Source organism: Musa acuminata, chromosome BXJ2-6, assembly GCF_036884655.1.
Source record: "Musa acuminata AAA Group cultivar baxijiao chromosome BXJ2-6, Cavendish_Baxijiao_AAA, whole genome shotgun sequence".
Taxonomy (NCBI): Eukaryota; Viridiplantae; Streptophyta; class Magnoliopsida; order Zingiberales; family Musaceae; genus Musa; species Musa acuminata.
In genome coordinates this window covers 37,979,737-38,261,095 of record NC_088343.1, presented here as the reverse complement: position 1 = coordinate 38,261,095, position 281,359 = coordinate 37,979,737, and the positions used below count along the sequence as shown (strand labels likewise).

Below are 281,359 nucleotides of genomic sequence, written 5' to 3'. Positions count from 1 at the left end.
AACCCAACCAACTCCAGTTTCGACCCAAAATAACTGGTTGATTAGATTAACGATGAGACGGATCACATCAAGGAAATCGTGTCAGGTTATTCGTGTTCAACATATCTTATGTAAAGATGCAACTGTAAGTACAATTTATGGGATGTATGCTATATTTCCTACATTTTATCGAATCAATTTGAATGTCGCCTTGTCGGATCACGTTGTATTAGATCCGAAATTGAGTAATCTTAATCTAACACAAGTTGATGTGGAGTTCAAATTCCGTTGCCATGAAACACGCCAACTCCCCTACGTAGCCAATTGCGTTTAGAGAGAGATAAGGTGGAATCAGGCAGCACGCTTCTTGATGCATGCCACCTTGTCCTACCAGAATCTAAGACTCTATATACAAGTCGGGAATTAGGTAACGAATGAAGCTGAGAGATGAAGCATTATTCTATATCCGACGCACTGAAGCCATCCTCTAGATTTGACAGGGCTAATAATGGGCCGATTGTGAGCAACAAGTATCTGACCACCTGTTTGAGGCCCGTTTGAATTGATCGTAGATAACATTTGGTGTTATCTTCTATTTTGAATATTAAATCAAACTTTTTTTATTAGATATTGTTTTGATTCAGGATTTTTAGTTGAGATTGGAGTTTCTATGGATTCAAAGTATTGAATTTATTTTTCTATTAGTAAAACGATCACTAATATTTTAGAATCAAGAAGAGATGAGATAGAGTCAAAAGAAGATCAGAAATCAGATATCTAAAAGATTGTAAGTTATCATATGAGTTTTTAATTTTAAAATATACTCCTGTATGATTTATTTCTGAGCTTAGATTATAACTAAATCTTTTTTAAAATGTCATATATTAAGTTTAAGTTTGATTCATTATAAGAGTGAAATGGCAGTGACAAGAAAATATCACATATATTCGTTTTAACAAGTGTCAGCTTGTAAGAGGTCGACATCTGGTGCCACCACCACAAGATGGTGCAGTTCGGCGAACAGCTGGATCCTGTGGTGGCTGCTATTTACATGTGCAGTATGCAAAAAAGGCCGAATCTTTTCTGATAACCTATTCGCAAGCTGTCATCGATGCTGTCCTTTTCCTTTGGGGCCCCCACCCACGCGCCCAGCCATTACCAATTTTGTGTTCACCGGACCCCACATCGATCCAAAGTAAGTTAATTCCCCTTGTACGAGAAGATGGTCGACCGTAAGACAATATAATAGAACGCTAATGAAGTAGGTGATACGAGTGATCGATAACAATCTCTAATGCTTGTTAGAGGGTGCTCCATGCTCATTCCAGAGAGAACGCAGAGCGAGATGAACAACATCATGCATCGAAGTGTCTGTCCATAAGAATGGAACGGGACCCCAAACAGTGCTTCCGACACCGCCATGTTCATCCCGCTCAGAACCAGTGTTCTTCCTTTGCTTTTTGCCCTTTCACTTTTTCACGTGTGACGTGGGAAGACATTTAGATGCAGCAAGGTGTACATGTCCCCCCCCCTTTGGTCTCTTGTGCTGCTGCTGCTCCCACACACACACCATTTCTCGTGGCCATCCTTGCAGCCACCTTTCTCACATTTAATCTCTTTTTGTTCGTAAGGCGGAAGAACAAGAAGACTTGGTTCTCTTGATCGATCACTGGGTAGGTTTGTTTCTTCAACTTGTGTATCTAAGCTTCTCCGTGCTACCAGGTTGAACGATACTGGCAATGCTAGTTCATCACACATGCCTCTCTGACCACATATTGTACCGTCAGAATGGTTTACAAGTATAATGTATTCTCCAAATCTTAGAATATCCAGAGGGATGCACTGCCTTTCTCTCTTTTGCAGTTCTGAGTTTTTGTTCTCTCTTTCTGGAATGGTCGTACTGCCAATTATTCCGGGCTACTATAAAACTAGCGGCAATGTGCACACCACAACCACTCTCCCACGACAGCGCAAAACACTGTTAATCCCGAGAACAGCCGTAGATGGCCAACAAGATAGCCCGAAGTTGCCAAGAAACCCACCGTGATGAGTGGGAGAATAGAGCGGAAATGGAAGAAGAAGAAGAAGAAGAAGAATGAAGAAACAGACAGAGATCCAAGGCGTGGTGCATGTGAGAGACGCATTTCTTGGGCAAGAAAAGCACATTTGAGGAGGGCATCATGCAGCAGCAAGGCAAACTGTGCACATGGGAAGGCATGATGCGATTCTACGACTACCACATGCACCTGCGCTCCTCTTCATTTCCACCTCTTGAACAGCTCATCCCCCACTCCAATAACTTACATTTGCGCACTCATTTATCTACTCCCAACATCAACAGAAGAAGAACATCAATGACGGGATTCCTGCGCCTATCAGAACGTGGCATTGTAGATCCAAAGCATTGTAGATACGGAACAAAGACATGATTGTTGGGTGAATTCGGCATCAGATGTTTACGCTGGTTTCGATACAGTTCCCCAGATGGATGCCATCTTTAATCATTGGTTGCAGTTTACCCAACCAACAACTATGGTAAATCACTCTCTTCCCTTTTACTGCCATGTCCAACTAGCTTATGGATCATTCAAGATGCACTCTATCAGACATCTACCAAAAATGAGAAGACGTCGGAACGAACAAATGGTGTTGTACTTTTTCGCTATTTCATCACAATACAATCTCGTTACCGATGAAATTGATGAAGGGTGGAGAGTGAACTCGTCCCATTAGGCATTTGCGTATCATCAAGGATTACTTTTTGTCCGTCACCTTTCTCTCTCGGATCCCAATGAGCTTGTAAACTATCGGACGCCATCACCAAAACTGTAAAGATGTCTATAGGAGGATTTGGTTTCTGACGGCCAAAAGGTACGGTCACATCGGCACGTGGTCGCTGAATGCTGCGACTTCCCTGCAATACCGTTGATCTCTCCAACTCCCCTCCATTTCCGCCTCGCCTCTACTCATCTTTCTGTCTTCCCCTCCCTCTCTCCCTCTCTATCTCTCTCTCTCTCTCTCTCTCTCTATAACAGCTGGTGCTAGCTGTCCTCCTCCTTCTTTCCCTTGTCATGTGACTCTCTCCTCTAAATCCTCTCCTCCTTCCCCCAGCAAAGCTAACTTAACCTGCCACCAACTCCTCCAACTTCGTATCGCAAACTCCAGAGAGAGAGAGAGAGAGAGAGAGAGAGAGAGACTCTAATTGTCTCAAGGATAAGTTCAATCATCAACTAGAAATGCAAGATGCTGTTGTTACATCATGTAGCCAACAACATTGCGTAGCGTTCGTTCTCAGCTCTCTCTGTAACGAGAGAGAGAGAGAGATATAAACACAGGGAGAAGAGAGAAGAGCAATGGCACAGCTACCTCCGAAGATCCCTAGCAACATGTCTCCAAACTGGCCCAACCTTGGCCACCATGCGATCCCTCCATCCTTCCTTCCGATCGCGCCGCCGCTCGCCCCGGGCTCTCAACCCTCCTGGGTCGATGAGTTCCTCGACTTCTCCTCCGCCAAGCGCGGCAACCACCGCCGCTCCGTTAGCGACTCCATCGCCTTCCTCGAGCACCCCCTCGAGGGCGAGGGCTCCGACTTCGACCGCTTCGACGACGACCAGCTCATGTCCATGTTCTCGGACGACGTGCCCCCGTCGTCCCTCTCGGGCGCCGTCCCGGCCTCCTCGTCGTCCACGCCCTCGGACCACAACAGCTTCAACGAGGATAAGCCGGCCGACCAGAAGGCCAAGAACGAGTCGGAGGAGGCGCAGAGCGCGTGCAAGGAGGAGCCGCAGGCGGTGGCTCAGCCGGCCACCGGGACGGAGACAATCGTGGATCCCAAGAGGGTGAAGAGGTAAACATTACGTACACCAACGCATGCAGCTCGTTGTGGCCGTTCCATTTCTGACGCATTGCCGCTGCATTATTTGCATCACATTAGGATCTTAGCGAACCGGCAATCGGCGCAGAGGTCGCGGGTGAGGAAGCTTCAGTACATTTCGGAGCTCGAACGCAGCGTGACGACGTTGCAGGTAACCTTCGTTCTCAGAATCCTCTGTTCAAAACAAGAATGTGACGATGCTGGAGCAATTCTAGGTTTTTCTCTTCTAACCATTTTGTTCGTATACTCGATCCGGCGGTGCCAAAACGAAGACCGAAGTATCGGCATTGTCTCCTCGAGTCGCCTTCCTCGATCACCAGCGATCGCTGCTGACGTTGGGCAATAGCCACCTGAAGCAACGCATTGCGGCATTGGCGCAGGACAAGATATTTAAGGACGGTAAGCTCTTGCTTATTCTTGGACATTAATATGATGAGAATTAAGCCTATTTACGCACAGCTGCTTCTGTGCTTGTTGTTCTACATAGAAGAACATATGGTGATCATTACAATGACGGTGGATCTACCATTCAAATTGTTTATAGCGTAAACTTCAAGATCAGACTGCATACATGTTTCCACTTGGTAATTATATTAAATGTAACCCTAACCCTAGGTGATTATATTAACTGTAACACAAGGAAAGCTACTAAAAAGCCTTAACCATTGTAAAGCTGTTGTTGGTTTGCATTCATAATGTTCTCAAGTGGATGAGGTTTTACGTGATGCTGTAGCACACCAGGAGGCACTAAAGAAGGAGATCGAGAGACTCAGACAAGTCTATCACCAGCAAAACCTAAAGAAAATGGCACCGCCCACATCGGAACCAGCCGTGAGCACAGAAAAAGAGCTGCTTAGCTGATGCAGCGCAGGCCATCATGCATGGCAGCAGGAGAATGCTCGTCCATTCACTGCAGTGATCCTGGTAGTGTTCATCGATTTGGAGCCCCAGAAGAAAAAGCCTCTGTGATTTTGGTGGTTCTGCAGGATCTTTTTCTTTCTTTCTTTTGGTGCATTTCATTCGATTCAAAGAACAAAAACAGGATGAAAGTTAAAACAATGAAAGCCTTTGGATGTTGAAGCTGCAAGCGTGGAGGCCTGTGAAGCATTTGATGTATAATTGAACATTGTTGATAAGCTAATTCCATGTTGTGAATGTATGCTGTTGTTTACGCTTTCGATTGCTGAATCTGCTGATGATATCCAGATAATGAAGTGACAAACCAAGCCAAACAAATAAGTGTATGAACTTTGTTTCTTTCTCTTATTTGTTCACCTCCATCAATAATTATTGATGAAAACTTTGTTGGGCTGCTGCTTGCCTCCATCATCTTCAAAAGCTCATTATTTTTTCCTCTGTAAATTCTGAGAAGGAGAGTAAAACATCATGAGATAGATATATATATATACATCACTAGTTCTATAATCTAGCTATATCAAATATTTATAATCAAGAAAAACATACACAAAGTTGATATTCACAGGTTAAGAAGAACAAAAAAAATTCAAATTTTGTGCACACCAAACGAACCTCCTCCTCATAGGCTTCATGTGGAATGCACTAAGAGATTCCAATCTATCTATCCATGACATGCCCTTTCCATTTGGACTTTGTTATTGCATGGAACTGTGGCCTCACCTTGCTGCATGTGCATTTTGGGGAACAGAACATGGATCTTCTTAGCTGGCTGCACTTGCCAGGGAAGAAGGAAGGATTCCTCTCACCATTAGACACTTCCCATTGTTTTAATGCACGTAATCTGGATGCAGAAAGCAACCCTTCTTTTAGATACAAATGCAGCAAAGTTGGAGGCTTGTTTTACTGAGAAGATGTATAAAGTAAGCACAAGAAAAAAGAGAATTATGACACCTTTTCATTTGTAAGTGGCAAAATCTTCATACCAAAAAATAATAATAATTGAGAGAATCAACACTAAAATAAAGACTCCGAAATAAAAAAAAAATAAATTAAATTTCTTACTGAATAAAAATAAATTATAAGCTCGTCTGAGTTATCATCTATCTTTTCACATATAAAATCAGAAGAATTTTCATGGCTGATACGGGCCGGCCCATTAATAGCCACTGTTATATGAAAATGACAGGCCGGTCCATCAACAGTTCAAACATTATAGTCCGCTACTGCTGATTACAATTCGATTAATGCTGATAGAAAAGGAATCATCTCTAAAATTAATGGAAATGCACTCCTTCCCATAATAATAATAATAATAACATCACCCATTTCCATCGTTATGAGATTGGTGCGGTGAGATAAGATCTGCCGCTCGTGTCTGCGGATTCATATTTATTACTTTCTAATATTTTATTCTTTTGTTAAAATACCAAACCCGTTGACTATTTGAATAACAACGGGTGTGATTCGCTCTAAATTAGTCAAACAAATATTTTGACTTTGTATAAAAATATGTATCTTCAAAGTCTGTGATCTTCGTAACTATTTGATTAAATTTAAGTTTAGCAGCATCTCCGCATCTTTGCACAACCTAAAAATTTGCATATAGGTCATTGTTGCATTCGATCTTACTTATTATTCATTGTAACTCTAATTTATATCAATGCTTATAATACATTAATATGATACAAAAACAATTAGATGTACTAAATTTATGGTTTGCAGTGGCTACTGCAGAGGATATATATATATATATATATATATATTCCAACTTTACAACGTCAAATCTTTTGTTTTGAAACTTTATAAGGATATATAAAACTAATATTAATATTTATTTCCACAGGTGTTTTTCTCTGCGGAGGTGTAAGTGAGATACTTATAGCGATGAGCATTTATTCCCACAAGGAAGTGTATTGCTCTACGGAGGTATCCCCACTGTAGTACAAAGTAGGGTGATCTCTTGCTTCGCCATAACCCACCATCCCAACCTGCTCATCGATGTACTCGTCCAAATACCAATCAACCATGTCACTGCATGGAGCTTCGATGGCCGCCGACTCAGTCGCCGCCCAGAAGCCATGGCTCCCGAGACCTGAGAGAACGTCGTCCAGTCTGCAGTCTTCGAACTCCTCCTGGTGACGGACTGACTCCAGCAGCATGTCCTCACCGCTGCTACCTATTACCGGGCCGGCGGCCGAGATCTCGGCTGCTAACCCGAGCTTATTGTCGTCATCGCCGTCTTCTCCACGTTGCTCATCCAACAGCTCCATGAGAAGGGCGCCATCGAGCTCTGTCAGCACATCCAAGCCCTCATCATCCCACAACTTATCATCGGCAGCTGCTTCCATACTGGCAGAAGGATCACCAAGGATAGATGAGGAAATGATGATGACTCCACGACCAGCCCTCCGGTGCCATATATAATGGTGAGCAGGTAGGGTTTCCAACGCAAGCATCATGGGTAACTTCCCACTGACATGGCTAAAGCGACGTGCACCTAACTCGGTAGCCATCTTCCATGTGGAGAGATGATGGATGAAGAGCCTAATTCATCAACCCGACCGGCTTTTCCAGCACAGCTCAGTATCGAGTGGGTCTGGAAACGCATGTGACAGGGGCGGCAAGCATCACGAGGCACAGGAATAAATTAGCCGGTGGGACACCGCAAATAGACAATGGAATGGAAGGCATGCAGGCAGTGGCACTGGCTTCATAATTATTTGACCGAGTCAAAGATTCAGAAATCATATAAGAAAAACCCAAAGAGCTGTCAAGAGAGTGATGCAAGCTTAGTGAGTGATGTGGGTGATGTTTGATGAATCAGTCGGATTCCTATCACCAAGTAAACAGCGGTGAGTAACACCACCATGGTGATCAAGAGAAACACCGGTTTACATGGGAGCTTTTCCATGGAGTGAGTCAATTTGCTTGAGGTGTGTCTGCACACAGAAGCACGTGATGATGTTGGGAGGGTGGGTAGAAGCTGAGGACGCTTCCCAATGGCATGTCCTTGGCGGCAACGAGGGATCGATGAGACGTGAACCCACCAACCCATTCCTCGCCCATCATGGAGTCTTCATCACAAGCAGCTCAGCTACCTGTCGTACTTGCGGAGTTTTGAGTGGCTGCAGTCGTTTCATCAATGGAGATGTACGAGTCCCACTATAGAGTTGCACTATGTTTCTGTCGCTGTAGACCCGGGCTTGGATCCGCATGGGAAGAACCTTTAATGAGCAATTTCAACTGCAGATCTGGAAGAGAAGTTCCATTTAGCATGAACTACAAGACAAAGTCAGATCATGTCTTCTTCCTGTAAGGAAAACCAATCAGTATTGCCGACAGAGTGGTTGGTTCTTTTAGTAGCTTTCGTCCTATGAAATAGGACCTCACTTTAAGATTGTAGATCCAAATGAGCTGTAGACACAGTTTGAGTAGTAATCTTTGGGAGAGAATCCAACATCTAAAAACCAAGCAGTGTGAGAGGAGCACCAAAGGATAGATAACATGGAATATTTGTATGTCAAAGGACGGAGAATGTTGTCTTCGGAGGCAAAAGAGTAAACTACTGCACTTCAATGTTCTTAATTTGCTTGACCGGTCCTTTTCGCTCAATATTTGGCATCAATAATTTCTTTAAGTTGTCCTCCTGCTGCGAAAATTTACTTGTAGTTATCATTGAGCAGCTGAAGTGTTTCTTTTCATCAAATAAGATCCACATAATGGTTGATAAAACGTCACACAATTCGAGCCATTATTAGTCATGATGGGTTGGATTCTAATTGTCCATCTCGAGTAGAAAGCAAGGAGTCAACCAAATCCTTTCTTTTGAATTTGTCTATGGCATAGGTTTAGACAGCACCACAGACAAATCGAAGGTCAAGGATCTATAGGGTGGTTGGTACGATTACAAGGATGCATTTGCCGAGTAATGTCAAAGAGAAAACCTCAAAAGAAAGAAAGTGAGATTTCTTCGGATGCATTATTATCCGACACTGAATCTTCTAAATTTATTAGATATCAAAGAGTTTTTTCTCGAGCACATCCTTAGTATAGGTTTACAGGATCGTTTAACGTGGTAGATTAGATTCAAACCACATTAACGTGTTAGATAATCAAAATCTATCTATCTTAACAATTCTATATGTTATTTTGATTAAGGGGAGATATAGTGACGCAGTATATCTGCGGTTGGACAAAGATCATTGCCACTTCAAGCTAGTATGATTCATTATATATATTAGAGACTAAACTATAAGAGCACGAATGAATGGATATGCATGACAAAAGTACATATTCTTATCGAATTGGGTCTATGAAGGTTGTTTGTACCAAATCTTCCGAATTGATCTATAAAGCATAACACCTTGGACAATATTGAGTTACTTCATCAAAAGAAAACATTTTTCTCTCGTCTTTTAATTTATCGTGTTATTTTGTCGAGGAAAATCCTCTATTTTGTTGAGGAAAATTCTTTCTCCTAATCTGTATAAATAGGAGAGAGACATGTTAATGTATTTAAGCTTTTTCACTTCTTCAATAAAACTTCTTAAATATTTTTTTTTAATAATTATTCTTATCTTCTATTATTTTCATCATGGTATCAGAGTAGTGAAAAAAGTGAAGTTTCGCTCTTGCCTTCGGCCAGCGACCAACACCGTTGAGAAAAGCAAAGCTTCGCCCTTGCCTTCGACCAGCGACCAACGCCGCTGTAGCCAAAATTTCTAAGAGGCTCCATGGTCAATCCTCATCTTCCTCACCGCGATCTGTCAACAATCGATGGACTTAAGGAGAACGAAGGACGGACTTAAGGGGAACGAAAGGAACGCCTATGCTCTTACAACAAACAATCTAGCTATGCTTGATTTTTTCTTATGTTTTTTTTATTAATATTTATTTTCTATTATGAGGAGGTCCCTTGATAAAAAGGAATTTTGATGTTTCCAACGTCAAGCCAATAGCATATACCATCTCAATTGTATGTCAGTAGATTCGGTGCTTTCGTTCTGATACCTTCAGAATCTTGCACAGACTTTGTTACGTCAAGGAAAGCTTCTATTCTGGAGTTGAGCAAGCACAATCGAGATAGAATATGAAACGATCGGTGCACATTTCTTGCTTTACGCTTGGTGCTAATTATTGAAGGCACTCGAGTTTATAGCAAACACTTGGTGGGGTGGCAGATTTGACCGGCAAGGTATTTGCTTTTGGTGCACTATTCCATGGTTGCAGAGATGCCCAGAGACACGGATTCCTCCCCAAGGACTCTTCATCCCATGAGGTTGACAGGTTAGATGATATGCCAGGAAAGAATTGGCCATGGAGAAAGTGAGATATTCCTGCAGTTCATATCATCTTTTTTAGCTTATAAATCCGATCCACACCGGACTGAATCGATAGTGTACTCAACACAGTGTTTTACCACTGTGTGCTGATAACTCCATGACAAAGATGTTGATGATAAAAGAATAATAAAGTGAACCACCAATAAGATGCTTACCTGGTTCGATTCTTCCATGTCTTTCGTAAGCCACAGAGGCAGAGAGAATTCTTAGGATGCTTGGGATTGGGCTTTGTTTAGGACCTCCGAAGCCCAAATTAAGAAGTTGGCCTACAGGCCGGGCTCGATTGGGCCTTTTCAGCCTGTAAAAGACGATGCATCACGGCGTTCTAATTGGCAAACAAGACTGTTCCCACTTAATTCGTCATAATTCCATGCATAACGATTTTATTTTATGTTTAAAAATTGTTGGGAAAAACCTGTTAAAGTGAAATAATTTTTTTCCCTCTTTGTGTATCAAAATATGTTCCTTATCAAAATACCAACTTGATATCAAAATGTAAATATCAACCAGCACAGTATAAACAATAGAACAATTAATCAATCACACTAAATCTTTTAACGTGGAAAACCAATATGAGAAAAATCACGGGACCGTAGTCCACCTCAAACTTTCACTATAAATAATAATAATAACAGGTTTACGGTAAATCTTCTTTAGAATAACTAGAGGATCATAATAACATCAAGAACATAGATCTTGGCTCTAGCATATCATCATATAGGATGGATCTCCTCAAAAGAGAATTCTAGGTATCATAAAGTGGGTATATCAGGAAAGTATCTCAAAGAGAGTAAACTATAGATAACACCATTGGGATTGTAGAGTTTGCTGTAAGGATTCTCCATATAAAATTTGGATTAAAATTAACAACGTTTGGCCACCGATCGTCGGTCACAGCACATACAAAAAAAACTTTCCTCTATGGTGTTTTACTCTATCTCACATCTTTCTCTTTTAATTGCTGATTTGAGCTCAATAAGCCTAATTGTCCGACCTAACAAAAATAACATGTAACCTTCGTGTTTTCATTATAAATGTATCCAAAAGAAATACTCAATTCATTCATAATATAATATTTAGGTCCATTAATGTTTCATGATTATCTATTTTATTCCATGCAACAGTAAATTTCGAGCCATGCATGGTTTGATCGGATGAACAACCAATCAGTTTGGTTTAGTCGGGTCGGATCGGGTGACTTATGTCATAAAAGTACTAGGTAGGTAATACACGTGATGGCAACACGTCTTTTCTCGACAAGTTGATTTTGATGGTTAAATCATGCCTCGTAAGCCAACTCTAACCCAACCCGACCCGAGTTAAGATTTCCCAAATATAGGTCCCAGAAATCTAACTCAATCATCGTGTTGTCGTGTCGGGTTTGGCAGCTTTGTGCCGCCCCACTAAAGGCACAACCTAGTGCTCCCAGAGAGAATATAATTGCTAGATTTGACCAGCAAGAACACGTTTACCTAACTTTCATCAGGACACAATCCAGCTTAAATCTAGGCATGGATTGTGTGGTTCGAACGAAATGGTGTGCTAATACCATCCGGGAAAGAGCAGACAAGAAGAGTAGGAGTTGGCGTAGAGAGAAAGGGGACTGGGCAAGAGAATTGTGAACCCGAAGGCCTTGAACCTTCCATCTCTTTCTCTTGTGCCTTGAGATGGGTCTCGAGGGAGACAGCAGCACGATGGGGTGTGAATCCTTCCGAGACTTCTCTATCCTTCGTTGTGGATACCTCCACCTCCCACTTCCCTGCAGCCTTGACAAGACCACACCAGGGCAAACCAAGCATATGAAAGGAATGGAATGTGTGGCTACGAGAGAGAGAGAGAGAGAGAGAGAGAGAGAGAGCGATGGTGGCATCAGAGTAAGATTTATTGAGATAATAAATATTTATATAGATTAAAAGAGAATTTTTTTTAATCATGTGTTCAAATCATGAATATATATCTTGATGATTAATCTTTAAATTATATATTAATTGAGGATTAGAATATTTAATAAATATAAAATTATTATTTTTATATTTGTCTCTATTATGATTTTTTATCATGTCTCTATCAGGATGTCAGTTTTGGACCGATATAGTTGAAATATCTTACGAGCGAGTAACTTTATTTGGGAGTCAATTAGTTGATCAAAAGTATGAATGTGAGAAATATGTAATTAATGTTTGATAACTTAATATCTAACAAAGTGAAAGTCGATGATAATATCTTTCGTTCGAGAGTACGAACATCGAATTAGAAATAGATAGATGACATCTATATTATCATAGTATATTATATGAGTGAATTAGGAGATAATGCCAAGTTCATGTAGCAAAGTGGCGACCCAACCAAGTTCTACAACTATGGTGGTAATGGCTTAGTATTCAGCTTTAATATTGGATATTGTGATTGTATTCTATTTTTTGGAACTCTGACGAAGATAATATAAGCTGATGTAGATATTATATCATCAATGTTGTCTACCAATAAGCAACGACGAAGGCATGAAGATGAAATGATGAGTGTTTACAAAGTTCATGATTGAGAGTCCCTTTAAGACATCATATGATATATTTTAGTGCAGACTAATGCATAGTGGAGGGTCGATGCATAAATTATGATAATTTATTGATTATAAATGAAATGTTTAAACGTATAAAAGATAAGTACTATAAATAAGCAAGTACTTATCTTTATAGTACTTATCGGTGCTATGTGGGATCCTTATTAGAGCTATTATTATATATTTTGAGTAACTTAGTGGTGGAGAGTGGGGTAATAACTTTTTTGATATTATGCATATTTGTCTATGATAATAAGTTTTGAATGTGCTTCTCTTAAAATAGGAAAAGTCCAAAAGATATATGTGTTTCTTCAGCTCCTAGAAAATAATTTAAGGTTCGTAGGTCTTTGATGGAGAATCGATTTACCAATTACTTAAGGAATTGTTTGATCTCTATGAAATTATTACTTGTAATGATAATGTCATTCATATATACCGGTAGATATATAATACATCTCTTTTATTATTGTAGGAATAAAAATGTATCAGTTTTGAGTTACAAAGTCGACTAACATAAAAAAAGAGTCGAGTTCGATATACTAGGCTCTTGTAGCTTGACAAAGTATATAAATAGTTTTTCATAATTTACAAATATGATTTAAATATTAAGAGTGGATGAAGCTAAGAGATTGCTATATAAAGACATCTTTAGTTAAGGTTCCTATAAAAAAGTATTATTAATATCTAGTTGATGTACATGCTAACTTTGATTGATAGCAAAACTCAGAATGAGTTGAATTATTATTGGTTTAAAAATTGGACTAAAGATCTTTGTAAAATCAACACAATTGTTGGTGAAACGCTTTAGCTACTAAACATGTTTTGTATCTGACAATAGATCTATCTAGGTTTCGTTTAATTCGAAAGATCCATTTACACCTGATAATATTTTGTACGAGGTGAGATATTATAAGATTCCATGTAACATTATGGAGAAAAGACATCATATTTCTCACACATGACTTTACATTAGTGTGAAGATATTTGGACTTGGGTGATACTTGTGGGTTCAGTAGGGACAAATGGAAAGCTTACGGTAATGTAGAGATTAAAGATTTGACGTAGTTTGAAGATATCATTTTTAAACCATATTGTCATGTGATGTCTAAGTTTGGTGATGCTATTTAGTCGTGTTAAAGGTATAAAAATTAGTGAAGAATTAGTAATATATACTTAATCAAGCTAACTAGTGACATATACCTAATCAAGTTGATGCATTTTGGTGTCACTTGATCAAGAAAAGGACAAAAATATCATTTATAATATCGAGTGTAATGTTTTATTATGCATTATAGAGTGACTTGGTGGATATGTAGATGAAGAAATTGTAGAAGAGGCGATGTATTGTTGAATTGAAGAAATAAGAGAGTATAAGTCTAGAGAAGAATTATTGGTTGGTATGATGAGAGATACGTTTGAGGGGGGTTTGAGGTGTACTTATATGAACCAAGTGATATATAATTATTATAGTAGCTCGTATTTTGAATGAGCAATATTTTGAAAAGGAAAGATAGACTCAACAAAAATAATATGACATGATACAAATACTATTTGAGTTTAAGGATCATAGTACTGAAAAATATTATGTTCAAGGGATTACTTGATAAAGATGCAAGGCTTGAATCCTAGTGTTAGCTTGTAACAAGCATATGACCATAGCCAAGGATAATATAAATAATCACATACTTTGAGTTTTTGAAAGTTTGAGGTTTTGTAAAATAGTTTTTCAAATGATGACTGATGTTGTAAAATTGGGGTAATCATGCGGTTAATGATGTAGATAGTAGTATAAAAGATTATTTGAGTTTAAGGATCATAGCATTGAAAAACATTGAAAAATATTATGTTCAAGGGAGTACTCGATGAAGATGCAAGGCTTGGATCTTAGTGTTAACTTGTGAGAAGCATATAAGTATAGCCGAGGATAACATAAAATATCAAATACTTTGAGTTTTTGAAGGTTTAAAGTTTATGAAATATTTTTTCAAATGATGACTAGTGTTGTAGGATTAGGGTAAACATATAGTTAATGATTATACTATAGTGTAAAAGACTGCTGACCAAAAGATTAGTGATATGGAGGATTGGTGTAAAAGAGTGAAATCAATTTCAAATATATAATGATACTTTCGTTCGATAGAGCCAACTAGTTGAGGTATGTGCAATAGTGATTTGAGATGTTGTACATCATATGATGAGAGTAGTAAACTATTTTAATTGTATATTAATTTTTTTTATCACCTTTCTAAAACAAGTAAAGACTATAGTGACTTTGGATTTATATTTGAGAGGATAGAACCATGTATATTTAGTTATGATTGATAGGATAGACTAATGTATATTTAGTGAAGTAATCTAAAAAATATAATAAAATCTAAAATTATCAAAGACGTTCCAAAAGAATTTTATGTGATTTGGAGCAAGAATTTTAAGTTATAATTCTATTTGATTTGAAAGTTAAAAGGGAATAATGAGAAATTAGCTATTGTTGAATAAAAGATAATAGATAACCAAAGCGATGATGCTACACATCTATTAGAAAAACAACTAAAACAAGAGTAATTGGTTGAGTGATTTGTGAAGTTGATGGTCACATGTAGATATTATCTTTTTTTTTTTTTTGTCTCGGACTAAGGATACCTCGATGCTCAAATCCTCTACAAGAAAAGAGTCAAGAAAGAACTAAATAGAGGTATTATTTTATTTACAGAATTGAGAGATATAAATAAAATTTTTTTTTATATAAGATGTACAAAAAATATCATCAAGTATAAAAGTATTTGTGTGTGAATTAAGTATCGTGGAACTAGTATGAGTGATAGAGGTTTCATTATAATCACCAATAATGATGTCTACATTGTGTCCATAGTTAGGTGCAGATAGATAAAATCTATAGATCATAAGTGATATGATGGGAAGTGTTGGAAAATCTTGGGGCGACATTACATGCGCAATGGAATAACAGAAAAAAAAAATCCTAGATTTCCACAAAAAAGGTTTCATCATCGTGTGAAGATTAATGCGTAAAAACTCGTGAAACCGAAAACTACACAGATAAGAAACTTTAACGGTGATTCATACATTAGGGGCTATGAAGATGCTCCTCACATCGCTACCCAAATCTCCACACGCCCCAAATAAGGGCTGTTGGCTGAGGAGAAGAAGGGGAGAAGAGAATAAGAGGTGACAACCAAAAATGGGTTTAACTTATGGTCCTTTGGTTCCCTAATATATATAGAGATCCTTTGTCAACTTAACCCTAATGGATCCTGCCATTTTGGGTAATGGATCTACATCCAACTACCAAGCCTCTTAGATTAGTGGATTTATACTAAATAATCTCTCACTGGCTCTTATTGGATCTCATCTATATGATCCAGTAATTCATGGGTTTATTGGATATCCAACAATATAGGGGCTCCAACGGATATCTCATATCCGAACATCTACTTATCGCAGCACCCTACCATATATGTGTGACTCTCTAGGCCCAATATCGAGCTGGCCGTGAGTCATACCTATCAAAACTTTTTTTAACTTAGTGAATTATTATTTTTATAATAATTCACTCGACTCATCGAACAAACGAATTAGGCTACTACGCTGCAGTCCCTAAATAATACAGGGAAATCCAATCCATTAGACCTGTTTGTCCTTAGTTACCATGTACTTATAGTCTCTCATCAATCTAATATCTTAGAGACCGTATATCAGGCATAGTATTGTCAAGCCCGTACGATTTTTACTCGAGTCTCGCTCTAATCAAATTCTCTCGAAAAACGCTTTCTCTCTTAATCCGAATGACCCTAGCTAGGGATTTGCCTAAGCAAGAACATATAAGATATTTCTCTCATTACGCCGAGAATGGATGATCCTCTATCGACACTCAATTGCCCTCGTAAGGTTAGTTGTCACTCCTGATGACCAACTGTGCTAGATTTGAAACTTTCATACCTATAAGTTTGGTATCAAAGAGTGGAGTACTCATACAAGATATCCTTGGTGTCTCAAGTCTAAGGATCATATACATAACTAGGACGACGAAATCACTATCTGACAACGAGGTAGCATCAACTATTAAACATTTCGTAAGCGGATTAATTAGTGAACTCATTCTCCAATGAGCACCTACACTACATCCCTAGTGTCCCCATACGAGCAACGGGACATTGAGTAACCTATGACCGGGATTATTTAGGGTCTATGTTTAAAGACGAATCAGCCTCATTATCGTGATCTCATCACAATCCGATTCTCAATGCATAGATCCATGGATAGCATAATACATGCAACAAACAATATAAAGTGAGAAAAATATCAAATAAATAATAAGAAAAAGAGTATGTATTATGTCACACGTGTCATCATTCACATGATTGGTTTGCATGACACCTATGACTAGTAGAAAGCACCAGAGTTAACCATAGTAGGCTTAGGTCGAGATCGATAAACTTTTATTATATCCGATTTTACCACAAAGCTAACATATGACTTTTTATTAATTGTTGTTGTTAGGATGCCAGAACTATTCATAGTTATAGTGATTATTATTGAAGTTATTTCCTAAGTTATTTGAGTTAAAGAACTATTGATAGTTATACTAATTATTATTGAAGTTATTTCCTAAGTTATTTGAGTTAAAGTTGCCATTCAAGATGCCATTTACTAATTATTATTGTTAGGATGTCAGAACTATTGATAGTTATAGTGATTATTCTTGAAGTTATTTTCCAAGTTATTTGAGTTAAAGTTGCCATTATAATTGGAGAGTTGATAGTGTAACGAAGGATGATGACTTTGTGTGTTACCCATGTGCCTAGGAGACATCTTGCTCAATCAGTTCATGTTGCTTTGATTATTCTTTCTTTAGATTTTAATTGAATTGATGTGTGATAGTTGGTCTTGTCTTTCTCTCTTCTTATTTCAGATATGTTTTATGATAAATTAACTTATCATATAGTTCTTTGAATGACATTGGTGGGTCACGTGCTTAAATTGTTATCACCAATTCTTTATATTCTGAGGCTATTAAGGATATGAACAATGACTTCTTTTAGGGGATGATATATTAAAGTTAAGTCACCTATAATAACTTTTAGATTTTGCATATAATAAGTAACATTATTTTACTCTTATATTATTTTTTTCATAGTAAATAAAAGACTCGAGTACATTATTTTACTCTTATATTATTTTTTTCATAGTAAATAAAAGACTCGAGTACGAGAACGATTGACGAAGGTGGTTTGTGACTTAGACAATGCATATGCTATAGTACTATATGAAGAGATTAGTGATGCTATGAGCCAATAATCAAAGCTTGAATGACTTACAAAATAGATGTAATCATAATTTATGATTAGGATTTATTATTAACATTAGTTCTCATAGCATTTGAATATATTTGGATGAATAATTGAGGGAGCCATCAATGTGGCCCAGTTGATCATATCGGATGAGAAGGTTGGTGAACTGTGTTTGTCATGATGTATAATTATCATCCTTAGATAACTTGAAAGAAAGAAGAGTGGCTGCATTAATGAATCTGAGCCTAGTAGATCGAGAAGAACTATTATTTTTGGATGAAATAATAATTGAAATGTGAGAGGAAGAAGACATATTTGATGATGAGTGATGTCACCTTCTGATAAATTTCAATCAGATTTAGAATGGTTCATATATGATGAATGAGGTGGAATAAATCTAAAGTAGCTTAGATCTAGAAGAGATCAAATAGATCAGATCTGATAAAGTAGTGGTCTTTGTTGTCTATCTTCTAATCTGATCAGATTTTATGAGGTGGAACAGATCTAGATGAGGAGGCACCAGTTGATGTGGAAAGACCAACAACCTAGGCTTCGATAATGTGCAATGAAGAAGGAACCCGTCTACCATTCTCGATTTGAGAGGACGACAATGGGATATGATGTTAACGAGGAAGATCGAAGATGCAATGAAGGAAAATGACGAGGCAGTGGCAAGAAGTCCTATTGTCGTGTGAGATGCAATAATATTCGACATATCTATTATGGAGGAGAGTCATGATGATCAGATCGAGGTCGACCTCTGGTGAGATATTGCTATGATCGCTAAGCAAAACAAAGACCACATAGTAGAACTTGGCATATCCAGCTTATGAGGAAGACCGTCAACGTGTGAAGGAGATCGTCAGGGCAGAACAACGAAGAACAGATATGAGCAGAGACCATCGACGTGAAGAGCAGGTTGTAACCAGCTCCGAGTGCTGGTCGTGGACACTAGCAATGGTCACGGTGGCCAAGAGAAGAATAAGAGAGGGGAGGAAAGGAAGGAAGGCACTCTTAAAGTGAAACAAACAATATGATCGTATACTACTAGGAAACAAAAAATACTTTATGCATTGCAGTTGGGTGTTTCAGTGAGACTTTCTCTGCTAAGTAGTGGATGTTGAAACATCTATACAAATACATGTTTCACGGACCTTCGTTACGATTCTATAAGTAGTGAGACACCTCTGCAACACTTGTTAGCATGCGTTAGCTAGATTTCAACCTTACGTAGTCCCAAAACATCCATCTAAAAAGGTAAAGAGTTAGTCGAAGAGGCAAATGACATACAAAATATTATCGTCTTCCAAATGGTGCAATAATTGATTGCAACAAGAACTTAATTCGGCAGCTGCAGTTTCAAAATGGCAGAAAGTCCCCGGATGTCACAAGCCTAGCCTTGCTACTTACAATCATACAACGGAGAAGGATGACAACGAACAAAAGATGAACTGTCACAACGACAAAGGTGAGTGACGAGGGTGATTTCGCCATGATCACCGGTCGTCTGCCGCCGCACGTTTATCGACAAGAGAAATGTCCTGTTCCTCGATCAAGCGAAACATGCACCCACTATAGATGTGACCTTAAACCTGACGATGTACCGGAGTTAGTGGTATCCCTTCAATTATTGCACGAGTTAACCAAAATAAGGTTTCCCATGGAATGGAAGGTGGATGGGAATAGCTCGGCAAATTATTGTAGATATGGTAGGACCACCTTAAGTCATAGGTCAACTCCCCCTCCTCCTTCCCCCCCAGCTTACTTCCAAAATGACTAGAAGGTGGAAAGAGAACCTCAATTAGATGCACCCTGTTATTTACTTGTGCGACTGCTGGTTGCAGTCCTCTCCCACAGCTAGCAAAGAGAACACAGCTTCTCGGCGCCCGGAGAGTCGAATCTCACTCCTCTGCCTAATCCTTGAAGAAGTGGAGAGTACAGTCTCCATTGGCTCCAGAGAGAGGGAACAGTCACGTTGGACTCTTACAACACGACGGCCGTCCACCATGGACGGGTTCGCTCCATAATGCAGTGGTGAATAGGACTCGTAGCATATGGTTCCAATGTGGCATTTTGACAAGCAGGTGGTACTCTACTTCAACTTGGCAACACGGACCACTTGATGTCCTGGTCGTCGTGGTACGACGACGTCGACGCCATTCTGAACCGAGTCCGGCACGGCAGGAGTCGAGCCGACTCGGAGTTGGGAAATCTTGAAACTTTCCTGGGGCTCAAACAGTAATCTCACCGACACAAGCTAATCTTGAGCCTGAAGATTTTGAGTGGAGGTCAACTATGCAGTCATATCCACAGATTAGACATTGAAAACGATAAAATTCATAGACATGGAGAGCATGGATTAGATATAAAAAGAAGTAGATGAACCAAAACCATCCGTTTTAGGTACGGCAAAGCTTGGACGAGTCCCTTAGGTACCTTTGTTAACATGAACCGATGCTGTAGAAAGATGCATGGCGTAGGAAGCCATCAACCAAAAGGAAGGGGATTTTACGATGCTTCGAGATGATATATATGACTTGTACCTAAAGGGGAACACTGGAACATTGATATGACTTGTATGCACAAAGATGACTTGTCCTCCAGATGCATTCTTTGACCATCACACCTTTCGGGTGTACATGCAACTTGGAACAAGATAAAATCTCTCTCTCATCGTATGGGTGGTACTAAGTTGTGTTTTTTCTGACTACATAGTGCATTTAAAGTTCTTATGGATTGCATGACAAATATCCACTCTACTGTTGTGTTTTTATCAATATTTCACTTTCTGAAAAGAAATCACTTCATTCAATGACTAATCAACAATACATATCTATCATGCTCCAAAAGATCCCTAGGTAAGTTAGTACCAGCAAGCATATGATCGTTCCTCTTACATATCATGTTCCAAAAGATCCTTAGGTCAATCAGACCACTTCCACTTGTTCCAACAAAAATTGCAAGCTTATGAGTGTTCTATCTTAGTTATCACTCACTAGGAAAAGACAAACGATTAAGGATGCAAGAGGATGACAATATGGAACATCTATTTCAGAAAGAAAAAGAGAGGGAATGAATTTTACTGCGAAGCTAAGAGAAGTATTCATACCCGAACATCCACAGGGAAACAAACGGTCCATCTCTGGAGACGGTCATGGCGGTCCCAAAAGTTGCAGCCCAGTCGGATGCCGACGACAATGATCCATGGTAAACCATACTCAGAAATATCATGTGGTAGGCACATGGATACCATTTTCTTCGACATAAATAATCTGTGTGATAGAATCTCCTTCCACAGCAGGAGTTTAAACATGAAGGTGGTTGGCCGTCATCCCAAGCCACAACAGTCTTTGCCATGAGTAGTGTGCTGTTTAGGTGTTGGGTAGTCATCACAATAATTGTTTCCGTGATGTTATTCCTTGCAACAAATCCGGCACTTGTCGCATGCAGGTGTTTGCATCACTTAATACCATAATCTAGTGCGATCAACACTCAATCCTCTTGCGTAGATGACCAAGCTTTCCATGTCATTCATGATCTAGTCCAATCAACAGTCTTCAACAGATGATTTCCTTTATCCAGTTTGGGGGATGGGAAATCCACTAGATCAATCCCACTCATCAAGCTGGTGAGAGGTGACAAAATGTTTGGGTGCTGATTCACTCCACAGAAACATCAGAAATCTTGGAAAGTGATCTATGTCAACTCCCACCTGCCACCATGGGACGAGGGGTAGGCATGATCTCCTTGTGAGCAGCACATGAATGGTTTGCGGTTTGTGAGAGAGCCACGCAGGATGAGGGAGATTGGTTGCTTGAATGATCAACCACTCGATACCAGCATGGTGAACGGTCCTCGCTACAACACCTCTGCAAAGCTAAAATGCTAAAGAGACTGTCAAAGATTGCTGATGAATAGTGTTGTACTCCTGCGAAATATAAAAAGAAAGGACTGTTAGTTGATGGTAGTGATATTCCACTTTAGTTCTTATAAGCATCGCGTAACTGTGATGTTAACAGTAGATGACCTAAACAATGAAACTAATGGTCCAGCATCTCACTGATATGTAAAAGAAAGGAACTCACGAGCTGCAACATTCATTAGAGACAATATTAGATAGCTATGATAAGGATGAACCAGTCCTTTGGGTCGACATAATCATGAAATATCACACCAATATCTGCAGGTGCGGATATAAAAATCCATGTCACAGTACCAAGGAATATCGAGGCATGATATAGTTGCACCTCCAATTTTCCAAGAGGACCACCAAACATCAGGACTCCAGGGGAAAGCCATACTTTGTTGGTCCACCTTGACCGATGTCCTGCCTGCCTTTGCCTATCCACCAAGTTCCAATGCTAAGACAACAACCAAATAATTAATGATGGTGCATCTTTTTCATATAGAATATAAGAACATGCTACGGCACCAAAACGTGGCTGATGAAAGACAACAGAGATTAAGAGAATGTTTCATGATCAATCATCCCCAGCTAATACATTGCACAAGATGAAGCTGACAGTGGATAATGCGGAATAACAGCGGATTACTAGTCACCGACGTAACAACAGCCTTCTTACCTCAGTTGAGATGAGGTAACTGGGGTGCCATGTAGAACTCACAAGCTACACTGTGTCAAATGTCATGGTACATCTCAAAAAGCAACCACAAAGAGCTAAAGGAGAGTCTTGCCACCGTATTCGTCTCACACCAAAAATGAAGGAGAAAACAATAACACCAATCTACAAATCTCGATCAGGTTATGCAGTATCCATTTGAATGATAACAGAAGCACTAATGAAGCAGTGGGCTAATCCTTAGGCCATAGAACCTTTCAATTATGTGGACCAATTCACTTTGAGGGACCATGAGATGGGACATGAGAGGTGAGCTAACCAAAGAATGGAAGATATCCCAAATTATTGTACAGAGCATCGGGGACTCGAGCTATTTAGTGATGGAGGTTAAAAATAAAAGAACCAACCAACCAATATGTGGATCAGGTTCCAGACCTATGGCATTTAAGATGTTCTTTCCCCTAGCTTCTTTGTCCAGTGAGGGGAAGACAGAAGGGAACATAAGCTGTTAATATGGTAAAAGCTCTAAGGTGCCGTATCCTGTGTGCTCAGTCAGTACAGAGAACTCAAATGTCGCATTTGAATGCTGTAAACCCTCGGCTCTTCCTGATAACCATGACAACCTTAGCAACAGACCCTGTGACAAAGAGGTGATGTCCCATTCTTCCTCTGCATCAATCATTGAGTCATGACACCCACCACGAAGTTTGACATCTGAGTTATTCTACATTATGCAGACATTCATCATGGATGGATAGATAGATCTTCACAAAGATCAGACCACATGGTTTTCATTGAGCAACAGTTCATCCAAAAGGGCTGGGATTGAAGTTCTGTGATAACCATCTGCCGACATAGTACATGGCTTCACAAAGTTAAGTGGCACTTGTAACCCTTTTGAGTTGCCACATAATCTGACTTGATCTTCGAATTACTGTTTTATGATACATGAACTGAATTGCTACTTCTCACAATGTCACAAATTCCAAGGCCAACACTAGAAATATAATAGAACTTTGCTAGATTACTGCCATCAGAATGCAATGTCATAGTGCCAAGAAGAACAATATGGTTCAGGGAAAACTTATGAAGCTCACTGTGAAGAGAGAAAATGAAGTTTTTATGTCATGACCATCGATCAGGATTAGACGAATAGCTCTTCTGAGCATCTTGGAACATTCATAGACTAGACATGCATCACCAGATGTGGTGCCATGAACATCTTCTGGCAAGTTTCAGGAAACTCAAAAATGGTGAGTGAGTTACAAGAAAATGAAGTCTTTCTGTTGTGACCATCCATCACGATAAGCTGAATACCTCTACTGAGAGTTGGTGCAATCTAAACTAAACATGCATCATTGTAAAATGTGGTGCCACGTCCATCTTCTGACATGTTTCAGAAACTCTAAAATGATGTAATTCCTCAAAATTAACTCCAAAGCGACTTAACATCACAAGGCCTCAATATGGTATGACGTTTCATGAAGAGTCGCTTCAAATCAACAATTTACATGGACATTCTAAAATTACATCCACCACAAACATGTAAGTAGAGTTTCCACCACCACATAACTTGTATCTTTCACATAAAGCCTCCATCCATTGTTTCAAGAAAATTAATGTTCTGACGTCAATTCAAAACACAATCTGTGGTTTTTCTTGCCCCTAATGATTAAATTCAAGTAAATTCCTGATGCCTTTTCCCTCTCATGACCTTTATCTTTATTCATCCCCTTGCTTTGCATTTACCAACCAGCCCATAATATAGAGGGCAACAGACAGACAGCAAGTTTCACTTTGTTATATATACAACCACTCCCATCACCACTGAAATATCAATCAGACTACAAAAGCATCATAGTGCAGCCATGCTATTCTCTTGCACAAACTACTTTCAGCACTTCTGCAGCGATGGCTTCCAATTGGGAAACGGGGCATACAGTCCACACAGTGATCTTTTGCCATCACTTGGGGCAACAATAAACAATACAATTAAGCTCAGGAAACACATTGTTTCGCCATATGATCCTCGTTACAGGTATACCAACTCAACAGCCTCTTTGTTTCTAACATTTACATTTTGTAGAATCAGGCAGTTTATTTTCTTCCATTTTCACCAATCACTTTCAGATTGTGGGAGATGTTTCTGATACTCCTGGTTCTCTACTCAGCCTGGATCTGCCCATTTGAGTTTGCATTTCTAAGATACCTGCCAAGCACAATCTTTCTTGTGGACAACATAGTCAATAGTTTTTTTGCAATTGACATTGTACTTACCTTCTTTGTTGCTTTCATCGACCACAAATCCTATCTCCTTGTTGATGATCCAAAAAGAATAGCGATCAGGTTAGCATTTTAACTATTACTTGTCTTCTATTTCTTTGAAAGTACTAATATTTACTTCACTATAGTGTCTAAATTCTATGTGAATCATGTATGACGTGAAGCTTAGATGCTGTTTGAGCTTCATACAATCTGACTTCACAGGTACCTGTCCACATGGTTCATGTTTGATGTATGTTCGACATTTCCCTTTCAAACAATCAGCTTCTTCTTCAATAGACATGGTAATAGCCTTGGCTTTAAACTTCTAAGTATGCTTAGGCTGTGGCGGCTGCATCGTGTCAGTTCCCTGTTTGCTAGGTCTGTTTCTCCTCCCATTCTGCAGTATATATATCACCAATAAAAGAACAAATATTATTTTGATAATTTTTCTTTCCTCAGACTTGAGAAGGATATTCGGTTGAATTATTTCTGGACACGGTGCACAAAGCTTTTCTCTGTAAGCTTCTTATTCAGTGTGTTGCCTCAAACAACTCCACAAGTTCTCAGTACAATAACTTTTTGTACTACAGGTGACTCTTTTCACGGTTCACTGTTCTGGATGCTTTAACTATATGATTGCCGATAGATACCCTGACCCAGGAAGAACCTGGATCGGTGCAGTGATACCAAACTTCAGGGAAGATAGCCTGTGGAGCAGATATGTAACATCGATATACTGGTCAATTACAACACTAACAACTACGGGTTATGGTGATTTGCATGCTGAAAACACAAGAGAAATGCTATTTGATATTTTCTACATGTTCTTCAATCTGGGTTTGACAGCTTACCTCATTGGAAATATGACGAACCTTGTTGTCCATGGGACAAGTCGCACAAAAAGCTTTGTATGTCCTATCTCCTCCAAGTTTGTTATAGCTGTCTTATTTTGCGTCAGCTACCCTATACCTGCTTATTTACTAGAATAAGCATAAATATCATAGCATGCATCACCAGTACTTGCAAGATACTGTAAAAAGTCCATAACCCAGAACATAAAGTGTGTCGTTTTTAATCATCTGGTTGCACAAGTCATTCTAGAGAACTAGTCTAATAAAAAAGATTTTCTGTTTCTTAAATCTATTTCATTGATAGGATCAATTGAAATGCATGATCACTTTGGCAAAGGGTTAAGAGAACTATTGAAATAGCTTGAAGAATATATACCAGAACTATTCAACAGAGGATTTGGATTTCATATTCTGTTAGTAAGTGTTCATTATGATCTTCAGAGGGACACCATTCACGCTGCTTCTGAATTTGCATCAAGAAATAAGCTACCAAAACACATAGGGGAACAGATGCTATCTCACATATGCTTAAGATTCAAGACAGAGGAACTCAAACAGCAAGAGACTCTTGATGGTCTCCCAAAGGCCATTCGCTCAAGCATAGCTGAATGTCTATTCTTTCCCATTGTTCGAAGAGTATATCTTTTCCAGGAGGTCTCCTACAATCTCATTTTTCAACTGGTGAGGCTTACAATCCCAAGTGATCAATTACAACCTAGGCAGGTTGAATTTATGCATTGTGCTGATAAGACCATTGTGAAACTAATAGGTGACAGAAATGCAAGCGGAGTATTTTCCACCAAAAGAAGATGTGATACTTCAGAATGAAGCCCCAACAGATCTATATATAGTAGTATCGGGAACAGTGGTTAGTACAATTTCGTCTCTTTTGCATTCTTTGCTTAAGCCTGTCGTGAAGATATTTGAATCAATTCCTCCCATAAATAGGACTAATTTTTGCTTGACATCTTGTCTGTAGGAGATGAGAACACATGTGGATGGGGTTGACAAGGTAAGACTCATAGAACGAGTACCGATAGCACATTAGGATGTCCAATGTTGACAATATCAAGTGTGACCACATACCAATTTCAGGTTCATGAGAGGGTAACTGCAGGGGAAGTATTTGGGGAGATAGGAGTTCTCTGTCACATACCACAGCCATTCACCATAAGAACCATTGAACTTGCACAAATTCTCAGGCTGAGCAGGTCTGTATTTTTCAGCACTATTCGAGAAAGCAAACAGGATGCAACTATTGTCATGAGAAATCTTTTCCAGGTATATTCAAGAATCACCCAGAACAGTTTAACTAAATATAGAACATGATTTAGCATTTTTGGCATTTGTAGGAGTTGATGTTTCTCTATTTTAAATCTTATAGAAGTTAAGGCTACATGCAAGGTTATATCCCGGAGTACAGCAAAATGACCCAGGAGCACTCCTCAAAGAATGGTTTGACATAGGACCAACGAACATGAACGGGAACCATGCTCAAGATGGAGTTAATAATCAAGTTCAGAACCTACATGCACTAGAACAGATGGATGGAGGAAACTTGCTATCTGAGGCAGAAAATAACAAGGATATCAGCATTGTTGATGAACTTCCAATTGGTCAGGCCAATCCAAAAGTAGACCATGCTGATCAACAAACTGGGTTCCCTACATGGGGAGGACACAACAAAACCAACAACATTCCACTCAAACAAGCAGAAGCAGTTGACAAAGCTGATAGTATCAGGTGGAGACAAAAAGACAAACATGAGAAATATGACAATGAGGGTGCATTTGAGCTTTTATCAAGTATTGGACACAGGAAAAGCTTCCTTGGAGAACATGAACTAGAATCTGTTGACATGATAGCATCTGAAAATGGAATTAACTTTAAGAGCCATGGCAGCAGGGAAAGGAATTCCTGGTATCATTATCCAAATATTAATCAAATGTTGATAACTTCTTATTTACAAAGTGGCAGCCATGTTTCAGAGAACAATATCATGAAACTATCTAGCAAAAGAGTGACCATTCAAATGTACTCTCAAAAGGAAAATCCAGCAAGACAGCCAACTGCAAAGATGATAAAATTACCTGGCACAATGGAGGAGCTCCTAAGAATTGGTGGTGAGTATTCTGACCTAATTTTTAACAACAGCAAAAAAAAAAGAAGAAAAATATGCAAGTGCTACTGGACAATTATAGGCTAGTATTAATTTTCTAACTTAAATAATCTATGAAGACAAAGAAGAATAAAAATACGCTTCAAAGTGTAAGTCAGAAATAGTTCATGTGTTACATTTTTCATTGCTGTAATCAGGGTCTTGCAAAAAGTTGCAGGTGAGAAGTTTGTGGGACATCATCCTACAAAAGTGATCAACCAAGAGAAAGCAGAAATTGATGATATTAGTGTAGTTCGTGATGGGGATCATTTATATTTCCTAGAGATTTAGGAGTAATAGCAAGACTGTCAGAAAGGTTATGACCCATTTAAGATTCAACGCAAAGGCATTGTTCCCACACACTTAAAGATGTAAAGTTGAGCAATGTTTATGATAAATGCCAGACTATGTCACAATTTCCAACTAAATTATCTTTGCTTGTAATAACTAAATGAATAGTTGCTATTAGACTATATGATCTATGCATTCTTGAAGATTATTCCTTGTGGGCAACACGATAAACCAATAAAAATCATATGCTAGAACATTTTGTTAAATTAAAAAATAATCCAAATTGGATAAGTTACTTCCAGTCACTTCAGAAAAGAAGACAATTTACTTATAACCCACACATTTAAGAGTGGACATTCCATATAAAGAGCCTAGCACATAGAAAGACTTTATGAAGATTAAAAAAAAAAAATCAAATGACTATGACTTTTGCATGATAGGATGACTGTTGCTCATTATGTCTTATAAGGCTAAATCAGGATACTTCAAACCTTAAACTTACCAGAAAAGAAGTTTGATTACATGAGTACTTCTGTACTGTCAAAAAAATTAACCAGCCTACACATATCAATTGCAAATATATATTTTTCCCATGGGATATATGTCCTTGCTTTTTTATCAGATATTATATTTTTGTTACAACTGCTGTGAATAGAATGCTGTAGTGATTATACATATATCAGGATGCATGCATGCATGCAAATGTTTTCATAAACATATAATATATAGATATAGCTGACTACAAATACAACATAGTTGGCAGACATAGATACAAATGATTGTTTTATGTTAAGTAATAGGACTTATAAGAGATAATTAAGTCTATAAAGTGATCAATATCATTTTGAACATGAGCATGCAGGTAGGTATGATCATTCAGAAGTAGATAAATGTGCATGTAGTCATATACAGGCACAAATTCATTTTATATATTTTCATATACAGATGTACAGTAACTGCAGAGAAGACAATTATATGTGGCTAAGGCAGTCCACCATTACCCATTTTAAAGCAGAATTCTGGGTTTTGACATCACTTGATTGGCAGATATCCTTGTAGATAAAATGCCAAATAGGATGAGGCATTAACATGCTAATTAGAAAATATACTATACCTGAAAATCTTAAGCTATTAGGCTATGTATTAATTCCATATATTCGTCCGCTAATATATGTATATATCAGATTATTATTGTTACGTATCTTCAACATTTTTGTATTGTAATCTAATGTTATTCACTCTAGGAACAAGAATGATGTTCTTGTCATCCCTAGATATTTCCTTGAGATTTTTTACCTAAATGAACCGAAATAATAGCAAAGTATCCTAATAAACTAGGATAATGATAGTAAAACCCTACTAAAGCAGATAATGAAACTGCTTTGTTAAGAATTAGATGTCATCACCGTTTTCTACATGACTTTGTCAAACACTTCTTCTGTCTCAGCGGCCCCCCTTTTCAGTACTCCAGCTTAAATCGACTTGTAGTGTGCACCTACAGATGAATTATGAATATAATTTGCCTGACGCTCAGTTAATTATTTTCTTACTCTTTGATGTTTGTCGTTTTCGCTAAATGATATCTTGAATAAGCAAAGAGACAAAGAAAAATGAAAATCAAGCGTCCAAGACGTGGAGAAACTCCGGATCGATTACAGGAGAAAACGACTCAATGATCAGCTAACAAATTCTCATTTATAGATAGTTGGTAAGAAAAAAGTATTCCAAGCAATTAATATGCATCACATATCTCTTACTCAATTCGAGTTCCTCGACTTACCATTATTTGATTGCCTTTATCCTACAGCAAAATGTTAAGCAATCAAACATGAAACGGAGAAAGCACAACGACGTTTAGTTCACAATAGCCAAACCTAACTCTATATTCCTAGGGTTCAACAAGAACATATCGATGGGTAACGAGAGATGGCAGGTTTCAGAACGACTAACTTGTAGCGATTCAGATTCTTCCCACCAAGATCATCGAGAAGGCGTAACAGCTACAGCGATTCAGCAACAAGAACGAATTATGAGGAGCTAAAGATTTCCCCATCATTCAAGCACGAACACGACGAGGAAGGGGAAGAAAAAGAAAAAGTATTCACCAAGCAGCTTCGAGTCCTGGACGTGTCGCGATCGCCACAGCTTCCGTTTCTTCTTCCGGGAGGGTCGAGGTGGGGCGAACTCGACATGGGCTCGAGGGATCGAGGTGGGCTTGTAGTGGGTGGGCGTTGGGCTTCTTTTATCGTGTGGTCTATTAACAAGTTCGAGTCTTGATGATCTCGTGCAGGGATCTGTGTAATTTCGCCACACCAAGGTTGCACCACCGATGTAATGGCACGACTTGAGTTGGGATCTTCTCGGTAGTATTTGAAGATCATGGTTGAAGGCTATCGAGGTTGGAATTCGAAGCTTCTAATTGAAGGCTCAGTTGTACAGGATCTCACTTGACTTATTCACCTTAATGATGTGATTTTTGGGTGTTTCTCCATGCGGACACCACACTACAGAATGTTGTAATGCTGATATGCGAATACAGGAGCCCAACGCCGGCAACCAATAGGAGGCGATGTCACGAAACTTTTGCTACGTGGGTCCTCCCCACACATGAGAGAAACTGTGTTTCCTGTTTCAGCCTGAGAGGTAATCTCCGCCCACCTAATTTCCGGTCTCATATTTAACTTTGGCCCCCTCCACCTAAAGCTACAACCGTACGTTTCTACAACGGTTCGTTCAGCTGTCATTTGATCCCCCCTCGTTCGACCATTCACGACGCGCCACGCGTGCTAGTTTTAACGGCTACTCCACTCAAAAGAGGGTCCCACTCTCGCGCCGTCGTTCGAAAGTTTTCGCCCCTTCCCCCTTCCCAACGGCTCTGTCTCGTCCTCTCCCATCCTTTCTCTATCTATATATGCCTCCCAAGCTCTCTCACATTCACAACAACCCAAGCGCTCTCTCTCTCTCTCTCTCTCTCTCTGGCACTGGTGTATCAGAGAGAAATGGAAGCATTGATCATGAAGGTACCTCTGCTTCTTCTGCTACTAGTATCGATCGCAGTCGTTCATGCGCAGGAAGCTCCAGCGCCAGCGCCGACCATGGAGAGCGGATCGACCGCGGCGGTACCTGGTCTCTGTGTGCTGGTTCTCACCACCATGGCTTCTCTGCTCGCGGCCTTGACTCGCTGAGGGCCATCCTCTCATGGCTCGTTCCACATGGATTACACCGATTCTGTGTGCCCGTTATGTTCTTGTGCGGCTATACTACTACATGTCTGTTGTGCTGCTTTGTGTAGGAATTATTTGATCCCGTTTCAATTAATATGCTTCAAGTTTGCAAAACTATTTTGTTTCTGAAAAATACAGTGTATGGGTGATGAAAAATCCGAATATGCAGTTAATTGATACTGATAAATTTACATAATTCCAAGTACAAAGTCCTCATGTTGGAGAATGGGCTGATATTGGAAGCCCAATAGGTTACACTGGACTTAGTCCAAGCAACAATTTTAATTTAAAAACGCAATTTAAATAAAAAAATTACTGCTTTCTTTTTATATATATACTATCCATATTGACCACATTTTGCTAATGCGATGTATTTTCTAATATGTCTTGAGGATCAAGACATATTAGAAAATAAGATTCATATCCTTAAAATAAGATTCATTCACATATTGGGTCAAGGATGAATCCTAAAGACACACAAAGACATGTTTTCAGTGTTTCATAAGTAACTATATTTCGTACTTGAGTTCATCTTGTAGGTGAATCTGACTTGATGATAAGTTCCTGTAGCTTCCAAGTGCTGAGTATTGTGAAGCCCAGGATGAGTAGCTCTTCACATCCTACTTATGTTCTTGATAGATGATATTGTCAATGGTCCCTCCATCTCAGGAATGCTGGATTGCACTCCGGTGTCTATCTTCACAGACTCTTCATCCGACCACATGAACTGCATCGGCCAATATTGTTCACCACAAGATCCACATCCTGCACGGTCCCTATCCAAAGGGTTTTACTCTCGCCACTTGGTTCTCCTCATGAATACGTGTGCTGTCTTACCTCTCTTTAGCATCGCCATTTGCAAGTCAACACAGCCACATTTCCTGTGCTTGAGAATGTACAGCTGCACTACAACCTTTACATTATTAGTGATGCGCATTTCCTTTGCTTTACAAAGTACAGCTCACAACAGCCTTTACGTCATTAGTGATTGCAGGCATCTTGCGAAGTAAATTGAAATCTAGTGCGCATTCATCATCTTCATCAAAATGATAGGAGACATAAGTCGATCTATAAACGCTAAATTGATCTACTGGAATAAATTTGGACTTAATGATGCTCCTTATGTTAATAGAATGGTTATTCTATTGTATTGTATTGTGTTATGAAAATTGTCACATCTTCCATATTTACATTAAAAGTCAAACAAATAAATATTATTTCTATTAATATAATATAAATTATAAATATCTATTATTATTATTTATTTATTTATCAAAATACAAGTCAAAAGTAGTTATAGACTTTATTTAGAAATAACTTAAAAAACCCAATTAACTCCATCTAATAATAGAGAAAGGTCTACTCTTCACTAAAATTTAATCAAAAGTAAAACAAATATATCAAATATTCTATTAATGTATGTAAATACATGTTAAAAAGTTAATTATTTTATTAACATCTATCAAATACCAGGATAAACACTCTCCAAATAATAGATAAATATGCTTTATCCTATTGGATGAGTTTGTATTCTCTCAACAATATATGAATACAAATTCATATTGTACTCTCAATAATAAATAGAGTAGTATCCCTTACTTACCAAAGTGGGGATACATTTTTCTAATGAAGGAATCATCTAATTATTATATTTGATAACCCGTTAATTCATAAAGAAAATCACCCTACTTTCTCCCGGTAAAAAAATAAAATCATCTCATAATCATGTCCATATTAAAATAAAAAAATATATTGAAACATCTCAATTTATTTTTTAATATCAGTAATATCAAATAATATCAATTACTCATTTGACTTTAACATCAGTTTAATTGGTCTAATTGAACTCGATTTAATTAGAACGTGATTGAACTAATCTCTAATTCTCATTTATTAGTCTAGACCTAATTAAGATTGATATAATTTAGATTATATTAGGTTTAATTTAGGTTAAATAATCTTGAATAAGTCAAATTGGTTTGGAATAGGATCAATCTAAATTAGTGAGCCCAAATTAAATAAAGTAAGGATAATGAGTTAGACTATATACAACTAGATTAAGTTAGGTCAACCTATATATTGGTCATGTACAGATAACTATGCATGTACTATATTAGGCTAGGTCAGCTTATAACTCTAGTTATGTGCACTATACACTACTTGCCATGTTGGGTTGGATTAAGTTAGCTTACTGGTTGGAGCCTAGGGCGTAGCTTGCTTACTAGGCCTAATATATTATCTCTCGGTCGAAATGGTGCTAATAATGAATCTTTATCAAGGGTGTATCTTTATTCCTCTAAACATGCTATTTTCTTTCAAAATTTAGATTAGTTGTTATTTGAATGTGACATTATCCTTTAGTTATAGGTAAGAAATGACATAGGATGAATATTTGATATATCTCCAAAGTATAGAGATATGAATTATATCATGGATACTAGCTAAAGCCAACAATAATGTCAATCTATATACCACATGTCTAATCTTCTTTAAGATCTCAACCAAATGAACCTAGGGGCTAACTTCCTCCTTTAACCAAACCTCATGATTTCTTTGGTTGATGATACCTTAAAAAAATAATGATCACCAACTTTAAACTTTATTTGATTTGCATAACTTTTTTTGGATAATTTTGGACTGTTAATAATCTCATCTTCATCTATTTGAATTAACTAAGGCTTCAAAGTTTATGTTCTCCCACCTCATCTTAATACATAGGTACCTACACTTTCTCCTATAAATAGCTTGAAATGTAAACATATGTATACTAGAGTTTTAGTTATTATTGTGAGCAAACTTAATTAGGTATAAATGTATATCATAACTTTTACTAAAGCCTAAGGCACGAGCTCTTAACAAGTATTCAAGAATTTATATTACTCTCTTAAATTGACCATAGGATAAAATATTATTTTATAGATTTTTCTAAAAGTTAAAGGTGAACATTTGATCTAGTATTTTCTAAAATAGTATTATCTCTATTAGAGATAATACTAACTGATACCCTATGGTATTGAATAATCTTTTTAATGTATAAATTTGCTAATTTATTCAAGAGATACCTATTGTTAATAGGAAGGAAGTGAATAAATTTAATGAGTTTGTTTATTACTATATAAATTTTATCATATCATTTTATAGTCTTAGGTAGTCCTACCACAAAATCTATAATAATACGTTCCAACTTAAATTGAAATCTTTTGTAATCTTTTCACTAATACTTAATGTTTCGCCTTTGCTTTGCTTGCAAACCAAATATTTAGAGATAAATTTTGTTATGCCTCCACACTACTAGTAGCTTTGATGTAAATCCTAATATATCTTAGTAGTTCTAGGATAGATATTAAATCTTGATTTATAGAGATCCATAAAGATAACTAGTATATTAGTGAGTTTGAAAGGTATTACTAAGAATTTATAATAATCATATCTTATTCTAATAATAGTTTTCTATTTATCTTTTTTTTTCAATTAATGATAAGTAAACCCCAAATTAATCTTCGAATATACCTAAGTATCTTAAAATTGATCAAATAGATTATCTATTGAAGGAAGAAGATATTTATTATTTATTATCACTTGGTTGAGCCGCTTATAATCAATGCATAATCGTATGGATCTATTCTTTATTTTCACAAATAGGATAGATGTACCATAAGATGATATACTGAGTTGAATAAAACCCTTGTATAAAAACTCATAAATATACTTTTTTTACTTTTTCAATTCAATTAGTACCTAAGGAGATTTAAAAATAAATAAAGTACTAGATAGAATATCAATATAAATTTAATCTTCATGTTAAGTGATAATCTAAGTAGATATTCAAGAAAAATATCTAATAAATCTTGTACAATAAGGATATCCTTTAATATTGATTTCTTAGATTCTTATCTAAAAATAAATGTTAAGTATCCTTGACATTCATTCAATAATAGTTGAATAGCACTCAAGACTGAAATAAGATGAATGAGATTTTCGTAAATTCTAGTAGACCGAAAGAGTGGTTAATATAGAAAGTAACAATCTTTTGAAAATAAAAAAATATGCTATTCATTTTATATCTAGTTTCTAAATTTTATTAATAAGAATATTGAAATAATATTAGGACCCAATCAACTTGAAATATTGAATAATTTCTAATTTTTATTAATAAGAAAGAAAATAAAAATATGCTTAAATAAAGGGATTTGATTACAAAAATATTATTAGAAGTGAGAATAGAAGTTTCATTTTAGGTTATGTTGGCCTTTTAATAGCCATATCAAACTACTAAATTGGATCGAAACAAATAGTATTGACCATAAGGGTCTAAATAAATAATATTACTCTCATTTACACCAAATAAACATATGATTGGAAGTTAAAGATTTACTTCTATACCCACATTGGTGCTATGCTAGCATGAAAATATAATTATACATTATTTTTGCGACCAAACCTACTTATTAGAATGAGTTATGTTTGTAAATTAACGAGAACATTGAACTTTAAATAAGGAAGACTCTAACATCTTATTAATCGTACTTTATCCAGAAATGAGGATGATGATAATATCTTATTTTAATCCAAATCGAATGTGGAAGGCGACATGAGCATATTCATAAATGCTTAATTAGTATACTATTACTAATATGTGATTACACATTTGCAATCGGAGATCTCAGCTCTTACATTACTCCTTTTTAACCTATAGCACACTCAATACGTGCACAACACGTGGATAGGATGGGTAACGAGTAATAAGCCGATTGCATTCCTTGGTCAAAGCAATCCCGACCAACTCGGAGCATCTGGTTTTTCCTTATGGGTGTCGCGGAGATTCCCGGTCAAACAAGAAGGAAGACCACCTCTCCTTTTGACCCCAAGCCATTCACGCCGAGCTCGGGATGTTGACTTCTGAGGTCCATGGAAGATCTAAGGACCGCATTAATAAAGGCTCGAGAAGACGAGGAGTGTAAGCAAGGTAGGAATCCCTCCATCCCATTACTACACTCCGTGATCAGTGCAATTCCATGGAGAATGACAGCATAAGGAACTTGCTGTGTGTGCGCGGTTGTTTGCAACGACTACTTATCCCTACGTAAAAGAAGGTCAAACTATGAGTCACTCTGAGAGTCACGGAGGACAGTGACGGGCACTTCATGGCAGAAAGCTGTATTGACTTCGGATGCTTCCAAGGTTGCGGCATTTCTTTGTGCATTGATGGTGTGGACTGTGAATGCAATTAATCTGAATCGATTACGTAACCATAAACAAGAAAACATTCCTTTCTTTACGGATCGGCATCTCTACACACGTGAATATTTGGTGAGTTGACTGCCAGCGGATGACTCCATGTTATCGGATATGCTTTTGACTACCGCACTGCATCTTCGAGAAGAGACATTTGATTCATTCAACACCTAATCTTTCCTACTGCGTTAGCATTTTATTTACTCCTATTCTAAGATGTCGTTACCATAGTTTTCAACATGCCGAATCTTTCTTCACCATCAAACCTTGAATGACTATGGATTTCAGTGTATTTTCGTCTATATTCTAAGTCCACTTGAATCCTTAAAATCATTCAATTTGAATTTATTTATGAGTATACTTAAAATATTAGTCTGATGATATACGAGGATTTGAGAGCGTTGATGGTGCAATAAATGAGACATTTCTTCCAAATATTTTTACTTTTCGTTTCGACCATTCATTTTGGTCAAAATAAAGATTAAGATTAGGATGAGCAATTTTTTAGAATGACTTTGATGCAGTATAATCTACAAGATATAATCCTCTTTTGTCACGGGTATGTATGGTTTGCCTATATAAGGCCTAGGAAACCACTCCTCACTCATGCAAATCCTTCCCCAGCGTTCCAACACAAACACCTTCCTCTGTCCTTACTCTGTTCTTCTACAGCCATGGTGGTCTTAGCCGACGAAGTACTTGATCAGATACCTCTCATTAGGTCTCCGAAACACGGGTCTAACGTCTCCGACATCCCCGTCGTCGACCTATCGATGCCTGGATCCGCGGAAGCTCTCGTCGGGGCCTGCGAAGAGTTGGGTTTCTTTAAGGTCGTCAACCATGGGGTCCCCGTAGAGCTCGCGCAGAGGTTGGAGGCGGAGGCCATCAAGTTCTTCGCCTTGCCTCAGCTGGACAAGGAGAAGTCCGGTCCTCCCAATCCTTTCGGTTATGGGAATAAGACAATTGGTCCTAATGGTGATGTCGGGTGGGTCGAGTACCTCCTCTTTGCCATCACCTCGTCGCCCTTGTCTTATACATCAATGTCCTTCCTCGAGGAACCCTCGGCGTGTTCCTTTCGGTAAGAACAGCAAGAGTAATAAGCACTTTTAAGTTGCCAACCACTGCTTTCTTCTTAGTTTGTTGCTTTGCTTTGTGGACGACGTTGCAGCTCTGCTTTGAAGGAGTACTTACTAGCTATGAGGAAGTTGGCCTCTGACCTGCTAAGGCTGATGGCCGAAGGTCTAAAGATCGAACCAAGAGATGCTTTCAGCAGGTTAGTGATGGGCGAACAGAGTGATGGAATATTTAGGCTGAATCACTACCCAAAATGCCCTATTCTGGAGAAGCTCAACTGCAGCTTGACTGGTTTCGGGGAGCACACAGACCCGCAGATCATCTCCGTCTTAAGATCGAACAGTAGCACCGGCCTGCAGATATCGCTGAAGGATGGGAGCTGGGTCGCAGTCCCACCAGACCAAGAATCCTTCTTCATCAACGTCGGCGACGCTCTCCAGGCAAGAATCTAACCCATCCATCTTATCGATCATTCTATGTTCTTCTTCCCTGTAGCCCTCAGCTATAAGACTGTGTATGTGATGGCTGGTACGCAGGTTCTGACGAATGGGAGGTTCAGGAGCGTGAGGCACAGGGTGTTGGCCAACGGTTTGAAGTCGAGGGTGTCGATGATCTACTTCTTTGGGCCATCTCCCGCAGAGAGGATTGCACCATTGCCACAGCTGATGGGGGAAGGGGAGCAGAGCAAGTACAGGGAGTTCACATGGGGCGAGTACAAGAAGGCTTCCTATAAATCAAGGCTGAGCGACGACAGGCTCGGCCAGTTCGAGAAGTAGGAGGCCATTGATGCTTCGCTGGTGCTGCCGTGCCGTGCCGTGCTAGCTTTCCTGCGCTCAGCTTTTGGGTCGGTCAAAAGGCAGGCGCGGGTACATGGCTTTGCTCTTTTCTCGCCAAATTTAGCAACAAATATGTTCTCCTTGTTTCTTTCTTTTCCTCCTCTTCCTCCCTTCTCCTCCTCCTTAGGAAAAGCCTTTTTCTCATGTACAAATCCAACCCTTTTACTACTAAATCCGCAGAGAGGTCCTTCTCAAACTTAGTGTCCGCATCCTTCTTTTAATAATTCTAACACATTGTATGAGTTACTCTCTCTCTCTCTCTATCTCTCTCTCTCTCTCGATATATATATATATATATATATATATACATCTCTCTGTTTATCAGGCCAGTCAAATTAGTGTCATAAAGGCTGGTTGTCTTGCCGTGAAGCAGCCTATCTAAAGTCGTACAGGAAGAAGGCATGGTTTCTCCTCCGGGGGACGAGTTGCAGCAGCAAGCTGGCTGGGAGCAACTGGCCATGCTTACACCAGACAGATCAATAAATATGGTGGAAGTTAGGGTTCAAAGATGGATAACAAGACATTTATGTGTGTGTCGAAGTTTCGGATCTTCATGAAGAACTTCGATGAGGACCTCCTTTAGACCGTTGGCTACTTCCTCAAGCTGTGGTGGTCTATTTGTTTGTCAATGAAGTCAACACAGTGTAGACCCCTGGCACATGCAAGTACTGATTGAAACCCTCTTAACTTGCCATATTGATGGTTAGGCTGCAAAGCTCCATCCATCCTCTTCCAATACCACCTTGCTTTATGACACTCGAAAGAGTATTGGACTCATGGCGAAGAAGGAAGAAGAAGCTACTGTGCATGCATGACTCTGATCATATTGCGTCGAACATTTGTCTCCACCTGCCATAATCCTGGAGATGATGAAGGTTCTGTGGACAAAATGCACATCCCACGAATGATATGAATAATAACGGACATGACACGGGAAGAAAGAGAGAACTATTATGATGTGATTAGACTTGTAGATTACTTGCAAATGATCTAATAACTTGATCATTATTCGAGCAATATCTTTTTTATAACTAGATGAACATTTCAACCCGTTAGGGTTCGTTCATTTCAATCCACTTGTAGCTTCGAAAACATCATGAAATTCCTCGGAAGAAGATACATAAAAGACCCTAATATTTGATCCAATTGCAGCATGACTGGTCGTCCATCGTTTTCATGGTCGATTATTTTCGATATAATAGTTATACAGCAAGTTGACATTCCAAAACATAATTGAGTTGGGAGATGCAATGATTGCCGAGTGCTTCATCCAATTGGATAAGATCAAAATCATATGGGAAATATATATATAAATGAACTAATTATTTGCTCAGATCTACATGGCAATTTTGTTTTCTTTCTCTCCATGGCCAATTAGTCCTGGCAATTTGCAGACTAGTAGCTATTTCTGCAACAAGAATTACAGTGACTATGGCTTCATTAGTACAATTTGTTACATATATAGTAGTCCAGACTTTGGCAAGGCATCGGTTTATGCAGCACTTGCTTCCACATAATTAACTCAGATGTAAAAGAAGGTATGTGGTAACATGCACGGTTGGAGTTGCATGCAGTGTTCCTCGTATTTTTACCATGAGCATGCACAGGGAGGGACATGGAACCACTACCTAAAACTTCATCACATCTCCTGCATTCTCACTATATAGTGTGGCACGTACCATGGTCTGCATGCGTTGTTGCAGTGTCCGACGTACCACAACTCATGCGTGCAACACGTTGGAACATGGCAAATGGCATGGTGGTGGTTTTCAGGGACGAAAACTTAGTCCCCGTCCCACGCAAGTATATGATAGGGAATAAAGAGACGTGAACGGTGGCTGACTCACTCAGGGATTCAGTTTCACCACAACAGTAATTAGGGCAGAAGAGCTCACGTACCTCCCCTGCCGTGCGGCCCAGCAGCGAGAAAGTGATCTTTCACCCTAGTCAACCACGATTTCGGGAAAGGTCGCATGTCCGACCGTAGGAAGCATACAGACGCCAACCCAAACAAACAAGGAAAGGAACCAACCATCCATCGATATAAATGAGCCATTGAAGGACCACAGATTAAGGTAGGAGCCATCAGTCTCTTGCCATTGATCGTCCAGATATAGTCTCTTGCCATTGATCGTCCAGATATAAAAGCTGACCCTCAAAACCTAAAAGGGGGATGAAAAAAAATTAATACTATTCTCATTCCCACTATTGACTTTACCAACGGAGGGGTCGAGTCAAGAACTCTCTCGATGCTGACCTCTTATGAAAGAACCTCAGTGAAGCCAAGACACACCTTGGTTCAACTCTAGAATCCTGAGGAAGCTCCAACCACCTCGAGCGAACAAGTAGCACCTTAGGATCGTGCTAGTCGATTCGCCCCACCCCATCAATATCTAAGAGTGCTAGGAGGCCTTCTAGGACGAGCTTGCGTCTTTAGGACGAACGAGACTATGCCGACTCTCAAGTCAATAGTATTTAGATTATAATAGTATGAGTGATAGTATGAGTGATTGTACTCCTCAATAAGTCTTTAGACTTTGACACCAAGGATGTTCTGTATAAGTACTCTATTATTTGATATCAAACTTATGAGTTTAGAAATTTTAGATTTAGGATAGCCGGTCATCGGGAGTGACAATCAATCTTACGAGGACTATTGAGTATCGATAAAGGATCATCCACTCTCGGTATCATAAGAGAAATATCTCATGTATTCTTGCTCAGACAAATCCCTAACTATGGTCATTCGGATTGAGAGAGAAAGAGTTCTGCGGAATAATCCAATTAGAGCGAGACTCGAGCAGAAATCATATGAGTTTGATAGTACCATACCCAGTATATGATCTATGGGATATTAGATGGATGAGAGACTATAGGTACATAGTAACTGAGGATAAATATGTCCAAAGAATTGGATTTCCCCTGTATTATTTGGGGGCTGCGGCGTAGTAGCCTAGTACGTTCATTGTCAATGGCTCAAAAGGAGTTCTGATAGGTATGACTGACGGCTAGCTTGATATTAAGTTTAAAGGGTCACACACATATGGTAGGCGTTGCAACGAGTAAAGGTTCGGATATAAGATATCCATCGGAGCCCATGTTTTATTGGATATCTAATAAGCCCATAAATTATTGGATCCTATGGACGAGATACAATAATAGCTAATAAGAGATTATTGGATAGAGATCCACTAATCTAAGAGACTAGGGTAGTTAGATGAAGATCAAATACCCAATAAGATAAGATCCATTAGGGTTAAGTAGACAAGGGACCTCTATAAATAGGAGGGAACCAAAAACTCATAAACCTAGAGATTCTTAGTTACCACATCCTATTCTCCTCTCTCATTCTCCTCCTCAAATAGTAAGTGTGGAGATTTGGATAGTGATTTGAGGAGCATCATCGCAGCCTTGCTATATAGATCACCGTTAGAGAGGAGGGCGCTTAACCTCCTTCATCCTCTCCTACAGATTTGCAGGCATTCAGGGATATAATATCTCCCTACATAAAACACAACTATCTCACATGTGGATTTAGGTTTCATGAGTTTTTGTGCACCAATCTTTGTACAACAATGAACACCTTTTTGAAAAATTTGGAATTTTTATTTTCTATTCTTTCCACTGTGCATATGATGTCACTCCTAGATTTTCTTATAATTTTTATCATTCCGAGATGATAGGTTCTATCTCAAATCACCTTAGTGACTTGATAAATACTAAATACTAATTATAGGTGCCTTACAAACTAATCACGTGAGTTACATACTAAATACTAAATATGATACACTGTATAATATCTTTTGATTATTATTATTAAAATATTATATATATATATATATATATATATATATATATATATATATATAAAATGTGTTATGGTCGGTAGCGAAACACTCGTACTCAAGTGTTCATTGAGAATGTCTGTGATATAGTGCTCTTGCAATATGTTACTCATTTTCTAGTGCCAAAATGATGGAGTGATTATCGATGACTCTTGAGTCAATCCGACTCGATCTTGAGTCATATGTGCACAAGTCTAAAAAGGATTAAGAAAGCGCTTCATGTGTTTGCTAATGGGCTAACCTGTAATAAGACCAATGTAAGTGGGGTGCCCCACTCCGTCTCGACACTTAGGACCAAAGTGAAAAGTAGAGCTATTGGTAACAGTAACTTAGTGAGCCTTTGTAGCAGAAGGGAATATCATATAATATTTTCTTTTAGGTAAATTGTTACCATTGGGTAATCGCTATATCATCCGAGCCCCATCATGTCATCTGAGTTGACAGTGACATAGTGAGCTGCAATTGGGGGTGAGGTCTCCCCTTATCAGTATGAATACGAATATGAATATGAATATGTTAGATTTTCCTATTCTAACTAACGTGAGGAAAGTTATTATTATGTATTATAACCTTGTAATTCTCTTTCGCATTGAGGTGGAAGTGGATGCTACAAACTACATGTAGCATCCACGTTAGTTATTTTTTTATATGGCCAAATTCGATCATTAGTTAGATTGTCAAAATTATTTTGATCTAATTTATTTTTTTATATTATTAAGTATTGTTAATACACAGAGACCATCTATCGGTGAGTCAACCCGGTTGATTTTCTATCAGGAGAGCAAATGTTTTAGATAGGACGAAGAAAGTTGAGAGGCGGTTCGTTAGGAGTGAAGTTTAGTTCGGGAGTTAGGTGATCCCCTCTGTTGAGTAATCTTCTAGCTATGCCTCCGGGCTACGTCGATGACCCTGCATAACAATCCTACGCTAGGAGTGTCCCGGCTCGACTCTCCTGATGCTTTAAGTCAGAAAAATAGAAAAGGAGAAATACAACAATATTAGTAGTGTAATTAAGTAAGTAAAGAGTCTCTTTTGCCTGCTCACCCCAGCTTGGCCAGGGGCATGATTTTTATACCTGAGCATTGGGTGGAGTAGACAGGCCTCCATTGAGACCCCTATTCCCTATATAGCCAAAACATTTAATGCGAGTGGCTTGTCGACATGTACTCCCGGGAGCAAAATTTGAGGACTATTAGCATGACAGCTTCGGTCAGGCTTTCTTGTTTCTTTGGGTTAGGCAAGGCGTGGTCCCCTCATCGTTCGTTTGGAAGAGAAGGTTGATAAAACCGAGCCATGACATCGATCATTAATGCGGAGCCAAGTTTATTTTCTTAGCTGTGAGATCATTGAGGAGCGGGTCCTGTGAGCTCACTTCAGGAAGTCAAGACTGGCGATGTGACCTTCTGTTGGCGTTCATAGGGAGTAGGTGGTTCCAGACTTTCGTTTAGATATTACCTATGTGGCACGGGAAACTGGAGGGTGTCGAGATTTATCCTTATCAAGTATGATAAACTTGAAATATAAAAAAAAAAATTCTTAAAGGGGCATATATCCTGTATCTCGAATATTGCTTCATGCCAAATTTTATGTCAAGAGCATGCCCAAAAAACATGCTGGACGACCAATTTAGCATACGAGCATAAAAAGTCCACAATTGTTTTGTGATTTATGAATGAAAACATATTAAAGTAAACTATTTTCTACACATTTTTCTTTTTTTGTAATTAGCGTATATGTTCTTTAGATATTCTGTTGATGTGGCATGTCTAACAAAGTATTCATCGGACATGTAGTATGTCCAATAAACATTAATTGGATTGCGTGTATGAAATCATGATTAACCCAAAATAATGACCATATGGCTCGTTATGTTAACGGTAGAGAAGCCAAATTAAATAACTTGGCGCCGACAGGTGACAATTATTGGAGACAAAGTAGCTTGTCATGCCGAAGTACCTCCTTTTCATGACGTTTGGTGTTGAGCTTAGAGAGGCTACTGAACCCAAACGCATGTGTCAACCTCGGAATGCAATTGAAAGCTCTTGAGATCATTATGGACGGAAGACACAGCAAGCTCCCCCACGACGCAAACCCTTTTGACTTCTCGAGAACAAAGAGAGCAGGAAGCTTTCTTGTGCAGCCCTCAACCTTCCAAGGGAAGAACCAATGAGCTCAATCCGACACCCATGCTCACGTTTCTGTCTCCGAAAGCGACCGCCACGGCGCAGCAAACTTCCCGAGGGAAGAATGTAATTCGGTGTCACGCCCATGTCGACCGTTCTGCCTGTGATGGCAACAGCCACGGTGCGGCAGGAAACGACGACCGAGACATCACAGACACACACACTGCCATATCTTCTTCGCCAGCTTGCTTCGTGGCTGCGGAGAGTCAAAGACAGCGAAGTCAGTGGGCGCGCGCGAGTTGGGATCGATAGCCGATTGCCATCTGTTCCTCCCAAAACATTTGCAGTTCTTTGAAATCGTACCGAGTGCGAGGACGAGGCTTGTGATTGGAACCCCTCAGGGTTTTGACTGGTCTTGAGGTTTGACTTCGTCGTCGTCGTCCCCATCGTTGTCCCCATCGTTGCTCGGGACTGAATGTTTGACATAAGTATCGCACTCCAAAGGCGGAAAAAGTTTAGATTCTCTGGATTCTTTTCCTTTTTTAGTTTGATTTTCCAAAAAGAATTTTTAGTATAATGAGGCATAGTAGATTGCTTCCAAATCATACATAATAAAAGGCTTAGAATTGATTTCTCGCCAAGAAAAATACATAAGAAAAGAACATTGACCTCATTGTCCGTAGACAGATTAATGCAGGCTGACGGACATGTAGATCGTGACTCGATTGGTGCAATGGAGCTATTAAAGCACCGTGCAATTTTGATATGGTTGGAAATGGATCGTCAGAAGACTCGTCTCTTAACGTTGGAACTTGAGAATCCACAGTTCAATCAGAAATTAAAGATACTCTCTCACTCAGGAAGCACCAAAAACACTTTAATTACCAACAAGTTATAGCTCCCAGGCATCGAACGTGGAAGGAGCATGGAATACTGCAAATATAAACACATGCAAGGCCAACTAAGGTGCGACAAAGTTCAAGAACAGTTCAGCCCATGCTGGCGAAAAGAGTAGACGCTCAAAAGAACCACAGCAGTGATTACAGAGATCAGAATTTTTCATGGGCAATTTTTCAGCAGTGATTACAGAGATCAGGATTTTTCATGGGCAATTTTTCAGTGGGTCAGCTGTTTTCCCAGATCTTGCATCAGACCAAGCTTTGGCTATTGTTCGTTTCATCTCATCATCACCTTCCTCGTACATGTTCTGCAAAGAGACCAAAGTAGCAAAATTAAAATGCAAACCTACACAACTAAACTTGACCAAAGAGGTGAAGGTCGTTAAGAGTGAATGAAGAACTCACCTTCATCAAATCCATGATTCCTGCCATTGGGTCTTTATCTTTGTCCAGGTTCGACTTTAGCTGCAAATCATCAAGTAAATTTAGCCCAGACGAGTTTGTAATAGGTATATCAGAAGGTTTAGAGGCCGGCCTTGAAAATGACTTTTGTTTGACTAGGAAAATATCATTGTTAGGGAACAAAAAAAATTAAAAGGAAAAGAAGATCAGTGCTCGAATTCCTATGTCAAGTCCCAAGGTCACTTTAGAAAGAAAATTCTGATGCTATTAAGATTGCATTGTCAGCAACATCCACACACACAAAAGAAAAGATAATGGTGAGGCGCAGGATTAATGTGAAAAACATAGTAAAATAGCGTTCTGAACAGGAGCTACATGTTTTCTTAGAATTTAACCAGAAATGTTGTCATGAATTTCACTTTCTTTTTTATAAGCATGTGATGTTCCAAGGAGAAAACATAAACAGTTCAATAAGCACAGTAACCAATACAGACCAACACCATAAACTTGTGGAGGTGGCTATGCACCTAAGTGAATTTCCCACACACACCCAAGGGAAAACACAAATTGCCCATATGCAAGCACATAAACCTACATGCATAAAGAAGTCAATCATCTTATTTGTGTGAGTTAGGCACCTAGCTAGATGCTTTATAGAGACCTATGGCACACATATAAAACTGGTTAAACCGAGCAAGGCTGCCATGGAAATATATGTCCTCGAAAACAATCATTCAGTCTGACTGATGCAAGCTGACCTCCTATTTCGTTCATAAATTTTGGTTGCAAAGTGAGAAGACCAACAGTGTAAAAAGAGAAGCGAGAGGAGATCTAATGGCATAATTTTTGCAAACAGGGGTGACTAGTGCAATAGTCAAATCATAGTAATATCACAATTAAGCTCAACAAACATACAAGAAGTGATGGAAAAGGAATTAATCCCCATCAGAACCAACCATATTCCAGAAAATAGGCCATAAATCTTAGATCCAATCAAATTAGGTGCTAGAGCTCCTAAATCTTAAAACAGACTTAAGCAACTCTATATCTGTTCCTAAATCTTAACAACGGACTTAAAAATACATTTTGCTGACTAAAAGAAACATCCACAAAGAGTAATGATTCAACACACCTTGAAAAAGGTTATTACACCGTAAGTTACAAAATAAGAAAATGCATGATGACTATTTCATGCATGCTAGATGACTCATGGCAAATAAATGTAGTAATGCATGTAATGGGAAGTTCAAATAACAATATCTTATAAATGAATGCGTATTTTCCCCAGTAAAATAAAACAAAATGAATTAAGTTTACCATGCGAATATCTAATAAATTATCAGAATTGAGTACCTTGTCTTCCTTAAGGTGCAGGTCTAACCAGTTTCCCTTGGAAGCTTTAACAAGTGTAACTATGACTTTATTGGGCTTGACCACTAGCTTACACTTCTCAGGCAATATCTCCTTGTTCAATTTTGGAATGGCAAATCGATAATTCTTTCCATGGATGTCATGGAATTTGATGTCAACAGACATTGGCTTAAAAACTGTATCCACCTTCTCTTGCTCTGCATCTTCAATAGATATATAAATCTGAAGCAAAAGTATAAATCTTCGCACTTTTAGAGTAGTCAAACAAAGAATTAGACTCGAAAATAGGAATATGAAGTGAAATGAAAGATGGGAAAATAAATCAGTGGTCAATGTAATCCAGTTTGCATGTTAACATGTAGAAAGTTCTGTCGTCAAAATTCGGGACACTAATAACAAGATTAAACAATATAAGGGAAGCATAATGTCCGAGCCTCCTACCAACATGAGGTATGAGGTTTATATAATCATAACCTTACAAGCAGAGAGGTGTTTACACAACACCAATAGCAGCTGCTAGTAAATTAAATAATCCAAAATCATAATAAGAAGAAAAACAAGGTCTCAATGTGTTGACCAAGTCCCTATACCTTTTTTACATTAGCTCTAGAACTCATCAGACCAAACACTGGAGTATACCATCTGCTATTACACAAATAATTATCACCCACAACACATGGAATCAAACAAAAAACTTTTTTTGCAGGAGATATTACAGGCAGTTATTTCCTATGAAAGCTAATTAGCTGTAATCAGTATCACAATAATCTTGACCTTGAAGTTTACAGATGCCAAAAGTTTCCATTAATGCAGGCACAACCATTCAGGTTTACAGTTTCTTTTTCTTTACTTCTTACAACCTTCAACAATCCTTTTGTATTCAAATCTGTACTTGATGTACTAAGAAATCAATCTACATAAGAGGCCGACATCCGACTTGCATGCTAACATGTAGAAAGTTCTGTCACTGAAATTCGGAACACCAATAACAGGATAAAAAAAATAAACGGGAAGCATAATGTCCGAGCCTCCTACCAACATGAGGTATGAGGTTTATACAATCATAACCTTACAAGCAGAGAGGTGTTTCCACAACACCAATAGCAGCAGCTAGTAAATTAAATAATCTAAAATCATAATAAGAAGAAAAACAAGGTCTCAATGTGTTGACCAAGTCCCTATACCTTTTTGACATTAGCTCTAGAACTCATCAGACCAAACACTAAAGTATACCATCTTCTAATACAAAAATAATCATCACCCACAACACATGCAATCAAACAAAAAACGCTTTTGCAGGAGATGTTACAGGCGGTTATTTCTATGAAAGCTAATTAGCTGTTATCTGCATCACAATAATCTTGACCTTGAAGTTTACAGATGTCAAAAGTTTCCATTAATGCAGGTACAACCATTCAGGTTTACAGTTTTTTTTTTTCTTCAATTCTTACAACCTTCAACAATCCTTTTCTATTCAAACCTGTACTGGATGTATTAATAAATCTATCTACATAAGAGGCTGACATCAGGTGCAAACTGCCCTCATGAAAGCTCTCGTAGGGCTGGGGCCTTCACAATTTTAGTTCTGCTACATGGCTTGCCTGAAATTCATGAGGTAAGGATAGGGAATAATGAGAATGCACAATCACATTTTTCATGGTTCATCTTATCAGACTCCTGGACAAAGTTGCTCGTATTTTTAAGCATCCAATGTCAATCATCCTACAAACTTAGATTTTAGAAGAAGAGTTTCATACTTTCATCTTCCTATGTCTGTGATTATGACAGCTCTTTATAACCAATAAATCTTTTATGTCAATTATCAAAGACAATCTAATTTAGGCAACAACAGTGAGCAAGGCCCATGCTAAGCACGTCATGAACCACATGTACTGCATTTTGCATGATGTCATATGCTTTTGAAGTGGATGTCACACCATGTCAGTCGTCCTACCAAGGTAGAAAGCTCTCACATGGACATAGGGTACAGATAATCACCCAGAGTTCATGGTTGAAAATCCATCCAATTTCAATATTACTTCAAACTTTCAACTCACCCCATTCTCCATAATACATCATCTTACGATGGTATGAAATGGATCTATTTGATTCACAATTTCTGAATACACCGAACAAACCATGACAAACATCAAACAGTCTGTAGGGTAATTCGATGAGTAAAAATATCAAATACAATGTACGCATTGTGAATCCTCAATCTACGTGCAGGAAAGCACACGCAAAACAGAAATCAAATTATCAGTGTGATCAGCAATAACAAAATTAAACCAAATTAGAATAATATGTGAGGAAGGAAGAAATAAACCGAATAAAAAAAAAATAAAGGTCGAGTTTGCTGAATTGAAACAACAAAAGACGGACCTACCTTGATTTTATCGTTGTCTTGATCCCAACTAAACGATCCAAGAGTGACATAGCTTCTGTTCACAGCATCAACATTAACGGGTACCTTTTCCGCAGCGACTGCAGCCTGCCGTGCCGCTGCAGTCACAGCAGTCACCCTCGACAACTGCCAACAACCAATCGACCAAGACAACTGAGTCATAGACCTACAGAACCCTATTCGAGTATGCAACATCGGAATGGTGTGCTAAGAAACCACACCAAAAGTGGAATAATCGGAAAGGAACGGACGACGGATGGAACAGGGAAGAGCAAGTGAGGATACCTTGGCGTCCAGGTCACGGATCTCGGAGGAAAGGAGGGATAGGACACGGGGCCTCTTGGCGATGCTCTCGAGGTGCCTCAGCTCATCCAAGTCCAGCCTCAGCTGCTGCTCCTCCGCCATCGCCCTCCGCTTCTCTTTCTTGGACAGCTTCTACTCCGACACGCTTTCGTCACAATCGCTTGCTCGCTTCGGCTTCTCCGCGCAGGTATGCAATCGGAGAATTGGGGGCCGGTGAGATGGTGGGCTAATAACGTGGGCCAGCGAGGACGGCTTCCTCCTAATTTCCAGAGTTTTCGGTCACCAGAAAGGGCGGGAAGATTCTGGAGAAGAGTGGAACCGTATGTACACGTGTGATCGGACCAATCAATCCTGTAGATATTTCTTGTTTCAATAGCAAAATCATATATATATATATATATATATATATATATATATATATATATATGAACCAACACACACACACACACACACACACACACACATATATATATATATATATATATATATATATATATATATATATATATATATATCTGAAACAACACCTTCACAGTATGTTACTAAGCTCAGGAACATTAGCAGCAAGATACAACAGCAGAACCACCAAACCAAAGAAAACAAAACAGGACTCTTAACGGAGCAAATAAGTAACAAGGAGCTCCAGTTATTCCCCCCCGGATACTGGTTCTGCTCACCTCTGCTGCAGTCTCTTCTTCCACAGGTCTCCAAACATCCAAATTCCTGCGGATTTCCTCCTCCCTCCGACCACCCCATCCTCCTCCGATTCGCCTCCCACCAGCGGCAAATCCCATCCGTCAAATCCGCCGTGATGACCGTCCATCGACCGACACCGTTCCGCTACTCTCTTCCCTCCCATCTCCGTGGCAGCTCTGTCTCCAGCAGCCACCAGCGCGGTTGCTGCCTCTGCTGCCTTGCGCCACTGCCCAGTTTGCACCCTTAGCCTCTTCATCTCCACTTCGAGCGTCGCTTTTGCTCCCTCGGCTGCCGCCAATTGCTCGATCAGATGTGCTGCTCTTGCCCTGCTCTCCTTCAGTTCCTCCTCCATTGAGCTTATCTTTGCCTTCAGCTCCTCTTCCTTGGCTCGTGCACCCGCGGCAAGGTTCTCGGCTTCTTCCTCTGCTCTTCTCTTAAAACTCATGTTCTCTTCCAGCAGAAACTCCACTTCCTTCTCTTTCTCCAGTATCATATACTTGAGCTTGACCTCCTCTGGGCTCTCAGGAAGATCTACTAATTCATTTCTCTCCACCACTCCTCCCCCAATGTTGTTATCATCATCCTTCTTCATGATTATCTCCATATTCTGTTCGTCCTTCTCCTTCTCTGCCTCCTCCTCGTGTTTAACCTGACCAAGTGGTTCCATTGGCACTGCTAGTGTGGAAACATCAGAAGCGGTAGAAGAGCTGACATCCTCCACTTCAGACTTGGGAGCTGGTAGTGGCTTAGGCTCTGATGCCGGTTCCGACGCCTGAGGAAGAGGTTTCTGTTTGTCTAATTCAGAGTTCCGGTTCACAGAAAAAACCTGTTTCTTTGCCTTCTCGAGAGCTTGTTCGGCATCAACCTTGGCAACTTCTGCAGAGCCCAACTGGTCTCTGAGCTTCTTGAGCTCTTCCTGAGCTTTGCTCAACTTGGTCTCCAAATCTGCCACCCGGGTGCTTCGCTTCTTCTGCTGGAGAAATTATTGTCAGAAAGAAGAAAATGCCGCAGAATTGGGAGTGACAATTACAGAAGATACCTCATGGAGGGGACTTCGAGGGGACCGTCCATCCTCGAGCTTCGGGCTGCGGTCGACAACCATCCGGTGAAGGCTGTTGGCTTCAGAGATAACACTAGTCTTAAGGTGAAGAGGGGCTCGCGGGGACTGCTGCTGATGCAAATCTGACCCTCTGGTGAAACAAAAGCCCCAAGACATTTGAGGGATCAGTAGTTCAAACCAAAAAAACCTACTGAGACAAAGATTACCTTGACCACGACATCGGTCTGAAGCTCAAAGATGAAAGGACTCCCACTTCTTCCTTTCAACAATGTCGACTCGACTCCCAGCTGCCAAGAACGACAAGATTTGGTTTTGGAGCAACAACAACAAGAATTGGCAAGGTGAGTATTGGTTATGCAATTGCCAAAGAGATTTAGACAGCTTCCGGAGCTGGTGATCATCAGCCATGAAAGCTACCCACCAAAATGACAATGTAGCAGGAACTGTTTGTACTCTGTAATAGATCTAACTTGATCACATCCCATATTCCATTTCTAACTAATGAAATGGGTTGGGAACAACTGAATGGCTTCTCCATTGATCACATATGAGACTGGGAGACAGCTTTGAGCATCTCAAAAGAAGAATGATGAACCATCAACGCATGCCTCGTGGCCTATTGCTTTGGGTCTTCTCAGAGAAGGTTGCCTACTGCAAGAAATTTTTGGAATGACAGGGGAATATGCTCACCCAGATGAGAGAAGATTAATGATGAAGACATTGGAGATGTGAAGGAATAAATGCAAATAAAACTAGACAACTTTATCTACTTCGTCTAGATGCTAGACAAAGTTCTAAAGGTCATCCTTTCTAGGCATCTACGACGGTACTGTGTTCAAAATGCAGAACTGTGTCACTCTTCATCTCAGAAAAATTGAAAAGAAGTTCATATTTTTATGCTGAAATTATAGAAAGACACTACAAAAACATGTTCTATTCAGAGAAAAGATCGATGAAAACAAAGGGAAAAAGAAACCAACAAGTCAACTCACCTATCGAATGAGCTTCTCAGCACTGATTCCTCAAACCCTTGAGCCAGTTCACCTCCTATGATGTTATCTGTCCAGGCTGGGGTTTTGTGGGGGAGAGGAGAGGAGAAGCAAGGCATTAAAAGGAGAGATTCGGAGAGGGAGCAGCAGTGGCAATGAGCTGGGGTTCCCCAAGCAAATGGATCCACTGCTGTGTACTTTCTGGGAACACCGAGCAGCGGACGAGATGAGGACGATCGATGGTCGTGATTGCGGTGAATACCGCCTTCGCTGTTCCACGTCAAACAGCGTAATGGTGGCTCGCGGACTGAGCCGTGCCTTGCGGTCGAGGCTGTCTCAAAAGTGTCCTTGAAGAGAGAGGGAGAGAGAGAGAAAGCGATAGATCTGCAGAGGATCTCCTCGTGCCGCTGTTCCTTCTCCTTTATTGGAAAGTTGGGGAGTCCGACGCTCTCTCTCTCTCACGCGCGCATCGGCTTTTGCAAGGTGAGAGTACGTGTTGACCCAAACCCTCCGGCAATCGTCTCGATTCGGCCAGCCGGCCGGCTCGAGTAGACCGCTCCCTTCCTACGCCCCAACTAAAAGCATGAGAGCAGGGGAGATCTCCGTGACCAATAATAAATCACAGCAGACCGGAAAGGACGTACGTATAAACAGAGTACAAGGGAAGGAAGCATCTTACGTCGAGAAAAGAGGTCTCCAAGAAGCTCTGCTCGCGAGAGGTTGCGCTCTCCTCTCCGTGATAGACATAAGCCTTAATCTGTACTCATTGCTGTGTGATTAGAGAGACTGAGGTGCGACGATTGTGGCTTCCTCTACTTTTCCACTTACTTGCCAAGTATAGATCACCTGCTTAAACGAAGGGAGTCAGTGCTGGCCGGAGGGCCAAATCGAGTAGTGTCCCCACGGGGACTTCCTGTTCATGACGAGGACACTGCACTCCCTCTGCCATGGTTGCAGCTCATCATGCAGCTGGAGACGGTGACCATGGAGGCATGTGCTTGTAGGGCTTCCATTCTCGACTGATATCCAACTAAACCTGTGTTAATTGCGGGCTACTGGACCCATGCCGTGTGAATTCCGTCAAAGGATGTGACGAATAACCCTATGCTCTTCGATCAAACGAGTGAGGATGAACAGTGAAGCATACGAAGCTGGAGGGTTGGATTCCAGGCCACCGCTGCATGTGGTAGCAGCGTACGATGGTCCTTCTCTTTACTCTCGCAACACAGTCGCAGAACTACCCCACCCGACATTAGCAGCAGCTCACCAACTATAATGGTGCGAACCAAAAAAGGGTGGACGATTGAAGCTTGGGAAGATCAACATTTTGTCCTCCTTGGCGTTTGCGTTGACAAAACATCGCATAACTGGCGAGATAACGGCAACACAATACTGACTTAGATCATACATGATAAGACATATTTTGATCCCAGATGAGTCACCACTGATGTCACACGCTACGTCCCAACTAGTGTCAGAATCCGACGTCACACGTTATCAGAACCCCATGACACACGTCAAGTCAAGTTTCGTACCGAGACACTATGGGACACGACTATCCCGAGGGCTCGGGACGATGTCATCTTATGCCGCTCAGGCATCCCCCAAGGCGCTAACTCGTCAGAAAAGCCGTCCGATCCCACAAAGGTCAATGGCCACACCGAACCGAGGCACAACCACTCTTCGCACAATAGTATATAAGCCCCTGGCCGACGCCCGACTAAAGGAGAGGAAAAAACTCGATATAAAAATACTCCACTGACTTGCTCGTCAGAAGGGCCAAAGTTGAAAAACATTCGACGAAGGTCATTTTGCAAGAAGGCGGACACCCTTGATTGGCGAGCGTCTCGACCCAAGAGATACCTTCCATCGCACAAGGGAGAGCAATGAGTCGGCTCGGATCCTGACCAACGTCGACCAACATTTCTTCCCGATGGCCCGGCCACCTCATCATCCTACTCACTCCGCAAGAAGCTCCCGATATCGACCTGCGGACCTAACCATACTAACTCATCAATCACAATACTTTTTTTCACTAACGGAGTCATGGGGTTAACCAGATTGGTTTGGGGATCAGAAGAAGGAGCATCTTCAGAGATTTTCTGATACTTAAAAATAGTTAATGTTCTTGAAATATTTATGAGCAAAAAAAAAAAGTAATGCTTTAAAACATAAAAATAGAAAAGAAAAAAAAATCTGCCATTAAAGATCTTACAAAGTTTTTTAGACAATTTACAAAATAAAATCCCACATATTCATTTTTATCCGAGGATTTCTTTTTATAAATATCAATTATACCATTATAAAATTTGTGAATCGGTTCATGTCAAATTCTTAAATCCCCTCCTCCGTCTCCTTCTCCTTTTCCTCCCGCTCTTTGTCCACCTTCGCCTTCTCCTCCTTCTCTCGTTACACTTCATCACTCACCTCATCTTCATAATTTATATAGAAAAATCTATGTTATACTTGGGATTAAACTGAAATATCAGATTCTAGTATAATTCTAAAAGTTTGAGAAGGTTTAATCGAAGTTGACCATGTTATACTTGAAAATAAATTAAAATACACATTCACATATTATATCCAAAAAATCTAAAATTTAATAATTAATTATCTTAAAATCCTTTAAAAATAGAAAGTATTATTAATGATATTAGCATGATATCCTAGTAAATTAGTGAAAGTTTGAGATAGTTTTATTGAAGTTGACTTTGTTACACTCGAAAATAAATAAAAAATAGACTTGTTTATAGACCCTATAAAAAAATTTAAATTTTAACAATTAATTATCACAATTTTTATTTAAAAAAATATTACTAATGATATTAGAATCATCTTTTAGTAGAAATGTGAAACTTTGAGATGATTTGATCGAAATTGACCTCTTAGAATTATATCCTATTATACGAGTAAAAGTTTGAGATGGTTTAGTTGAAATTGACTAGGGTGTTGAATCTCGGATTTTGATGATGAAATCAATTAATAAGTTTATGAACTAATTAAAATTTAATAAAAGAGACGTAGGATAAACTTCGATTATGGAAAGACATCGATTGAAGCAGGTGAATTAAACATTGGGTCGGAGTGGTTCATGTCAAAGATCGGGCATCAAGCTAGAAGGATCGGTCATTGTGTCAAGATCGAATGTTGCAAAAGGTTAATATGTCGATGGATCAAACAATATACTGAAAGAAAAGACGACAATCAAAAGTTCAAATAAAGTACCATATGAACTAATGATATGTCGGACAACGTAGGCTTCATGATTTGTAGTTGTTATGTCTTGATCGAAGTAGTTTAGAGTTTAATTGAGTTAGTTTTTTTGTGTAACTTTGTCAACTTAATCAGAAGCCATTAGACTTAAATCAAGATTGAATTGGGCATATTGGAAGACCAATTAAAGAACCTGAGATTAGGCTAGGTGGTGGTACTGCTAGTACCTCGAAAAGCTGGGGATTTAAATTTTTGACTCCATTTCTAAAGTTATTTTGGGCCTATAAATATTTTTATCATGCTTGCTTGCAAGAGTATGAAAAACTTATGATTTTAAAGTATTATAAACTCTTAAAAAATATCAAATCTCTTCCTCCTTGATTCTAGAAGTTATTATGCGGTGAGAGGTCTTTTGTAAAAGACGGGTATAAGGGTTCTCTACTAAATTTGTAAAAAGGAGAAAGAGTTTTAACAAGGTTAGTTAATCTTCGTCCATTGAAAGAAAATCAATAGTAAAAGTCGATGGTCTCGAATGAAGAAGAATCTAGAGTGGACGTAGGTCAAAAAGATCGAACTTACTGAGCAATCCTTACTCAGCACTTATTGTTAATCACATTTCCGATACAAGTTACTCGCACTTATTGTTAATTCACCCTCCCACTGCCTTTGCCATCTTAACATAGGGTATGCTCGAAAATAAACTCAAATATACCCATTTATAAACCTAATAAAAAAAATCTAAGTTTCAATAATTAATTATCCTTAAATCTTTTAAAAATAAAAAAATATTACTAATGATGTTAGAATGACATCATAGTAGAGTGATGAACGATTGAGATATTTTGATTTAAATTGACATGTTATACTAAAATTTAAACTAGAATATATAACTCATTTAATTAAGGATTATGCAATCTAAGTGTCTTTCGATTAAATTTATTTAAGACACCTTAAACGTGGATGTTCAATTATAATACTCATTCATTTAAAAAAAAATTGAATGATCTAATATATATATATATATATATATATATATATATATATATATATATATATATATATATATATATATAATTAATTAATTAATTAAAAAATTTTAGAAGTGTTTTTGGAGAACATAAAAGATGAGAAGAGATCTCTTGCCGCATCCTAAATTTTAGAAGTGTTTTTGGAGAACAAAAAAAGGGCTTCATTGCCCAACTACAGTCTTATTACTTTGGATATTAATTATGTCAATGCTCCTGCCTACCAGGATGCCATTAGGATGCGGCAAGAGATTGCAACATGTGACAACATAAATTACAGATAATGACTAGAGAAGTTACATGTTATTGCCATAATAAACCTTTCTGGTTTTTACTGTTAATACAAACATATATATGTATACACATCCTGCAGTATGTCAGCAGTGTTTTTACTGTTAATAGTTAGTAATGGATGAATAACCTCCCTGTGAACATGTTATTACGGCTGTCTGCAATGATTTTTATGCACCGCTAGCATAAACATGCGTCCATTCTTTTGCTGCATTGACCAACATCACAAACGGAATTATGGTGAGAAGCTTGATAGAGACATAACCTTAATTTTGTTATTTGTATTGAGAACAATTAAAAGTACGGGCTTGAATAATTAATTAGTCAAGGCACATAATTTACAACCTGAACATAATTTTACCTGTTTCTAGAGCTTCTGCTTCATTTGCCTTCCAATGCTTAGCAATATTTTCTGAAAGAGGATCATCTGGGTTTGGAGCACTAAGAAGTGCTTGAATACTGAGGAAAAAAGAGTCACGAAAGATTAGATAAACAAAGTTTGAGAATTATTATCGTTTTCCAAGATAAGGAGGGGAAGGATCTTAACACAAGTCTTATCAAGTAGATTTGCAACAACAGTATTTTCAAGTGGAAAAAGGACGGATGTATGTGGTTATCATAGCTTTTTCTTTTAATTTATTCGGAAACAAAAGCCTAGGTTGAAAAGTCGGGAGAAGGTAAAGGAATTAGGACATCCATCGGTTTACAATATTCACTGATGGTTGTTCGATTGCCATCAAGCAAACACAGTAAACCAAAAAGAAGTTCAACAAGGAAAATAAATTCTATCGTATCATGGTATCTGTTATTTGAGAACGATAATATTCTGGTGGCAGCATAGTTATAATGATGAATTAAACAGTCACATCACCTGAGTAGTACTGTTCGAATTTGGAGGGCCGGAGTCCACTTGTCCTTCAGAATGTCAAGGCATATTCTTCCAAGCTGCAAATCAAATCCTTAGAATTGCATTTTCTACAAAAGAAAAAAAAAGATAAAAGAGAATATAGTAGGACTTCTTACCTTGTCAATGTTAGGATGATAAATTTTGGTGAGGAAACGGACCTGTTCCAGATTCGTTAAAGAAAAATGGGCATAGATGATAAAACAAGCATAACAAGATAAACAAAGGCTGCTAAAAGAAAGTAATGCTAGGTAGTAGAATTTCTGTTGTCAAGCCAAGTGACAAGGAGAAATATAGCCCTATATCCAAAGAGGAATAAATTGGAATACAAAACCGAACATATTAAATTGGAATAAACAAGGCTGTCTTGTGTAGTGATGGATGACAGGAATAAAAAGAAAAAACCTAGGTTGCATTAAATTTTAAAAGGCAAGCCGATAAGAAAAAATCTTAAATAATGGCAACAAGTAATTACACACAAACTACCAACTTATTTTTTTCCATTATTTTCCCATATAACAATACAACCTCCACCTACGAAGAAGCAAAACATGACTAATGGTCCTGTACAAGTAAATAGTCATATCCTATTTCTATTTTGATTAAATTTAAATGAACAAGTTCCATAAGTATAATGTGACCAAGGAACAATATCTATAAATATCCACAACAATCACACACAATTGGCAAGATATTAACTTCTGATTATTTTACCTTTGGGGCAATCATTGGATATTCTTCAGGCAAAAATAACTCAAGCTTGAAAACCCCTCCTGATTAAAGGATATAAAAAATAGAATCATGCTTCGAATTAGCATCCAATAGATGATAAAAAATGCTAACAGAAAATTGAAGCTTTTACATATATATCCTTTCGAAGATTGGAAATAACACTTCAACATATATATATATATATACATATATATATATATATATATATATATATATATATATATATATATATATATATATATACATATATATATATATATATATACAAGGTATGTAATACCGTATCGTGCCGGTGTTTCGAGGTTGGCTCGGTACGATACGGTACTATGTACCGAACGGTACACCATGATGTACCGAGCGGTATACTTAATTTTAAATATTTCTTTCTTTTTACTATAGCACTGTAGCACGTTAGCGGTCCTCATACCGGTATATCGTCGGACTGATACGTACCGCCCATATCGGGCGATACCATTCGAAATTACATACCATGTATATATATATATATATTCAAATATCTAAATCCTTCATTTATGTTACTCTAGTTAATATTCAACTTAGGTTTAGCATTACTAATCATGCAAATATCTACATAATATTTTAGTTTCACACAATGGAGGAATGATTCTAATCACATGTCTGAGGAGGAAGCAGCAAAGTAACCGAAAACTAGTTTCGAAGAATCAATAAATTGAAATAAACCTTTTATTACATATAACTCTCAGAGCACAATAATGAACATAGAACTGAGAGAATGAACCTTCTCACTTCCAAGTAAAAGTCTGGTGGAAAGCACACCAATATCTACATTAGTAAACGGAATGATTGCTTAAGCCAGAGTTCAACGTTGTGACAAGGAAAAGAAAGCTGCATCTAGCATTTGCTTGATTCATTGTGAATGTTCTGGTCCTGAAAACTATCGATTATGCAATCAAAGCACCTTTTCTGGATGTTGCACCATATAAAGCAGCATCATTTGCAATATGTATATTTATCAATGTAGCCACAAATAAGCATCAAATAGTTACAACTCATACTCTGCCTCCCGAAGGAACGTTATCTCATAAACAAAAGGTGACGATCACCTCACACTTTCTGAGGAAATCATGTGAAGGATCATCAAACAACGGAATTGATAATACTAAGAGGTAAAAGACCCATGGCAAAGAAATCACCTTCATATGGAGACTGATTTGGCCCGAGGATCTTCACACTGAAGCTGCGCATGTTGTCCTCGGACGGCAATGCACTTATGCCAGGTTCTGTAGCAAATAAAGAGATGAATCAAACCCTATAATTCCAGCGTCGCGATGTTCAAACCCCTAAACATCTAAACAATTAGAAACTGCACGAAACATTCCAAAAAGCAACGAAGAAAGAAGTACCTGGTTCGCTAAGGAGCCGCTGGGTTTCCTGCCAATAGAACCAACAAGCCAAGATGAGTCAAACCACATGATTCCCAAAACAAAGAGATCAAAGCCCTAACAAACGACAAACGATCTTTCCAGATCGGAGAGAAGATGAAGAAAGACGATCGGGAACGCATCGATCGAGGGCTTACCTTGATGATCCGTCCGGGAAGATTTCTGTTCGCCATCGAGACAGCGATATGCCTCGGCTTCAATCGTACTCGCTTGAAGCACTCCTCTCTCGGATCGATGGAGGAAGTGAGGAGGCGAAACGTGACCGAATGCTTGGCTGGGAAAAAGCAACGAGGGAAGGCCGCCGCGGCCTCCTCGCGGCGAAGAGCGGTGGTATTTATAGATCTCTCCCCTTGCGGGTAACTTAATTACTCTATTTTTTGTGGACTATGCAGTTGGTGATCTTTGACGTGATTAATAAATATTTTTGATGGTAGCATCATTATTGTTAGAATGGAAATTGATCCTGTTTTACAATATAGTCTATTTTGGTTAAATACCTTTAAATTAGTTCCTTCTTATTATTTATTTTAGAGGATATTTATGTTAAGTACTATGATAAATTCAAGTCGTTTGATTTGGAATGTGACTTTGATTCAATCGCGATCATTTTATGAGAATATCATAGGTTAATCAAGGGTAAAAACATTGAATCCTCGTATCGAGACGATAAAATTATGTTGGGGCATGTCTAACAAAATCCCCTTAATATTTATGATATGAGTAGGTTTTGAAAGATAAATGTCAAATCTAAAGAGAATTTAACTAAAATCTAAAATAGGGATGGAGTTTGTTTGGTGACAATATACCAAATGGTTTTTATAGTAGGATAGATGATTATGAAAATTTAATGAGGGTATGTGAGAATTTATAGATTTAAGGTATTGACGTGAGTTTATTCTATCATTATTATGTGTCTAATTATGTGTTGAATCCAAACACATCTTAGAGTCATCACGATTATTCTGTTAATACAAGTATCCTCCTTTAATACGATATTAAATTATCAATCATGTATTATTAAGATGTCAATAGTCTGTCATGTATCATTTCCCCTTATCACTTCTCATGCTTTGGCACATGAAGTAGTGGTGGGATACAATGTGATCTTTCGAGATATCAACCCAAGAGAGTTTGCAACTAATGTAATTTTGTTTGGGTTACTTAAGTAGCGATATAAAGTGATTTGATTGAGCTATCGTTAAAGGTAGTATTTTGAATCATTTCGATCGTATTGTTGTCGAATGTAGCACTTTGGATCGTTTCAATTGTGCTATTATCAAATATAACACCTTGGCTCGATTTGATAAAGGAGTCATTGAATGTAGCACTTCATGTTGTTCCGATCATGTTATTATTGAATGTAGCACTTTAAGTCGTTTTCGGTTATATTTTTGCTAAAAGTAGTGCTTCGTATCATTTCAATCATGTTATCGTTAAAGATAATACTTCGGGTCGATTTGGTTGTATTATCATCGAAAGTAGTGCTTTAGGTCGTTTCAATTGTATTGTTGATGAAGATAGCACTTTAGGTCATTTCAATCGTATTATTATCAAAGATAGCACTTTGTGCCATTTTGACTATATTGTTGTCACATATAATGATTTGAATCATTTTAATTATATTATTATCAAAAATAGCACTTTAAGTTATTTTAGTCATGTTATCGTCAAAAATAACATCTCTTAAGGGAGTTGGCTTATTGGGCATGGTCCTCCTACTATGCATGCCTCATGGTCTTTATTGTTTGTAGAGAGCGATTCATGATAATTTTGCTAAGGGGTCTGACCGTCTTATGTGAACTACCTCTGGTGCCTCAACGTTCGATAAACATATCATATGTAAAGTTATACCAAGGGAGGCCTGGCTCATAATATGTCATAACCATGAGTTAGATTTCACGTATGTAACTCAATTGAGGAACTCCATATAGTGATGCATCAGATGATTAGAGATCCAGAATGATTATAACTTCTATGATGAATAATCTTTGATCAATAGGAGGTTATCACCTCCTTAATCGTGATGGATTATTGGATAACCGAAGGGTTTGATAATTGGTAGCCAAAGGGTCACTCGAGCCTATAAATTGGATTCTCCCTTCTCTTTCTCTCCATACTTTTAAGCACATTCAAAGCATTCTTTAGATTTTAGAACTTTCTCAAAAACTGAGGTCTAAGATAGTCTTCTAGCTCAGCTTCTTCCTTCTTCACTTTAAGATCTAACTCAGGTGAGTCATCAATGCCATTACCTCGATATCGATAGAGCAAACTTCTTCCTTTGAAGGGGTCGATGTTGCTATCATAAGATAGGTTGTTCCTCCAAGATCGAATGCCTCTAGTAGTGAGATCCCACAGTCTTTGATAGGATCGTTCAACTTTGACTTGTGCATTCAAGGACTTGGAAGAAATTAGGAACACTTTTTACATTCCAACTAAGTTCAAGCTTATTATTGCTCGATTAGTGATCGACCTACACATCGAATCAACATCTCTACACATAAACTGATGTATTAGAGGATGAGCTCTAATTCCTCCTCCAGTGGCCTTTGTTGGGGAATGTTAAAAGGATTGGTATTTCCTTGACAATGCTCTTGTTGTATTTGTGTTTTAACATTTGCTTCATCAGTTCATTATACTTTTTAAGTCCAAAATGATTGAAAAGTCAAAGTGGTATCGAGCCTCAATAAGGACTTAAAAGAAAAGTTCTTTTATATCATTACAAGAAAAGGTTGACCCCTAAGCTTACCTTGGGCTGCCCAGAAGTTATGTTTGTCAATGCATCCTCCAAAAAGGCACAAGTTCGACAAGGAGCAATTAATTGCTCATGCTCTCTCTAAGTCCACTATGATCCAACAAATAAGCAAGTAGTGACTTGTTGAAGCGGGGCTAAGTCTTGAAGCAGGGGGTTGGTAGTAGGGCTTAGCAGATAAGTGAGCAGTCTGATTCGTTGAAGTAGGACTAAATTTTGAAGTAAGGAGTTGGTGTTCGAGCTTTTCCCCTAGAAGCTTTTGGGATCTGCTATTGATCTAAGTGGATCTGACCCTTGTGCCTTATGTTTTGCAGATATGAACTTTCATGGTAATATGCTTATGATCGTCTCAAAGCATGGGGAAGAAAAAGTGTGTCAACTCCTTCTAATCCGAGAGGAGAGAGGTGAGCGAGCACAAGAGGTTGAGTAAGATTAGTTCTATATTAATGATTTTATCTAAGATCGTTTCCTTTTTATTGATTTTAATATATTAAAAATTTACTATATATAATTTGTAATTGTATATATTTCGAAAATATTTTTGAATTAAACATGGAACATCTGAAAATCAAGAAAAATTAGAAGACAAAAATATATGTTTTATGTGGACCTAATACACTTCATGTACAACCTTACACTAGAAAAGAGGAGTCTCTATTCGGAGCCCCTACTCCAAATGGGTTAAGAATCCATAGCAGAATGAGTGAAGGAGATGACGTCTGTCCTACGCCAACAGCAGCTCATAATTGGTCATACTCTAAACATCTCAACGCGCTTTCCATATCCCTTGTTGTGAAAGCAAGGCAACGGATCCTCCACAACTGCCCTTGCAGTCACATTTTGATCGATAAGAGTAACCGAAAGAAGGGTCAAGAAAACCTCGAGGAATTAGTGCAACTTTCAAGGAAAGGCCACACTAGTACGCATGCCAGAATCCAAAAGAGATGCACAAGCCACAGGATTTTCAATTTCCAAGTTGGGATAAATTTCTCAAATTAAGTTCAATTAAAAGAGAACAGGAACAGGAACCAATAACAGATAATTTAAAAACCAGAACCATTGATACTGAAACGACAAGGACATCATCTGAATAGTCATCCACCAGGTTCCATCTTCTTCACTGCAAAAAAAAATTCCAACATCCGAAAGTTAGATTTCATGTCATGCCATTAATTACGATAATATAAAAACATGTTGCGGAAATTATTTAGTACAATGGTGTCTGGCAGACACCACTGGGTTGTATTTATGGGGAACATGGACCTTAGAATCCACTGCTAGTGGATCCTGTATGATGCCCAATGTCCAAAGTACAAGGATACACTTGGATCCGATTCAAGTTGATCGTTCTTAACATGGACATAGATGACGTCTATTCCATCTCATGCTGAAGGTTCCTGCTTTTGCAACAACTCAAGAGTGAATTGGATCAGTATCTTAATTGAGTTCAAATATATAAACCAACCTCTGCATCTTCAACTGCACCAGGCTTCCCATTACTCTCCTTGATAGCATCATCTGTTGAGAATTGGGGTAAAAACATTATAGAGCATTTTAGACTCAAATGGATGAAACCCATCAAAGATCAAACAAATGCTGATGCAAAACTTGAAATAATCATTTTGGTATTTAATATACAAAAAATTCAAGATCAAAGATGAGCTTTTACTGCAATAATGAAAAGCTTTTACATGAAGATGAAAAAAAGTTGCATCAAGAGTTTAGATTATTTGTGCTGCCTAGGAATGCCTCGTAGACATAACATGCCATGAAACTCATACCAAGAAATCCTGTGTCCAATATAACAAACAATTATTGTGGTTCAGGAGTCAATACGCTTAACGTAAAAGATGTAAAAGGTTTCTTTTCATACCTTTTCTTTAAATTTATACAGGCATAGCATAGATCCTAAAGGAAGAAGCATCATTAAAATGGAAATGCTACGCCTTCGTTATATATGTAGTTCTGGTTGATGATATTACATATTTGCAGTATTTGTTATTCCACCTCCAGAGAACATCAAGCAAATGAACTGATCATCCAAGACCTTGTTATTAACTTACAGGGTAGTGGATAGCATGAAACATCCAGAAAAGGAAGATCAGATCACAGTTACACAGAGAAAGAGCATATCTCATCAAAAGAGGGACAGTTAACATATATTTTCTTAGGAGAAAACATGGGAGAAAAATCCAGCCTTCCCTTATCAGCCACATATTCATTATTTTGAGATGAACAAGAAAGGAAAGCTCTGAAATAGTTAATTCAACTGTAAATTCATTATTTCTTTCTTCTTGATGGTTCATATGAGTTAACCAAGTTGGAGTCTTCTAGAATGTCATAATCATGATAAATTAATTAAAAATCTTGAGTTTGCTGGTCAAATGGCATTAACTATCCTGCTGATTATTTCGTCCTAGTCCTCCCTCCCTCTGATCTGCTTTCCATGGCCTTTGCTCTCTACATGTTGCCCTATGTCATGTTATGACTACAACGACTATGACCCTAAACGATGCAGAAAATCAAATAAAGTATGTTGAGACTTAAAAGGCCCGCTTCCATGAACCATAGATCAACTCCTCTTAAGTAGAATAGAAGGTCCCTTTCATGCATCAGTATATAGTTTGAATAAATCCTTAAAAGAACACACACCAGAAGGCTTGAAAGTTCAATGCAAGCACCGGACATTGTTTTAGAATGTAAATCTCTTAAAAAGAAAGAGTAGGGTCCGAATTTCAAAAGTCAAACAAATAACAACAGTACTCCATATATAATGATTTCCACACCAGAATATAATGATTTGAAACCAATGCTTTTAGAATGATATGTTAATATCATTTGATGCTTAAGGACAGAAATAGAAAGTTATGATGACTTGAACCTATATCAAGTTTTTACATGCCTAGTAGAAATTTTTACCTAGAATGCAAATAGTTGAGCAACTAGCAACAGCCAAACATACCAACATGTTCTTGAGCCACAAAGTTAAGAGATGCTGAATCCAAGAAGCATATTTTGGCCATAAAGGACAAATGCAAAACAGTATACCAATACCTTTTATAGTTTATGTTGAAAGATACGAAAGACATCAAAATAAAACTCTGGAAATAGCGGTGATACTACTAGTCTAGTAAAAATCTATACATATACATGTAGCTTTGCTTCCAAATATGGCACAACAATAATCTAAAGAAAGCTAATCAGGAAAGCATTCTCTCTCAGATATCAGAAAATTTTCCTTTGCATTAGGTTTATTATTACCTCCATCATCTGGGATGTCAGAAGTCCATAGGGTAAGGTTATCCCTCAACAGTTGCATGATCAAAGTACTGTCCTTATATGATTCTTCACTCAGTGTGTCAAGCTCAGAAATAGCTTCATCAAAAGATTGTTTTGCAAGGTGGCAAGCCCTGAGTATAGACAAGTTCTTTAGAAAGGAGGAGAAAATCTCAGAAAATGGACATACATCTGATTCACTGTATAGTAGAATGTATGCCATACCGTTCAGGTGAATTCATGATCTCATAATAAAATACAGAGAAATTCAATGCTAATCCCAATCGAATTGGATGAGTAGGAGGCAGATCAGCCTCAGCTGTACTCGTAGCTGCCTGCAAACACATAGAGCTAATACTTCAGTAAAAAGAAGCAAGCATATTAGAGCAACATCAAATTCACTGGAGATAGCAATGTTAATCCAAGAAGTCCACGAAACATGAAAACATTTTCTCCTGAAAATCAAGAAGCAAAGACTACACATCAAACAAGACTGCAAAAAGCATGATCCGCAAACATCCTAAGTGCAATTCAAGAATCACAAAGCCACTTTATAGATGGGGTGGTCGTATTTACAAATGTACTGTGCAAACTATAACATAAAACAGATAAACCTCCAGCAGCTAAAAATTGCCAATATGAGCTTGAGTCGAAACCAAGTGACTGTTTTAACTACAGATCAATTATCAAATTTGAAGCTCACAAAATTTGCACTGTGCTACTTAGCTACATAAAAGGGACAGGTACCTAGTTCCTACAATTTCTGGTCTGCCTCGGCCAGCTCGCCACAGAAATGAACATGAATTACATTTAAGACTAAGTTGCAAATCCAAAAGCAAAATTGAGCATCTCCAAATGACTTGTATACAACAAAATATGCAAGCTTCAGTTCCTTGAGTACAAGAAATATAAAAAATAGTCATGCGCTTCTGAAAATACATGAAATATTACTGTATCCATCAACTACTGAAAGAGATTATCACCAAGTAATCAGCTACTAATCCCTCGGGTAACATGAAAATCGTCAGACATCAATAGATAACAGGAAGAAGTGATTACAATGAAACCATTGAAACTAGTGGCATTCTGGAACACTCAGTCTCCACAAGAAAACAAAATAAATGTGAACTTTAATGAAAGAAATGGGACAAAAGAATAGGTTCATGATTAAACTAGCGTGGCATTGCTGCTCATGATTAAACTATTTTTTAACAGTAATGCCGATAGCAATCTAACTAGTAAAGAAAGCTTCTATAACTGTAAATACGAACGTACAAGAAAAATTTTCTAGATATCATAAATTATTCCAGTAACATATTCTGCTAAAACATTTTTAAAAAAACAAGTAATAGCAACAAATTTCAATGAAAATAGAGATTTAAACGGCTCTGCAGAAAGCCCATTGAAGGTAAAGCCAAAATACATAAGATTCAAATGTGGGAAAGAGAAGAAACCAGATTTTCAACCTGATAAGCTTTAAGAGAATGCTCTGCAGCTTCTTTTTTCTCATCGCCAAACTTGAACTCAGCCAGGTAACGATAGTAATCGGCCTTCCTGTAATCAAACATAACACACCTTCACACCCCAAAAACAGAAACATCCATGGCACAGCATCAGATGATTTCAGATATGACCCACATCTTGTAGTAGAAGACAGAGGATTCCCCGGCCGATGAAGAGCGGATGAGATGCTCGTCGATCAGGGCAATAATATCGGTGCAGATGTTCGAGAGCTCCGACTCCACCTTCTGGCAGTACTCCTTGATGCTCTTGACATGGTGATCGTTCCCCTTCGCCTCCTCCTTCTGCTCGATCGAAGACAGGATCCTCCACGAAGCCCTCCTAGCGCCGACCACGTTCTTGTAGCCCACCGAGAGCAGGTTCCGCTCCTCCACGGTGAGTTCCACGTCAAGCTTCGCGACCTTCTTCATCGCATCCACCATCTCTGCAGCGAACGACACGGATCGGATCGAGAGGCGGGCGGCAAAAGCCCTGATCTAGGGAAGAGATGGAAACCCTAGGCTTCGAGATCGGAGGGGAAGCAAACACCAACCGTCGTAGCGCTCGGCTTGCTCCGCGAGCTTGGCGACGTACACGAAGTTCTCGCGCTCCTTCTGCGACGCCATTGCCGATCCACTCCGAGCGCGTCGCCTCGATCTCTCCCTCCTGGTTCGGTTTCGAGGAAGAAACAAGAGAATAGTTGGAAGGGATGGTTAAAAAATAGGGAGGGATGGGTACGGTCGTGGAGCTATTTATGGCCATTGGGGATTGACCGTGGGACGGGATTGGAATAGGAAGTGCGCGCGAACGCATAGGCTTCGGATGGGTGGGTGGATGGACGGAGGGAGGGAGGGAGCGTGTAGAACCCACACGGATTCGCTGAATCAAATCCCGTGCTGTCGATACGTCTATATACATTCCTATTCATCTTATTCGATGAGCGAACATGATTACAGATGCGCATCACACAACTGCAAATCGTATGTGTTATAATACTTTTTATGTATTAACTATTTGTCAATGATATTTTCATCAGGCGTGATTCATTTCTTCAACGAACACAGTTTTATTCACTTCGTTAATGTACATAACTAAACAATTAAAACATATTTTATCACATAAATTATCAATTTTCTCCTAATGGCTATTAAATTTCTAAAATTACAAATTAAAAAGGATCGAAGCGGTATTTTCATTGTCATTTGCTTCTTCGATTGACTTGCATGACTCGAAGAAAATGCCGCTTCTTCGACTAACTTGCGCATGCAAAATATAATCGTCCCTACGATACAACCTCACTGAGAAATCCATAAATGGTATCATCCTGACCAAAAGTGCAAATAGAACTGTAAACACTGGAAACATAAACTTTGCCATCATCTTATTGTAGGAGGCTTATTGCTTGCTAATTATGACAAGTATCAAAGCTGAAATTGTTCCTGTCAATTACGCTAATCTTCAAAAGACTGAAGAAAACAGCATGACAAAAATTGATCACATAATATGATTGTTTTCTGCAATTCCTTATTGATATGGTACCCGAATGCATAATTTAACCGGTGTTCTGCAGTCCAGCGGCAATGCCCTTCATGGTCAAAATGAGAGTGTCCTCCAATCCAGGGGCGTACTCGCTGCTCGGATTGAGCTTCACTAGTTCTGCAGCTGGCTTGCTGGATTCCACTATCTCCTTGGAGAGATGAGGTCTGACATTAACATGGTAGGAAGGGTCCCTGATCCTCTTCAAAGTGTAAGCTTGGCAGGCATTCAGAGTTGTAATGTAAGCATCACGCAGGCGTAGTCTCTGCTTCAGATATGGATCCCCTTCTAAGAGATCTTTGTGACCAGCAACCTACAAAAAAAGAACCATTGTTGCCATTTGATAACTGGAACAAGTGCTAAAAAAATTGAGCGAATAACATTTCATGTTTTGGATTTGCACTTTTTGTAGTATTAACCCAAATTGGAGTTACAAAAATTGTCGTGAAGAATCTACCTGAAGAAGAAGATGCTTTGTCTCTTCATAGTTGGCTCTGAGTTGCTCCCCAAATTTCCACAAATCTTGGGAAACCAACAGTTTGTCATATAAAGCAGCTATGCCAGGATCTCCCTTAGCAAAGACCATCTCAACCAGATCAATTGTGACCCTAAAAAAGGGCCACTCATTGTACATCTCTTGAAGAGTATGAAGATTCTTGATATCTTTCTGTATAACATGCTTAAATGCTGCACCAAAACCAAGCCACACTGGTAGGTGAAACCGTGTTTGTGTCCACGCAAAAATCCAGGGAATTGCACGTAATGATTCGATGCCCCCACTGGGCTTTCGTTTTGATGGCCTGCTACCAATGTTCATCCTACCATACTCCAGCTCGGGTGTAGCCTGTAAAACATTACGACATTGCATATATGAATAGGGGAAGGAACTAAAAACAAGATATGTATTTGTGGATGTTTTGCATATATGATTCGATGGATGTTCAATGAGTCAAGATACATGAAAAATGCAAAAGTTATTTGCTCACCAAAATATGTACAGGGATGTTAATCTAAATCTTTTGAACAGCACACAGCTATTTTTTGAATTTCCATAATGTTCATCAAATCTAAGTATGTTATACACCAAAAGAACCGCTTATGATCGTTCGTGTTTGTCGAAGATTTTGATGTTATCATGCTCAGCAGCTTAGTTTTCTCTATGGGGCTCCCATAGCTAAATTTAAATTGATAGATTTCTCATAGTTATCCAAGTATCAAAACCACTAACACAATGGTCACCTTCAATGATGTACAACACATGCTAACAACAGGCTCAATGAACTATTTTAAGGTATGCTATCATTAAAGTGATCGATTACTTACCAGGCGGAAGTATTCGACAAAACGTGGTTCCTGGAAGACAATGGATCGATATTCCTTGGTAGCCACAACAGCCATTTCATCCATCAATGCACGCCATTCTGGCTTTGGGGAAATAGGGGGGTGCATTCCATGTTCAAGAGTAGCAGCTGTGAAACGTTGGAGTGTCCGGAAGCACAAATGCTCTTCGCCAAAAGATTGCTCAATGACTTCTCCTTGAACTGTAACTCGAAGAGATCCATGGATCGTGTCTGGTGGCTGAGATAGTATAGCAAGATGAGTAGGACCACCACCTCTTCCGACAGTTCCCCCTCGCCCATGAAACATCGTCAATTTCACTCCATAATCCTTCGCAACCTTTATGAGCTCCTCTTGAGCTTTATATAACTGCCAAGCTGCAGAAAATCGGCCAGCATCCTTCCCTGAATCCGAATATCCAATCATGACTTCCTGCTTCCCATTAATCCTGTTCCTGTACCATTCTATCGAGAAAAGTCGGGATAAAGCTGCAGGGGCAGCCTCCAGATCTGCAAGTTTTTCAAACAAAGGGACTACTCTCAATGGCTCTTTCACATGGCACTCACGCTGCAACAACTCAACAGCCAAAACATCTGAAGGAGCAGTAGCCATTGATATGATGTAAGCCCCAAAGTTGTCAGAAGGAAGTTCTGCTATGACATGGAAAGTATCCAAAACATCAGCAATTTCATCTGTCTTGGGTAGGTCAGGACCAAACAAAGGGCGTTTTCCATTAAGTTCAGACAACAGCCATTCCTGGCGTTGCTTCTCAGGCCAGTCACGGTAGGATCCAATTCCCAGATGTTTGGTAATAGCATCAACGACATCAGTATGCCTGTCAGATTCTTGCCTAATATCAAGTCTGACAAGCGACAGGCCAAAGGTTGACACTTGGCGCAAAAAGTCAAGAAGGCTTCCATCAGCAATCGGTCTATCACCAGAGTCACAGAGTGATCGGTAGCAGAGTTCAAGAGGCTCCAAAAACTGCAGGAAGACCAATGCAAAATTTAAAACAGAACAGCAAATTGGAAGGAATCAAACACCAAACTGAACACATTGGCAAGTTCTTTGGCTATTAATTTCTCGGTTGTACAAATGTGTGACACAACAGTTCTTCAAAAAGTATGTGATACGAAAGAACACTCATTAAGCATAGCGTAAGTGCAGTAATACATTACTCCTTTCAGCCATTCAGACTATTTGTTATCCACCACGTATGTGGAACACCACCTACCCAGATAGATGCAGCTCTAGATACATTTTGGAAGCTAGAAATACTGGTACAACTCTATTTTAGCTACCATTAAATACAAATACAACATGGTACCTGTTCAATATTCGTGAAAGTTGCTTCTTCAGGGATGTCAGAATATCCATTTGAAAGTAAATGGCGTGAGCGCTCACGTGTGTTGTATAATTTATCTCTCACATCACTGAGAATAACACGATATGGCTCATTTGGAGGTACTTGCTTCCAGAACTCTGTCACAAAAAAAAAGAGTAATGCATACATTAACGTCCATAATGATGTTACATTCATCAAGACACTTGTTCTAATATAGTACATAACAGATAAGATCAATGTACAGAATCAAGGAAAGAAATGTCAATGGACTTTACAACCACTAAGAACAGCAAAGCAATGCAACAGTTTGTCATTTTACCACCAAATGTGCAGCATAATTACACATACTACTACAAACGAAAACCAGCCTTTCAGTAAGATACAATAACAACAGCAGACAATTTGTCTGACGCACAGGCATAGGAGAACAAAGAGAACAAGATCTCTGGCAGATGGCGAAGGAATCCAGGAGAAGTCTTTGGCAGGGAGATCAAGGACACCACACTCGAAACAAAATTCCCAGGCTAAATAGCCTTAAGCAGATACATGAAGTTTAATGCCTTTCAAGTGTTTGAATTGTCCTAACAAAAATGAGAATATCAAGATGCACTGAAGTATACAAACTAAATGTCAAGCAAAATAAGCTAAGAACATGGCTGCAAGGAAATACAAACTATGCTTGTAAAAATCATATGACTAACATAAAACAAAGTGAATATATCTTTCTAGTACCTATATAGTGTTTTGCATCTTTTTTGGAGGAACGGTCTAGTACATCTGCTCGTATCCGGAGTTCAGCATTGCAGCGCCACATAGACAGCTATAAGAAAAATACCAACCAACAATATATGTCATAAATATCTTGCACTCGGAAAAGATCAAAGGAAGTTTCAGATATCCCACAACAAGAAAGTTTTAGTACCTCGAACATCAGATCCTCGATCTGTGAGTAGTACAAGTTTGCAGCCATCATTCTAGCCAACAAACATACATCTCTAGTTACTTCTGGAGTAACTCTAGGATTGCCTATATGCATAAAAAAAAAATTGTAAGGACAACAAATACGTAGCATACAGCATAAATTCATCGATTATTTTCTAGATGTGTGCAAAAAAATATGTTAATTTGACTACTGATTCTGAATTATCTCACACTCAAGAGAAGTATCCCTTTCTCCTGACATAATTATGTACAAAACTTAGTCTTAGACAAGTAATCATAAGCCAAATGTAGGACTCGTCTAGAAATCAGGGAGATGAATCATACCGTCACGATCCCCACCCATCCAAGAAGAAAACTGAATAAGAGGGGCATTATAAGGCACACGTTCATTTATCCCAATGTTCTTCAGTGCTGTATCAACACGACGTAAGAATTTAGGGACACCCTTCCATATAGTTTCATGGAAATAGCTCATCCCAGCCCGCATTTCATCTTGAGGAGTTGGAGGAGTTCTTCGGATTTCATCAGTTCTGAAGGCAGCTTGAATCTACATAAAATATCAAACCAATCAATAAGAAGAAGTGTGAATACATAAGAGGACTTAAAGGGGCTTGATACTAGAATGTAGCTTCAGGCTCAAGGAAAATTTACAAGGATCTACTGATTAAGTGCATGTTAAAAATAATTACCTCTCTCTGAAGCGACTCATCAAGCTCCTGCTTGTCGTCAGGAGTAATATCTTTGGCATACAACTGAGTCAAACAATTCCTTATCCTGAACCAAACATCCAGCACATGTAAGAAACCAGGTATCGTATGTTTAGAATATGCTGACTCCTTATCATACAACTTCCCTTCATTGGTACACAAGTAGGATACAGTGAATGGTACAAGGAGGCATTTCTAAGACTTCCAAAGATACATCGGTCATATCTCTGCATCTTAGATGCATTGTGAAGATTAAAACATGAGTATGGTATACTTGCAGATAAATTTGTTGAGTAAAAACTTCTTGGATACTAGAAATTTACACATGCTGGACGATTAAAACAAATGTTGTCCAGTTATAACTGCAATAGAATGTTTAAAAAAGAAACAAACTATGCCAGAAAATTTCGCGCCGTTGATGAAGCTAAGATATCATCATGAGATGTACAAGAATAGGTTGATATAAGAAAATAGTACAAAAAAGAAAATGTTAAGACATCATTTTCAGATGTTTCAACCAACAATGGGCTAGGTCAAGCGATGCTTCCATGACGGCTAATTGAACATGAGTTCAAAAGTGTATCTTCAAAAAGCATTTTGGCAAATAGGTTACTGTCAATAATTTAACAAACCTTCCATGCTTCTGAAGCAAGGATCTTCTGACTGACTGAGTTGGATGTGCAGTGAAAACAAGATCAATTGTCTGGTTCTTCAGAGCATCAAAAACTTCTTCTTTGGACTTCTTCAGCTGTGCAACAAGACGCTTAAGTGTTTCTTCTATGTCCGATTCAGTAATTGCAGAATTTTCATCAGCAAAATCTCCTTTTTTTAGCTTGATCCGTCTTCGATAGGCAATCTGCACCTCCTCAGCCAAGTTGGCCAAGTTAAGCATGTGTGAGAATGACTTGGAGACCACGATTGTGTCACCTGGATCCAAACTAGTCAGAACATTCCCCAGTTCCTCTAGCTTCTCAGGTTCATGATTGCCTTCATATTCTGCAGATAGCTCATATAATTCTTGAACCTAACATTGTAAACACAGCCCACAATAAATCAACTAGCTCTATCAGGATTCAAGAAAGACAATATCAAATGATCAGATCAAAGAGTGAAATTGAAAGAAAACAAATGTCTAGAAAAAAGTATAAAAAATCACGTAAAACGCTTCATTTTCGTGCTAATAATTACTTAAAGAGTCACAATGATGTCATCGGAATTGGCATTAGCATTTTCCCGACACCAGTCAGACAAATCTTAGATCAGTCTATACAAGATAGTATAAGTCGTTAAATTCAAATACAAAATCATTCAATACCTAGAATGACATCTCCACAACCATTTAGCGGAGACTGAAACAATGAACAAGATCCAATTCTTTACCAAGTATTAGTCATCACCCACTTCAACCGACCAATAGATCAGATCTTTGAAAATCCAATTTATTTATAATTTTTCAACCTCATGCAATAGAACGTGCCATGAAAATCATAATCATAAAAAGGATAAGGTACGAAGAACAGAGTTCGAATACCGTTTCTCTGATCTCCTCGCCGTGGAGATCCTGAAGGATGTCGAGGAACCGATCCAAGAGGAGGGCATCATACTCGATCAGCTTGTCGTCCTCGGATACCTTCCCGGGGGCAAGAAGCCTCATGTGGGCATCAATGGATGCCATCTTTTCCAAGCGAGACATTTCCACTACCGATCTACCAAAACCCCTTCTCCCTCTGAGTCAAAATATATATGAATAGATTTATAGATGATCTCTAAACCAACAAGGCGAGGAGTACGAGAAAGCCGCCTCCAAGCCCCAGATCACTTCTCTAGATGAGGAGCGAGAAGCCCGTGAAGGAAGAGAGAGAGAGAGGAAATGGGAAAAGGAAGCTGACGGCAGTATACTGGGGCGTTGGGGGTGGGGGGTGGGGTTGTATTTATAGAGAGCAACCACTTATTTCCTTTTTTTTTCTCCTTTGGCATCTTTCCACGGGCAAACCCTACGCGCGTCCTTTACGAGGTGATCGGGACCCAGATGCCAGTTCCAAGCTCGGTGCGGTAGGGGAAGAGGCTCGATACTTGGCCCCGTTCAAGGTTCACCGGGTTGGCACGATTATGTCGGAATCATAGAGACGCCCGGCAAGCAACACGACACTAACAACTACTTTGGGTGGAAACACGATTCCTGTTGTGTGGTGGGGCCGGCGGATTCCATACACGGAGCATGGAGGCAGGTGGCATGAACTGATGGGGTGAGGGGGAGGGGGAATATGCCATGGAAGATGCCGTTTGCGCAACGTGGGCATCCCTTTCGGCCACGGCGTTATTTGGTACGCACTGACGTACGTTTCCCGGCTTATGGGAATGGAAGACGTCGTGGGCCCCAGAAGCGACAGATACACGTTGACAGGCCCCATGTGCCGATGACTTATTTTGGGCAAGTGAAACGAGTATAAAAAGAGTACGGCACCAAGTCGGGCCCACTATGGTTGACCATTGGATGTGACTGTGTGGCCCGCATACATGTCTAAGCAAGACGGAAAAAAAGCCCAGTTTATTTTCTTTCAGAGATTAAAAAATATATTTATTTATTTTTATGGGTTAAAAATATATATTTAATGTATGAGATTTATAATATGTATTATTTATTGTTGGGGAAGTGAAGGTTTCGAAGCCAAAAAAATTTCTCAAAAACCAATAACCAAATAATAAATTAAAATTTTACTTATTGATAAAGAATATATTTTTATATGTCATTCGAAGTTTAGGTCTACTGTGATTGTACGTAATGCTTTGACCATTTGGATGGTTTTTTATAGATTTTTTATTATCACCGTGATAATTTAGTTCGTACAAGACTACACAGTTTCTTTCTTGATGTATGCTAACCACCATGAATGGAGTGGTCGTGTATGCTGATGGTGGATAGCATGCGCTCCTATCATTCATATGGGACTATGATAAGCTCTCGTAACGTTTAATTATTTATTGCTAAGCTATCATTAGCGCATGATGACGACATTATATTCATGTTTGATTTTTTTTTTTCTTTTGGGTAAGATTAGAATATGTTATGAAAAAATATCGTTGGTATCCTAATCAGTCCGATATGATTTGGACTCGTATATGTAGAATTATTCGAGGTGCCTCTGAAATGAAAACGTCGAGCTCTCAAGGTGTCACCTACATTAAGACTGAGATAAAAAAAGGTTTCTTGACTTGATCACTTCGATGTCCAAGTTAGTAAAATGATATACATGAGTATAGATATGAGTTATCAAAAAAATGATTTTTCTTTTCCCTTATATTGAAGATGAACTTTAATACATAGTCGGATAAATTATTTTATAAAATATTTTACAATGAGGCAGCCTTTAATTGCCTCTAACAATCTTCCCTTAATCTTTTATCCATAAGGGCAATAGCTTGTAATCACTTATCTTGAGCCCTTGTACATGTGGCAAATAAGCGGAAGGTGGCCTATGTCTTCTCATTCCATTTTGAACACCACATGAAAATCATGTATCGGGTGAAGACTAGCTAACGATACTCTCTCTATCATTTGCCTCTCTCCAAGGCAGGGGGCTCTTATAAGAGAAATCTGAAGTTCGACGTTTAATTTATCCGATACATTAAGCTCATGTCTTTTTTATTGATTCTCCGATTCTATGCATTAGACAAACACTAATATGATCGAGGGGTACCTCGACTGTACCTTGAATCGATGACTTTTGTCCCTTGGTAAGGGGTCACTCCTTGCGAATAGGCCCTCCTCAATAGTATATCAACCTTTGCTAAGATGAACTCGACCCTCCTTCAGGATGGTCAACAATGATGGAGTCAATTTCCTATCCTTCGTGGCTCGATGATAGAAAAAATGGAGGGTTGGGTGCCTAATCTCTATGTTTCGAATAGAAAATGGGGTCAAATTTCTCAACCTCTATGTCTCGGGTTGAGGTAGGGGAGGGAGGTCGAGTCTCCTGACCTCCTAGCTCAGTATGGACTGCAAGCGAGGGGTGCAATTATTGTTAGCAATGGTTCATTACCAACTAGCCCCTCCCATCATTGAGAGACCAACCTCAAGTAGAGGGGAGGTCGTTTCTTTCTAATCAGGTTGGGTTTAATCATGTTTCCCAACCATCATGCCTCAAGCAAAGGGGTGGATTGGATTTTCTAATCTCCCTAATTTAGTGAGGACTACAAGCGAGGGATGCAAGCATTACTGGCGGCTATCCATTACCGACCTACCCCACTTTTTCTGCTTGCCATCGAGATAGGCTATGAGAGGAGTCGAGGCGAGTTGTAGGTATTGCGAAAGTGGGCACTTCCCCTGTTCATCCTTGAGGGACCCATGTGGGATTTTGTGAAGCTCCTTATCATTGACCTGCTCCTCTTCTTCTATGTCGTCAAGGTGGGCTATGAGAGGAGTCGAAATAAGCTGCATGTAGTGTTAAGGTGGGCTCCTTTGCTCGTCCCCGAGGGACCCACATTAGGCAATAGATCTATAATGAGGATCATGCAAAGCTCCTCATAGCCAACCTACCCTTCCATCACCAAGGAACCCACGTCGGGCAAAGGGGGGTTGTTCGAAGCTCCCTTAACGAGTGCTAATCTTGGTGGCAATTGAGCCGAGGGCCATAATTGAGTTGATGGCATTGCCTATTGGGCTAACGTAGACAAAAGCGAAGCGATGATTTATATTATGCATATTAGTTTTTGTACTTGTGAGTGAGATTTAGGAACACCTCGATGGGGGACGATCATGTGGCTCGAGGTCATCCCTAGGGATGAGAGACTCGGGTCGTTGAATAGACATGATACAAGTCATGTCTGCATCGAGGTGAATGCACTCATGCGCGGACAGGGTGGTTGCTATCTCCCTTAGGTGAAAGTATTATGGGTCGGGGGCAATGCCTCTTCACTCGAGCATTCATTAAGATGGTTGGTAGGCGATCATTCCTATGACATCCAACCCTTCCTCTAGAGCTAAAAATATTATAAAAAAATTATTAACATCCTAATATAGTCTAGACCCATGTGCAAAAGATTGTTCGAGATGAAAACACTAAACTCCTAAGATGTCACAAAAACCGAGGTCGAGAGAGGTTTTCCGACCTGATCTATCTGGCTCTCTAACCCGAGATGAATATTTTCTTTTACTCCATCGAACAAAAATTGTCAAACTTATTCTTCTCTTTGGATCATGAATCCAATGCAGATGATAAGATTAAGTTTGATCATAAATTTGATTTGATAAAATTGATTCTATTTGACTTGTTTTTCGAGTATTATATAAGAAAAAAAATTTGATCATCAATTTAATTTAATCAAATTTGGTTTAAACATAAGAGGCCATTGAGTATTCTGACCTTAAACAAGGAACTTAGGTAAGGAAAAAACTTTTCTAAAAGTTAAAAAATATTTATTTATTATGGTCTCTTCTCCCCGTTTTGTTCATGGTCAAAGATGTCTGTATTTAATATCTTGCTTTATGTAGAAGGTTATGTCAAGGGTTTACCCTCCAACAATCAAGTTAATATGCGTATGTAAAGCTTACATATGTTCGTCTATTCAGTTTTAAGAAAAATATATCTAAAAAGATTGATCTATATTACTTCATTCTTATGCATATTAATTTAATAAGAAAATATATCACATTCATTGATATGGCATATATGATAGATGCTTCAATTTTCAACATTTTAGTTCTTTCAACAAATTATTTTAATATTTTTCTGTCATGCTTAATATCATACGTGTTAAAAAAAATATCGTTGACGTCCTTATCAACCCAATACGGCTCTAATATGTATGCATAGAGTCGTCTAAGGTAGAAAGCGTCTTCTCTCGAGATATTACTTATACGAAGATTGAAGTAGGGAGAGGTTTCTAGAGTCGATCCCTTTGACGCTTAAGTTAGTCCAGGGGTCAACTTTTGTAAGTCTATATTCTCGATTGCAATGCCCCCTACCTGAAGTTGAGGGTGTATATTTAAACATAACCTTGGAGTAATGAAATATTTCTACGAAGATTTCACGGGGGAGATGATTTGTAACAATCCCGATCTACCCCTTAGATTCCCATGAATATTCTCGTATGTATCTTATAATCATCCTAAATTACCCTTTAAATTTCTATCCGCATGGGCAAGCGGATAACAGATTGTCTGATTTTTTTTTTACTCACGGACCTTATGTGATCCTTGTGTAGCAAGCGATGAATGATTGATTATGTATTCCCTATCAATTCATGATGTACTATAGATATTAATATTTTAATATTAGAAATAAATTAATTGGCTTGACTAATTGGTTGGACATAGCAATCCTAAAAATTATCATGGCGACGATATGGATGAAAATGTGGTCAAACTTTGACTGCATCCCGTACCATCAATTTCCAGCCCAAGAAAAAGAAAAAAAGACAAAGAAAAGGAACCATAACATTATAAAAAATTCTCACTGGATATCACTTCAAAACGTGTTTCCAACTATCAGATTCTTTGCAGTCACGATAGGATATCAGAAAGCAGTGCAGTTCTTATCAAATACGTATCAGTCGGCAAAGTTACGTATCCACCACCACAGGAAGAATAAGTGCGTCTGAAAATGAAAGCTAGCCAGCAGCCTCTTGTGACCTTTAAACTGCAAGCAAGCAAGCAAGCAAGCAAGCAGGCAGGCAAGTTTGACGAAGCACCCTCTGATACGTATAGAAAATTCTTGGAACATGACACCGAGCAAGACATCCACCGATTGCACTTGTCGTACGTGAAGATAAGTCGAGAGAGAATTGCGTGCTCGTTTCAAAAACCATTGTGTGGTTATTTAATCTTCTTTCGTTTTCATTTTCCTGACATCGACAGAACACAGTTAGACATTATTAAGCTTACCTTCTGATAATACATTTGATGTCAGTAGTGACAGCGATTTATGCATCTGCTTGTGAGTGTTTATTTGCTGCCAAGGATACAGAAGCCGGTCCAATCATTCATGACCCGTGCCACTCTATAATACTTGTTATTAGAGTCACAAGGACAGCCTGTAGTAGGTCAGAAATCTATAATACTTGTCATTCATCTGCATCTGGACCTCTTGTTTCTTGGAATCTAGAAAGTGACTCCATCAAACAAACTTACTTTGCTAAGTGCATCTAAGTTTTTGCTTCTTTTTCTTGGAATCTTATATTCCAATTTATATATACCCTTCGAATGCATTTCCACACCCTCCGGTGGACTGCCCACCTTCCTGCGATGTGACCATTTCAGGGAAAGGTGGAGACGTAGTTTTCTTTCTAATCACTTTCCCCAAGTGTCCGGCGGGACACGTGGTCTCAATTATTGGACGTCACCTCCCATCACGTGCCTTATGTTATGCGTAGAGATGACTTTTCGCAGTCCTATATTAATATTCAACAACTAAATGCATGATAGCGGCACGTATGCTAAGTAAGGGGTCTGCGACGTGTGGCACACGTGTTTGACCTAACAGCGCGCTGTGGCGAGTGATTGGTCCAAAACGTTGTCGAAGTGGTGCACACGTGTTCGATCTAATAGACTTTCTCGAGTGCACAGCCAAAACATTGGATCTCACAGATTCATCACCATATTTACCTGTACGACATGCATGTTGGCCTCCTAATCTGATGGTGCATCAGATGGGTTGTGTTCAGAATCAATCAAGATTTACTTATCCCGATGAAAATATTATAAAATACTACTATCTTGAAGATATATTTAACAAAATCATTTCAATGACTCAATCAAATACAAAAGTGTCCAATGAAGAAAAATCCCTAAGAACATACATAGCAAAACATTTGAAACTACGATTATATGGATTATTAACGAGTCATTAGATCATGTGTCAAACCATCATAACAACAAGTCACTGATCTTTATTGAGAATATACCACCCATGATAACTCCTTTCTACAGAAACGAACAAATATGTCATTCATCTTTCTTTTTTTTTTTACATGATGCATGTAAAATCAAAGAAACAAACTATATCAAACCAAACCAGATGGATCTGATTTTATCTTCTCCTTTCTCTGTTCACTCTGCCCCTCCGTCTCCTCCTCCTCTGATGTTGCTCCACCATTTCTTCTCAGAGGAGTCGGAGGAGGAGGAGAAGGAAGAAAAGAGTAAAAAAGGAGAAAGACAAGGGAATGGAAGAGGAAGAAGAAAGGGTAAGAAAGGAGGAGGAGAACAAGAAAGGAAGAAGAACTAATACGAATGGGTTTTATTTTTCAAAAAAATAATTAAAATAAAAAGATAAAACTGAGATTTACAAGAAAAGTAGACCCTAAGTGAATTCTAAGAACGTCATCTGATAAAAATAAATTAGTGAAAATTTTATAAGTAAATTATCCAATAATATATACTCACATTAAAAAAAAAAAAAAAAAAAAAAAAAAAAAACATGCCTGCACTCGTGGTCTCGACAGATGCAATGCAAACTGTGCATCTGCTTCTGCCTCTTCTGCTGCCTAATGAAAATATATTAAAAGTCGTCAATAATTGTGCATACAAACAAACAAGTGGCGGCGATGTTATGATGTCAAACACATCCTCCAAGTTGAGGATGAAGATGGAGCACCATGGATTCAACACACATCCAAGTAGCAGAATAACTGTGAACCCTTCCTTCCAAAGACCTACATGTAACCATCTGCAACATGAGCAAGTATCATTTATCAGTACCAATCATGTAGAATTCTAATGAACAAAATCGGCAGTAACTCGAATTATTTCCACTAATCAGTAACCATAACAATCTAAATCATCAAAAGGCAGAAAAAGCAATGGCATGAGAAATAAATTGCAAGTTTTCTGCCAAATGAAAGGTCCAGCACAAGCTACTTTAACACATATTACCAATAATATATATGCTACTTTAACAACAATCACCAATAAGTTGTTTTCGAAACACATATTACACAACAAGAGCAACTAAAGCTTGTAAAGATGAGATTAGCATCTATGGGGGTCATAAAATGCCCTAAGGTACCATGTATATTAAAGTGACCTATGTCAGATTTGAGTTGTTAATATGTCCTTAATAAAGGACAATCTCCCCAACTCAAATACGTAGAAATGTCATATGAACTTAAGTAGAATTTGCACATAAAAGAAAACACATGCTCAAATTTTCTTTTACAGAAAGACAAAGACGAGTGGTAGGGAAATGCAAACCTCGTAGCATGGACATATATGCAAATATAAAAAGACAATAGTTTTAGATTCTTTAGAACATGGGACTAATTAGAAAAAAAAAATCCTAAAAACCAATGAGAAAATACTTAAATTGCTTGGCTGTCGGGAAGCATAGGCAATTGGAAATCGTGAAAGCATTATGTGACACCAAGGTAACAGGATATTGTGAAAGATACGTAGAAATAATATATGCTATTCAATTAAAGAATGACTGGACCATCATTACCCAGTCAGTAATGCTAGAACCACTGCAAATATGATGCAGGAAAGGTCACACAGAACATAGCCACATCCATCACTAACTAGCCTTTGTTAAAACTCAGACATTCATATTCTATGGTCTGCCTTAAATAAAACAGATAACTACTGGTAATGGTAGGTTAGCTAAAGTGTTCAAGATTCAGAAACAAAAACATGAGAGAAAAAATCACAGAAAATACATGGCTGATTGCAACAGAAGAGCACATTGTGACACACAGAGACATGCACATCCATCAGCACACAAGAAGCCCGAGAAAAATGTCATGAACATTAAACAATGTTCCTGTTATACCTTTGCCACTGGGACTGTTCTGCTTTTCATCTAAAACAAGTGAGATACTATCAAATTTGGTTCTAACAACAAGCAAAAGAGTTGCATGAACTTGCTTTCATGAGGCGGAGGTAACATTTTGGCAATCTAGGAAAAATCTCAATGACAAAGCTAGTTAGACTAGTAAATAGAATTTGCCACATAGCATGACAAGAAGAGGATGTTAATCAGAAAAGCAACTTTTCTAAGACCAACTTCCAAAAGATCAATTATAAGAGGCCATTAGAATGAACTGGGAGACAGTTTCTAAGGAGATTAATCTTTTCAGATATATTCACAGAAATTGCTGCAGTTTAAGGTCAATGGAATGAGAAAATAAGAGATACTTCATTGTCATATGTAGCGGAATCTTTGATGATTGCACAAAGGCTGGACTGGACTCATTTGACACAATCAATATCATGTCGTTTTAGCTCAAGTCAACTGGAGGAGGGGGGGTGAGGGGGGCTCATCTAAACTTAATATCAGCCAAACCTATCACTGATACAACTTGAACAAAACATAAACCAGCACAGAGTTTGAACAAGGGCGATTCAATTATGATTGCATCAGCGCTTGTGTAGGTGCTGCTCCAGTTATCAAGGGACGAAAGAAGAATCAAGTACAAGACCAAGATTGGTACATAGTCAGACCCAACCCTGTGGAATCATATGAAAAGAAATAAAAACTCAAAGATATCTCTTCGATGCCAAGAGAAGGAGAACCATAAAATAGGAGGTAGATGCTAAAAATGTTTCAAAATAATAAATCGTTTCAAATCCCAGATACTCAATCTACAATTTAGTTTGTTACTATTGTTTCTTGCTGGCTGGTTTGAAAGAAATACAATACTAAGAGAACAAAATTTAACTGCTCCATAGAGCATTTCTCACATCCATAAGGTAGCCAACGAGTACAATAAAGAGCTAGATTTAGACATTAGGAATTCACATCTCAACAAAATCTTTATCAATGAACGACATTTCTCGTGAAGTAATTTCGATCTTTGAAATCAAAACTTGGATGAACCACTTTCTCATTCTGTCATCATTTTCCCTCTTCAGCCGTTGATACATCAGAAGTACTATTTAGTATCTACTATGTTGATTCCTTAATAAAACAATTCAGCAGAATATTTGATGTAGCAGAAAAAAAAAAATCCAAAGAATTTCTTAACATAAACACTTGAAGAATAACCTTATTGCCAAAAATCATGGTGATAAGCTGAAGTGAGAATGCACACAATGTCTCCATTGTCCACAGAAAATATGCCATTTCAGGCTGGCTCATAACAGACCGATTCAACAAACGAAAAGCAGACCTTGCCAGTCCTACTTAAGCTAAATTTGATATGTACATTTTTAGACTTCTCATCCAAACCAATATTGACTTGAACACCAATTAATTAAACAGTTCATAATTAACATGTACAACAATTTCATCATTGTGAATGTAAAGAATTTAATGGCTTTGGAGCTATTTTATTATTGTTGGCACCGATCCAACAAACCGGATCATGCCTCCCGTTAGAACATAGATATCTCAGAAAATAGGGGTAAAAGAAATATCAAGTTAACAAAATTCAATCAATCCTAAAACACACAATTTGTAAAGTTTGTTTTGTTCACCATGAAACTACTTGTATTTGACTTCCATTGTCTATCGCGTACTAGAGAGATTGACCAAGGAAATCCAATGTAAGCTCCGAAAAAACACAAGATGAAAATGATCTCACTTCATTTCGCTAAATTGTCAGAAAGAGAGTAGATAACAATATGTCCATTCATAGTGTTAATGCTAAGCACACCATCACCAATCACATAATAGAAAAACGTATCCAACCATGTACCTCTGCTTTATCATTTATATGCATCCATTATACAGCCTGAAGACGATAAACTCAGTATGTAGGGACTAGCTTGATTGTCAATTGAATTATTATAAGCTCTTCTGAGAATAATCATGCAGCACAGCAGCTAAAATAAATTATTTTCAGGAGTATCAAACTAAAGCTAGAACATTTCTCACTGACAAACTAAAACTAAAAAGTGATCCACCACCATCACATATAAATGATGTGCCTAACACAAATGAATACTGCACGACCAAAATGGAGAAGGAAAAAGAAAAACAAGTTAATTGGAGGAAAATAATATGACTCTCGATCTGCAGCAGCAACCAAGCAAACGAGAATAAAAAATTCAAATATGATAATATGCATCAATTACAACAGGGTAAGAAGATGGAGGATCCAGCTGACTTACCAGCATCTGATCGCTTGGCACGCTTAATCTTTGCAAGCTGGACCTGTGAATCCACAAAGATCTGCATCCGCTGGAACTCCAGCTCCTTGGCGAACTCCATCCGCTTCTTCTCCATCTCCATCATTTGCCGCTGCTTCGCCCCCTCGACCCTCTCGTATATCTCAGCAAACCTCTCTATCGCCTTCGCCAGCTCACGGATCCCATCCCCCTCTTTCCCCCGAGCCATTCGCAATCCACCTCCAGACCTGGACGAAGAACCTGACGGCGACTCCAAATCATCCTCCTCGTCGTTGTCATCCCCTGCCGCTGCAGCGGCGGCGGCAGCCCGCTGGAAGATCGAGTCGTCCACGGAGATGGAGATTGCCGCACCGCGCCTCTCCCTCGGGTCCACCGGTCGGACTGCTGCGGCGGCAGCAAATGGCAAGGTGGAGCCCTTGCGATGGTAGGGGAGCGGCACGGCGAGCGGGGGTGATGGAGAGGGCTTCTTCGCCGGGGGAGCGGCGGCCGATCCAATGAGGGCATCGAGGCGGGAGAAGAACTGCCACTGGCTGGCAAAGGCGGAGGTGACCCGGGCCTTCTCGATTTTGTACTTCTTCTTGAGGGTGTCGATGCGGTTCTTGCACTGGACGTCGGTGCGGGGCGGGCGGCGGCCGAAGGCACCCCGGCGGCAGTTGACCGCGTCGGCGACCTCCTGCCAGTGTTTCTGCCGGAGGTTCCCGCGTTTGAGCTCGAGGTAGCGGTCACCCCACGCGTCCACCAGCGTCGACGTCTCCCCCTCGCTCCAGCAGTCCTCCCGGTACGGCAGCGCCGGGTTCGGCGGCCGCGTCGGAGGCGTCTCCCTACCCTCCATCACCACCAAATACTCAGATCTATCTCAGATCCAAACCTATTCTCTCTCTAATTCGTCTCCCCCTCCCTTGGCGTGTTGGCGACGGAAAGGGAGGAGGGGGAAGAGAGGAGCAATAAAAGAGTGGGGTTGAGAGGGGGAGAGAGAGCGGCGAGGAGGGGGCGCCGGCTGGCGAGGCGAGGCGTGGCACGTGAGGGGCGTGCGAGGGAGGGTTGGGAGTCGCCGGGCGGACGCGTGCGCCGACGTTCGCGCGGGTAGGGTGGGGGCATGTGATGGGACGGCGTCAGTGGAGGACGGGGAGCGGGGTCCATCGAGGCGACGGGGCATCACCGCCGTTGGTTTTGGGGGACGGGCGGGTGGGTTGACGGGGGGAATCATCGAGGGGCGGGAGGGGGGCGATGATGGGGAGTAAAATTTGCTTTCGGTTGCGACGATGGGATAAGGACGAGGCGCACCGGGGACATGCGGTGCCGTCAGAGATTACGTAATTGCCCCCGCGTATCACGGAGGCTGGCGGAAGAGGGCGTCAACGGCGCGGGGGAGCGAGGGGCAGAGTTGGGACGATGGGTGGTGGGTGGACGCCTTGAGAGCCTCGGTTGCGTCGCCTGTCGACAGAAAGACAAAGGAGTGGGGAGGCGGAAGCGTGAGCTGTTACCTTTCGCCGTTGATTGGGCGCGGGGAGGGGTGGTTGGGTTGGCGGTTCGGGTCGTCGGCTTGTTTTGCGCGCGCGTGGGGGCACCGAGACATGGCATCTCACGGAGCGAGGGAAGTCGGGAGAAGTGGGCCCCCTGCACCCGAGACCACGGCGAGTAACCGGCGCAGTCTGGTTCAGAGTGGTTGACGGTGGCCAACACTCCTTTTCTCTGTCAGCTCTGCCCGGTAACGGCACGGCTCGGATGGCGAGATCTTGCTTCAAAATTAAGGTTCATTCCGGGTCGGATTTAAAATCCGACCCGTTTAATTAGGTTGGTATTAGTAATTTGCATGGATGGATTCATTATAGTCTCAAATTGAGTGACGGCGACCACATCGCAACGTTGTGCCAATTTGAGCTATCGTGGGCCTGTTTTATAGCTATTCCAGTGCGCCTCACAGAAATGGATTCAGATTACTTGGCACACGCATAATATGTAGACTGAAGACGATGGTTGTGCTGGCACTGTCATGGCATAAATTCGAATGTGCAAGTGGTCCAGTCGACATGAATCCAACCTCGTTTGTACACGCAAATATTGATGGGCATGAGTGCTGTAGATGGTACGTCTATGTCGGCAGTCGACACACTCTATACTCGTAACACGATCGACTCAGCTGACATGTGTAAAACAAGATCCCTGTACACCATGGTTTGGTGAACAGTAAATTACAAGATATACCAACTTCTGATTGCTTTAAAGTTCGCGACAGGGACGTCGTAAAGATGGCAGGAAGGAGAACGCCGAAGGACGAGTCAAATTATTGAGGTAGCTGTAATCAAAGCCTCGAAAAGAACGTTTCATGTCGCTGCGGACATGAGCTGGTGTGACGCACATGTAAGATATTCTATTGGATTCGAGTTCCTCTCTTCGGATGGTCCACCAAGTCCGCCTTGCCCTTCGCTTTCCCTTCCTTCCTTCCTTCCTTCTCCCCCTAAACACTTGTTCGATGTGCTTGGTTGCAGAGGAAACCTCTTCCATGGTTCGAAGCAAAAGCATGTAAGTAGCATGGTTAAACACTGCAGACTTCCTGGAACAGGAATCGGTGGCCATGGTTCATGGTCTCCATCTGATATTACTCTGCCTTCTCCATTAACCTGTGGGCATAGTGGCTATCAGTGTCAAACGATGGCAGATTTTGGGTAATTCCAAGTGTCTTATGGCCAGTGGAATGGATTCAGAGGAGCATCGGTTTCGGGCATTAAGTAGGATTTTATCTTGGTAAGAAGGACCACAACGAGATCAAGAAAAGGAGATAAGAAGCAGGCAGTGGGGTTGCAATGTATACAAATCAATAATGGAAAAGGTGAAGAGAGAGATGTAGGGACTCCAATTTGACAGTGGTGGGTGTAAAGGAGATGATCATTGCTGCGGCTGTGGTCCAGCTGTGTGCATATGTGTGTGCATTCTGATCCAGAATGTGGAACTGCCTTTGGTGTACTATATGGGATAGATATAGTATCCATTCTCAGATATCAGCTTCAGTCATCGCCATTCACGTCTGAGGTCTCCATGGCATATACATGAACCATGGATTGGGAATTTGAACAGGAGATTTGGACGAAAGATGCATAATGTAGGAGAGGTGGGATAAACGTCAAGTTGGGCACCATTTTGAATTGGTCATCTTCTCAACTTGCTCTACTTGTTGTTATTAGATTAGCCAACCCAGTTTAAAGCAACTCTATACATAGAAAACTATGTTAAGATCAGAGTATTCTTTTGATATAAGAAAAAGGTGGCTCCTCTACTTTTTATCATTATATAATATACATAAATCTCTTTGTTTAGTTAGCAGTAGTTTGGGTTTTTCTTGTAACCTGAAAAGATACAGAAGCATATCATATCAAGTTTCTAGATTCATCCTTCCATTAGAATCTACTTAGATCTGATCTTTCTCCCTCCCTCTCTCTCTCTCTCTCTCTGCTGTAAATTCATGGCTTACAGAATATGGTATCAGATTCGTAAAGAGAACGATGCGCCAATGGAAGAACAATGATTCATTTATTGTATTCAGGTACTGAGCAAAGGAGAAGATGAACAGTGAAGTGGGGTTTCCTAACCATGCTATCTCTGCCTTGGATTACTGGCCTGCCTCTCTCTGTGTCTCAGTTTAAATCTACCTCCGTGGAACAATCTCTTCGGATCTCTGAAACCCGAGACAGAAATAAGCACCAAAGAAAGTTTTGTAGCATCGAAGAAGGATGGAACAGAATCCAAGAAGTGTATGGATCTTTATAGCGACACATATCATCACCTCATGACGAAGCTTGAAGAAACAAGAGCTAACAAAGGAAAGCGGTAGACGACCATGTTCAGAGCTCATTCGAGCCCTCGGAGATGCTGTCCAAGTGCGGCCGCCACACGCCAACTCTTCCTCGCCGCTTGTCCCGATAGCTCGACGCCTTCTCCGAGAGGATCTCCGACAGATACCGCTCGTTGAGGAGAAGCATGGTTTTATCAGCTGTGGCCGCATTGCTCTCTCCTTCTTTCTTTCTCCTCCTCCTCCTCCCCCTCGCCGCTGTCGTCTCCTTCACCGGCGCCGACGACGCGACAGGCACGAGGAAGTATATCTTCCCCCTCTGGAGCTCGGCGTCCGGCGGCAGTATCACCGCCTTGGGGGCTTCGACGCCGTCCAGCGATGCCGAGGGCGGCTTGCGGAGGACGTGCTTTGGATAAGCCTGCATGATGTCGCCTGCGCTGACCGTGCCGCTGATCTCCTCCACCCGGCCGCTCGCGTGCACGATGCGGATCACGTCGAGCGCGCCGCAGGGGAGGATGCAGGAGATGCAGCACCTTATGGTGTCCCTCATCATCCTATTTATCTCTCTGCATGTACTCCTCCCTCGTTTTCCGCTTCCCCTCTCTCGGTCTGGCTAAGATCCAGTACAGTGGACAGTAGAGGAAGGAGACTAGGAGGAGAAAGAAATGGCCGAGGAAAAAGGTATCCTTAAAAGAGGGAACGAGTGTCCTCAAGTGTCCTCAACTCTCCTCCATCCTTTTCCAGGTTTTATAGTTGGAAAGACGAGCTTTTGCCAAACATGATGGCGTGCTCTTTTGCTTTTGGTGGAGGAAGGATAGAGTGTGAATGTGAGGAGATGGGCATCAATCTCTCTCAACCAGGTCACAACACTGTGGACCCATAGAAAGTTCATGTCACATTGAGTTGATTCGAAAGGACAATCAAGCTCAGTCGACCACCATCCCATCTCGACTGCGTCTTCCTCTGAAAGATGGCAGCGAGAGAACGCGTGCAAACGTGTCGATCGATGGACTGACTCGGGCCGACGGATGGAGCTACGCTCGGCCGACTCAGTCGTCACGACAAGCCGCGCTTGTGGTGTCGCTCACATGGATGTGGCGAAACCAATGCATCTGAACCAATTAACAAACGCGGCAAGTGATGGGTGGAGGTGATGGTTTGTGAATCATGAGGAGTTTGCCAACTCTCTCGGCAACATCCATCATGATGAAGAAGATTCTAAATTCCATGATGAAGCAAAGGAACAGCTATTGGAGCACTGAAATCTCTGAGTCCTTTTTAATGGACTCCATGAATCGAAAGCCGATAGTACATGATGGACGAACAGTAGTGCACAAGTAGTACTACTTTAGATGGTATTTTATTGCTTCCATGCTAATGCTTCTGATCCACCAAGAAGATTCTATATAAAAATCCCATCGTCTCCCTCTTCCGAGATATATTATACGCGTTCTACTAGACGCATGTCCATTGCTTGTTTGTCAACACCAGTTAAATCGATGGCAATAATGGAGAATTAATATCATTAGTTCTTCCAAACAATTGGCGTTCTATTCATGCATCATCTTCGATCTATATTTACCGTATAATTAATTACCCATCTATGTATATGTTGCATTATCCTCATAGATTTTTGATGCATCTCCCAGTGGCTGAAGCGAAGAGTCTTGGACAGATTTGCTTGGCATGCTTCGAAGCACAGCCTGTCATCATCATTTATTTATTGCTGTCTCAATATAATCGAGCCTAACTCTGTGACCATAAAGTATGGAGGAATTGAAGGAACAGATGTCTCAGACTCGAAATGCTCGACTCTCGTATTTGAATCCTCCTCGTTTTCATTGAAATATATTTCTTTTCTTGATATGAATCCTCTAAGTGGCTTTCACGGCAGCACTCTTCCTCGATTACTTGCATGCAAGCTTCGTCTTTCAAACATGACACTAAATCCCCAGATAATATTTGTCCATGCTTTTTGATGTTTCGGATGTGATGCTCTTTGAAAAGATGGTACTGGTGGCAACTCAGGTTCATTTCTTCCCTTTTTCACCTTTGTCTGTGGGGACTTCAATTGTTCTTCTTTCCATGATTGTTGATAGCCTCAAAATTGATTGATAGACGCCACTGATCGCACAGAAACAAAGGCTGGTGGGGAGCAGCAGCTTCCTGTTCTTGTCCTCCCTGAGCTGCTGCAAGTCAGCACTGCAGGCAAACCGTGATCTTGCTTGCAGAACTCGGGGTCACCATTGACGGTGTAAGACAAGTATCTACCGATATGTCCACAAGAATCCGAGAAAAGTTGTTGCCGTGTTTTATAGCTCATAGTGTTCCGGCATCTCCATGATTACATTGCATTTATGGATGAACTTGCAGCTTCATATCTGTTTTAGATATGGACATATCTCTCGCAAGCAACCCATCGCAATATTTCTTCTTTGTCATCTACCTCCAGCGATCAAGACTGTGACAGAGCAGTACGTACTACGCGGGTAAGGATCCATTTCGGCGATGAGATGTCTGGCTTCCTTACTCCTGTGTGATTTGGCGGAACAGCATCCGGTTATCGTGCTTTGAGATATGTGCGTGCTTTGAGATGTGTACGGGCTAATCCAATAGAATCTGGACCAGCCCGGAATGTTCGATTTGGGCTGCAAACATGGAGATCAGATGAATGAGTAATCGTCAACGGTCAACGGTAACCTCGTGCTCACGACCGACGGGAGTAACTGCGCCATGACTTCAAATGGATGCCGAAGTCAAAGTTTCCTCCTGCCGTTGACGCGCTTCCAGGTGATTTCTAAGTTCACGTGCTGTCTCTTCGCAGGATCTGGTGGCCCCCAGTGGTCTGGGACGTGGCCGTTGGAACGACGAAACACTGTGAAGGTCGTCTGTGTTCGTCACGATCATTAGACCTTTACGAACAGTACCACGAACACTGTAACAGTATATTTCTTGCACCCTTTCCACCCGCGACTATTGTTCTGTCCCGGCGACTGACTCACATCAATATAAGAGATGACCAAAAGGAGACTATCCTACGTCGCTTCCTTCCCGTTGTTTGTTCCTTTTAATGTGTAGTTGAGATTAGAAAGAATCTTTTATCTCGTCGATTGCTCTCCATCCTTCCATCTGAGGAGTAATCTGGTGCTAGTTTTGCCAGGATTTGATCGAATAAAGGATTAGGGTTTGGATACTGATCGATGCGCAGAGATTCTGAAGAATCCGATGGAGGACAAGAGGATCGACTTGGATGCACCGCTCCTTTCCGTCCGGAGATTCTCCGCCGGGGCGGCTTCTCCGGCTCCGTCCGTGTCCAAAGAGGAGGAGGGCGATCAAAGGCCTCCACCACCGAGGAGGTCGTCTCTGCCTTTCTACAAGTCGGACTTGAAGTCGGGCCCGGTTCGCGTCCCCGGTGTCGTCCCCTTCGTTTGGGAGCAGACGCCTGGCCAGCCCAAGGAGGGGTCCGTTCCCACCTCCGATGGGAAGCCTCTGCCGTCGCCGAAGCCGCCTCCTGGTAAGATTATGAAACAAAAGGAGCCGGATTTATCGCAAGCCGCTGCGGCGTCGGCTGCGAAGTTTGGCAATAGCGTCCGGACTCGTAAAGCTGTGGCCTTTGCCTGCGATGTTGGCACTGCCATATCCCCCGAGTCGCCAGTAGACGCTCCTAAGAATGTAGAGGTTCGGAAGGTACAAAATAAGCTGATACAGGAGTCGGTTCCAGCGGCAAACAACCTAGAAGAAGGAGGAGGAGGAGATGACGACGACGATGCCTTCTCCGATGCGCTCGATACGCTATCACGGGCGGAGTCCTTGTTAATGAATTGCAGCGTCAGTGGCGTCAGTGGAATGCCAGATGCGGCCAAGCTCTCTGGAAGCGTTCCAAAGGATCCCCTGGTCCGGGACTTCATGATGGAGAGGTTCTTGCCCGCTGCCCAGGCGATGGTTTGCGAGTCGACGCAATACACCTTCAGGAAAGCCGCTGGGCCTCCACGTGAAGCCACCAAACCCGTCGAAAGGGTTGCAATCAATGATCGCAATAGGAGGCCACCGGCTCCTATGCGTTATCATAACAAGCCTGATTACTTTCCGCAGTATGCCAAGGAGCTTGAGGAAGGGGATAGCAATGATGACGATGAGGATGACGAGTACTCTGATGATGATGCTGGCCATTTGCCATCGAAAGCTTGTGGATTGCTTTCCAGGTTTTGTCTAAAGAATTCCTTTTGTCTGCTAAATCCCGTCCCAGGAATGAAGGATCGCGGACGCCTGCCTCCACCACCAAGGGGAAGAACTAGAGACCCTCAGATATGGAACTTGCATCGCTTATCTCTTGGTCCAGTTGAAGATGAGGTAATTAGTAGTGTAGATGCTGGTTTATCTGAATATTTGCTTTTGCTTTGGCCTGTTATTGATCACTGTGATTTTGCAACCTTCTTGTTTAGAATTCGTGGGAAACTGTTTATAGGCACAAATTAGGGCAGAATTATCGACCTCAAGTGGCAGAGGTGAGTAAATTGAGGAGTGAATCTGATTCCCAGACAGCTGATGGTTCAGTGACTGGAGGGTCATCTCCTTATCAGAATGAAGGGAATGGTTTTCTTGGAAATCCAAGAAGCAAGAGTAGCAAGACTGATGATTCTGATGCGGGTGATAAAGACATCAACCGTTGGGAAACAAATCATAGCAGCAGCCGAATTGGTTTGGGCTCCATGAGCCCTGCTCTGGAGAAGACACTTTATATTGATTTAGCGAATAGGCCAGGATCTTCGGATTCGAAGTCGAGTTCTTTCAACACTGTCAAAGATACAAGGAGTATGCTGAGCTCTGGTGAGGTTGGTGCAGGAAGTAGGAGGATGGATGAGAGTTTCGTTGCTGAAGCTTGTGAAGTCCCCAAGGCTGCTGAGCCTGTTCTACCTTTCTCTTCAGAGAAACCAAATCATATGGATATGAATGGTGATGATAACCATAAGCATGTTGATAATGATAGAGATCCACTGCATCTGAGCGACGACGACCTCAATCCTTTGCAGTCACTTCTGCCTCCACCATTGCCCAAGTCACCATCTGAGTCCTGGCTCTCTCGCACTTTGCCTTCTGTGAGGTCTAAAAATCCAGCTCCCCGGTCATTGCTAGGTGTTCAACCTCTGCCTAGGAAACAAACCTTGCAGGCATCTTCCGCTGATATTAAACAGGAAACAAGTGTTGAACCTTCAGAACCACTAAGTCGCCAGATTCTGTTTGCTGAGGTATTCCTTCCTTTCTGGAACCAATTATGGCTATGAGATGTTGTAATTGCCTAACCAGTCTGTTCTTGTATCCTTCTATAGGTGCTGGCCAAATATGAATCTCCAAAGACAGAAAATTGAGGTGCAAGCTTTTGGTTTCTCGCATAGGCGCATCGATACGCCACCTGCTAGTCGCAATACCAAAAGGACAGGAAAAGGTACACAGAATCCAATTTTGACTTGGATTCTACATTCCTCTGTACTTAACTACTATAATTGTAAATGGCATGAAATTATTTTGTTTCCATCTGGTAATCTCAAATGCACTTGCCAGGTTATGTTTCCACTTCATAGCTACTCAACAATATAAAATTTCTTGTACAATTATGAATACATTTCAAGGAAAGGATAACTCGACACATTCGTCTAAGTTAATCAAAGCTGTAACACAAATACAATATGCGTGTCATTGTAATCCAGTTACAACTCTCAACTGGGTGTACGTAATATACTAGAAGATGTATATGTTTCCATGAATCGATTGTGTATTTATGAATCATTTTGTTGAAATGCATATGATTCCTTTTTTCACCTATGGCAGAAAATGTTTTCATAACATGAGTTACTGATAAGTTCAGATATCTTTTTGCTGGCAGTATTGAAGATTAGAAATGTTTTAGCTGATATTCACATACCATTTGCAAATAATAAAAAACAAGCCTTGATTTTGCCTAGCAATAGAAACAAAATCGCTTTACTATGTGAACCACCTCCATCTCTGTAGAAATCCATTCACAAAGGGCATTCATAAACTGATGGAATTCACACCCATATTCTCAAAGGCAATTTGACCACAAACACATCCTTCTTTAGGATGTGTAGTTAGATTTCTTGTATGAACTGCTTCTTGTTGTATCTTCCTTGGATAAAAGCACTCTTTGCTGTGCAGATCTGCAAATAAGGTCTAACCAGCCTGGAATGCCTCTGGTGGACTGGTCGATTGTAGTTAGTAGATTAGATGATCTAATCTGTGATTGAAAAAGGCTGATCATCTATGGGATAAATTCATATTATCCATCTTTTTGACATTTTAAAGGATCCTTATTGTAGAGTTACTCAGATACATCTGTGTACAAGAGGGCAAATAAAGGTAAGCACATAAGAATTATACATACCATATAGAGCAGCTCTTTGGAGTTTGGAAGATGATGGCTTCTGCAGTAAGGAAGTGGCGATTAGGATAAACACAGTTGCAGTAATAACCAGTAGACAGTAGCTGATTTCTAGATAGAAGCAGCATTAACTACATGTAAGTAGGAAAAGAAATGCTCATCAAAAGAGATGATGAGTTCTTGAGGTTGGAGGAAGACATGATTAGGAAGGCATTTTGAGTAAATGTTAGATTTAGCAGCAGCGCGATTAGAAGGATGCATGCCAATTTCAGATTATAATGCAGTGTCATAGCAGCTTGTATCTTCTTGTGATCCTTTCAAGAAAAACTCTTCATGTCATTCAAATGATATCTACACAGATCTCTTTGTTTTCTTGCAAGCAGCAACATCACAAGTAGACCTCAACTAATGGCTCAAAATAAAACCACCAGGCCATGATAGACAACCACAAAGATCAACACATTGTAACATGATAATATTAGTAGTTTCCCAAAGCTTTTGTAGTTCTTCATCATGTAGTGCTAGATATGAGGGTACTGATGGCAGCTCCCCCAATGGCTTCGAGCATGAAGTGGCTCACCAAGAACGGTCTAGTGCACCAAGTTAGAATTAACCGGTCATCGACCGAAAAAAACACCTCCCCAGCTCCTGTGTCAATGGCTGAACTCGCATCCAAAGCTTTGAGATTGAAGGCCTCAAATAAACCTGTAGAATAGAAGGAAGTTGTTAAATAGTCAGTAGAGTATTATTCAAGGGGAAAAATTTTGGGAAAAAAGGGCAAAGCATAATATTGAATGTTGTAGTTTAAGATGGGGATTAGTCGGAACCAAATCAACTTATCAAAGAGGTTAGAACTCAATAGCTGCTTGCAGAGCCAAGTCAGGTTGTGCTTAAAAGGTAACCATCCAATGCATGTATGAACCATTTCAATTGTCATAGCAGACATTAATAAGAAGGCTTTAAATGAGAATAGACTCTTTCAAGCATGCCAGATGTGCAATGTAGGGTAAGTTAGAGGGATGCAGATGTATTCTGCAGCCTGAGACACTCAAGCCTTGTTAAGATGGCCCAGCCTAATCTTATGTGGAACTAACTAGATTGATTGTCATTGGCAACAATGCTGAAATTTCACAAAATTTGAGTTATCTTCCCATCTGAAAGCTAAAAAAAAAGAATGAAATGATGATAATGTCTTAAAGGCCTAATGAGAGGTCTGTATCCACTTGATATACTTCCGGTGCAATAATCCATATGGTGCTCAAAAGGAAGATAGAAAAGGAAATCTAGAAATAAAAGGAATGTTAGAATGTGTTTCTGCATTTTTCTGCTGCCTTTATTAAACAAATTTCTCCAAGAACAAAAGCTAATAGAATCCAAGGCCACAGATTCAGTAGTATCAGATGAGGCGACCTGATTTATCTTTGCTCTGCTAAATCAACTTGAAAGGAGCCATAATCAATGAGCAGAGGCAAACTGTCTTATACATGCCAAGGTTTACACAATAATCACTCCAAAAACATCAATGTTGTACAAGTTGGAGGGAAAAAGAAATGCATGCTGACTATAAATGGCCAGATATCCAGATAGGTCTAAAGCTATTTGCAGAGTCCCTATCGAAAGGATTGCCTATAAATTTGGAAGTCTGACACTCGGGATAATCAGCGTTGAATCTTTCAAAGTAATCCTGTGTGCCCAGCAAGACTATGCAGCTCATAGCGTAAAGAGACATGAAATAAATGGAATATCTAGGATATTTCAAACTATTAAGTCTTCAATATAAACAAATCATTTATCAAAAGATCTAAGCATGTATGGAACTTCAGGAGTCCTAACTCAGTATAGTAAATTAATTGGATCAAAAAGAAAAATCATGACACCACAAAGTTCCTTCTATCATGACATTGTTTAAAAAGGTGCATCCTTGTGCACTTGTCTTAGCACAATCACTACTTTTAAGTGAAGAGTTGTCATTTTCTAGGGATATCTTTCCAGTGTTTTAAAGTAATTTGTAATTAGCAACCAAATATTTCTTATCTGATATGAACTTTTGCTTAATAATTTTAAGAGGTTGGATTTTTTGGTTTCTTCATATCTTCGATAATCCTGGCACAGCATTATCTATTTCCTATCCTCAGAACTTTATTGGCGTCACTATTTCATAGATGGTATGCAGTCTTTAACTACAGGGAACAAATTGGCTAAACAAAAAACACTTGAATATACAAACTCTAATACCTCATCAAGAAAGCTAAAATTAAATCATATATTTAGGTGGCTTATTCCTAAACTTCAAGTGATTGTCTAAACTATCATTTGGAATCTCTGATGAGCATTACTAAGGTCTTATCACATCAAAGGAATAGTCATCAATTCCAATGAGGTCTTGAAGGTCATTTCACTAAGACATAATCATATTGTTGATAATTATTTATTTGTTTGTGAAGGAATAAGTAACTATCTCATCAACTAAAGAAAAATTTAAAAAAAATCACAAAATATGTTGTTACTAATTTAGGATGTGAAGGTAACAATTTTCTGACAAATCAACATAATTCTGAAATTGTAAGAATCATGATTCTATAGTGCCTAAAAAACCTTTTGTGGTTGTGAAGGAATGAGTCATTATCTCAACTACTAAAGAAATAAAAATAAATAAATTATTCTTGATTTAGGATGTGGACTTCCTGAAAAATCACAATGCAAAAAAATAATTTAATTGTATATTCTTCAAATTCTACCAAAAGTGAAATTATAGATCCTCATTATATCAGTTAAGGTGTGCATGCACAAACTAAGATTCTTCTTCTTATTATCAAATTAATTACATAGTTTCTATACTTAACAAATTTATATTAAGATTCTTATAATTTTAAAAGTGAAATAAATAATTTTATTTATCTTAACGTGATCATTTGCATTGACGAAAAATATAAAACGTAACACTACGTGTTTGATCAATGCAAAAGCGATATATAAAAGAATAATTTCTATATCTCTTGGGACGTTGAAATTATTATTATTTGATAAAATAATTAGAAATGAAGAAAATATTGAAATTATCTAGTGTGTGGTATTTGTGTTTTCTATTAGAACAAATGAAATTATTTATTTTATTTTTAGAACTATAAAATTTTAATAAATTTTTTAAGAACCGAGATCGAGATGCTAATAGGGTTTAAGTACAAGTAATAGCCCTCCTATTATCTAATCGATAATATTAAACATTGATTAAAGGTAAGAGAAAAAAAAAATAGTAACAGCATAAATGAATGTGAAATAACATAAATGTTGTGGTATTGAAAGAAGTTATTTACCTTCTTACCTTCTTTCTTGTCTCTGTTAATGAGCGGTTTTAAGTGCGTGCGCCGACTCGTACACGAGATGGCGCAACCCAGGCTTCAGCTCCTCGTTGCAGAACTCTTCGTACGCCCCTCGGTCTCCTGCTTTCTTCTTCACCTCAACCACCACGATCGATGGTGTGAGCTCGAATATCTCTGCTGCAATGGTCAACGGCCCCTTCTCCCCTTCTCTCGTGCCTTCCAAGCTCACTCGACAATCCTTTCGCCTCACCGTGAAACTCACCACCTTGGCGATCTCCTCCAACTTTGATACAATCGCTGATACAGGCTCCTTGGAGAGGAACCTGGTCTCCTCTCCGGCCTCTTCGAACAACCCTGAGAGGTCAAACCCCCTGGAGAAGGAGATGATATCAAACGCATTGAGACTTGGCGGCCTCGGCATCTGCCGCATCCGCTTCGCAGCGGACGATGATGCGGAGCAGGAGACAGCCGAGCAGTCGGAGTCGGTTTCCCACACGGATGTCGCGTCGCCCTGGAGTTCATCGTTAGTCTGGAGTTGGGGATTGTCCTGGGTATGTAATTGGTCGTCATCCTTATAGAATTGGACATGGCGGAAGCCTTTCTTGAACCACTTGTTCTCCATGATCTCCGAGATGGTGATCCGGGTCCGGGAATTGGTGTCAAGAAGGCGGTGTAGAAGCCGCTCGAGGTCCGGCGAGAACCACCTCGGGCACCTGAAATCGCCCTTGTAGATCTTTCTGTACATCGTGACGATATTTTGGTCTTGGAACGGGAGGTAGCCGGCCATCAACACGAAGAGTATGACGCCGCAGGACCAAATGTCGACCTTGGCGCCGTCGTAGCCCCTCCTCGACAGCACTTCGGGCGCGACATACGCCGGCGTCCCGCATAAAGTGTGCAGCAGGCCGTCGCCGCCGCGGCTCTGCTCCGCCACGGCCGAAAGCCCAAAGTCGGAGACCTTGAGGTCGCCGTTCTCGTCGACCAGCAGGTTCTCAGGCTTGAGGTCGCGGTGGAAGACGCCGCGGGCGTGGCAGAAGGCCACGGCGGAGATGAGCTGCTGGAAATAGCGGCGGGCGGTGTCTTCCCGGAGCCGGCCCTTGGCGACGCGGGAGAAGAGCTCACCGCCGCGGACGTACTCCATGACGAAGTAGATCTTAGTCTTGGTGGCCATGACCTCGAAAAGTTGCACGATGTAGGGGTGGCGGACACGGCGGAGGATGGCGATCTCGCGCTTGATGTGCGCGACGAGCCCGCACTTGATGATCTTCTCCTTATCCAGGGCCTTGATCGCCACAAGCTCGTCGGTGCTGATGTTGCGGGCGACGTAGACCTTGGCGAAGGTCCCGGCGCCCAGGAGCTTCCCCACCTCGAAGCGACCGAGCAGGAGTTTGGGCTCCTTCTTCCTCTTCTCCGGATGGTTCCCCGCAGCCGTCGAGGACGCCGCCATGGAAAACGAGGGCTCTGGTATTCCAACGACGACCTCGAAGCTGTCGAGGAGCAGCTCCGTCCCTTTCTCCTCTTCTTCTCCTTGAGAACCCGAACTGAGAAAGGGGCTTTGGAGAAGAAAGCAAATGGAACAAGAGAATGGGAAAAGGTGGGGATTTGTGGTGGTATATATAGAGGCGATGGCGGTAGATTAGAGAGCGAGAAGAAGACGAAGAAGAAATGGCCGATTTGAATCGGAAGGGACGGAAAAGAAGTCGTCAACGAGTGCCACTCTTTAGGCCACACCACCGCCTTAACAGTTCTTTAAGGATACCCTCGCTCCACCCCCTATATTCTTGTGTACAAACACACAGTTGGCTCCACCTTCTTCAGCGAGTGGAGAATTGGTATATTGAGCGGGTGCCATTTCGTGGACGGGAACAAGTAACCAATAAGGCTCGGAAGAACGAGGCTTGAGTAGCGACCTACGACACTACACCCCCCAGTTAGAGCCGATTCGTGCCTCAAGTTGTTCTAAGAGCACGACGAGCGGCGCAACGAGTGAGTGGATGCCAACGCATGCCAAACTCGGAGCGTTAAGAGCGAGTTGGTCGTCTAAATATTGTTCTTCCTACATATTTTATTTGAATCTCGAGAAAATAGATAGATAGTTATCATAGTGTATATTGCATTATAATAAGCATCGATCTGACCGACAAATAGCTGCCATTATGGATAGTGCATTATAATAGACATCCATTTACGAACTTATGGAATTTAATTTCCACTAGTAGAATTAATTATCGAATTTTAATGAATTAATATATCCTTTCCTTTTTGTAGATTGGGATTTTGAATTGATGTACGATTCAGAAACCTTTACGTCACTCTGAGACTGATTACGTGTCTCCACTTCATTTTGGATAAGGTGAAATACACAGTCAAATACACGTCATTTACGTATTTTTAGTAGTTGAATACGTGGACACCACAAGGATAGATCAGAATAAATAAATAAATAAATCGATTTTGGATATTATATTTTTGTCTTACGAGGCGTGCATGATCTCGTCGTTCGTAGATGGCCATTGGACGATTGACATTTAGACTTGGCTTGCAATGGGGCTTCTGGCTTTGACTTTATTTTAGGGTTCTTTTAAAATACGTTTTGACTAAGAAATGCCTCTTCTTAGATCCAACATTATTTCGTATAAACTATTTTTATAATATTTTATAATAATTCATTGTTAAGATTAAAGCAAACTTAGGCATTTCAAAGAACACTTGAATTTATGAGTTGTGACTCGTAAATGAAATAATCTAAAATCATCTAGAATACAAGTAATACAATTCATCTCGCCCAAATTCCTAACCATTCTTACTCACATCTGCCAACACAATCAAATGGTAGGATGGATGGTGCTTCTCTGGTTTTTGAATTTATTGTGTGACTTCTGCAATTAAGGATTTTGCTTTGTGGCTTGTTGGATGATTTACTTCAAACAAAAAAAAGGACTTCTTTTTATTTTTCGTTTTTCCCCCAAAGACAGACATATTATTTTTTAAAGAATGATATTTTTTAATTTGAATAATGTCTAAAATACCCCTAGGCTCTTGTCTTTATTTATTTTTTCATAAATTTTGAATTTTTATAATGTTTTCATTTGATTCATTTATAATGTTTTTTTCAAGAGCATCACAACATTTTTATTGAGGTAAATTTATGATATCATATTTTTAGGCTTATAATAGATTTCATTGAGGCTATGATTCCATTTAGATCATTTATAGTATTTTTGGGTATGTTTTATAGAGTTTTTATTGTGATTGTCAAAATATTATAATGAACTAATTTTTTATTCCTATTTAGGTTATGTTATTCCTAAGTATTATAAATATTTATTTGAATCTTAGTATGATATATTAAATGCCTTTTAGTGTGTTTTGATCCCATTTAACTCATTTTTAATGTTTTCCTTATTACGTATTTTGGTTGAGGTGCTAAAAACATGGTAAAACTATTGAAAGACATGAAAAGTGATGTCATATTTTTCACTTTGATTGTTATGGCTCAAATCATTATGATACTAAAATTTTAAGCTCAAAGTTGATTTTATTATGGTTATGAGCTTATTTCAAATGAAGTACAATTTTATATATATATATATATATATATATATGTGTGTGTGTGTGTGTGTGTGTGTGAGAAGGTGCCCTTATTCTCAATTTTTTCAAATAATATTCTCGATATTTATATTCTCATAAATGTCTCTTGTCATTATCGATAACTTATCGTGAGACCTTGTTACCTTTTGTCATTTTGGTATCATCCTCATGTATCATAAGTGCTTTTCACCTATTGTCCTTTGCCCTTCTTTCTTCATCGTTTTTTATTATCATTTTCATTATGCGAGGTTTTTAAATTAATATACAAGATTAAATCTTATTTGAAAAAAAATTATAAGATTTTCAATGCATAGTTTATATGTAAATTAAATAAACGTAGAAAAATATGTAAATCTAATTATAAGATTTTCAAATTATTATACAGGACCAACAAATCCTATACGAAATGGAAAAGAAAAAGACAAAAATTGTAAACAAATTTCCGACCTGCCGGATTCGAACCAGCGACCTAAGGATTTATCTCGACGACTACAGTCCTCCGCTCTGCCAACTGAGCTAAGGTCGGTGATGTGTTTAAGTTGATCATTAATTTAATAGTTATTTAACTATTCGATCGAGCTTTCCACGCACGGTTAAACTTGCACGAAAGTTTGAGCCCGAACTAAACCGAATTAATTTTACGGTTCGGTTCGATTTAAGGAAGGTAGCTCGAATCTGAATCGATTCAGACCAGAGGTGCCGCTCGACGATCAGAGGAAGAGACTGTGCCTATCTTCGGCGCGAGAAGTGCGGGTCGGCGGGCGAGCTTGCGATGCGATCGGAAGAAACAATTGATGCGGGTTTCAAACATGGAGGCCTCGACGGCGATAAAAGGTTCTGCAGCCTTGAGATGTAGGCCTTCGGACCTTTATTGGATTGGTTCATTACAATATTTGGGCTCTTTCTGAAACCCATTGATGCCCCAATCGTTCCCTGTAATTGAGAAATCCGTCATCGTTTGTAGGCCGCTTTATCTCTCAACCTCCGGCGATGATAGAGCCGGAGAACATGAGCATTGCCAATGCGTGGAAGAACCTGTGGCGGAGCCTCGAGGTTGACGCTGGCGGTGTCACAATGGACGGCGAGCTGGGGCATGTTCTCAGGGCTGCGGACGGTGATCAAGGTCATACCTGGTTTCGCAGTGGAAGTTTGGACCTCGACACTTGCCAGGTAAACCTTCATCACTGCTCTTCTTTTGATGATTTCTTTCGTGCAATCTGACTTAGAATTTGCCTTCTTTTATTGTGAATTTGGTCACTGTTTCTTTGAGAGAATATCTCGTGGAAAGCTTTAGTTTGTTAAAAGGACAAAGAATGATCCATATGGCAGTGAAAGATAAGCGGAAACTGTTAGGAAGAAAACGGATACATTTTGATCTATCGAAAAAAAAAAGAGAAAAACGATTACTTTTTCCCCCAAATGTATGACTTGTATCTGTCTTCATGTGTCAGAAGAACTTTGAGGTATCAACTCAATTATGATCGAACGTTTCAGAATCACAACTACTGATAATTGCCACAACTACTAATAATTGCCAGTATATTGCTTGCATTATATCATTTGTTTTGAAGTGGGAAACTAGCTGGCTTTATTTGATAGCATATGAACTCGTTAGGCTCCGCAGCTGAGTGCCATCCTGGAAATAGACAGTTTGGTATCAGGATTAGGAGCATACCATGTTGGCTGAAGCCTCAAGGACCGGAGGAAGAATAATGGACACCTCACTCTTTACAGCAGTGATTGTTCAACAAATTAATCATAGAGTAATGCATTTGCTTTTGGGGGTTATGAGGAAATTTGAATCTGCATCTTCTGTCTATTTAGAGGTCAGTTGGATGTTGAGTGTGTTTCTCAGAGCTGACAAGGGTTCCAAGAGTTGCATATTGGTCCATTCTTGATTGTTGTTATTGGATATTGGTATTGGAGAAAAGATCGTAATTGACATTTGATTATTACTGCAAATAATCCTTTGTGATTGTGAGAATGAAAAGGAAAATGATACATCAGTTTCTTGGACTTGGCATTGCTACCTGGTCAAAATAGCCTGCTAATGAAGTTAAAAACAAAGTAGTGCTGAAGTATGACTTACCTATTATAGTAAGAACAATGGGCAAGTAAAAATTCTTCCAGAGCAAACAACTAGAAAGTGCAAATCATTTTGGACCAAATTAGGAAGGCTATATAAGAGGATTTTACTAACAAGAAATATAGACTGGTTTTTCTAAGGCTTTCTTTTGGCTGGAGTTTCTTGTTACTTGACAGAATCACAACCTGGATGCATTTAACATGCTGAACATTCACATGGTGTGTCACATTCATAAAAACATAGGAAGCAGATGGTTCTAACTAAGTGCAAAACTAGGCAGTCAGTGATTTGAGGTTTGGATAAAAGATCCAGTAAGTCTCCACAATGCACTTTTTATGTCTTTCTTTTACTGACTCTAAAAAATGACAAGATGTTGTTCACTTGCACGGGCTTCTTCTTTTGATAGACACCTCCCAGCATATATAAATCCTGCAGAGAATTCATAGTTCATTATGTAGTTAGATAGCTCTGCTAAAGTACTTCCAGTTATAGTTTATGAATCAAAAGAGTATTATCATTGAGATGAGAAGCCACTGAAATACTGAAAGTGGCTTCAGGAGTACCTCAGGCTTGAATTTAAGTGAAGGATTTCTTGGTCTCAAGAGTACAGATGGGCCTTTGACAACCGGAGTTGCCTTAGCAAGCTCTACTCCTGTTAGGAGTCAAATACAATAATGTCGCACACAGGGAGAAAATTATCTTCAGTGACCCAGAAAATTCTAGGTTAAGCAGGCACATTAGCAATCTGATGCTAAGCTAGAGACTAGATTTAATTCTGTGTATAGAAACAGAGGTTCGTCCAGGTGATTAAATTGCTTTCAACAAGTTAATCAAGCATTTCCTAAAGATTATAATGTGGAAGGTAGTATGCTTAGCATTTCAGTGGAAAATCCATACCCAAAATGGTTTGGTTGCTTGCTGGAAAGAAGTGGTCAGCAGCACAGGACTTCAGGGAATGAGCCATCTCAGCCATATGATCTTTCTTGGTAGGAGTCTCGGATCCACCAGGCCTGTATGTCTATCTTGAATTAGATTCTTTGCATGACAAATTCTGTTTGAAGTATATATACTATGCATTTCAATACTTATCAAATGAACTGTGAACCTAAACTTGAATTTCACAAAGAAAAAGAACATATGAAGATGGACATACTGAATCAAGAGCAAACCAGCTGGAGGAAAAAAAAAAGGAAAAGAAATCAAACCTGGAGAGATCACTCCACTTTTCAATATGCTGAGTCACTGTTTCAGTGGAAATCATCAATAGATTAAATAGCATGTGGTAAATCAAAGAACAAAAGTTGGTGATTTTATTAGTAAGGGTAAAGAAAACTTTTATTGAGCTAAAAAATGTTATGTATTATGATGTTATAACAACATTCATTTTTACCTTTCTGGTGGATAGGAAATCAATTGAATAATCTGCCTAAAGAGTAAGAACAAAAGACAGTACCTGCTGAAACATAATGCTCATGATGTTGAGGGAACTTCAGGCTCAGTTGCATGCTAGACAGCTCGAGACTTACAGCATATTGCTGACAAGTGAGAAGCCTCTGGTGCCATGTTGCCCATTAGATTGTGTTTTCTCAAAGACATAAGCATACAACAGACACTGAAATAGCAACGATAGAAAAAAAAAAAAAAGAAGCAAAAATTGCATGCTTAATAAAATTCCCACACCATTGTGATGTGTGGGCTCTCTGTTTTAGAGTGTGTTCTTAGCCAATCGATTCTTTACTGTGCTAACCTAATTGATGACCTTACAGATAGTACCTTACATGAAACAAGTACCAAGCAAAAATGAGAAAGATCGTCGCAACATCAATGGCTGCATCACTTGAGGTTAGTTCAACCGGGGAAAGTATGACTAACCCCGATTAGCTCCCACAGGCGCCATCAATGAATTGATAGATCAACTAGCACCTTTTAAGCTAGAGCACAGAGCAACTATGTAATGTTGTTTTGTTTGTTTTCAGAGGGGAACAAGCTGACCTGCTTCAAGCAATCAATCCTTTGCTCTGTCTGCACAACCGCAGTATTGGCAAGGAGACTCTGCTCGAGCTTGGAGGAAACATTTCCCAAATGGTCCACGACTGCTACAATTGCTTCACATATATAGCTCTTTGTTCCCTCCAAGATCCTACTCGTCACCGGAGAACATCATCTTAGTGTCATGGTCGTGCCATGGTACAATTCAACCTTTCCCGTATGGTCAAGAAGCTTTCTTTTTCGGAGACTTAAGGAAGAGAAGGAAACAACTCACATTTTCTTCTGCTCGGCCTTTGAAAATGCAGTCTCGCAGTAATCTGCAGCATGGTAGAGCTGAGAGCGGAGGTCCTTCAGTTCCTACGAGGAGTCAGCCATGCATAAAGAAACTCACCTTAGTTGCAACACCGTGACACAGAAGAAGATAAGAAAGCTTCACTTGGAACAAGGGAGCAAAGGTTCAAAACCAGTAGAGCATTGTGAAACCGATCTTCCTCGCCTTCATCCTCTCCGTATTGTTTGGATGGGGTTTTGGTCAATGGCACCGTGGAAATGGCTGCTGTTGAGTCCCTGGTGTCTTTGCCTTTTCCCATGACTCTGCAACAAGAAGAAAGCAAGAAGAGCGAGAAACCGAGCGCAAGGATGGAGTACTTGGGGGGGAGGAGATGATGCAGGAGGGGAAGAAGCTGACAACAAGTGTTCTGAGCCCCGTGATCACTTCCCTTCAAATCTATTTTCTGTGAAGCCAGAGGACAAACAAGCTTTTCTTGGGTTCGCAGAAACATGACACCGCGGCTCGCAAAGGATCACAAGGGTGCAGTAACAGCAACATATAATGGAAGTCGCATATCACACTTAGATTTATGTCCATTTCTTTTCCTTGGCTGTTCTTTACATTGCTATGCCAATTTCATATTTGGATCAGATTTAAAAGGGTTGATAATATGAGGTACTAAATTCTGGTGCTGACAGCCATTGCAAAGTCCTACTCACATGGCTTCCTGTAGGCAAAATCTCCTGATGATACTGCAGGCCTCAATTATATCCAAATGGCATCAGAGTGTCTTTTGGGTCCTCCACCAAGCCAGCCAGTCAAATTAGCATCTTCCTTAGCCATGTTCTGTCGCTCATGGGAATAATTTCTATTAGTATTTATATATTATATATTTACGAATTAATTATAAATTATCTTACATAATTAATTATTCTTAGTATCTTAATTTTTACACTTTCAAGAGTAAGGATCTCTATACTTAAAAAAATATTTTATTTTATTTTTTTTCACATTATTAATTTTGTAGACAAAAATATCGCATGCGCTCAATAATAAAGAGATAGAGTTTAGTACATGTTACAGTGGTAAATCCTATAGTAATTTTGTCAACAAAATCGATGTAAAGAGAACAAGAATAAATGTTTTATATTTATAAATATAGGAATCTCAATATAATTTTTATAAATATAGATATTAAAATACTAAAAATAATTAATTACGTGAGATAATTTATAATTAAATTTATACTTATTAAAAATTAACTTTTTAATAAAATATTCATCAACATGTATTCCCCCATAGTACTAATTTTGGTGCCCTATGTCAAATCCCAATATCCATTTTATTCCATAAAGAAAAACATTCAATTTAGAAGTAATTTATGTTTTTGGGGAGAAAAAAGATTATTTATCAGAAGTGTCATAAAAAAATCTTTGATAAAGAAAAAAAGAAAATTCCACTGCTTGTTAGGAAAAAAAATTATTTTTATTTTTTAATAAATAAGTTGATATTTTCTTAGCGAGATGAAATAGGGACTAACTCTTGTTCTTACTTCTGTTGTGTGCAAAAATGAGAGTAATTTTTGAGGCAAAAGGAGTTGATTTGACATATAAGATTAGGAGGTAAAATAATGGATAAAAGGAAAACGGAGAGGAATAAGAACTGTCCCTAAATGTTAATTACTCCGATGTGACGGCGCAATCTGCAATGTGTAGGATAAAAGGTCTGCTCGCCATAAAGGACCGCACGAAAAATTGTGGCCTGTGCTGCCCTCAGACCGCATCCCGATCTCCACGACAAGGTACGGATCGAGGCTGCCGCCTAGTCAAATCTTTGCCATCTCTAACTTCATTTTGGTTTCGTTTTCCCCCTTCTTCTTCTTCTTCTTCTTCTTCTTCTTCTTTAGATTTGTGGGTTACCCAACATGAATACCTGTGAGAAATGATCGATCCTTTCTTTTCTCAGATTCTCTCTGGTAGAAAGTAATGGCCTTTGCCTCTGCCGTCACGCCGCCATCTCTGTTTCTGGTTCCAAGCAAACCCATCGTCACGAACCCTAGAAAGTTTCCAGTGCCTGCTGTAACGGGTAATTCCACGCTTTATGGATTGGTTTCCTTTTGTGTAATTTTCTTTTGGTGCACAAAATGTGATCTTGTTCACTCGCTTGATGATGTGGTTTTGTTATATGAGCAAGTAACAACAATTTTTATTTTTTGTCATAATAATTTAATCTCCCTTTTTGGAGTAATCGTCAAATAAGTTCATTGAATCTGCATCTTCCAATTCTATGAACGAGGGAGATTCTACAAACTGATTTTGGATTATCTTCCAACTAGGCGGGCGAAGATGTCTGTCGGTTGTCGTGAAGGCCATTGGAGATAGCGATACTTCCTCTGATGCTAGCATTGTGAAAGATGTCCAGAATGCTGTGAGTTGTACTCATTTGAGTATCTCATTCGATGATTAATTTATAGCATGATTCTTCTTCAGCTTCTTGTTTCAGAGCAAGCACGTTAAACATAAATGAAGACCTAATATAATTAGGACTGGCTATAGGATCTTTGTGCAGGCCTTTCTTTTTTAATTTGAGTGTGTGCTTGTGTGAATTCAGCAGAGCCTAAATCAATAACCGAGCAGAAATGGGTGAAATTCTAATAATCTGGCTTGCGGGGTGGAGGATTAGAATTTGATTAAATCTCCACTCCATAAGGCAAAAATATAGCTCTCATTGCATTGGTCACATAATCAACAGCAGAAGAATTCTCAATATGTCAATCATCTTTCTCCAAGATATTCTTGAACATGATGGAGATGATGCATCAAGCAACCACCTGAAATAATTCGGGACAATCGTTTCCTCCATCGGCCAATTTTGGAGGAGTTTATACATATCCTGGACCTGCATTGTGACCGTCCTTTTTGATCATCAGACACTCGTGAATCGTTTTTATAAACAGTGATCGAGGCAAGGAAATAGTGCTATGCTGACTGTGAAAACCTTCATTGCGTGGAAACCAGCAAATGCTGGATGAGTGCATCAAGTTGACAGCCTCAATTTTTGTCTTTTTGATATACATTGTTGTTGCTTGTCATCTTTAGATCTAACCACAATTCTGTTGGTCCTTTACAAACTAGTTATTGGCTTGGTTAACTAATAAATGTTTGTATGAGAGTAGTGGATGCATTATAAACTGAACTTCTGTTGTTCTTTTGAATCAGTGGAGCAACTATGAAGATCGAATTGCCTTTGTTGGTCTAGGATTTGCAGCCATCGTTGCAGTTTGGGCCTCCGGTCATCTAATTGAGGTAATTGTTGTTATCTTTGTATTTGATAAGACAGTGTATGTTCTTGTCAGTGAAAGGCTTCCATTGGCTCCTATAATAGCTAGTATGGATGATGTTTGTTCTTTAAGTTGGACTGGTTGATTTGCAGGCTGTTGACAAGCTTCCTCTATTCCCAAGTGTTTTTGAATTCATTGGGATATTGTTTTCATGGGTGAGTTAATCAAAACTTATCCCTGCTGTAGAGTAGAAGATGAACATGGATTTCCTTTGCATTCTAACTCTTTTCTATGTTTACAGTGGTTTATATATCGCTACCTTTTATTTAAACCAGACAGGTGAGAAGCTTTCTGATCTGATATTATTGCTCGATATCCAATTCCCTAGTTATCTTTGTTGATATTCTGTCATAGAATGACTGTGTAAGTTTGTATACTTAGTCAATTGTTTCAGTATGCCACTGGTTGTAATGGAAATGACATATGACCTGTGACCTTTTCATTAGCAACATTAAAGAGAATTGCTTGAATATTTTTCCATGGTGAAATAATTTTCTAATTTTCATTAGGTTATTAAACGAAAACCAACTGAAAGCACAGATTCTCATGGAATTAGTAATCTTATTGATACCATTTTGAAGACTTAACTTTTATATAATATTAAGATTGCTCCTTTGCAACCATGGCGACCAAGGTGCTAGACATTGAAACAGACTCTCTATTTATTGAGGTAAGATAGTGTCTTAACTCTCACAGCCCGCCACATTTGTGGAAGGCATTGGATTCATCCTCGTCGCATTTCCTGTAAAGAAAGCAATTTGGAGATGAAACAGCTCTAATTCCTTCCATTACGCTCTTTTACAAGTTATTATGGTAGTGGTTTGCGGTGCATAGTAAGTGTAGGTGGAGAAGACTGGCACAAGAATTAGATAGGGAGTTCTCACAGAGAAACTGAAGAAAAGGAATTGGGTATCCGTTAGTGATTGCTATCACTGCGCTAGTCTCTGAAACCCTTGTTCGCAATTATCCTTATGAAATAACCATTAGAAAGTTTCCTTTTAGCTTAATCATACTGAAGTTGCTTGGTGGCTCAAATTCTTTAAACAAGTTGGCTAAGAGGCTTAGTGGTGGTTTAATTTGGATCATAACATTGATCCTTATTTGTCGTTTGTCCTCCACCGAACTTAAAGCAGCTCTAAGAGCTACTAGCCCTGTTTGGATAGAAATATCTCAAATTCTTCATCATTTATCAGGATGTCTTTTCTAATCTTTTTGATGATCTTTATTTTTATTTTTATGAGTTACATTGTTATCTTTTTTCAGGGAAGAACTGTCAAAAATTATCAAGAATGCAATATCAACTGTTCTTGGCAAGTGATGTGTCCTTTGAAGAACCAGCATCTTGGAAGGCCAGAACTGAACTTGTAACAAAGCTCGACGACTTTTGGGTACTTAAGTTCTTTGTCCGAATGTACTGATATGTAGGAAGTATGTGTGACATTGTAATCAATACAACTAGCCAAGTTATCATGTGTTGATTGACCAATTTTTGTTCTTCCCATCTTATACCTGGCATCAATAACTGTGACACACATTGCAGGAAAATTATGCTTGGATTTCTATGATATCAATCCCCTATCATATGAATTATTAAGTCTATGAGATCCAATGATTACAAAAGGAGAAGACATCCAGTGGCGGCAGCCACCCTACATCTGATGCTCTGTAGAAAGATGAATAAGCTATCTATAACTTGCACTAAAACGAGTACAAACTTTGGAAATGGGCTCAGTCGACTTGTAATAATAAGACTGAGCAAATCCATGCCTTGGAAATATTACAGAACAAACTAGTGTTGGTTGCTTGTTCATACCTCTGATTTCTCAGTCTTGGGCTTGATGTCACCATTCCCTATGTTTTGCTGTCCAACACGATAATACTTGCTAGAGTAAGCAGCGATCTGAGGAGTCTCCATAGCAACTGGCACTACTGTTGTAGCAACACCATTAATGGCTGATTCCAAATGACATGGTTTCTCATGCTCTGCAGACCTGGACGAGTATTTCTCTTCTGCAATAAGTCGGAGAAGAAAATATTAGTTACAGCACTTGTATTGCAACAAGAGGAAAACATCATCATCATCCAAGAGAATCTTTTGATCATCCAGAGAAAATGGTTTTACATATGACTTTATGTTTCAATTCAATTTAGGACTAAAAACCCTCAAAATTCATTATGTTGTAGCATGAAAACTCTAAAAAAATTCCTGGACATTCAAATCAGGTAACAAATCACATCTTTCCAATAACAACAGATCAGGTCAGGTTCGGAGTCCAGGCGAACCTCACCTAGATAAAAGACACTTGCTTCAGAGGCGAAGAGAAAATAGATAAAATCACAAAATGGTCCATGAATCATCCTGAGAAGAATACTCGGAAGCACATCAAATTTAATTAGAAATCTCTACTACCATTGCACATGGAAGAAGTATTTACCTTTCATTTGTCCATAGGTGACTAGCTTGAGGAGATAGTCTCTGAACTCCATTAATACACACCTCTCTTGCTCCACATAGACCTCTGTTATGCTCTGGTTGCTGAAAGATTTTGAAACTGTATCGGTAGCCTGAGATGGCATAAAAATTGTGTCTTGCTCATCACACAACAAAGCCAGTGTTCCAGGAGACGTTGGCCTTCCACCATTCTGTCCATCCCTACAATCAGATCCAGACTCTTCCGTGTTAGCTTTCTCCACAGGAATTTCACTTGTAAACTCATCCGCTGATGCTTTCTTCATATCCAGATCAGACCATGTCTGATCTTTGTCATCATTTGATTGTATGGGAGACCTTTCAGATTGGCCTTCCTTCTCTGTTAACTTCTGAGCTTTTCTATCTGGATAGTTTGAACTCAGAGATGATAAGAATACAAATAGAATAAAAAAATAATGGTTTAAGCAGTTCATGATGCATTACAAAGCAAAGGTGGCATTCAGTAAACAAAATTAACAACAATATTTAGAAAAAGAAATTTTTGATCAAGTCAAAATTTGTCAGTACCAAAATAGCCAAGGCCAAACCTTTCTATCAGAAGTCTTAAATTTTAATATTTGTGGAACTCCAAATAATTCATTCTTTACTAAAAGTCTTGCATGACATTGAAGGGAAAAAAACATGCACTTGTTTATTAAAAAAATGATTTTATATCTTCTGTTTTTGCCAACATTAAGATTCTTCGAACCCTCAGTTATAAAAGATTGAGTCCTGTACTCTGTTTCACCCAGACTAATTAAGCACTGCCCCTTGTGTTAAATTTGTGAGACCCAAAAGGATAAATTCACAGAATATTTGATCATTTGAATGTTCCCATTGACAATTTGAATCACAAATTAACTCTTCACTCTTCACCCTGTTATCACCCTTGTTCCTTCTTTTTCCTCCTCTTTTCAGCCTCTTTGTTTAGTCCCCATCTCTTCCTCCTCGCTTCCACGTATCCTGCTCTTTCTCTTCCTTTACCTATATTGCACTTCAACCACAGCAGAAGATTATCCAGCCCATTGATGAGAGGCATCCCCCTCTTGTTCAGCAATGGCTATTTCACAGTAGGTGCTTTTATGATTTTCTATTTCATTACTGAAAACACTGAGCGGAATATTAGGGATAGTTGGAAAGTTTTGTAAAGAATGAAAGAGAAACATGCTCCTCTTGATTGTTCATTTCATTCTTTTCATAATATGAGTTGCATGTCAATGTCTTGAGACGTGTAGGTAACATGATAGTTATGCAAGCTAACAAATGAGGGAGGTGTTTGTAGGTGTAGCTTGTTCCATCTGTGCTACAACATCCTCCAATTGAGTTTGGGATGCACTACTACATTATATGCATCAGTTATTGGAAACTGTTGTGTAGTATGTCATACCAGCAAATGTTTTGGCAACTTTCCCAGACACCACCACCAAAAGCTTGCACAGGTCCCTAATGTGCTCTGGTTGGACTATGTCTGCTAGAAGAGATCTTCAGACAATAAAAAAAAAGTAGCATGTTAAAAGCATAGAAAGCTACAATTTTAAAAGTTCCACATTCAAAACAAATCAAATAAAAGAATAAGAATATTGGAGGATAGATCTTTACCTGTAAGTGACTTTAGTAGATACCACTGGAGCAGTATTGATAGCACTGGCCGTGGGAACAGAAGCAGAAAAGGAAGAAGGTGCTGAAGTCTTTGCCTGAAAGTATAGGATGTCTCAGTAATGTCACTGATTAACAAGCCAAATGCAAGTCAAAAAGAGTGGTAGCAAATCATGGTTTCATCTTTTCTCGTTGACTATAATTAAAAGAAAATGCCAAATTAGAAGAGCCCTTGTGACAAAGCAAGTTAACACAGACCTCGCATGGGCAATCATTTAGAGTTCTCAAACTAACAATCTGATACAGCAGAATTATAAAGTGAATGGAAAATTCTTGTTAGACTGTTTTAAAACAGACCTTTCGAAGATACCAAGTATAAGTGCAGTTAATCTCTATAATATTGTGAATATCAGAAAATTACCTGTGGAAGTTGTGCAAGCCTTTTAATGGGTTGATCCTTTACTAATGCACCAAAGAGGAGCTCCTGGTTTTTCCTCTTCTTAGATGGTGAAGGTGACATAAATCCAGATGGACCAATAGCCCCATTGACAGTGGCACTGGCTGTCTGCTGCATGTAAAGAGTGCTTCCATGATCACCACGGAAGAGAGCTTTCCTCTCTTCGCTCCCTTCAAAGTTCTTACAGTCCATACATTTACAATTATCAGAGCAGAGAATGTTGGCTTGGAAGCACTCACAGTATTTCTTGAGGCACCCAGACTTCTTACAGTGGCATCCTTTGTTGTGCTTTCCCACCAAAGGAAGTTCCCCTGCCTCGTCCTAACACATACAAGCATATTGATATAAGTTTTTGGCAAATAATATTGTTAAAACACACCTTTAGTTTTTATTCTAACGGAAGCTAATGTGGGTCTTATGATAGGACATGATCTTTCCCAACAAGATGACAAAAAATTTGTGTGACCACTCAAATGCCTGTTTCTCTTGGATACCGAGAAACATATCTTCCTCTAAATTTCATCAATTCTTCATTTATCAAAACCTCCTCAAAAGCATATACATTATGTTCTTTTTCTGAGAGCAGTTAGGAGAAAGAAGAGTCTCATATCTAGATAACCTACAACCTTGTAAAATAAAAGTTAATACAATAACTCATGAAATGAGCATTAAAACAATCCTAAAATTTAACGGAGTGTCTAATAGATCCATAAAGCTCGTGAATGGCTCAAACCACAAGAAAGCTTTTTTAAGCACTTTAAGCTTACCCTGAACCTTTAAAAACTAAATTATGACTGAGATTCCAGACATGCATACATGGTGAAAGACGAGACATGGAAGTCACTAATCATTGATATGAAGGATTTGTACTAGTTAAACAGTCAGCAGGTGACAATTCAGCAATTATCATCAAGAGCAAAATAAGAAAGCTACACATGCAAACATGGGATGATTACAATATTATCGCTTTATTAGAAACCAGTGGTTCTACCCAGTCCTTCAAAGACTTTAAACTCACAAAGATCTGCTGCCACCACAGGTCAGAATTGCTACAAGGTTTCAGCACATGTTGAGCATCATGTAAGACATGATGACCAACTTAAGAAGGTGCCAGATATGCCGAATACTTGTGCACCTTGTGGAAAGAAAAACATTTAACCAAAATGTGTTCTTCTCGAAGATCAAGTACATACCCTACTAACCCGTGATGCATGTGGGCTACTGCCAATCTTAGGCCTAAAGGCATTAGGATTCCGCTCTAGAGTAGCTTCAACAGCCTCATGCCTAGAAGCTTCATTCTCAACATTGTTACAGCAGTTTGTACAGTTGCAGCCATCGCAATAAACTCCAGATGCAAAACACTCACAATACCTAAGCATGAAATAATGAAATAACAAAAGGACAATGAGCAAGTTTGGCAAAAAAAAAAAAAGAAAAAAAGAAATTGCAGCTGTGTGAACAAGCATTAAATTTATGAATCTGAGAGTGCTGCTGATAAGTTTATGTTGCTGATTAAGAAACATAAACTGCCGATAAGTTTATGAACAAGCATTAAAAGAAATTATCGATAAGTTTATGAACAAGAATTAAATTTATGAATCTGAGTGTTAGACAATTAAGAAACAATATATATATAAAATTTATGTTACCGATAAGAGGGTGTTGAGATGGATGTATGGAGTTACTAGAAAAACATAAGAAAAGAAATACTGTTAATTGTGAACCACTAGATATCGCTTCGATAGAAGATAAGATCAGAGAAAATCATTTAAGATGATATGGATATGTGCTTAGGAGATCTCTGACTATGATAGTCAAAGAGATAAAATGATTAATATTAATGATACGAGAAGAGGTAAAGAAAGACCTAAAAAGACTTTAATGGAAACTATAAATAAAAGTTGAAGTACTCTAAACGTAACTAAACATATGACTTTTTACATATCTCAATGACGACAAAAGATATATGTAACTAACCCCAAATAGTTGAGACTCATGGATTTTTTTGTTGTTGTTGTATTAAATTCGTGAAGCCAAGTTCAATGTAAATAAAGACAGCATCAGCATGAAACTTTCTACATAAAATTGGCTGCACATACCTGCGCTGGAACTTTCATATGAGCAGTAAAGTGCTCCAGAAGACTAATAGAAACAAGTTGAGATTCAAATTTAACATGAAATTTTCTTCCAACTAATATTTTTGCATTCCTTCTCCAAAGACTTAAGATGACCAGTAAAATTGAAGCTTTAGCAGAGTCAAGCAACCTAATATTTTGATTGCATATTTGAGATACAATTAACTGCAAGTCTCTAGGCATAACACTTTCCATATTCAACATGCACGACAAAATTTATTTCAGAAAGCAAGAAATAACCAACATTTCTTCTACTGGTATAAAGCCAAGGAAATAACCAACCTTTCTTCTACTAATATACAGCCCTGTCTAGCAGTTATCACCTAAAGTTTGTCTAGCTTTCTCATTCATCATTGACTAATTATGTGGGCTATTAGTGATTGGATGGATCTTAATTTAAAAATCATAATAAGGATAATGAATTTAATGGATACATTCAATTAAACATTACCACATTTCTTCCAGAAAACTATTCATAAATCACCATAGCTTGATCTTGAAAACAAGTTATTTCCAAAACAAAGAATTTTATACTTGACCAACCATACAAACTCAAACTCATTGCATTAGTCTTATCAGAGTTGTTAAACAACCACATTATACACTTAATTTATCAGAAATCTGTTTTGCATTAATGAACTTGAATAAGTTTCGATGTGAATTTCTCAATAGTAGTTACACAAGAAAGACACTGTACTTGATTCACCAAGGCTCATATGAGTGGACTTTAATTTTCTGCAACTGCAACTAGCTAAATTAGGGGTGGGGGTGAGACAAGGAATATGTGTTAAACAGGCTGGTAGTTTTGATGAACTATATACACGATCACCATACATAGACTGCTATTGGGGTCTCATGAATTTGAGCAACAAAAAATATTTTGTTAATTCCTACTGCACTTAAAGAATCATGTACAGAACTCCAAGGTGATTTTCAGAGGTCCTCACTTTCATATAGGTTGCTGTTTAGGTATGTCAAAAAAAAAAAGGAAAAAACCATTGACAGATGAAGTTATTATCATGGACCATGGTATTTCATAGCTCGCTTAAGTTGACAATTTACTAGAAAATGGACAAACTTTAAGCTAGGTGCATAAGTTTCTGTCCCAACTTGAGCAAGCACTTGAAACTTTGGTGTAGACACTGCCTGAGGTTCTTTATCTCATCTCTAGAAATATCTTTCTTTGGGTAGCAAGTTCTAAGATGCCTTATTAAACAACTATTTTAATGATTGTCCTGCAGGACAAGGATTAAAGGACCATACTGGAGAAAAAATCGCTAGCTCCTGATAAAATTACCAGATTCCATAACTTTTGGAGTCCAATCCTGCCAAAAAGCACTATTTTATGGCATTTGATATCGATCATCTGTGTATGCCTAGGACTCTAGATGATCTTGAAGAACTAATTATGCTCAACGAGTATTAGAACACATGAATACCAGATATTTAATGTGAATAAATCATACAATTATTAACAGCATAGTGCACAAATGCCATTAACAAGTAAGTTGACAAAGCATTTGTAACAAAAGATAATTCAACCTACAGCTTCAAGCATTTTGAGTGTTTGCAGTTGCAATTCTTCTTTCTTGTTGGTGTACCATCTTTTGCATCAGACAACAATCGTGGCCGTGACTTGGGAGACTCTGGCTTGCTGAAGAGGTTAACTATAAGACTGTGTGCTGATTCTTTGCAATCAATAAAAATAATACATACAGACAGACATCAGGAAAATGTAAAAACTTCTGTAAGAAATCATTAAAATGATAATAGGTAAGTATACCAAGAAATTCATCACTGAAAAACTGGATACAATTAAGTAACTAATAGATTCTGGGCATGTTCAGTACCAAAATATATCAGAAATACTTCGAAGCTTGACAAGACCTTATTATTACGAAGAAATGGGTTGAAGAAGTCACAGCATACATGTAAACCACAAACAATTGACTGACAACAAGCAGAAGACGGAGGAGAGAGAGAATTTATTCAACTCAAGCAATTTAAACACTAACCATATGAAGTAAAAGTACAGGTTCCCTGTTTTTGTTAAAGGGGTTTTGGGACTGAGTACTTGTTAAGGTGATGCACAAGTAATTGACCCACGTTTCTCTGGGGCGTTTTGTCCCCTCCATTATTCCCAAAGGAAAGTAGGATTCTTATTACAAAACTGTTGTCTACTACGGAAAACAATCCACTATAATGGCAACCATATGAAGCAAGACTATAACTGTTAAAGACTCCTGATTCTGAATTATATATATATATATATATATATATATATATATATAAACTAGATCTTATTATTAATAATCCATCATTTTTTACCATGTCAAGATTTAAATTCGTAATCTAAAGTTGAGGAACCCTAAAGACCAAATTAAGGGGCAAAAAATGGAAAGGAAAGAACTTTCCGAGACCATGTCTTCAAGTTATATATACAATTAAAAAAGGAGAGTCTTGAAATAAGAGCACAGAAGGAACCAATTCACGCAAAGAGGGGAAACTCTCATGCTTATAAACCTAGACAGTAGGAACATGCTCGAAATTCGAAATTTATATAAAACCCATTACTCACCCAGCGGTAATTGAAGGAATTGAGGAGAGCGACAGGGACACAGAAGCAGCAGTGGCCCGCGGCGGCGGCTGCAGCTGCTGAGGCGAATCAAGGGCTATTGATAATGCGTTGGAAGGGGATACACCACCATACGCCACGGCCGTGAAATCCAGATGGCGAACAAGCTTTCTTGGAGGCAAATCGGACGACGCCGATGAAACAGGTTGAACACTTTGCTCCATGGAAGCCCATAAACGCTGATCCATGGATCAATTGAAAAAAGACGGCCAAAGACTTTCCTCAGAATTCTACTCCTTTTATAACAAGTAATAAATTCTATGGATTCCGAACAACTGGGGATCCCTTAGATCGAGCTACCGAAAGCTTGGAGATCGTCGGGGGAGCTGGGAACAAAATAAAGGCCCGCGGCAAGAAGACTGCCAAAAATTCCTACCGAATTATACTCATTTTGGACGAAGCCGAATCTCCATAGATTCCGAACAACCGGAGACCCCTTCGATCGAGCGTTAAGAGAGCTCGGAGATCGCCGGTGAAGCTGGAAATAGAATAAAGGCCGAGGTAGTTGGGGGGATCTTCAGTGTCAGAGATGGAATCAAGCAGGCGGAGATCCCCCGCGAAGACCGGCTGCGGGCGGTGGCGGAGGGGAAGAAGGGTGGGATTCTTGTTGGGGTGCGGCGAAATCTTTCGAGCACGCGACGGGCAACGGAGGACGAAGCGAACGAAACTGGGTGTCTATCTCACTCCCCCTCTCTGCTTTTGAAATCGAATTCTAATATTTGACGGACGGATTTGGGTCTCAAGAGAGATCGGACGGATGAGTCCTCTTAGAGAGATCAAGTGGTCCAAATTCATAGGGTTCGAGATGTCACCCTCTTTACCGTCGGATTCAATAAGGGAAAGAGGCTTCTTTTCCTATTGGAAATAATTATTTTGTTTATCGAATAATTGATGTGCCTTTCACTCACGCATGTCGTTCAACCAATACTGACTTACAGCCTTGTATCGATTAAATGATTGTTTAGATAAGACAATTTTTTTTTATAATTATAATTAAAATATAATTGTGATCGTCGATTTTTACATGAGACAGATATTAATTTTTGGGCAAACCGTCCGCATAATATCGTATTGACACCAACCCGAACGTCGCAAAAATTACCATTCTCTCACATCGCAGGACCGTCGCCGGTGGAGCCCACGGATTCGGCCAACCGCGGGCCATGCTCCAATTTGGCGTCGGCCAGCAAGATGAGATTCCACATGGCCGCCAGAATAAGACGCGAGATGACCACATTGTCTTCTATCTAATGCGAGCGATGTCTTCTTATCTTCATCCGTTGGTGTCTCTGGGTCACCATGTAAACCAAAAGTGGGCCCCGCTGCTGTCTGCCAATACAACAGATGCGTGTCAAGATGCAGATATGTGGGCTTAGAATATCTAACTTAACTTTTGTGAAATTTAATTGCGATATCATTATAAGAATAACGATCTTCTCAAATATATATATCATTTAAAATTAATTAATTAATTAATTAATTAAACAAATACTAAGATGATTGCCAACGTATACTAATTTGATCATCTGAGATATTTGTTTAGACAAATCCCGAACCAGTTTAATGAGAGATACTTTATCATCTGGGAAATGCATCACATATGATCAGGAGGATGTGTATAGAAACCATATTTGTTTAAGAAGTGTGAAGATCAGCATGCAGAGAAGTAGCTAGAAATAGTGTTTGGTTCAACTTCACATACATCACAGGATGATTGAAGGACATCTGCAATTCTTGTAATACAACAACACATTCAACTTCACATACATCAATATCAGATACTACATTAATTACTAAAATTGCACAATTAAGTGTACATTAATTACTTCTTACAGAAACCAGAAAGGAACTGATTCCTTCGAAAACGATGGGAAACACAGGGAATGAGACCCGGTAGTCACAGGTTCCTGCTAACTTGTATGCTACTACAGCCATCAGCGTACCAAGATGAGTTTCTTCTCTGTTTTAGGCATCACAAGTGCCTCCGCACATGAAGTTCCTGCAAAAATCGTCCGAGTGTTTCAGCACAAGGTTGGCAAGAGAAAATTACAATATGAAGTGTGACATCTCTCTCTAAGTGATCGAGAGTGCGGTCAGTAAGATTGAATTTCGCTTTGCGTTCTAACGAGCTAACACGATAAATGCTACTACTGCCATAGGCATACCACGATGAGTTCATCTGTTTTAGGCATCGCAAGTGCCTCTACACATCAAGTTCCTGTGAAAAATAGTTTGCAATTGAAGGTGTTTCAGCACAAGGATGGCAAGAGAAAACTACAATATGAAGTGTAGCATCTCAGTCTGAGTGATGAAGAGTGTGGCCAGTCAGATTGAAAGTTGTTTTGCGTTCTAACGAGCTAATGTAATATATGAATTTAAATCAACATCACAAAGACAAAGCAAACAAGCCTATATCCGAAGTTGAGTACAAAAACAAAATAAGCATGCAGACACTAATTTGCATCATAACACGACAATTAATATGTTATGTAGTCAGCTACTTATGCTGACAAGTTGTTTTGCGTTCTAACTACAATTAATATGTTATGTAGTCAGCTACTTACGCCATTAGACAACCAGAGCTTCTTTTACTTTTCTTCTTGGGTACCTCCTTCCTTCGTGGAGGTTGAAGAACTACCTTGATTGCAATATCAAAGACAGCCTTGACGTTCTAGCCATTCCAAGGCAAAGAATACAACACACACAATTATTAGTAATTCACCATTGTTTATGAAGCACTGAATCATTTGATAGGTAATTCTAAGTCGGTCTAATTGTTTCTGTATGCACACCTGTTGTGTCTTGGAGCTACACTCGATGTATGCTGCAGCACCAATTTGTTTCCTGAGCTCTTCTCCCTAGAAAGGAATAGATTGTACTTCTGAATTCTCGAAACCAGCTACGAAATTTCAGTGCAAGAGAAATGATCCAAAAATTATTGGTGCAGAAGCTACTTACTTGAGCTGGAGTTATTGTAGTTGCACCTGGATGATCAGCAAGATATCCTTTGTCTTCGCGAAGATCTGTAATTTGTCAGTAACAAGGTGAGATTATGTACATTAATCGATCTACTCATTATGGAACTCAAGATGACCACACACCTAGTTTTGTTCCAACCAGAACAATAGGAACATTTGGTGCAAAGCGTCGAAGCTCAGGCATCCACTGAAGTAGAACATGGAAAGAACAGGGTGAGAGGAGGAATCAAATCCCCGAAACCAATGAATTCATCAGGATAATTCAATCCAGAGATCAATAATTAAAATACGCTTATAGTTGTGCTGTTGTTTAGTGAAAACATAATGAGAACAGATACATAGTACTACTGCTTCCTAATATCTTGTAAACTTACAAGAAGGGCAACAACAATCTGACCAGATTTATGCTTAGATCTGAAATTATCTCAACATAATTTGGATAGAAACAAGTAAAAGTTATTTCCAGTTCCAAATTTCTAAGAGCAATCAATGTCTGAAACATTAATGTAGATGAAACAACAAAATTGGCCCTCGATTAACACCTTCTTGAGAACGTTCTCGTAGCTTGCCCTGCTGATTAGCGAGAAAGCCAGAACAAATATATCTGCCCCTCTATAGCTCAGCGGCCTCAACCTGCTGTAGTCTTCTTGTCCTACAATGGGAGATCAAACGATGTTAAATCAGCAAATCTAGATGCAGAGCTAAGTAAGGGGAAAGATGTCGAAGAGATACATATACATACCTGCAGTATCCCACAATCCTAAGTTGACGATGCTGCCATCAACAGAGACATTAGCGCTGAAGTTATCGAACACAGTCGGGATGTAGTCCTGCTCAAAACCAGAACACACCGAGTTGGGTTTTATGACCAACGCCAGATTACAAAATGTATGAAAAAGAAAGTGCAAATTATCAGAATGCTTTTGCAGAAACCACGTTATCTGACGAGAAACTAAATAAGAGAAGAACAAGAACCAAAGATGGACCAGAATTGAGAGGAATGCAGAGAGACCAGACACAGAATTGTGCCAAGCTTAAGAGGAACGGGAAAGGGGCATCAGCACATACAGTGGGGAACTTGTTGCTGGTGTAACATATGAGCATGCAGGTCTTCCCCACAGCCCCGTCTCCAACAGTCACACACTTGATGAACTTGGTGGCGCTCATCCTCGCTCCTCTGGTCTCGAGCTACCTGGCGGTGGAGAGCAAGGAAGACGAACCGCGCTATAAACAAACCAAAAGGGCGAGGACGGAGTTGCTTCGATTTGAAGTCAGAAGGAGCAGCTTTGGGCGAGAAGAGAAGAAGCGCGCTAATCACGATCTTGGGTTCTCCTTGGTGGACGGCAGAACAAGGAGAGTGGAGTTTTAGGTAAGAGCAGAAGATGAAGTATAGCTCTCGGAGTTCATATAAGTTTAACTTAAACATGCAAAAAGGAGAACTGACACGTAAATCCGGCGAATCCAACGCTCGAATCCTCCATGGCCTAAAAAGAATCACTTACGACCAAGAAAACGGAGCTTGACATGAAAAAGAAAGTGAAAGAAGACCCGTTGGATACCAGCTCGACGTGTAGAGACGATAGTGGCTCCGCATGGGGCCCCGCGGGAGGTGGCTGTCACGCGCTGGAAAAGGAGAGAGCAAAAGTGGCTCGTGGTTTGAAGCTTGGACTCGGTCGCTTGTTTTGCGGGTCGGAGCATTCAATTTTCAAACCTGGAATCGGGTGGTTGACCCTTTGATTTTGAATTGGGGGAGGAAGAGGGGATCGGATCCGACCGTTTGGGCCGAGGGATCCGTTGCGGTCGTTGCTGCTGCCGTGTCTCCTTTCGCTGACATAGAAGACCACCACCTGCTGCCTTAAGATACGGTGTTATCCCATCGGAAGTCGTGTCCGCCAAGTTCGCTGTGGTGCTTCAGCCAAATCCATTGTGGCACAGCCCCAGAATGCCCCTCGGTGACCGTCTCAATCAGTAAACATGTCGCTGTTAGCTTATCAATGTTGCAGTAATATAATTAATATATGGTATAATCACATATATATATATATATATAGGTTTGATTTCTTTTATGTACCATGAAATTTATTTGATTTTTTTGGTTTATTATTTGATTATTGATCTCTGATATATGTCTTTTATTTGGAGCTTTTCTGTGATCCTATGTTGAAACTATGACACAAAAGCTCAATCGAAGATGTTCTTAAATCGAGATTCGCATTGGATCCTCGTGCTTTACTTTTGAGTTATTACAAAGACAGTCATGTATATATATATATATATAAGATTTATTTACTGACATGGCTTTCAAATAGCAAGAGTAAGCTGAAGCATAAGAACTAACGATCTTTATTTTGGTGCCTCGAAGTAAAAGTGAACGAAGCTCTGAGACATCATCACTACGAAGAGCAAAGACCAACACGATTGGTCTCGCATCCCTGATTCAGGGATGTGCTTGATTTGGATTCTGCGGGCCATGGAGAATGTTCCTGATCAATGGTCCTCTTATAGTACTCTTGCGAGAGTGGAGGAACAAGAAGATCAGCGCCGCAAGCGTCGAGACGACGCCTGTGATGAGGAAAAGGCCTGAGAACTGGTACAAGTTGAGGCTCGCGGAGGTGACGGCGTTGTTCTGGCTCGGACAGATCGTGTCTCTGAACCATTTGTTTTGGATGGCCACCATCTTGTCCCCCTCCGTCACGTTCAGCACCGCCCTCGAGACGTCCGGCACCAGCGGCGAGCCCTTTTGGAAGACCTACACAGCGGAGGTGAATGAATCCTCGACGTGTTGTGTTTCGTTCTTTCTTACGTGACATGTAAGGCTGAGAAGCTTACGAAGCCGAATCCGTCGGTCTTGTAGGTCCAGCTGAGCATGGTGAAGCCGTTGCAGTGCTCCGAGAGGAAGAGCTTGAGGTACGGTATCTCGTCGAAAATGGCGTCCACCCCTCCCTTGGCACCCCCTTGTAGTAGAGCTTCGGCGTACTGATCGGATGTGCTGAAGTGCCTGAGCTTGGAGCTTTTGAATCCCATCCTCTTCAGTATCTCCGCCGCAAAAGATCCATCTTGGTAGCCAATGTACGCCCCGGTGCTCAGTAGCTGTTTCAGATCGGCCGCAGTGGGCTGCAACTGCTGCACCGTCAGCCTCGATGTCAGGCTCGCCGTGTAGCTCGATGTCAGTATCAGCACCACAAACATCCAAACCACCATCGCAATCCTCGAAAAGTTGCTCCTCAACGACTCCGCTGAAACCAAAATCCCGAGTCAGACAACTCGAAACACTATGGTTAGAACGGGAGCTAATTCGGGAAGATGTTGTGAGCGGCGCGTACTTTGGCTGAAGACGAGAACAGAGAACACGAAGTAGAAGACTTTGCCAAGTCGCTCCGACGGCTGCCTGCCGAATTCCGCGTTCGAGTGTTCGATCACCAGCACCGTGAACCCCATGAACACAAAGAAGGCAAAGCTCACGAGCCAGAGGTTGGGTGTCAGCGGCTTCAGGAAGACCCACATCTTTCTCGGGTCCTCCTTCACCGGGACGACCATCGACACCCCCGACTCGGTGTACGGCATCGTGAAGTCCACGTAGAGCGTCCGCTCGGCGGTGATCGTCGTGTCGCCGACCACAGCGTCGAAGTTCTGTACCATCATCCAGCCGGTCAAGTATCTGAAAGTGATTTGAATCATGAGACGTAGTTACCGACCTTTAGATATACTTGGTAAATCAAATGGTCGTAGGAATTGGCGGAAGGGCGGAAGGGGAAGAACTCATAGGTGACTGCATATGGCAGGGCTTCCATGACCGCCTTAAAGATGTCGATGCAGTAGCCGGTGACGACCGTTCGGTTGGTTGACGGCTCCCACCCGACGTTGACGAACTGGTTGAACCCCTTCTTCACCGGTACGCCAATCCGGAGTTTCTTTCCACCGGTTGGTATTTCCCATCCTTTGGGCACGGCGGCGGAAATTCCCGGCCATATAATGGAATTTAGGCCGGCACCGACGGCGGTGTCGAGTTGCTTCGAGATCCCGAGCTTTGGTGTCCAGAACTCGATCACCCTCGCAGAATTTCCGATAACATTGACGATCTCGTACGCGGACGACTGGAGTTGACCGCCCAGAAGCCGGAAGTCGCCGGCCAAACCTTTGAACCGTGTATTCAGGATGGCTTTGAGCAGCGCCGGCCCTGATTCGGACGAACCGATCACGTCCAAATCGGTGGAGTGATCCCCGGACTGGGGTCTGCGAAAGCTCGATCTTTTGGGGCCCAAGTTTTCGACGGCCATGGTGGTCGCCCATGTCGTGTCGTAGGCCCACAGCTGGAACACCGAGGGGTCAGCCGCTTTGATGGTCGGGTTCTCCTGGCGGAACCTGGATCTGAACCTAGCTGTGAAGTTGACGACGTCCTCCGATCTCTCGACTAAGGGACGGACGGCGATCACACCCTGCATCGCTTCGGTGATCCTCAGGATATGGTCAAGTTCTTCGAGGACGTCGGTGATCCCATCGGTGGTGATCCACACGAAGCCGCCGCTCATCATGCCCAGGTTCTTGGCCCTCTGGAAGAAGCGTGCTCCGAGGGCGGGAAGCATGTGCACGATGAACACCCGGGTCTGCATCGTCATCAGCTTGTACAGCTCCTTGTCCACCTCTTCTTCAGCAGCGGCGGAGGGGATGACGCTGCGGTAGGGCACGCCGGAATCGACGGCTTGGAGGGCGTCGACGAGGAAGGGGATGACTCCCGCGCCGTACTCGGAGTCCTCGTACACGGGGACCACCTCGCGCCAGCCGAAGTATCGGACGATGGCGGCAATGGCGCCGACCTGGGAGGAGTCATTAAGGGTGGTGCGGACGAAGAAGGGGGCACGAGCGGGGGAGAGGGAAGGGCTCGTGGCGGAGAAGGAGAGGACAGGGACCTGGCTCTGGTTTCCCAAGTTGATGACGAAGCTGGCCTCGGTGGACGTCTCGGGGCCGATGATTGCCTGCACCTGGAAGTTCTTGAGTAGGTCCACAGCTGCATGCAAGGAAAACGATGACCAGCGTAGTGAGTAATTGGCTGCAACTTCAAGCCATGCAGTAAGGATAATGGACTACCTGCAGCTGCTGCACCGACGACGTCGTTCTTCGAGTTCCTGAGATGCAGGACAACTCTCGTGGTGCAGTTGCCATGAGTGGCGTAGAAATCATCGACCGCCATGGAAATGCTGGTCCAGCTCTTCTTCCCGGCCGAGGATGAGACGTCCAGGATCACGCCCACGTTAACCGGCACCGCCGCATCGTGAGCCGAAACCATCGCCTTTTGGAGGGCGCCAAAGAAGCAAGCAAAGAGAAGATGAATTGCCCACCCCATCGAGACCCCACCGTCAGCTCTCCTCTCCGACAAGAGTCTCCAACCAACGCTGACTTATAAAGACTCGAGGGACGCATACGGTCAAAATCAGATCTCCCAACAGTGCTGGAGCCGCGCAGTGCTTGAATGAGTGTGCATTTATATGATCAATGGCGCTGATCTTGCGAGAGATGCACTCACGAGTGCAGCACAGCTGATTCCATCTGCACATGCTTCCCACGGTATATATTCAGTAGTTGTCAGGTGGGTTTCACGTCAGTTTGAATGGGATAAACAAGTCAAAATCGGTGTCTCCTGTAAGATAATTGTAGATATTAGCTGTACCTCACCGCATACCGTCCACAAGACATATTAAAAGACCAAAGTTACGATATCGAGGCATCTCATACTTCGAAATTTTACATGACAATGTTCAACAGGTGACAATTGGTGGAGGCAACGTATGGTTGACTTACCGTCAACGTTATCGGCTGGTGAGGCAGCAACTTGGGACCGACGTCATTCGCGGGACGTCACTATTCTCTTTATATGGATGTAGTTGAATCTACGGAACAGCCGAGGCTTGACGAGTTATACGACTGGAAACTTTGGTCAAAAGTAATGGTGCTCTTTCATGTCAATTGTTATCATTCTTCTCTAAACAATAACATTATGTTATTCATGTTCACTGAGTTTTATACTTCTGATCGTGATTGAGGAGTCAACATGACTTAATCCACGAGTCAATGTCTAGAGTTCCCAGCATTCAAGGATGCGTCTCTCGATCGATTGGAAGAAGCACTGAGGTCGAGCTGGATCATGAGTCGGGATTGATGAGGGTAATAATGGCGACATGACGCGTCACGACGTCAGCCATGCCTGGACGACACTCTGCCCAAAGAGGGCAATAATGCCGACGCGATGTGTGCTGACGTCATCCGCTCTCAGACAACGACTTCATCGTTGGGTCACGCTTGGCCGAGGCAGAGGAGAACGACGACCGAGGCACGCCCATACCCTACGGCAGTTCGGTTCTTCACGCAACGTCAATGGCGATGTCAAACGCCATCAGAAGTACGATCCTGCTTCCGCGGACAAGCACATAAGGTAATACTAAACTGTCCTATAAATACCCCCGAGTTCTAAACGAGGGGGGGAGGACTCCTTCATACAAAAATCCCCTTCGCATCCACTGACTTGATCGTCGGAGGGGTCGGGCCGAGCTTTCCGACCCGACCTGTGTGCAGGTGCAAGGGCGAGGTTGCTTCTTCCCGGTGCTGCGGAAAAGCCTTCCTCTCGACACCACGGCCTGACCGGACCACCGTAATCGGCAACCCGGATGATCTCGAGGGGGGCCGTGCCAGATCCCTGTCATTCGGGCCCCAACCAAGCCACGTCGGCCCCGAGGCCACGACATAAAGTTGTTTACACTAACAGATTGGCGCTAGAAGGAGGGCCCGGAATGTCGGGTGATCACCCGAGCGGCTCAGATGAGCCCACGGCTGAGAGGTCACACTCGACCGAAGCCTCAAGGGAACATCCCCCGCACGGAGACCATCGTGACGAACACCCCGTCACGACCTCCGAACGATACTGGCGAATATTCAATGACCCGGGCTTGTCGCCGCCCGACGGCGCCCCAGCCGACTCAACGCCCATGTCACCCGAGGCCTTTCAGGTCCTCGCTCGTCAAGTGTGAGCTCTGATGGAAATGGTGCAAACCATTATTCCGCTCGTTTCGCATCCGGTGCACCCGCCCGCGATCGAACCATTACGCAAGGCGCCCGTTCGGGCCCATATGACGCTACCGGAGCCCCCCACTTCGCCTCGGGTCTGACCGGCCCCACTCGGGGATCCAGTGATGGCAAACCCGAGCGGTCGCCCGGAACCCGAGGCACTCTCTTCGGACTCCCTGCAGGCCCAATCGCGCTTCGTCAGCCAGCGACTCGACGAGGTGCAGAAAGAGGTTCGCAGGTCCAAGGGAGAGCTCGGGGAGGACGCACACCAAGGGTCTCCCTTCTCACCCGAGATACGGGACCTGATAGTCCCCCCGGACTTCCAGCTCCCCTCTTTGGACGCTTACCATGGCTCCATTGACCCAGCGGACCATGTAGCTGCTTTTCGCGCCCAAATGGTGCTATACGGAACCTCTGATGCCCTGATGTGCAGAGCGTTTCCTACCACTCTAAGAGGGCCGGCCCACGCGTGGTAAGGCGGCTTGAAGCCCGGAACGATTGGTTCCTTCGGCCAGCTCGCCAGTGACTTCGAGCTCCACTTCATAACTTGTGCACGGCCGAAGCCCTCCGCGGCACCGCTCCTCGGACTCAAACAAAAGGAGGATGAGCCCCTCTCACATTTTGTGGATCGCTTTGCCACGCAAATCCGGGGCTTGTCGGACACTCGCCCCTCTCTGTTAGTGCAGGCGTTTGTGATAGGCTTGCGACCTTCTAGATTCCTTTGGTCCCTCGCAGAGCAACCTCCCACCACGGTGCCAGAGATGCTCCAACGCGCTAACCGGTACATCGCCGTGGAGGCCTGGACGACCGTGAGGGAAAGGGACGGCCCTAGACCGCGGGCTCCAAAACAAAGGCCAAGCACCCGCGGTGGCTACTCGATGTAGTCCTCATTAAAAGAAATCCAAGCCCTGCCTCAGCCTCTTTCGAGCCAAGGTTCAGTATCTACCTGACCCCCTCTCGGTTCGTGGTTAGCCTCGACTTGAAATCCCCTAAGTCGTGTCCCTCGGTCGCAGCCCGCCTGCGCCGAGCTCCTCGGCCATAGACCGCTGAGTCCACTTCAGCGCGGCCTGCCGGCCTGAGCCATGTCCCTCGGCCGCAGCCTACCTATGTCGTGCTACTCGGTCGCATGGTGCTCGAAACCACGCCTGCACGGTCTGTTGGGAAATCATAGGGGGGGCGACATCATATGCGCAGCGGAAGAACAAGAAAACAAAAATCCCCGATTCCCAAAAAGATGTTCATCGTCGTGCGAAGATTGGTGCGCAAAATCCGCAAAAACACAAAACTGCGTATAGAGATTGTGTTACCTAGGGAGATCGTATATCCCTGTTTCCTTGCAGATCCTTAGGAGAGGGTGAAGGAGGTCAAGCGTCCTCCTCTCTAGCGGTGATCCACACAGCAGGGTTGCGACGACGCTCCTCAAAACTCCAGGCCTACTCTGAGGTGGAGAGGGAGAGGAGAATAGGAAGAGCAAGCAAAGACTCTAGCCTATGAGGCTGTGAATCCCTCCTATTTATAGAGATCCCGTGTCAAAACCCTAATGGGTCCTTTCCCTAGTGGGTATTGGATCTGCATCCAATAAGACAAGGGCTCCGTCGGATATCTCATATCCGAACCTCTACTCATCGCAATGCCTACCATATGTGTGTGACCCTCTAGGCCCAATATCGAGCTGGCCGTGAGTCATACCTGTCAGAACTCCTTCTAACTAAGTGAATTATTATCTCTGTAATAATTCACTCGACTCATCGACTACGGAAGTACTAGGCCACTACGCCGTAGTCCCCAGACGATACAGGGGAATCCAATCCATTGGACCTGTCTGTCCTCAGTTACCATGTACCTATAGTCCCTCATCCATCTAATATCCCAGAGACCGTATATCGAGCATGGTGCTGTCAGACCCATACGGTTTCTTCTCGAGTCTCGCTCTAATCGGATTCTCCCGGAGAACTCTTTCTCTCTCAACCCGAATGACCCTGACCAGGGATTTGTCTGAGCAAGAACACATGGGATATTCCTCTCATGATACTGAGAGTGGATGATCCTCTATCGACACTCAATAGCCCTCGTAAGGTCGACTACCACTCCCAATGACCAGCTGTACTAGATCTGGGAACAGCCAAACCTATAAGTCTGGTATCAAAAAGTGGAGCACTCATACAGGACATCCTTGGTGTCTCAAGTCTAAGAACCAGATACACCACTAGGACTACGGAATCGTTGTCTGACAATAAGGCATCATCAACCATCCAGCATTCCGTAAGCGGATCAATCAGTGAACTCATTCTCCAATGAGCACCTGTACTGTATCCCTAGTGTCCCTACACGAGCAGCTATGAGACCAGCTGCATCCATCATATGGACGGGTATACAGCACACCAGTCTATCCGGTTATCACGATGTCCCTCTCGAGTAACCTATGACCGGGATTATTTAGGATATGTGTTTAAAGGTGAATCGATCTCATTATCGTGATCTCATCACGATCCGATTCCCATTGCACAAATCCAAGGACATCACAATACATATGCATTTATGCAATAGTTATAAAGTGATATACGCCAAAATATAATAAGCAAAAAGATTCTGTATCAAGTCACACGTGCCATCACTCACGTGATTGGCTTGCTGGGCACTTATGACTAACAATCTCCCACTTGACCTAAAGCCAATCACCTATGTGTCTGATCCCCATCAGACCCCTGTGACGCTCAAAGACAATCTGAGACAATGGCTTTGTTAGTGGATCTGCAATGTTATCTTCGGATGGAACTCTTTCCACTGCTACATCTCCTCGGGTCACGATCTCTCTGATAAGGTGGAACCTCCTCAGAACATGCTTAGATTTCTGATGAGACCTAGGTTCCTTCGCTTGAGCAATTGCCCCATTGTTGTCGCAATATAGGGAAATCGGCTCCTCACTATCCGGCACGACTCCCAAATCTGTGATGAACTTCTTCAACCAGACTCCCTCCTTTGCTGCATCTGATGCAGCAATGTACTCCGCCTCTGTGGTCGAGTCAGCAGTGGTATCTTGCTTGGAACTCTTCCAGCACACTGCTCCTCCATTCAAGGTGTACACATACCCTGAATTCGACTTGCTATCATCGACATCAGACTGAAAACTTGAGTCAGTGTAGCCTTCAACCTTAAGGCTATTACCTCCATATACTAGTAAAAGATCCTTAGTCCTTCTTAAGTACTTAAGGATACACTTTACTGCTTTCCAGTGCTCCAAGCCTGGATCCGCCTGATACCTGCTCGTGACACTCAGAGCATGCGCTATATCAGGCCTAGTACATAGCATGGCATACATGATAGACCCTATTGCTGAGGCATAAGGTATCATATCCATGTTCGCCCTTTCTTCTGGAGTCTTTGGGGACATACTCGTAGAAAGCGATATCCCATGTCTCATCGGTATGAGACCTCTTTTGGAATTTTCCATGCCAAACCTTTTGACAATAGTTTCTATGTACCTGGACTGGGACAAGCCAAGCATCCTTTTGGATCTATCTCTATAGATTCTAATCCCCAAGATATAAGATGCTTCTCCTAAGTCCTTCATGGAGAAGTGTCTAGATAACCAAGCCTTTATTGTGGATAGCATTCCTATGTCATTCCCAATGATGAGGATGTCATCCACATATAACACCAAAAAGCTAATAGCGCTCCCACTTACCTTTCTGTATACATAAGGCTCATCTTCGTTCTTAACGAAGTCATAAGATCTGATTGCCTCATCAAATCTTATGTTCCAACTTCGGGAAGCTTGCTTTAGTCCATAAATGGATCTAAGCAACCTACACACCTTATCTGGGCAGTTCTTGGACACGAATCCCTCAGGTTGCATCATATACACCTCCTCCTCCAGGTTCCCGTTGAGGAATGCGGTTTTCACATCCATCTGCCAGATCTCATAATCATAGTGTGCTGCAATAGCCAATAGAATTCTGATGGATTTTAGCATTGCTACGGGTGAGAAAGTTTCGTCGTAGTCAACACCTTGCCTTTGACGATACCCCTTAGCCACTAGCCTTGCTTTATAGGTCTCTACCTTTCCATCTACTCCGATCTTTTTCTTAAAGATCCACTTGCAACCGATGGGTACAACACCTTCGGGTGCATCAACTAGGTTCCAAACCTTATTGGAGTACATAGAATCCATCTCAGAATTCATGGCTTCTTTCCACTTCCCGGAGTCTATACTCATAATAGCCTCCTCGTAGGTCTGAGGATCAATATCCTCTACATCCTCTGCTCTAATATGTCCCACATATCTCTCAGGAGGATGGGATACTCTATCAGACCTGCGTAAAGTTGAAACTTGTGTATTAGATACCTGAACAGACTCGGGCTATAGAGTGGTGCTTGAGCTTGGTTCTCCAACCTCGCTCAATTCTATCATTCTCCCACTGTCTCCGTCAAGAATGTGTTCCTTCTCAAGGAACACTGCTCTCTTAGCTACAAAGACCTTTTGGTCCTCGAGATGATAGAAGTAATACCCACAAGTTTCCTTGGGGTATCCCACAAATTTACATCGCCCTGTCCTTGATTCTAACTTATCGGGGTTGTATCTTTTAACATGGGCAGAGCAGCCCCAAATCTTAACTACTTTAAGATCAGGCTTCTTCCCTTTCCATATCTCATATGGTGTAGACACCACCGACTTAGTTGGAACTCTGTTCAGAAGGTAAGCTGCGGTTTCTAGGGCATATCCCCAGAATGAGATGGGTAGGTCAGCGAAACTCATCATGGACCATACCATATCTAATAATGTACGATTTCTCCTTTCAGAGACACCATTGAGCTGAGGTGTATAAGGAGGTGTCCATTGGGATAATATCCCATGGTCCTTGAGGAAGTGAGTAAACTCTGTACTTAAGTACTCACCTCCTCGATCTGATCGAAGAGTTTTGATACTCTTTCCAGTCTGGTTCTCCACCTCATTCTTATACTCTCTGAATTTCTCAAAGGCCTCGGACTTGTACTTCATTAAGTACACATATCCATACCTTGAGAAATCATCAGTAAATGTAATGAAGTAGGAGTAACCTCCAATGGCATGAGTTGACATGGGTCCACATACATCACTATGTATGAGTTCCAACAACTCAGTGGCTCTCTCTCCAGTTCCACTAAATGGAGAGTTGGTCAGTTTTCCACGAATGCAAGGCTCACAAGTTGCATATGACACATAGTCGAATGGATCTAGATATCCATCATTTAGCAACTTTTGAATCCTTCTTTCATGGATGTGACCTAGCCTACAATGCCACAGGTATGCACTGTTCAACTCATCTCGTTTCCTTTTGGACACATTTATATTCATGATATGTGGAGTGGTGTCTAACATAAATAAACCATTATGCAATGTTCCTTTCGTGATGATCTTATCATCTAATAATATCGAACAACCATTGTTCTCAAAAACAAATTTATATCCACTAACTGTTAAACATGAAATGGAGATAATGTTTTTGATAATAGAAGGAACAAAATAACATGCATCTAATGCAATAAAAGCTCCACTAGGCAGATGTAGGGCGACCTCGCCAACAGCTAATACAGCAACTTTTGCTCCATTACCCATCTTGAGGTCCATCTCGCCTCTCTCTAGTCTCCTAGGCCTTGCCAGAACCTGCAACGAATTACATATATGATAAGCACTACCGGTATCTAATACCCATGTGTTATCATAAGAGTCTGACAAATGGAGACTGATCATGAATGTACCTGAAGCTTCATCAAGCTTTTGTTTCGCCCTTTCTGCAAGGTACTCTTTGCAGTTTCTCTTCCAGTGCCCATCTTTACCACAGTGGAAGCACTGGCCTTTGTCCTTTGTTGGGTCTTTCTTAGCAACCTTTGCTTTACCTTGTTTGCCCTTGCCCTTTCCCTTCTTAAGGGACCTTTCTGCTTTCCTTTTCTTTCTGGTCTCACCAGTGTAGAGAACTGGCTTCTCTTTCTTAATAGTACTCTCTGCCTCCCTCAACATATTGAGGAGCTCTGGGAGAGTCACCTCAAGCTTGTTCATATTAAAGTTCATTATGAACTGTGAAAAGGAATCTGGTAGGGACTGAAGCACAATGTCCACACACAAGTTATCCTCTAGGACCATTCCTAGACCTGTGAGTTTCTCTATCCACTCAATCATCTTTAGGACATGGTTCTGAACCGGTGTCCCCTCAGTCATCCTAGCGCGGAAAAGGCTCTTGGATATCTCATATCGTTGAGTCCTTCCCTGTTCCTCAAACAATTTACGGACATGTAGGAGAATGGATCTGGCATCCATCTTTTCATGTTGTCTCTGTAACTCTGGAGTCATAGAGCCCAACATATAGCACTGAGCAAGAGTGGAGTCATCAATGTACTTCACGTAGCGAGCGATCTCATCCTCGCTTGCCCCTTCTTCGGGCGTAGGCATCACTGTATCAAGGACGTACACGATTTTCTCCGCTGTGAGAACAATTCTCAAGTTACGGAGCCAATCCGTATAATTTGGACCAGTGAGGCGGTTGACATCAAGTATGCCACGTAAGGGATTTGAAAGCGACATTTTTTGAAAATAAAGATGTAGCAAAAATGAATAACATGCAGATTTTGCAAGAAATAAACTATCAAGATATGGACTTCTATCTTAATATGCTCCCACTATTTTACTAACGAGTCACGCGACACCCTCAGCACGTGAAACGGAAGTCTCCGGCAGACTTCTAGTGGGGATCAGGATCCAATCAGCGTCTTAGTGTAACCTCGAGGGACTCGACCAATCACACTAAGCCTAAAAGGTAGACAACTCTTGCCGATCACAACTCCTTGTGATTCCCGTCCTGTTCGGCCTCCGAATCACCATGGCCTCGAGGGACTCGACCAACCATGATGCTCGGTTAAGTCAACACCTTCGTTACAAGATGAGTCTGATTTGATGATATACCCTCGAGGGACTCGACCAAGCATATCATGCCCTCAGGTCACCGGTGACATCTCTATGTCGTAAGCAAGATAGCGAATCGCGATATAGGTGAGTCTCGAGGGACTCGACCAACTCAACCTACACCGGGATTCGGTTCCTACTCATAACGATGGAAGGCCACGTGGGTCAATCTAATTGCCTCACGTTTACCGACTTAATATTATCGAGAGATGTTTCTATGATTTGGTCTCCTAATATGACATGTCACACATATACATATTTAATATATATATCTACATCGCATGCAAATATATATACATATCTAGTATGTGTATAAGCAATCACACCAGATGATCATGGACCACAATCTAATATGATTAGGCCCGAGCCAGTAGGCCTAATCACTCACATCAAGATCTATGTGTGCAACGGTGCATCTCCATGCCTTGTGATCGTCCATCTCGTCCTCGTTGGTTCCGTCGACATCTTGATGCATCTTCATGCATCACGATCGTCCGTCTCGTGGGTCCCGCTATGGCTTCCATGCTCCCGCTGCGCCTCCTCATGTGATTACAACTTAATCATAGGCACGCAGGCCCGACAATAAACGAAAAATATAATGGAGGTTCGCAGACCTCAATAATAATAATCACAAGTACACACATCACACGGTCCATGATCATCCGTCCACTCATCATACATCACATGTATAAATAATCATCATCATGTAGGACTACTAGATAATAATAAAAATAATAATCAACTAAACCTTTTAATTAATTAATATTTTCTGAAATCAGGGATATATAGGGAATTTCTCAATTCCTAAGGGTATTTTCGTAATTTGGACAAAAGATAGAAACTGGAATTTCTCAAATTCCGAGGGGCAAAACTGTCTTTTACGCAGAAAACCCTAATACCCTTTCCCCTTTTCGCTGCTGCGCCGCCGCCGCCGCCACCCTGCTGGCGACGGCCTGTGCGGCGAGGGCGAGGGCACTGCCCTCGCCTGCAGGTGGCACGCCCGCTGGGGTCGCTGCCGCTGCAGGTGGGCGCCCCCGCGGGCGCCGCCGCCTTCGCGGGCGGTTCTGCCCGCGAGTCAGCTCCCGCAGGTGGTGCTGTCTCGCTGGCGGCCGCCCCTGCGGGGTTTTTGCCCGTGGGAGCAGCGGCCACAGGCGCCGCTACCCTGCGGTGCCTCAGCCCGCGCTGCTGCCCCGCGGCGCCTCTGCCCGCGGGCTCAGTGGCCGCAGGCGCTTCTACCGAGCGGGCTGCCAGCCCCGCCGGCCGCAAGCCTGCTGCAAGCAGACCGCCGGCCGGCTGCTGCAGGCACAGCGCTTGCGCATGCGCCGACGCTGTGCTGCCTGGCTGTGGCTGCGGCTGGCTGCAGGCATGTAGATCGAGGGCAGCAACTGTTGCTGCCCTTCCTTGCTTTTGCGTCAACGATTTTGACGTCAATATTCTTCCTAAACACAACACACGCAGTTCAAAACCAATCATTCGCACGAACAACCTGGCTCTGATACCACTGTTGGGAAATCATAGGGGGGCGACATCATATGCGCAGCGGAAGAACAAGAAAACAAAAATCCCCGATTCCCAAAAAGATGTTCATCGTCGTGCGAAGATTGGTGCGCAAAATCCGCAAAAACACAAAACTGCGTATAGAGATTGTGTTACCTAGGGAGATCGTATATCCCTGTTTCCTTGCAGATCCTTAGGAGAAGGTGAAGGAGGTCAAGCGTCCTCCTCTCTAGCGGTGATCCACACAGCAGGGTTGCGACGACGCTCCTCAAAACTCCAGGCCTACTCTGAGGTGGAGAGAGAGAGGAGAATAGGAAGAGCAAGCAAAGACTCTAGCCTATGAGGCTGTGAATCCCTCCTATTTATAGAGATCCCGTGTCAAAACCCTAATGGGTCCTTTCCCTAGTGGGTATTGGATCTGCATCCAATAAGACAAGGGCTCCGTCGGATATCTCATATCCGAACCTCTACTCATCGCAATGCCTACCATATGTGTGTGACCCTCTAGGCCCAATATCGAGCTGGCCGTGAGTCATACCTGTCAGAACTCCTTCTAACTAAGTGAATTATTATCTCTGTAATAATTCACTCGACTCATCGACTACGGAAGTACTAGGCCACTACGCCGTAGTCCCCAGACGATACAGGGGAATCCAATCCATTGGACCTGTCTGTCCTCAGTTACCATGTACCTATAGTCCCTCATCCATCTAATATCCCAGAGACCGTATATCGAGCATGGTGCTGTCAGACCCATACGGTTTCTTCTCGAGTCTCGCTCTAATCGGATTCTCCCGGAGAACTCTTTCTCTCTCAACCCGAATGACCCTGGCCAGGGATTTGTCTGAGCAAGAACACATGGGATATTCCTCTCATGATACCGAGAGTGGATGATCCTCTATCGACACTCAATAGCTCTCGTAAGGTCGACTACCACTCTCAATGACCAGCTGTACTAGATCTGGGAACAGCCAAACCTATAAGTCTGGTATCAAAGAGTGGAGCACTCATACAGGACATCCTTGGTGTCTCAAGTCTAAGAACCAGATACACCACTAGGACTACGGAATCGTTGTCTTACAATAAGGCATCATCAACCATCCAGCATTCCGTAAGCGGATCAATCAGTGAACTCATTCTCCAATGAGCACCTGTACTGTATCCCTAATGTCCCTACACGAGCAGCTATGAGACCAGCTGCATCCATCATATGGACGGGTATACAGCACACCAGTCTATCCGGTTATCACGATGTCCCTCTCGAGTAACCTATGACCGGGATTATTTAAGATATGTGTTTAAAGGTGAATCGATCTCATTATCGTGATCTCATCACGATCCGATTCCCATTGCACAAATCCAAGGACATCACAATACATATGCATTTATGCAATAGTTATAAAGTGATATACGCCAAAATATAATAAGCAAAAAGATTCTGTATCAAGTCACACGTGCCATCACTCACGTGATTGGCTTGCTGGGCACTTATGACTAGCACGGTCTACCCGCCTACGTTGTGCTACTCGGCCGCATGACCCTCGAGACCACGCCTACGCGGTCTGTCCGCCTGCGTCGTGATCCTCGGCCGCATGATGCCCGAGACCACACCTGCGCGGCCTGCCCGCTTGCGTCGTGCTCCTCGGCCCCATGCTCCTCGCGACACACCCGCGCGGCCAGCTCGCTTGTGTCGTGTTCCTTGGCTCCATGTTCCCGAGACACACCTGCGCGGCCAGCCCGTCTGCGTCGTGCTCCTCGGCTCCATGCTTTCTGAGATCATGCCTGCACGGCCAGCCCGCCTGCGTCGAGCTCCTCGGCCACAGACCGCCGAGTCCACCTTAGTGCGGCCTGCCCGCCTGAGCCGTGTCCCTCGGCCGCAGCCCGCCTGCGTCGAGCTCCTCGGCCACCGACTGCAGAGCCCACCTCAGCGCGGCTTGCCAGCCTGAGCCTGGTCCCTCGGCCGCAGCCTGCCTGCGCCAAGCTCCTCGGCCGTATTCGGCCCGAGTCCATCTCAGCACGGACTGCCCGCCTGAGCCGTGTCCCTCGACCGCAGCCTGTCTGCGCCGAGCTCCTCGGCCGTAGTCGGCCCGAGTCCATCTCAGCGCAGCCTGCCCGCCTGTGCCGTGTCCCTCGGCCGCAGCCCGCCTACGCCGAGCTCCTCGGCCACCGACTGCCGAGCCCACCTCAGCGCGGCATGCCCGCTTGAGCCGGGTCACTCGGCCGTAGCCTGCCTGCGCCAAGCTCCTCGACCGTAGTCGGCTCGAGTCCATCTCAACGCTGCCTGCCGGCCTGAGCCGTGTCCCTCGGTCGCAGTCTACCTACGTCGAGCTCCTCAGCCGTAGTCGGCTCGAGTCCATCTCAACGCGGCCTGCCCGCCTAAGCCGTGCCCCTTGGTAGCAGCCCGCCTGCGCCGAGCTCCTCGGCCACAGACCGCTAAGTCCACCTCAGCGCGGCCTGCCCGCCTGAGCCGTGTCCCTCGGCCGCAGCCCGCCTATGTCGTGCTACTCAACCGCATGGTGCCCGAAACCACGCCTGCGCGGTCTGCCCGATTGCGTCGTGCTACACGACCGCATGACCCTCGAGACCACGCCTGCGCGGTCTGCCCGCCTACGTCGTGATCCTCGGTCGCATGATGCCCGAGACCACACCTGCGCGGCCTGCCCACCTGCATCGTGCTCCTCGGCCCCATGCTCCCCGAGACACACCCGTGCGGCCAGCCCGCCTGCGTCGTGTTCCTTGGCTCCATGTTCCCGAGACACACCTACGTGGCCAGCCCTCCTGCATCGTGTTCCTCGGCTCCATGCTTTCCAAGATCATGCCTGCATGGCCAGCCCGCTTGCGCCGAGCTCCTCGGCCACAGACCGCCGAATCCACCTCAGTGCGACCTGCCTGCTTGAGCCGTGTCCCTCGACCGCAGCCCGCCTGCGCCGAGCTCCTCGGCCACCGACTGCCTAACCCACCTTAGCGCGGCTTGCCCACCTAAGTCATGTCCCTTGGCCGTAGCCTGCTTGCGCCGAGCTCCTCGGCCGTAGTCCATGCTCCCCGAGACACACCTACGCGGCCAGCCCGCCTACGTCGTGTTCTTTGGCTCCATGTTCCCGAGACACACCTGCACGGCCAGCCCGCCTGCGTCGTGCTTCTCGGCTCCATGCTTTCCGAGATCATGCTTGCACGGCCAGCCCGCCTGCGCCGAGCTCCTCGACCACAGACCACCGAGTCCACCTCAGCGCGGCTTGCCCGCCTGAGCCGTGTCCCTTGACCGCAGCCCTCCTGCGCCGAGCTCCTCGGCCACCGACTACCGAGCCCACCTCAGCGCGGCTTGCCCGCCTGAGCCGTGTCCCTCGGCCGCCGGCTGCCTGCGCCGAGCTCCTCGACCGTAGTTCATGCTCCCCGAGACACACCTGCGCAGCCAGCCCGCCTGCGTCGTGTTCCTTGGCTCCATGTTCCCGAGACACACCTGCGTGGCCAGCCTGCCTGCATCGTGCTCCTCGACCGCATATTGCCCGAGACCACACCTGCGCAGCCAGCCCGCCTGCGTTGTGCTCCTCGGCTTCACGCTTCCCGAGACCACACCTGTGCGGCCTGCCCGCCTGCGTCGTGCTCCTCGGCTCCATGCCCCCCGAGACACACCTGCGCGGCCAGCCCGCCTACGTCGTGCTCCTCGGCCGCATGTTGCCCGAGTCAACACCTACGCGGCCAGCCCGCCTGCGTCGTGCTCCTTGGCCGCATGTTGCCCGAGACAACACCTACGCGGCCAGCCCACCTGCATTATGCTCCTCGGCTCCATGCTCCCTGAGACCACTTGCTCGGCGCGGCCTGTCCGCCCGAGACGTGCTCTTCGGCCTCCTGCCCGCCTGCGTCGTGCTCCTTGGCTCCATGCCCCCCGAGACACACTTACGCGGCCAGCCCGCCTGCGTCGTGCTCCTCGGCCGCATGTTGCCCGAGACCATACCTGCGCGGCCAGCCCGCCTGCGTTGTGCTCCTCGACTCCATGCTCCCCGAGACCACACCTACGCGGCCAGCCCGCCTGCGTCGTGCTCCTCGGCCACATGTTGCCCGAGACCACACCTGCGCGGTCAGCCTGCTTGTGTTGTGCTCCTCGGCTCAATGCTCCCCGAGACCACCTCCTCGGCGCGGCCTACCCGCCCGAGACGTGCTCCTCGTCCTCATGTCGCCCGGGACGTGCTCGACCTCATGTCGCCTGAAACTACCATGGTACTGGAGGCTGAAGCCATGCCTCGGACTCCCCCTTTTGCGACAACCGACGCATAACTTCTTTCGGGGGGGGATATAATGAGGGTAATAATGGCGACATGACACGCCACGACGTCAGCCACGCCTGGACGACACTCTGCCCAAAGAGGGCAATAATGCCGACGCGATGTGCGCTGATGTCATCCGCTCTCAGACAACGACTTCATCGTTGGGTTACGCTTGGCCGAGGCAGAGGAGAACGACGATCAAGGCACGCCCATACCCTGCGGCAGTTCCGTTCTCCACGCAACGTCAATGGCGATGTCAGACGCCATCAGAGGTATGATCCTGCTCCCGCGGACAGGCACATCAGGTAATACCAAACTGCCCTATAAATACCCACGAGTTCTAAACGAGGGGGGGAGGACTCCTTCATACAAAAATCCCCTCCGCATCCACTGACTTGATCGTCGGAGGGGTCGGGCCGAGCTTCCGACCTGACCTGTGTGTAGGTGCAAGGGCGGGGTTGCTTCTTCCTGGTGCTGCGGAAAAGCCTTCCTCTCGACACCACGGCTTGATCGGACCACCGTAATCGGCAACCCGGACAATCTTGAGGGGGGCCGTGCCAAATCACCATCATTCGGGCCCCAACCAAGCCGCGTCAGCCCCGAGGCCACGGCATAAAGTTGTTTACACTAACAGGGATGATCACGTCTCCAATGAGGGATTGAGCTAGTTCGGGAGTGGCCATGTTCTTGCACATAGGTCTTAATCGGGAGATTCCTGACTCGAGCCTCTCATAGATTAAGTCAGTAATTTTTTTTCTTTTGTTCTTTGTCCCTTGATCAGATGCCGATCAAAGACTTTTATACTGTTGTCCGAGGATCGATCATATGCAGATTTAGCGTGACGACCGATCCCCCTGAGGGACGAGTTCGTACATTCGTGTGGTTGTCGTCCAGTATGCGTGGAACGACACTACGTGACGCTGTCTCGAGCTTTCCGGGATGGGACTTGCCGAGGGGGTGCCTCCCTGTACCGGCTCCGGCTCGGCATGGCACGAAAGTAACCCTTGTATTGAATTTGTAGGGGGGTGACGTGGCATGGATCGCGACGTGATCGAGATCCGAAATATGTCTTATCGTTGCACCTTCATTTTCCTATCAAATATATACTATGTTTTAGAAGACACAAAAGCCAATGTCATTTCTAAAGGTACACATGCCCATGCATGTGAAGACAATATGCATCAGCTTGCAAGACTGTCAAATTAATACTGCCACCTTTGTTCCGAACTTTTAACGTCCGATCGCATGCAAGTCTCCCAGTAATCACATCACCTGTGCGATACCAACGTGAGATTCTTGAGCTTGTTCATGCTACGCCCAGCTCGTCGCTTGGCCTCCGAACCCATCGACTCAATCCGAGGCCTCGCAGCGGAGTAGGCTCCGACCGTGCAGCTGAGCCCCTTCCAAAGAAGCAGCACCAGTCCCAGCTGCAGGTTGGCTTTGAACGAACCTATCAACCACGAGAACAGAAGCAGCGTATCGTATGCATCGGCGGCAGCGATCACGAGGAAGAGAATATAGGAGGCGAGGAGGAAGGTTATGAGGAGAAGAATGATGAACAGCAGGAGAACGCAGGAGATGACGGCGCCATGGAGAAGGGCCAGGAGGAGAAGCTCCAGGTTAGGCGCCATTGGCCCAGAAGACGCAGTAAGCTGGGAACTGCAGAATGAGGAAAAAGGATATTATATGAGGACATGACAAGATGCATGGAGTGCCTTGTACTCAAATCTTGCAATTCAAGATGCTTTTGTTCTGTGGTATATGCATGGAGACCCATTGCAGTTACCCAGCTTTTATGATAGCCTCACAGCTGCATTGATTTGAGGCTAACTAAGCTAAATCTCAGGCATTTGATCAACTTGTATCGTTTTCAAAGATTAAATGGAATCTAATTACTGTTTGTGACAGTACCTTAGTCCATCTAATTGGATGCCTTCTCTCGCTGGTAAACAAAATGGAGTATCTGGAATGGCTTGATCAAGAGAAGACTGCAAAGGAAGCAATACCATCCTTGTAGGAAATTGGGAGAGTATGTTCTAATATATCATGCCAAGATATTAATCTTCAGTGGAATCTTCAATGTCCAAATATTTATAACCTTGTGAGTGAAGTATCAAATTAGTAATTGCTTCTTCTCTCTTGTTCTCCAAAATTAGCATGGATTTTACAATTGTATTTAGAAAATTTTCCCCCATTTTCTGGCAATTCTTCTTAATCCTGTGTTCCTCATTCCTCTTTCCTTTTAGAATCTTTTATGTCCAACTCATTAATAGGTTTACTCTATATTTTCCTCAAATAAAAAGAAGAAGAACTTCTTCTCTGAGTTGCTTGGAACTCGATGACTAGTAAGTAAATCCTCTGGAGATAAAATCAAGTCAATATTAATTAATCTTTCATTTCAATCTTTATAAATGAAAAATGGGCTTCTCTCTTTTTCACTTTAATGTCTCGTAGAACACTACCAGTCATCCGAGTTTGGACATTTGCGCTAGTCAACGGTGGTAATCCGAGACTTTTGTGCGTGACAATGATCGGACGTGAACTGGTCAGCGAGTGTTGTCGCAAGACATGACTCTTGCAGTAGAGCTGCCAAAACACAAATCAGAAACTCTTCAACGGATAGCAAAGTCAAACCAAGTAATTCCTGCGAGAAGAAGACAAATCAAGAGAAGAATATTTTGATCCGAAAGAAAAGTGAAAATTATCTGCCAATCCATTTCATCATCTTTTAATGTGTTGGCAGCGCGGAGTGTTTACTATATGCACCTTAACTTCCTCGTGATTTCACCTTAACTTCTCTGTGTTATCAATAAGAAAGATGCTCGAGATTGCCACAATGGTTGTCTGCTACTTGTGGTGTAAGTCCTCTTCCATGTAAAGGAAACGACAGAGACAAATGGGGGCATCCTGTCCCATCCTTCTTGCAGAAACAAGGATCTGACGTTCATCAGTTACTGTGCACCCTCTTTCTGCAAACACTTCAATGCTCATTTTGATAGAATCTTTCACGACTTTATTCCTTCGGAAGGGTGCAGAGAGACATTTAGCTGGTTATGTCCCTGCTCGCTGGGGATGTGAGATTGAAGCTTTTGCAGGAACGAGCTGAAGCAAGGAACAGCAATGGCAAATTACTGCAAGTAGTAGAGCAGTGCACATGCAGAGGCACCCAAGTCATTGTAGCTGAAGCCACTCTCCGGAATCGGCAGCCTGTAAAAGAGGGCTATCTTTCTTTCGAGGGTTGACCGAAATAGGTGGAAGATGGAGACTCATCGCTATGTCGAAGCCATCGGTTGCCCGGAGAACGAACCACTCTTCCCACCATTTGTTCATGCTTGGTGCTCGGACAATGACTGACATCAAGGAGAAGGGATGGGCAACACTGATGTATGACTTCAGATCCTCTCGGTCTTTTACCGGTCGTTGGTCCCTCTGCACTCCTCGTCGTGTTCCTTTCAAGAGGCAGCGATGAGAGTTTCAGTTCCAGCAAATTATGCGAAGCTAAAGATAATTGCACGCAGATCATCTGAACGAAGCTAAATTTCTGCTGCATTGGAGGTTCCTATGTTGATCGATTTGTCCCAAAAGATTCTTTGGGGTTGACTGGTGTGACAACCGTGACCTGTGGACCATGGCGACAGCCACCTGATCCTGGATGATGTTGATGGGTGGCCCGTCATGATTTGTTCTGCACTTTTGAAGGCCCTCAGTGGCGGATTCTCGCAGTGTGCAGTTCTAATTGATGGTGTTGCCACTGCAAAATTCGCTGTGTTAATCCCGACTATTTTATGGTGGTTGTCATTTGGGGCCACGGGGAGGCGGAGCTGCAGGCAAAATGACAGGAACAGACTGGAGGCAGCAGCGAGGGGATCCATTTCCAAGCTACGCCAAAGATCCTGCTGCCCCTGCGCGGCTGATCACCATCCCTCACCTTCCTGCTTCGCCATTTCGGCGACCACGTTACCAGCGTTCGTGTCCACTAAGGGAGGACATGAATCGAACACTTCATCTGCGTTTCAATTCCGAAGTCAAGTTGGGGGGAAAAATTCCAGTGATAATGACGAGAAAAACACAAAGAAAACCAGAAAAATGGCGAGATTCTGGGCACGCATGGGGGGGCTTTCCGCAAACGGCGAGCCGTTCGGTGAGGTGAGGCGATCGATGCTTCCAAAACATAATAATGACGGATGATGCAGGCGTGGGGCTGTGCCGTGTATGGGGGGGTGAGACTCGCAGGTCGTGTCGCCGTCTCCACCCCCACCCTCTCTCTCTGCCCGACCCCTCGCTCGTATAATACATGCAAAGCACAGACGACACACTCTGTAAAGATGTATTTTTAATGGTTTCCTTCTCTTTTCTTGACCTTGTGGGTTGGTAGGTGTCGCTGTCGCTGCCAACATGACATGGTCGACCGCGGACAGAAACCCCGACTGCTACCGCCTCTCCCCCTCGTAATGGCTCTGCTGCCAAGAAGAGAGCAGCTCCCGCCACCGATGTGATCCCTCCCTCGCTCAGTCGTCGCTTATTTTAATGCAACTCTGGTCAAGCACGAGTGGCTCCCAGACTCCTAGTGGTAGTGCTCGTCTCTTCACCGAGAAGACGAGAGGGAATCAACAAGCAGTACCCATCAATTATCCTGAGAGATTGGGTTAGAAGTAGGGAGATTTGCAATTGGAGCGATATCTGCCATCCTGTCGGGAACTTTCAATCCGTTGTCGGTAGGTTTGCGGTCCCGATAGGTGAAGGCCTCACACACCCAACCATTAAAAACCATACAAATATCTCCTCCGCAAGTCACTTTGGCATTATACTTCTTATTTTCTGGTCTTCTGCTCCTCCTCTGTCTCCCCATGTTTGGAGCTCTTATCATTGCGTTGCAGAAGAATAAGTCGACCCAAAAGAGCTTCTTTTCTTGAGAGCTATACAAGTAGGAATCTTCCCCCGTTGGTCTCACAGCTCGCTTCCTTCTTTTCTTCTTCCTTCACCGTTTCCTGCTCAAGCGTCGATCAGAAATCGCAGTGAATAGAAGGTGGAGAGAGAGAGAGAGAGAGAGAGAGATCTCGATGACACCGCCATTGGAGCACGATTACATAGGCCTCTCGGAGGGCCCCGATAAGCTCTCCTCCGCCAACCTCAAGGACACGGAGCTCCGGCTTGGGCTCCCGGGTTCCGACTCCCCCGAGAGGGTCGATGGAGGAGGGACCGGCCTGACGCTTGGGCCTCCTAAGAACTTCGTCTCCGGCTCCAAGAGGGGGTTCTCGGACGCCATCGACGAGCCGCGGGAGTGGGGGCTCACAGGAGTCAACAGATCTGATGTGGAACAGGGGAAGGGCGGGGTTTCCTTCTCGGCGAAGGGTGAGAACGCTGGTGGAAAGCCGACGATCGAGGGGAAGGATGACGGCGGAGCGGCAAAGGTGGCGCCTTTGGCGAAGTAAGTCTCTCTATTCATGTTAACTGCCTTGGTAGATAGGTGTGAACCAAGAAATTCTTCTATTCGCACATTTTAAAGTTCTTTTTGTTCTTCTGTGGACTTTTCGGGGTGAGATATTAATGGTGAAGTTTGCAATGCAAAGTTTGAACTTTTATCTGTCCAGCTTAGATGGAGGTGAAAGTTGATAATGCTGGAACCAATCTGAAATCCTGTTCATTCCGTTGTTTTCTCTTATATTCATGTTTGTATTTTTTGCTAATTATTTGGTATGCCAACTGCTTTGATCTAGTGGTTAAGAACTTGTCATTGATTAGTGGCATCTTTTCACATGTTGCAGCTTTGATCACGCAGATATGGATATGTGAATGCCGGTATAGAACATAATACTTATGATTTCCCATGGTGAATTTATCATGTAGTACTTGAGTATTTGGACCAGTCCCGAAACCAAATGGAAATCTAGTTCTTTAATTTCTTGTTCATCAGTCAAGTGAGCCTCGAAGGAGCAATTTTGGTGTAGGATTTTGAACCATCACGTTTAATAGAGTTTTAACTCAAGATAAGCAGCTCCCACTGTAATGATGTACTCCAGAAAATTTTCTTTTGACAACTAGATCTATAGGTACCATCCATTTTGTTTTATTTTGGCGCATCGGTAAGAAATGGTAAATGGAGTTCTCGACTGCATTGTGCAATAGTTATGTTGAAAGATGCCAATCATATAGTTGTTTTATGTTCAAGTGCTACTCTCCTGATTTTGGGTGGAGAGCATTAAGACTTGTATCTTCTGTAACTCTGCAGCTCAACTCCTTCCGATGCATACAAAATTTCTTCCCTGTTTCCTTTGTGAATTAAAAGTGATGCCTGGGAATGCTTTGATTTCCTATCTTCTTATAAAATCTGTCCTTACCAGTGGTGCTAAAATTGTAGTCTATTTTGTTTCTTTTCGCAGATCTGAAGATTGTTTCCAGTTGAATTTTTTTACATTGTTCTATTCAGTTCTTTGCTATGTGACATCTAAAACATGAATCATTTATGCAGGCCTATCTGTCCATGTAGTGCAATTTTAAGTTGCATTTGTTTTCCTGTTGCTTGTCCCCATTTTTGACAAGAAGTTGATTCCTTTTCTCGTTCATCAGCGTTATATGTAGAGCCACATCCTTCCTTCATCAGGAATGCCTGAGCATTTTGCATGTGACAGGGCACAAGTTGTTGGTTGGCCACCCATCCGGAGTTACAGAAGGAATACAATGGCTGCAAACCCAAGTAAGAACAAGGAGGATGCAGAAGGTAAACAAGGGGTGGACTGCCTCTATATTAAGGTCAGCATGGATGGAGCTCCATATCTCAGAAAAGTTGACCTAAAAACATACGCCAATTACAAAGATCTCTCACTGGCTCTTGCGAAAATGTTTACCTGCTTTTCCATTGGTAAGCTCTTTTGTTTGTTACACACATGGACTTCCTTTTTACATATTTTGTGATTTCCTGGGAAAAATTGTGTGCAAGCATGACAAATTTACTGCATATTCTGTCACCAACTATTGGATCTCAGTTGTGTATCCTGTGCAGGAAATTCCTTGATCCATGGCCGATATGAATGATGTAATACAATACTTCTAGAATATGTAGTCAGGGTTTCACATAACAGTTTGATCGGCTATCCTGGTGGGGACCTTTTGTTCTCATCCTACCATCCAATGGTTGTGTGATGCCTGGAGCATTTTATGCCTTGAGAGTTCCCTAATGTTTCTCCTGTTAAAAATACAACGATGCCCTACTAAAGAGAACAAGAATCCTATTACGTGAAAACAGTACTTTCAAATTTCAATATTTGAAAGAAAGTTTCTTTCACCTTAGAGATATTGACGACATTTAGTATTGTCTTTAAAAGATAATTTACATTGTTTGATCACCCTTGCTTCTTCATGATGCTAGACACTAATTAATAGAGTTCTCTCAAGGAACTCCGTCTGTTCTTTATTTTCTATCCTTAAATCACTACTAGTAAGTATAAGATTGTTCAAACATTATAATTTATTCCATGTAAGGCTTTGTATTTATGTACTATTTAATGACTTTTGACATATCCAATGCAAGGACTATTAAAGAAAAATATTTTTGATGCAAGGAGATGTTTACTTATTTCTGTACATGTGGTTTCAGGTCAGTGTGGTGCACATGGAATGTCGAGCAGAGAGACACTAACTGAGGGTCGAGTGATGGATCTTCTTCAAGGGTCTGAATATGTTCTTACCTATGAGGACAAGGACAGTGATTGGATGCTTGTCGGTGATGTTCCTTGGGAGTAAGTAAAATATCAGACTTATGAACTGCCTAGTTGTTGTAAATGATGAAAGGGCAGTAAAATTTTACCACAAATGTAATTATGCTCTTCCCTTTCATTTTTATTGTTAGTGTAACAGCAGGCTAAGATTTGGATACAAAAACATAAACCCCTCATGGTATCTTACTAGTACCATGATTCAACCTCATCTAAAAGATAACAATTTTAAAGTGGGAACAAGTTTTGTGGTTTGGTAGATTGGGAAGGGCCTTTCGCCAGACTCTAATGTTTAATAGCTATGCAGATTGGAAGCATTTTCATGCATGAGTTAGATGCAAAATATATAAGTCTAGAAAATATTTTTTGTTGTCTATACTGCACCATCTCGATTTATCGGCTGTCATAGTTCAATTTCTGCATGTTTACTAGTGATGCTACATTCTCATTTAGCCACTGATTGTATGCATTTGCCGTTGCAGCATGTTTACTGATTCTTGTAGGAGGCTAAGGATTATGAAGGGTTCAGATGCAATTGGAATCGGTATGTGAGACTATCAGTTAGCCCTCATCTATGTTTGGTTGCTATTAGGCTCTTTGCAGGTACTTAATTGATAAATGGATCCACCCTCTGCTGGGTTAGCTGACAACTAATTGTTGAACTCGAAAGAAACTGTCTATGATACTTGATCGTTGTGTCCCCACATCCATGTAATATCAAATGCATTATATTTCTAAGAATGGCAGGTATTACACGAAACAATATTGGCAAAACTCTAATTGCGACTTTAAAAGAATTCTAGTTAAATGGCATGGAGCTTTTTTGAAGACTTTTCAATATATAAAGCATCCATAGACTTCCTTTTTTAACATAAAGCATCACATTTAACGAAACAATCGATTTAAGCTGAAGATCCTGATGTTAGCAAATGTTCTTTGCTGACAAAATTCTGTTTTTGAGCATCATCTTGTCAGTAATATGTGTTTAATAGTCTATGTACACTTGTTGCAGCCCCAAGGGCCATGGAGAAGTCCAAGAGCCAGAATTAGCGGTGTTTGAAGTTCGAAGTTTCCATTTGAGCGCATGCCGACCAAATGGCTGCAGTTGACCTGAAGTAAAATGAAAGCTACATGTGTCTATGTGTTATGTTTTGTTATCTTGTGGTCTGTTACATTGGAGTTAAGCATCAAGTTGACTTCATAGTAGTGTTGTTTGGTCATTGTATCTGTTTCCTGTCAAATACATGTAAGTTCTAGGAGTGTGGTTGTCATTTTCGACTTGTATGGTTTGAGCTTCCCTTCTATATCACATAGGAAGGTTTTTAGTTGTGAATCGTCCAATTCTATACACTCAGTTTCTGAGATGACTATAACCTACCGGTATCTGTATACGATATACAAGGTGAAAGCTCGAGCTTAATGCATAGATGATTTTGATCGACGTCTTTGGCATGATTTTGTTGTAATTAGATGTTTTTGTTGTAATTAGATGATTCGCAATGTTCATGGTGTTCTTGGGGTAAAAGCCCTCAATCAGCTAGTTCAGTGTGTGAATCTGGATCCTTTTTTCGGTAGGTCAAAGGGTTAAACTCTTGCTATGATGTGAAGTTATGTACTAATTACTTTTATTTTTCTTTCAATTATCTCATGTTATTAATTTTTATATATTTTTAATTATTTCATATTGTTAGTTAACTAATTTTTAAGGCTTAGAACTAGTATAAATAAAGGTTTCCTTTAAACCTACATAATTATCAAGAAATAATATTTTTCAAGTATTGTAAAGATCTTTTTTCGAATTGATTTTTCTCGTCGCCGTATAAGTTTAGTATGCTAGAATTTTTTATAGTAGTATTTTTAAAATTTTATTTTTGTTAGTTTGTAATTAGAAAATTAAGAAATATATTCTACACTCGTCACGTGGATTTTACGTATCCGAAACTTAATTTGCTAAATACAATCCTATAGTCTATCAAGGTCTAATGGCAATAATGACAGTAACAACGATGATAATGGCAATTTTGATGTTGATGGCCTTTATGATGAAGGCAATAGTAACAACCTCAATAATAATGATCGGGGAGTGCTAACCCTATGGGCAACATTAGATGCATAAGAAGCAAGGATGATTGGGAACTTTAAGAAATTCACGACATGCTCGTTAACTTGTGTTTTGGCGCCAATAGAGTTCCTGATGATAGTAGAATTAATTATACCAGAGTTGATGCTAATGGTCTGCCTAATCATCAACATGGGCCTACAATCTAACGTTGGCAAGCAATATATGAAGATGAGACAAAGACTAACGAATTATGGATTATTACAGAATCAACCAAGAAGAGGTGCATGTACAGCTCAACCTCTATCTTTCAACCAATATAGTATTATCTGCCTGCGACACCTAATAGTATATGATGATGATTTAGAAGATGATAATAAAATATATGAAATACAAAGAAAGGCATCGATATATATATGATAGAAAATAAAATAACTTCTCAAAGAATAACTATTGTTCCAATAATATTAAAACTATATCCAAGGCACTTGATCTGAGTATATTGATAAATTTTTATGTCCTTCAGCCAATTGCAACTTATCAGAGTCAAAAACACCAATAAACAACAAGGTGTCTGAATGGACTAAAATTTATAATTTAAGATAAAATACCTTTAACTCTTATATAAATAGTAGATGAAACTCACAATATAACATTAAAGGTTAAAATATTATTGACTTAATGTCTAATTACTACCTAGTAATAATTCTCTACTTCGATAATACGATCTACTCTTAACAAAAAGAAATAAGTTGTGACTGAGTCAATACAACCTACAAATCAAGGCACAAATACCAAAGGAGCAACAAGGCAAGCTCAGCATATCCCAACTACCACAAATAATCCATATGCTCGACCCTTGGATAAGAAGTGTTTTAAATGTGGAGAGCCTAGTCATCGTTCCAACGAGTGTTGTGCTCATAAAACCGTCTACATTACTGATCACAATGATGACTTTGAAGAAGAAGGAGTTCCTAAAATGATTCGATTAATGATATTAATAATGCTAAAATAACAGATAAATAAGGGGAACACGTTACATGTGTTGTAAAAAGATTATTACTCACTCTAAGAAAATCTTTCATTTTCGATGTAGTATTAATAATAAATTATGTGCATTGATCATAGACAATAGAAGCTATGACAATAGTGTATTTAAATCACTAGTGAGAAACTTAAAAGCTCATCCAATATCGTATAAGCTAGGTTGGCTCAATTATCACTATAAGATATATAGAATTCCTCTCTCAATTAAAAAATCTTGATGGAATGGGAAAAGATTGTCATTCTATCGACTAACAAAACCCCGGAGATGAATCCAATATTTCTAAAGTTGAGGGAAAGTCTTTATTATCCATTTTCAACTATGTGAGGGAATTTGTTACTAGTTCTAATGAAATTAGAGTATAATATGTTCTTGTTAGGAAGGGAGAAGAGCCACCTAAAACAAAGATTTCAAATGAACTAAAATTGATATTAGAAGAATTTAAAGAAATCACCTCTGAAGAGTTATTAGATGAACTTCCACCCGTGAGAGATATTTAGTGCCAAATTAATTTAGTTCCAAGAGCAAGTCTATCAAATTTACCTCGCTATCTAATGAACCCAAAAAAGAATGAGATGCTATGGGAGAAGGTGGAAGAGTTGATGTAGAAGGAATATATTCGAGAAAATATGAGCCCATGTACTATGTTGGCTTTGTTGACACCCAAAATAGATTGAAGTTGGAGGATATGCATAGAGCCTTCAACAAAATCACGGTTAGGTATCGCTTTCCTATATATCGATTAGAAAATATGTTGGATTAACTACAAGTCTCCAAGATATTCTCAAAGATAGATCTCCGTAGCAGATATATCATCAAATTTACATAAAGCTTGGAGACAAATGAAAGACTATATTCAAGACAAATGCATTAAGTACATTTACGAGGCTTATGAATTAGATATTAAATCATTCATTCATTGCAAAATTGATAATAGTTTACTTTGACGATATTTTAATGTATAGTTATAGAAGGGAAGAATATATGGACCGTAAGTCCTAACTGTTTTGCAAGATAATAAATTATATGTTAATTTGAAGAAGTGACTTCTTAACAAATTGACTAATCTTTCTATGGTTCATTATGAGTGCTAATGGGATTCATATAGACAAAGAAAGTCATTTGAGAATGGCCTACCCCAAAGATTGTTATAGAAGTGAGGAGCTTTCATGATCTTACTATTTTCTACAAAGATCCATTAAGAACTTCAGTAGTATTATTGCTCCTATCATTGAGTGTTGGAAGAAAGGAAAGTTTTTATAGACTGAGACAATTGAGAAATGCTTTGTTGAGATTAAAGAGAAGTTGACTACTACATCGGTGCTTGCATTACCAAGTGGTGCAAGTGGAATTAGAATTGGAGCAATACTTTCATAGGAAGGAAGACTAATTACTTTTTTTTTAGTGAGAAGCTAAGTGAAGTATGCCAAAAGTGGCCTACTTATTAACAAGAGTTGTATGCTATAATACAAACTTTATAGAATTAGAAATATTACTTAATCCGGTTATAATATATTCATACTATGAAGCCCTAAGGTATTTTAAGAACTAGAAACACTTAAACAAGATGCATGCAAGATAAGCTTCCTACATAGAGCAATTTGCCTATGTAATCAAACACGACTCACTTCTAATCATGTTCTGATGCTTTGAGTAAAAGAGTAACTTTACTGGTTTCTTTAAGTAATAAAATTATAGGGTTTAAATGCCGGAAGGATTTGTACGCTGAAAACGAGGACTTCAAAGATGTTTGGGAGATGCATTTGATAAGGCAACCTACGAGTAATTTTCATATCCATAATAAGTTATGCATTCCAAGAATGTCCATATAAAAAAATATTATTCGATATTTATATGGAGGAGAACTTAGTGAATCTTTAGAGTGAGACAAAATAATAACTAAGTGTTCAGGTGAAATACTTTTGGCTATAATTAAAATAGAATGACGATAATTTTGTAAGAAAATATTCGACTTGTTAAACTGGAAGGGGCCAGTCATAAAATATTAGTTTATATATGTCATTATTAATTCCAAAACATAAGATATTCAAGGGAAGTTATATATGGATTTTGTATTAAAATTGTCAAGAACTCAAAAGAGAGTTGATTATGTGTTCGTGGTTTTGGATTCCAAAATGACTCATTTCATATCATATCAAAAGATTTCATATACGATTTATATTATCAGGTTATTCTTTTAAGAAGTCATGCGCTTATATGGGATACTAAAATTAATCACTTTTGATAGAGATTTTGAATTTCTAACTCATATTTGGTCGACTTTGTAGAAAAGATTTGATGCAAGTTTGAAGTTTGGCAGCATATCTCACACACAAATTAATGGTTAGATGAAGGTAACTATAGAACTTCAGAAAACTTGATTCATCACATTTGTGGTGACAAACTAAGACAATGGGATTTTACACTTATACAAACCAAATTTACCTATAACAACATAAGTCATAGTTCTATTATAGCATCATCATCCTTTGTTATTTACAAGAAAATGTCGAAGCATGTTCTGAATTTCGTTCACCTATCAAAGACTCTTGGAATGAATGTAGCAGTTAATAACATGACTGATCAAGTATAATTTGATAGAAGATAAGATTTTCCAAACTATACGAGGAAATTTCTCTATTCTATTGAGGAAGATCCTCTATTCTGTTAGGGAAATCCTTCTTCCTAATTTGTATAAATAGGAGAGGGAACATGTTAATGTATTGAAGCATCTTCAACTAATCAATAAAGCTTCATTCAATATTTGTTCTTATTTTCTATTATTTCTATCGTAATTAATCCAAGCTATAGCGAAGAAGAAGTTGACAGCTACTAATAGCAAATACAAGGAAGCAATTAATAAGCACAAGAGAAAGAAAATGTTTAAGGAAGAAGATATGATTATGATATACTTAAAAAAAAGATATTTCTCTTAAGTACTTATAACAAATTGAAGACGAAGAAGTATTATCCTACAAGGTCTTAAATAAAATCAATAGTAGTATATATGTAATTGATTTATTAAATTATTAGGGGATCTCAAAAACCTTGCATAATTATATAACTACTTTTCAAATAAGAATCCAATATATCCAAACATAAATTGTAAGACGAGTTTTTTTCCAGACGAGATTAATGTGGAACAGAATATTTTCAAAGAGTCTAAAGTTACCCAATTATCATTTTTATTTTTATTTTATCTCATATTATTAAGTTTTATATTCCTTTCAACTATTCCCCTAAAACTAATATAAATAAAGGTCTCTTCTATTCGTATAGAACTAAAGATATTCTTTATTATAAAGAGTTAATTTTTCTTCTCAATTTTTTTTATAAAATGAATTTATAAGAATCTTTTCTAATAATATTTTTTAATTTTAATTTCTTTCTACATCAAATAGTCCAATCTGACCGCTACCTTATTTACTTCCCTCTTTAATAGCGATCGATGAAATGGGCCAAGCGGAAACATCGGTGGTAGAGGAATGCGGCCACTCCACCCACCACCCTTGTTATTATAGTCAGTTGCTACAAAGATAGAGCCATCTTTGGAGGACACAAACTCTCCAATTTATCTAAGAGGAATTGGATCACCATATCAAATTGTTTATACATGACGGAGCACGTTATCCACGTTCACAGTTTAATATTGCTTTAGTAACCTTCAAGCGAAGGACTCCACACCTTCAACACCATGAGACTCCCCCATCTCTGTTGATGAACACTTGCCTCCATCTGTGCATTGTCTATCAAAAGCATGCGTACAACAGTGATACTTATTGCTTTATTCTATTTGATAATGCCATGATAATTTATTACTCCTGCATCTTTCTCTTTCTCTCTCTTTCTCTTTCTCTCTCTCTAGTGGACATTAAATTATAAGGCAGATGAACATTTCGTACATGTTTGTTTTCCCTTCGACAGATAACTCAAAGAACACCCTAATCGTCAACAAGTAATTGAAACGGCTTATCATGACATTCACCTATCAATAGATATGACTCGAAGGATTAGTCTCCTTGTAAGTCTATTAGTGATCATTTTAGGTGCCGTGACCTCTTTATGATGGGACCATGATGTTGACAGGGAATCGTCCTCCTAAGAGTCTTCCACAAGTTGGCAAAAAATGGAAGGTTTCCAAAGTCGATGAAAATTATACTCCTCAGAGTAGTTTAGTTGTAGTTTTGACTGTTGATCACGATTTAATCTGAATCAGAATGGAATCAGTCCGATGATTTGTCGGTTTCAAATGGAACTAGAACCATCGCTAGACCCTAAGCAATTCAATTCCAGTTTCTAGATTTAGAAAATGAGATTATTATTTGTAATATTTTTTTATTATTTACAATCTCATTTTAAAAAAAATTTATACTCGTAAACTATCCTTTGTATATTGAGGTAAATATCATCTTCTTCCTTCTCCCTTTCTCTTTTCTCGTCTTTATCATCCTTTTTTTTTCTCCTTTTCTTCAATCTTCTTCTTCCGTTGAGGATGAGATCGAGAGGTGACAAGAAAAGAGAAGAACACAATCGTGTGGCATCAGTTGCAATAACCATGAGAATGAAATAAAGGATTGCAAAAAACGAAGAAGAATATAATCAATAATTTTGAGATTATAAATAGTAAAATAACACACGCACATGAATAATAAGGGAATTACCAATAGTAAAGAGTGGGCTATAAAGAAAACTTGAATCATTGGTTGCGAAACTAATGGTTCAGAAACTAGATCTAGTGATTTCAAAACTCACGGTTCAAGAACTAGAATTGACGATTCCGGAATCGATAATTTATGAATTGGAATCGATGGTTGTGGTTCTAGTTTCAACCGTTGATTTCATAGTAGTTTTAAATCATTTTTAATGATTCAAAAATAAATTGATAACTTTTATATTTTAAATTATTTTTAGTTAAAAGTAATAAAAATTGAATGGTTCGAATTGGAACTAAAATCCAAAATTTTGGGAACCGTGGTAAAGATTAGGTTGTAGCATGTCGAGGGTGTAAGGAACTCGTGGCACTGACTCAACTACAACATTGAGTCTGGCTCGAGAGAGGAGGAGGAGGTCGAGGTGCGCCCATGCCCCCCCCCCCCATCGCATGATCTGATGGTATCGCGTTAGGATGCTCATATCGTAGTCCAACAAGTTAGTGATCAGCAAAGGTTGAGCAAATTATTATTATTTGTGATCTCCTTTCCCACTCCAAAAGACGTCTCTTCATTGGCAAGATAAGACAGGACAACTTCACAAGGCCAAAACACCCATACGACGAATGGTATGCGATTGAGTCGTATGTTACGTAGTAGACATTTGCATGCGAGAGGGTTTTTATCCCGTTTAGAATAAGCTCGACATGGTTCCATTCGATTGGATTGAGACACTAAGATAATTAATTATATGGTCTTCCAAGATCGATCGAGGCTGGAGAGGGAGCAACATCACTTATTCCCATCATTCCTCGTCCCACAATAATAAAGAAACGCCAATAATTTCATAAAGGAACACACTTATTCTCCTTTCTTTTATTCTTTTCTACAAAGTGCTACATGAGCTTTTAGTGTATACAAACGGAGGAAGATGCCTTGTTTGCTCGACAAGCTCGTAAGCCATTGTTAATATTTCCATTACGTCTCGTGAGATATAATATTCTTTTAGATATGGATCAAATGAGGACCGTAACGTAGCCATCCAAGTGAGTTTATGTATGTGAATTGTTTATGCACTAGGAAGGAATACGACCTCAAACTCTACGCTTAGGTGGGAAAGGATCATAACGGCGATAAACATGGATGGATGGAGATACCAATTTTTATGAACTTCATTTTTTTGCCCCATCAAAAATTACCTTTTTCTCATAGTAGAGCACAAGACACCTTTTTAATGAAGTAAAGGTGCAGGTAGTGTCGTGTGGCACCTCCGTGGCCAAGGGCACAAGCGATGACCCTCGTCGTCCTCACGCGAGTAAGGGCGTAGGCGACATTGTACAACACCTCCGTAGGGTGAAGGTTAGGGGTCCAATGGGATCTGATGAGAGCTGTCTAACCTCCTCATGCTAAAACCTCATCGATGCGGTCTCTTCACACTCCTTGTCATTAGCTATAAGGCGAGGGAAGGTGCGGGAAGTGGTTTACCCTCGTGGCCAACAACAACGATGAGAGTTAACGGGCAAAGCGATCATGCATGAGGCAGAGACACAACCGATGATGGTGTAGGTGGAGATATGATTAGGGTTAGGGTAAAATTTTTTTTAAAATGATGAGGGTAAAATCATCTTTTCACGTAATAATTTTTTTAAACTCGAAGTGCTCCGTGAGAAAATTTGAAACTTAAAAATTATTTTCGAGAATTTATTCAACTACAAATAAGTAGGAAAATAAATTTATGCAAAATGTGAATGTTATATACACATATATTCTTGATAAGATTTCCCATCGACATGAAAAGAACTCTTCCGATGATGGAAGATTAGATCATTAGAAGAAGGCAGGTGGAACAGGATCAAGTCAACCCCATATCGCCCGGACCTCGTCGTTCGTGCATCAGATTTCGAGACTAACCCAAACCACGATGAGATTCTCTCCACATGACATGCTTCGTGGAGCGACGAAGGAAACTTCTTTGTCGTAGGAAATAATTCACTATAATGTTTTGTACATCATTTTTCTAATACTATTGCATTAGAACAGACATGTTAAAGAAAACTTAAGTACATCTTTCTTGTGATTGGGTTTGGATACGAGCATTCTTTAGGTGATCATGCTACTACTGTCTCAGGATAAAATACTTGCTTGACCACACAATTAATGCACGCCAAAAGCAAATAAGATCTCCCCAAATCCACATAAATATAAACCAGCAATGCATTCACTGCTTTCAGGGAACAGCACACCCTTTAAATGGCTGTTGGCAACCCATCTTTTTCAATGCTTAGTATTCTATTTCTCCGTCGCTGTCTGCTCTTCCTTTTCCTCCTCTCTTCTTCCTCTCCTTTCTTCCTCTTCCTCTCCCAGCCGCTTGGTGTAGGTGTGGAAAGGTGAGGAGAGATGGAGAGCAAACGATTTAGATTTGGCTTCGGAAGTGGGAGTTCGGGTGGCTCGAGGAAGGGAAGGAAGAGCAGCTCGAAGAGACCAAAGCAACCCCAGAGAGGACTCGGGGTGGCTCAGCTGGAGAAGATCCGATTACAAAGCCAGATGAACGGATACGTTTCTGCGTTTGACTTCTCATTCCCCAGTGATCTCAACATGGTCTTTCCCTCTCTCCATCTCCATCTCCATCCATGTATATGTGTTGTTCTTTCTCCAGAGTTTGTGTAGCTTCGATTTGCATATACAGCTTCTCACATGCAGATCATCTTCATGGCTTGTCTCATGCAGGAAGATTCGAAAGTAAAAGCGGCAGCTCCATCATCTCCCTCATCATCAGGATCGCCAACGCTTGCACTGCATCCAAACATGACAGTACGTCAAACTCGAGTTTCCACGATGAAGTAGCACAGATTTAAGTAAAAGCCGCGATTTAAAGAAGATGTTCATGAGCATCAATAACTCAGAATCTGTCATGCATATGTTCATGAGCATCGATAACTCTTGTTGTTGTAATTGTAGGTGGGACATGGAAACAATGACAAAAGATGCTTGAACTATGTCGAACACTGGTCTGATGCTTCAGCAAGGTAATCTTGCTATAGAGTTTTCATCACTAAAGAGATCTCATCGTCTCTCAACTACATATTCATGGCATCAATAACAGATCACAATTGAATGAAGCGAGTATCTATCCATACCATTACCACGCACATCCTGTGGCACTGCCGCTCTTCCGACAATCCATCGAGGATGCATTCACTGCACAGGACTCAGCACAGAAGAGGAGACGGCATGATCGAAGCCTCTCTTTGGGTTCAAATGGCCAAATTTCTGACCCAAACCAGACACAAGAACTAGATTTGGAGCTTAAACTTTCACTCTAAATTCTTGCAATACGGACCTCCTTAAGGATATTTTTGTGAAGTTGCCGTAGTTTCGGAGGTTATTAAGAACATTTATGTATATTCTGCAGGAAAGAAACTGCAATGAAATCCAGAAAATGCACAAGCAGATGCTAATTCCATGTAGTAGTAGTAGTCTTACATGATAGTGCATGAGAATGTCTTATTCTAACTTCATATAAAGTGCGATAATCTGAAACACAGATCTGATGTAATGGTACTGGATGAATCTTTCTGCTGGAATAGGAGAAGCTTTCTCTGTGCGTCTTTGTTTGGCAGCAGATGCTTTTGGTTGCATAATGAAGAGAGGCCAGCCAGAGAGGAGAGGATTCAAGTCAGGGGCGAAGTATCTCAGGATACAAAGGTGACACTTGTAGGGTTTTAGGTCATGTTGTAAGTAAATTTCCTGATAATTTACATCTTGACAAGAGATATAAACTTGATCGCTTGATCAGCATTTCATGCTGAGGTCTCTCTCAACCACAAGCATTGGTTCGTCAGACTTGGCTTCTTGATTTATTTGGTGCAACAGGTATGTGTTGTCGATAGTGTGCCTCTCTCTCCCTCACACACAAACACATCTATTTTGATACCTTATGGGTGGTTTGTTTGAATAATCCAACTTAGTTTTTATGCACATCATTAGGCATTTAAGATGAAGTCCAGCAAATTACTACAAGTTGCCTCTATTAGACCTTCAAAAGTTCCCTTTATTAATATAAACGATAGAATAAAGACTAAGGAAAAATAGAGTAGATCTATAATCTTCTTTTGTATATCATAGCCGCGTCCCATATAATTATAGGCAAGTGCAGAAAACTTATAATAAGTAACTAAGAAAACATAAGAGTACATATGTAATTTAAGTAACTAAGAAAACATGAGTTGATATGTAATATAAGTAACTAAGAAAACATAAAAGTAGATATGTAATCTTCTCGTAGCCAATTGAAGATTTAGAATAAGTAATTAGAAAATTTTCTCTTATCTAATCCTAGATTTTCATTGTATTGACTGATAACCGTGTTCAGAATCTAATCAAATATATAATATATCTTACTTAATTAAATAAAATTACGTAATCTAACAAAGAGTTTATATTGTGAAGAAAGATTGAAAGTAATAATAAAATATTATATTAATTCATTCGTTTATTATTTTTCCTCGTAGTAATTTTGGTTGTTTGTAGAATTCTTTTAGTATATTACACTATACTTCTGTCTATCAGTGCATGGTTAAAATGAGTATTTTCCAGTGCAAGGTGTTCAATGAAGAGGATCGTTAATATGGAGAGAATTTATAGTGTTATTATTCATGTAGATATAAGGATTATGGTTCTTCCATGATCTCTTATTTTGTGCTATTCCGATTAGAAGTATATGTTTTCAAGAAGAATATACTTGTTAGTGTTATTATTCATATAAGGATTATGATTTCTCTATGATATCTTATTTTGTGCTATTGGGATTAGAAGTATATGTTTTCAAGAAGAATATACTTGTTTTCCTCAAAATCAATCCAATAGATGACTTTCAAGCCTAAGATAGAAGCAAATCGATTTGACTTAAAACATCGATAAGTTGTTAGGGCTGTTCGACCGATATAGATCTAAATAGTTGTTGTTGAACTATGACTCTTAAGATGGTGGATGAACACCTACATAGTGGATTTATGTGTACGAAAAGAGAAGAAAAAAAAACTATTTATAGTCTAGAGATTTCTAATTATTTTCGATTAAGACGATTGGAGTAATTAGTAAAGGGTCTTGATGATGTGTCCTACACCACTAAGGTGATGGTTCCATAGTACTATTAATCTCTAGGATAGTGGTTTGATCATTGAGGTGGCATAATTGCTATCGAGATGGTCGCGGTGACAATTGCGGATGATGGAACATAGGGCAGTTGTGACAGCTGAAGTGGCATAACCGCTATTAGATATCCGATGATGCAACAGGTAGTGTCACTTGTGCCGTGTCCACGTATGTAATGGTAATGGTGACGAAGCTGATTCCTACCTTTTGGTTGCCAGTAATGATCCTTCAATTATCCGTTGATCATCATGTTGCAAACTCCAATGCATTGGATTAATCCGAAACAAGCACAGAGACAGATCAAGGAACCATATTTTTCTCAGGATAGATAACATAAAGCTACATTTGGTCCAATTGCAATGCATTGGAATCCTGCAGTGCAGGGTTTATTCCTCTGTTGTTTCCATCCTACAAGCGACACGCTCTGCTTTCCTCTCCAACTCCTTGAGAACCTTCACAACCTCGCCCAACACCGCCCCAGGTTCATCTGATTCTTCCATGCCCACCATTGCTGCCAACACCTCAATCTTCTGCCTTACAGTCTCCACGTGAAGAAGGTCGGTAACGGAGTCGCCGTCGTCATCCTCGGCCTCCTCGGAACCCTCCTCCGGTTGTTCGCGATGATAGCATGTCCCAGCGTTCGACACCGCACCTAATTCTCCTTCAGAATCCTCATCAGCAACTGCGGAGCCTTTTGCCGAGTCGAAGGCAGCATCATGGGAGCGAGATCGAGCTGGTCTTGCTTGTACCGGTGCATCAACGCTTGAAACCCTTGCGTCGTCGAGATCGAAGGAGGTCAAGGTGGAGTCAGAAAGATCGAATAAGGCATGTGTAGCTGATGCCGGTTCCATGATCATACGACTGCAAGCAAAGACGAGAAAGAAATAGTTAGAGAGCCAAGACTCTTCGGAAAGGAATTAAATCTTTGCTCTTACGTTTCGAGACGGACATTTAGGTATTCAGATTGATGTTTAATGGCTTACGTAACGCATTGCTGATAGGATGGCTGCCATTTACCTTAATCTGTGGAGAACAAAATTCTAATGGACTAAATGAGTTGGAGAAGAGAGGGATGGACGGGGACACACGCTGAGGTCCTATATATATTTGGTGATGTAGTACTACAACAGTGTTGAGCGTGCTGCTAGTTGACGTCCAAATGGAAGCCCAACCAGCATCTCCAGAAAACATGTTCCCCGTTTAAGGGGCTTTCCTCTTTGCCGTGCCCTTTTTGTTTCTCTCACCCCCTCTGTTTCCAATGTAGGGCGTCCTGACAACAGGAAGGGAGTGGCCATGAACGGGTGAAGCGCAGGGTCTGCTCTGGTGACCGCGGGCACTCCAGTGGCTGAGCGCTACGTGCCTCCATGCTGATACCTCTTCTGCTACCTGATGATTACGAGTGTCTGCTGCGAATGGTGCAGTTGGCTGGGTTTCAGAGGGCGGGCCCGACGCAGAAGGCAAGCGGGGCGCACGCACGCGCGGGCGGAGGAGACAATAGGCGAGCGAGACGCACGCACGCAGGCACGCGACGCCCGCTTTCTACAGAGTGCGCGCCGGGGAACTCGAATTGACGCGTCGCTCGCGTGCATGACATCGGACAAGAGCCGACGGCGGGCGTCGTACGTGTGTTCGCCGTCCTGTTGAACCCAAGTCAAAAAGGCGGCGTGTGCTTCCCTTCGCTTTTATCCCCACAGCGCAGTGGCCGATTAGGCCAGCGAGAAAGCAACATAGCAGAAGACCGTAGGCGCTCAGGCTCATGCAAAGCACAGGCGACACTCACTTGTCCGGCTTCCTCGCTCGACCAGGCAACCCGTGTTGGGCTCGTCTTGATTGGGCCACTCAGCACAGCGTTCCGTTGTCTGTTTGTTGGGTTGATAGATAGAGGATATCGACACTCCTGGATTTCCGCGAGTTGTAGCGATCACTAGTTGACTTCTTATGGCCTTGATTTCTGGGAAGTCAGCATCTTTCTGTCGGAGGCCAATTGTGGCTAAAAACGCTTCATGACGCAAATCATTTATGAAAAGTCAGTTCAAACCTACAACACACCGGTATTACCGGTCAAATACCGAATCCAATAACATGTAGGTTACGGTACCTATCGAGCAAGTCGTCTTCCAAAGTGTGGTATAGAGACAGTTTGCATTAAACAATAGCCTCGTCACATACATGCAAAGCCGAGCTGCACAAAGTCAAGCCACTCAAGGAGAAAAGATCTTTAGTTACTATTCATGAACACCATCTTTGTCGCCATGGATCGTGTGGACGTCTGAGCACGCAGTTCTGGGGATCCACGTTTCCTCATCAACCATAGATGTGCACTTTTTCCCTCTCTTTTGTTACATTATATACAATGAAGAACTGGTGGAGGATTAGAATGGGGAAGAAGAGAGCTCTGTCTGCGTCACGGGGAGATGGTGGATTGGATCCTCTGTTGTAGCGGACAACGAAGCATATCTCATCCATCACGCCTGCAGGCCACCATTGATTTAAGAAGCTTTGTTCTTGGCATCTTTTAGTGTCACCAAGTCGCTGCAGACTTCAACTGCTCCAACCAAAACGTATTGGGATAGGCTACAAGCCTTCCTCGTCTCCGTTACCGACCGAGGAGCAAAAGGCCAGGAAACACGTAAGTTGGGGAGGGGGTGATGACAGAGGGCTCGCCGAGGACATGTGATTGATGGCAACGCGCTGAAAGTTGCTTCTTACGTTACTAATTGCTCGTCTCTACCGAGCTCTTATCCCAAATACAGACACTTGATGGTTGATGTCCGAGAAGAAGTCAGCGACATGTGCTCCTGCGTCGGAGACATGAATTTGTGTTGATCATCTATGCTAGTATAACATATATGTTTATCTTTTGATCCGATTGCTACAAGGTTTGCTTATTTTCTCAGACAGAGAGACTCAGAGATCTGTGATGAGGGAGACAAATGGGAACAAGGTGTGTGTATGTGTTTGTCGCTATCTTTAACCAAAACCAGAGAGAATCCAGTCGATCTTGATGCTAAGATTGGCTACACCAGTGGCGACCTCTTCTCCCTTCCGGCGAACCACTGAACGGTCCGCTTCGCGATCGGCAACCACAGCCTCCTCACCTTTTCATCTTCGTTCTCATCTGTCGTGCCGATGCTGCCGGGATCTTTGACCTGCCTGAACCTCGATAAGTTTGTGATCTCCGACATTGTTCTGTTGCCCGACGAAATCAGAGCTCTCGAATTGGTATTGTTGAGATTGGCGTCGTGAGCAGAATTCGAGGACATGCTCGGGAGCGCCGTCGAACAGCTCTTGTTCAGCTGGCTGGCTTTGATCTCGAGCAGTCTCTTCTTCTCCATCTCTTCCTTGATCTTGAGCACCTTCTCATCGACCGAAGCTTTTCCCTCTGATGAGCCCCCACTGATCCTTGCAGCGCCAGTTGGCTCCACGTTCCAGTACACATCTGCCAACGTCTTCCCGGATAGCATTTCGGAGTTCAACGCAATCAAGTCGGACGAGTTCACGTCGCTCCACCGGCTCTTGAACACGACGTCGGAGACGATGATCTTATGCTTGAACTTGTGGAAGAACCGGCCTCCGTCGGCGCCTTCTTCGAGCATCGGCAAGTCCTGATCCTTCTTGTCCTTGGTGACCTTGTCGGTCTTCCGGAAGCTACTGCCGATGCCGAATCTCGAGAAACCGCGGGGATCGCCGTCGTCGTTGGGCTGTCGCTCCACGAACAGCTCGAGGTCGCGGCCGCTGGTCTCGAGCCGGTCGGAGGGGAACAGGAAGCGGGAGCTGGTGGAGTACTTGACGAGGGCGGCGTCATCGGCCTCCACCTTGCACCGGCACAGGGGGCAGCTGGAGTGCGCCTCGAGCCAGCGGTCGACGCAGCCGACGTGGAACGCGTGCTTGCACTTGGGAAGCAAGCGGAGGACGTCGGCGTCGTCGAACCTGGACAGGCAGACGGAGCATTCGAGGCCGTCGCGGACGCCGCGCAGCGACGAGAAGCTGAAGAACGGGAGGGACTCGATGACGGTCTTGTCGATGCCAGAGAAGCGGTGCTGGGGCAGAATTAACCTTCCGTGGCCAGCGGCGTCGGGGCCGAGGGAGTCGGGTTCGGGGGCGGCGGCGGATCGGCAGAACTTGGCGTATACGAGGAGGAGCAAGGTGAGGGAGAACATGAACGTGAATATGCCGATCACGATCCCGACGCTGGGGCGAAAGGACACCGCCACGTTGGACGGCGTCCAGGTGTCGGTATCGGTTTGCTGGGCGGCGACGACAGCGGCGGAGAAGAAGAAACAGATGAAGGAAACATCGCAAGTGTTGAAAGGCATGGCAAGGGGAGGAGTTGCGTGAGCCAAAGGGAAGCTTAGAGTTGGATCCAAGGTTGGCATGGGAGCATTTGGGAGGGCGTTTTGGCTTGCCGGGGATGGTGATGTTGCTGTTCACCTTATGCCTGCGTCAGTGCTTTGTGCAGCGGGGGGAGAGGCTTTGGTCTCTCTGTCTCTCGTCTCTTTGTAACGTGGATGATTTGTCCTTTAGCTCCAGTGTTGCGTCTTCTCCTCCTGTGTGTTGGATCCGGTCCTCTGCAAGATGACCGTCCATCGGGTAGGATGCTGCCTTAATATTCGTACGAGTCTGTGATGTACATCGATACAGGCTTGGACGGAGGAGGAATCGGACAGGAGAGAAGTCGACGGACATGGTTTTTATTTGTGCTGCGAACAAAAGAATAAGTAGTTGTTCCTGCTGTTACCATATAAAAAAATTAGTAGAGAGTCATGAATCAGAAACTTGGAGAAAGTATATGTTTGATGAGGAACTAACTGCATATATGTAGAAATATATATATATATATGGTAAGTTGCTGCAATGTTTGTAATGTGCAAAGCACATGGGGTGGGTGACTTGTAGCAAGGAATAGACTACATGTAGGGGAATCAGCTTGTAGAAGTAGACCTAGTCTCTGGAAGATTTCCCACAGGTCCCACTTGTGGCATCCAATACAAATTGTTCATTCAAGGGAACAATTTAGATGTATTATAGACAATCGGAGACCACAACACGTTACCTAATGCACTCAAGGCATATATACTTACCCAAGAAACAGACAATCTTTCCATGACAGGTTCCGCACATGGAACCAAAGGGCAACCTCCAAGTGTGTTGAACATGGAACTGACACAACACAGTGGAAATCGAATGATGATTTCAACCTGTGGAGGAAGAAGAAAGACATAACCGCCATCACCTGAGGAGGACTACACATTTGAAGAAGAGAACAGAGTTCAAGTAAGATACTTGTTTTATAAGGCAGTCCCCCACTTTTAAGTCATTGGGAATAGGAGATAACTGAAGCCTCTCTCTCTCTCTCTCTCTCTCTCTCTATATATATATATATATATATATATATATATAGAGAGAGAGAGAGAGAGAGAGAGAGAGAGAGAGAGAGAAGGTGACAATCACAGTACAGCAACGGAATGATTCGAAAAAATCATTTTCAGAAACAAAAGTTGATGATGTAACAACGTATCCCAGGGTCGACGACCCTGTTGGTCTGGTTAAGCAACAATTTCCTGCCACAACAAAGTTGTCATAAACCTCCTTTACAAATATGATTAAAAAAAAAAAAACTCAAGCTACATATATGACAAAAGCTACACGCCCTAACGTTTGAAGTCGTGGAATAACATCAGAGCATCATCAACTTTCAGAAGGGACAATTCCAATATCATCCTACTTTTCCTCAGCTGTTCACGTTTTTCCCTAGCCTGCAGAACCTGCCACAACAAAGTTGGCAAGCGTGATGCCATAAATAGGCGGAAGAAAAGCTATTCCTTGAAATAGCACAACAGTCAAAGCCAACTTATGACTTGCAGCAGTAATATGAATGATTTACGAGGCACCATAAAACAAAAATCAGGTTGTTTTGGTTTGCTTTTGGATTGCCAGTCAATGGCAACGTAATTTGCAATGAAACATAAAACAATCAATTTTGGAAAACTCACTAATTGCTAAAATCTATAGAGATACAACATAAAGTGGCAGAAACAGAAGCAGATCGTTTCTTGGAAAACTCTTTTAAGTACCTGTAGATGCTAAAATAGCAACTGATGCATGCCTGAAAATTTGGATATCTTATGCTAGCTAACAATTTTAGCACCTTTGGAAGTTGAGAAGATTTCATATCTACAAGCATAAGCCTTTGTAAATGAAAATTACGCTCTGAACCGGAGTTGTGATAAATTTAACAAACTAAGCTAAATTTAACAAACAAGCTGACTCCAAATCAACACTATGCTGTGAAGATAATAATTATTCAATTAGTTAAACCAAAATTATAAACAATGGTCCATTGTAGATAAATACATGGGTTGGCCACTCGCCAATTATGTAAGCACATAGCAAGCATGGCACCATACAGCATGGGTTGGCCACTCGCCAATTATGTGTGCCAAGTGCCACTAAGAAACCATGACAAGACCTATTGGATATCAGAAGCCAAGAAAACAAGAGTAAGGCTGCACTATCAAAAGAAATATATATTTAACAGTGTTCAAATATAAATCTGGAATGTTACATGGTATTTATCCCAGCATAAAGTTTAACTAAAGTTCCTGGAGCAATAAATTCCAAGGCTGTACAAAAGATTAATAGAATTATCTTCCTTTAGGACTGATCCTCACGAAAGTTATTGGTCAAACAATGGGGACAAAATTAAGTACAAACCTTTGACAAGGCAGTCAAGAACAGGAAAAGCAAATAATCATAAGAGAAATGAGCATTAACATAACATACAGCATCTAAGATTACAGAATATATCAAAGTTACAGTACTTAGAAAACCAAAAAATAAATAAATAGATGACGTATGACTATAGCTTGAGATGTACACTTCTGTCTGACAAATGCTAAAATTAGATTTCAACAGTCAGGTAGAAAAGCAACAGTCCTCGTACAGAGGCAATTGCAGCTATTGACTTAGCACAGCCATCACCAGAAATTAACAATTTGGTTACTGTCCAAATCAGCAATTCAGCATGCTATTAACATGACGTTTTCCCCATCTATAAAAGTTGGGCAAATGACATGGTAACAAGGCTACATCTAGAACCTAAAGGCCATTTGTAATAGGTCAAGTGGCATTGACATCATGCTATTTGTTATAGATCAAGTGGCCTTGACGTCATGATGACTAATTGGAACAAAGTAACCCATTACACCATCATTGAATTAAATAATTACTATTACAGACATTCAACTGCTTCTAATAAGTAGCTTAAAATAAACAGAACAGGTGGGAAAAATAGGACCACGAAAAGTCCATAACAAAGAATAAAAATCACCAACCTCTTGTTCCTGTTCAACTATATGAGCAATCTTTTGATTCAAATTAAGTGCAGCATGATACATATGATTTAGGACAAGCTCCCAAAGTGAATGCTTTTCCACTTTCCACAAGAAATGTTGCAACTGTCCAGCACCAATCGAAATAACTTTCTGTGAACAGAACAAGGAAACCCCATTCAGATTACTAGCGAGTTATTATATTTGGAATTACCAAAAAAGATTTCTGCATTTCATATTTACTTCAAGTAGATAAAATATCATAGTCATGTGCAGACAATTAGTATTTTAAGAGTGTATATATAATTTACAAAATCAATATAAAGTGCATAATTTGCATGGCATAATATACTTTAACCAACATAACAAACCATTAACATTGGTCAACACACCTCCGAGGTTAAAGTACATGCAAACAGGACTTAGATATATCTGAGTTCACAGAACATACTGGATAAGAATCTGAAAACAACCAAAAACAGAACCTACACAAGCTAGATGTCATTCGATTTGACATTTTTGGACCCTTATAATATAACTGTTGTAAACAACTCTGTTCTTCATAACATGAATTTTCTTTGAAAAATATTCATAAAATTCCAATTTTCATACCACACTGGACAAGTACTAAGATCCTAGCACAATTGTGACCAGATTTGTGTGGTATCTTCACCCAATTAATACATAGTAGCTGAAGAATAATGTTATATCTAGGAGTTTGGATCGGTATATACTCTCATATTAATGAACTGCTTGTCAGCTAGATTCTTACACTGCTCCATCAATAAATTAAATTTATGAAATGCTCATTGCTAGTGAACTCAATTATAGGTCATCTTGAAATCATATTTAGGTGCTGTTCACATAGAATCATGGTTTGTTGTATTGATGCGTACCGCCTAGTACAAGTGGTACGTACCAATCAAACTGGAAACCAGTACATGGGCCGCCCTATTCCAGGCAGTACAGTTATATGACCCCATATTGTCCGATACGAGGTTTGTACCGATCAGTAACAGTCGAAATCCGATAGCTATCGAACGGTACAGGTCAATAACGATCAAATTCCACTTTAGAATCTTAATTTAACCCCTTTTTTTTTCACGTATTTTTGGAGCCATTTTTGGTGATCTTTGGCATATCATCTGTATGCCCATGTACCAACATATGGTACATTTGTATGCACGATGAGTACCGTACCAACACATGGTCGGTACATAGGTACGGACCGATTCAACAAACCATGCATAGAGTAATCAGATTTTTTCATAGTAGCCTGTGTATGAAGTATGATACAGAAGCACAAAAAGAATAAATAATGCAGAAGTTGATTAGGACAAATCTTAGGATGATCAGTTGGAAATTATCTCGACACAAACTAATCATCTGTTTAGTACATGAAAATGAAGATAGAAATTGCTTAAGGCTAGATGATGGGTTTAAACATATATGATCGGTCAGAAAAAGAATGGCAGTCAGAAAAAAGAAAACAGTTTCAAATTAGCTTTTTTATAGGTTCCTGAAGAGGTGTCTTTCTTGCTAATTTTACCCTCACTAGGAATTTAGTAACATCTTTGCAATTTTAACATCACATTGACAAAAGTTGCATAATGTCATCTCATATAAACCCACTTGATCTGAAAAGGGCCAGGACAATAACAACGAGACAGATGACATCTGGCTGACTATTACAAAAAAAATTCCCACTTAGCAACGACAACAACAAACCAAAAAGACTTCCCACTTAGCACATAAAAGACTAATTTTTTGCACAAGAAATCCCTTATAGATGTTAACAGATTTCATCATGTAGAATAAACTCTTACACCATTGTTATAGCCAATGGACAACAAGCACTGACACAATGTCATAAACACAGAATCTTACAAAGAGTAAAATATATTAAAAACCTCAAACCAAAATTCCAAATGCCCAAATGAAGCAGTAAGAAGTATTTAATAAAATAGGTAAATGAACCTAAAAAATGCAAATATAAGCTAGAAGCCAACATGATTGTGATAACCTTCTCTCTGTTACAAATAAATCACACATGTTGCAGGGTTATAAGCATACACGAAACAGATTTTCACACAAGCCAATAATGAATCTCTATGCTAATAAATGAAAATGCATATTGTCCCAATAAAAGTTACTTCACCTGCATATACAGGTAATCATCATTCCAAAGCTTGTATAAAATCCCCTGGGCAACTTTCTTTTCAACAAATGTGATATCTGAGATCTACAAAGATGAAACAACTGAGTGTTAATGAATAAAACATGGAAGAAACTGCAAATGTGATACCGAGCCGTACCGCCCGGTACGGGCGGTATATACCGGTCCGACAGGTTGTCGGTACGCGGATCGCTCGGTACCGGTCCGCACTGTAGCAGTGCTACAGTAACACCGTATCGCACTGTAGCACTGCTACAGTACTCGATACACCATACCATACCAGTACCGAGCCCAGGTCGAAATACCGGTACAGTACGGTATTACGAACCTTGGAAGAAAGAAACCAAAATCTTTACATTAGGCAAATTATTTTTATCGACTATACACTTTAGTCTGTTCTCTGCCATCAATTGAATTATCAAAGCACAGATAGCATCAGAATTATGTATGTGTCATATAAACAGCTTTTATGATGTCTATAATTCTATATGACTGCTGCACTTTTAAGTAAATGACACCTAGGTCTATCAAATCTGTCAAACCACAATTAGCAAGGTGTTTAGAATTAAGCCCATGTCAATTTTATCATATTTGTCTCTGAGCCACAAGATATCACTTATATAGCTGTTTTTATTTTTAACTTATGCAAAACTCGTAACATTATTTCACAGAACATATGTAACAGCATCGTGTAGTCCATAGAAAGTAAATATAGTGAACCATTACAGTCTTAGTTACTCAAAAAACAGTGATTTAAAAGGCACTAGGCGCCCGCTCGAGCGAAGTGAAGCACCCCCAAATATTATAATTAAAATAATAGATAACTAAATAAAAATATGCTAAACATGTTTATGAAGACCTATATTTGAATTAAACTGCTCCAAAAGCATCTTGTTAGCCAGGAATGCTTTGTTGCTCTAAGACATCATCACGTAAAAGCTAAGAGAGTTTCATGTATACCAAGAATGTTTTGTTAACCAGGGAGTTTCTTGACCAAAGTTGGACAAGAGCCAACCAGTTAATTAACAGGAAAGTGGGGGAATGGACGAAGCAGTTTGATTAACAAGAAGGTGGGGGAAGCAAAGGGTGGCGAACGAAACAGCAGCTGCGAATGGATGAAGCTGCAGTGGCAGACAAAGGCAGCAGACAATGTTGTCGACGACGTTGAACGGAGCTGCAGCATCGAACGAAGCGTGTAAAGGCAGCGAACGAAGGCAATGGAAGAGGTTGCCATTGGCAGCGGACAGAGCTACGACAGTAGCGGACAGAAATATAGCGGTGGAAGAGGTTTAGGGTTTAGACGAGCTGCAGTGGCAGACGATCTCTAGTGTCGGACGAGTTGTAGTGGCGAACGAGCTGCAATGGCGGGCAAGCTCCAACAACGAATGAGTTGCAACGACGGCAGCTGAGCTACAGCGGTGAACGAGATTGGAGGTTGCCGACGACGGTTGGCAGAGCGAATAAAGGCGACAGATGTAGGGTTTCTTTCACCTTTGTTTTCTTTTACTGGGACAGGCGAGGGAGGGGGTTGGACTAAGTTAGTTGGTTCGATTGAACCAACTTATAAGTCCAATCGAACCAACGATTGAACCCAAGTCCCAAAGTTGGCATGGGTGCTCACTCGAGGCGCTTGGCGCCTAAGCTCAGGCGAACACCCGAGTAGCGCTTCATTGAAGCGCAGCGCTTGGGGTTTCTGCGAGGCGCTCGAGCCTCGCCATGCCCAAGCGCCTTTTAAAACCACTCGTCAAAAAGAAATGAAAAATTAGAATACCGACAAACTTTATTCATATAAAAGCTGGTGATGGCTGCATTAATCTCTGTTGCTGTTTAACTTTGCTAAAGGTAATGCCCTCTCATAATACACGGATCATTTTCTTTTGGCCAAGTCTTCTCTGGTCCGTCACTTACGAAAACTAAGTCCAAATATCTCAGTTTCACAACTTGGACTTAGACAAGCATATGCACAAGACCATAGCAAACAATTTTCTCACACCTTAAAACTCATATGGCACTACCTCTACTTATAATTGATTAAACAAACTATTACAAACTCTCTTTTCAATTTGTCCTAGTAATACCAATCATCCAAGTCGATATCCTCATTTCTACATTATCTTCATGAGCATATTCCATACTTTCATGTTCTACATCATCTCACCTTACAATCAACATTTTCCATATTGTCATAGGTGTAATTTGTAATTGCATGATGCATCAGACACACTTCTTTCAATTAATCATCTTGCTAATGTTTTACAAATATTTAGTGTCCCCTTCATGTTAGATATAACCCACTTAAATCTTTATTTCTTGACATAGACATTAATAGATGTGCATTCCATATAGTCATAAAGTTTCATCATACATATCAAGCATAGTTCCTAAATTAATCTCTGTTACATCAATTAGAATAACATCATCAACAAAGGTTAACTTGAAACAGATCGTTTATGAATTGTAGGTTGCCACAACAAGTGCAAATAGGTCAGAAATTAAATTATAACCCTTGGCACAAAGCAACCACAAGTAGTAACTAGTTCTAACATATATTTTCACTAGTTCTTACAATAGCAGCTACTTCCAATGATTTAAAAAGCGCTAGGCGCTCGCCTAAACGAAGCGAGATGCTCTAAAATATTAAAATATAAAAATTATATAATATAATTAATAAATATGATTATTTAAATAAAAATATGATATTAAATTAAAAATATACTATTAACATTATATTATTTACTGTTAACAGTAGTTAGAGGGAATACAAGGGTTATTGACAGTGAAAATCAACAGTGGAAAGTGGTAGCAATAGCGGTGAGAAGCTGAGAGTGGCGGCAGCGGAGGATTAGTTTAAGACAGCTACGTCAGCAACGGAAGCTCCAAAGGGCGTTCGTTGGTGGCGGAGGAACCTGCGGTCCTCTCCCTCAACAATGGAAGGAACTGCACACGGAGCGATGATGTAAGGAAGCTACGAGCTCTTGCTAGGCCGTTGGACTTGTCCATTGACGACAAAGGAAGGCTCCGTCTGTTGCACCTACGACGGAGGCAACGACAGAAGCGTTGACAGCGGAGGCAGAAGCAACGCTAGGGTTGGCTTGGGGTCGTGCGAGCGTGAAGGGTAGCTTTTGAGGGTAAGAAATTGAGTTACTAACTACTGTTGAACCAAACCAAACTTAAAAGTCTGGTTCAGTTGCCTTATTTAAACCAGGCGCTCACCCGAAGCGCTCGGCATTTGGGTTCGTGCGAGTGCCCAGGCAGTGCGCTTCAATCCCAAGCAACACCTCATTGAAGCACGCCATCTGGTCCACACACGAGGCGCTCAAGCCTCACCTCGCCCGAGCACCTATTTAAATCACTGGCTACATCATATATGTTCTTAATCACAACTATGTACCAAATAAACAATTTCTTCATCCCTTTAAGTCAAATAAATCGGGTCCCTAAGGGTACTATGTGATTTTTCAAAAGCATCAAAATTCCATAATCTATATGTACATATGAATCCAAGATGAGTCTGGCAGACTGCCAAACCGGTATGATACCACAATACTGACCAGTATACTTGGGCATTACCAACAACAAAAAACAAAATTAAAAATAGAAACAAGAAACAAGAAAGATGAGAGACAAGTAATACTATTGTTTCCTCTGATTTCCACAGTTTCCTTACCAGAGGTCAAAGACACTGAAGATACTACACACCATACTGAAAAAAGATCAGTGTTCTCTTCCTCTCCTTTTCTTCTTTGCTTCTCTTATATTTTTTCTATCTGCTACCACTCATAATGAACAGGAACAATGGCAGTGAGATTGAAGACTTTCAGCCATTAAAGGTCTAAAATTCTTTGTTTGTCTTTTTTTGGGACTAAAAACTTTGGCTATGCTAAGAGAGCATGAAATGATAGAGACCAAGATAGGTTGGTTTGAACTGGATTTAAGTTTATACCATAGGTACCAGATATTCTCTGTGTCGTTACTGCTAGGATTAGTAAATACCAAGCCAACTACTACAGTTCAAGTGACATTTTAAGCATTGATTGGGATCAAGAACTGCCTTTCTGAGTGTCATTCCCACACTGAAAGGTTGCTGCAAATCATACCAGATCAACTCACAATATGAGTTGGCTTTGGAACAAAAATCCACCTATTAAGAATGGATTTGAAATGCTCGCTGTGTCCATGTCAGTTAACTTAAAACACTTCGTCAGGCGCTTCACAATCACCATATATATGAAATCTTGTGCCATCTAATTATGTAAACGAAATGCTTACATCTATCATCTCTGTAAGGCTTCAAGACATTGAATATTAGCAATATGTATGTAACTTAGACGTAGTTGTTCCTTGACAACTACTTTGACAATCATCAACAGTAAAAGTTCTAATCCTAAGGCCAAAAAAGAGAAATACCTCAACTATGAGAAACTACACAGGCACAAGAGGCATAATAATAAATTATACACTATATAAAACCATTATAATACATCTCAACATATAATCTTCTTTTATGTTTCTGAACTTGTTGGCTAACTTCTTCATTTTTTTGCGGATGAGATGATGCTACTAAAATATTAACTGCCATGCATATTATTTCTAGCTTCCAGGAAATCTAGAAAAAACTTTATCAATCTAAAATCAACAAAATGTAAAACTCCAGATTAGGTCATCAAGGAAAAAAGCAAGCCCCAAAAAGATCTAAAATTTATGGGCAAAATCTCTTAGCAGGAAAGGCATTACCTGTTCCGTCTCAACTAGAGAACCTTTTTTAATTAACAATCTAAATATCCTATATGCCTCTTTTCCGTATCTTGATAACACAAGAGACTCCACCTAAAAATGGAACACAAGAAAGGTAAATGTGCTGCAATCCTGAAGATTGCGAAAATAATTTGAGAAACAAAAATACAGAACTTACGTACCTCATCATTCTGACAAGATTCAATTATGCATTGCACTTCTACAAGCCATGAAAATAAACAATGTCAAAAGACAAAAGTTAGAACTCCAAGAACTATAAGTCTGTTTTAATAAACCCAACAGATGCCAGAGGTAAGAACACGTTTACCCATTTTGTAGAATACATTGTTATCCTCGATGGAAGAAGAACAACCAAGTTGATCAAGGACAATCCTAATGTGTTCCAACGTCATAGAGATACCACCAGGCTTTCCTCTCACTGCTTCCAAAATACCATCCATTGATGCTTTAACTACAGATAAAACAGCAAAATATAAGTGGTTAGAATTGGATCTTCTATATATAAATTCCAATAAAGAAGTAAATCCCAAATTTTCAGTAGCCATATGATTTCAAAACATAATTTTTAGATCAATGATAACTTTATTAATTAAACTGAAAGATAATAAGATAGTTTATTTAAATCTTAAATGCTAGAATGAATTTATGGTGGCTTTTCTAGGCTTGTAGATATGGATTCTCATTTCTCAGGAAATAGGCTTTATGGATCGACTTGTGCAATCATAATTAAACAGATAATTTAACATGTGTAACCTACGAAGTTTGTACATCTAGATATACTGATAGAAAGATGAGGCTTCAGAGAGAGATATATATAAATGTATATATTTAAATGTGACAAGCCAAGATCAAAATATTCATTGCTATCTTGAATATCTTTTGGCATTCAAACATGGGGATTTCCCTTCTTGTGCAAGAAAGATCACCTAGACTTTCATACACCATGTTTCATGAACTTATTGTCACGGACAAACTTCTAAACAGGGATGTTTGATGTAATGCTTATGTATGTCCGTGTCTTTTGGTATGTTCATGCTTTGCACAGCATGTAGAGGGACGACCGAAGTCTTAATAGTCCCATTTTAGTTAGGTTGGTGGCCTCTTTAGGCTTGTAAATAAAGATTATGTCATGTGGACACTTGTGAGAAATTTTTGGTCTGTAATGAACCATTTTGACCCTTTGTTGTGCAACTGTTCAGAGCTTGTAAAATCTGTTTGTAATTTGCATTGTCTATGAAGTGTTTCCGGAAATGTTTGCTTGTGGATCCTAAGGCGTTTTCTCTAACCCGTTCTCTCTTTTGGGGGGGGTTCTAAGAGACCATGGGAGGCTTTCGGGAGGCTGACCTTTGCGAACGGACACGCAAGGGTGCCGCACGACTTAGGCAAAACCAGCTAAGTCCGAATATCTTTTGGCATTCAAATATGGGGATTCCCCTTCTTGTGCAAGAAAGATCACCTAGACTTTCATACACCATGTTTCATGAACTTATGACGAAAACAAAAGATCTCCTCTAGAATCAAGTACATTAAGTTTTTACAGAAGAACATCTAATTCTGCATTTTGGATAAGTGACTGTCTGCATGAAAACAAAGGTACAAGAACAGATAATTAAGGTTCAAACCAAGGATTTTAATTTCGAATAATACCACCCGTACCGGGCGGTATCAGCCTAGCTGCGACAAGGGTAGAAGAACCATCGAGAGAGAAGAGGAAGAAGATGCTCGAAGAAGAGGGAGAAGAAGGGGGAGATTCGGGAGAACCTCGACGCTTTCCAATCCGACGCCACCCTCCCTCGACAATCCCGATCCAGAAGGTAACGGAGAGGCGACGGCTCGGCTTCTTCTTTGCAGAAGGCCGTAGACGCCTGTGGCCTTCGCTGCATTCTTCATCGAAGGTCGAAGGCATCTGTGGCCTTCGACGCCTTTGTTGAACACCGCAGATGAGGAGAAGACCGGTCTTCTCCTCGTCTAACGCGACGAGGAGAAGTAAAGGAGGCGACGTCACCGAGGTAGCATACACCCTAACGTACCGCTCGGTACACCTATACCGTACTGTACCGAGCAAAGCTCGAAACACCAGAATGATACGAAATTACGAACCTTGGTTCAAACAACTTCAAAATCTCCAAGAAGAATTTGTTCAACAAAAGTAATGAAACATCTAGGCCATAGCATATTCGCAGTACACTCATCGTTAAGTCACAAAGTAAGCCGAAGCAGTTGAATGACAAGCAAGTTAATGTTAAGGAAATAAATATAATGAAAAATTGAATTATGTAAATCAATTGTGACTTTACTTCATAAATTGTTGATTCATTTAGAAAAGGTGTAAATGAAGCACAGAGTTCCAGCTGTAAAAGCAACCCTAGATAATATGCCTCTAAAAAACAAATGAAGTACAGACATCAGATATTACCAAAATTATCTTTTTCTTGATCACTTGACTCTATAAGTGCTTCCAACACGACACCAGCATCAAGACCTAGCCTTGATCTTACGTTTGCAACACAAGCCTAAGATGTATGAGGTAAAAAAAGACCAAGTCAGAAATATAAAAAGTCTTACGATGCTAAAATGGGTACTTATAATGGAAAAAAAAAGTACAATTAACAAAATAGTAACATAATATACTAAGAAAGAAGATACATCAAGTCTCACAACTCACAAGTATAAACTGTGCCCATTGCAGGAGGAATACTTGAGAAAAAGAAGAAACCATTAACACGACTATGAATGTGAATCTAGAAGTTCCCAAAGCAAACCTGATCAGAAGCTGCTTAATAATGAACAGTGCATTTAGTGATATGACTCACTACTCTTAAATACTGCAGGTAGAGGTGACCACTTAAAATTTAATAGTGGCAATTGAAAAACTTATTTCTCAATCCTATTTGTTTTCTGAATCATGATGAGCAAAAGAATCAAAACACAGAATTGTGAGCAAACAACATAGACAACCGCATGCCAATATAATCTCCAAGCAATAAATCAAATGATCAAAACATCAACAGTAGGATCTTTCTGTTGGTAAGAAGTACCAAGAGAGTTATTATAATTCTGTTATAGCTCATTTTACTTTGTTTTACTTTGTTCTTTATGGAGGTAGTAAATGGCAGAGCAGTTCCCAGATACCTGTGAGGAAATAATCAATACCTACATGACAAATAATCATATTCCTACATCACATATTAGGGATGGAACTAAACAGAGCAAAAACAAAGAAGAGTTTGATGGACACCTTCTTCTCGAGACAGTGAACAAATTTCTGAAAATTTGCCCGCCAAAGGACCTCAGTCTCAGTTATTGCAGCTTGAACCTCTTCATCCAACTCTAAAACCTCAAACTTGCGCTGTAAAATAATAATTTTAAATACAATAAAGTTACAATTAACATATGTCATGGTACAACTCTGTATCATCAGTGATAAACGAGCACGCAAGCTTGCATGCTCAGCTAAGTACAAAGGAAGTTTTTCAATTTTCAAATGCATCGCCATTTGGCAATTGAGATAGATGGGGAAAAAAATCCATCTTTTTAGGTTCCCTAGCAAAATATATTATCTCCAACTGTGTCTACTTTTGGAAGATTTTTAAGAATTCATTCGTCCGTTGTAAACTGTAAACTCAGTCCTAACTATTGGGTGTCGATTACATGGAATTCTTTTTCTCGCCATTGAGCTTTGTGCAGGTTAATAACCCTAGTCAGACTAACAGCTACCAGATCCCTCTTTATTAGAATGTTTTCTTAGGTCTCCCTCTACCCCTCCTCACATCGCTAGTTCTTATCAATTCATCTCATATATCCAAGGTGTACATGATTGCTTTCGAACATGTTGACAACATCTTAAACAGATCCCCCTTATTTTATCATAAAGCCAAATAATAAGTTAACAAAACCTTAATTACCTCTAAACATGCCTTGGAACATATAAGCAAACAAATACAAGGCAAGAAGAAACAAAAACAGGAAACAGAAAATTTTCTCTGTGGTCCAGCGCTGTGCCTATGTATGCAATTCACCATGTAAAAGTTTCACAATCTTTTCAGTAACAGAATGCAAATCTGTTGTATATTTCAAGGGTCCTTCAATTGACCACAAACCTATCAAGAAAGAAAGTCATCATGTAACTATATAAAGTCCATTTGCATTGCATAAGCTGGCATGAAGTTACAAATAGATTATGAACAAACTTCCAACTTCCTAACACATGAATAAAAAATCAATAATGTCAAAATGCATCATCATGAGAGATTTAGCAAGGCTTTCATCACATTTTCATGTTCTTTAATCAGGATTTTTTCTCATTATCGAAATGCACATACATGAGCAGCAGAAACAATGTGAGCGTAAGTACTTATTGCCTATTAGTAAAGTACAAATATTACACAATACGATATCTCAAGACAATAAAAAACCGTCCATGGGAAGGGATTATTAATGTCCAAACAAGATGGTCAAATAATTTTTCAGTCAATCGATACTAAAAGGCACACGAATTTGCTAGAAGAGTCAACCTTATCACCAACTGAGACATCCTGTTTATCTGCATCTTTTACATCTGAACTCTCACGTCCACTATCTGTAATTACAGAAAATCTTTCAGCATGGCTGAGTGCTGCAGCTATCATAGCTTGTTGCTCAAGAGAATATGTTTCTTCCTTAGACTGTAAAACAAAATGAACTAGACATATAAGGTTCCTGTTTCACCATAATCAAATACAGATGCAAGCATTACAGACTTTTTAAACCAAAAAGATCTGATACTACAAACAATCAACATGGTCTTCAACAAGGAAACCCAATCAAGAAAGAATATAGATCTTTCAGTCTGTAAAACCACACTCCAACAAAATAAATAACAACACTCAACTAGTGTCAGGACAATTAGAGGCCCATCCATATACATTAAGGATAGAATCAGAAAGGTTCATAAGTAGTCACAAAAACCATAAAATGACTGAACATAAAACAACGAAAAGTCAAAAAAATGAGGCGGACACCTTGGAAAAGTGATATGAAGCCATATTAACAACAAAATCTTAAATTCCACTGAAACATGAAGAGAAAATAATAGTGGTTAGACTGAAAATGTCCTAAAAAATGTTGAAAATGTTGAAACTAGAAGCTCCATGACTTGACATAACCATAGCATCTTCCACATTAAGTTATGTACTCTTTTGCAGCCACTTTAACAAAAAATAAAAAGAAAGTTGTGAGACACAAAAAGCAAAAGAAGAGTTAGAAAAGTGACATAGAAGCATAAAAACTATACTTCCGGTGATAATTTAAGAGAAAATACTAGTGGTTAGGTTGATATAGTCCTAAAAATTATAAAATTAGAATCATGATGAGTTCCTCCACATCAAAGTGATATATACTTTTGCAGTGCCTCTCAAATTAGCATACACTACTTTCTCAACCATAGTCAAACTTTTAAAATTCTACATCTAATGATTGCTTAGAATTCCCATACAACGTTCCTGAAGAAGACCAAATGTAGCGCCAAGAGTTCATAAAAGTAATGTGTCAGATATTTTGAACATATGCAGAATTTAAAACTGGAACAGAAAGTTTGTGTGACCTTAAACAAAAACTCGCAACATACTACTAATTTTGATCCTTCCGTCCATTCGTGAAGGTTTGAACATAGAGATTACTCCACAATAGGCATAGGACAGTTCTTCAAAGCTAGGTACAATGCAAATGTGTCCCGTTCCATGTAAACTAATCAAGATCAAATGTAAAGAAACCATCAGGTTAATTGCGGATTGAGTACACTTGAGCTATTTAGATCGTATGTTATTGATATGACTTGCCATAGTTTAACATCAACACTGATGTCTAGATTTCAATCATAGTCATTTCTTTAAGATTCAATAACTCTCACGCCATTTAGCCAAATAAACTATATTGCTTAACCACTCAAAAATACCTCCACTTTTGAAAAAAATCAAGTTATTCCCTATTTCTCCTCTCAAAAAGACCACCAACCATCACCAAATACTGCAAAATATATGTATATATATATATATATATATATATATATATATATATATATATATATATATATAAAACAATTGTTCCTCCATGTCAAGTCTTCATATTATCTAGGAATTGAAAAGATATACCCTCTAATTAGCAAGATATAGAACTGGAAGTAGTCTAAACAGGACATTAATTTTGATTTCATATCAAAGTCATAACACAAGGCTCGATAGATGCAGATATGAAACAGTTTACACTTTCAACTTATCTTAGCACTGCGTCTTCTAGCCGAAGCAGTTCCTTCTTCTGAAGTAGGTGCAATGAAGGGTTCAGGCCTTGGACAACGTTCAACATATTGTCCATGTACAAGTCTTTCCAAGTTCTTTCGCAAAACATCCCGAATACTTGAACTGTCTGTGGAGGATACATCACAATTTAAATATTCACCAAACTGAATGCCAATTTGGTTCCAGCAAATTTTCAACATAAAAATAATAACTACCTATCAAAAGATAAGAAGTAATGAACATCAGTGGAGATAGTTACCCTACCTTCCGATTGTTTTGAAGTTGCTCGTACCACAAGCTGATCAAAAGTCAGCCTACCATGTTGCAACAAACCCTCAAGAAGAGTTTCACACTACAAGAAGTACATAAAAGGAGTGTCACTTCCATTTATTGAAATGAATGCCTGATTCATCTGTGTTGCACAAAAATTTAATCCAATAAACAACGGCCTCCACAAACCAGTGAGGATTCATACGCACAAATAAAATGAGGACTGGACTAATAAGCGATGCATATAATAGTCTAAACAGGGACAAAGAATTTTAATTTCGGAAACCATTTGAGGTTAGCGTAATAATGCAGTAAAACAGTTCAGTAGTAGCAATTCATCCATCGGCCAAGAAATCCGCATGTACACGGATCAAACATAAAGTATAGATTCAATCTGATGACAGCAGGGACAAGAAAAAGCTGACCTGAGGGCCAAGATCGTCCCTGACGATGGCCAAGAACTTGGTGAAACGCATCCGGTGGAGGATGTTGTCAAAGAGCGCCATGTACTGCGTCAGCGACTTGGTCGCCCCTCCCGCCCCCGCTGCCGAGGAATCAGAACAAAGACCGAGAATCATCTCTGATATAATAAGTTGGAGGAGGAGGAGAAGGGAGAGGGAAGGGAAAAGTAGCGGTCACCTTGCTTGGGAACGGAGAATGCCTGGACGCAGTTGTGCTGGATGAGGACGAGGAGGCCATTCTTCACCTGGGAGTTGGAGAGCTCGGTGCAGCGGACGATTTCTTGGAGCGAGAGGGTTCCTCCCTGCAGGAGGCAACCGCACACCTTCTGCACCGATCAGACCAGACAGATAGAGATGGGTGTGAGAAGACGAAGAGAGGAAGAAGGGGGATGAATTGAAGCGACGGGGAGGGAGGGCTTACGGCGACAAGATCGCCGAAGTGGGCGGTCATGAGGCTGACGGCAAGGTTGAGGGCGTCTTGGCTGACCATCGTGGGCGGGGAGGAGATGTCTCCTTCCTCTTGTGTTGGTTCTTGGCGACGGCGAAAGAGACCCCGAGGAGGACGAAGAGGAGGGGACTTCGTTTCGGTTCTTCAAACCGTAACAGAAACCCTCCCGGCTCGTAGGGTTTTCAAGAATTGTTCTTGCCGTTCGGCGAAATTGGGGCCGAGATGTGACTGGTGAAGGGCCCGATTCTGCCAGCCCAACATATAACTCTCCGGTACCATGCCTCGGTGTCTGCAGTGGTACGTACGTGTACGTGTACGTGTACGTGTACGTGTACGTGTACGTGTACGTGTACGTGTCCATGGAGCGAATTTGCTTCCGTCTCCGATTGCCCGAGCAAGCCCAGGAAGCACAGGAGGCAGATGGCACGGCCCGTCTCCATCCCATTTAAGATCATACCAAGTGCGTCAGTGGTGGGGCCATCCTGGTCGTCTCCGCACCAACGTTGCGTCGAGATGGCAAGTGGCGAAGCGGTAAACACGCGCACTGTCCGCCTCTTCGAACTCACACAAACCGATACTGCCTCATCAATGCGCCATCCGGTTTGGTGTGGCGTTAAATTGGCCGAAGCCAACGACCAACTTCCACGGAATTTAACTGCATTTGGATCCTCGAATGCCATCATGTAGGATCCGAGATCCGAAAAGATGATCTGGTCGAGGATCCAAATCCTAGATTTTGGTTCGAAGCAAGACGATGACAGACCAACAGATTAAGAGAACAAATGGTCAAGTCATTCTTCGCCTTGCGTAGAAGACTGGCCAAAGCCGACGTCGATCCTCACTTTGGACTTCGGACTTCCGTTCGGCAACAGCGACCCAACTCAGCCACAGCGGTGACATCGCTGCACCACAGGGGCGCCCCACGAAGTGCGGCGATGACCACCGCCCCAGGCCAGCAACACGGGCGGGCCCCGCGCGCCATGGCTGTACCACACACATCTCAGCTATCGTGCGGCCCCTGCGACGCCGTAGCGGGGTGGAATCGACACCGTTCTCCGCCTTCCTCCCATGTGAGGGTAGACTTGATGAACCCGGGCCACATTACTGCTCGCCAGCTATGGAGCTGTGCTACCACCCACCCGCTGGTCAAACACAACCGTGTCCGCCGTACCTTCTATGCAAACCCCTCGCGGTAATAATTATACGCCCCCTAAACAAAACGCAAGTGGCTTAGGTTCCAGGTTTGACCTGATTCTGCATCACAAGGAGTATTAATGACATGCACACAGACACAGCGGCAGAGAGGAACCGTGAACTGGGACGATGTCGGAACTGTAGTTCGATTCGGATCACATTGGACGATGATGATGATGATGATCGAAGCCACGATAAACCAGCAGCAAGTGGGGTTCACGAAAGATATGGAAACGACGTGGCAATGGAGGCCGTCATGTCTTAATGCGTTTCCACAGGGAAGATGGTGATTAAGAAGGCGTGCACTCATCAAGCCCTCCGTCCACACGCAATCGCCGTGAAGCGAAACCATGTATCGCCGTCGCGATGTGAAGCATGATCGGTTTAATGCTGCCCGCCACTGTAGCCATTATTGTGCTGCGCATCACGTCACACTTCCCCCTCTTCCCATTATATCTCTTTTATTGTGTGGTTTAGAATTCCACTCCCCAATCATCACGTGGGTCAGGCGAGCGCGTCGCCCTTTTACTGATGCATAGTGCTAAACGCACACCGCCGTCTCCTCGGGTGAATCCCAGTCGCATTGAAAAGTACCGCAGGTAAAGAGAGAGAGAGGCGACAGAACTTGAGGAGTGAATATAACAACTCTGTTGTTTATTCTTCCAAGCATGGTTTACGAAGTCCTAACTTCCAAGCACAAAGAAGCTTCAGAAGACAAAAAATTGCGGCACTTTCTTCAACGACAGGCTTCATATATACAGATTGGATCACGGTAGATAAAGCTCTAGGGAGCGAAGTTGACAGGCCCGAAGAAGGCAAGTCAAGTGCGTGTGGGGAGAGAGAGGGAGAGGGTAAATTGGTGGAGCTTCTCTAGCTGCTGTACACTGGCCCCATATATCGGTATCTATTCTACCATCTTCCTGTACTTGGGCATTCTTGATCACGAGCTGGAGGCGCCAAAACTCCAATGCCTCCTCAGCTTCTCCTCCTTCTCCTCCTCCTCCTCCTCTGCTATCATGGCTTCCTCATCGCAGCCGCTGGAGAGCATTCGAGTCCCGTCCGCCTCGAGCTCGTCCGCCACCCCGCACCGAGCGGCGGCTCCCGGCTGGAACACGTGCAGGAGCTCTTCCGCAGCGACCGGCTCCGGCAGCGGATGATCCACGACCGGATCCAGCGGGGCCGCCACCGGCGGAGGGCGTGCGACGTCTCGCCGCCCTCCAAGAACGGGTCGTCCGTGCCGGCACCGGCGGCGGACTCCTTCAAAATGCCTCTCAAGTCCGGCGCGTACTCAGGCACGGGACAGTACTTCGTGCGGTTCCTCCTCGGCACGCCGGCGCAGCGGTTCCTGCTGGTAATGGATACGGGGAGCGACCTCACGTGGGTCAAGTGCCGGCTGCGCCCGCCTGGGTGCCGCGGCGGCGGCAACGGGACCCGCGACTTCCGCTCCGACGTGTCCTCCTCCTTCAAGCCCATCCCGTGCTCGTCGGACATGTGCAAGACTTCGCTACCCTTCTCGTTGACTACGTGCCCGACGCCGGCGAGCCCATGTGCTTACGACTACGGGTAACGTACCATTGGATCCTCCGATCTACCGTCTTTAAACAATTTGCATCTTCTCTTCCTACGTGAATCGAATCATGCAGTTATTATTCTTCTTTTCCCAACATAGTTTATGCGTTGTAGTAGCATTCGGATGTAAGAACATAGAAAACGGGATCGGATTGGAGGTTCTTTCCCAGAACACGAGACTGAGATGAGAGGAAGAAACTACAGCTTCCTAAATGGCAAAGACAAGAACTTCTTTTTATTGCATTCATTGTCGTCTAGTTTATCAGTGGGGCAACCCTGAGCTGGCTGTGTAGGGATTTCTTGGGATTTTGGCTACTGGAAAAAGGAGATTGTACGGGGTCCTGACAACCATCGCGAGCTGTGGTAGGCAGACGTTAGCCAGGGCTCATGAATGCCGCAAGGATTAGGAGCCAAGTTTTAGTTTCGATGACTCGTGCTTCGTCTTTCCTTGATGCTGCATTTTATACTGGTTTTTCGAGCATCATTTATCATGTCTGACGCAGCGGAATGTTTAAGAATCCGCACATTACTTGCTTCTCATCAGCGTTTAATTTGTGCTTCACACCGTGAAAGGAGGAGTGATCTCAAATTTAAGAGCCGTACGCTTGGAATCCAGGCTTTTAATATGGCAATCAATGCGCGATGATCCATTTGCATGCAAGGCGAAGGTGTGGGGCGATTAATTTGATGCGATGATGGCCGTCGCAGGTACTCGGACGGATCGACGGCCCAGGGCGTCTTCGCGAACGAGAAGGCGACCATCATCCTATCCAACGGCCGGCGCGCGAAGCTGCGGGGGTTGGTGGTGGGCTGCACGTCCACCTCCGCGGGGTCCAGCTTCTGGGCCGCGGACGGTGTTCTGGGCCTCGGCTACAGCGACATCTCCTTCGCGGGGCGCGCCACCGCTCGCTTCAAGGGCCGCTTCTCCTACTGCCTCGTGGACCACCTCAGCCCCCGTAACGCCTCCAGCTTCCTCACCTTCGGTCCCAACGCGGCCGCCCTCCCCTCGCCGCCTCCCCGCGAGACGGCGCTCGTCCTCGACCTCGAACCCTTCTACACCGTCGGCGTCGACGGCATCTCCGTGGACGGGGAGCTGCTGGCTATCCCGAGGATCGTATGGGACGTCGGCGCGGGCGGCGGAGCCATCCTCGACTCCGGGACGAGCCTGACAGTGTTAGCGGAGCCGGCGTACCGGGCGGTGGCGTCGGCGCTGAGCCGGCGACTGGAGGGGATCCCCAGGGTGAGCGTGGACCCCTTCGACTACTGCTACAACTGGACAGCCGCGGGCGGACAGCGCAAGCTGCCGCGAATGGTGGTCCACCTGGCCGGGTCGGCGGCGCTGGAGCCGCCAGCGAAGAGCTACGTGATCGACGTGGCGGACGGGGTGAAGTGCCTGGGGATCGCGGTGGCGCCGTGGCCGGGCGTGTCCACCATCGGCAACATCCTGCAGCAGGAGCACATGTGGGAGTTCGACCTCAAGAACCGACGGCTCAGATTCCGGCGATCCAGGTGCCGTCGTGAATGATGATGGGATCGGACGGCCCCGATTCTTTACCACAGCCCCGTTGATTCGCTTTATTTGATTGGTGGAGGTTGCTGCTGTTCACAAATGTGTTTGTTGTAAGAAGACAAGCTTATCGATGACGTGTTAATAATAAAGGATTAGGTGGATTGGGTTGGTGGCAGACTGACTGCATGTTGGGGCTCGGGCCCCACAAGGGTCGGCAATCACGGAGGAGGTCGCCCGTGATGTTTCGACTCCAGTGGGACCCAGAAATGATGCTCACGCACTAACCATTCCATCAGGCGATCGCGTAGCTGCCGACCCGATTGATTGGGAGCTGCAGCTGCCATCGCCAACCACATGGCACCAAATCTTGATTTAATGTGTCGTGAGGCCCACCGGGAATGTACACATTCATAAGAGGACATCGATTTAGCTGTCGATTGCTGACCCGCCGCGAAATAATTCATAAATGATGATGATGATTCGATTACTTGTTTTTCTCGCGAATTTCACCATATTTATTGAAGAAGCCATAAGCAAATTATCAGAATTTATTACAATTTCAACTTAAAAATACTTTTCTTTTCTCTCAATATTTTCATCTCTTAAATGTGTCAAATGATCTGTCTTGATAGTTATTTTTATGATTGTTGATCATGATAGATCGAAACACTATAAAATTATTCAGAGAAATAAAAAAAAGATAATTTACCTAAAAAGCTACAGGACTATTAAAAAAATAATTCATGGTTATTAGATCACTTAATTTTATCTAAGTCAGCTATTCATCAATATGCACCGAAATAGTAAAAAAAGCTACACTTTTGTAGACAAATTTTGACATCAAGGATGACCCCAAAAAAAATATCAAATGTCGTACAAATTAGAATTCTTACTAGTGATATTTATCATTAGTCTCTATGTTTTGGTGGGCTAAGTAAATTTTATTACTCGATAAACCTTTGATTAGTCTCTTTTTTTTTTCTTTGATTAATCTCTTTCATATTTACTTTTTATTTGTATTTCTCATTTCTGAAGTTCAAATGTATTAACCGGAAAAAAAGTTATAGCAATAGAAGTTGATAAGATCATTTAGTCTCATGTTGATTGAGGAGTATGGGAACCAAAGGCTCATAAATCTGTTGGGTCTTTATTACCCTCCAAGATGTCTTTTGAAGTTCACGGGCTCCTCCGAAAGGATAAAACCCTTTGACACTCGATCCAAATCGCTCAAAGCAAATAATTCCTCGTGCTTATGGGCTGCACCTGTCATCATAGAAGGCAAAAACAATAAGCATCCATAATGCATGAACTTTTTGGGCTTTCATTTGATGCCTCTTCTTTCATTAGATGTGCAATTGGTAGATAATTAAAATATTACCCAATTAATTATTAGAGGAGCCTTCATCGTGACTTTTGTCTATAAAATATTACCCAATTAGTTGGCTATAAAATATCTGTAAAACTTTTGTCTTTTTACTTTAATTTTCTTATGCTTACTTTTTGTTGATGGTATCCATTACCAATCTTCGTGTCTTAGTGGGCAAACTCTCATTCATCACTTACATTATGCAAAAGTTCGTCTTTCATTATGTTGCCAAAAGGTACAATCGATCTTTGGCTCGAAGCAACTTTACTTGTTCCATTGAGCATTCGTTATGTTGTCAAAATTATCTCAAAAGTGATGCTCGATAATGTTAGGATCGGAGCGGCACTAAGAGGGGGGGTGAATTAGTGCAGCGGATTAAAACTTCGGTTTTGATAAATCTTTCATACGATGAAAAGCAATATCGGAAATCGATTTTAGAAGCTTGATAACTTAGAAACGTATGGAAGCGTAGTAACTAAGTAGAGAAGTTTGCAGTATGTAAATGGCAAGAGTAGGATGCAAACCAGATAACGCAGTAGTTTTTAAAGTGGTTCGGTCAAAATGACCTACATCCACTTGTGAAGCCTTCTTCGAAGAGGCTTCCAACTTCCACTAGCAAATTTCTTATAGGGGAAGGACTAATACCCCTCTTACAACTTTTACAAGTGGTTCACACTCTTACAATTCTTTTCAACAAGATGGGAAGAGATGAACACTTAAGCAATATGAAAAACAAGGCTTGCAAAGACTATTCTAAGGCTCTTAACTCAAACTATTGCTTTTCAAAAGGTTGTTATCTCAGCTGAGATTTGAGGTGTATTTATAGGCCTCAAGAGGATTCAAATTTGGGCTCCAAAATTTGAATTCTCTTTGGTTTCCGAGGCCGGTGGTGCCACCGCCTGTCAGTGTCTGACACTGACAGTGGACTGGCGGTGCCACCGCCCAGTCTAGGCGGTGCCACCACCTAGGCCAATTCAGCTCACTGGTTGGGCTCCAAACTTGGCCCAAACCAGTCCGAACTCGGGCCCAATTGGCCCCTACTTGGGTTATAGGATTAACACCTAATTCTAACCCTAATTAACATACTAACTATGAATTAAAAGACATTTTCTAAGCTATTACAAAGTCTGTAAGTCAAGACTTCTTACGGCGAACTTCCGACGGTCTTCCGATAAACTCTCGGAAACCATTCTGCGGACTCCCGGCAAGCTCCTAGACTTCACGATTTGATCTTGGCGAGTTCCAACGAGCTTCTTCGGCAAGCTCCGATCTTTCTCGGTGAGCTCCGCGAACTTCCAACGAACCTTCCGGCGAGCTTCCGAAAAACCCTTCGACAAGCTCCCTATTCATTCTCGGCTAGTTCCGGCAGCATTCCCGACGAACATTCGGACTTCCGTCGAACTCTCGAACTCCCAACGAATCCTTCGTGTTTGACTCCGGCACTTTGTTTCGCTTTATGTCTTCATCGTTATCGTAGTTAATCCTGCACACACAAACCAAAACTTAACTCCGATCTAGACAATTATTACAACACGAATTGACATTATGTTGCCTGGCACGTCATTGGTTGGCACTTAGTCCGATTCTTTGGTGCATCATCCTCTCTTGCGTTTTGTTGCCCAATTGGCGGTTGACCTCCGCAACCCCGATATCCTTGGCGCAATTTCACTCTCCTTGGCCCGATGCCCGACGTCCGAAGTGTTCAGCCATCCAATATCCTAACGTGATCTCTTCCGGCACAACGTCAATTCCTCCTGCGTTAACTGTCTAATCCTGATCGAGTAGACCTGCATCACTCAAAATGCAGTTTAAATTATAAACACATATCAAGTGGTTTCATCATCAAAATACGAGATTCAACAGATAATTAATCGCAACTCGATACATATGTCAAGAAGTTAAGATCTAAGAAATCATAGAATGTATATTTTAAATATGAATTAATATTAAATACATATTTCTTAAGTTGGAGTTGACAAAAATGTTGTATTATAAACGTTAGATGCTAATACTATCTCAAGATAACATACATATGTATTTTGATATTTGTGGAACTTTAATATTTTTTTAAAAAAAATTAAAGTATATTATGATATTATCTAAAATCATAATATTACCAAAAGTATTTAATTAAGAATCAATATGATTTATGTCTTCTATAAGTTAAAATTGTATTTATTTATTTTTTTAAAAAAATATTTTATGTTTATTTATATGATTATACTATTTATTTATTATATACATTCATTCATTTATATACATATATATATATATACTTTTCAAATAAATAATAAAAATATTAGAATGATAAATTTATCATATACTATCTAATAGACTTTAGAAATATAATCTTACCAAACAATACTTACGTTACATTCAAGGAATATTGCTTTGGAAAGGAGCAATTTTGGGTGCAATGGAGCACCAGCTGAGGTCCAATCCAATTAATATTTTGGTAGGTGGCATGCAATGAACTCCGAGGAATAATATTTTGGTAGGTGTATATTTGATAGATGATTAAAATATGAGTCATTAATTTACGGGTGGAAACCCGTAAATTATTTGTCATATCTATAAAATCTCTATCAAGCTACAAACTTATTTGTCATATCTTTTGTCTCTGTCTACTTACCAGTTGTCCAATGGATCCTTTGGTTTAGAATTCGCATTCATGATATTTATATTATTCTTTTTTGTTTATGAATCTAACATGTATTTACGTGTTAGATTTGGACCGACGCGATCGTGGAGGTCCATGCATCGTTAGTCACACGAGTTGGGTTGGGTTGGGTCAAGCAAACATTGGATTGGTTCTTCGAGTCTTCTCCTCATGAATTAGAGGCATCATGTTATCCATATGCGGGCAAATTATACATTATATTATGTATTTAGATTTCAAAAAAAATCTTAAAAAAGACATTACTCAAGAATTAGAATACAAAAGAAGCTTTGTCGATAAAAGCAAAAAAATAATATACTTGAAAGAGTCATTTTTTTTCTCAAAAAATACATATCTAATTGTCTTTATATATTAGACTAATTAGTACATTGTTAAATTTCTTTTTTATATAATTAAGAATTGATAGGAAATATTTCTATATCACCCCATAGCGATAATCGACAACCACATCAGAACCAACATGACATCTCAGAGTTGATGTGACACACAGCACGATCTCGAAGCGATGTAGCAGACTCGAAGCAATGCAGTGGATTTGGAAACGATGCATAGCTATATTTGAGATCGTACAAAGCAGCTCCAAACGCCACGGAGCCAGAACAGTCAACCCTTATCGTCCGGGGCAAACGAACAGACCGTCTAAAATATCAATGGTCATTAACAACTTACGTACGATCGACCCTTGGGGTGAGGTACAAACTCAACCCTCGACTAACGCTGGGGGGCAGATCTAAAATACTCAATGCTATCATAAAAAAAAAACTAAACTAAGTTTCAAATGGATCGAGCCAAGAATCCCCCTCTTGGTATTGACCTTTTGTGCAGAGAACTAACGCCGAAGGTAATCTCAGCTCCTTATAGGCTGGACCAAGAGATGTCCATTATTACTCCGACCTCACCTTTATTTCTATCTTAAAACGTCTAATGAACATCCTAACACAATCGAGATTGAATCAAACCATACCAACCCCCGATCACAGTGTAAAGGACTACAACAAGGAATCAAACACATTCAAAATATATCAAAACTCTCATGCCTCTAAAATCAGTACATACGTAATATATATATATATATATATATATATATATATATATATATATATATATATATATATATATATATATATATATATATATATATATATATATATATATAAGGTGAGAGAAATACCTTCGAATTGTAAGTTTCATATGATTTGGACCCGATGGCTAATTTTAATATACTAATTCTGTGCTCTCGAAAAAGAGAAGCAAAAACATAGTAGCAAACTTTCGTCGGCCTTTCTACGTGCCAACAACTAAAAAGCTAATCTTCTTCACGGCTTCACCTCTTGTCTTCGAGCCTCACCACCATAAAGGAGGAGCCACACCACCATTTAGGAGGAATCGACATGACATATGTCATAATGGGAAGCGTTAGGTGTGCACGCATTAAGGAGGAATCGACATGACATTTCTCATAATGGGATGCGTTAAGTGGTGCACAGCAAGTGTAAGTGCTAAATGTTCAGAAAATATTTATGAAGAGATTGAAAAAACGATTATAAAATAATTTCATATTAATAAATATTAAATTAATATTTAACAACATGATGCACTTGCAGTAAACTTTGATCACGAGGCTTTTTATTAGGATCATATTATTTAGATTTGAAATATCCAACACAATTATTTTCTTTAAGTAGTTCAATATTAGGTTTCTATTAACGTCAACATTGATGGGCTTGTTCACGCTTTCAAATTGATGCATCATGCGATGGTGCGGTAGCAAGCACACATCTATTCGTGCTATTCAATCGATAAAAAGATGGCGGTCCATTTGGGTATTCAAATGCTTCTTCATCATTAGCAAGCTTAGTAAATTAGTATCTTACATTGACATGACAACTGCGTGACAATGAATGTTCAATTATTGGTGGAGTTCCTACGCCAATAATTGATACCGTGTCTGTTTTGGATACTCATTTAGATAGTTTTTAGGGTTTCTAAAGGGGGTTAAGAGATTATGGGAGGTGAATAAGATAAGCCTTACTATTCATCTTTGTATTATTGATAATATTATCAATAATATTATTAATGATGGCTCGGATAAGTTTCTTCGAGAAAGTTAGAAACTTTTTATCTATAAAAAATTTAATTAACAAGTTGTATATGAAGCGAAGGTTATATAAATTATGATGGAGGATGACGAAGACTTGATAAAGCATTTGAACATATTCAAAAGAATATTTGATTAATTAAAAAATTGATAAAGAAGATAAGGTTTTATTGCTTCTTACTTCACTAGTTCACTTCTATGTCAACTTTACGATGATGATACTATGTGAAAAGGATATAGTAACTCTGAAATAAGTTAAAAAAATTTTAATGTCTTAGAAAAAAAAATATCTAACAATATGAATAATGAGACATTAGCTACTGAAGGTGAAGATCGACAAGAAGGATTCTCTGACAATGGTAGATTTTAGTATGATAAGTTAAAATCAAAAGTCAGATCATTGGATGATATTTAATGTTATATATATAAAGAGTATGAACATATATGATAATTTATATTCTAGAAAAAGATATTGACGAATACTCTCGTGTAATAGTCATACCATTTAGAAAAAATATAATAAAGACCTCAAATGATTAAAAACAAGTTGCATGTGTGGAAGATAATAGATATTTATAACAGTAAACTTTGTTCATGGTATAAAAAACAAGTGGTGATATTAATATTTTTTAGGCTCCAGATTATTGTAAGAAAAATAATTTTACTAATGGTAAAATAGTAAGATAGACGTCTCTCTTCGGAATCTAAGTAGTGTCACTGATTCAGTTCCAAATATATAGGATACATTAGGGAGATTATTGAAATTAGGTGATAAACCTTGAAGTGATTTGATTAGTATAGATTCTTCAAGCTACTGGTTCAATTCATATAGGAGGCATAAAGTAAATAAAAGTACTCACTAAGGTAAAGATTATTATAGCTAATAAATATTTTTAGAAGTCATAATTATATTTAAATTTGTTGGTAGAGTCATAATTAAATTAATACTCCTTATTGAATTATAATTTATTCTTATAAATGTATATATAAAGTTCTAAAGTTTTTACAAGAGTGAGACATAAGACACCATTGGATATTTGTAAGAATAATATTTAGGATTTCTAGATGGAGTTCTTCCCATCCATATGAGAGATGAGATGAACAAAAAAATCGTACCTGAGTCAATATAACTCAATAATCTTATAATTGATCTCACATATCACAGAGTTATTTTTTTAATCTATAAATATAGGTGAGATTTATCCAATCATATTGATTTTATATTGATTTTATGATATATTATCGATATCTAATTTTTTTTAAATTTAAAATTCTCTGTATATTTTGGGTGAAGATGCTACTTGAGCTCCTACGTCAACAACACCAATTCATCATGACAACATTTCATCAATGTCACAACGTTTTCTTGTCGATTGCTATAATTGTGATAGGCAAACCGACGCAAATAATTATTTTATATATACCCTACTCCACATTTCAAAGAATATATATATATATATATATATATATATATATATATATATATATATATATATGACGTCATATGTATTACCTGTAACGAATCTAATAGACGACTGGATACTGCGAGGATCGCGTAGCCGATCACAGCTCGACACGTTGCTGGACACGAATGCTATCTGAGCGACGTGCCTCCACGTCACCAAATCGAGCCACGACCGACCCACTCAAAGCTTCATCGTTAAGCAAAAGGCTCGACGGAGAGATTGCGTGTCGAAGGCTTCCTCCAAATCGAGCACGTGAGAGGCACCATTAATCGCCGGATTCCTATTTCTTCTTAGCGGTAACTCTAACCGGCAAAGTAATAATTAGTACAAAAGATATGTCACGAGAAATATTTTCTAATTTAATTACTAATAATATTTGTGTTACTCCCTTTTTAATTCATCAATTAATTAACTTTAAGATGGGATTCGATTCCAACGTTACGTCTTTTGGTGGAAACGCAAGTTGGCATCCTACTTTTCGGCGGTTAACCGATGCCTCCGGTTAGCTCACTGGGCGGTGATCATACTCTCCGGGATGCCATACTTGCTACGGCCGCCCCGTCACACACGCACGCACGCACGGAAATAGAACCAAGCATGAGTCTGGCGTCGGTTTCCGCACCTGTATATAGCTAACCGGAACCACCGAAAAAGACAAAGTCAACTACTCTCGATGGCTGCTATTCCGGTTTGTGATTGGTTGGATCTCTTAACTGAAACGGAACCGACGCGGCACCACAACGGCCCCTTCGACGTTTTAGCCGCCTCCGCGCACCCGTCCGGAGCCATCGGACGGACGAGAACCCACTTGCCGCCGCCGAGCATCGAGCCTCGTGGATCGCTAGATTGCATCTCCGGGGCTGTCGTGGGCGCTTCTCCGCCGTCCTTTTTCTCCGCCGCCCTGACCGGCCATCGCTCGTCGGAAGCGGCTCCGCGTTGCGGGCGACAAACGCCTCCCTTGGTCGCGGCTTGGTCGGGGTTGGTGTCTCGTGGCAGGAGGTGGACTCGGTAGCCTTCGAGCTGGAGGACAAGGAAGACGTAGGGTTCTTCTGCGGAGACTTTTGGTGCGATCTCATGGAAGCCAAGGCGAAGCCGGAGAAACGTATCCTGCGTTTCGTTTTCGGTTTTCTGATATGTTATCTCCTTGTTCTCATGGTTTTCTGGTCAGATCTATTGTATGTTCAATACTTTTTAGTCTTCTATGAAGTTTCATTTTGGGATTTGCTTTGCTTCGTAGATTCTTCGAAGATCTTAGCTTTGGGTTCAACAACATTAGGGCTCTCCCGTTTCCACTTTTTCCATCGAATTATTAGCTCGGATGATCGTTTTTTTCTTTGTTTACACCTTCTTTTTCTGATAGATCGATCATTGACTAGATCTTGTGGAACTCTCGCTGGTTTATGGTTCCTTCGGAAGGATTAAGTTGTCCTTTCCTATCCAAAAAGAAAGAACAAAAAATAGGTTAGGTTGCCCCTCGATGCACGTAACTTGGTGGATCTATTTCGTTAGTCTCTATTAAGCTTGTCTGTTCCTATCTGGGTCAAACGAGTCAAAGAATAATGGGAGTTATATCATAAAGCTTGTGGTTCGATTTTTTCCGGAGATCGTAGCTTGATCTTTCAATGTTTTGGATCTCCCGATCATCTTCTTTTTGTTATATCGGAGTGAAAATGATTGCCTATATGTTATTGTCTGTAGAAAATTTATGGTTTATTCCTAATGATTAAATTGCCTTTTCCTATCCCTTAAAAGGGGGATTAACTTGCCTTTTAGATACAAGTAACTTGACGGAGCTATTTTGTTAGGTTCTACCAGGCTTGTCCGTTCCTGGGGTCAACTGTGTTAAAGATTATGAAGAATTTTATTGTAACCCCACCGATGTAGGATGTTGACCAACGAAATATCTTGTTTTTTGAAGAATTATGTAGATCTGGCAAGTTTAAAATGGATTAACCGGCACAAATAGGACTTGTATATGGTCTCAAAGCCTTATCATTGTTTCATGATTGGGGATGGAAAACCGTGTGAGCTGATACTATACAGCCTTATTTCTTCATGTATCCATCAAGTTATCAATGTTTTACTTGCCATTCTGTATGGAAGACCTTGACTTTTCACTATCCAGCAATTGAGGATTCAATGAGGAAATTGAAGATCGATGCATCGATGAAAGTCAACAGTATCAACGTGGTATGCTATAGTTTTAAGTTGTTTGGTAATGAAATTCCGCACTTTTTGGCTTCACTTATCTTTTTCTTTTGATTTTGCCCAGCTAACTCTGGTGCTTCTATTCTAATTTAATTTTGACAAACACGATTCTGATACTTATGCTTGCTTTTCTGTTTAGTCTGGGGCACAAGGTGCAAGCCAATCTGATTCAATATCCTGCATCTCCTCAGGAGATGCAACGAGCAGCATCAAAGAAACTGAGGTGGATCAAGAGCCTTTGATGGGTGACCAGGGCATGCATTACTACGGCTACTATTATCCAGGTATGTTTTTTTAAAAACTTTTCTGGTTTGCCTAGATTTTTTTGATATGTGTATTTTGCCTTTTATCTCATAGCTAGATGGAAACAGGATCTACTGGTTTTTTGGGGGAATGGGACAATCGATTTTGTGTCCAGAGAACTGACAACTTGCAAGTTCAGCATCCTGTAAGTTTCTACTTTGAACTTTATATAAAAGCTTGGGACCAACAATAGCTTAATGTTTATATCTTTAATGCAGATATTATTCTCATTATCAGCAAAAAATGTTGCATGATGTTGCAGTTTTAAAAACATTTATCCTCCCCTAAGCTCGTGACTTTTCCTGGTTTTGTTTTATATGTCTGGGGAACTTCCTTGTGGTAAAGATGTTTCCTTTCTGTAATACCTATTGCATCTTTAAATCAGAAGGATTTAGTATTATAGAAATGTAAAGCAGCAACCTTTTTCTATACACAGTTTCCATTTCCATTTGAAGGCCATCCCACACCGCATGTCCACTAAATTGAAATGATACATCAGTTATCTCATTGTAAATCTAATGTATGTATAAAAAATAGGAAATTAAGTGAAAAAGCCTAAAGCAAAATCAGACTGTTACCACTTCTGGAGTGGCTTGGTTGTGGTTCTGTATTTTTATGGTCACCCTTAAGAGCTGTATGATATAAACTGTCTCATTACGTAAATTAATTAAGCCTCTGGCTTGTTGTTCCTTTTTTGCTGCACTTGTAGAATCACAATGATTGCACTCGGTTTAAGTTGGTTTATATATAGTGTTTACACCATCTCTTTTCCCTTTTGCTTCAGGGTATTCAAGCAGATAATGGTTCAGTTATGTACTACTTCCCAGGTTATCAAGCTGGATACACTCCTTACAGTCCACTCTTACCTGGAGCGATGTATGGTGTAGACGGACAATTCTTGAGCCAGTCATATTGTCCAAATCTAATATCCCCTCAAGCACTTGTTTCTCCAGGACCTCTTCCACAGCAAGTTGCTTATGGACCTGAGTTGGTTCCGGCATACCCATGGGACCCATCTTTTTTCTTTGCAGACGAGATTCAAGGGAGCAGATTTGCGGTGGATCCAACAAAGCCACATTATAGACCAAATCTTTCATCTGAGGGTCATACCGTTGCTCCTTCGAGAACATTTCCGGCCTCAAAATCAGCCTTGGGAACAAAAGGGTCCTCACTAGTGTCTGATATGTCACATCCTACTATGATTCATAATCAATCTCAGAAACCTACGAAGAAGGTAATACATTTTGTTTTCATATGTAGTGCATCTATTTTGTCAGACTGGCTTCTTGGCAATGTGTATTGCAAATGCTATTTGCATATTCTGAACACTCATGGACTTTAATGGTGCCAGGCTTCTGCTGCTGTTCTCTCCAACGGTTATGATCCGGTGAACAAGTTTAATGCATATGTTAACCAAGGGAAAGGTCCACTATTTTATCCGAGCAGCATCATTGACATGAAAGAAAATGGACAAAGCTGGGTTGATGATGTGAAGCTGAAAGTTAGAAATAAGCTAAATAGCTGTGGCGATCTTGACTTGCTGAATGAACAGAATCGTGGCCCCAGAACAAATGGTACCAAAAGTGCCTCTCAGGCTGATATTGATTCTCTCAAAACGCTTGATGTTAAGAATGATGGTGACAGCATTTCAGTTGCTATTATTAACAAGGATGAATACAACCGGCCTGATTTCCAGACAAAATATGAGCATGCTTTATTTTTTGTAATAAAATCATATAGTGAGGATGATATTCACAAGAGCATAAAGTATAGTGTTTGGGCTAGCACACCAAATGGGAATAAAAGGGTCGACAATGCTTTTCAAGTTGCACAAGAGAAGATGACAGAAAAGGGTGGCAACTGTCCGGTGTTTCTCTTCTTTTCTGTAAGTTGACCAACCTTTGTACAGTTAGATGTGATCTTTGATTTGCCTATAAATATTTACTGAGTGCATGTGATAATTTGCGATCCCATGCATTTTGGTCACCCATACGAGAGTACATATTACTGCACTTCTATCTGAAACATTCATGCAAATGTTTGTATTGTGACAAAAATGAATTGTCTATTGGGAAGACCTTTTGTTACTAAAAATTAAAAATAGTAATGCTAAAAATTTAAAAATGATCTTGTTTGTTTTTCAAATCTCTTCCTCGTCTCTTCTTTGCTTGTTATCCTTGCACAATTTGCATGTTTAGAAAGTAAAATTTCTGTTATTTACCAGATAGTAGATGCATATGCGGTGATTCATGACTGTGTTTATATTGTTGTATGTTTAAGTGCAACATGACTCTGACTCATAGCATTGGGGTTTCTGACATGTATTAGCAGTATTGTGTTGGCAGTGACTTTGTTCTAATGAGTCCTTAGGGAATTAAACCATAGTTTTTTATTTGCTTATATTTTTTGAAAATATGATCCTTAGGTCAACGCAAGCGGTCAGTTCTGTGGTGTAGCTGAAATGACTGGCCGAGTTGATTTCAGTAAGAATATGGACTTTTGGCAACAAGACAAGTGGAATGGATTTTTCACAGTAAAGTGGCACATAATTAAAGATGTGCCAAACCTGCAGTTCCGTCACATAATTTTGGAGAATAATGACAACAAGCCTGTTACAAACAGCAGGGACACACAAGAGGTATGCCTTTTGAAACAATTTTTTCTGTTTGATAATTATGATGCTTTTTTTACGCGCTCGAGAAAGTTCAAGTTTTCTGTATCATCCACATCTTGTCAAGCTTTCTCAAAATTTGGCCTAGAGAATTTTTGTATTTTGACTTTGGTGTCGACAAAATTGCTCAAGATTGAGAACTCATTAAAAATTAAGTTCTATGACAATTATGTGCAAATAGGGTTGAAGAAGAAACTTTATAATGTATAATTAAACATTTTGTTAAGTAAAGAGAAATGAACATTCCTATGAATCTTTCTGTTTATCGGTCTTTCATCCCTAGTCTAGTAATATTGGTTGCACTTCCAAGGTTCTTTAGAAATTTTTTGCTGATGAACTATAGCTTTGCTTTTTATGTTTAACCTTTTCTCTTTTCAACTTAACTGATTAGTTAATTGTGTCATGTGGATCATACCTCTATATGCTATCCATTATTATACATGATACTGACAGAACCTAAATCCCTGTCAGGTGAAATTTTCCCAAGGTATTGAGATGTTAAGCATTTTTAAGAGTCATTCCTCCAAAACATCTATATTGGATGATTTTGGCTTTTATGAGAATCGGCAAAAAGGAATGCAAGATAAGAGGAACAAGCCAACTACTCCACCTTTGGTGAATTCACTGGTAAATCCGTACTATTCATCTGTATCAAGGTTGTTAATTTTCAATGTTTTCATTTGCCTAAATGCTTGTTGCTTTATATCTCAGTTTTCTCTAGTGTGATTATATTTGGATTAATAAAAATTCCTTGTACAGAAATTTACAGAAAAGGTTATATTATCAAATGTCCACTTCGAGATTCTTTCTTTGGAATGTATGAGGTCACTCAGAATGAGCTATTTCAAATAGCAGTTAAACTGAGGGGATATCCCCCCTAGTCAATAAAGTTATACTAAACATAGACAATAAACTACACTAAGTAATTGAGATAATTGTTTTAGCTGTTTGATCAGTTTGTGTTAAATGCATAAGGGTAAGGCTTTATCGTTCCTATTTTAGATATATGCAAATAATTTTTTTGACATAAAGATTGATGCAGTCATTTGTAAGTCACTTATCCATGCATGATTTCTATTTTTGCGAGGCCTTCCATGTTATGTTGATAAGCGCTACTTGTGTGCCTCGTGTGCTTATCATATGGCACGTCTGTGTGCTTGTAATTCTTTTTTGGTGCAAATACTTTCCAGTAGTAAAAGTTCCCATCATTTTTACGTATATCTTATTTTCTGATACATTTTTCTTCAGCCTAAAAATGTTGAATCAACCAAAGTCCCAAGGCTAGGTGATTCAAAGTCCCAGCCGCCCGACCTTGTGTCAGTTGAGGTGAAGGAAGGACTCCAGACTGGGATTGCTTCGAGGAAGTGATCTCCTAGGAACTCAGGTGCTTATCTGAACTGGAAATCGTACAGCTGCAAGATCTGGAAGTTCACGAGATGAATTGCTGCTGCCGAAGAACACATCAATTTGGTGGGAGTTGAAGGAAAAATAAATAGTGCCAACAGTGGGAAATAAGAACAAGGGCCCATTTGGAATATCTCCCCATGAGCAATCGTACAATGATCCGGGAGAAATCAAACTGCTTTTAGCAATGTGCCAGACAGGCATTCGGGTGAACTGGAGCCCGATGATCCTGCAAACTCTGGAGGTGGAAAGACTAGGATTCTTATTTCTTCTCCGAATGTTGTTGGGCACCCCGCCCCATGTTCTTCCTCGGGGAATCGAGGAGGCCAGATTGTTGTTGGGTTGGTGGCTGTTCTCTCCCTGCAGGTTGGTAAAAGCTTTGGAGTAAAATGGGTGTATCCCAAGCTTTGCTTGGTCACCAAGTTAAGTTGTATGATCGAAACTCTAAAGAAAGAGCAAAAAATGCAAAAGAAGCTTTTAGCGCTTCTCTTCCCTTTACGCGTGTCGATGTCTGTAGTTAGTGTGATCGTTCAAGAAAAATATTGTATCATCAATAATTTCTAGCTGGAACACAAATTATGTTTGCATTATGTCATCAATATTATACCCCATCAATCATTACCCCCTTTGGTGCCCCCAAAGAATTATTGATGGCTGAGTTGAGATTGTTAAAGCGGCTCAAATCATTGTTGCTTTGGTTTCTTCCTTGGAAGGTTTGGCAAACTTGGAGGGTCTCCCTCCACATATTATAATTCGTCAGCTGTGTTGCGGTGACAATCAATATGCATGTGTATATATCTTGAGATAGATTGGTGACCCACTGCCACCATTTTCCGGAGTCTCATAATTAGGGTTCGAGTTCGACAGGGGCTGCTGTGCTGTTGTTCCATCAGCCGATGTCTTTTTTTTTATCTTCTGCTCGATCTCGATGGAGATGGCAGCCTCTTTCCTCTTGGCCTCGAGGCAAATAGAGAATAAATGATCCTTCCCTCGTCTGACAAACTCTCAACAGGGATCCTTGATCGGACGATTAAACTACGGCATGATGTGCTCATAACGTTGGTATATGTGGTAGGATGTCAACATATGACACCCACACACAGTCCGCCTGATTTGGCTCGTCTGATGAAGTCCCTAATAAACGAAACTGCTAACAGCCAATCAGACTGCTGCATATGCGTCAGATTGTATTGATTGAAATAATACACAATACTCTATATTTATACATGTTTGGAAAGGAAAATTTTTCTCAATAGAATTTTCTTGTTGAAGTTGTTATCACAAGAAATCTTGACTTTATAAAAGTTCACTCGTAATTTGGATGACGATAGTGATAGGTCGGAAATATGAGTGACACCACAATAGAACGGCACAGGCTGAGTTCCGATGGGCATCGACAACCTGCTCTTCTTCTACGACATCTCCTACCTCTCGCTCTTCGTCGCTCCTCCTCTCGTTGCAGCTTGGCTCCACACTCCTCTCATCGCGCTTCATTTTCACCATCCCTCGACCTCATCCAATATTTATTGGCAGCTCAGTCTTTCCCGTGATGAACTCATCCGATAGCCTCTTCGACGTACATTTCATCCACTTCTATTGAAAGCCTTTATTTATATCTTATTAGAAGTGGTATGATATGTTTATGGATCGATGGTGATATTGAAATGAATAATATATTAATTTTAATTTTGATGATGATATCAATTGATGAGTTTAAGTAATAAATAATATATTAAGAAAAATTAAGTATAGAATTATTTACTCGTTTACCATTGTTTATTATTTTTATTTTTTCTTGTTGAAATTCTAAGCTAATTGAATTTTACACAAAAATCAATTTAGTCAATCTTAAGATTCTAAATTATTTGGATAATTATAAATTATTTAATAAAGTCAATATAGATTTTGACTATTAGATGTATATATTGACTATTAAAAGTCAATATATACATCTCATCCACTTCTATTGGAATATCAAAAAGTCACATTTGAAAAAAGAATTGCAGCCTTTATTTATATCTTATTAGAAGTGGTATGATATGTTCATAGATGTACGGTGATATTGAAATGAATAATATATTAATTTTAATTTTGATGATGATATCAATTGATGAATTTAAGTAATAAATAATATATTAAAAAAATTAAGTATGGATGTAGATTAAAAATATTGAAGATTTTTTAATTTAATTTATACTTGTTTACCACTGTTTATTATATTTATTTTTCGAAAAATACAATTCTAAGCTAATTGAATTTTACACAAAAATCAATTTAGTCAATCTTAAGATTCTAAATTATTTGGATAATTATAAATTATTTAATAAAGTCAATATAGATTTTGACTATTAAGATTTCACTAACTTTTAGAAAAATTGGCCAAATTGTATATTAAGGAGATAGTAGACTACATGATGTGCCAAAATTATGTCAAATATCTATATGATGTGCCAAATTATTTCAAAAATATTTATATAAATTTTAGCATTGCGTTTCATGCATCAATAGATGATCAACTAGAAATAATTATATAACTTATTATGAGATTTTTTGGATTAAAATAAAATCTTTGGAGGAATTTGTTCATAATAACAATAATATATATTAGAGAAGTATTAGAATGATCTCATCATACATGAAATAAATATATTTCGATGATAATTAATGAAAGAAAGTATTTGAGATTTGACATAATTGAAGCCATATTTGAAAGATTAAATTGATTAGAAATACATACTTGTAATTCATGATAGACAAAAGGAAATTTACGGTGATAATAAGAGATATGAATCAAACTCTATCTTAAAATTTGAGTATATATATATGTATATTCTTTTATATTTTAAAATTTTAAATATCGTAATATATTTTACATGTTAATGTTGAAGAAATATATTTAGGATCATTATGAAGTAATTAAATTAGAAACAACAAAACCTAAAAAAAAAAATACCATATGATGAATGACCTATCCATATTGTTCATATCTTGCGTGTAGTAAAATCATAATAAGAAAAAAAGATATATTTAAAAACTTATAGATATCCTTGAATAATCTTCGGATTCATACATGTCAAAATACGAAAGACTAAGTTTTTGTCCGGGCGATATGTAATATCATATATTCTACCTATCAATCTATATATAATTATGATTTTTATGAAGAATTTATATATATAAATAAAAATCCTAAGAAAGAAAATTATTTACTTTGTAATGAAGCATCATAGTGCAAAAATAATTGTTCTATGTGAACACAATATAAATGACTCGAGCGGATATTTCATATCATAAGAATGTATTCTTTGCATTATCTAATCTTATTCAAAATATCATAAGAGTAAATAGATTTTTTTATATGATTTATAATTTGATAGATATTTTGAATTTATGGCCATTCATACGTTTTAAATTAGAGTTTCTGACAAGAATTGGATTGAATTTTGTATGATCTTATAAGACCACAAATTATACGATATTGACTAACGGATTAATATATAATTGATCGAATTTTTGCAGTATATTATTAATTAGAGAGAGAGAGAGAGAGAGAGAGAGAGAGAGAGAGAGAGAGAGAGAGAGAGAGATAAGATCCGCGCATCAAGCCGAAGTCTGCGGCCTTAAGATTGGCTTGCGACAGCAACCAAAACCATAGAGGGAAGGAATAAGAAGAGCACACAAGTGGTCTCTTTCTTCTCTTCAATTCCCTCCCCTTAATCCATATCCGATGGAAAACTTGTCGCTTAAGCAACCCCATCACTCCCACCTCGACGAAGAAAGAGGAGGCGATGACACAGACACAGCCCTCGAAGGTTGAGCTGCTTCCCTTCGATCGTCACTGACACAGCCCTCTTCCTCGGACCTGCTAAATGGGGTGAAATATTGGCAGCAAAATATGTCGTTACGTACATACTTTTGGATCTCTTCCGTAATTGACTCAATCAGTCCACAAAATCTCACTAAACCTACTTCTCATCTACCACTCATCTTTAAGATCAGTTAAAAGAGCTGGATCAACATCTCGGGGACATGAAATCTGACAGCGTCATGAACGAACGTGATGCTAACTTTGATGTTCAATGATTCAGACGACTCATCACATCCTAGTAATTTTCCGGCATAGGGTGGTCTTAAACCGAGCTGGCACTGACGAGGCAAAACAACCAAAGTTGGCGTCGGTAGGTGGCAGGTGGCGGTGGCTGGGCAGGAGCAACTGATGGTCATACGAGCAACAATGCCATGGCCTTCATGGTTGTTAATCGTTGAACATCGCATGCATTCATTCATTCATTCAGCCCAGGCGTACCACTCATCGTCTCTCTTCCTCCGCATCGAATCCTGCTGTCGTATGATGTCATAGGCTCTATGCTTACTCATCATGCGTTAGCAATGCCCATGGCATGGACTGTACCTTGCGCCAGAAGCTGTGCTGACATGGCGCACGCCGAGCGACATGATCCGCCACATGCAACCCATGATACTTACTGCGCTCTCCAACTTCCTCGCAAGGACTCTCTACGGATAGCGTGGAGAGTCGTATACAAGAAGGCTCGAAACACTTTGACGTCCTCAAGTCTCTCCCGCGGATAGGAACGAGGATTCCTCCACCGCGTGCGGCCAAAACGTGCAGCGGAGGAGTAGATGTTGAGGTGTGCAACGACGGTGCTCCCAATGCACCAAGATGGCCTCCGTTTCCGCAATCTTCGTTCCCATGTTTGACGGAGAGTCCAACGTCGTCGAGAATCCCCTCCCTGCTGCCGCGTTTTAACGGAGATCCATCCACACCCTAACCAGTAGGCTTACTGAGACTTGATGAATTAGCTAATTTCATGTCCCGTGATCTGAAGCACCATTTCCACGGCTAATGATGATTCCATAGAGACCACCATCGTGTATTCCTAATGGAAGATATCTTCTTCTTCCTCCAAAGGCAATACTAGTTGGATCTCACACACACCCATCCTACGGACCTCATGAGTGAGGTGGACATGATGTCAGTGCCATCGTCACTAAAATTTTCATCACAAACTTGATCACAGGTGGGAGTCTCGGCCACGCTTTTGTAAGCGGCTCTCGCCTTTCTCGCACGCGTGGACTCCACACGTGCATATTAGCGAGAAAATTCTTGCTGAAAGTTCTTGGGTACGCCATACATGGAGAAATTTCATGGGAAATCATAACGTGGTTGTTGGATCAAGTATCACGGGACGTTGAATCATTATCGGACGGCGTAGGCGCTGCTGCGTGGCTCCCCACCACCCCAAAATGGGAGCCTCGCTTCACGGGGACCCGCGCATCTCAACAAACCCTCCATTGGCGAGCGTGCATGTGCGGAGTGGGTGGGAAAAGGTGCGCAACGTGGGACAGCTACTTGTGGTGTACCGCCGGAGCAGTGCAAACTAAATGGATCGTCCCAAAAACCGCCCTCCGTTTTGATCGCTTGCGGTCTCCGCTGACACGCAGCCCATTGGTTTCTATTCCTGCCCAGAAACCTGTTTTCGATTGGAACCGTCCATTTTCACCTGTGATGGACATCGACCGTGTTTAGGTGCACGCAGAGGATTTCCATAAATTGATGGGTCAATCATCCCATCAGACGCATCAGATCCTGACGAGTGGCTTTGAGATTCACGGGGGCCCATATCTCTTCTAAAATGCCGAGCGATCAACGTAACTTGTAAATCCATGTCATTAAGGAAATTCAAATTACTGTTTTGGCAAAGTTTACTAACCTGCTTTGTGATTCGTGCTCCGAAATCTAATGCTTTAAACATTGTGGCAGAGAATGCGCCGTTTATGTTACAAACAAACACGAGATCAGCTGAACGAGTAGTATATGACTGGCTATTTCTTTTATGTACTGCACCTTTAGACCATAGAAGCCCAATCAGGCTAGCACGTTTTCTCAAGTAAATCATAGCCGTCTACGGTTCATGCGGGACTGTCTCTAGTGTGGACAACACGGACGGCGTGGTCGGGAGAGGGATCCGTGATCGGAGACAATGGACGGTGGATCATTGAGATCGCATACATGAGATTCTACGGGTAGGCAGTAACTACTGTCGGAACTTGAGGAACCCGCAACACGAAGACTCTTGGACTTTTAGTGGCGCAAAAGCCCTCATATAGTTCATTTATTTACGATTTGGTCCCACGCTGGTGGGCAAGTCCGAAATTAGATGCGCGATGAAGGGGTATTATAGGAAGTTACGGTTCGGCGAAGCCGCTATTTTAACCCAATTCTTCTTCATCGTCTTCGCTGCCCTCTACCCCTTCCCCCTATCCTCTCTGCATCTTTCTCATCGTCTTCCAAAGCGACGCCTTGCCATCGTCCTCTCCTTTTCTCTCGATAGAATTTGCTTCCACTAACATTTGCGGCATAAAACTTCGCTCTGAGGGCAGAAGAGAGATATAGAGGCGCCGAGGACTGTGCTTCCGGCGAGGGAAGCCATCGATCGATGCGCTGCGCTAATCCTGAGAAGGCTATATGCAATATTGACTACTAACTGCTCGTTGATTCCACTCGTCATTGGAAATGATGAGGTTTGCTCCAATCTCTGCTTTTCACCACCTCTATCTCTTCTGCTCTCTATTTGCGTCGGTACGTGGTGGTTTGATGTTGATCTCCTAATTCTGAAGTCTTTGTTCCGAGGTCTCGTCCCTTGAGATCGAAAATTTGCAATTTTCTTTTTTCTACAAGGAGATCCTGAAGGAGGAAGGCGATGCAGGTGAAGAGCGCTTCTCCGGCTGGAGATTGTGCCTTTTCTGCCGGCGGGTATCTGCCCGACGATTGCTTCTTTCGGCTTCCGGAACGGAGAGACCGTGGGTTCACAGCCCATCTTCTTTCTCCGGGCTCGGTGATTCGCCCTTCCTACGGTTCATCACCGTTTTCGGTTTCGTTGTCGATGATTCGAAGCTTTCTATTCCGCGGTGCCTTTGACAGCCTTGTTTGCAAGATTTTTCAGTGCCTTAGGAGAATAATCGTGCTTTTTCTAACTAATTGGCATTCTCCAGTTTGAACTATTGCCATGTTCTGGTAATCTGGTCATATTTTGGAACGAATCCTCTCGATATTTCTTGTTCTCATGATCGAATACTGGATATTTCTGGGAACCGTTGTGTTCGAATTGCTTCGCTTCTCTCTCCTTGGTCTCCGGCATCTTATTTAGGCGTATTTTTGTGGTGAGGAATCGCAACGTTGATCGCCAATTCTTTTCGATCTACAGCTATTCCTTCCCGATTCTTTCTTTCTACTGTTGTCCTACCGTGCCGAAGTTTCTTTCCCTGGAATTGGCGGAAGGCTTCGCCTTTAAGTCAGGCCGATTTGTTAGATCTAGGCTTCATCAGTACCCTGATGAGATTTCTTCCCTCTAATCGGTTACGATAGAGTTCTAAGAAGAGGATTGTTTCTCATGGTGATATGTTTCGCAGTTTTCCTTCTGATCTGCTCTTTAATGTTGCGGCTACAGTTTTGAAGAAGACGAAGATCTTCTTTCTTTTTGTTTCACCATTCTTCTGGATTTGGTACAAATGCTTTCCTTTCCCTTGGGATTACTCTGAAAACAAAGAGTTAAGAAAACAAATTTCTAGTTCTTCGTTCGTTTGATTCTGAGATAAAGTTGCATTATAGAATGGTTTCGATGTTTACCTTCGGCAAGGACAATTTTTGTTGCCAAAACTTTGAGTTTTTGTATACAGTTCGGATTCGTTGTGGTCATATGATATGTTCCATTGAGATTTTAAGATATGAAGCAATCGCTGACCTCAATTTCGCCATATATGTTTCACAGATACCAGAGAGTAAGCCCAGATATCCTTCCTCTCAGCCATGGAAGGAAACCCATCCTCAATAGAGCATGGAAAGATGAGACTGCGGACCATAGCAGCCGAAACGCAACTCATTTCCCCTGCGAAGGTAAACCCGTAAGAGCGAGATCGGTGTTGGGAACTGCTGATCCATCCCCAACTCGAGAACACCAACTGCCTCGCATCTCATTCCCCTCGGATTCCCCTTCCGCACTGGCCGCCTCCGACATCCAACCTCTACTCTCTGCCCCAGTCTCCTTCACCGCCTTCCCGGCGCCGTCGAAGTCTCAGAGCCGCCACCATGAGATCATCAACGGGGTGGACGGCGGCGGCGACGTCATCCTGCAGTGGGGTCACAACAAGAGAACCCGAGCGCCGAGGGCGGAGTGCCGGGCGTCGGGCGACGCCGCCTCCGCCCACTCGCGGCAGATGCTCAAGATCCCGCGCAGATCGACGGCGGGGATGGCTCCTCCGCCTTCTGGCGGTTCGTACGCCAGGGGAGCCAATCTGAGGACGTCTGTGGTGGTCCGTGACGCTGCTGCCCCTCTCGTCAGCAGGCACGCCCCTATCTCTCCCATCTCCACTCCCATTCTCTCCTTGTTATTTTTCCCTCAGTTTTTTTTATTTTCACGGTGGTTTTGCTATTTTCCTGCCTTTGTTGTGTCTTTTTTTTTTTTGGTTTTTGTACTCAGAAAAAAATTTCCCTGGATTTTTAATTTCACTTGTTATTTATTCTCTTACATATGTCAGGATAATGGAAACCGGAATTTTCGTCTTCTCGCCCGGTCTTTTGGTCTTGTGTCTTTGACAGTTTTAATGGTTTAGTCGATCTCTGTTTCCTCGTAATAAAAGGGTTAAACATATTTGTATAGGCTGGTTAAGCGGTAGAGAGTGGAAGTGGTGGGGTATGTGCGATGATGACGATGGAGCTGATGTAAGGTTGTGATAGTGTTTTCGAGATTAGTTGGTTTCTCTTTTGCATGTGATGGTCTTGTAGATCTCTTTTGGTATGTTATTTCTGTAGGTTATGATTATATGGGTGACATTTTTTTCTTTTATTTCATCTCAACAGATAAAACATATTTACTTGACAAGAAATCTGAGATTGATCCATGAGATTAGACTAAAACAGAATAGTGTATATTAATGAACAATCTATTGTGGACTTTGTAAAAGATCAGATTAGTGAGAAAATAGTTGAGATGGTGTTAATATATTTATCTTTAAATATTAATCACTTAAAGATTGATGACAGATGAAAAAGAGATTTGATCACTTTTATGTAATCAGTCATATTATTGTTAATGTTAATGTTGAGATGGAATAGTTTTCACATGTGATGTGGAATTGTTGCCTGTGTGGCACTTCAACTGGAAAACCTTATCGAGGATGACTGGATCTGCGGGTCTCATCAGATATGCAAGACACTAAATCATCATGTTAACCCCTGTAATCACCCCTGCTAGTTATGCTTTCATTTTGTTTTATTCTACTACTGTTTCTTTTCTTTAATCAGCAACACTTCTCCGTTTTTGGTTTGTTTTTCTTTTATGTTTTTGGATAATTTGTTGTTTTCTTTCAGCTCCTGCGATGTGTCTGCCTCATAAGAACTACGGCTTTCGCCTTGGTTTGAGGCGCTAAACAGCATCCAGCAAACCGCTGCGTGGCTATAAATACAACCTTCCGCAATTATCTTTTTCTTTCCTTTGTATTAGTTTGCAACCCCCTCCACCCACCCACCTTTTCTTGTTGTTGTTTGTTGTTACCTTCTGACCCAACTCTTCCTCTTTTCTGGCCATGATCAGGGGCGTGGAAGAGCGATCAGGCGGCCCAACTCGATCCGAGAAGCGATCGCCCTCGTCCCTGCCGGAAAAGGCCCAGAAGAACCCCACCAACGGCGCAGCGGACGGCCACATGAACCCCCCGGAGTCGAAGCTGGCATCGGACCAGGATACGGGCGGCAGCGGCAGCGCCCCTCCGCTGGTCGCGATCGGGGAGAGGCTGAACCTGGATCAGTTCGAGTGGCCCAAGATTTGCATATCCCTCTCCCGCAAGGAGAAGGAGGACGACTTCTTGGCCATGAAGGGCACCAAGCTTCCCCAGAGACCCAAAAAGAGGGCTAAGAACATCGATAAGAATCTCCAGGTTCACAATCACTAACCCTCGATCCATCGTAATCCTTTTCATCACTTGTTGTTTTACAAAATAATATATGCATTTTTTGTGTGTGTAGTATTGTTTTCCTGGAATGTGGCTTTCGGATCTGACGAGAGGACGGTATGAAGTGAGGGAGAAGAAGTGCGTAAGGAAGGTATAACGCAAATCCCCGGATCGTGCTTTCGCTCTCTTTTCCCCCATCAAATCTCCCCTGACAAATAAATTACTCGTTTATATTTATTTACTTTCACTGCTAATATTGACCTGTTGCCAGCTCTGTCATATGCTTTTCTTCCCCTGGAACCTTTTCCTCGATGCCCCTCCTTCGTCATGTCTCCATTCGACATGATGGTTGTCGAATTCATTATGACCGAGAAGGTCGATCATACAATGTGCATGTACGAATTGAATTCCATGCCTTGGCCCTCGGGGGTGGGGGCTTAAATTAATTTGGTCGCCTTCTCCCTGTCACGTGGGCCCCTGATGTTGACTATGGTCCCAATTTCTCGTTCCCTCGTCCTTAATTCTTTATCTGCCCCTTTTTCAAATTGGGGCCGTGCGTTTTACTCTCTGCGATACATGTTAATTCGTTGTACCCGCTGCTTTCTGCAGAAGCGCAGGGGATTGAAGGGGATGGAGAGCATGGACAGCGATTCCGAGTGATCACAATGGAAATAAGTTCCAGATCGCATTAATCTCTTAAAGATCCCCCTTCGGCGTGGTGTTCTTTCCAGTTTCTTTTTTCCTTCTTTTCTTTTCCCTTAGTGTTCCTGACCTTGCCATCCTCCTATCTCTTGTACAGATCTCCAATTTCCATTAACGGGGAAGTTTTTTCAATCGAAGACTGTACGGTTCTAATGTTACATGATTTTTTCTGTTTCTCAAGCCTCGTATTTCTGCCCTTTTTTTTTTTTTCTTCTTTTCTTTTTCATACTACAGTACCAATAAACATGAATTTTCTATTATCGAATCTTTTCAGTTGAATCATAAGTAATTAAAAATAGTTTAATATATTGGAGGAGACGGGGTCCATCCTCACATGGCCCACCGCCAGGAGAAATAGAACGCGCGGTCCTGTATCGCACTTACTTCCCTTTGCGACAAATACCTATACCACGTAAAACAGGTACACAGCACCAACAGTCCAATATCGTACGCTTCGACGAGTCGTATGCGTTAAACAAACACAAGTCATGTAGTACATAGAACTTGTTATTGTTTAACGCACTTTTCTAACCAGCCCAAGTTGGGATCCGGATATTCGTAGGTGAGGTTGACATGTGGGAAGGACGAGAGATTTTTTTTTGGACGGATCTTCGCGGAATACGAATATTTCGCCAAACTTTGTTCTACTAGTATGATGTGGGTTTCTTCAATCCTTTCCCACCACGCTCCAGCCAAAAGCCGTGCACGTCACTTGCATCGCCACCAGGCGCATAAAACCGTGGGTGGGTGCGCTGCTTAGCTCGCGCTCGTCAGTTTCCCAAGCGTCGGCCGGGATGTTATTTTATTTGCCTTTTTTCGATTACCCGCTTTTGTACAGTTGGAATGGTTGGAGTGACCACCATTGGTGGGGCGCTGCGGAAACTACCATTGGCGTTGCAGCCAACGCAATCGCTCATAACAAAAACAATATGCACATACTCGGTGCGGCTCTTTGCTGACCCGTGTGATCATCTTCACCTTTGATCATGCTGTCAATCCCACATCTAACCGTTGATAAGCGTTTGCTTGTCAGGATCGACGGCTAGAAACTTCCGTGAGTTCCATCCGGCCCGTGCTCGCTGACCAGGAAATCCTCTCAATAGTGGGCGCAACTGCAGGGCGGTGGGGCCATTGTCTACCTTCAACGTGGGGAGGACAACCGAGACGACGACGGGTAGATTCCGCGAGCTCCGACATCACGCACGGCGACTCCGGCCAGCGAAACCAAAACCCCAACCCTTGCGAGGTTTGACCCTTTCTTCCGCAATCGTTGCAACCTTTTTCCATGAATATTTTTGTTCGCGTACTGCCGTCGAGATGATGTTGGTGATGACCATGATTTGGATCGATCCCCTATTTTTGTCTCGTTCCTATTGCGCCTTCGTGAATCTGGGCTGATGCGTTCCCGGTTCTAAATTTAGATCGCATACCTGATTCATCGATGTGTTCCTCTTGCTTCTGTTTCTTGCCGATCTCTTTCTCAGCGATTTAAGTGCCGGGTCGCGCTTTCTATCTTTTCTTTTTTTCTTTCTATTTTTCTTCTGCACTCTTGCAGTCATAAATTTCTTGGTGGTTAAGTTTTTGAAGAGAAGGCTTTCCTATGTGAGCTTCATGTTTTGGACGAAGCAATTGGGAGAACACAAAACTCTAGTGTTTCTTGGAAAAATGGAATTTGAAAATTTTAGGTGCAAAAAATAGTCCCTTATCTGAAACCTATACCGAGAAGTTATACGAAATATAGTAAAGAACGGATCTCAATCGTGGGGATGGAAAACAAAAAAGAAAAGAAGAAAATTGTGCATAAAAAGAGGCAAGAAGAAGATAGGAACTATTATGCTTACAACTATTGCTCAAACGGCTTATTCATTCAAAAAATATTATAACATGTTTTTAAGTATTATAGTTGTAGCATATTGTAGAATATAGCGCAATTTTTTTTCTTGCACTCAAGGACATATCAGTCTACTTTTGTCCTCGGAATTCAATTTTATGTATCCTTACTAATTCAGTAATTTGGTAGCGTACCTTAAACGAAATGGATGAAACAAGTGCAAATGCGTTGATGATCAGATATAATTGTGGACTCAATTGAACTAACAGAACACCAAAATCATGGTTTAATATCATAAATAGTCCTTAATTAAGGAGATTTCTATTGGAAACCCTCTTTTACTACTTATAGAAAATTTTAAGAACTTTTAATATTCCTAAGATACCTTCTGCAATGATTATAAATGTCCTCAATTTATCGCTTAATTCCAACAAAATCTTCCAACTCCTTCCATGCACCCCCTTTTTCTTCCCATTATTATTATTATTATTCTTATTCTTCTTATCCTCCTCTTGATTCCATATGCATCTTTCGTAGATGCAATATGACAGAGAAAACATAGATTTTCAAATGAGATGATCTGAATATCAAAGAGGATGAGGTGACAAATAGTTTTTACATTTGTTAGATCAATTTAATGTTTTTAGGGGTTAAGACGTTGGGTTATAGACCCGAAAGATGATATTTCAAATGTTTCTGCAATATCCCAGAAGATGTCATCTTTTGGGTCATTCTGCATCAACTCAGAACTCAGAAGATGCCATAAAAGGGTATGATTGGTAATTGAGGGATTGCATTTAGTAAAATTATATTTTATTATATTTTAGGTGGTTGTATGAAGACGTTTGTCAATAACAAAAAAGGATTGTCAATAGCAATCTCCTAAATTAATAGATTTGAGAAAAAAATTCAATTCAAGGACAATTACCGGTTAGAATGTACATATCTCATCTAGATTGTATCTCCACCATCAAACCTCTAGGTGAACCTTTTGAGTTTTTTAATGAAGATTTTCTTTATCTGCACCCAGTGCTCATTCCCAAAATAAAGTCTAACCTTTTGTCCTTGAGTATCTGGGCAAGTGAATGTCGGTTGATTGTCAACACATTTAAAAGTAAGCAAGCCTTAGAGTTGGTGCAGTTTGGCTGTGTAGTCACTGGGACTTTTCCACTCCTTCCCAAATTAAAAATTGATGTTTAATTTGTGCAGTTTGGTGGTTAATTAGAGTTTTGTTTTATTTGGATGGATTTGTTTCCTTGTTTAATATGATTAAGGAAAGTTAATTAAAAATTGAAAATTGCTTCATTAATTCTATGAGCTAATTAGGAATCTATTTAATTAATTAATTCAAAAGATATCTTTCTTTTCTTGAGGGAAACACTCCTTCCTCTCCTATATAATGAAAACCCCTCATTTATTTATCAACGGGATCAAGTGGAACTCGATAGTGCGGGATCAAAGGGAGGAACTTCCATCTTGAAGAAGTCGGTCCTCTATCTTTTTTGGTTTATTTTTGTTAATATTTCTGAAAAAAGATTTTGGATGTGTGACAACACTAATTTCATTAGTTTAATAGTTTTGAATTGTGATTAATGATTTTTGAATAACGATTTAATTTTATGTTTTATGATTAAAATGCATGAAGATTTTTGATGAGTTTAAATATTGAATCATACTTATTATTTTTTTAATGAATTTTGTAAAATTATGCCATTATTTATGATTCCTTAAATTGATTTAATTATTGTGATATGTTGATTTATTTGATTAAATTAGTTTGCTTATTGCTGTTAATTTCATTAGATTTCATGTTTGAATGAACTTATCTTATTTCATTTGTCAATTAGTTGTTTATTTAATTTATGCTTGAAAAAAATAAATTTGAAATTAAAATTTGAATGAGGGTGAAGATTGGGTCTAACATTGGGCTAGGCTAACTCGACCCAAGCCAAGCCGATCAACACTAGGTCAAACCAATTTGAGTTAAACTCAGGCTTGGTCATAGAGTAGCATTGAGCCAATGCCCAGTCGCTTGACGGCCAAAGCAGATGCCACCCAACAAATTGAGCCCTGTAGACCAACATAGGAGCCAGCTTGGGATCAGCTTGACTCAAGGCTAGCGCGTCGTGGACCCAAGTCAACATGGCATGGGTCAACCTAAGAGGCTATGCGTGACCCATCTACATTGGCTCGGCATGGGCCGATCAACCTAGCACCTAAGGCCCACATGTGGCTTGACACTGAAGCCCAGCTTGTCGCTTTCCTATGTTGTGCGAACACGTGATGCACGCAACCTTGGTCCAAGCGCTTGCAGCCTAGCTTGAGCACGACCCAAAAATGTGTGTCGGACTCGAGTCTATGCCCACCCCCTTTTTAGCCCAAATTGGGCTAGGCTAGCAGCCCACAGGGGCCTCAAGCCTGTGCCCTATGGGCAAGTCGGCCAGGGGCCCCTTTGTGGCCAGTTTGAGTGTTGTGATCAATTGACCCTTCTTAGGTGAACTTGATGTTGTTTCAATTGGGTTTTCAGTTGAAAACCTATTCGGCTCAAGTCAATTGAACCATTTCAGTTAGGGTTTAGGTCAATTTAGGGTTGCAGAGGGATTAAAACTTCATGATTTTGTTATTTAATGAATTTAAAAGTCTTATTTTAAGTTATATTATGAAATTTGAGAATAATTATTTGTTTCTAATTTTAAATGATATTTGGCATTGAGGTTAACATTATGATCATTGTTATCATGAGGCAAATGTGACTATACTGAGTATTTTTGTTGATAATGCCCCTACGAAAGAAACTACGGCCTATCACAGTACAGAACTACTAATGCACTAAGTCTCCCATGTCATATGTCAAGTGTGGTTATTATGATATTTTATAGGGTTTTTTTTAATGCATGAATGAAATAAATGAAGATATACGATTGTGATATATGATGATGAGGGCTATTATTCTCTACCAAGAGGCAAGTCAGTATTGGTAGGACAATTTTTTTTTACAGTTAGATGGTTCCTTTATCCATTATTGAGAGTAATGTGTCCCTACTCGTGTAGATGAGAGATATCACTTTATCCACTGTTGACAGTTCGATATAAGATCTCTTCATCTATTGTTGAAAGAATATCTAACTCATCGATTGTTTTTATGATTTTCAAAGGTGCCTATTTAGCATGATTGTTGTTATATTTTTGTTTTGTATTTTTTTTCAAAGCAGCCTCCTGACATATATTAGATTGAGAGACTTAGGTGGAGGAAACTTCTTTGTCATCAAATAGTACTATCAAGAAGTTTTAGTATTTTTCAAGTTGATATGGTTTATTGTAAATACAAAGAATATTGGATTTAATGAAAAATTTACCAATGTAGGTATGAGTTTTGAAGTGGTGGTTTATGCACGATATAATTTTGTTGGTACAAAGTTCAAATATTTCAGGGTGTGACAGGCTGTGTACCTAAGACATTAGTTTATACTCGCAATGCAAGAATTTGACATTTATGACAAATTTACTCCCACTGCAAAAGATGGTGTGAACTTTCAATCAGATGAGATGATAAAAATCCCATTAGTCTACCATCAATAGTTGATTAAAGAATCCAGACTATGATATTGGTTTTGAATGTTCTATTATTTTTGTGGGCATTCATCTTTTAATAATTCCTATCCTTGATGTCTCTTTGTTACTTCACCATTAGACTGATATTACTATGGCAACATAGTTGGTCCCTAGGCTTTTGACCAGATCTTTAGTATTCAATCTTTTTCGTGTAACCACCTCTTTTGTTTGATATATTCCTGTTGGTTAAATTGATGGGAATTTGGTACAGTATGCTTAGTCTTTTCATGTTTGTGTATCTCCTCAACTTCTTGAGTTTTATGATGTGAACTTTATTTAACATTTGATCATCATTACTTTGACCTAATATGTGGTGCTTCTCTCTCTAACTTCTATGGAGCTTTCTGTTCAGACAAACTGATCATACTGATGATAGCAATCCCCTGATATATAATTTCTATTGAAGGTTACAGGGAAGGGATACACCCTAAAATCATTTACATTGAGCTTCTATGTCATGATTGTTACTGAGGCAAGTATCTGAAAATGAGTCACATGTTATTGCCAGAGGCTTGGAGCTATAAGCAAATAAAAATTTTGTGGGCTCACTAAGACTTATGCATAGGCAGGATTTTGTAAAAGTGAATCTGCTTAATGGATGATGTTTATGGAAAGCTAGAGGTTCTCCCAGAACACTTCCGACCCACCGAAGCATCTGAAAACTCTCCCCAAACAACAAATTCAAGGGCAGATTATAAGCTGAGGTGAGACATCTGTAATATGACATGGATTTAGCTTCTCAAATATTGGCTTTAAATGATATCATAAATTCTTCATACGTCTCTGGTACAGATCACTTGGCCATTCGTGGGCTGTAAGAAGAGTAATGGGAGCTGCATCTCTGCTGAACTTGTTTACGCTTTCACGTCTTCCATGGGGATCAAGAGATCACAATGATAAGGTTAATAAATCATTTTTATATTAAGATATAAATTCCATTGACCCAATAAGAAATATAGCATTTATATATAACTGAGAAAATATTTTTTTGGGTATCAGATTGAACTTACTAGAGTAGAAGTAGAGTCTCTTCGGTCAGAAATTGCAGATGCAGAGGAAAGAGAGACATATCTAAAAGCTCAGTAAGATCCAATACACACTTATTGTGAACTTTGATTTTGCAACAATTCTACAAAATTTTGCTTTATGAATTCTGGATGCTGATTTACTTGTTCGACTTGCTCTAGTATTTTTGACAGTTCTAGTTATAAACTGATATTCTGAGAATGCACTGGACACCTTTTGAGCAAGATTTAGTGGATGTTATGTATGGACAGACTTGAGCTACTTTATTGCAACTGCTTGTTGTTCCTGATTACAATTGAAAATTGGACATTATCTTTCCATATATATAATTTTAGGACCTTTAGGTTGTCATACTGACAGACCTAATATCATTTTTTATATAGATATGCATGTGTAACATGTCAGATTAGGTGTCCCATGATAGGTTCATCCTCCATTGTCTGGCTATATGCAGTTTAAATTACAACCTACATTCTAGTAAACCATATCCCTTGTCAGATTTACAAACTTAAATACCATACTACTTTAAGCTACAACCTACATTCTAGTAAAATTTCTCTATTTAAGTTTGCACTTGATGCTGTTAACTTCTCTTTGCCTTCTACCTAGAATGATTTGTAATTTGAGCACTTTCAGTCACAAGTTCTTCATAGTTCATACTTCTTCCACCTTGTGACAATTATCATCTACTCTCTCCCCAGGCCTCTTCCTTTTTGTTTCTGTCCAATGAGATCTAAGTAGATATCACTTGACATTTCTGTTAGGATTGGAAAATATGCAGTTAGCTTATCTTGCCCTGATTATTGTTTTGCAGTTTGTGGTTCCTCCTCATGTCCATTCTCGCTCTTCATACCTCTTCCTTTCTGGTTTATTCCAATGGTGTCCAAGTAAATTTCACTTGAAATTTTCCTGCGAGATTGGAGAATATGCCGTCAGCTTATCTTGCGCTCATTATGGCTTTGCAGTTTGTGGTTCCTCATGTCCTGTATCATCTGTGTCCTTTATACGAGTTTATGATACTAACCTGGACAACCTCTCTCTCTCTCTCTCTCTCTCTCTCTTAAATTAATAGTCCAACAACATTATAACATAAAAGAAGATAAACATGCACCAGATCTGCATGAGCATATTCAATTTTGTTATAGTACAGGGGCAACTGGTGAATTACTAGCTACTTACAGGTACCTTTTCTTCTCTCATTTGGCATATAACATCACACTTCAACCATGACCTGTTAGCAACCAAGTACATAGAGTTCAGCTTATTTTCAATTCCTTGATCTTTATTTTTCCTCTTTGTGGAAGGTTGGAACATCTTGATGGAATTTTGAGGTCTGCATGGCTTTGTGGTTATCTCTATGTCCGAACTGTATGTCCATGTACTCTCAGTTCCAATGTCATCTGCATTTTTTTGTCTGTCCTCTCTCTATCCAACCATGGATTGGTGAAGTAATTACTTAATTTATTCTATTTGCATAGAGGTGGACGCAACTTCCTGGAGAACCTCCTATAATAGATGATGATGACATAGATGATTGGCTTCCCCGCTTTGTTGTCCTTCACGGCTCATGTATCTATTATTATCTCAAGTCTACTGGTAATGTTCTTTTTCACTTGAAAATGGTAATATTTCCCTCCAATATTGTGGTCTATTTAAAATTTTTCTGTCCAAAGATTTGAGCTTTTATTGAAGCGAAAATCCATGCAAGACATATGACACAATTAAATGAAGTCATTTTTTACTGATTTTAGCTGTTTAGAGAACAACTAACTAATAAAAGTAAGAATAACTGAAAAGAGAGTTCATTTAACATGTTCTATATGAAAATCATGATACACAGAGCAATACATGCCTTCAATATTACTTTAAGGAAGCATAGTAAAAATAATACGATTACATTAATGGAGTTATAAGTAAGTTTCTTATGTTGGCAGCACAACTGTGCAAGCACATAACTTGTTTTTTGTTTCTTAAGAAAATTTTGTTTTTTATTTTACTCGTGGATTTACAATATTATGATGCTCGCTCAATTGGTGAGTGCATAATTTTTAGCAAAGAGGGTGAACCTTGGCATCACAGTGAAGTTGTTCTTTTTCCGGTCACAACAGCAATCACCATACTTCAAGGGGTAAAACTGACCAGAAATGATAGAATCAACTTCATTATTTGTAAGAGTAACATTGCATATATTGATCTTTCCCATACACTGAATTGGTGGGGGCCTTTTGCAATAGGTTTGTCATATTTTTATGGTTTTAGCAGGTTGAGTGAATTAAGGACATGCATGAGGAATTATTCATGAGCATACCTATTTTTAAATATTTATTATCCTTTACATGTATAAAGCTTAACAGAAAACTTTATTCTTCTAGAAAGATATTTGGTTCCTTCTAAAACATGCAGCAAATAAAATATAATGGCCAATAATGTAACCTTTTTCTAAAGAATGCAAAGAAATTCATTCATGTGCCGAAAAGCCTTTTTTCTTTTCAGATTTGAGTCCTCAAGACAGCACACTGTTATCTGATGTTGTTGAAGTTGGGCCACTTCCAAGCTTCAAACATGATGATGAAGAAATAAGACATGCATTTTACCTTTTAACCTGTCAAGGTTTGCGGTTTGAATGCTCAAGTATTTCTGAGTTACAGGTACGTCTGTCTAAATGTTCTCTTTTCTGATTTTAGATAGTTCTTTCTTGGAACCCCTCTGTAAGATAGCATGTTAGCGCCATAATTTCCTAAAGAAGATGCATTCTCAGTAAATGTATTGTGCTTTAAGTATTTGTCTACTGGGTTGTACGTGTTTACGTTGTTCAGGAAGCTCTAGAGATTTTCAACTTCCATCAATGCAATGTTCAGATTTCTCATTCTTTCTCCTTAATCACTTTCATGTCATTGGAGCTAGAGTTCATTTGTTTAACAAGTCTGTCAAGGAGAAGTCTTCATCAAGAAATAGTTAACTTTCTATTTCAGAGATAGCAGGGGAGTTCTCTGTTTACTGTTCGCTTACCGAGTGTCAAAATGTTGCCCTGTTTGACCTATATCGTTCCCCATGTTTGATTCTCGTTCATAAATAGAAATCGACAATTATCTGACCTATTTCCTCCCCCCGTGTCAAAATTCTGGTTGTTCTGTATCGATTTTTATAGTTTTGGAATAATTATCTAGCAGCAGAGCTATTAATTTTGTGTATTTACTATACAAAATCTTTTACAGTGTGTTATTATGAAAACATATCGGTTTTTGCAATTCTTGATAATAAAGTTTATTATCTTGATTCAGGTGGAATCATGGCTGACAACATTACGAAGTGATTGCAAACTCAAGTCTGGGTCAACTCTCCAGGATTCAATCAAATCATAGGAGCCATTAGGTACCTGAGTCTTGTAAAAAGTATAAACTTATCCTGAGTTGTTATACATATATTTTTTACATTATTGCATTTACCTACTGCATATTGTTATTTCCTGAGTGATTAAAGTGGACGCCTGTGTAACTTGCAATTGTACGTTCTTATTCCCAGAAGTACAACAAATGATTTGCATATAATAATAATAAGATGGCTTCTGGGTCAAACTTTTGCTCTGAGTTCTGTTTGTGTCATGACTTTAAATTCTATGAGTGGGATTTCAAACAATAGATTACGAGAATCTCAGAAAAGATCTTATAGAATCTTTTAATCTCGCATCATGTGAACAATATTTACACATATATTGGAAAAATCATTTGATGTAACTGTATAAAACTGTGTGCATACATACATACATAATGACTTCTTCATTGATTGTGATCCCTCATCCTTTGCTTGTTCACGCCTTCATCAATAGATAGATTGAAGTCATCTCGATTTCTCTTTTCGATGACCAAATAGCCCCAATAACCTTTCTTGAATTACTCCAAAGGAAGAATTATGACAAAAAGGATTCCTTCGATGACCTCCTCAACCGATGAGGACCGATCTTGCTAAAAGATATTGGTCCTTGGTTTCACGAGGAACATTGATAGAAGTAAATGACAAATTGAAGAGAAATACCTATATAAGCCGACAGAGACCTTCATCTTGACCCTAAGGTCTAATCAGATACTTGAGAGACCATGGAGAAAAGACATTACCTCAATGATGATCCTCTGATAACCTTCAAGATGAAGACGCTAAGCATTTCGATTCCAAGCATGAGGACTCAATCCAGTGCCTCGGTGCCTTGGTGAAACAAGCAATGATCAACACGAGTAGTTAGGCAAATATTCCATACCTTTTGGGCAGACGTCTGAGTTTCTAACGTCATCATTGAGAGACCAACTATAAATGCTCTGTGCGGTGGTCTCAACAACACGACACGAAATTTAAGAAGCCAAGGAACCGACGAACTGGACGATTGGATCCAACAAGCGCTAATTAGCTCTTGTAATTGGATCCCTTTAGTCTTTTAATTTTTAGACTAAAAAAATTTATATTGATATATAATTATAAATAAGATATTTAATCTTATTTATACTAACATTATGAATCTTATCGATGGAAGATACAACACGTATAGAATTATTGATTTTGTTACTGAAAAAAATGATTATTTCATGTATTACCAATGATGCCTTCACGTCGTCGGGGAGGTCCATTAGCGATCGCCACGCCTTGTCACCCTCCAACAACTCCTATCGGCACATGCACATCCTCTCATTCCCATTCCCATCCCTATCGACCATGCACGTGCACTAGTACCCTGCGTCCGCCATTTGCCCCTCCTCCACATCGCCCCAATTCTAGGCAATCATGTCAAAGGCCTATGTGGTCTACAAGAACTACGCTTGTGTTGTCATGTGGAAGCCTCCGAGGATGCGGACTTGTCAGGCGTGAACTCGCATCACTCGTTATGCTCCTATGCCACGTTGAGTAGGTGGACCCACACATCGACCGTCATATCATAGACTAGCGTGTACCTCAATGCGTTCTTTCTCTCGTCATGCTTGCTAGCCATGAATACCATACGCCACTCCTTTGACCTAGCGCATGCAATGGAGAAGCACCATAGGTTGAGCATGGTGGCCCCATAGTACCAGACTCGATACACCACATCATAGACATGAACATCGTTGATGAAAGCCTAGGAGTGGCGATCCAATCTGTCAACCACCACTGGCTCCCTCCCAACGGTGGCCAGCTGACAAGATAGTGGGAGGTCATGGGAGTGACTAGGGACAGTGGTAGTAAGGTCCAGGCACTGATGGTTAGCTCGAAGAATGAGAGACAGATTTTGTTTTTTGGGTTTCCACTAGACGAGGAAGTGGCAGTTTATTGGTCTTGCCCGATCCATTATCACCCTTGTCTAGTTCCAACCGAATTAGACCACCACTAGAGGTTCATCCTCGACCACTCCCATAGCTTCTGATGGACTACCACTCCTGGGCCTTCACCGATGATGTCAACATCTATGATGTGGTATCCCAAGTATGGCATTATGGTGTTACAAACTTAGTTAGTTTTGCCTAAGTCATGTGACACTCTTGTATCTCCGTCTACAAACGAAAAACCTCCTTGAAACGTCCCTTAAGAACCTGCAAAAGAAAAAATAAATTAAATTAAACTTGGGATCCAACAAATAACTATTTTAATAAACACTTGATAGATAATACAAATTATAAATATAGACTTCGCAAGTTCTGAATAGTCATATAACAATAAGTCTAAGGTGGTATATCATGGTCAAAATTCCTCACAAGTGCCAATATGATACTATGGTGGAACAAGATAGTGAACTAGCCCTAAACACTATCCGAAAGGCTCATCCAACTATGTGTCATCTTGGTAGCTCTTAGGTACTGTGTTAGCTAACATTTTGTACCACTCTATGGAGCTAGAAACCCTCAAAATTACTGCCTACATGGTTTACTTTTGGGTAATTATCTTTACGTAATAACTACACAAAACCTATATTTACAAACCTGAAACAACCACAAAAGTTAACTAAAATAAGATTATTAAGTCTACTATAAACCCTCTACATATTATAAAAAGCATGAATAAAACTGAAAGATACAAGCATATACAAGCATTATATTGAATATTATGTTTATAGTTTTATCTATGACATTCTTCCCCATTTATTACTTCGACATCCTTATTGAAACCTTTGTGAATGCTGCATCTTCTTGCTTTTGCTGAATCTTTGATCTTTTACTCTATTTACAATGTGCCTCTTGGCTTCTAGCTACTCTCTGCCACTGTTATTGATTAATCAAACTTTGATCAGCTATGCTGCTTCGACTTGCTGATGACTTTAACTCTGGTATGGGGTTGGTCGAGTTTTGTTAATTTTTGTTGGTTCCTACGAATCCTTCATATGAAGAAAAAGACCTTACTTATTATGTGTTAGTCTCCCAAGTATCTCACATCGCTTGAACTAGTTGGATGTCTGTTAGAATTTTAACGAGCATTAAACTTTTGGAATGCTCATCGATTCATCTTCTACTTAATTGTCACCTTTAAATAGGTTCACCTCACTTTCACTTTTGATTGTCATTTTGCTAGAAAATGAAGCAAATAGTCTACTCTTGATAGAACCAATCACCATAGGTGATGATTTGATAAATGTTACCTTTCACTAAGTTTTTTCGAAAAGTTTTTTAATATGTAAGACTCCTCTATTGGATAAATAAGAGAGCTAGGGTACTCGGTCTCGCTTATTCTCTTAAGAGTTAGGAAGACAAATGTAACTCAACTTCATCTGTAATCTCGAGGGGTGTACTTCATACATCAAGCTGGTTATTAGCTTTCGTTTTCTCTTTGCTCATACTTTCAAAGCATCCAAAGTATTTATACTTCATGCGTTGACTTAACTACTATGATTTACCTCTTTATTACCATCGAACTTTTAGAATACAAGAAGTTACAAAAAAGAGTAAAATTTTACCTCGACTTGGAGTAAGTCTCAAATAGTTTTGGATATCTTTGGTATTGTACTATCTTCTCCATCACTTCTATTGCCTATTCCTCTAAGTAGAAAAGGTATAACATTGCTTGCTACCTACTTTGATCCTTGGTCGAGCACTTTTGCATCGACTCGAAGTCCTCTATTTTTCATAATTTTGATTAAAAGTCTGTTGACACTAGTCTTATGAAGTTCTTTGCCCTTCAACCTTGTCTTGGTACTGAGAGTTTGCCTTTGTATTCTATACCATGGTATTGTCATGCCCATGACTCTACTATTCGTCACTTCACATCTATATCCCTTTCTTCACGATCGGTAGATCTACCTCTATATTACTATGACACTTCTCTGAGTCAATCTCTATTCTACTTGATGCTTAGTTTTAGGTAGCTAAGTCCTTTGGACTCATCGTTATTTCCTCGCCCCTTTTGACCACCTACTTCAACATCGATGTGTTCTCCGAGTAGTTTCCCTTGGTCGATGTAAATATAGATTATAACTCCCACATATGGCCTCCGCCATCATGTTGTAAAGCTCGTACCAATTCTATTCTCCTTTGTATCCTTGGTAGTAACATTTGTTCACTCGGCCTTGTTTTCTGACTTATCGAACTTCCTTAAGCATATATAAGCTATAGAGTAGTCCAATTCTCTAGCCGCTCTGATCATACCTCTGTACGATTAAGTGTCCCATATAGGACTCACTAGTACTCACATTCAGAATTCTCTCTTAGCGGTATATAGCTCTCATATGCTGATGAGCAAGGCCTTAATCTGATGTAAAATTTGATGCACGCATGAAAGACTTGCCTCTACGGTACTATAGCATTCACTCCCTGAATCCATAGCCCTTCTTTTCTTTTATATTGTTCATGGAAGTGGAGCTCCTACTAACTTTCGATCATACCTTTGTATGATCAAGTCTCCTATGGGACTTGTCCTATGTATGTCACATTGCCTCGAACTATTCCACGATAATCTGTTGTACCATGTCGCCTCCTAGTGACATCTTCATTATATTATAATCTTCGTGGGATGAACTCAGGCTGCAATCTCTCTATGTGTGACCTTTACTAATATATCATAGGGCCTTTGCCATCTCCGATTGTGTTTGCTCCTTTAGTAATCGACATTCATCCACCAGCTCTTAGGTCACACTTAAATAAAGCGCAGCTCTAAAACAATTTATAGTCTACTAGCTCTCGAAGTCTACTGACTTCATTAAAATTGGTATGCTATTGTTTTGATCCTAGGCTCCTACCCTCAACACAATATCCATTGTGCATTACTTCATTTGTGGCAACTCGAATTGTAGCACTACGACATATTCTTGAAGAGTACTTGCCTCCACATACTCTTACCTCATGCCAAGGCCTTTTGACCCCATTTTCATCTCTATAAGTTGAGTCGCCTTAGTTCCTCTATCAAATACTTTCTCGAAATAAGGTATGTGTGCCTCAAAGATCCTTTCGACTTTGGTATCATGCAAGATGAGCATGCTCCATCAGAACAATGGACCCATTGAATGACATGATCTCGCTCTTGCCTTTACAAGAGTTCATATCTTTTGACCTTTGTCCAAGGAAAGCTTCGTACCTTCATTTCATGTTCTGTCTTCTATATCAACTCCCTTCATACAACTTAAGCACTTCACTAAGTTCTACCAAGTTGCTCCGCTTCTCGGTTATATTGAGTTGATGATGATGTTCACGCCTATCATGCTATGGGTTAGCCCTTTGTTGAGTATGATATCTGTTAGTTTGGCAAGTCCCATAGTCCCACATCGGGAAAATCAGACTTGTTGTCTCGTCTTGGAACTATAAATAAGGGCCTGAGCTTTGATGTTAGACACACCACGAGAAGTACCACAGACACCACAAGAAGTACAGCAGGCATCACAAGAAAACCTGCTTATGGTTTGAAGTCTTCTTGTTTAGGAAGCTGAAGGTGTTTTATGGCCTAGGAACATTTCCTAAGGCATTTGTAAGTGTCCCTCTTTTATAATAGTAGTTTGCTCCTCTTTCTTTCGTGGATGTAGGTTAAAGTCATTTGACCGAACCACGTATATCTGGTGTTCTGGTGTTTTGTTTGTTCTTGTCGCTTTTATTATTTCCGCTTTATTGTCTTTGTTGTGTTGCCAAAATTACCCTTTGGTAAATATCCTGGGGCTAGCTCTAACAAACTGGTATCAGAGCCTGGTTCTGGGATCTTTTGGCAACAATGACAATATCAAAGATCGTTATCGAGAAATTCGACAGAAATGTCAACTTCGGCATGTGGCAACTCAAGATGGAGGCCATTCTGGTTCAAGACGGAGTTGATTTGGCACTTCAAGGTGCTGAGAACATTCCAGATGGTACGTCAAAGGAAGATCTTGCGGGTATGGATAAGAAGGCCCGATCCAGCATCATTCTAAACCTCTCTGACGAGGTTTTACGGGAGGTAGCTACGGAGACTACGGCTAAGAGCATGTGGGACAAACTTAAAGCCTTGTACATGAAGAGGACAGTGGAGAATCGTCTCTACTTGAAGCAGAGACTGTATATGCTTCGGATGGTTGAAGGTACATCTATACTCTCGCATCTTGATAAGTTTGATTCTTTGGTTATGGATTTGGAGAATATAGATGCAAAAATTGATGATGAGGATAAGGCTTTGTTGCTCTTGTGTTCTCTTCCCCAATCTTTTAAGCATTTCCGTGATACTTTGATTTATGGAAAAGAAACAGTTTCGTATCAGGAAATTAAATCTGCACTAAAATCTAAGGAGCAAATAGATAGAGATATCACTGGGGAAAGTAGAGGAAATCAGGCTGAGGGTCTGGTTGTCAGGGATAAAATGGATAAAAGAGAATTTGACAGTAGTAGATCTAAATCTAGATCTAAATCCAGACATAGAAATTTGGAATGCAGATATTGTCATAAAATGGGGCACATTAAATCTGATTGCTTTAAATTGAAAAATAAATTAAAGCAAAAGGAAAAATTTGTTGAGAAAACTATTGAATCCGCTGAAGCTAGTGTAGCATCTGATGAGAATTTTGGAAATATTTTCTTTGCTATTGATGACAGGACAAAGTCTAAAAATGAATGGATTTTAGATTCAGGTTGTTCTTATCACATGTGTCCCAATAGGGATTTGTTTTCCACATATGAATCTTGTAATGGTGGAATTGTTTTGATGGGCAATAATGCCGCATGTGATGTTGTTGGTAGAGGAACAATCCGAATTAAAATGCATGATGGTATTGTGAGGACGCTCACTAATGTTAGACATGTTCCTGATTTGAAAAAGAATCTCATCTCTTTAGGCACCCTAGAGGCCCTTGGGTGTAAATACACAGCTGAAGGTGGAGTTATGAAAGTTTCTAGAAGTGCTCTTATTGTTATGAAAGCTTGTAGGTCTGGTAGCTTATATATTCTGCAGGGAACTACTGTCACAGGTTCAGTTGCAGTTTCGTCATCATCATTGTCTGATTCTGACATCACCAAATTATGGCATATGCGTCATATGAGAAATATTCGACCACCACAAAGGTATGCAAATTTGGTTGCATATGCTTTGTCTGTTGCAGAAGAAACAAGTGAAGTTGGTGAGCCTACTTCCTATTCAGATGCAGTTTCTTGTGATAATTCCGCTAAGTGGTTGATTGCTGAAGGAAAAGTCCTTGTTCAGAAAATTCATACGAAGGACAATCCAGCTGATATGTTTACGAAGCCTCTTCCGGTTTACAAGTTCAAGCAGTGCTTGGACTTGGTTGGTGTTCATTGTTGGTGATTGCCCGTTGGGGCTTTTGTGAAGAAGGTGGAGCAAGTTTTGTTGGGACATGCCAAGGTGGAGATTTGTTAGTTTGGCAAGTCCCATAGTCCCACATCGGGAAAATCAGACTTGTTGTCTCGTCTTGGAACTATAAATAAGGGCCTGAGCTTTGATGTTAGACACACCACGAGAAGTACCACAGACACCACAAGAAGTACAGCAGGCATCACAAGAAAACCTGCTTATGGTTTGAAGTCTTCTTGTTTAGGAAGCTGAAGGTGTTTTATGGCCTAGGAACATTTCCTAAGGCATTTGTAAGTGTCCCTCTTTTATAATAGTAGTTTGCTCCTCTTTCTTTCGTGGATGTAGGTTAAAGTCATTTGACCGAACCACGTATATCTGGTGTTCTGGTGTTTTGTTTGTTCTTGTCGCTTTTATTATTTCCGCTTTATTGTCTTTGTTGTGTTGCCAAAATTACCCTTTGGTAAATATCCTGGGGCTAGCTCTAACAATGACAAGTCCCATAGTCCCACATCGGTAAAATCAGACTTGTTGTCTCGTCTTGGAACTATAAATAAGGGCATGAGCTTTGATGTTAGATACACCACGAGAAGTACCACAGACACCACAAGAAGTACAGCAGGCATCACAAGAAAACCTGCTTATGGTTTGAAGTCTTCTTGTTTAGGAAGCTGAAGGTGTTTTATGGCCTAGGAACATTTCCTAAGGCATTTGTAAGTGTCCCTCTTTTATAATAGTAGTTTGCTCCTCTTTCTTTCGTGGATGTAGGTTAAAGTCATTTGACCGAACCACGTATATCTGGTGTTCTGGTGTTTTGTTTGTTCTTGTCGCTTTTATTATTTCCGCTTTATTGTCTTTGTTGTGTTGCCAAAATTACCCTTTGGTAAATATCCTGGGGCTAGCTCTAACAAACTGGTATCAGAGCCTGGTTCTGGGATCTTTTGGCAACAATGACAATATCAAAGATCGTTGTCGAGAAATTCGACAGAAATGTCAACTTCGGCATGTGGCAACTCAAGATGGAGGCCATTCTGGTTCAAGACGGAGTTGATTTGGCACTTCAGGGTGCTGAGAACATTCCAGATGGTATGTCAAAGGAAGATCTTGCGGGTATGGATAAGAAGGCCCGATCCAGCATCATTCTAAACCTCTCTGACGAGGTTTTACGGGAGGTAGCTACGGAGACTACAGCTAAGAGCATGTGGGACAAACTTAAAGCCTTGTACATGAAGAGGACAGTGGAGAATCGTCTTTACTTGAAGCAGAGTCTGTATATGCTTCGGATGGTTGAAGGTACATCTATACTCTCGCATCTTGATAAGTTTGATTCTTTGGTTATGGATTTGGAGAATATAGATGCAAAAATTGATGATGAGGATAAGGCTTTGTTGCTCTTGTGTTCTCTTCCCCAATCTTTTAAGCATTTCCGTGATACTTTGATTTATGGAAAAGAAACAGTTTCGTATCAGGAAATTAAATCTGCACTAAAATCTAAGGAGCAAATAGACAGAGATATCACTGGGGAAAGTAGAGGAAATCAGGCTGAGGGTCTGGTTGTCAGGGATAAAATGGATAAAAGAGAATTTGACAGTAGTAGATCTAAATCTAGATCTAAATCCAGACATAGAAATTTGGAATGCAGATATTGTCATAAAATGGGCACATTAAATCTGATTGCTTTAAATTGAAAAATAAATTAAAGCAAAAGGAAAAATTTGTTGAGAAAACTATTGAATCCGCTGAAGCTAGTGTAGCATCTGATGAGAATTTTGGAAATATTTTCTTTGCTACTGATGACAGGACAAAGTCTAAAAATGAATGGATTTTAGATTCAGGTTGTTCTTATCACATGTGTCCCAATAGGGATTTGTTTTCCACATATGAATCTTGTAATGGTGGAATTGTTTTGATGGGCAATAATGTCGCATGTGATGTTGTTGGTAGAGGAACAATCCGAATTAAAATGCATGATGGTATTGTGAGGACGCTCACTAATGTTAGACATGTTCCTGATTTGAAAAAGAATCTCATCTCTTTAGGCACCCTAGAGGCCCTTGGGTGTAAATACACAGCTGAAGGTGGAGTTATGAAAGTTTCTAGAAGTGCTCTTATTGTTATGAAAGCTTGTAGGTCTGGTAGCTTATATATTCTGCAGGGAACTACTGTCACAGGTTCAGTTGCAGTTTCGTCATCATCATTGTCTGATTCTGACATCACCAAATTATGGCATATGCGTCATATGAGAAATATTCGACCACCACAAAGGTATGCAAATTTGGTTGCATATGCTTTGTCTGTTGCAGAAGAAACAAGTGAAGTTGGTGAGCCTACTTCCTATTCAGATGCAGTTTCTTTTGATAATTCCGCTAAGTGGTTGATTGCTGAGGGAAATGTCCTTGTTCAGAAAATTTATACGAAGGACAATCCAGTTGATATGCTTACGAAGCATGTTCCGATTTACAAGTTCAAGCAGTGCTTGGACTTGGTTGGTATTCATTGTTGGTGATTGCCCGTTGGGGCTTTTGTGAAGAAGGTGGAGCAAGTTTTGTTGGGACATGCCAAGGTGGAGATTTGTTAGTTTGGCAAGTCCCATAGTCCCACATCGGTAAAATCAGACTTGTTGTCTCGTCTTGGAACTATAAATAAGGGCATGAGCTTTGATGTTAGATACACCACGAGAAGTACCACAGACACCACAAGAAGTACAGCAGGCATCACAAGAAAACCTGCTTATGGTTTGAAGTCTTCTTGTTTAGGAAGCTGAAGGTGTTTTATGGCCTAGGAACATTTCCTAAGGCATTTGTAAGTGTCCCTCTTTTATAATAGTAGTTTGCTCCTCTTTCTTTCGTGGATGTAGGTTAAAGTCATTTGACCGAACCACGTATATCTGGTGTTCTGGTGTTTTGTTTGTTCTTGTCGCTTTTATTATTTCCGCTTTATTGTCTTTGTTGTGTTGCCAAAATTACCCTTTGGTAAATATCCTGGGGCTAGCTCTAACAAACTGGTATCAGAGCCTGGTTCTGGGATCTTTTGGCAACAATGACAATATCAAAGATCGTTGTAATCTCCACCTTGGCATGTCCCAACAAAACTTGCTCCACCTTCTTCACAAAAGCCCCAACGGGCAATCACCAACAATGAACACCAACCAAGTCCAAGCACTGCTTGAACTTGTAAACCGGAAGAGGCTTCGTAAACATATCAGCTGGATTGTCCTTCGTATGAATTTTCTGAACAAGGACTTTTCCTTCAGCAATGATATCCCGAATAAAATGAAACTTCACATCGATGTGTTTTGTCCTCTCATGATACATCTGGTCTTTAGTCAAATGAATAGCACTTTGACTATCACAGTAAATTGTAGTAACACTTTGATGCAGACATAATTCGCTGAACAATCCTCTTAACCATAAAACTTCTTTGATCGCCTCTGTCACTGCCATATATTCTGCCTCTGTAGTAGATAAAGCTACGACAGGTTGTAAGGAAGCTTTCCAACTAACTGCACAACCGCCAACGCAAAATACATAGCTTGTCAAAGATCTTCGTTTATCAAGATCCGCAGCATAATCAGAGTCGACGAAACCAACCAAAGTGTCACGATTTTTTTCAAACTCCAAACAAGCATCTGAAGTCCCTTGCAAGTATCTGAGAATCCACTTCACAGCCTGCCAATGTGTTTTACCCGGGTGAGACATATATCTACTAACCACACTGACTGCTTGTGAAATATCTGGACGAGTACAAACCATTGCATACATAATACTGCCGATGGCACTAGAATATGGAACTTTCACCATATATTCTTCCTCTTCAACTGACTGTGGTGACTGAGCAGCAGATAGCCGAAAATGGCTAGCAAGAGGAGTACTAACTGGCTTAGCATTTTTCATGCCAAACCTCTCCAAGACTTTCTTGAGGTAATTTTTCTGAGTCAGAAATAATTTTCCAACTCCTCGATCTCTTTTGATCTCCATGCCAAGAATTTTCTTAGCTGCTCCCAAATCTTTCATTTCAAATTCACTACTCAGCTGCATTTTCAAAATATGAATTTCTGACAAATTCTTAGCTGCAATAAGCATGTCATCAACATAAAGCAACAAATACACAAAAGAGCCATCAGTTAACTTCCGGAAGTAAACACAACTATCATACATGCTCCTCGTGTAACCATGACCCAACATAAAAGAATCAAACCTCTTATACCACTGTCTTGGAGACTGCTTCAATCCATACAAAGATTTCTTTAACAAGCAAACATGGTCTTCCTTACCATCAACTTCAAATCCATGAGGTTGCTCCATATAAATTTGTTCTTCAAGTTCACCATGTAAGAAAGCTGTCTTGACATCAAGTTGCTCCAATTCCAAATCATACATGGCAACTAAAGCAAGCAAAACACGAATAGAGCTATGTTTAACAACAGGTGAAAATACGTCATTAAAATCAACACCATGTACCTGACTATAGCCCTTTGCAACCAACCGTGCTTTGTACCTTGCATCTTCAACCCCTGGAATACCTTCCTTCCTTTTGAAGACCCATTTGCATCCAACAATTTTCTTACCAGAAGGCGGCTTCACAAGATCCCAAGTTCTATTCCGATGGAGAGACTCAATTTCTTCATTCATCGCAATCAACCACTTAGCGGAATTATCACAAGAAACTGCATCTGAGTAGGAAGTAGGCTCACCAACTTCACTTGTCTCTTCTGCAACAGACAAAGCATATGCAACCAAATTTGCATATCTTTGTGGTGGTCGAATATCTCTCCGTGGTCTATCCTTGGCTATGGAATATTGCTCTTCCTCTGGATCATCTGCGTCAGTAGACTCGGGACCACCTACTGGCATTCTTTGAGTAGAAGAGTTCGACTTAAAGGAATCTGAACTCCCAATCTCAAGCTCCACCTGCTTCTGCGCACTATCATTTGTACAACTAGTAGATTCCTCTTTAGAAGATAGCATAGATAATTCATCAAAAGTAACATCTCTACTGATTATAAATTTTGGGGATTTGGGATCGGGACACCATAATCTGTATCCTTTCACCCCAGAAGCATACCCAAGGAAAATACACTTTTTAGCCCGAGGCTCTAATTTTCCTTCATTTACATGCATGTATGCTGGGCACCCAAAAATTTTAAAATCAGAATAATCAGCAGGAGTACCTGACCAAACTTCCTCTGGAGTTTTAAAGTTAAGTGCTGCAGAAGGAGCGCGGTTGACAACGTAACAGGCCATATTAATCGCCTCTGCCCAAAAGTCTTTTGTCAACCCTGCATTTGAGATCATACACCTCGCTCTCTCCAAGAGTGTTCTATTCATACGTTCAGCCACACCATTTTGCTGAGGTGTCATCCTAACAGTGCGATGCCGAACGATTCCTTCATTTTTGCAGAATTCTTCAAAGTCACCTTCACAAAATTCCATGCCATTATCTGTTCGAAGCCGCTTAATCTGTTTACATGTTTGCTTCTCAATCAAAGCCTTCCATTGTTTAAAGGTTAGAAAAACATCATTTTTATGCTTCAGAAAATAAACCCAAACTTTCCTGGAATAATCATCAATGAAAGTCAACATATACCTGGCACCACCTTTAGACTGAACTTGAGCTGGACCCCAAAGGTCTGAATGAATATAGTCAAGAGTACCTTTCGTTTTGTGAACTGCCGGAGAATTGAAGCTGACTCTTTTCTGCTTTCCAAAAATGCAGTGTTCACAAAAGTCAAGTGGCCCAGTACTCTGTCCGCAAAGTAGACCCCTTTTGCTCAATATGCTCAAACCTTTCTCGCTCATATGACCTAAACGCATATGCCATAATTTGGTGATGTCAGAATCAGACAATGATGATGACGAAACTGCAACTGAACCTGTGACAGTAGTTCCCTGCAGAATATACAAGCTACCAGACCTACAAGCTTTCATAACAATAAGAGCACTTCTAGAAACTTTCATAACTCCACCTTCAGCTGTGTATTTACACCCAAGGGCCTCTAGGGTGCCTAAAGAGATGAGATTCTTTTTCAAATCAGGAACATGTCTAACATTAGTGAGCGTCCTCACAATACCATCATGCATTTTAATTCGGATTGTTCCTCTACCAACAATATCACATGCAGCATTATTGCCCATCAAAACAATTCCACCATTACAAGATTCATACGTGGAAAACAAATCCCTATTGGGACACATGTGATAAGAACAACCTGAATCTAAAATCCATTCATTTTTAGACTTTGTCCTGTCATCAGTAGCAAAGAAAATATTTCCAAAATTCTCATCAGAAGCTACACTAGCTTCAGCGGACTCAGTAGTTTTCTCAACAATTTTTTCCTTTTGCTTTAATTTATTTTTCAATTTAAAGCAATCAGATTTAATGTGCCCCATTTTATGACAATATCTGCATTCCAAATTTCTATGTCTGGATTTAGATCTAGATTTAGATCTACTACTGTCAAATTCTCTTTTATCCATTCTCCCCCTAACAACCAGACCCTCAACCTGATTCTCTCTACTTTCCCCAGTGATATTCTTGTCTATCTGCTCCTTAGATTTCAATGCAGATTTAATTTCTTGATACGAAACTGTTTCTTTTCCATAAATCAAAGTATCACGGAAATGCTTAAAAGATTGGGGAAGAGAACACAAGAGCAACAAAGCCTTATCCTCATCATCAATTTTTGCATCTATATTCTCCAAATCCATAACCAAAGAATCAAACTTATCAAGATGCGAGAGTATAGATGTACCTTCAACCATCCGAAGCATATACAGACTCTGCTTCAAGTAAAGACGATTCTCCACTGTCTTCTTCATGTACAAGGCTTTAAGTTTGTCCCACATGCTCTTAGCCGTAGTCTCCGTAGCTACCTCTCGTAAAACCTCGTCAGAGAGGTTTAGAATGATGCTGGATCGGGCCTTCTTATCCATACCCGCAAGATCTTCCTTTGACGTACCATCTGGAATGTTCTCAGCACCCTGAAGTGCCAAATCAACTCCGTCTTGAACCAGAATGGCCTCCATCTTGAGTTGCCACATGCCGAAGTTGACATTTCTGTCGAATTTCTCGACAACAATCTTTGTTATTGTCATTGTTGCCAAAAGATCCCAGAACCAGGCTCTGATACCAGTTTGTTAGAGCTAGCCCCAGGATATTTACCAAAGGGTAATTTTGGCAACACAACAAAGACAATAAAGCGGAAATAATAAAAGCGACAAGAACAAATAAAACACCAGAACACCAGATATACGTGGTTCGGTCAAATGACTTTGACCTACATCCACGGAAGAAAGAGGAGCAAACTACTATTATAAAAGAGGGACACTTACAAATGCCTTAGGAAATGTTCCTAGGCCATAAAACACCTTCAGCTTCCTAAACAAGAAGACTTCAAACCATAAGCAGGTTTTCTTGTGATGCCTGCTATACTTCTTGTGGTGTCTGTGGTACTTCTCGTGGTGTGTCTAACATCAAAGCTCATGCCCTTATTTATAGTTCCAAGATGAGACAACAAGTCTGATTTTCCCGATGTGGGACTATGGGACTTGCCAAACTAACAAATCTCCACCTTGGCATGTCCCAACAAAACTTGCTCCACCTTCTTCACAAAAGCCCCAACGGGCAATCACCAATAATGAACACCAACCAAGTCCAAGCACTGCTTGAACTTGTAAACCGGAAGAGGCTTCGAAAACATATCAGCTGGATTGTCCTTCGTATAAATTTTCTGAACAAGGACCTTTCCCTCAGCAATCAACCACTTAGCGGAATTATCAAAAGAAACTGCATCTGAATAGGAAGTAGGCTCACCAACTTCACTTGTCTCTTTTGCAACAGACAAAGCATATGCAACCAAATTTGCATATCTTTGTGGTGGTCGAATATCTCTCCGTGGTCTATCCTTGGCTATGGAATATTGCTCTTCCTCTGGATCATCTGCGTCAGTAGACTCGGGACCACCTACTGGCATTCTTTGAGTAGAAGAGTTCGACTTAAAGGAATCTGAACTCCCAATCTCAAGCTCCACCTGCTTCTGCGCACTATCATTTGTACAACTAGTAGATTCCTCTTTAGAAGATAGCATAGATAATTCATCAAAAGTAACATCTCTACTGATTATAAATTTTGGGGATTTGGGATCGGGACACCATAATCTGTATCCTTTCACCCCAGAAGCATACCCAAGGAAAATACACTTTTTAGCCCGAGGCTCTAATTTTCCTTCATTTACATGCATGTATGCTGGGCACCCAAAAATTTTAAAATCAGAATAATCAGCAGGAGTACCTGACCAAACTTCCTCTGGAGTTTTAAAGTTAAGTGCTGCAGAAGGAGCGCGGTTGACAACGTAACAGGCCATATTAATCGCCTCTGCCCAAAAGTCTTTTGTCAACCCTGCATTTGAGATCATACACCTCGCTCTCTCCAAGAGTGTTCTATTCATACGTTCAGCCACACCATTTTGCTGAGGTGTCATCCTAACAGTGCGATGCCGAACGATTCCTTCATTTTTGCAGAATTCTTCAAAGTCACCTTCACAAAATTCCATGCCATTATCTGTTCGAAGCCGCTTAATCTGTTTACATGTTTGCTTCTCAATCAAAGCCTTCCATTGTTTAAAGGTTAGAAAAACATCATTTTTATGCTTCAGAAAATAAACCCAAACTTTCCTGGAATAATCATCAATGAAAGTCAACATATACCTGGCACCACCCTTAGACTGAACTTGAGCTGGACCCCAAAGGTCTGAATGAATATAGTCAAGAGTACCTTTCGTTTTGTGAACTGCCGGAGAATTGAAGCTGACTCTTTTCTGCTTTCCAAAAATGCAGTGTTCACAAAAGTCAAGTGGCCCAGTACTCTGTCCGCAAAGTAGACCCCTTTTGCTCAATATGCTCAAACCTTTCTCGCTCATATGACCTAAACGCATATGCCATAATTTGGTGATGTCAGAATCAGACAATGATGATGACGAAACTGCAACTGAACCTGTGACAGTAGTTCCCTACAGAATATACAAGCTACCAGACCTACAAGCTTTCATAACAATAAGAGCACTTCTAGAAACTTTCATAACTCCACCTTCAGTTGTGTATTTACACCCAAGGGCCTCTAGGGTGCCTAAAGAGATGAGATTCTTTTTCAAATCAGGAACATGTCTAACATTAGTGAGCGTCCTCACAATACCATCATGCATTTTAATTCGGATTGTTCCTCTACCAACAACATCACATGCAGCATTATTGCCCATCAAAACAATTCCACCATTACAAGATTCATACGTGGAAAACAAATCCCTATTGGGACACATGTGATAAGAACAACCTGAATCTAAAATCCATTCATTTTTAGACTTTGTCCTGTCATCAGTAGCAAAGAAAATATTTCCAAAATTCTCATCAGAAGCTACACTAGCTTCAGCGGACTCAGTAGTTTTCTCAACAATTTTTTCCTTTTGCTTTAATTTATTTTTCAATTTAAAGCAATCAGATTTAATGTGCCCCATTTTATGACAATATCTGCATTCCAAATTTCTATGTCTGGATTTAGATCTAGATTTAGATCTACTACTGTCAAATTCTCTTTTATCCATTTTATCCCTGACAACCAGACCCTCAGCCTGATTTCCTCTACTTTCCCCAGTGATATCTCTGTCTATCTGCTCCTTAGATTTTAGTGCAGATTTAATTTCCTGATACGAAACTGTTTCTTTTCCATAAATCAAAGTATCACGGAAATGCTTAAAAGATTGGGGAAGAGAACACAAGAGTAACAAAGCCTTATCCTCATCATCAATTTTTGCATCTATATTCTCCAAATCCATAACCAAAGAATCAAACTTATCAAGATGCGAGAGTATAGATGTACCTTCAACCATCCGAAGCATATACAGACTCTGCTTCAAGTAGAGACGATTCTCCACTGTCCTCTTCATGTACAAGGCTTTAAGTTTGTCCCACATGCTCTTAGCCGTAGTCTCCGTAGCTACCTCTCGTAAAACCTCGTCAGAGAGGTTTAGAATGATGCTGGATCGGGCCTTCTTATCCATACCCGCAAGATCTTCCTTTGACGTACCATCTGGAATGTTCTCAGCACCCTGAAGTGCCAAATCAACTCCGTCTTGAACCAGAATGGCCTCCATCTTGAGTTGCCACATGCCGAAGTTGACATTTCTGTCGAATTTCTCGACAACAATCTTTGTTATTGTCATTGTTGCCAAAAGATCCCAGAACCAGGCTCTGATATTGTCATTGTTGTTGTGTTGACATGATCTCGCTCTTGCCTTTACAAGAGTTCATATCTTTTGACCTTTGTCCAAGGAAAGCTTCGTACCTTCATTTCATGTTCTGTCTTCTATATCAACTCCCTTCATACAACTTAAGCACTTCACTAAGTTCTACCAAGTTGCTCCGCTTCTCGGTTATATTGAGTTGATGATGATGTTCACGCCTATCATGCTATGGGTTAGCCCTTTGTTGAGTATGATATCTACATCGATTCTAAGTGTGCCTTTGTTTATTATTAGCTTAGGTAGCTCTCTGTCTTGATCTTACAATGTATCCACCAATATATTATTTTGTGTGAGATCATGCAATGACTCCTTGTTGCTCACTCGGTCTATTGAGTTTTGTAGATTTGTTATCTTGAGGTATCATTTTTCAACATTTTACACATAATTCTCCCTCTAGAGAACTAGGACCTATCTCTCTTGGATATATATATCTCACTAAAGCAACCTTTTTTTTCACATCATTTCATTTGAATTTATATGCATGGAACGACCATAAAAGCTAACCAAAATGGGATTGTCAAGTTTACTACAAGCCCTCTACATGTTGTGTAAAGTATGAATAAAATCAAAAGATATGGATATACAAAAGTATTACATCGAATACCTTATTTACAATTTTATCTGTGATAATAGGCCTCCCATGCCTAGCCCAAGCACTCCTTCACATGCAATGGGTCAGAGGAGTACTGGATGGTGTTTTTGGCCAAGTATGATGAGAGAAAGAATGCGTTGCGGTCCATACTAACCTATGATACAACTGCCGACACATGGGTCCACCTACTCAACATGGCATGGGAGTATGACGAGTGTCGTGGGTTCACATGCTGTGTGTACCACATCCTTGGTGGCTTCCATGGGTGTAGGCATAGTTCTCATCGAAAGCGAAGGCCTTTGACATTGCCGAAGGCATTCCATTGATAAAATCCATTTATAACTACATGAATATTATTGTAAATTTTTTTAAGTCAAGAAATCTAAACAGGATCTAATTACAAAGGTATGTAATTGCCCTTGCAAGGAGACCAAGAGTCTAGTCGTCGGAGTTCGATCGAATTGGAGCTCGATCGAATTTTATTGATGGGCGTCATTCATCACCATATCTACTCGTCGTTTGTTGTTGCATCTTCTCTCAAGCAAATAGGTAGAAAGCTTCCGGGGAGGCCAATCCGACATCTTCTTCTCTTCACAATAGCTATCTCTCTCTCTCTCTCTCTCTCTCTCTCTCTCTCTCTCTCACAATAACCTTTCTTGAATTACTCCAAAAGGAAGAATTATGACAAAAAGGATTCCTTCGACGACCTCCTCAACCGATGAGGACCGATCTCGCTAAAAGATATTGGTCCTTGGTTTGACGAGGAACATTGATAGAAGTAAATGACAAATTGAAGAGAAATACCTATACAAGCCGACAGAGACCTTCATCTTGACGCTAAGGTCTAATCAGATAATTGAGAGACCATGGAGAAAAGACATTACCTCAATGATGATCCTCTGATAACCTTCAAGATGAAGACGCTAAGCATTTCGATTCCAAGCATGAGGACTCAATCCAGTGCCTCGGTGCCTTGGTCAAACAAGCGATGATCAACACGAGTGGTTAGGCAAATATTCCATACCTTTTGGGCAGACGTCGTCTGAGTTTCTAACGTCATCATTGAGAGACCAACTGTAAATGCTCTGTGCGGTGGTCTCAACAACACGTCACGAAATTTTCAAGAAGCCAAGGAACCGACGAACAGGACGATTGGATCCAACAAGCGCTAATTAGCTCTTGTAATTGGATCCCTTTAGTATTTTAATTTTTAGATTAAAAAAAATTATATTGATATATAATTATAAATAAGATATTTAATCCTATTTATATTAACATTATGGATCTTACAGAATTATCGATTTTGCTACTGAAAAAAATGATTATTTCAGGTATTAACAACGATGCCTTCACATCGTCGGGGAGGTCCGCTAGCGATCGCCACGCTTTGTCGCCCTCCAACAACTCCATCTATTCCCCTATCGGCACATGCACATCCTCTCATTCTCATTCCCATCCCCATCCCCATCCCCATTGACCATGCACGTGCGCTAGTACCTTGCCTCCGCCACCTGCCCCTCATCCACGTCACCCCAATTCTAGGCAATCATATCAAAGGCCTATGTGGTCTGCAAGAACTATGCTTGTGTTGTCATGTGGAAGCCTTCGAGGATGCGGAATGTGTTAGGCGTGAACTCGCATCACTCATCGCGCTCCTATGCCACATTGAGTAGGTGGACCCACACGTCAATCGCCACATCGTAGGCTAGCGTGTACCTCAATATGTTCTTTCTCTCATCATGCTTGCTAGCCACGAATACCATACTGTCACGACCTTAGCTGGAATTGCCTAAGGCGTGAGGCACCCTTGCGGCCAAAGACGCGAACTTAGCTTGCGTTACCTAAGTCGCGAGTTACCCTTGTGGCAAAGACGCGAACTTAGCTTGCGTTGCCTAAGTCACGCTTCGCCCTTGCGATATTGCTCCGCAAAGATCAGTCCACTTTGTAACCTCTCGCAGGTCCCGAAGGACCTGTAAAAGAGAAAGATGGTTAGTTCGAAAGAATGAGCAATGGACAAGTCCCGAAGTCTCGCGAAAAGGGGAAGCTTTACAAGCAATTCGACGAACACCTTGTGTGCACAAGAGAAAAGAGGGAGAGGGAGAAAAACAAGGCTTTCAAGGATGAACGAACAGCTGCAAGCCCACAAACAGCCGCTCACCTGGTCCCGGGCGCGAAGACAAGTTCCCGTAAAGGTCACGTGCGAACTTGCGAAAGAGAGTTCAACGCCCGGTATATAACCGAAGCCCCATCCAGCCCTGTGCCACCCGGGGGGTTCTAGGGGTCTGAGATGGCTGACATTTTGGTGAGCGGAGGTAGTTCTCCGCTACCCTCCCGCGGTTCGTGAAAACAGAGCTGTTTTGGGGCTGTTTTGCTCGGTTCGGTGAGCGGTCATTTTGCAACACTGCAGCTTGTTCGAACTTACATATTTACAAGCAAAATGACCCAAAACGAAGAGAAAACATGCTGTCAAGCAGCTGTACATGCGGGTGTGAGCGACGAACGGTTCGTTGAACGGAGTTGTTGCGGGTGCGCGACGACCGTTCGTGACAATACGTCACTCCTTTGACCTGGCGCATGCAACCGAGAAGCACCAAAGGTTGAGCATGGTGGCCCCACAGTACCAGACTCGATACACTACATCATAGACATGGACATAGTTGATGAAAGCCTAGGAGTAGCGATCCAATCTATCGACCACCACCGGCTCCCTCCCAATGGTGGCCAGTTGACAAGATAGTGGGAGGTCATGGGAGTGATTAGGGACGGTGGTAGTAAGGTCCAGGCACTGATGGTTAGCTCGAAGAATGAGAGATAGATTTTCTTTTTTTTGGGTTTTTTTTATGTGTGTGTGTGTGGGGGGGGGGGGGGGGGGGGGGGGGGGGGGTGGGCGACACGGGGGTATGAGTGATGGGCTTCCACTACATGAGGAAGTGGCAGTTTATCGGTCTTGCCCGATCCATTATCACCCTTGTCCAGTTCCAACCGAATTAGACCGCCACTAGAGGTTCATCCTCAACCACTCCCATAGCTTCTCACTCTTCTGTCGGACTGCCATTCCTGGGCCTTCACCAATGATGTCAACATCTATGATGTGGTATCCCAAGTATGGCATTGTGGTGTTACAGACTTAGTTTTGTCTAAGTCATGTGACACTCTTGTATCTCTATCTGTAAAGGGAAAGCCTCCTTGAAACTCTCTTAAGAACCTGCAAAAAAAAAGATAAATTAAATAAAGCTATTAACTTGGGATCCAATAAATAACTATTTTAGCAAACACTTGATAGACAATATAAATTACAAACATAGACTTCATAAGCTCTTAATTGTTGCATAACAAAGAGTCTAAGGTGGTATGTCATAGTCAAAAGTCCTCACAAGTGCCAACATGATACTACGGTGGAACAAGATAGTGAACTAGTCCTAAACACTACCCCAAAGGCTCATCCAACTATGTGTCATCTTGGTAGCTCTTAAGTACAGTATTAGCTAACATTTTGTGCCACTCTATGGAGCTAGAAACCCCCAAAACTACTACCTAGATGGTCTATTTTTGGGTAATTATCTTTACGTAATGACTATACATAACTTATATTTACAACCTGAAACAACCACAAAAGTCAACTAAAATGAGATTATTAAGTCTACTGTAAACCCTCTACATGCTATAAAAAGCATGAATAAAACTGAAAGATACAAGTATATACTAAGCATTACATTGAATATTATGTTTATAGTTTTATCTATGATGTTCTTCCCCACTTATTATTTTGACATCCTTATCGAAACCCTTGTGAATGCTGCATCTTCTTGCTTTTGTTGAATCTTCGATCTTTTACTCTAGTTGCAATGTACCTCTTGGCTTCTAGCTACTCTCAGCCACTGCTGTTGATTAATCAAACTCTGATTAACTATGCTGCTTCGACTTGCTAATGACTTTAGCTCTGGTATAGGGTTGGTCGAGTATTGTTGATATTTGTTGGTTCCTACGAATCCTTCAGATGAAGAAAAAGACCTTACTTATTATGTGTTAGTTTCTCACATCGCTTGAACTAGTTGGATGCCTGTTATAATTTTAACGAGCATTGAACTTTTAGAATGCTCATTGATTCCTCTTCTACTTAATTGTCACCTCTAAATATGTTCACCTCACTTTTACTTTTGATTATCATTCGGTTGGAAAATAAAGCAAATAGTCTACTCATGATAGAACCAATCACCATTGGTGATGATTTGACAAATGTTACCTTTCACTAAGTTTTTTTGAAAAGTTTTTTAATATGTAAGTCTCCTCTATTGGATAAATAAGAGAACTAAGGTACTCGATCTCGCTTATTCTCTTTAAGAGTTTGGAAAGCAAATGTAACTCAACTTCATCTGCAACCTTGAGGGGTGTACTTCATACATTGAGCTGGTTATTAGCTTTCGTTTTCTCTTTGCTCATACTTTCAAAGCATTCAAAGTGTTTATACTTCTTGTGTTGACTTAGCTACTACGATTTACCTCCTTATTACCATCAAACTTTTATAATGCAAGAAGTTACAAAAAAGAGTACAATTTTACCCCGACTTGGAGTAAGTCTCAAATAGTTTTGGATATCTATGGTATTGTACTATTTTCTCCATTACTTCTATTGTCTATTCCTCTAAGTAGAAAAGGTATAACACTGCATACTATATACTTTGATCCTTGGTTGAGCACTTTTGCATCGACTCGAAGTCCTCTATTTTTTATAATTTTGATTAAAAGTTTATTGACAACAGTCTTACGAAGTTATTTGCCCTTCAACCTTGTCTCGGTACTGAGAGTTTGTCTTTGCATTCTGTACTATAGTACTGTCGTGCCCATGACTCTACTATTTATCACTTCACATCTACGTCCCTTTCTTCACGATCGGTAGATCTACCTCTATATTACTATGACACTCCTCTAAGTCCATCTCCATTCTACTTGATGCTTGGTTTTAGGTAGCTAAGTCCCTTTGGACTCATCGTTACTTCCTCGCCCCTTTTGACCACCTACTTCAACATCGATATGTTCTCCGAGTAGTTTCCCTTGGTCGATGAAAATATAGACTATAACTCCCACATATGGCCTCCGCCATCATGTTGTAGGGCTTGTACCGATTCTATTCTCCTTTGTATCCTTGGTAGTAACGTTCGTTCACTCAGTCTTATCTTCTGACTTATCAAACTTCCTTAAACAAATATAAGCTCTAGAGTAGTCCAATTCTCTAGCCGCTCTGATCATATCTCTGTACAATTAAGTGTCTCATATAAGACTCACTAGTACTTATACTCAGAATTCTCTCTTAGCGGTACATAGCTCTCATATGCTGATGAGCAAGGCCTTAATCTGATATAAAATTTGATGCACGTATGAAAGACTTGCCTCTACGGTAATATAGCATTCACTCCTTGAATCCATAGCCCTTCTTTCTTTTATGTTGTTTATGGAAGTAGAGCTCCTAATAACTTTCGATTACACCTTTGTATGATTAAGTCCCTTATGGGACTTGTCCTATGCATATCGTATTGCCTCGAACTGTTTCACGATAATCTGTTGTACTATGTCGGCTCCTAGTGACATCTTCATTACATTATAATCTTTGTGAGATGAACTCATGCTGTAATTTCTTCATGTGTGGCCTTTACCAATATATCACAGGGTCTTTGTCATCTCCGATTGTGTTTGCTCCTTTAGTAATCGATATTCATCCACCTGCTCTTAGGTCACACATGAATGAAGCGCAGCTCTAAAACAATGTATAGTCTATTAGCTCTCGAAGTCTACTGACTTCATTAAAATTGGTATGCTATTATTTTGATCCTGGGCTCCTACCCTTGACACAATATCCGTTGTGCATTACTTTATTTGTGGTAACTTGAATGGTAGCACTACGATATATTCTTGAAGAGTACTTGCCTCCACATCCTCTTACCTCATGCCAAGGCCTTTTTACCCCAATTTTGTCTCTATAAGTTGAGTCGCCTTAGTTCCTTTATCAAATACTTTCTCGAGATAAGGTGTATATGTCTCAAAGATCCTTTCAACTTTGGTATTGTACAAGATGAGTATGCTCCATCAGAACAAGGGACCCATTGAATGACATGATCTCGCTCTTGCCTTTGTAAGAGTTCATATTCTTTGACCTTTATCTAAGGAAAGCTTCGTACCTTTGTTTCATATTCTGTCTTCTATATCAACTCCCTTCATACAACTTGAGCACTTCACTAAGTTCTATCAAGTTGCTCCGCTTCTCGATTGTATTGAGTTGATGATGATGTTCACGCCTATCATGCTATGGGTTAGCCCTTTGTTGAGTCTGATTTCTACATCGATTCTAAGTGTGCCTTTGTTTATTATTGGCTTAGGTAGCTCTCTGTCTTGATCTTACAATGTATCCACCAATATATTATCTCGTGTGAAATCATGCAATGACTCCTTGTTGCTCACTCAGTCCATTGAGTTTTGTAGATTTGTTATCTCGAGGTATCACTTTTCAACATGTTACACATAATTCTCCCTCTAGAGAACTAAGACTTATCTCTCTTAGATATATATATCTCATTAAAGCAACCTTTTTTTTCACATCATTTCATTTGAATTTATATGCATGGAACGACCATAAAAGCTAACTAAAATGGGATTGTCAAGTTTACTACAAGCCCTCTACAAGTTGTGTAAAGTATGAATAAAATTGAAAGACATGGACATACATAAGCATTACATCGAATATCTTATTTACAATTTTATTTGTGATAATAGGCCCCCCATGCCTATCCCAGGCACTTCTTCGCATACAATGGGTCGGAGGAGCACTGGATGGTGTTTTTAGCCAAGTATGATGAGGGAAAGAATGCGCTGCGGTCCATGCTAACCTATGATGCAACGGTCGACACATGGGTCCACCTACTCAAAATGGCATGGGAGTATGACGAGTGTCGTGGGTTCACATACCGTGTGTATCGCATCCTCGGTGGCTTCCATGGGTGTAGGCATAGTTCTCATCGAAAGCAAAGGCCTTCGACATTGCCGAAGGCATTCCATTGATAAAATCAATAACGTTAAAATATATGAGGTTAAATATCTTATTTTTATAACTACATGAATATCATTGTAAATTATTTGAAGTCAAGAAGTCTTAACAGGATCTAATTACAAAGGTATGTAATTGCCCTTGCAAGGAGACCAAGAGTCTAGTCGTCAGAGTTCGATCGAATTGGATCTCGATCGAATTTTATTGATGGGCGTCATTCATCACCATATCTACTCGTCGTTTGTTGTTGCATCTTCTCTCAAGCAAATAGATAGAAAGCTTCCGGGGAGGCCAATCCGACATCTTCTTCTCTTCACAATAGCTCTCTCTCTCTCTCTCTCTCTCTCTCTCTCTCTCTCAAGCAATACGTCAAACGTATCTGCGTAGGTCAGCCATCAATGCGCCTGCCTTCTCTCCACAGCTTTGTCCGTGGCCTCACTCGATGTCACTTCCTCGGCTTCGCATGTGGCTTCACTCAACATCGTGCATGCGGCCATGGTTTTGTCCAACCTTGTGGCCACAGTCTTTCTCAGGCGTCCGTGGCCTCAGTCGCCTACAACCTCGCTCATCCTCGACTTCCTTTGTCGTCCATAACCTCGTCCGTCACTCGCAGCTTCCTTCGTCATCCACAGTCACCGTTGTCGCCCGCAACTTCATCTAAAGGCCCATCGCATCCCTGAAGACAATTACGACATTCCTAGTCCGTCGTGTCTCCAGGACCATCGTGGTGTTACAAGCTCATCTCTGAGATGGCCATGACTTTTTACATCCGCTGGTCTTCGAGAAAACCATGACCTCGTCCATTAGTCCTCCTCATGTCAAAGTCATGCATGACATCCAAAGTCCAATTCACCTTCAAGAAGTTCGTTGCATCTTCAAGATCGCCATGGCATCTCCGCGGCAACCATCTCATGACAGTCGCAAGCAATTCATATTGATATTAACTAGTGCTCGTGCATGTCTCGTACGTTCAACCTCGGTGCTCTCATGCATAGACAACCTCGTTTACGGATGGTTCGAGGTTAGCACGTCCTCGTAACTTTTGTATGTCTCATGTTTCTAATACATCTTATGTAAGTAATTCAAATTGATATGACTCGGATACTCTTATGTCATGTTTAGCTTCGATACATGGGCAATTTAAGTTGAGACATCATGACGCTCACATGCATCTCATGCATTCAACACACCTTATATGATGGTTCAAATTGGCATGACCCATTACCCTCATGTGTTCGATTTCTCTTAGTCTCAAGTCCGATTTCTCTTAGTCGGGTCATTCAAGTCGGCATGTCCCGATGTCGTCATGCATTGAAGGTTCAAGTTAGTATGCGCAGATGCTTTTACATATTTCTTGTGTTTGATACTTCGTAAGTGAGTAGTTTAAGTTAGCAAATCCCAACACCCTTCACTTATCTAATATGTTTTATGCTTCGGAATTTATGTTGGCATGCTTTGACATCCATCCGTATTTTCTATATTTAATATTACTATATGCTAATAATTCAAGCTAGCATACCTTAATGTCCAATGCATCCCTTGGGTTCGAACCCTCATAAGTCGATATGCCTTTACACCTTTCCATGTAACATCCCTATATTGGTATTTCACTTTATATGGGCTATTTAAATTGTCATACTTCTATACTCTCATGCGTAATACTATTTCAAGTAAACATGTTCTATTCTTTCAAATTATATAGCTTGAGTGAGTAAAATAGATGGATATTACTCAAATCATTTTTGGTATTGACTATAGTATCGATGAGCCTCATATTCGATCGAACTCATTAGCGGTCCAGACACATTAGCGATCATTATCACTTTTTCTTTACACATAATATTTTGTTGTTAAAATAATTTTACTCAAATTTAAAGACATTGAAAATGATAACAATAATATTTCAAAATATAATTTAAGCATAGGTTTGCATGCTTAATCAAGTGAAATTAGTGGCATAAGGTGATGATCAATTCTGCAATATAGCAGCCAAATTCAAAGGGACATTCTCCTGACAAGAGTGACTGAATCCGCCCGTTGACGTACCGTGAGTGACGTGGACTCGTAGGTGGGTGATTCGGTCAATCTACGTAGTTTTGACCAATCCGAAGCGGAGTGGGCTCACACTGAACGATGTAATATAGACGAATACGCGGCCACCGACTTCGGACACTACTTGCCTAATTCGGAGATGGTCGACGGAGGGCTTCGCTGCTTCCGCTGAGTCGCCAACGAGAGCGGGCGATCCTAAGGTTCCCTGCTCGAGAGCTCCTGAGGTTTATTCTCCCCGTCTCTTGTTCCCCACCGAGCCCTAATTCTTCTGGACGTTTGTGGGTGACCTCGACGCCGGGGCATCCCATACTGCCGTGGGATAAGGCGAGTTCTCTTCGCCTCTGCTTTATCTATTTTCGTCCAATTTCCTATGGTAGCGTATCTCGTTGGTGTCTTGGCTTCTGTCTTCTATTTCTTGGCACCAAGTTGGAAAGTAGAAACCCTGGGATTTCACGGTGATTGTAGAAGGGCAGAGATCACGTGTTAGTTCGGGAGACCCTTTCATGCTCCAAGATCAGATTTTTGGTCCTAGAACAGGTTCCATTTAGGGTTGATTTGGTCGAATGCTTTGATGTTTCTAGGCTCCTGTCCTTCCTGTTCCTTCTTTTTTTGTTCTTTTCCCCTCTTTTTCATGCATGATGGTCATTGCTCTCTCTTTTTTTCGCCTTTTATTGTATAAGACAAGATGCTGTTGTGCCTTTGTTGGGACATATGGCCATGGTTATCACAATCGGACCAGAAAGCGGCCATCTAAGCTTCTGCTCACTGGTCGGTGGGTCAATTAGTCAGATAACATATCTAATTAAAAATATTTTAAAGATATAAATTAATTTAAAATAATTTATAGTAAAAATTTTAAATATTAAAAATAATGAAAAAAAATCTTAGACAAATGAAAACAAAATTTCAGTCATATAAAATATGATAAAAATGATAATATGAACCAATATTATAAACATAAAGTATGTTAATGTAATTAATTTAATTCAACCCGGAATAAATTGTTCAACAATACAAAAGAAATTGTTTATCCAATATTGTTGTCCAACGAAATGGCAGTCACATGTAAACTTCTCAGAGATAGAAATGGATAATTTTCTAGTCATTAAAATATCATTCAGTAGTTCTACCCCAAAGAGTCCATTTTGTATCATATTCTGAATTTTTAAACTTATTTTTCATTTGTTGCATATTTTGATGATCAGAAAGGGAAGATGTGAAGAGAAGATATGTGAGACGAGGGGTGGAGAGAGAACAATGGTCGGAGGGAGATGAGAAGGCAAAGGAGAGATGGTCAGAGGAAGAGAGGATGATCAAAATGAGAGAAGCGATTGCATGAGAAATGCCACTTACTTTTCTACTCTAAGCTTAATCTCAAACTTGATAAAAAATGTTCTTTTAAATAAATAATAAAGAAGATTTAAGTTAAGAGTATTTAAGTAAGCTTAGCAATATTATAAAATCAGAGTGATTTTGTTGAACTCGGTCAGATCATGTGGGTTATCCAAAAATCAATCTAGTCAACTGGTTCATTCAGGTTTTTTTAATGCAACTAATCCAATAAATGAATCAGACTGATCAATGATTCGATTCTTAATTTTTTCGGTTCGACCATCCAGTTCAATCTAATCCAGATAACTCAAAATTTCTCTCGGGTTTTATCTAATGCTCTAACTAGTTGGTAGTGTGACATTCCCTCGTTGCCTCATTGTTTCACGAGAAAACGACTTGAATTTGTTGTTCTTAGATGGATTTTTTATTCAAGGCTCACTTTTAAGATTGCTCGACCACCTCTTCGAGTGCGTAGGCTAGTAGCATTGCGACCACGAGCATCCCGAGCGGTAGGACCATTGTTCTCTTGAATTGGTTTCATTACTCTAATAATATGTCAAAAGATGATTTAATTATTGGTTAAAATCAATTCTAGGACCCAGAGACCTACAAGTCCTAAACCATGCTCTAATACCATAAAAAGATGTCACATCTTAGATTTTTTTTTTTCATAGGATCATAACATTTTTCCATAGGTACATCATGAACCAAATAAATAAATATCACTTTATTGATATGCATAAATTGTAAATGTCTATTACAATTCATTTGTTTATCAAAATATAAGTCAAAAGTAAACATAGGTTTTATTGAGAAACATAATGATGTCAACCTAAAAATAAAACCCAATTGACTCTACTTAGTGGTAGAGGAAGGTTTGCTCTCCACTGGAATCCGATCTAATGCTATTGGGAATATGCTTTGAAAATAAAAAACAAAACAAAAAAAATTGAGCAATGTTGAATAGGAACCCCTTAAATCGTCTGTAAAATAAATACATATCTAAAGTCAATCATCCCATTGGCGTATATTAAATGCCCGAAAGAGTACTCCCCTAATAGCGGATGAAGCAATGTTTGAAATATCGTATCGTACCAGTGTTTCGACATTTGCTAGGTACGGTACGATATAGTATACCGAGCGATATATCGTTTTATATATATATACATACATATATATATATATACATATATATATATATATATATATATATATATACATATATATATATATATATACTGTCCGGTAACAAGCGGTTCGTGTACCGGTCAACTGACGGACCGGTATGTACCGCCCGGTACGAGTGGTATTATTCGAAACTGCATACCTTGGGATGAAGGGATTGTATCCTACATGATAAATTTATGTTCTCCCGATAACGGATGGAGACAAACTCATATCGCACTGCGAACAACAGATATAGTTGTGGCCCTAACCTATCAAAGTGGGGATATGTTCCTCTCAATAGCAGATGGAGGAACCATCCAGCTGCCACGTCTAATGGCTCACTAATCCCCGAAGGGAATCGTCTTACCTGCCCTTGGCAAGGAAACAAAATTATCTCATACTAGTCATGTCCATATTGGGATGAAATAATTCATTGAAATATCTTAATTTATCTTTCAAACATCACTAATGTCAAATAATATCAATTAGCCTGCAATTGACTTGAATCCTAGCTCAATTGGTCTAAATGAACTCGATTTAATTAGAACCTAACTGATCTGATCTTTAATCCTCATTTAATCGGTCTGAAACTACTTTAGATTAGCATAATTTGGATTAGATTGAGTTTAATTTAGGTTAAACAGACTTAAATAAATCAAATCGGTTTGGAATCATCCTAAATTGATCAAATCTGATTTGGTTCAATCAATGTTTGGGCCCAGATTTAACAAAGTAAGGGCAATGAGCTAGATTGCATAGCACTAGGCTAGGTTGAGCTAGCCCATGTATTAGTCATGTGCACTACATATGATTGTGCATTGCATTGTACTAGGCTGGGCAACCTATAGCCCATGGATAGGTTATACGCACTGCACATGACTGCCAGTGTTGGGTGGGCCGAGCTAACCTACGGGCTAGGGCCTGACCTATTGGTTGGGCTTAGTTTGTTGGTTGGGCCTAGTTTGTGAATTGGGCCTGGCCTACTAGTTGATTTCAGCCTAAATCCCAACAAATTCTTTCAATTTTGAATTATAGTATCATGGAATTATAATCAAAACATCGAGTCATTAAAATATAATAAACAACAGTATATTAATAAGATGAAAATGCATAAGGGACGAAATAACATTTTTAATCAACTAGTGTATAAGTATATAGAAATCAAGTATTACAACTAACATTGTGCCTGCAAGATAAAAATTTTAGAAACTACATATATAATGAATAATTACATGTTTTAATCCAAAAATAAAATTTTAAACATATGAAGAAATAAAAGAAAATTTTAGAAGCTGCATATAGTATGAATAATTATAACATGTTTTAATCCAAAAATAAAATTTTAAACATGTAAAGGAATAAAAAAAAATTTAAAACTGCATATAGCATGAATAATTACAACATGTTTTAGTCCAAAAATAAAATTTTAAACATTTGAAGGAATATAAGAAAATATTTATCTTTCAAGAAAGGTTAGAGAATCTGCCTCTTCTCAGTAGGATGCAACTCCACATTCCTCTCGTTGCTAGGCTTAGTTTAGTAAGAAATGAAAGAGAGGAATCCATTCCCTTAAATAGGAGAAAGTGAGCCCTCCATCCAAGGTAATAATTTTTTATTTTATTTTTGTATTTATTTAGTCTTAATTTTTATTTAATTTATTGACAAAAAAAATATCACTCAACTTGGAATGTTGAATATTTATTTCCTAAATTTTATTAACAAGAAAGGAAATCAAATAATTATGCTTAAATTGGGGGGATTTAATTATAAAAAGTTTCAAGATGGCTATGCTTATACTAACTTGTTTTGTAATAGATATACGATGATCCTTGAAATTTAATCCTCTTAAATATTTGTTTCATAATTCAAATACCAAAATCCGTTCCTTGATTAATTATCATTATCTGCTCTAATCTTGCATGCTGTTATAAGGAATATATCTCAGCAATTAATATATATTTCCTACTTTTGGACGCGTAACAAGAAATAGCATATTTACTTTTAATTAAAAATAAATTTTGAAATGGAAATAAACCTTCATACCTTATTAGAGATTCACCTTATCCCCTTTATAAACCAGGTGGACTCCTCAATTTTTCATCTTAAATCTTAATCTTAGCCAAGGAGGGGTTCGAACTGCGAAAAGGATTAGAGGAGATTGTCACCCTTAAGAAAATTCTAGGTTAGTTCACCTTTTTCTTTAAATTTAAATTTTAAAATATTTGTTCGATGTTTTAAATATTTAATATTTTTAGAAAAATCTGATATTAATTAATTTTATATTTTCAATGTAAAAGAAAAATGATGCATGTTTTAGATTTCACGATTATTAATGCTTAACTAATTGTTTTGTTAATGATTGTCATGATATTCATGTCTTCATGTATTAACATAGATTAGTTGTTAATGTTAATTTAATTATTTTGAATCATGACATAAAATTAGTAAACCATATTTGATGATTTTCATGTCCTTATGTATTAATTTAGATTATTTATTAATGTTAGTTTAATTGTTCTAAAATTTTGTATCATGACAAAAAATAGTTAATCATATCTTAAAATTTGCATGTGTTCAAAACATATTTAATAATGTTTGTCTTCATGTAATAGATTAGATTACTTGAAAAAATATGTTCGAATTTAATTATGAGTGTGACTATTGGTAAATTGGACTAGAGTTTTAGCTTGGACCTTATCTGACTTGGGTTGAACCAATCGGTTGGGGAATATACAGGGTGAGTCCAACTCGACCTTCACCAATACAGTGGCCCAGCGAGGCCCGACACCCTCAGCACGTGAAAACCTCTGTGACCTAGATCGTGTGGCCTAAGTGGTTGGGTGCTTGCCTGCGAATGACCTTGTGTAATCGCATCTAAGCTGAGCACCAGTTTAAATCGGTTCAAGGTAATTTCAGGTCAGTTTAATCCGGTTCAGGATGATTTTGGACCATTTGAAGCCGGTTTAGTGTAACTCTCGATCAATTTATTCGGTTTGGGGTGCTTCCAACGGGATCATGTTTTAGACTGGTTTAGTCCAGTTCAAATCGGTTTTGGTTGATCAGATAATTTAAGCCAGTTCAAGTTGGTTCAGCTTAGGTTCAGGTCAATCTTGGGCTAGTGAGCTCGATACCCTTCTATCCCCTAGTCTAGTGAATTTAGGGGATTTTATTTGATGTTGTATGATAAATTTTGTGATTAATAGATTTTTAAGTTAAATCATTAATTAAGATTGAGTTTGATATTTTAATGAATAGTTTTAATATGATTTTTACCATATGTATGACATATATGTGGTGATAGTGAGCGATTCAAAGTAGGCAAGTTATCGCGACCCATGAAGGGAGCTATAAGCCAACCATAATTCGTAGCCACCACGGGATCGTGTCTTTAATGTCATATAGAAAACATGATATGCCATTACATTTTCGACATATATCTAAATGTCTTCTTGAATGCATTAATGGATAAATAAAATTACAATGTTAAATATGTCATATGAGGGTAGGCGGACTAGTATTAGTAAAGTGATTTTTTTTCGAGGGTTCGCATATTATCAGACGTGATGGTCGGACAGTTCTTCCATGTATTGTTATAAGAAATTTGTTCACACTATGATAGGTGAGAGACACTACTCCATCTACTTTAGGGAATACGATATGATTTTCTCCAATAGTTGAAAAATTAAAAGAATTAGTTCATGGAGTAAAACCTCTCCATCCACTATTGGGGAGTGTACCATGCCAATATGATAATGGATCTGTTATGTGCAAGATAAATTTATTTGTTCGCTGCGTGACTTCGTTTATATTGTCTTAAATCACTTGTTGCTTCAATTAGAATATCGAAAATTTCTACTCAGCATGATTGCTGAAATGTTTTTGTTAACATTTATTTTTAAAGCAGTATTTTGATGGTGACATTGGAGACTCGGGTGGACAAGGCTTTCTATCTGGCTAGATAGCACCACCAGGAATTTCTAGCTTTTGTGATACCTAGTTCAAGCTAATAGAACTTGTTAGTTGCTTTTCAGACAATTTTTATATCTCGAATAAGACATGAAATTGACTGTTGAAAAATTGAATTAGTTAATAATTACTCTGGACAGTTGTCTTTTGAATGATGGTCACAATCTGAGTTGTGTTGTAACAAAATTCAAAAGAAGAAATATCAGGATGTGACATTAAGACTCTCCAGCTTGGTGTTGATAAAGCTTTTCCAGAACTGTAGTTCTCATGTGATCTGGATGATGGGGCTGCAAGGATTGAAGTATGCAATCAGTTTGTCCTTGCATTCTCATGGCTCTCACTAATGACTAAGTAGGCCACATGTTTGGTGATGTTGAGCACATAATTTATGTCTTCCTGGTGAAACATCTTGACATCTTAGTCAGTATAGAGTTAGGTGCATAGTATTATTCTTCTTTTTATCTATAGTGGGATGATACTTCGTGGACTTGCAATGAGGGCAAACATTGGATACCATACTAATCTTTCTTATGAGAGTGCCCATGTCAGGAAGGAAAATGTATTAGTGCTTTTGATATAGTATTCTTGATTTTCTTTTTAATTTAGTGTTACTGATAAGATTTATTTTATTTAAGACTTTCAGATGGAAACTAAACCACTAACAGCTGAAGCAATTGCCCTGACTGAGAAAAAGATGGATATGACCTTAGGTATATTTGTACTTTCATCATTTACATCAGTATTTCTAGCTGACATGAAAAAATATGTTCATTGTTTCCATTGTAATTGAATAACTTTTCTGCTTATAGATGATATCATTAAAATGTCCAAGAAAAATACGTCCAAGGGGAGAAGACCTTTGAGGATGCCGGTAAGGAAGTTAATATAGTATGATGAGTTACTTTTGATTTGTTGTTATTTGACAATATATTAAATTAATACAGTGTTGCATATCAAGTTATTTAAATATTGCAGCTAAGCTTGTTTGCTTTTTTAGATTAAGAGCCAAGGCTTTCAAAATGGCAACCGTTCCCAGAATAATGCCAAAGTTCAGCAGTTCATGGAATCTAGGTCATCAATTAGGCAGGTAATTTAATTTCCCCTCATCTTTTAACGTGCAGCATACCTACTTCTATTTCATGTCTTCAATCTCCTTTACCTGCTCAATGTACAGGGTTTTCTCGCACAGAGAAGATCAAATTTTCATGGGAATCAGTTTCAGATGACAACAGAGATTGCAAGGAAGGTTTCTGCAATGCCTATTCGCAACAGGCTAGTGAATCAGAGCCAGCCAAGGTACTTTATTTCTATTCATTTCTATATCCTTCTTATAAAGGCATGGCTTTACTGAATAGTATTTTCTTAAGAATTTTCAAAACTGTATCTTCACAGGTAAACTATGGTTCTTTTGCATGAAAGATAATTTTTTTTTGCATGCACGCTATTCTATCACTGGGATTTTTGTGGACAACTGAGCTGTTAGATGGGTGATATAAGCACTTAATTCTGTCACTGCAATTTTAGTGGACAACTTAACTGTTAGATGGGTGATATAAGCAGTTAACATAGACATGAGTACAGCCATAATATACTTTGGACATTTGACTTTTGCTTACTACGGAAGATGAGATTTGCTGTCATTGCCCTATTTTATATTCTGGCCTGTGGCGTGGCACTAATCTGAGCATTCTGATGCATTGGTATTGCCTTTAGGAAGAATGAAGGTCTCACAGCTGTCTATGAACAAGAAACCACAAGTAGTGCAACAATGAATCCTATTGAGAGTTTGATCCTGACTTTTGTTGCTATCCATGGTGCATTTCAACTAATAAGTTTCATGTGATGTCAAGAAAGAGAATGCTTGCTTTGCACCTTAGAAGATTCCTTGGATTTCTTTCTAGAGCCAGTTGAATTGATATGCAATTGAATACATAACTTGTACCAGGAGAACACCATGTGTATATTTTTTTTTTAAGTATAGCTGTCATTCTTGTCCCATGTTCAAGCTTTCTATAGGGCTTGGTAGTTCCATACAGACAAGTAATATCTGGAGGAGGTTATTGGTAGTTGATGTGTTCTTTGGATTGCCAAAAATATTAGCTGTTCAGTAAGTTGTGGTGGAAGTGCTGGCAAATCCAAGGAAGAGCGTGGAAAGTAGTTTATAACTGTTGTAGGTCACTTACATCAATTGGTATTATTGGACCTTTTTTGGCTTGTGGAATTGAACAACTTGAGAACAATAGCAGGAATTTTATAGCTTGCAGATAGCTGCAATGAAAAAGGTCACAGTTCCATTTTGCAAACCTCTTTACAGCTGCCATTTTGTGATGATAAATATTGGATCTACAGTAGTGACCATGTTCTGGATAACTATGGTTTCCACCCATCTAGCATTTGTTACATTGTTTACAGTCATCCTTAGTATTAAAAGCTACATACTTTTATTATTTGATGGTAAGTTCTTCTCATAGTTATTCAGTTCATTCTTTTGCTGTAGGCTTAATTTCATCGTGTATTGCCTTGCACTGATGATTCGTGATTGTTGCAGGGCTGTTACTTCAGCGCAAAGGAAGGCTGCTGATGGTAGCTTCGCAGGAAAGAAGGTTAATATGAAATTTCTTCATCTATGGCTAGCTATGCAAACTACTGGAGAATATGTCTATCTTTTGGCATCTGAATTTTATTTGGTAGCTAAGCAAGCTGACATTTAGCTAAAATCTTTTATTGCCATATTGATGTTTAGCATAGCATATGCCAACATACCCTCTCCTTCATCATATATGTTCCCAATATGCAATTGATTATTGATAGTGTAGAAATTAATCTTATGATTTCAGAGCATGCATCGTTCGAGTGTTTTGGTTTAGGATGAATTATTCCTCATAAACAACTTGAGATAGGTCTATAATTCCAAATTTCCAATTGTCCTGGTCATTTGCTGCTTGAATTCATTTCATTTTCTGCTTCCTGATGTATTATTACATGCAGGATAAGGTGGTAACCGAGCAGAAGCCGGAGACCATGGATGCACTTTTTGCAAATATGAAGAAGCAGAGGATGATGATGATCACCCAGCAGGCAAAGCAGTCTAATGGTGATCGGACCGCCCAAAGGCACAGTATCTCACACCATCATCGTGGTAGAGGTGGAGCACGGAGGGGCTCCTCTCAATGGAGTGGCAACTTTCGCAAGTGAGATATAGATCAGCGCATATCAGTTTCCACATATCCAACCTTTTTCCCTCGTTCTTGGAGTGATTATTATGTGATTGAACTCACTACAGTGTAGACAGTTCCATTTCTCTTTAAACAACTCTGGTGTCAATCTTTCTTGGCTACAGATAAAATTCGCAGTTGGATGGTGAAAGCCTTGTGGTTGTATCAGCTTGGTGTTATGATGTATCGAGTTCCTTGCCTAGAGTTGCCTAAGCAGGGAGGGAAAAAAAAGATGGCAAGCAGCAGTCCAGTCGATTGCTGCTTCCTTGTTTATGACAAAGGCAGTAAAGGTTCAAGATTTAAAGATGCTATGTTATGAATCTTCGATATCTTTATTGCAATGGAAAGCTTGTTTTGGATTGCTAGTGTGGGATGGTGTTGCTTGTGTCTGGTTCTGTAACATGGATGCTTCATGTCAAAACCTAAATGCTTTAGAGCAAGAAGCAGGCATTAGGTTAAGCTGATGTTGAACGAGGTCAGATTAAGACTTTCTCGAGGTTCAGAATTAAATTCCATCGTCACTTATCATTTGCCAAGCAAGGTTGCGAATTAGATGAAACGTGTGCCAGTTGACCAGCTTACATAATTCCCTACAGATAAAGATTTCCGCGAGGTTCTGAGACAGACTCAATGAAGTTCCAGATGTTGATTTCAACTCTGTTCCAGGCATCGGATGTTTCAAGTCTAGAAAGGAAATGCAAGAAGCAACATCGCTAGAGGTTAGTCATCTTCATCACAGAATTTGGTGCGGGATCGAATGCATGAATAAATATTTGATACTGTGATAATACAGCAAGTAGAATACAAAATTCCTTTTATTCAAACTACTGTACAGAACTGAGCTACAACTTCAATTTTACCTATATAGGCTGTTATTGCATTGCATCACAGAAGATAACCCAGTGGATGGTGATCAATAATTTCCTTGTGTAAAGCAGAGATATCCGTCATCCATATTGCTATTGACCTTGTCTATCGTGGCCCATTTGTTCCAAAAGCATCCTTCAAGACGAGGGAGAAAGTGTGAGCTGCTAACGACTTCAACATCTTGCCTAGTTCGACGTTTGCTTTGATATGTTTGGTTTTGAAGCCTCACACTATTCGGTCTTCGCAAACCTTCCACGAACTCTGGGTTGACTGTCTGCAAGAGCCTTCCTGCAAGCATACTGCAAAACACCAAAGAGTTTATCAATCTCTAGAACCTGCGATTTAGTCAAAAGATGCAAATGAAAACTGGTATGAATTTATCTCATGCATTTATTTTAACTTCTTAGCAGACTCGTTCATTCAGCTACCGTTATCTGCAGCTTGCTTCTCCATGATTATGAATTCATTCATCATGATAGAAAATTACAACATCAGTGAAGAACCTAAGTCTTCAGAATCAGGAAAATTTTTGGAATTTGAGGAGTCAAAGAATCAATTTGAACAGTTGACTTGACGCACGAGCAAAACAACACAAAAGATGACGATTCACATTTCATGAGTTCATTATCATCTTTATGAGAATGTGGTCTCTGACAACATATTAATAGGTATAATCTACATATCTGGGTCAAAGTATCTAAGACAATTCCAAAAACAGCAAAGTAAAATTCTGATCACCATTTATCCATCTTCATGAGATATGGAATTATGGCACTTAAAGCTTTCTGCAGCTTTCAAATTATGTCCCATGTCTCAGGGTGAACTCTATTCATTTATGTGCAAATTAAATAGTAGAAGTGATGCTTATTGTGGCAAATTACAAGAAGAGGAGCATGATTTTCTCCAGGAGCTCTACGGTTCAATGAAAGAAAAGTTGACCATGTTGGGGTACTGGAATCAGCCAAAAAACTCAAAGGTTACGACATTTGGAGATATCAATTAACACATAAATCATCAGTATTTTTTGAGGAATAAATATATACTTTGGATATCTAAGCATAGTTCAATTCCAGAAATAATTCAGGTACTGGCAGAACAAGCACAAATTCTCTTTTTTCGCCTGGTGATATAAGAACATAAAATCATGCCTAAAAGGGAAACTTCATATTCTTGGTTTATTAACATGTTATGTTTTCTTCAAAGAACAAAATATGCTTTAAAAAACATGACAGCTGATAGCCATTGGATCAGATCTCTAGAAAAGAAGGTTATGGGACTTCAAAAGGGAGAGGGAAAAGGAATAATAGAAGCCTTTGAGTCAAGATCATGGGCAACTATCTTTTTGCGAAGATGACAAACTTGATTGTAGTTCTTTCTCACACAAAAATGACAATGCAGTCCATCATGAGAAACTTCTTGATGAAAAACCAGCATGCTATAACTAAATAACAAAGATGACGAACGTAATTGGTTTCAGACATAAATTGAACATGAGCTTATTTGAAGTAAGTTTAAGCAACTAATGGCTCCACGGACACTTAAAAAGTGAACATTACATGAGTTTCAGGAGTTGTCAGTAAATATTAAGATTTTCATGAATTTTAAAGAAAAGTTTCTTTCTCAGATCACGAGGTTCTTTTGCAATTTAGGCAAGGGCAACTTATTTTGTGTAAGTTGCAGATGGACTGGAATCTTTGCCCACTGGAGACTATGCTGGAGAACACACATATCTTTTGCAGTAGAGATTAGCTAGGGTTATGTCTCCTTCAGGCCTTTAACAAGGTTCAGATTCTTTTTCTCTATATATTAGAGTTCCAGTTTCTCGTCACCTCTGAAGTGTAATCCAGGTTGACTGACTGAAAGGGAACATGTTATTACTTGCTACTCATCAGTATGGACCACGATCACCCATTGTGCTTGAGATTTTACTTCAAAGAAAGGAACAATATGGAAATAAAACTCAACCAAGTACTTACTTTGATTTTTCTGCCAAAGTTTCTCTTGCTCTTCTTCTCTCTGTACCTGGAAAGTTTTTGCTGTCGTTCAGTCTTAACATCACTGATGGTTAGGAGCTGTTCAAAGGAAGAGCACACAGCGGTTGTATTCCCAATGCTCGTGTTATTCTTGCCAAGATTCTGCCATAAAAAATTAAGAATCAATGATCTTCTGTAGAAAATACCAGGCATTTCAAAACATACCAGTATATCTTGCATCAAGACAAAAGGAAATCTAGCTGTGAACTACCAGCCATATAGTAGGATGCGGACAGGTGCATCAGAGGTTTGCATATTAGTAATATATCTTGGTGAACCCACATTATCATCAGAAAAGTTCTCTAGGTTAAAAAGTCACATTCATGTTAATTTTTCCTTGATACCACAGACTTACAACATGTTAGATAGGACAGTATTTGAATTTCTGCACTGTTTGTATTTATCACATCTATGCAGTTCATTATGCTCAGTGATTTATTCAGTACCTATCATGCAGTTAATCATGATGTAACTATTTCAGCATGGTCCATAACTTATAGACCAAAAACATTCTTAAGTAAACTTTTACTTGAGGGAAATGTATCAAACAGTAACCACCATGTATAATCTTTGCACCTTCATTTTCTTATCAGATCTGACTTTGTAGATAGTATTATTAACATGGGTGTTGAAGCAACAATCAAGCTGAAGCCTACCAATCTGCTTTACGGTATTCTTGAGAACTCAATGCTTCTGTATGACTTGCCTTCATGAGGCAAGCCGAGAATATTTTGGATACATTATGAAATGTACAATAAATGAGTTTCTAATATAAGAGAAAAGATCAAGAAACTGCTCCTCACTCTCAAAGTTTCCAAAAAAAAAAGTCTATATACTGTCTCAGTTGTAATTTTACCCAAACTGAAGAAAGAATTTGCAAACTAGAAGTAACACAAAAGAAAAACAACAAGAAAGAAGTTTACTCTACCTGAATATCTCCCTCGCTATACGCTCTCCTCAAACCTAAAATTGCAGCTTCAAAATCCAATCCTTGGAAATCAAGGAAGTCTGGTCTCCTAGTACCCCCAGGGATCCATTCCACTGAACTTAAACACCCAGAGCTTACACTTTTCTGCATTGATCCTTCTGCATAGCTAAGCTTCTCAGAAAGTGGAACTTCGTCCATTTGCACTGCAGGAATCTTGACATCTAAGAGTTCAGAAATTGAATCTTCAATCTCTGACTCCTCTAGAAGGTCTTTCTTGCACTCATAAAATATGTCATTGAGATTATCAGTTTGGATTGACTCTATATCTGCAACCTTTATTGTTTCTGTGATGACATCACCTCCAACAGATATAATGGCAGCTGTCACAGGATCAAGTTCAAGAGATGGCACTTCTAGAATTGGTTCTGGAGCTTTGAAAAGATCTCCTTCTCCTCCCATATCATATTCTGATACAGCACAAGTTTGTACCATGTTTCCCTATGAAAAAAAAGAAAGTTCACAAGTTAGAAGAAAAAAAATTTCGGATCACAATTAAAAACATGCTTGTTCTTCAATCCCAGGTACCTTTCTGCTGATTTTTGTGACAGGTATTTTTCAATGATAAATTAAACAAGACACTGAATTAATCAGCTTTTGAATAGATATTAACATACAGAGATGAAGACCTGATCTTCTTGCTGCTCAGACTTTTTTAACTCTCAAGTGCACTATTTCATCCAGAATAAATGCATTTACCACTATACAACGAATACTTCTCGAGAGTGTTCAGATTAAAATTGGCTAAACTCTTGAAGGTGTCAGATAGAGAAACTGATTACAAGTGCTTACTATTGGCAGTGACAGTCTTGGATATTAAATCACTAGAAGAATTCTTAAGAGGTTTTTGTTTCTAGTTGACAATTTATGGACTTGGATGCTAGACTAAGAATACCAATAGCAGAATGGTTTATAGGTTTTGTTTCTAGGTGAAATTTACTCGCTAGAGTGTCTCACCTGGGAATTGGCAAAGCAAAAATCAACTCAGGCCTCTCGATCAGGAAAAAGAAACCCTAAAAATTGTTTTTTTTTTCTTTCCAAAAAGCCTAAAGTGTATTTATTAATACTAAACGATCCTAAGAAGTATTCTGGCCATTCCAACCACATAATCCAGATTGGAGTCACTAAATCTGTAATTGTCACTTTACCATGGCAGCCACAACGACATATCCTTCTTCTGTTCTCCTCTTTTCTCTTTCATTTTGCTTAACAAGAAACCTCACCTCCGAAATAAAGGAAAAAAAAACAATTTTGTTTAGCTTCAAAGTGAAAATTAACTACAAAGTTCGCTCGTATGATCTAAACAACCAACGATTTGGCCGCTTTCCTCCACCTTTCCCTATCCTCCTAATCCGATTGATCGATCGATCCCAATCGCTCCAGACCTCAACAATTCCTTCCGACCCAACTGGCTACGGCGATTAAACCAGGGAGCGGGGCAAAATTACCATGCTGAGCCCGCCGCCCGCTGCCCCGACGTGGAAGCCGGAGATGAAGCCGTCGTCGGGGAGCGGGAGGTGGGAGTAGTGGCCATGGTAGATGCCGACCGCCACTTCCTGCAAGAATCCGTGCGAGAAGGATGGCAGCTCAAGCTCTGCCTCGGCGTACATCTCTATCGGAGCAGCAGCTCTTCGTGACTACTCCCGTGAAACCGAAGAGAGACCACGGAGAGGAATACCAAAAATCGAAGGCAGGGGAAGAGGGTCAATTTATAGAGCGGACGGAGTTTGGTGTTTGGGCCGTCCCACTTGGTGATGCTTTGTCAGTATCTTTATGCTGTCGCTTACACACATTGGGTGGCGGAGTAGCATCAGATGTCCACGCGGGACCGCCGGACAGCATTGCCCATGCAATCATCATCACGCGCCGTTCCGTCCCAGAAGAGCTAAAGAACCAAAAAGTGCCCACAAGATTAGTCTACTCAATAATGGAGCTGAGCACAATGGCAATGGAAGGAATACAGAAAAGAATCCACTAGCTTAGTTTAATCCATCATTGAGAGATCACTGAATTCGATACGAGCAGCTGTTGGAAGCACTGCCTGCTAGAATAGTTTTACCACCACAAGGCTGCCTCATCGATGGTGGTTGCAGAGTTCAATCATACAGTAAGGACAGAGACCAGAAACAGTGATGCGTTTGAGGTTTTGTTCTTCCACTTATGTCCTTACAATTGACCCTCCAAGCTTCATTTGGGGAAGATAAATTGCTACCTGTGCTGTCAGTATCATGCATTTGGTCATCTAACATCATCACCTCAGCAACATCTGAAGAGAGAATTGACTAGTGTCTCGAATCAGATGCTCCAAACTTGTGATCGATCTGATCCACCTTATCATCCCAGATGTACACATCGTCTGTTTACTTGGCTTGACATGCAGATTTATTTAGTTTGAAATGAGAACCGCAAAAGATAGCTGACAGAGCACCATCTCCTGACACAATCCAGGTTATTATCTTAGCTAAGATCATATTAGCACTTAAATATTGCCGACAATGAGATGTTTGTAGGATCCTAATTCCTAATCGAGTCCACTTCGGTGCTAAACTACTGTGGAAGGAATAAAGTAGGCTTAATGCTAACAAGAAGAGTAGGGCCATGGAATCGACGGCTGAGGCAAGAAATGGGCAGGGGACATGCAGCTACAAAAGAGTGACTGTGGAAAGCTCCAAGCCAACAGATGTGCAACGCTAGAAAGCAGAAGATGGACAAAAAGCAGGCACATCCTGTCCTCCAATTCGTCCAAAAGATTCAGATTCTTCCTCCAATATGGTCGTGTGAGGCCAGTGGCTTCACGTGCTTCCCCTCCATGGATGGGTGGGTAAAGCAGCACCCAAATGGTAAGAACAGTGCGTTCACTGGGAACCAACAACCGCTTTCATGATTGTCTTGGTTGCTGGTTTTAGCTTTGTTGCAGTTGCCCATGGCTTGTTGGGTTGGCGATCAAAAAGGAAGAGGACAAAGGTGGTCATGAGTGGAGGAAAACATAAAAAGGGAGAAGACAAAGGTCGTGAGCTCATGAAGGAAAAGGGTGGACGACAGAAGTGGGAATCTAACAGGGCAGGCCACTTTAAGATAAGCTGTGATGGGCGACAGGGACAACACCAGAGACGTGAGGGAACGGTGCCATCAAACATGCGCCGTATGGAGGTGTGCTCTCGACTCCATAGCTGCTGCCATGATCGCTTCATCTGCAGCCTTCTCATCAAACATGCGCCGTATTAATTAGATGAATACTTTTCGACGTTGGTGTTGCTTCCTCTTTCGCTTTCTCAGAGTGCGCCATCGACAGCTCCACTGTTCTTTGGAAGCATAAGTTGCAGAGATGCCAGAGAGAGCTGTGGCCCCAACACGACAACGATCGAACAGCTTTGTGGCAGAAGAACCCATCGCCTTCTTCTTGAATAGGTGACAACAGCTGGAGAGGCTTTTTATCTCTTTGGGTGGACTCTTCCAAGATACCAAACCATCTATTGGCCTTTACCTACAAGTCTCCATTCTTCAGCACCACTCACCGCGAGGCATTGGTTGCACGTTTCTTTCTCTCGGTCCTAATCTTCTCCCCGTTCAATGAATGCGCTGCTGTCGTCGACGCATCAGTCCATCGGTGTTGTTCGTCCATGCCTAGTAGTACCTACAAAATGTGCGCATTCAGGCTACCGTAAATGCTTTGGGTGGGCAAAAACTCTTCGCGATTCGTCCACCAGCCAACTCTTGTTTGGTTCTGCTTAATTTGGTGCCTCTTACAGTTTCTTATTTGGTTAGTAAGACTGATAGAACATGACAGCTGTGGACCCCCCAATTCCTTCCTTTCTGTAGAAAAGGAGAGGTGTCGACGTGTCTCGACAACATCACATCACCCTGATGACACTTTGGAGCTACCCATTAGCACTCATAATGGTGACAGTACAGTGGTGGGCATTGTGAAGGCCCAAATGCAAGCAAAGACTACTTCTGATGGGCTCGGATAGTCTAAGGATTTGATGAGTATAGATATTTATAAGTTTGAATTCTAAATTTATATTATCGATTGTGTAGGAAAAGATTATTTGTGAATGGAGGAGAAGATCATAAGACTAGAATTTAACTTAAATATTTTTATATAAATAATTTAAGTTCAATAAATTAATGGATAATTGGTTTGTAGGGAACTTGTTTTAGATATATTAATAGAAACCAATAGTAAAACTATGATGATTCTGCTATTATCCAATAATGATCATGACAAAAGAAAGTTTCTTTCTTTTTCTTTTCTGAGATGTGATGAAAGCATGTTATCAATCTCTAGTTTACATAAGAGTGATCCTGTTTGGCTTCCATTGTTTTGTTGTAGTCATCAAAATAGGCTTGTGTGACATGTCCGAGCACATTGAACCTATTCTAATAATCGAAACAACATGTTTCCTGCATTGGATATGGCAACTCAATGTTTTCCTGAGACAGCTGATGGGTACTGATCTCTAGATTCTCCAGCAAAAGTATGTGACAAACAAGAACAACCATCATCAAATTACAACGACGACAATACGAGGGATCATCTGGTTGCTGCACTTAGAAGACCGGAGTATTGTTTCTCTTCGACCATCTTGTCCACAGCAAGACTTCCAAGATGATTGACACTGTCATCAGGAGGGCAAGATTGAAACCATAGCCAACCTTCCAAGAACTCCCTGCACCTCCAACTCGAATCCCGACAATTATGTTGACTGCTGCGAAGAACAGAGCGAGTCTTCCAACCCACTGATGATACCAGTTCCAGTACCTCCTGTACTTGGAATCCTTGTCGGGTCGTAGAAAGAAGGCTAACACCTGCGCGTTAGATGATGTTAGAAGGACAATGGAAAGCTCTCTCTCTCTCTCTCAGATGACATATATGAACATTACTGTGAATTTGGATAGATTACCTGAAGAATACCAAGCACCAGTACAAAAATGCCAAGGCCTCTGTGAGTGTGGACACTAGCATGCAGCTTGTCATACAGTGATTTTCCAGTCACCACTGCTGCAAGACCAATGATAAATCCAATGAACTGGATGACTGTGTGCAGATAGAACCATAGAGGATCCCATTGCTTGCAGTATCTTGCGACGATTGTCCCTATCGGTAGCAGAACACCCCACCCAAATATTGCTAGTGCTCCATGGGTCCTCTTCAGCTGGGTAGGATAGGAAGAAGAAGCTGATGAAGTACCTGCAAAAGTACACAGAACATCGTAAGCTCAATATCTAAGTTGCCGTTTGTCTACAATCAGTATCTGCATTGTATCTAATGATGGAATACAGCTTGTACTTTACTGGTGAATGCATGCATGTAAATTCTACATCTGGCAAACTGAACTCATGATATATGGAGAACAACAGAGCATGAAAAAGTATCAACAAAAACCTGATGAAAAATCAAACAGGATAGATGTCTTGTCATCATGGATTTGCAGGACATTGTTGACTGGGGTTGCAGATCCAATAGCGAATATGAGTTGCTGCTGAGTGACCGGAGCAGAAAACTTCAGTCGAAATGCCAGATAGATTTTTGCATTCTCAACAAGAACTGAAGGTCCAGCAGCAGCAGCAGCAGTAGAGAATTGCAACTCTCCCTTGTCAACCTGGACAGCTGAGCTAGACTGACCACCAAGATAGAACCTTTCGATATGTCGTTGACCGGTTTTGCCCATCCAACCTACTACAGCACTGGAGCCAACCATCATTCCATCTTTGGAGAATCCTATGCCTACCCAGCCAGTGGTGTATACGGTAGACAATACAATGCTCAGAACATTGTCTTGGTCTTGAGAGTACTGCAACAATCAACATTGTTTCAAATGAGAACTTTGTGCATGCTCTAGTTTTACATGTCCCGAGAGTACAGAATTGAGTCGGGGAGCTCTTGCTCTATGAAAAGAATCAAACTGAATGAGAAAATGGAAGCATGATGATAAGAACTAAGGGTTTAGAGCATGAATTACTTGGGAATAATTTACACTAATAAAGCAGCAAATATTTCCAATCGCTTGAGATTCTCTTATCATAGAAAGAGATCCTGATGAGCAAATCTTAAAAAGCATCAAGATTTCCTTTTTATGTTACCGATACTCTCTGAAATCAAGATTTCATCAGGACATAACTAGATCTCGACATCAAAATTTGGTTGACTGCAGATGCATCATAGAATATTTTCCTCTATCTCAAAAAAAAAAAAGAAAAGGAAAAACTAATCCAATTCCGCAAGGAAAAAGCTGAAAAGATTTAGAACTCCGGCGATGCTTACCCTGAGGACAAAATTATTCCAGACAGTCTTGCAGGAGAGCCCCGAGAAGTTGCTGCTGAGAGCAATGGGCAGTTCCGAACCGCAGCCATCCGACTGCGCGCCTACGGTCCCAATTACAAGCCCCAGAGCAATGATCAGGACAAGCGAATCGTGCCCCATTGCCAGAGAAGAAGAAGAAGAAGAAGAAGAAGATGATGATGACGAGGGGAGCTAAGGAGAACAGAAGCAGTGAGAGCTAAGAGGAGAAACGAGAGAATTATGTTGTGGGGCTGCCTTGGCGTGCTCCCGAAGCTCTCCAAGAGGAAGATTGAGGTGCCATGGATGAGTTCTTTAGAGTGGAATAGTAGTTGGTGGCGGGACCGAGAAGCATGTGGTGTCTCTGGATCTGTAAGCGTGGAAGACCGGGAAAAGATTATCCATATGAACATAAACTAGCAGTTAAAAGTAGGCAAGTAGTGGGTGGAGTGGGTGAGCTTATCAGTTAAGAACACTCCAAGCCTCACTGACTACAGAGACGACGAGGATTGCGTGTAGCAGAGTCCATCCTACTCCAAGTTGTTTCCGAGTTATTCTTACCCAGAAAAAAAAGAGTTACACTGCTCATATTAGTAGGAAGTATCTTCCATTTCCATCTTTTTTCCTTCTCCTAGTACTGTGAAAACAGAGAAAATAATAGGATATCTCAATGCATTTCATGGCTCAGACTGATCCAAAAAGTGGTTGAGCAACTCAATCAATTGTGATATAAGTTGTGGCTTGAATTAACATGCTTTCTGGAGAATTAACATGCTTTCTTGATATAAATTGTGATATGAGCAACTCTATCTATTAGCAGGAGAAAAAAAGGTAGGCAATGAATAGATGACAACCACGAGCTTGATGGCATCACTTCCAACTCCTCAAACATGGAACAGATGGCTGTCACAGAACCAGAGATCACATCATCTAGCATGGGTTCTTTATGATCAGCTCTTATTAGTCTGAAGCAGATACTTTAGTTCATCCATCAAAGAACTTGCAATTGGTCATATATTATACATTACAATGAGTAAATAAAACCAACAGTTTGAATCTGAAAGTTATTAAAACTAGTTATAGCTGGCATATGACCTGCCAACAAAAAGGAACATTATTAAGTCTGCTAGAGATCTAAGAACACGACATAGCCAGACTGTCTCTGGGTGGATTCAAGCTTCACCGGTGGACATTCTTCTCATTAGTATCACAGGGAGGCCATCAACACAGCTCTTAACAATCTGGTCTTGGATTGACCAGAATTTAGTATTTGACCTTAACAGGACTCACATACAAAGTTGGTAGCCATGATCAAGATTTCTCCCATGTTGACTTTTTGACAATTCTGATCATGCCACCCACATTTGATTCACAGTCTTAAGCATACCAAGCAGGCCTATTGGTTTTACGAGTCAGCTGTTCACCTTCCAATATCTTTCACTCTCACCACACCAAGACATCAAAGCTATCACCGATTAAGACTGGGCTTAAGGATTTCCAGTATTTTGGATTCGCCCAGCAACTTATGATTTTGTTGGAATTGATTCCTCAATTGTTTTCGTCCGAGTCATCCAAAATCTGGTATGACCAACTCATCAGACTGCTACAGCTATGTATGTTGTGTTCATGTGACTAAAATGTATCTTATCCTTGATAATTGATGGTGGAATCTATATGTCTATTTGTTGTTAGCTAAACAATGTACTACGTGTCTTGCAAACTTCCAAAGCTCAAGTTAAATAGCAAAAACCCTCCATGAACATTTAAACAAACATATAGGGGGCACTTACATCGGGGTGTCCATAAGCAGAAGGAGCAAGGTAAAGCAGTGGATGACCACGAGACCAAGTTTCTTCCGTTGATCCAACAGTGTTGGGAAAACGATGATGTTGTAACGCTGATAAGAACATGTATCGTTTGTGAGACCATGTCAATGAATCGAAGGTAAAATGGAGTGTGCAGCTACAGGAAGAGGAGATGAGATGCTTAGCGAAGAAGCAGCAAGAATGGAGGAAAGCTTGTTTAATTTGTGGCTTTGACGGGCTTTACCTTGTGTGTCCGTATCTTTTGATTTATTCATGCTTTACACAGCATATAGAGGGATGATCAAATGCTTAACAATCCCAATTTAGTTGGGTTTTGTGGTCATTTTAAGCTTGTAAATAAAGATTATGTCATACGGATACTCTGGGAGATTTCGGTCTATAAACCATTTTAGATCATTTGTTGTGTGATCATTCAGAACTTATGAAGTCTATTTGTAATTTGTATTGATTATGAAATTTTTTCTGAAATGTTTGCTTATGGATCCCGAGTGAGGTAATTTCTCTAACTCGTTTTCTCTTTTGTAAGTCCTAAAAAACCATAGGAGGTTTCAGGGAGGTTGACTTTTGTGGACGGATACCAAGAGTGTGACACGACTTAAGCAAAACCAGTTAAGTCCGTGACAGATGGTATCAGAGCAGGATAAGCACTCATAGAAATATATGGCATGGAAACGTGGGGGACCTAGCGAGGTTGCATTAAGGGCAGCCAGCACGCGCGACCGTTTGGGGGAAAACGGGCATAGAGATGTAGGAAAAAGAAGTTGGTTAGAGGGGCGGGCATCTGAGATTGACATTCAGAGGAATGACCAACCCTTCGCGCAAGAGGCACCATGAGGATAAGTAAGCTAGAAAGAATGCGTAGTATATAAAGGTTGTGATTGCTGAGTTTGAGCTATAGCTCAACGTTGGCAACCACACTTGATGGTGCTCAAGACAAGCGAGACACTTAATAAAAGATGAGACCATGTAAGATAGAATATATTGTTCAGCAATCGAAAGAGTTATGCAAAGCTTACAGAGGTGAGGGGAATTACTAACTCGAAGAATTTAGTATTCATGCAAAGGCATGTATGCAAACGATGGAGTGTTCATGGCCATTCCAATGCGATCGAAACTCGATGTCATGGAGCATTGAAACTTTATCTTCAGCATTAGAAGATACTTCCATAATAGACTGAAGTGTGTAGTGAGTTCAACATGTTGCTAAGTCTTGAGAGATGCAGCGGGGACTATATTGACGTGGAGTCACAATATAGTAAATGCGTTTGTGGGAGGCAAAACAATGCACAGTTTGTTCAGCAAGACGGAGTAGTCCAAGGGGATGGTGGTCTTCAAAACTTTCAAAGAGAATGAAACGAAGAGAGAAGTTACTCCAACGGGATAGATATTCAGGAAGGATAAATCCCGACTCTCTAGAGGGAGAATCATGTGCAACGAACCATATATGTTGAGGAGGAGTACCTCAAAATAACTTCACAACGCTCAACGGACCAAGCGAGCAATAAGAAGTTATTGTATGATCTCACTTGAGATAATGTATTAGGGAATGCATTACGAGATTAAGTGAGAGAGTGATCTAAGACAATACAAAAAGAAGGTACACTTAGAGTTGATATGGAGATTTGACTCAACAAAGTGTTAGAGCTAACCCCAGGATATTTACCAAAGGGTAATTTTGGCAACACAACAAAGATAATAAAGCGGAAAGAATAAAAGCGACAAGAACAAACAAAACACCAGAACACCAGATATACGTGGTTCGGTCAATTGACTTTGACCTACATCCACGGAAGAAAGAGGAGCAAATTACTACTATAAAAGAGGGACACTTACAAATGCCTTAGGAAATGTTCCTAGGCCATAAAACACCTTCAGCTTCCTAAACAAGAAGACTTCAAACCATAAGCAGGTTTTCTTGTGATGCCTGCTGTACTTCTTGTGGTGTGTCTAACATCAAAGCTCAGGCCCTTATTTATAGTTCCAAGATGAGACAACAAGTCTGATTTTCCCGATGTGGGACTATGGGACTTGCCAAACTAACAAATCTCCACCTTGACTTGGCATGTCCCAACAAAACTTGCTCCACCTTCTTCACAAAAGCCCCAACGGGCAATCACCAACAATGAACACCAACCAAGTCCAAGCACTGCTTGAACTTGTAAACCGGAACATGCTTCGTAAGCATATCAACTGGATTGTCCTTCGTATAAATTTTCTGAACAAGGACCTTTCCCTCAGCAATCAACCACTTAGCGGAATTATCAAAAGAAACTGCATCTGAATAGGTAGTAGGCTCACCAACTTCACTTGTCTCTTTTGCAACAGACAAAGCATATGCAACCAAATTTGCATATCTTTATGGTGGTCGAATATCTCTCCGTGGTCCATCCTTGGCTATGGAATATTGCTCTTCCTCTGGATCATCTGCGTCAGTAGACTCGGGACCACCTACTGGCATTCTTTGAGTAGAAGAGTTCGACTTAAAAGAATCTGAACTACCAATCTCAAGCTCCACCTGCTTCTGCGCACTATCATTTGTACAACTAGTAGATTCCTCTTTAGAAGATAGTATAGATAATTCATCAAAAGTAACATCTCTACTGATTATAAATTTTGGGGATTTGGGATCAGGACACCATAATCTGTATCCTTTCACCCCAGAAGCATACCCAAGGAAAATGCACTTTTTAGCCCGAGGCTCTAATTTTCCTTCATTTACATGTATGTATGCTGGGCACCCAAAAATTTTAAAATCAGAATAATCAGCAGGAGTACCTGACCAAACTTCCTCTGGAGTTTTAAAGTCAAGTGCTGCAGAAGGAGCGCGGTTGACAACGTAACAGGCCTATTAATCGCCTCTGCCCAAAAGTCCTTTGTCAACCCTGCATTTGAGATTGCTCTCTCCAAGAGTGTTCTGTTCATATGTTCGGCCACACCATTTTGCTGAGGCATCATCCTAACAGTGCGATGCCGAACGATTCCTTCATTTTTACAGAATTCTTCAAAATCACCTTCACAAAATTCCATGCCATTATCTGTTCGAAGCCGCTTAATCTGTTTACATGTTTGCTTCTCAATCAAAGCCTTCCATTGTTTAAAGGTTAGAAAAACATCATTTTTATGCTTCAGAAAATAAACCCAAACTTTCCTGGAATAATCATCAATGAAAGTCAACATATACCTGGCACCACCCTTAGACTGAACTTGAGCTGAACCCCAAAGGTCTGAATGAATATAGTCAAGAGTACCTTTCGTTTTGTGAACTGCCGGAGAAGTGAAGCTGACTCTTTTCTGCTTTCCAAAAATGCAGTGTTCACAAAAATCAAGTGGCCCAGTACTCTGTCCGCAAAGTAGACCCCTTTTGCTCAATATGCTCAAACTTTTCTCGCTCATATGACCCAAACGCATATGCCATAATTTGGTGATGTCAGAATCAGACAATGATGATGACGAAACTACAACCGAACCTGTGACAGTAGTTCCCTGCAGAATATACAAGCTACCAGACCTACAAGCTTTCATAACAATAAGGGCACTTCTTGAAACTTTCATAACTCCACCTTCAGCTGTGTATTTACACCCGAGGACCTCTAGGGTGCCTAAAGAAATGAGATTCTTTTTCAAATCAGGAACATGTCTAACATTGGTGAGCGTCCTCACAATACCATCATGCATTTTAATTCGGATTGTTCCTCTACCAACAACATCACATGCAGCATTATTGCCCATCAAAATAATTCCACCATTACAAGATTCATATGTGGAAAATAAATCCCTATTGGGACACATGTGATAAGAACAACCTGAATCTAAAATTCATTCATTTTTAGACATCGTCCTGTCATCAATAGCAAAGAAAATATTTCCAAAATTCTCATCAGATGCTACACTAGCTTCAGCGGATTCAATAGTTTTCTCAACAAATTTTTCCTTTTGCTTTAATTTATTTTTCAATTTAAAGCAATCAGATTTAATGTGTCCCATTTTATGACAATATCTGCATTCCAAATTTCTATGTCTGGATTTAGATCTAGATTTAGATCTACTACTGTCAAATTCTCTTTTATCCATTCTCCCCCTAACAACCAGACCCTCAGCCTGATTCTCTCTACTTTCCCCAGTGATATTCTTGTCTATCTGCTCCTTAGATTTCAGTGCAGATTTAATTTCTTGATACGAAACTGTTTCTTTTCCATAAATCAAAGTATCACGGAAATGCTTAAAAGATTGGGGAAGAGAACACAAGAGCAACAAAGCCTTATCCTCATCATTAATTTTTGCATCTATATTCTCCAAATCCATAACCAAAGAATCAAACTTATCAAGATGCGAGAGTATAGATGTACCTTCAACCATCCGAAGCATATACAGACTCTGCTTCAAGTAGAGACGATTCTCCACTGTCCTCTTCATGTACAAGGCTTTAAGTTTGTCCCACATGCTTTTAGCCGTAGTCTCCGTAGCTACCTCCCGTAAAACCTCGTCAGAGAGATTTAGAATGATGCTGGATCGGGCCTTCTTATCCATACCCGCAAGATCTTCCTTTGACGTACCATCTGGAATGTTCTCAGCACCCTGAAGTGCCAAATCAACTCCGTCTTGAACTAGAATGACCTCCATCTTGAGTTGCCACATGCCGAAGTTGACATTTCTGTCGAATTTCTCGACAACAATCTTTGTTATTGTCATCGTTGCCAAAAGATCCCAAAACCAGGCTCTGATACCAGTTTGTTAGAGCTAGCCCCAGGATATTTACCAAAGGGTAATTTTGGTAACACAACAAAGACAATAAAGCGGAAAGAATAAAAGCGACAAGAACAAACAAAACACCAGAACACCAGATATACGTGGTTCGGTCAATTGACTTTGACCTACATCCAAGGAAGAAAGAGGAGCAAATTACTACTATAAAAGAGGGACACTTACAAATGCCTTAGGAAATGTTCCTAGGCCATAAAACACCTTCAGCTTTCTAAACAAGAAGACTTCAAACCATAAGCAGGTTTTCTTATGATGTCTGCTGTACTTCTTGTGGTGTGTCTAACATCAAAGCTCAGGCCCTTATTTATAGTTCCAAGACGAGACAACAAGTCTGATTTTCCCGATGTGGGACTATGGGACTTGCCAAACTAACACAAAGGGCTAACCCGAGGAATGGTGGGCACGAGGGCCACCATTAACTCAGTGCAAAATGAGGAGTGGAGCAACTTGGGTGTAACTTGGCGAAATACCCAAGTCACATGAAAGGAGTTGACATAGAAGATGAAATATGGAGCGGATGCACAGAACTTTCTGATATAGTGAGCTCTTGTAGAGATAAGAGCGATATTATGTCATTCTATGGGTCCCTCATTTTGATATAGTGAGCTCATCCTGCATGATGCCAAAGACGAAGGGAGCTTCGAGGCACATACACGTTACCCCAGAGAAGCATTTGATGGAGGAACTGAGGCAACTCAACTTACGGAGGCAAAGTTGGGTTCAGAAGGCCTTGGCACGGGGCAAGAGAATGCGAGGGCAGGTACTCTTGAAGAATATACTATAATGCTACCATTCAAGTTATCATGAAAGGAGCAGCGTGCAACGGAGATTGTGCTAGTAGGGGCAAAGACCTAGGATCCAGATAATGGTGCACCAATTTCAATAAAGTCGATAGACTTCAGGAGCTACTAAGTGATGGACTATCCTAGAGCTGTACTTCGTCTAGGTGTGACCCGAGAGTAGGTTGACGAAGGTTGATTGCCAAAGGAGCGAACACAATCGAAAGCGGAAGAGGCCTTACAATGTGTTGGCAAAGGCCACACATGGAGGGATCACAATTCGAGTTCATCCCATAGGGATCAGAATGCAATAGAGATGTCACTAGGAGGTGACATGGTATAGCGGATCATGGTAAAATAGTTCATGGCAATGTGATACACATGAATATAGTCCCGTGATGGACTATATCATATGGAGGTATAATCGAAAGATATTGGGAGCTCCACTTCAGTGAACAACACGATGGCAAGAAGGGCTATGAATTCAAGAAATGAAAGCCATGATACCACAAAGGTGGGTCTTCCGTACATGTATCGAATTTTGTATCGGATGAAAGTCTTGGTCATCAGCATATGGGGGCTATGTACCACTAAGGAAAAAGTTTAAATATAAGTACTAGTGAGTCCCATGGGAAGGACTTGATCATGCAGAGGTATGATCAGAGCAGTTGAAGAGTTGGACTACTTTATAGCTCATATTCACTTAAGGAAACTCGACAAGTCAAAGGACAAGGCCGAGTAAGCAAATGTTGCTACCAAGGAAGCTAAGGAGAATAGAATCGGTGCGAACCCAACAACATGATAGCAGAGGCCACACGTGAGAGTTGCAATCTGTCTTTCGATCAACCAAGGGGAACTGCTTGGAGAACATAGAGGTGTTGAAGCAGAGGGTCAAAAGGGATGAGGAAGCGACGATGAGTCCAGATGGACTTAGCTACCCAAAACTAAGTATTAGTTAGAATGGAGGTGGACTTGGAGGAGTGCCACAGAGACATATTTACCGATCATGAAGAAAATGATGTAGATGTGAGGCGACGAATAGTAGAGCTATGGGTATGGTAGTACCATGGTATCGTAGAGGCGGGACTTCCATAGAGTCATCGATCTCTTGCTCTCATAAAGGGAGAGCACTTGGTCGTGAAAGGGGCCGAGGAGGTGGAGTATATAGGGGTAAACTTCAAATACCAAAATAAGGCTGAAGGGCAGAGGCCAAGGAACTTCGTAAGACCTGTGTCAATGAGCTTCTCATCAAGATAGATGAAAGTAAAGGACTTCGGGTCATGCAAGAGTGCATGACTAAAGAACGAAGTAGGTAGTATATAGAGTTATACCTTTGCTACTCAGCAGAGTAGGCGGTAGGGTTGATGGAGAAGATGGTACAATCCCAAAGGTGACCAAAACTATTAGAGACTTACTCCAAGTTGCGGTGAAAACTTCCTGCATTCCAGAAGTTTGATGGCATTGAGAAGGTGAATCACAATAGCTAACTCAACACAAGGAGTGCAAACATTTTGGGTGCTCCAAAAGTGCGAGCAAAGAGCGGGTAAAAGGCTAGTAACCAGCTCGATGCATGGAGTATAACCCTCGAGGAGGCAAGCGAAGTCAAGTAATCTTTATCTTCTCAACTCTTAAGAGAATGATCGAAACCAAGAGAAGGAGCTCTGCACATATTCAAAGACCCTTCAAAGAAACTAAATGGAAGACAATAGTTGTTAAATTCTCACCAATGGTGATCAGTACTACTGAGAGTAGATTATCCGCTTTATTTTCCAATAAAATGTCAATATAAAATGAAAGTGATGCGAACCTACTTCGAAGTGATGACTAAGTGAAAAAAGAGTCGATAGGCAAATTTTATGGATGAAGGACCCAAAAATATCAAAAGTTTACGAGGTGATTCTCGTTAAAACTCAAACAAGCATCCACCTAGTTCAAGCAGCATGAGGTATTTGAGAGATAGGCGCATAGTAAGGATAGTCTTTTCCTTCATTTGAAGGATCCGCAGGAACCAACAAGGATCAACACAACTTTGCCAACCTCACACTAAAGTCAGAGTCATTGGCGAGTTGAAATAACATGACGGATCAAAAGTTACGACTACTCAACAATAGCAGCAGAGAGTAGCTAGGAGCCAAGAGACGCATTATAGCTAGAGTAAAAGATTAAAGACTCAATAAAGGTGAGGAGTTGCAATGTCGGTAAAGGCTTCGACGAAGATGTTGAAGAAATAAGTGAGAGATAATGTCATAGATAAAATTATAAAATTATATTTAATGTAATGCTCGTATATGTGTTTGTGTCATTTGGTTTGTTTATACTTTACACAGTATATATAGGGATAGTTGAAAGCTTAACAACCCCAATTTAGTTGGGTTTGGTGGCTATTTTTGACTGGTAAATAAAAGTTGTGTCATATGGACACTTGTGGGAGATTTCGGTCTATAGTGGATCATTTTGGATCTTTTGTTATACGAATGTTCAGAGATTGTGAAGTCTGTTTGTAATTTACATTGGTTACGAAATGTTTCTGAAATATTTACTTATTTTGAGTGAGATACTTTCTTTTAACCCATTTTTTCTTTTGTAGATCATAAAAGATCATGAAAGGTTTCAGGAAGATTGACATTTATGGACGGATACGTAAGGATACTACACGACTTTGACAAAACCAATTAAGTCTCCATGATACTATACCAACCAATACCAAACCGTGAGACGGAATCACACTTGGCCGAGCCATTTCGCCACTCGGCGAAATGAAGAGTGCAACCACCCTATTGTCTTGCTCGGCATTTGCATATATGTAGATCACTGAAATGCCTTTCCTTCTTTCTTTTCCTTTCATTATTACTGATTTTAATCGTCGATTGGACATGTTGATGTTCATCAGATCCGTATCTCTTTTTCGAATTCTATCATCTTTGAAGCATGAATCTGCCTAGATACTGAATTGATCCCCTTGGGTAAGACTGATGTGTTTTCCTTGATCCGGATGACAAGAAGAGAAAAAGGAAGAGAAAAGCAAGGCACCAATCTCTCTTGGTTTAGAGGGAGCAAGAAACTCTTGAATCATAATTGACCCTCTTAACTATGCATCTACC

General features: G+C 40.4%; 28 protein-coding genes, 1 long non-coding RNA gene and 1 other non-coding gene across 57 annotated transcripts; 12 read left to right on the top strand and 18 right to left on the bottom strand.

The window, feature by feature from the left end:
- The first annotated feature begins 2,968 nt into the window (after positions 1-2,968).
- On the top strand, positions 2,969-5,012 carry LOC135615476 (basic leucine zipper 2-like). Of its 2 annotated transcripts, none has more exons than XM_065114022.1 (4): positions 2,969-3,826; positions 3,914-4,004; positions 4,126-4,252; positions 4,595-5,012. In XM_065114022.1, the coding sequence occupies exons 1-4, from the start codon at positions 3,333-3,335 to the stop codon at positions 4,708-4,710; spliced, it is 828 nt and encodes a 275-aa protein (XP_064970094.1). In that variant the 5' UTR covers positions 2,969-3,332; the 3' UTR covers positions 4,711-5,012. The 2 variants fall into 2 exon arrangements, with proteins under 2 accessions (XP_064970094.1, XP_064970093.1); XM_065114021.1 differs by having other exon boundaries at positions 4,587-5,012.
- Positions 5,013-9,880: 4,868 nt separating this feature from the next.
- Positions 9,881-26,121, bottom strand: LOC135615475 (uncharacterized). 3 transcript variants are annotated; one of them, XR_010488032.1, is made up of 5 exons: positions 25,676-26,121; positions 22,065-25,531; positions 21,089-21,907; positions 10,269-10,411; positions 9,881-10,107 (listed from the first exon to the last, which is right to left on the bottom strand). It is a non-coding gene; the product is annotated as an uncharacterized LOC135615475 (long non-coding RNA). The 3 variants fall into 3 exon arrangements; XR_010488031.1 differs by lacking the exons at positions 9,881-10,107; positions 10,269-10,411 and adding an exon at positions 19,302-20,248 and having other exon boundaries at positions 20,416-21,907; XR_010488030.1 differs by lacking the exons at positions 9,881-10,107; positions 10,269-10,411 and adding an exon at positions 19,302-20,248.
- Positions 24,428-28,308, top strand: LOC135580890 (potassium channel KAT3-like). Of its 3 annotated transcripts, none has more exons than XM_065114019.1 (11): positions 24,428-24,597; positions 24,690-24,905; positions 25,047-25,202; positions 25,284-25,341; positions 25,415-25,732; positions 26,117-26,356; positions 26,445-26,543; positions 26,655-26,687; positions 26,771-26,956; positions 27,060-27,798; positions 28,012-28,308. In XM_065114019.1, exons 1-11 carry the CDS (start codon positions 24,428-24,430, stop codon positions 28,122-28,124), a joined length of 2,328 nt encoding a protein of 775 aa, XP_064970091.1. In that variant the 3' UTR covers positions 28,125-28,308. The 3 variants fall into 3 exon arrangements, with proteins under 3 accessions (XP_064970091.1, XP_064970090.1, XP_064970092.1); XM_065114018.1 differs by having other exon boundaries at positions 28,006-28,261; XM_065114020.1 differs by having other exon boundaries at positions 25,284-25,414; positions 25,506-25,732; positions 28,006-28,261.
- Positions 28,309-37,126: 8,818 nt separating this feature from the next.
- LOC135613643 (gibberellin 2-beta-dioxygenase 3-like) lies at positions 37,127-38,749 on the top strand. Its single transcript, XM_065110674.1, has 3 exons — positions 37,127-37,661; positions 37,752-38,097; positions 38,194-38,749. Exons 1-3 carry the CDS (start codon positions 37,258-37,260, stop codon positions 38,431-38,433), a joined length of 990 nt encoding a protein of 329 aa, XP_064966746.1. The 5' UTR covers positions 37,127-37,257; the 3' UTR covers positions 38,434-38,749.
- Positions 38,750-45,313: 6,564 nt separating this feature from the next.
- LOC135615474 (uncharacterized) lies at positions 45,314-50,074 on the bottom strand. The gene is made up of 5 exons (XM_065114016.1): positions 49,823-50,074; positions 49,520-49,663; positions 47,116-47,355; positions 45,766-45,825; positions 45,314-45,668 (listed from the first exon to the last, which is right to left on the bottom strand). The coding sequence occupies exons 1-5, from the start codon at positions 49,940-49,942 to the stop codon at positions 45,564-45,566; spliced, it is 669 nt and encodes a 222-aa protein (XP_064970088.1). The 5' UTR covers positions 49,943-50,074; the 3' UTR covers positions 45,314-45,563.
- Positions 50,075-50,377: 303 nt separating this feature from the next.
- LOC135615473 (interactor of constitutive active ROPs 4-like) lies at positions 50,378-53,449 on the bottom strand. Of its 6 annotated transcripts, none has more exons than XM_065114014.1 (5): positions 53,265-53,444; positions 52,589-53,160; positions 51,803-52,247; positions 51,576-51,726; positions 50,378-51,509 (listed from the first exon to the last, which is right to left on the bottom strand). In XM_065114014.1, exons 3-5 carry the CDS (start codon positions 51,814-51,816, stop codon positions 50,514-50,516), a joined length of 1,161 nt encoding a protein of 386 aa, XP_064970086.1. In that variant the 5' UTR covers positions 51,817-52,247; positions 52,589-53,160; positions 53,265-53,444; the 3' UTR covers positions 50,378-50,513. The 6 variants fall into 6 exon arrangements, with proteins under 6 accessions (XP_064970086.1, XP_064970087.1, XP_064970082.1 ...); XM_065114015.1 differs by having other exon boundaries at positions 51,803-51,883; XM_065114010.1 differs by having other exon boundaries at positions 51,576-52,247; positions 53,265-53,449.
- A 3,668-nt stretch (positions 53,450-57,117) lies between these two features.
- Positions 57,118-60,511, bottom strand: LOC135613642 (ubiquitin-conjugating enzyme E2 36-like). Its single transcript, XM_065110673.1, has 8 exons — positions 60,312-60,511; positions 60,136-60,163; positions 59,926-60,012; positions 58,733-58,791; positions 58,138-58,179; positions 57,986-58,059; positions 57,476-57,573; positions 57,118-57,322 (listed from the first exon to the last, which is right to left on the bottom strand). Exons 1-8 carry the CDS (start codon positions 60,345-60,347, stop codon positions 57,285-57,287), a joined length of 462 nt encoding a protein of 153 aa, XP_064966745.1. The 5' UTR covers positions 60,348-60,511; the 3' UTR covers positions 57,118-57,284.
- Positions 60,512-63,868: 3,357 nt separating this feature from the next.
- On the bottom strand, positions 63,869-68,426 carry LOC135580877 (14-3-3-like protein C). 2 transcript variants are annotated; one of them, XR_010488029.1, is made up of 8 exons: positions 68,253-68,426; positions 67,838-68,144; positions 67,666-67,753; positions 66,425-66,534; positions 66,185-66,333; positions 64,389-64,441; positions 64,187-64,320; positions 63,869-64,043 (listed from the first exon to the last, which is right to left on the bottom strand). XR_010488029.1 is itself a non-coding variant. In XM_065114009.1 (7 exons), the coding sequence occupies exons 1-7, from the start codon at positions 68,323-68,325 to the stop codon at positions 64,041-64,043; spliced, it is 783 nt and encodes a 260-aa protein (XP_064970081.1). In that variant the 5' UTR covers positions 68,326-68,426; the 3' UTR covers positions 63,869-64,040. The 2 variants fall into 2 exon arrangements, 1 of the variants encoding a protein (XP_064970081.1); XM_065114009.1 differs by lacking the exon at positions 64,187-64,320.
- Positions 68,427-69,055: 629 nt separating this feature from the next.
- Positions 69,056-75,470, bottom strand: LOC135615472 (phosphoenolpyruvate carboxylase 2-like). Its single transcript, XM_065114007.1, has 10 exons — positions 75,099-75,470; positions 74,200-74,591; positions 73,550-73,634; positions 73,185-73,407; positions 72,841-72,944; positions 72,651-72,738; positions 71,901-72,055; positions 70,559-71,557; positions 69,693-70,079; positions 69,056-69,548 (listed from the first exon to the last, which is right to left on the bottom strand). Exons 1-10 carry the CDS (start codon positions 75,258-75,260, stop codon positions 69,252-69,254), a joined length of 2,892 nt encoding a protein of 963 aa, XP_064970079.1. The 5' UTR covers positions 75,261-75,470; the 3' UTR covers positions 69,056-69,251.
- Positions 75,471-82,039: 6,569 nt separating this feature from the next.
- Positions 82,040-87,316, bottom strand: LOC135615471 (trihelix transcription factor ENAP1-like). 2 transcript variants are annotated; one of them, XM_065114006.1, is made up of 2 exons: positions 85,611-87,309; positions 82,040-82,230 (listed from the first exon to the last, which is right to left on the bottom strand). In XM_065114006.1, exons 1-2 carry the CDS (start codon positions 86,458-86,460, stop codon positions 82,217-82,219), a joined length of 864 nt encoding a protein of 287 aa, XP_064970078.1. In that variant the 5' UTR covers positions 86,461-87,309; the 3' UTR covers positions 82,040-82,216. The 2 variants fall into 2 exon arrangements, with proteins under 2 accessions (XP_064970078.1, XP_064970077.1); XM_065114005.1 differs by lacking the exon at positions 82,040-82,230 and adding an exon at positions 83,783-84,005 and having other exon boundaries at positions 85,611-87,316.
- A 1,821-nt stretch (positions 87,317-89,137) lies between these two features.
- On the bottom strand, positions 89,138-90,107 carry LOC135615470 (uncharacterized). The gene is made up of 2 exons (XM_065114004.1): positions 89,410-90,107; positions 89,138-89,301 (listed from the first exon to the last, which is right to left on the bottom strand). The coding sequence occupies exon 1, from the start codon at positions 89,966-89,968 to the stop codon at positions 89,468-89,470; it is 501 nt and encodes a 166-aa protein (XP_064970076.1). The 5' UTR covers positions 89,969-90,107; the 3' UTR covers positions 89,138-89,301; positions 89,410-89,467.
- A 2,308-nt stretch (positions 90,108-92,415) lies between these two features.
- LOC135615468 (uncharacterized) lies at positions 92,416-95,070 on the top strand. The gene is made up of 3 exons (XM_065114001.1): positions 92,416-93,765; positions 93,858-94,661; positions 94,743-95,070. The coding sequence occupies exons 1-3, from the start codon at positions 92,641-92,643 to the stop codon at positions 94,779-94,781; spliced, it is 1,968 nt and encodes a 655-aa protein (XP_064970073.1). The 5' UTR covers positions 92,416-92,640; the 3' UTR covers positions 94,782-95,070.
- A 1,038-nt stretch (positions 95,071-96,108) lies between these two features.
- On the bottom strand, positions 96,109-100,758 carry LOC135615469 (CBL-interacting serine/threonine-protein kinase 12-like). 2 transcript variants are annotated; one of them, XM_065114003.1, is made up of 2 exons: positions 99,127-100,758; positions 96,109-96,517 (listed from the first exon to the last, which is right to left on the bottom strand). In XM_065114003.1, exon 1 carries the CDS (start codon positions 100,577-100,579, stop codon positions 99,152-99,154), a length of 1,428 nt encoding a protein of 475 aa, XP_064970075.1. In that variant the 5' UTR covers positions 100,580-100,758; the 3' UTR covers positions 96,109-96,517; positions 99,127-99,151. The 2 variants fall into 2 exon arrangements, with proteins under 2 accessions (XP_064970075.1, XP_064970074.1); XM_065114002.1 differs by having other exon boundaries at positions 99,135-100,720.
- A 2,406-nt stretch (positions 100,759-103,164) lies between these two features.
- TRNAY-GUA (transfer RNA tyrosine (anticodon GUA)) lies at positions 103,165-103,249 on the bottom strand. Its single transcript is given in 2 exon segments — positions 103,165-103,200; positions 103,213-103,249. It is a non-coding gene; the product is annotated as a tRNA-Tyr (tRNA).
- Positions 103,250-104,998: 1,749 nt separating this feature from the next.
- On the bottom strand, positions 104,999-107,531 carry LOC135615467 (probable protein ABIL5). The gene is made up of 8 exons (XM_065113999.1): positions 107,263-107,531; positions 107,073-107,155; positions 106,802-106,949; positions 106,263-106,362; positions 106,015-106,051; positions 105,707-105,819; positions 105,373-105,461; positions 104,999-105,238 (listed from the first exon to the last, which is right to left on the bottom strand). Exons 1-8 carry the CDS (start codon positions 107,386-107,388, stop codon positions 105,143-105,145), a joined length of 792 nt encoding a protein of 263 aa, XP_064970071.1. The 5' UTR covers positions 107,389-107,531; the 3' UTR covers positions 104,999-105,142.
- A 1,201-nt stretch (positions 107,532-108,732) lies between these two features.
- Positions 108,733-111,895, top strand: LOC135615466 (protein CURVATURE THYLAKOID 1C, chloroplastic-like). Its single transcript, XM_065113998.1, has 7 exons — positions 108,733-108,870; positions 109,035-109,154; positions 109,405-109,496; positions 110,288-110,374; positions 110,502-110,564; positions 110,651-110,688; positions 111,673-111,895. Exons 2-7 carry the CDS (start codon positions 109,055-109,057, stop codon positions 111,725-111,727), a joined length of 435 nt encoding a protein of 144 aa, XP_064970070.1. The 5' UTR covers positions 108,733-108,870; positions 109,035-109,054; the 3' UTR covers positions 111,728-111,895.
- Positions 111,896-111,943: 48 nt separating this feature from the next.
- On the bottom strand, positions 111,944-120,378 carry LOC103989167 (protein tesmin/TSO1-like CXC 5). Its single transcript, XM_009407952.3, has 8 exons — positions 119,646-120,378; positions 118,614-118,721; positions 116,126-116,303; positions 114,897-115,253; positions 114,479-114,573; positions 114,267-114,361; positions 112,845-113,243; positions 111,944-112,419 (listed from the first exon to the last, which is right to left on the bottom strand). The coding sequence occupies exons 1-8, from the start codon at positions 119,888-119,890 to the stop codon at positions 112,217-112,219; spliced, it is 1,680 nt and encodes a 559-aa protein (XP_009406227.2). The 5' UTR covers positions 119,891-120,378; the 3' UTR covers positions 111,944-112,216.
- Positions 120,379-121,460: 1,082 nt separating this feature from the next.
- On the bottom strand, positions 121,461-124,126 carry LOC135613641 (rac-like GTP-binding protein 2). The gene is made up of 8 exons (XM_065110672.1): positions 123,749-124,126; positions 123,423-123,510; positions 123,223-123,332; positions 122,804-122,867; positions 122,661-122,725; positions 122,495-122,560; positions 122,267-122,373; positions 121,461-121,701 (listed from the first exon to the last, which is right to left on the bottom strand). Exons 1-8 carry the CDS (start codon positions 123,845-123,847, stop codon positions 121,668-121,670), a joined length of 633 nt encoding a protein of 210 aa, XP_064966744.1. The 5' UTR covers positions 123,848-124,126; the 3' UTR covers positions 121,461-121,667.
- Positions 124,127-125,000: 874 nt separating this feature from the next.
- LOC103989164 (glutamate receptor 2.7) lies at positions 125,001-128,090 on the bottom strand. 3 transcript variants are annotated; one of them, XM_009407947.3, is made up of 6 exons: positions 127,766-128,088; positions 127,588-127,685; positions 126,376-127,494; positions 126,004-126,310; positions 125,510-125,916; positions 125,001-125,429 (listed from the first exon to the last, which is right to left on the bottom strand). In XM_009407947.3, exons 1-6 carry the CDS (start codon positions 128,019-128,021, stop codon positions 125,118-125,120), a joined length of 2,499 nt encoding a protein of 832 aa, XP_009406222.2. In that variant the 5' UTR covers positions 128,022-128,088; the 3' UTR covers positions 125,001-125,117. The 3 variants fall into 3 exon arrangements, with proteins under 3 accessions (XP_009406222.2, XP_018683497.2, XP_009406221.2); XM_018827952.2 differs by having other exon boundaries at positions 126,004-126,338; positions 126,440-127,685; positions 127,766-128,090; XM_009407946.3 differs by having other exon boundaries at positions 126,376-127,685; positions 127,766-128,085.
- Positions 128,091-147,077: 18,987 nt separating this feature from the next.
- Positions 147,078-151,585, top strand: LOC135615465 (auxin-responsive protein IAA21-like). Its single transcript, XM_065113997.1, has 5 exons — positions 147,078-147,860; positions 149,062-149,291; positions 150,027-150,168; positions 150,627-150,688; positions 151,157-151,585. Exons 1-5 carry the CDS (start codon positions 147,493-147,495, stop codon positions 151,192-151,194), a joined length of 840 nt encoding a protein of 279 aa, XP_064970069.1. The 5' UTR covers positions 147,078-147,492; the 3' UTR covers positions 151,195-151,585.
- An 8,613-nt stretch (positions 151,586-160,198) lies between these two features.
- Positions 160,199-161,364, top strand: LOC135613640 (protein SPEAR1-like). The gene is made up of 4 exons (XM_065110671.1): positions 160,199-160,495; positions 160,625-160,708; positions 160,856-160,923; positions 161,001-161,364. The coding sequence occupies exons 1-4, from the start codon at positions 160,295-160,297 to the stop codon at positions 161,218-161,220; spliced, it is 573 nt and encodes a 190-aa protein (XP_064966743.1). The 5' UTR covers positions 160,199-160,294; the 3' UTR covers positions 161,221-161,364.
- Positions 161,365-165,887: 4,523 nt separating this feature from the next.
- LOC135615464 (E3 ubiquitin-protein ligase ATL42-like) lies at positions 165,888-167,668 on the bottom strand. The gene has a single exon (XM_065113995.1). It carries the CDS (start codon positions 167,425-167,427, stop codon positions 166,069-166,071), a length of 1,359 nt encoding a protein of 452 aa, XP_064970067.1. The 5' UTR covers positions 167,428-167,668; the 3' UTR covers positions 165,888-166,068.
- An 849-nt stretch (positions 167,669-168,517) lies between these two features.
- On the bottom strand, positions 168,518-184,999 carry LOC135615462 (uncharacterized). Its single transcript, XM_065113993.1, has 14 exons — positions 184,738-184,999; positions 184,495-184,642; positions 184,281-184,399; positions 183,850-183,937; positions 183,569-183,712; positions 181,828-181,979; positions 180,552-180,662; positions 179,730-179,826; positions 177,621-177,764; positions 177,475-177,512; positions 177,293-177,385; positions 172,541-172,624; positions 170,386-170,535; positions 168,518-168,816 (listed from the first exon to the last, which is right to left on the bottom strand). The coding sequence occupies exons 1-14, from the start codon at positions 184,804-184,806 to the stop codon at positions 168,703-168,705; spliced, it is 1,551 nt and encodes a 516-aa protein (XP_064970065.1). The 5' UTR covers positions 184,807-184,999; the 3' UTR covers positions 168,518-168,702.
- Positions 185,000-186,742: 1,743 nt separating this feature from the next.
- Positions 186,743-189,212, top strand: LOC135615463 (aspartic proteinase NANA, chloroplast-like). The gene is made up of 2 exons (XM_065113994.1): positions 186,743-187,521; positions 188,236-189,212. The coding sequence occupies exons 1-2, from the start codon at positions 186,926-186,928 to the stop codon at positions 189,050-189,052; spliced, it is 1,413 nt and encodes a 470-aa protein (XP_064970066.1). The 5' UTR covers positions 186,743-186,925; the 3' UTR covers positions 189,053-189,212.
- Positions 189,213-197,423: 8,211 nt separating this feature from the next.
- LOC135580851 (YTH domain-containing protein ECT2-like) lies at positions 197,424-203,854 on the top strand. Of its 2 annotated transcripts, XM_065113991.1 has the most exons (9): positions 197,424-197,749; positions 198,773-198,837; positions 198,995-199,139; positions 199,227-199,303; positions 199,943-200,392; positions 200,510-201,043; positions 201,584-201,796; positions 202,301-202,456; positions 203,078-203,854. In XM_065113991.1, exons 1-9 carry the CDS (start codon positions 197,722-197,724, stop codon positions 203,195-203,197), a joined length of 1,788 nt encoding a protein of 595 aa, XP_064970063.1. In that variant the 5' UTR covers positions 197,424-197,721; the 3' UTR covers positions 203,198-203,854. The 2 variants fall into 2 exon arrangements, with proteins under 2 accessions (XP_064970063.1, XP_064970064.1); XM_065113992.1 differs by lacking the exons at positions 197,424-197,749; positions 198,773-198,837 and having other exon boundaries at positions 199,025-199,139; positions 199,213-199,303.
- Positions 203,855-209,484: 5,630 nt separating this feature from the next.
- On the top strand, positions 209,485-214,081 carry LOC103989806 (uncharacterized). 4 transcript variants are annotated; one of them, XM_065113980.1, is made up of 6 exons: positions 209,485-209,776; positions 209,937-210,008; positions 211,024-211,596; positions 212,845-213,184; positions 213,273-213,350; positions 213,809-214,081. In XM_065113980.1, the coding sequence occupies exons 2-6, from the start codon at positions 209,956-209,958 to the stop codon at positions 213,857-213,859; spliced, it is 1,095 nt and encodes a 364-aa protein (XP_064970052.1). In that variant the 5' UTR covers positions 209,485-209,776; positions 209,937-209,955; the 3' UTR covers positions 213,860-214,081. The 4 variants fall into 4 exon arrangements, with proteins under 4 accessions (XP_064970052.1, XP_064970053.1, XP_064970055.1 ...); XM_065113981.1 differs by having other exon boundaries at positions 209,934-210,008; XM_065113983.1 differs by lacking the exon at positions 209,937-210,008 and having other exon boundaries at positions 209,486-209,776.
- A 580-nt stretch (positions 214,082-214,661) lies between these two features.
- On the top strand, positions 214,662-223,957 carry LOC135615461 (uncharacterized). Of its 5 annotated transcripts, none has more exons than XM_065113988.1 (10): positions 214,662-214,843; positions 214,935-215,147; positions 219,758-219,816; positions 219,914-220,048; positions 220,137-220,245; positions 220,344-220,426; positions 221,675-221,738; positions 221,849-221,966; positions 222,864-223,018; positions 223,652-223,957. In XM_065113988.1, exons 4-10 carry the CDS (start codon positions 219,939-219,941, stop codon positions 223,730-223,732), a joined length of 720 nt encoding a protein of 239 aa, XP_064970060.1. In that variant the 5' UTR covers positions 214,662-214,843; positions 214,935-215,147; positions 219,758-219,816; positions 219,914-219,938; the 3' UTR covers positions 223,733-223,957. The 5 variants fall into 5 exon arrangements, with proteins under 5 accessions (XP_064970060.1, XP_064970061.1, XP_064970057.1 ...); XM_065113989.1 differs by having other exon boundaries at positions 219,758-219,820; XM_065113985.1 differs by having other exon boundaries at positions 219,751-219,820.
- Positions 223,958-251,155: 27,198 nt separating this feature from the next.
- On the top strand, positions 251,156-261,095 carry LOC135586360 (uncharacterized). 4 transcript variants are annotated; one of them, XM_065113979.1, is made up of 8 exons: positions 251,156-251,371; positions 255,627-255,728; positions 258,156-258,222; positions 258,322-258,383; positions 258,510-258,599; positions 258,687-258,808; positions 260,061-260,115; positions 260,501-261,095. In XM_065113979.1, exons 3-8 carry the CDS (start codon positions 258,156-258,158, stop codon positions 260,705-260,707), a joined length of 603 nt encoding a protein of 200 aa, XP_064970051.1. In that variant the 5' UTR covers positions 251,156-251,371; positions 255,627-255,728; the 3' UTR covers positions 260,708-261,095. The 4 variants fall into 4 exon arrangements, with proteins under 4 accessions (XP_064970051.1, XP_064970047.1, XP_064970050.1 ...); XM_065113975.1 differs by having other exon boundaries at positions 251,157-251,371; positions 258,148-258,222; XM_065113978.1 differs by lacking the exon at positions 255,627-255,728 and having other exon boundaries at positions 251,157-251,371.
- Positions 261,096-261,485: 390 nt separating this feature from the next.
- On the bottom strand, positions 261,486-266,307 carry LOC135615460 (uncharacterized). 2 transcript variants are annotated; one of them, XM_065113973.1, is made up of 4 exons: positions 266,061-266,307; positions 264,556-265,053; positions 263,617-263,729; positions 261,486-261,893 (listed from the first exon to the last, which is right to left on the bottom strand). In XM_065113973.1, the coding sequence occupies exons 1-4, from the start codon at positions 266,220-266,222 to the stop codon at positions 261,641-261,643; spliced, it is 1,026 nt and encodes a 341-aa protein (XP_064970045.1). In that variant the 5' UTR covers positions 266,223-266,307; the 3' UTR covers positions 261,486-261,640. The 2 variants fall into 2 exon arrangements, with proteins under 2 accessions (XP_064970045.1, XP_064970046.1); XM_065113974.1 differs by having other exon boundaries at positions 261,677-261,893; positions 263,571-263,729; positions 266,061-266,304.
- A 2,689-nt stretch (positions 266,308-268,996) lies between these two features.
- Positions 268,997-271,294, bottom strand: LOC135615459 (cytochrome b561 and DOMON domain-containing protein At3g61750-like). The gene is made up of 4 exons (XM_065113972.1): positions 270,878-271,294; positions 269,999-270,407; positions 269,517-269,803; positions 268,997-269,421 (listed from the first exon to the last, which is right to left on the bottom strand). The coding sequence occupies exons 1-4, from the start codon at positions 271,034-271,036 to the stop codon at positions 269,164-269,166; spliced, it is 1,113 nt and encodes a 370-aa protein (XP_064970044.1). The 5' UTR covers positions 271,037-271,294; the 3' UTR covers positions 268,997-269,163.
- Between the last annotated feature and the right edge of the window lie 10,065 nt (positions 271,295-281,359).

Excerpts from the sequence above, each read along its gene's own strand:
- LOC135615476 (XM_065114021.1), top strand. The coding sequence starts at position 3,333 with ATGGCACAGCTACCTCCGAAGATCCCTAGCAACATGTCTCCAAACTGG. Across the intron at positions 4,005-4,125 it reads GCAGCGTGACGACGTTGCAG|ACCGAAGTATCGGCATTGTC; the intron begins GTAACCTTCGTT and ends GCCAAAACGAAG. Across the intron at positions 4,253-4,586 it reads GGACAAGATATTTAAGGACG|CACACCAGGAGGCACTAAAG; the intron begins GTAAGCTCTTGC and ends GTGATGCTGTAG.
- LOC135580890 (XM_065114018.1), top strand. The coding sequence starts at position 24,428 with ATGCTATTCTCTTGCACAAACTACTTTCAGCACTTCTGCAGCGATGGC. Across the intron at positions 24,598-24,689 it reads CCATATGATCCTCGTTACAG|ATTGTGGGAGATGTTTCTGA; the intron begins GTATACCAACTC and ends AATCACTTTCAG. Across the intron at positions 25,733-26,116 it reads CAAGTCGCACAAAAAGCTTT|AGGGACACCATTCACGCTGC; the intron begins GTATGTCCTATC and ends TATGATCTTCAG.
- LOC135613643 (XM_065110674.1), top strand. The coding sequence starts at position 37,258 with ATGGTGGTCTTAGCCGACGAAGTACTTGATCAGATACCTCTCATTAGG. Across the intron at positions 37,662-37,751 it reads CCCTCGGCGTGTTCCTTTCG|CTCTGCTTTGAAGGAGTACT; the intron begins GTAAGAACAGCA and ends ACGACGTTGCAG. Across the intron at positions 38,098-38,193 it reads ACGTCGGCGACGCTCTCCAG|GTTCTGACGAATGGGAGGTT; the intron begins GCAAGAATCTAA and ends GCTGGTACGCAG.
- LOC135615474 (XM_065114016.1), bottom strand. The coding sequence starts at position 49,942 with ATGGCGGAGGAGCAGCAGCTGAGGCTGGACTTGGATGAGCTGAGGCAC. Across the intron at positions 47,356-49,519 it reads AAGACAACGATAAAATCAAG|ATTTATATATCTATTGAAGA; the intron begins GTAGGTCCGTCT and ends CTTTTGCTTCAG. Across the intron at positions 45,669-45,765 it reads GAATCATGGATTTGATGAAG|AACATGTACGAGGAAGGTGA; the intron begins GTGAGTTCTTCA and ends GTCTCTTTGCAG.
- LOC135615473 (XM_065114010.1), bottom strand. The coding sequence starts at position 51,752 with ATGTCTTGGGGCTTTTGTTTCACCAGAGGGTCAGATTTGCATCAGCAG. Across the intron at positions 51,510-51,575 it reads CTCGAAGTCCCCTCCATGAG|CAGAAGAAGCGAAGCACCCG; the intron begins GTATCTTCTGTA and ends TAATTTCTCCAG.
- LOC135613642 (XM_065110673.1), bottom strand. The coding sequence starts at position 60,347 with ATGGCGAACAGAAATCTTCCCGGACGGATCATCAAG. Across the intron at positions 58,180-58,732 it reads ATCCAATGATTGCCCCAAAG|GTCCGTTTCCTCACCAAAAT; the intron begins GTAAAATAATCA and ends AATCTGGAACAG. Across the intron at positions 57,323-57,475 it reads AGCAGAAGCTCTAGAAACAG|CAAAAGAATGGACGCATGTT; the intron begins GTAAAATTATGT and ends TGGTCAATGCAG.
- LOC135580877 (XM_065114009.1), bottom strand. The coding sequence starts at position 68,325 with ATGGCGTCGCAGAAGGAGCGCGAGAACTTCGTGTACGTCGCCAAGCTC. Across the intron at positions 67,754-67,837 it reads TCTGTCTTCTACTACAAGAT|GAAGGCCGATTACTATCGTT; the intron begins GTGGGTCATATC and ends GTTTGATTACAG. Across the intron at positions 64,442-66,184 it reads TGACATCCCAGATGATGGAG|ATGATGCTATCAAGGAGAGT; the intron begins GTAATAATAAAC and ends AATTCTCAACAG.
- LOC135615472 (XM_065114007.1), bottom strand. The coding sequence starts at position 75,260 with ATGTCTCGCTTGGAAAAGATGGCATCCATTGATGCCCACATGAGGCTT. Across the intron at positions 74,592-75,098 it reads GCGAGGAGATCAGAGAAACG|GTTCAAGAATTATATGAGCT; the intron begins GTATTCGAACTC and ends TTACAATGTTAG. Across the intron at positions 72,739-72,840 it reads TCGAGGATCTGATGTTCGAG|CTGTCTATGTGGCGCTGCAA; the intron begins GTACTAAAACTT and ends TTTTTCTTATAG.
- LOC135615471 (XM_065114005.1), bottom strand. The coding sequence starts at position 86,460 with ATGGAGGGTAGGGAGACGCCTCCGACGCGGCCGCCGAACCCGGCGCTG. Across the intron at positions 84,006-85,610 it reads TGCCAAGCGATCAGATGCTG|GGTTGGGTCTGACTATGTAC; the intron begins GTAAGTCAGCTG and ends ATGATTCCACAG.
- LOC135615470 (XM_065114004.1), bottom strand. The coding sequence starts at position 89,968 with ATGATGAGGGACACCATAAGGTGCTGCATCTCCTGCATCCTCCCCTGC.
- LOC135615468 (XM_065114001.1), top strand. The coding sequence starts at position 92,641 with ATGGAGGACAAGAGGATCGACTTGGATGCACCGCTCCTTTCCGTCCGG. Across the intron at positions 93,766-93,857 it reads TTGGTCCAGTTGAAGATGAG|AATTCGTGGGAAACTGTTTA; the intron begins GTAATTAGTAGT and ends CTTCTTGTTTAG. Across the intron at positions 94,662-94,742 it reads GCCAGATTCTGTTTGCTGAG|GTGCTGGCCAAATATGAATC; the intron begins GTATTCCTTCCT and ends ATCCTTCTATAG.
- LOC135615469 (XM_065114003.1), bottom strand. The coding sequence starts at position 100,579 with ATGGCGGCGTCCTCGACGGCTGCGGGGAACCATCCGGAGAAGAGGAAG.
- LOC135615467 (XM_065113999.1), bottom strand. The coding sequence starts at position 107,388 with ATGGGAAAAGGCAAAGACACCAGGGACTCAACAGCAGCCATTTCCACG. Across the intron at positions 106,052-106,262 it reads TGAGCATTATGTTTCAGCAG|TGACTCAGCATATTGAAAAG; the intron begins GTACTGTCTTTT and ends CCACTGAAACAG. Across the intron at positions 105,239-105,372 it reads CACTTAAATTCAAGCCTGAG|GATTTATATATGCTGGGAGG; the intron begins GTACTCCTGAAG and ends AATTCTCTGCAG.
- LOC135615466 (XM_065113998.1), top strand. The coding sequence starts at position 109,055 with ATGGCCTTTGCCTCTGCCGTCACGCCGCCATCTCTGTTTCTGGTTCCA. Across the intron at positions 109,155-109,404 it reads TCCAGTGCCTGCTGTAACGG|GCGGGCGAAGATGTCTGTCG; the intron begins GTAATTCCACGC and ends TCTTCCAACTAG. Across the intron at positions 110,565-110,650 it reads TTGGGATATTGTTTTCATGG|TGGTTTATATATCGCTACCT; the intron begins GTGAGTTAATCA and ends CTATGTTTACAG.
- LOC103989167 (XM_009407952.3), bottom strand. The coding sequence starts at position 119,890 with ATGGATCAGCGTTTATGGGCTTCCATGGAGCAAAGTGTTCAACCTGTT. Across the intron at positions 118,722-119,645 it reads ATTCCTTCAATTACCGCTGG|CAAGCCAGAGTCTCCCAAGT; the intron begins GTGAGTAATGGG and ends TAACCTCTTCAG. Across the intron at positions 112,420-112,844 it reads CACCTATGGACAAATGAAAG|AAGAGAAATACTCGTCCAGG; the intron begins GTAAATACTTCT and ends GACTTATTGCAG.
- LOC135613641 (XM_065110672.1), bottom strand. The coding sequence starts at position 123,847 with ATGAGCGCCACCAAGTTCATCAAGTGTGTGACTGTTGGAGACGGGGCT. Across the intron at positions 123,333-123,422 it reads AGGATTGTGGGATACTGCAG|GACAAGAAGACTACAGCAGG; the intron begins GTATGTATATGT and ends CTCCCATTGTAG. Across the intron at positions 121,702-122,266 it reads AGCTCTGGTTGTCTAATGGC|GAACTTCATGTGCGGAGGCA; the intron begins GTAAGTAGCTGA and ends CGATTTTTGCAG.
- LOC103989164 (XM_009407946.3), bottom strand. The coding sequence starts at position 128,021 with ATGGGGTGGGCAATTCATCTTCTCTTTGCTTGCTTCTTTGGCGCCCTC. Across the intron at positions 125,917-126,003 it reads TGTTCTCGTCTTCAGCCAAA|CGGAGTCGTTGAGGAGCAAC; the intron begins GTACGCGCCGCT and ends TTTTGGTTTCAG. Across the intron at positions 125,430-125,509 it reads AGACCGACGGATTCGGCTTC|GTCTTCCAAAAGGGCTCGCC; the intron begins GTAAGCTTCTCA and ends TCCGCTGTGTAG.
- LOC135615465 (XM_065113997.1), top strand. The coding sequence starts at position 147,493 with ATGACACCGCCATTGGAGCACGATTACATAGGCCTCTCGGAGGGCCCC. Across the intron at positions 147,861-149,061 it reads AAGGTGGCGCCTTTGGCGAA|GGCACAAGTTGTTGGTTGGC; the intron begins GTAAGTCTCTCT and ends TGCATGTGACAG. Across the intron at positions 150,169-150,626 it reads GTCGGTGATGTTCCTTGGGA|CATGTTTACTGATTCTTGTA; the intron begins GTAAGTAAAATA and ends TTGCCGTTGCAG.
- LOC135613640 (XM_065110671.1), top strand. The coding sequence starts at position 160,295 with ATGGAGAGCAAACGATTTAGATTTGGCTTCGGAAGTGGGAGTTCGGGT. Across the intron at positions 160,496-160,624 it reads TCCCCAGTGATCTCAACATG|GAAGATTCGAAAGTAAAAGC; the intron begins GTCTTTCCCTCT and ends TGTCTCATGCAG. Across the intron at positions 160,709-160,855 it reads CACTGCATCCAAACATGACA|GTGGGACATGGAAACAATGA; the intron begins GTACGTCAAACT and ends TTGTAATTGTAG.
- LOC135615464 (XM_065113995.1), bottom strand. The coding sequence starts at position 167,427 with ATGCCAACCTTGGATCCAACTCTAAGCTTCCCTTTGGCTCACGCAACT.
- LOC135615462 (XM_065113993.1), bottom strand. The coding sequence starts at position 184,806 with ATGGTCAGCCAAGACGCCCTCAACCTTGCCGTCAGCCTCATGACCGCC. Across the intron at positions 179,827-180,551 it reads TTCACTGTCTCGAGAAGAAG|GCTTGTGTTGCAAACGTAAG; the intron begins GTGTCCATCAAA and ends CATACATCTTAG. Across the intron at positions 177,386-177,474 it reads AATCTTGTCAGAATGATGAG|GTGGAGTCTCTTGTGTTATC; the intron begins GTACGTAAGTTC and ends TTCCATTTTTAG.
- LOC135615463 (XM_065113994.1), top strand. The coding sequence starts at position 186,926 with ATGCCTCCTCAGCTTCTCCTCCTTCTCCTCCTCCTCCTCCTCTGCTAT. Across the intron at positions 187,522-188,235 it reads CCATGTGCTTACGACTACGG|GTACTCGGACGGATCGACGG; the intron begins GTAACGTACCAT and ends TGGCCGTCGCAG.
- LOC135580851 (XM_065113991.1), top strand. The coding sequence starts at position 197,722 with ATGGAAGCCAAGGCGAAGCCGGAGAAAC. Across the intron at positions 198,838-198,994 it reads AAGTCAACAGTATCAACGTG|TCTGGGGCACAAGGTGCAAG; the intron begins GTATGCTATAGT and ends TTTTCTGTTTAG. Across the intron at positions 201,797-202,300 it reads ACAGCAGGGACACACAAGAG|GTGAAATTTTCCCAAGGTAT; the intron begins GTATGCCTTTTG and ends AATCCCTGTCAG.
- LOC103989806 (XM_065113980.1), top strand. The coding sequence starts at position 209,956 with ATGCAGGTGAAGAGCGCTTCTCCGGCTGGAGATTGTGCCTTTTCTGCC. Across the intron at positions 211,597-212,844 it reads GCTGCCCCTCTCGTCAGCAG|GGGCGTGGAAGAGCGATCAG; the intron begins GCACGCCCCTAT and ends GGCCATGATCAG. Across the intron at positions 213,185-213,272 it reads ACATCGATAAGAATCTCCAG|TATTGTTTTCCTGGAATGTG; the intron begins GTTCACAATCAC and ends TTGTGTGTGTAG.
- LOC135615461 (XM_065113990.1), top strand. The coding sequence starts at position 219,939 with ATGGATGATGTTTATGGAAAGCTAGAGGTTCTCCCAGAACACTTCCGA. Across the intron at positions 220,049-220,136 it reads AGGGCAGATTATAAGCTGAG|ATCACTTGGCCATTCGTGGG; the intron begins GTGAGACATCTG and ends TCTCTGGTACAG. Across the intron at positions 221,739-221,848 it reads GTTATCTCTATGTCCGAACT|AGGTGGACGCAACTTCCTGG; the intron begins GTATGTCCATGT and ends CTATTTGCATAG.
- LOC135586360 (XM_065113979.1), top strand. The coding sequence starts at position 258,156 with ATGGAAACTAAACCACTAACAGCTGAAGCAATTGCCCTGACTGAGAAA. Across the intron at positions 258,223-258,321 it reads AAAGATGGATATGACCTTAG|ATGATATCATTAAAATGTCC; the intron begins GTATATTTGTAC and ends TTCTGCTTATAG. Across the intron at positions 258,600-258,686 it reads CTAGGTCATCAATTAGGCAG|GGTTTTCTCGCACAGAGAAG; the intron begins GTAATTTAATTT and ends CTCAATGTACAG.
- LOC135615460 (XM_065113973.1), bottom strand. The coding sequence starts at position 266,222 with ATGTACGCCGAGGCAGAGCTTGAGCTGCCATCCTTCTCGCACGGATTC. Across the intron at positions 265,054-266,060 it reads CGGGCGGCGGGCTCAGCATG|GGAAACATGGTACAAACTTG; the intron begins GTAATTTTGCCC and ends TTTTTTTCATAG. Across the intron at positions 263,730-264,555 it reads ATAGCGAGGGAGATATTCAG|AATCTTGGCAAGAATAACAC; the intron begins GTAGAGTAAACT and ends TTTTTATGGCAG.
- LOC135615459 (XM_065113972.1), bottom strand. The coding sequence starts at position 271,036 with ATGGGGCACGATTCGCTTGTCCTGATCATTGCTCTGGGGCTTGTAATT. Across the intron at positions 270,408-270,877 it reads GGAATAATTTTGTCCTCAGG|TACTCTCAAGACCAAGACAA; the intron begins GTAAGCATCGCC and ends TGATTGTTGCAG. Across the intron at positions 269,804-269,998 it reads CCTGTTTGATTTTTCATCAG|GTACTTCATCAGCTTCTTCT; the intron begins GTTTTTGTTGAT and ends GTACTTTTGCAG.